This window comes from Macrotis lagotis, chromosome X, assembly GCF_037893015.1.
Source record: "Macrotis lagotis isolate mMagLag1 chromosome X, bilby.v1.9.chrom.fasta, whole genome shotgun sequence".
In the NCBI taxonomy this organism is placed as follows: domain Eukaryota; kingdom Metazoa; phylum Chordata; class Mammalia; order Peramelemorphia; family Peramelidae; genus Macrotis; species Macrotis lagotis.
Genome location: NC_133666.1, coordinates 459,450,594 through 459,726,187, shown reverse-complemented (window position 1 = coordinate 459,726,187; position 275,594 = coordinate 459,450,594). Strand labels below are relative to the sequence as shown.

Here is a 275,594-nt window from a genome sequence, read left to right as displayed (position 1 = left end):
GGTGATGCCATGATATGTAGGTGACTTCGATTTAAGTGAAGGAGAGCTGTGCAAAATCACTAGCCTCACTTTCCCCTCTAAAGTGATCTGGGTCCATTGACCAGAGATGGATCAGGAGGACTCAAGATGGCCATGGATGCAATGGGAGATCTTGGCATTTTTGCTTTTTTAATGATATTTTATTTTTCCAAATACATGTTATTAAAGTTTTTCTTAACGTTTATCCATATGCATATGTATATTTTTAAATTACAAAACTTGCCTCCACCCTCCCCTTAGCAGCAGTCAGGTTAATATTGTACATACACACTTGTTTAAATATGTTTTGTAGATTAGTCATTTTCAGCATGAGGAATTAGGATTAAGGGAAAGAAATATATAAGAGATATTTTTTAAAAAAGTGAACGTATTCAGTTTAGATCAATGTATAGCATAATGTAAAGACTAACAGACTGCCTTCTGTGGGAGGTGAAGGGAGGGAAGCAAGATCTGGGGAAAAATTGTAAAATTCAAAAATAAATAAATTTATTTTAAACATTAAGAAAAAGTGAATGTAGTGTTCAGCAGATTCTGAAAGGTTTTCATTTTGTTTTGTTTTTTTTGTTTTTCTTCCTCTGAATAGGGATAACATTGTCCATAGCCAGTCTAATAGGGTTGTCTTAGCTCTCTGAACTGCTGGGAGGAGCTGCTTCCATCAGGGTTGATCATCTCACAATGTTGTTGTTGTTAATGTGTACATTGTTCTCTTGGTTCTACTCTCTTTGCTTAGCATCAGATCCCATAAGTCATTCCATGCTTCTCCAGAATCTGACCATTTGTGATTTTCATGTACCATAACTTGTTTAGCCATTCCCCAATTGATGGGCATCCCCTCAATTTCCAATTCTTTGCCACTACAAAAAGAGCTGCTGAATATTTTGGAACACATGGGACTTTTCCCATTTTTTATTTTTTTTTCTGGATATTGGTCTAGAATTGGAATTGCTGAGTCAAAAGGCATGAACAGTTTTATAGCTTTTGGGGCATAGTTCCCTATTGGTCTCCAAAATGGTTGGATCAATTCGCAACTCCACCAACAATGCATCAATTTCCCAATCCTCCCACAATCCCTCTAACATCGGCTAAGATGACAAAAAGGGGAAATGATCAGTTTGATAGGTGTGAGGTGATACTCGTAGTTGTTTTAATTTGCATTTCTCTAATGAATAATGATTTGGAGCATTTTTAAAATATGATTATATATAGCTTTAATTTCTTCAGTTGAAAACTGTTCATATCCTTTGACGATTTATCAGTTGGGGAATGACTTGTAACATTATAAATTTGATGCAATTCTCTATATATTTTAGAATTGAGACCTTTATCAGAACTACTTGTGAAGATTGTTTTTTAGCTTTCTGTTTTCCTTCTAATTTTGGCAGCATTGATTTTATTAGTGCAAAAACTTTTTAATTAAATATAGTCAAAATTATTCATTTTGTAGTTTATTATGCACTCTATTTCTTGTTTGTTCATAAATTTGTCCCCTTTCCATAACTCTGATAAAGTATTTCTTGGTCTATTAATATCTCTATGTTATCCTTTATGTTTAAATCCTGTACCCATTTTGATCTTATTTCAGTAAAGGGTATGAGATGTGGGTCTATGCCTAGTTTTTGCCATACTATTTTCCAGTTTTCCCAACACTTTTTGCCAAATAGTGAGTTCTTATCCCTGTTTGTCAAATAGTAGATTACTGAAGTCATTTACTACTGTTTCTTCTGAACCTAACCTAATCCACTGATTCATTACTCTGTTTCTTAACCAGTCACATTATAGTATGGTTTTAGATCTGATAGAGCCAGGCCACTTTCCTTTACATTATTTTCCATTGGTTACTTTGCTATTCTTGACCTTTTATGCTGGGGCTGGGGTCTGATCCCTGGTTTGTCATTGACCAAGATATCGCCTATGTAGTCCAGGCCTTGTCTTTGGAGAGGTTTATTTCCTCATTTAGGTTCAGGTTCTGAGTATGCAGTGGTGTGTCCCAATCCAGTCCTGTCTTTTGCCCCATATTCTAAGGGTTCAGACTTTGTTTGCAGTTGGAGCTTTCCCTGCTGGCTTGCTATCTAGCTGTGGGAACCTATGCTGTTCTCAAGCTGCTGGGACCTGGATTGCACTATGGCTAAAAACTTCCCACTGACTTTTCTGTTCTCCCACTTCACTGGGCTTTACTTCCCCTTTCCCCCAAAGAGACAGACCTTCACTGAAGATCCTCTATTATGTCTATCAGTGAAAACTTCTTTGGATCCTCTCTTTTTCTTGGTGGATCTTTAGATTTAATGTCAGTGCAGAGGCTTCATTTCTCTTTGGTAGGGAGAAGCTCTGGGAGTATGTTAGCTTCACACCACCATCTTGGTTGGACCTTGGCATTTTTAAATTTTCCCAGGTCTCAGTTTGACTGAGGCAATGACCATTCAGTGATTTAAGGATAGGTAAGAAAAAAATGAGGCAAAAAATAGTCTCTTTTGAGTAATCAAAACAAATCAATCTAGGAGGAGAGGAACCTCAGAATTTTTGGTCAAAACAGAAATAATTGCTATTTGCATTCACTCTGATACAATCAGAACCTAAATAATGATCAAGTGGGGCTTGCTCTAGGACCTACTGTTGACCAGTCAATGAGAGCTAAAGTGAATTTGGGGCTGGTAAAACCCAAGATATTTTGCCAGATTTCAATGATCAAAATTTATATTCCTTTGGGCAGAGCACTTTGCAGGTATGGGTGTGATACAGAAGGAAGGAAGGAAGGAAGGAAGGAAGGAAGGAAGGAAGGAAGGAAGGAAGGAAGGAAGGAAGGAAGGAAGGGAAGGAGGGAGGGAGGGTTGTCTTGCTCCAATTGTCTAGCAGTGGAGCAGCTCCAACTGCACACATACATTGTTGTTTCTCCTTTTTTTTGAAGAGGACCATGCAAAGGGAAAGAAAGGGTAAAGAGAAGCTAATACAAGGGAAGGCAGATTGAGGGAGTTAGTGATCAAAAGCAAAATACTGGTGAGGTATAGGGTGAAAGTGTTAAGGAATGAGGGAAAACTGTGCCTACTCAGAAACATCAAAAATATTGTCAGAGCAACTGGGAGTGGAAAGATCCAGCTGTGCTTCATTCAAGTGAAGAACTCATAATCTCTGACTCTGGGAGTTAAGAAATGCCTAGACTTTAATTCACAGGTTGCCCAAATGGTTTACCAGTTACCAAAAGTTTTTTTTTTTTACAAAAAGTCCAGAAACTACTACAATAAATTCACAAGTTAGATCCTTTGGAGAAGCAACTAGTGAGTTTCTTGAAGAGAGTAGTTTCTAAAAAGGTATTAGAGTTAAGCAAAAAAGACAGTTGAGAGAGAATAGCAAAGAGGATAGTCAGGTTTGAAAGGGGAAAAAAAGGAAAGGAAAGGAAACTTAGATCAACATAGACCCAGACACATAGAATTGGGATCACATTAGTCCAATAGCATAGAACTGGAGCATGTGGATCCAGTTTGGAGAATGGAAGAGGAAAAGGACCAGAGCAACTCATCTGGGAGTCGAGTAGGGCAAGTTGGGACAGAATCTTGCTCATCCTGCTCAAATACATTTCCATGTGGGAGGAAATGGGTGTTTAGGAAATGACCTACACCTTGTATAGGAGTGGTACTCTAATGCTCATACTCCAAGGGTGGAGCTTAGTTAACACCTGGTCTGATTGTGACTGTATATGAGCATTATTCCTTAGTACTATACATGAGTTACATATTGAGCATGCTTGACATAGTCAGACACATGACCATCCATCAGATCAATACAGAACAGTACAGTAAATACAGTACAGAAAAGACACAAAATGTATTACCAACACAAAAAATAACAGAATTTCTGTTCCTAGAATTCCCCTGATACATGTTGAGAGAAAAAATATAAATGGTGGGGGAAGGGCGGCTAGGTGACATAGTGGATAAAGCACCAGCCCTGGAGTCAGGAGTACCTGGGTTCAAATCTGGTCTCAGACACTTAATAATTATCTAGCTGTGTGGCCTTGGGCAAGCCACTTAACCCCATTTGCCTTGCAAAAGCATATATATATATATATATATATATATATATATATATATATATATATATATACATATATATGGAAAAAAGAATAGAGGGAAATATAGAGTTAATAATCATAACTGTGAATGTGAATGGGATTGACTCTCCCATAAAATAGAAGAGGACAGCAGAGGGTATTAAAAACAATAATCCTACAATATGTTATTTTCAAGAAACACAGCTGAAGTGGAGAGAAATACACAAAGTAAAGGTAAAAGGCCAGAGTAAAATATATTCTGCTTTGTAAAAAGTAAAAGTAAAAAGTAAAAAAAAAAGCAGGAGTAGCAATTCTGATCTCAGACAAAGCAAAAGCAAAATCAGATTTAATTAAAAGAGATAAGAAAGGAAAGTATATCTTGCTAAAAGGCACAATAGACAAAGAAATAATATCAGTACAAATATATATACAACAAATGTATAGCTTTCAAATTCTTAGAGAAGTTAAGTGTCACAGGAAGAAATGTAACAGAGAATATATGGGGAATCTCAACCTCCCTCTCTCAGAATTAGATAAATCTAACCACAGAATAAGAAAAAAGTGAAGGAGGTAAACAGAATTTTAGAAAAGTTAGCTATGATAGAAGTCTGGAGAAAACTAAATAGAGATAAAAAGGAATATACCTTTTTTCTCAGCTGTATATGGGACCTACAAAAAAAGTGAACTCATATTAGGACATAAAAACTTCATAATCTAATGCAGAAAGACAAAAATATTAAATGCATCCTTTTCAGATCATGATACAATAAAAATTATGTTACAAAGAAAGATAGATCAAAAATTAATTGGAAACTAAATAATCAAAGAGATCAGTAACATCAGGAATGGCATAACATACAAGTGAATTAGATCTAAGTGATATACACACATCTGTACCCATGTGTATGAAAGTATATTTATGTATATATGCATGCATATAATGTATGTACCATTCATATTTGTGTGTGTATATTTGTATTTCTACACATATTTATATTATATATTTGAAATATGTAACTATATATAGTGTTAAAAGAAGATATTTTAAGAACTATAAGTGTTGAGAGTTGATAAAACTGACTCCATTTTGTCTTGTATTTGCCAATTTTTATTACATATAACTTATCTATTCCAGAGATAGCTTAAAGCAGGTGTGTCCAACATTTTTATTTTTCTGGGCCATATGATCCTCAAGGGTTGAAATAAGAATTTAATACTGATTCATGAATATAATGTAATCCATATCACCAATGAACACAGTAACAAATACATTTAGCTGCATGAATGTCCCACCCTGCTCCCCCCTTATAGGTTGGACACACCTGCTTAAAGTATACTGTCTCCTTTGGTCTCTCCTTTCATCTGAAAACTATGAAAGTCCTAAGAAGTTGATAAACTTATAATAGGTGCTTCACATATTTTCAATCTGATTCACTGACAAATAAAGAAGGTATTTCTTTGATCTAAGTTGAAGGGCTACTCCAACAAAAGACATTCTTTCTCTGGTAATTAAACATCTTTTTTTTGTTCCTATTGTAATAAGTATTCCTATTATGTAATAAGCACATCTTCTCTTTTATTATTCTTTCTGACTCAGCTTTGGAGGGAAGAACATATAATTGTCATCTGCTGAGTAGCACACACATTTTCCTTCATCCTCTGGTGGACTGTGTCACTTGGAAAACATAAACTAAAGTTTACCTGTGTCTGTGCTCTGCATTGGCTCATTGGCAGTGGCTGGTCAGCACCCTGCTAGGGAATTTCTCAACCCAGAGATGCTAAGATCCTCCAGAAGAGTAATTATTCCCACCTAAGAATTTTTGATTGACAGTCAATAAATCAAGAAACAAGGTTAGAGGATAAAAAAAAAGTTGAATTAACATCAGCTGATGAGCAGTTGCCAGGTGGCTAACAACTCAGCCGAATGGAAATTGTTCTTGTTCAGTCATTTACAGTCATGACCCATTTGGGGTTTTCTTGGCACAGATAGTGGAGTGGTCTGCCATTTCCTTTTCCAGCTTATTTTATAAATGAGGAAACTGAGGGAGAGTGGGCTAAGTGACTTGCCCAGAGTCACACAGCTAGTGTTTGAAACCACCTAGCTGTGTGTGTATTTATGTGTATGGATATATTTATATTTCTATATACTCACACAACACATAAATGGACTGTACATGCATGTCTATATTTATATGTGCACATGTTTGTGGGTATGTATGTATATATGTGTTTGTGTGTGAACAAAACCAATGTCAACTCCTGCAACTCACACACACACACCAAGGCAGCCAGGGAAGAAAGAAGTTGACTTTCTTCCAGTGAGATTCTATTGTAAACATTCTCTACCAGCTCAGCAGCCAATCAAAAAGTAGATAGAAATAGTCATCAATAATTTTCTGATACCGAGGGAAGGGGAGTATGGGCCAGTATGATGCTCTTTCTGAGGGTGGAAGGAGCCTTGCTATTAAGCATACCCAGAATCAGACTTTACCCAGCCTCCAGAAGGGCAATTGCAGTATTCAGAATACAACATGCTCAAGGAATGGGACTCAACAGTCAGCTCCCTTCCATCTCCCCTGAATCCTAGATTGAATCCGAAAAATTTAACAATTCTTTCAAGTAAAACTTCCTCATTATAGTATAGTTAAAGGTAAACCACCTCCCAATTTCTATGTCTCAGAAAGAATTCTTGGTGTTCTAGGAGAATAATTTGGCAAGTCAATTGCTACACATAAAGATCTGGTTAGTGGTAGGCAAGGAATTAGAAAGCTGACTACCTGAATCTTATTACATCAGAATGAAACCACTAAGACTTCTTACATCTTAATGTGTATTATGTTACCAAGTGTTATTATATTATCTGAAGAGCCTTATTACTATTCTCCCTGGATAGAGAAAAAATACTGTACAGAAACTTGTATTCTCTAACTTTCTTCTGGCTGGTGTTGGATTAGGTAATTGATTATCTGGGCATTTCATGAAAAATAAAGCTTTTGTCTATAAATCCAAGTTATGCAAATAACTTGCTTTGTGATCTTTAACAAGTGACTTGGCCTAATTACACTCCAAGCCTTGCTTTTACAAAACTCCTTAACAGATTAATAAAAGCATCATAAACCTACAAAATATTGTAGGAGAAAGGGAAGTCTTTTGGTGTTTGATTATGGGTTTTTCCTTTTCCTAGATAAGCTAAATAATGTGCTTTGATGTTTTATTTATTCACAATCCTTACATTCATGTGGACCTTGGTATTTTTCAAAGCATGTGCTTTTCCATTTGATCTTCACAAGCATGCTAGGTTGGAAGGGCAAGAAGTGATGGCTTAAAGAAAATAAGCAACTTATCCAAAGTAACAGCTGGAATGTGGTAGAACTGAGAACATCATTCTTCAATGACTACTAGACTCATGCTTTTTTCATGAACAAAATCTCCCATGTTGGGTACCAGGTCTTTGAGCAGACTATGGGAAGGTGTTAATTATAATAGATACTTACATAATTTTACAATTATTTATATAACACATAATATGTTATCCCTTAGAATTAATATCCTATTCTTTTAGTATTAAATAATAACACATAATATTCCCTATGGTTTACATTATATTCTATATCCATTATCTCATTTGATTCTTACAACAACCCTGTACAGTGTTCTACTATCCTCAGTTTACAGAGGAGGAAACCAAGGCTCAAGGACTTGCTAAAAATCATACCACTATTTAAGTGTCTGAGATAGGATTCTGAAATAGAACTCACAGCTTACAAATTCAGATCTAGTATCCTGCCTCCCTTGTGTATATATAGTATTTCATAGTTTGCAAAATCCTTTTCTTTCTGATGACTCTTTAAAATAGAGCAATTATTATTATCTCTACTTTTTACAGGAGTTATGAAAGACTCAGAGATATTAGCAGAATCTCTTGCAGTCCCACAGTCTGCTTCTGTCCTTCCAGCTGTCAGAGACACCTGGAAAAGAGATCACTGATTGAAATAAAACCTCCCTTCCCTCTTCCCACATAACAAGAAGCTCTAATTTACAGCTTTGGGGAAGTTTCTAATTATTCACTTCACATAATACCTTAATACTTCTATCAGAGTTTCCTTTTGAGATCAGTGGTTATTCCAGATTTGAGGAAAGGTGGGAGGGGGCAGGGGGAGTAAGTGAGAATCAGGCCAAAAATGTGGCTGAATGGGTTTTTTTATTATTTTCATAAATACAGATGGCAGCTGCCTATAAATCTCCTTGTCAAAATCATTCTTTTGCTCTATGCTCTTGTGACAAGGAGCCAAGATACTTATGTAAATAAACATACAGGATTAGATTTTCAATCTAGAATCTTAGAATGTTAGAGCTAGACATATTTTTGCAGATGAGAAAAAATAAGGTAACTTGTATGCTGAGGTCACAGTTAATTAATGACAGAGAGTTCTGATCAGAAAACTAAACTTCATGACTCTTAAGAGGGCGTCTTTTCTTCTCTATCAGACAGGTCTCTGAATATTGAGATGCTATAAAATGGCATCTACTGACCTGAGCTATAACTAGAGTAAGGTAATTAGGACTTTGACCAAGGATACACTGATGGTAATTGTATTTCTTCAGCTGATCAGCCGATGAACAAATAAGCTTGATGCCTAGTTAACAAGAATAATTACTTAAAGTAGGAAGCTACCAGATGATGTACTTTTTTCCCTTATCAGCCACACCCTTGGTGACATTCTCTTTGCCTTAGTTTACCTTACTCTTCAGGAGTCCAAAGTTCTCTGTCTCTCCCCCATGGGGTCATGTTCTGGGATCTCTTCTCTCATAGATCTTTATAACCTTCTGTCTAAGATAGAGAACTGGATCTGGAGTCAGGAAGACTCATCTTCTTGAGTTCAAATCTAGCCTCAGACACTTATTAGTTGTATGACTTAACCCTGTTAGTCTCAGTTTCCTCATCTGTAACATGAGCTAGAGAAGGAAATGGCAAATCACTCCACTATCTTTGCCAAGAAAACCTCAAATGGGGTTGCAAAAATTGTGCAATCACTTGTAGTACTTCCCAGGAACATTTTGTGGTGTTTTCTCAAGATACCAGAGCATCTCTGCTTCATTCATCTCTGTATTTCTTCTTTTTTATATCAGATATCTGGTGTATTCATGCTCCCTCTTAATAATGAGGATACAGAGATGAATGAAGCAGAGATGCTCTGGTATCTTTATATATATATACTGTGCTAAGCACTTTATAATTTTATTTAATCCTTACAACAATCCTGAAAAGTAAGTGCTATTATTTTCCAGGGTCAGATACCTAGTAAGGTTCTACATCTGAATTTGAACTCAGGTATTCCTGAATCCAGATCCAAAACTATCCTTTCAGCCACCTAGTTAATACAACTCTTAACATCTGACAACCAGCAACTTGGAAAAGATGATAAACAATGAGAACAGTCAATGTTAAAGGAGTTGTGGAAATACAGAACACTAAAAGACTATTTGTAGAGCTGTTAATTGTTCATGTTGTCAAAGAAATTTGAAATTATTTTAAGGGAGTGGCTAAAGTAGCTTTACTGTTGACCCATAGATGTCATTGCTAATTTCTACCCCAAGGAAGTCATTGATTTAAAAAAAGGCCTATTTGCTCTAAAATATTTGTAAGCAACATTTTTTTGCAATAATAAAGATCTGAAAATAAAGTAGATATTCACCAGTTAGGCAATGCCTTAACAATTGTGGTAAATATGTAATGTGTAAGGAATAGTGAATATGATCTGATATAAAGTGGTACAGGAAGATCCAGGAATACAATATAGACAATACTTACAACAATAGAAATGGAAAGAATAACAAAATAACTGAAACCAAATGCTGTGAAATGTAATGACCAAGCTTGACCCCAAAGAAAAGAAATATGAAAGGAATCTCCTTTTCTTTTTTGCAAAAGTAGAGAAATATAAGTGTAGAATACAATGGTAACATTATACTTTTCCTATGTATTGGTTAGTTTTGTTGAACTTTTCTTTCTCTTTTTATTCTTTATTCTGGAAAGAGGAACATAGGTAATATTAAAATGAAAGATGTCAAATTTTATTAAATTTTTCAATATTAATGTATTAAAATTAAGAAGATAGAAGGAAAGAATAGACATAAATTCTAAGAAGAAAACACCGAAAGAACATATGTGCAGGTCAGATCTAATTGCTATACACATAAAAATTTGTGATTCTATTTGCTCTCTTCTCAGTATAATTATTGTGAATCTGAAAATTTATGAAGTTTTGAAAACTTTACTATAAGATGTGTTCTCACTTTTTTTCTTTTCCTTTTTTTGGCAAGAGAATATTTGTGGGGGGCAGCTAGGTGGCAAAGTGGACATAGCCCTGCTCCTAGAGTCAGGAGGACCTGAGTTCAAATGTGATGTCAGACATTTAATACTTAGCTGTGTGACCTTGGGCAAGTCACTTGCCTTGCCAAAGAAAACCCCAAAAAATGAATATTTGTGAAAAGATATAATAAGAACAAAAGTAAAATACATCTCCCTAAACCCCCTGGGTCACAGTCTATTCTCTGTCATCTCAGTCCTTCAATTGGACTCAAACAGAGGAATTACTACAGGTTCACTTCTTTGGTGGAGAGGGAAAAGAAGGAATCTGCCTTCAGTCACACACAGGGAAAAATGTTCAAGACTGGTTTTGAACTCAGGTCCTCCTAACTTCAGGGCTAGTACCACCTTTCATAGAAGGTTCACTTCTAAATGTGACACAGCTAATGAAATAATCTCTCCCTTATTGCAGCAGGGCATGGCATCTCAGAATTGATCCCTTGCTAGGCAAGGTCAAGCTAATCATTCCTCTGACTTGGTCAGTGGTCTTTTACCTGACTTGACTGTGGGCATGAATTCTAATTCCTGGACCCCTGGCAACTTGTTTTTCTAATCTTTCAAAATTTACAAGATAGGTCATCTCTATATATGACTAGCAAGATACAGCAGAAAGAACTACCTCAGGCAATATAAAATGTCTGGGAGTCTATCTGCCAAGGCAGACTCAAAAACTTTTTGAAAACAATTACAAAATACTTCTCACACAAATAAAATCAGATTTAAATAACTGGGTAAACATCAACTGCTCATGGATAGGTCAAGCTAATAAAATAAAAATGACAATTCTACCAAAGCTAAACTACTTATTTAGTGCCCTACCCATCAAAATTCCAAAAAATTACTTTAATGAGTTAGAAAAAGTTGTAAGTAAATTCATAAGGAGAAATAAAAAGTCAAGAATTTCCAGAAAAAAGTGTAAAAGAAGGTGGCTTAGCCTTACCAGATCTAAAATTATATTATAAAGCATCAGTCACAAAAACTGTCTGGTATTGGGTAAGAAATAGAGTATTGGATTAGTGGAATAGACTAGGTGCAATAGCAGGAAATGATTATAGTAATCTGCTGTTTGATAAACCCAAAGAGTCCAACTATTGGGATTGAAAGCTCTCTTCAATAAAAACTGTTGGAAATATTGGAAGTTAGTATGAAAGAAATAGATTAGACCAACACCTCACACCCTTTACCAAGATAAAATCAAAATGGATATAGGATCTAGACATAAAAAACAAAATTATAAGCAAACTAGAAGATCAAGGAATAGTTCACCTGTTGGATCTGTGGAAAGGGAAGCAGTTTATGATGAGGGAAGAGATAGAAGAACATCATTAAAAACAAACTAGAGGGGCAGTTAGGTGGCATAGTGGATAAAGCACCAGCCTTGGAGTCAGGAGTACCTGGGTTCAAATCCAGTCTCAGACACTTAATAATTACCTAGCTGTGTGGCCTTGGGCAAGCCACTTAACCCCATTTGCCTTGCAAAAATGTAAAAAAAAAACTGGATAATTTTGATTACATTAAATTAAAAAGCTTTTGCATAGACAAACCACTGTAACCAAGATCAAAAGAAATGAGGTAATTGGGAAACAAATTTTACAGCTAGTATTTCTGACAAAGGACTCATTTCTAAAATACACAGAGAACTGAGTCAAATTTTCAAAAGAAAAAAGCCAATTGACAAATAATCAAAGGATATACTAAAAGGATATCCAAGGATATACAAAGGCAATTTACAGATGAGGAAATCAAAGTGATCCACAGTCATATGAAAAATTGCTCTAAATTATTACTTATTAGAGAAAAGTCAATTAAAGAATCTCTGAGGTACCACCTCATACCTCTCAGTCTGGCCAATATGACCAGAAAGGATAATGATCAATGTTGGAAGGATGTGGGAAATCTGGGACACTAATACATTGTTGGTGGAGCTGTGAATTCATCCAACCTTTCTGGAGAACAGTTTGGAATTGCGCCCAAAGGGCAACAAAAATGTGCATACCCTTTGATCCAGCAGCACCACTACTGGGTCTGTACCCTGAAGAGATGATGAAAAAGGGTAAAAAACATCACTTTTACAAAAATATTCATAGCAGCCCTGTTTGTGGTGGCGAAGAATTGGAAATCAAGTGAATGTCCTTCAATTGGGGAATGGCTTAGCAAACTGTGGTATATGTATGTCATGGAACACTATTGTTCTATTAGAAACCAGGAGGGATGGGAATTTAGAGAAGCCTGGAAGGATTTACATGAACTGATGCTGAGTAAGATGAGCAGAACCAGAAAAACACGGTATACCCTAACAGCAACATGGAGGTGATGATCAACCTTGATGGACTTGCTTATCCCATTAGCACAACAATCAGGGACAATTTGGGGCTATCGGTGATGGAGAATACCATCTGTATCCAGAGAAAGAATTATGGAGCTTAAACAAAGATCAAAGACTATTACCTTTAACTTAGTGGGGGGGGGGGGGGGAAACTGTTATCTTATTATGTAATTTTGCTATCTCTTATGCTTTATTTTTCCTTCCTTAAGGATATGATTTCTTTCTCATCACATTCAACTTAGATCCATATATACCATGGAAATAATGTAAAAACTAGCAAATTGCCTTCTGTGGGGGGTGGGGGGAGGGAAGCAAGATTAGGGGGAAAATTGTAAAACTCAAAATGAATAAAAACTTACTTAAAAAAAGATAGCAGTCATCCTCAATACATCTTCACCCAAGAGAAGGAAAGAAGAGGAAAAACAGACCTAAAACAGCCACACCTTGAGTGGTTTCTTGGCAGCTCTAGGGGAGAGGACCATATATAGGTCCCCTGTGTCCTCATCCCCAGAAGAGCAGCTCATACCCCTTGCTAGCTCCTAGAGAAGGAAAGAGCTAAATAACAAGTAATCCTGTGTCAATTTCCCCTCCTAATCCAATTTTGGAAATTTCCCTCAAAAATCTTTTTGGTTCATGCTTTTACTCATTTAATATGTGTGATTCACTTTGCCTCCTTCAGAGTCCTCAGTTCTACAAATGTTCAGATTAACAAGATATTAAATATGATTTTTAAAAAAGGACTTGTACTCAAACCAAAATAACAACAAAAACCTTTTCTACTTTTCCAAAGACACTTAGGAAAATAAAAGGGGAAGGGGAGGAAATAAGCATATATATATATATATATATATATATATATATATATATATATACTTTTACAAATATTATTTCATTTGATTCTCACAATAACACTGTGAGACAAGTTCTATTATTATCCCTATTTTACAGTTGAAGAAACTGAGGCACGCAGATTTCACATTTCCAACTACTTATCAGAAACCTTGAACTCAGCATATTCAAAATTGAACACATTATGTTTTCTCCATAAACTTTTCCCTCTTCTCAAATTGTCCAGGATGACACAACTAGTGGCTCTAAACTAGATTTGAACACAGGTCTTCTTGACTTCAGATCCAGTGCTCTATCTATTATACTACCTAGATGCATTCTTTCTGACTTATTTTACTACCTTTTGAATATATCATTATTCACCTCTTCAAGGACTATACAGAATGCATGTCTCACAGTATCTGTAAAGAGTAGGACCCAGGGGAATTCCTCTACAGTTCCTGGAGTTCCCTACCATACTGACCTAACTTACCCTTTAAGTGTATTATTATATACATTCTATTACAGTGTTCTTTTTTTTTTTTAGGTTGGTTTATTTTTTGGCAAGGCAATGGGGTTAAGTGGTTTGTCCAAGACCACACAGCTAGGTAATTATTAAGTGTCTGAGACTGGATTTGAACTCAGGTACTCCTGACTCCAGGGCCAGTGCTCTATCTACTGTGCCACCAAGCCGCCCTACTACAGTGTTCTTGGCTGGTACTGGCTGCTTTCCTCCAGAAACTGCAGAGATGTAGCAATTATCACTTCAGGCCTACCTCCAGGTCTACAGGTAACTTAGGGTCCCTACCTGGTATAAACTCTTTCCATCTAATAATGAGAAGACACAGCCCTGCATCTGGATGATTCCATATCCCTCATCCCATCCCGTGTCTACTTTCTCCAGTTCTCTTGTTTCCTTTTATATAGAAACAGTTTCTATCTTTTGCATATTCTCTGTCCATGAGAAGGGAAAGGATCCTACCCAGTTCTTCTTTGATATATATATGTTCTAGAATTAAAAATATATCTTTTATTTAAAAAGCTAAACGTAGTGAGCAATAAACAGTAAAACAATTCTTATGTAAATATCATGGTAGTCATCATGGAATCCTCTTGTTTAATTGAACACCTTCCATGGACCTGCACAGGGGTCTTAGGGTATATCTTGGAAGCTCTTGTGATGTGAGGAGTTAATATTTAATCAGTCCCAAATGTTTTATATGTAGTTTGAACACCTTCATCTAAGGTTGACTTATTTTTATTTTTTTCTTTTACTTTTTTTTATTTAAAGCAATGGGGTTAAGTGACTTGTCCAAGGTCACACAGCTAGGCAATTATTAAGTGTCTGAGACCAGATTTGAACTCAGGTGCTCCTGACTCCAGGGCTGATGCTCTATCCACTTAGCCACCTAGCTGCCCCTGTTTGACTTATTTTTTTTAGGTTTTTTTTGCAAGGCAAACGGGGTTAAGTGGCCACACAGCTGGGTAATTATTAAGTGTCTGAGACCACATTTGAACCCAGGTACTCCTGACTCCAGGACTTGTGCTTTATCCACTACGCCACCCAGCCACCCCGGTTTGACTTATTTTCAAATGAGCCTGCTTGTCCTAGAGTTTGGTCCTTCATTTTGAATGTTATAGAGATCCACTGAAAAATTTTTCATTATTATTTGTGCTGCAGGGACACATTATATTTTTTGTCTAGTCTTTGATCTTTATTATCCTGTGTATCACAGGGATTCATTAGGGAAATTCGTGATTTGTCCTGGGTGATAAAGGTGCCACTGGAGTAATTCTTACTTAGAATAGTTTGGATTCTCATCTATGGGTAAATGGGTAACTTTGACTTCACCTCAGTTCTCCAATCCCTTGAGTCCTTCCTATGAAACTGAACACACATTCTAGCTCCATGCTAACTGGGATGACACAGGATAGTGAGTAGAGCTATACCAACTATGACTGCTAATTTAAAGTTGGGAGAATGAACTCTTGTCAGCAAATGTATCCCTCTCTAAATGGAATAAAGAGAAATAACTCTTCTTTCTTTTGAAATTCTTTTTTTTTCCTCCAGGACTCTCTATCCTGTAGACTTTTAGCAAGGGGAGGGAGAAGGAACTTCTTTCCTCTCTCCCTAGTTGAAATGATGACTTGCAGCTCAAAAACATGACAACGGAAGCTGTGTGCTTACTTAGCAGTAATATCCAACAAATTAGTAGTTCCTTTGATCACCCCTGCTGCATGAATTTTGAAAGTAAATCAACCCTAGGTATAACTTAGCATTTAATATGCTCTACTCCTAAATTTTAAAAACTATTAGAAGGAGATAGAGTATTACAGTGGAAAGAGCCCTGAACTGAGTTAGGAGGCTAGAGTTCTAGATGTGTGACCTTGGGCAAGTTGCACTGAACCTTAGTTTCCTCATCTTCAAAATGTAGATATGTGTTATAGCAAAAAGGGCACTGGACTTGGAATCAGGAGAGATACGTATTTAAATCTTCTCTGCCAAACCAGGAAAACACTATACACTGTAACAACATTTTGTGGTGAACAATATGATAGACTTAGCTCTTCTCAGCCAGTCAATGACTCAAACAATTCCAAAAGACTCACAATGGAAAATGAGCCCACATCCAAAGAAAGATCTATGGAGTCTGAATGTAGATCAAAACTATTATTGTCACTTTGATATTGTTTTTACTTTCTCATGGTTTTTCCCTTTTGTTCTAATTCTTCTTTCACAACACGACTAATGTGGAAATCTGTTTAACATGATTGTACATGTATAATTTATATTATATTTCTTGCTATCTCAGGGAGAGAGGAAGAAAGGGAAGATGGGAGGAAAAAGTTGGAATCAAAAAATATATATAATATATGCATATAATATATTATATATTGTATGTTATTATATAATATATAATATATAATAATTATATATAATATATAACTTACAAAAATGAATGTTAAAAACTATCTACAAATGTAATTAGAAAAAAATAAAATGCTATTAGCTGTACAAAATAAATAAATGTCAAACCTGAAAAAAAATCTTAACTCTGGTCCTTGCTGGTTGATTGCCCCTATTTAAGTCAAATAACTCCCTAAACTTCAGTTTCCTCATCTATAAAATAAAGATAATAATATTGTCTTCATAGGGTTGTTGTGAGAAAAAGTGTTTTGTAAATCTTAAAGCATTTTATAAATGTTAATTAGTATTATTTTTAAGTAGTATTTATTCCATCTCTGAAATTCTATGGTTCCATTAATCTTAGCTTAATCTAATTTTGGTTTTATGCCTGGACATTCCTTTTAAATCTGTTTGAACTCAATCTTGTATTGTAAGTGTCATAGGATTTCTGATGCAGGCATACCTGCAAGACGAGGGAAGACCTTAAAGGTATCATTAATGATGCATCTGTCCCTGGATAGATTCATCCTCACCAAGGTGGTACTTAGGTGCTTTCTGTATCCAAGATGTTCAGGCAGGCAGCATTAACCCAGCCCAGATTATAAGACTTTCCCAGGAGGACACTGAAGGAAATTCAAGAAAAGATGCACAGGGATAGGTATTTTGGAACTACAGGCCTCCAAACCAACCTCCACAGGTACAAAGAGGCAGCACCTCTTGACTTTTACCCACATAATCAGTTCTATTACAGTGAGGGGCCAAGTAAAGCACCCCAGCCCAGAGGTAGAGTCTCCCTAATCTTATATCTTATCTGCAGGCAGTCTCAGAGTAGGAGAAAAGCTGTTGTCCTCACCAGGGAATATTGTCAATAGCCTTCCTCCCATAGCTCAAGCACGTGGCCTAACAGAAGGCTGGGTTGTGCTAACAAAATCTTTCATAGATTAGCATAGGGCTCTTGGGCTTTTAGCCAGTTTGATGTCAACAAGCTCCTTCAAGTAGATTTGTCAGCTACCAGCAGCTTTCTTTTCTCTAAAAATTATGGTTCTTTTTATCTTGGACTTCTTTCTACTGATTACAAGAAAGCCCTTGGTTTACCTTCCCTAATACTTGACTCTCTGAGTTCTAGTCTCTTTCTTTATAATTGTAAAAGAGCTATTGACCAACAAGCAATTATTAAGCACCTGCTATGTGCCAGTTGTCCTTACCCTTAAGGAGCTTACTAATTAAATATGTTTTCATGATAGGAAGCAATATGTCCATATATAATTACATATAAAATAAAGATAATATTTTTAGAAATTGCACAAAAGAGAAGAAAAAGGGTGTCCCTTATGCAAAAAACATAAAACTGATTATTAGATTATTTGCACTCAGAAGATAGCACTCCCTGAGTGAAGCAGTTTCTTTCTATTGACTGCTTACTTTCTTTACTTCCAGAAATGCATATAACTTCATGTAAATCCAGATGTCTTAGCAATTGGTAACTTTTATAGGATGTCTCAGCAAGCTTTTCTGTAACTTTTTTTCTTAATCTTACAAAGAGCAAAACAAGGTGTTTTTATAACATGGAAGAAGTCAAATGATTAGCATATGAGACTGAGTCAAAAGACTTAGACATATTTTTCTACTTCCATCCTGGCTTATGTATCTTTAGAAAAGTCATATAACCTGTCTGTCTATTGATTTCCTCATCGATATGGCAATATTATATATATATATATATAAAATACATATAATATATAACTTTATATTATAACATATAATAAGATAGGCTCAAAGATTTCAAAGTGGAAGAGACCCTAGAGGCCATCAAGTTTAATTCTCTTATTTTGCATATGAGAAAGGAGATTAAAAGAATTAAAAGTAATTTTATTTTCATATTGCTAGAGATATAGATACAGAACCATATCAAACGAAAGTGGTGATTATGTACAGAGTTGCTTTACCTATGACCTTTCAGGAAATACTTCTAGTATTTTTTATTTCCAGATAATGCTAATTGGTATTTTTAGATAAATATAATATAAGACATTAAAGAAAAATATTATTATAAACAATTTTGTCCAGTGATATGCCAATAAAAGCAATACTTTAAACAAAAAAAAAAGAACTGCCAAGAGTCACAAAGTTAATAAATATCTGATGAGGCAGGATTTTGATGAAGATCATCTTGACTCCCACAACACTGCTCTATCCTCCACAATTCACAACTTTTCTTTATTAACAGAAATAAAATCCACTAATCTCACTGTGTTGCTATAAGAATTAAAATCTGAAAATAACTGAAAATCTCAAATTTTCATAGAGTATATATTAACAAGTAAATATATCATAATTCATAAACACTTATCAGGTGTTTTAATTAAAAAAGTAATCTTCTAACTTAATCGTATATAGATTGTCCCAAAAGTATTTATTCAGTTTAAAGATTTAATAGCTTAAATTTTAATAGATTGAAACTGCATTAAGACTTTGGGGACAGATACTAGAACCATTACATTCTTTTAAATTACTCCTTCCCAGATTTATTAAAAATAATACTATTTTAATTTATTAAACATCATTTTTCAAAATATTAATTTAATAAAGCAGCAAAACTTTAATAAAATTGGGAAGGAATAATTTAGTGGATTAAAAACCAAAATTTCACAGTTGTGATTTTCCCAAAAATCTAGCAAGCCCCCATTTTGATTCAATAAACATTTAGTAAGCACCTATTATATATGCCAGACACAAAGTTAGATGCTGAGGATATAAAAACAAAAATGAAAGTCCCTACCCTCAAAAAATTTCCATTCCCCTTGGGAGCTAAAATGTATGCATATGGAAATGAATAATTCAGACAAGCACCAAAGTGCCAGTCTATCACAGAAATATATAAATGTACAGTAATTAGAGAACAGGAGAACATGACCCTGAGCAGATACTGGAGGAAGAAAAAGATTCTAAAAAGTAAAGTTGAGAAGGTGGTACATTCCACACATAGCCGACAGCCTTAATAAATATGTGGAGGCAAGAAGTGACATGTCAACTTGGAGAAGAGATAATAGCTCAGGTTAAATATAATATAGAGGACATGAAAGGAAATATGACTAAAAAGACATGATGAAGTCAGCTTATAGAGGGTCTCACATGCCAGGCTGGGGAATTTGGGGGTTTCTTTTGTTCTTAAAGACAATAGGAAGCCTCTAAAGATTCTCAAGCAGAATAGTGAAATGATCACACTTGTATCTTGAAAGGATTACTTTTACAGACGGTTGAGAATAAATTGGAATAAGAAGATATTGGAAGAGCAGTTACAAGGCTAGTAGAGTAGTCCTACAGGAGATGACAGCCTAAACCCACAGTAGTTATAAGTGGAGGAAAAGGAATTAGATTGTAAACTCTGTGAAGACAGAGACCACCTTTTGCCTCTTTTTTGTATCCCCGGTATGATAGGTATTTAATAAATATATTGAATGGGAACAAGAGATGTTTTTGAAATACAATTGCTGCTGGGATTTGGGGGAACACCAATTAAAGATAGAATTTGGGATAACAGAACTTGAGGGTCACTGAAAGGATGAAGGAATTCATGTGCTCCCTATGACTTTAAAACTGCTCAAGATTTTATTATGAAATATAGCAAAGAAAACAAGTTAAAAAAAATCTTTTCCTCCCTGAAGGTCAACAAGAACTCTAGGACAGGTGAGTTTGGTTGGTAGGCAGAGACTGAGACAGAGAGAGGGAGATAAAAAGAGGTAGGGATAAAGACAGAGAAAGCAGACTGGTCCAGAGAGAGAGAGGACCAAGCTGTTCCTACTTAGATTCTATTAAGGAATAAAACAAGCACACACTCCATTAAAACAAAGTGCATAAAATAATAGGCTTAGGGGTTAAGAAAATCAATTCCATTTTAGACGAATTTAGTAAAACAGGTAACTATTCTTATAGTTTATTAGTACTTTTCCTTGTAGTCACAGACAATTAATATTACATCTAATTTCTATTACATATATTTACTATATAAAAATCTACTTTCAATTTTCTAACAATGCAAGTTTAACTTTTCCCTCATGAGAAATGTCATAATTTTCCACTGACTTCCATAAGTACAGTTTTCAGTCTCCTTCAAATGTTTTCCATTCAGCTCTTGCTGATTTTTGTCTTTTAATTAAGACAATCCCTCCCCCCTCCTCTGTACTTTGCCTTTCTCACTCCTATCACACTCTATCAGGACAATTGCAAAAAAAGAAAAGAATCATAGAAATCATGAGTAGTTAACAAAGTCACATTTTGAGGATTTAGCTATCTAAACTCAAGGTATTATCATCTTAAAGTACTATCTCTGTTGACCTCCCATACCTTCTTATGTGACTGTTCAAAAAAGCAAAACTCAAAAATGTTGAAAGGGAAGAGGACTAAGTATGTGAATCATGAGGCTCTTCAGCTATACTTTCCAGTCTCAACACTTTATATGTGGGAAGTAGATATACAGCTGCTTCTCATTTTCAGTAACATCATACATATGTTTTTTGAAGACATTTGCAGATATAAATAAAAGAAACAAATAAACAAAATGGGAGTTTGAATCATATTTTAGATGAACTCAAAGAAATAACTGTTTGATGACATTGCTATGAATTTCTTTATAAAGCAAAGGATTCTGTTGCAAAGTCAATATAGTCATTCATTAACTTAATCTGTTTTGTGAATTCATTCTTGTATATACTAGGTTGTAAATGAAAGTCACATTTTATTTTTAGGAGTTCACAGATAATTACATTGCACAATAACTTGTCTGTGATTTTGGCTAAGATGTTGTAATATCCCTCCCTTTTATTTTTTTGGTGACATTTCCACAATAATTCATAGACTGAGGAAAATGCAAAATTATGGATAACCAGTACAGATATTTCTACTTCAATCCTCACACTGGGGAGGTGGGAAAAGAAATAGGGCAGATTCTGATAAATGCAGAAAGAAACCCAACTGGGGATATGTTAGTAGATGTTTACTAGCCAGCTCTCTTATAAAAAGTTAAAAGAACATATTACACTTTTAAATATGCATTATTAACATTTTCTCTATTACTTTCTTAAGCCTAGACAATCAACAAAACAATAAATCAAGCCTTGATTTGTAACAAGTGTTGATTTGGGATGCTTAAATGTTCACATTGAAAATTTTAAGAATCAGCTTTCCAAAATCTAGACGAGTTGATTCCAGCACACCACTGTATCCAAATTGCCCTTTTCTTTGTCTCTGACAGCACAAAGGATATCTGTGGATGGCAAGAGTGCTATCAAGCCATCACTAGAATGAAAGATGCTAATAGAAGCAACTAGCACAGTCTGGTAGTGCAGTGGATAGTGTTGGTCCTGGAGTCAGAAAGACTCATTTTCCTAGAGTTCCAATATGACCTTAAACACTTCTTAGCTGTGGGACTCCGAGCAAGTCACTTGACCTATTTGTCTCAGTTTCCTCAACTGAAAAATAAACTGGAGAAGGAAAGGGCAAACCATTCAAGTGCTCTTGCCAAGAAAAACCTTAAATGGAGTCATGAAAAGTTAGACATGGCTGAACTGACTGAATGACAGTAACAGAAGGAACAATTTTTTGTCATCAGCAGAGGCATAAATATTTGCTGAATGTCTTTTATATGTGGGGCACTTTACTATGTATTTTTGATATAATTTAACTCAAAAAAAATTTTAGTATCTACCATGTACCAGTTACTGTAGTAGCTTCTGAGTTTTTACAAAGACAAAAATTGAAATAGCCCCATCCTATACAGCATGAACACAAGTAAATAAACACAAATTAAACAAGAAATGATATAGAAAGAGAAATGTTTGTCTAGTTTTTAATACTGAGAAAATATTATTTTTGCCTACCTGATGTTTTCTGAGGGCTCCCTAAGCAGTATGGGCCCTAATCACATGTAAATTCCCTCCTACTTTATTGTTAAATGTAAATTCACCAAAGTTAAGAGCAACCTCAGTTCATCCCTTTACCCCTCCTCCAGTCTACCTCTCAGAATGGATACCTGACCTCAGTCACATAAAGGGTGTGGGATACCCCCTTTAATTGCTTTTCCCTAACTCTTCCCCACACAGAAAGCGGGCAAGACTATAAAAGTTTGACCTATACTGCCCGACTCACTGGAGTCTAAGCCCAGTCAGCTCTTAGGGCTGTTTTCCTTTCTCTCTTTCCCTTAGGCATTCTTGCCTAGATCTGTTTTTCAGTCTGTCTTCAAGCAGCTTATTCTCTCTCCAGGAAAAGGTTTAATCTGTGAACTTTGCAGGCTTATAAAATAAAAATTCTGAGCTTTCCCAACCTTAGGGCTAATCATAAATTTTTCACTTTCAAAAGAATCCTCATCTTTATGATGGCAACACCAATTTTCTGTCATTATACGGAGCTCTGGGGTAGAGTAAGGGGAACCTGAGTTCCAAACCAGCCCCAGACACCAGTTTATGAGCTCTAGTTAAGTTTCAACCCTCTTTGCTTCAGTTTCCTCACTTATGGAATGAGCTGAATAAGAAAATGGCAAACCACTCTAGTATTGTTGCCAATGAGATTTGGGGTAACCAAATAGAGATCGAGCATTACTGAAAAATGAAAGAATTCGCATGCTTCCCAAGATTTTAAAACTCCTAGAAAAGCAGTAAGCACTTTGGAGTTAGGTGGAGTGTGAGTGAGAGAGAGAGAGAGAGAGAGAGAGAGAGAGAGAGAAAGAGAAAGAGAGAAAGGGAGGGAGAGGGAGGAAGGACAGGTTTAGTCCAGCCACATGGCATGCGGGGGGCATGGTGCTCCAGAGGGCCCAAGTTTGGGAGCACATGACCTAGGAAAGTGTGAGAGAAAGCCATCCTGCAGGGTGGAAGGTAGAGTCAAAAAGGGACACTTCTTAAATACACTTTTGTAGTGGGTTGGGTGAGGGAGTGGGGGAGTGGTCTAGCACCTGGGACAGGTATTCTCCAACGTCAAGCTATTTATTGGTCCCAAGGTTCATGACTTCTAAATTAAACTGGAGCTGGATGAAGGAGGAAGGTTGGGGGGGGGGGGGGGATTTTACATTTAACAATGGAACAACAAAAGTCAGTTTATGGGGTGGCTAGGTGGCGCAGTGGATAAAGCACCAGCCCTGGAGTCTGGAGTACCTGGGTTCAAATCCGGTCTCAGACACTTAATAATTACCTAGCCATGTGGCCTTGGGCAAGCCGCTTAACCCCATTGCCTTGCAAAAACCTAAAAAAAAAAAAAGTCAGTTTACATCTCAGGAGCAGGGAGCGTTAGCAAAACTTAACAGCATAAAAGATTACAGAATTTGTTTATAATTGTAAATTTCCTATAATAAAATAATTCTCTGCATCAGTATCTTTGCCAAGAAAACACCAAATGAGGTCAAGTAGAGTCAGACATGACTGAAAATGACTGAACAGGAACAACAAACAGGCTCAAGTTGATAGTATTAGATAAGAGATGCATACCACAAATCTTTCAGGGTAGGTTAGAATCAAAGTAGAACCATGTAGCTTCCTGGTTCTGGAAGAATGAGCAAAGATATATTTGCTATAAAGATTACTAGGGAACTAGTAAGTATTCCAGGCATAGGGGACAGGTACTGCACAAGTAGAGATATTGGAGATGGATACTGTATATAAAGAACAGTAAGAAGACTCCATTGTAGTTTGTGTTCAGGTAACATGAATTAAAGGAGATAATGGAAGTAAACATGAAAAGATAAGTTAGGACTTAGTTTTAAAGAGTTCTCAAAGTCAAGAAAGAAGGAAGAAAAAAGAAAGGAAGGAAGGTAGACAGGTAGGAAGGAGGGATGGAGGGAAGGGGGGAAAGAAGGAAAATTTATTTTTGATCCTGGAAGAAATGGGAGCTACTAGAGTTGATTGGGTAGAGGAATGAAATGGTCAAAACTGTATTTTAAGAAAATCACTTTGGCAGCTTATGTGGATGATAAAATAGAGAGGAAAGAGAATTGAGGCAGGCAATTAGATCAATTTGGAGTCAATTACAAATTTGACAGGTGACAGAGATGATGAGGGCCTGAACTAGAGTGGTAAATATATAGGGGAAGAGAAAAAGGGACACATTAAAAAGATGTTGTAGAGACAGAAATTACAAGATTTGGGGGTGGCTAGGTGGCATAGTGGATAGAGCACCAACCCTGGAGTTAGGAGTACCTGACTTCAGATCCAGCCTTAGACACTTAATAATTACCTAGCTGTATTGCCTTGCAAAAACTAAAAAAAAGAAAAAAAGAAATTACAAGATTTTGTAATTTCTTGGATATGTATGGATATGTGAAAGAAAATGAGACGTTAAGTATGAGCCTGATTTGTATATTTGGATGCCTAGAAGCATGATGATGCCCTCCACATAAATAGGAAAGTTAGAGAAAGTGACTGAATTTGGAAGCAAAAATAATGAGTTTTGCTCTAGCTATGTTGAATTTGAGGTTCCTATGCAATATACACTTTTGAAATATCTAATAGGGCAGGACTAGTATTCAGGAGAAAAACTGAATATCTAAATCTAGGATAATTTTCAGCAGAGATGATCATTCAGTTTCTGAGCTGTGGTAGTCCATAAGACAAAGAACATAAAGAGAAAAGAACACAGGACAGAGTTTTGTAATACACCAACAATTCTACCTCACTTAAATCCAATTCATGTACAAGTTGACACGTTACCTTTGATGTCATTGGTCAAAATCAAAGGTACCACAACAACAACAAAAATAAAGGCAATTTGTGCATAATGATGATGTAACAAAGTTGAATAAGAAAAAGCAACGAGATCAGGAGAAAGGGTTAATATTGTTTTCCATGTGAGAAATTAAGGTCTATATCAGAGGTGTCAAATGCTCCTGAATCACCCAAAAGATACTTAAATGCACTTTGGTAATATTTAACAACAAATAAAATGGAAATACAACAAAATATAAATAATAGTACATTTTAAAACTAAATCAATATATAGACTACAGAAATTTTTAGGGATTAATTAGTTTGACACCACATAGTAAGATATAACTGTCAGGGAGACAAGACCCATAGAAAAAATCAGAAATAACTCTAAAAGTTTAACAGAAGCTACATGAAAAATTAGAACTAGGGAAAATGATATAGGACTTTAAAAAAGAAAATGACCACCAAAGACTAAAGTAGTTAGAAAAAGATTTAAGAAAGAAAGGGAACTAAAACTGGGCCTTGATGAAAAAATAGGACAGACAACTAGAGGATAAGGGGAGGCTATTCCAGGGAAAAAGAAGGACCATAATTAAAGATGGGAAGGCAGGAATGAGCAAGAAATGTTTATAAAGCAACAAGTTGATCAACTTGATCAGAGTTGAGGGCTCCTTTGGGAGAGAAGGGGAGTAATGGTAAATAGCTCTGGAGAGTCAGATACTCTTTGTACCTTGTTAGTGTCAGCCACAAGGTCAACAGTATAGATTATAGTATTTTGATTGTTTGTTTGTTTGTTTTCTTTGCTATGTGTACATAGCATTTTTATCAAATATTTCTCCTAAGATCAATCTTACATTTGCCCACTATGGCATCTTTGAACCATTGATAATTTGTTAGCATTCAATATCATGATAATAGTTTAATTTTAATAGGAGTTCAGTGCTTAATACTTGATGCCTCAATACTTAGATCACCTTAGTTAAGTCCAGTAGGATGGAAGCATAAAAATAATGCATAATTTTTATCTTTTTATTCTATGACAAAACCTGTATCCAGATAATTATCTACCAGATTTCTCCCCTTCCCTCCATTCAACATGAATTAGACTAGGTTTTTACCCTAAGAAAAGGAAAAAAAACTGTTCCAAGAATTTTTTTGATTCAGAGGTAGAGAGATCAGAGAGAGACAGCTGTTGTTCTTTTTAGGTGAGGAAATCACCAGACTCTGTGACTCAGGAAAGTAAGAAAAGGCATAGGCTTTAATTCACAGGTTGCTGTAAAAGTTCACAAGTTACTACAAAAAGTTCACAGTTACTACAAAAAGTTTTCTTCAACAAAGTAAAGAAGTAAGTTTTTTAAGAAGATAGTGAATTAAGTAAGGAAGAGATAGCTACAAACTGAACTGGGGAGAAGAACAAAGAGTTAAGAAAGGTAAACAAAGGAAAGAGTAATGAGATGAAAACTGGGCTTAAATTATCATGGATCCAGCCACATGGAGCTGGGACTACATGAGCCCAGAAACATGAAGCTGGGACCACATGGGTCCAGGAGCATTGAGCTGAGATCAATGAATCTGGTTTGGAGGAAGGGTTTGGCCAAACCTTTATAGGGGGCCTAGCCCATCTCCTGTACAGGGAGGTGTTGGGAGGAGATTCAAAAAATGATCCACATGGATGTGACTGGAGTCAGGCAAACAACTTGGAAAGCTAAGAGTCAGATAGATGGAGAAGGGATTGAAGTTGCTTTCTTTTATCTTAGTGAATTTACTTGAGAAGAGAGTTAAACTGAACAATGGGGAGGGAGTCTGAAGCCCACAGAAAATGTCAGACAAACACAGATAATAGTTCCTTAATGTTACAGGAAAGGCTAGATAAATATTTCTCTAATATTTCTTCTGGTTCTCCTTGATAGACTAACAACAGATCCCCAAGCCCCCTGAGGGTCTTCTACTCCCCTATTGATTTTTTTTAATTATTAAAAAGATCATTCTTTACTTAATTTCTTTCTTACCTTCCTTAATCATAGAATGGGCATTGCCTCAGGCAAACTGAACCTTGGGAAAGACCTTAGCTTGAAAAGATCAAGGTCTCCCACTGCATTCAAGGTCATCTCTTAGCATCCTGATCCTTATCTGGTCACTGGACCCAGATGGCTCCTGGGGAGAAAGTGAAGCTGGTGACTTTGCACAGTCCTTCATTTAAATTCAATTCACTTGCACTCATGGCATCACTTTCCTGATGTGATGGCCCTTTTTGAAAATGAAGGGCAAACAACAGCAACAACAACCTCCTACATCAGAGGCAAGGAATATCCAGCCCACTGGCTGTATAAGACACCAGAAATCATTTGGTCTCACACTAACATGGTAACCACAGGTTAGACTTGAAATTCAATAAATATGGGAGTATTTTAGAGGTAAATTAATTAAATATTTGACTAAATATAGCAGGTGAATGGTATTATAAATATCTAAATGACCCTTGACAGAAAAAAAAGTTCTTCACCTTATTCTTACATGAAACCCATTTGATCTCCCCAGCTGTAGATTTTTCCTCACAAAAATGATCTAATACTTTTCTTGTACATATTTTGCATATACTAACTGGTATATATGTATATGTTGTTTCCCATGATAAAATGTAAATTCCTCAAGAAACTTTTGTCTTTGTATTCCACACCATAAATACACATTGATTGACTGACAATATAAGTCTGAAGAAGTAAATTGACAACTTCATTTCTGAACTACATGCCTGACTTTTCATGAGACTGGCATCTCAAAACATTATCTTACTCCTTCAGGCAAAAATAGAATAACTAAAGTATTTCCACTTAAAATGTCAGGAAACACTTTTCAGTACCCTTTATAGTTAGTATATAGAATGAGCTAACTTTAGACTCACTTCTGAAAATAGGACGGCAGACTAAGCTATCATTTTCCTTCTGAAGTCCTTGTTAAATCCTCAGGCAACTCATGTTTTCTTGGGTTTCTTAAGTTACTAGAAAGACTTTTACACCATATCATGTAAGCATATTCTCCTGTTGCCATGTAGAGAATAATCATGAAGTAGAATTTACCAAACACAAGAGGGTTATAAGAAAATTCTAAGACAGGGGAGGCAGGGTATGAAGAATGACTAGAAGAGTTCTGAAGGGCAGAACAACCATTTAATGCTAATTCTAACAAAGGCCTCTTAGTCTATTCCACAAATCTCTTCTACCTTCCCCTTTCTCTAGTTGGAAATTCAGGAAACAAAACAAAAAATCCTGATTAATTTCTCACTGTGTGGTTGAGGTCTATTTTTTCATTTGTTATGTTAACCACTGTTAACTTCTCTGTTATGCCCCTTTCCTCTGGGTTAAAATAGGACAGCTATTACTTTGCTTTTTTTATTATTAAAACCCAACTCTGTGTGTGTGTGTGTGTGTGTGTGTGTGTGTGTGTGTGTGTGTGTGTGTGTGTGTGTGTTGTGAACAGTGAATGGATTGTTTTTTCTGGATCTTTTAAGAGAAGAGGTGGTGGGTGATTTCATATTTAGTTACAAAAGCTTCCTGATAATCAAGTCGTTGTAGCAATTATAAGGATGCTTTCAGAAAAGTCCTTCAATTGTAAACAGAACAAAGAATTACCTTCTTAATCCCATCAAGAATATCCTTCAGCTCTCTTCATGCTTTGAAAATCTTTAGGATAATTGATAAGGCACTCCTTTTACTGGAGTATCTGATATCCTGAGTTTCTTCCCCTCCAACCTGGATTGGGGAGCTGTACCCTTTTAAAACTGGACAAGTCAGAGGTGATGTTTCAGATCCCACCTTCTCATAGACAAAACTATATAAAGCCCACAATAGGGTTCTATTTGGCTGTCTAATTAGACCCCCATCAACCCCATGTATGTCAGCATAATCCAAGACATAGAGAAATATCAATAAATTGGATGCTAACCTAATTCTGGTTTGCTCTTTTTTTAAGGTCAATTCTCTGTTAACATTTGTCCCTGATTAGGACAAACTCTGGGAAGGTTAACGCATATTTATTTTCAACAGGCCAAAATGAGGAGTCCTCATTTTGGGGGGATTCCATCACAATGTGCAAATGTGTTTATATGTGAATGTTGTATATGTTCATCTATCGGAAAAAAGATAAAAAGAGTGAAAGTTATAGAATCTGTATTCCAATATTGTCTTCTTGAACTCATTTGACCTTCCAACCTATGATAATGACAAAACTCATTCATTTAGTACTTTAAAGTTTGGAAGCTGCTTCCTTCACAATTAACTTCAATGTTAGGTAGTCCAAATAGGGGTACCCCATCTCCTATATTTCAACTCTGGAATTAAGAGATCTGGATTCAATACCAGGGAAAACTGATTCCTAAGGGAGGAGGGCTTTTTTCCCCCCACACTTTCTGGCTCATTATGCTCACAACCTAGCGTCTCAGGGAAGATTTCTTAAATAGTACATAGTGAATATCAGATATCAGACATTTATTTCTGCTACCACAAAAAAAAGTTTAAAATGCAGAAGACTCATAAATGTGTATGGAAAAATAAGTAAGCCATGAAATAGCAATTCATCACTTATATTATTCTTTCCTGGGCAAAATTCCCAGTACATTTGTAGCATGACTGAATGGATTTGCCTTTCACATCATTTACACTCTCTGAGCAGCAATCTCCAAGTCAGACATGCATGGCTCAAATTCTGGTATTGGTTATCTTCTTGACTTTGGGAATGGAGTAGTTGTAGGGAGCACCTTTCCTGACCTCTCAAACTCATAAGGCAGCTACTTTTGATAGTAGCAATGTCCACTTTTCAATGTGACTTTCTGGTGATGGAACAAGTTCCCCTAGGCAAGCACAGGTTCTCATTGTTATGTAAGTATTTATAGTTACCATAGCTACTGAAGGAGAAGAGGGAAGAAAATTTCTTCTTTCCTCTCTCCCCTCACATCTGGAAGTCTAAGAGAGCTGTCAGAGTCTCACGTGACATAGTCTAAGAAGAAAAAGGAAAAAGACACTCTCTTGTTTCTGGGCACTTTCTCTGGCTGTCTTCCATTCCTGGAATATTCCCCTCCTCATCTCTGCCAACTGGCTCCTTTGGCTTCCTTTAAGTCTTAACAAAAATCTCATCTTTTGAAAGCCTTTCCCCAATTCCTTATGATTCTAATTCCCTCTTTCAATTTTTTCCTATTTATCATGTGTATAACTAGTTTGAATGTATTTATTTGCTTGTTTTCCCCCATTAAATTGTAAGCTTTTTGAGGGTAAGGATTTTATTTTGTCTCTTTTTGTATCAAAACTGCTTAGCATAGTTCCTGGATATCATTTTCCTTCTGAAGTTTTCATGTACATTGTGATGGAATTCCCCTAAAATGAGGAGGGCTCCTCACTTTGACCTGTTGAGGGTCTCATTCAGACATGTCTGACAGAGAAATGAAGATTTTAACTTCTCTTTCAAGTTTACTAAGTAGAAAACTGTTCCTGGCTCAATCAAAAATCCTCTTTGGCATAACCCCAACTCCCACTCACAGGAACAAAGGGCCAACCTAGAGATTAGGGTCATGCATGCCCTTTAGCAAGAGATCAGAGCACCATATGTCTCCCCATGGAGCCAAAGCATACATGCCTGGCTCTATATTGTTCCAATAACATCCTCCTTATACTCTCATCTTTTACATAGAAAAAGAAACTGAAGCTCATAAAGTTAGGTAGCTGATCCATCATCACATATCTAGCAAATGTCAGAAACTTCCTGGCACTCAAAACCTTGGTCATCTCCAAGTCCATTATGATTACAATTGCTCCTGGTTCTCTATCCAATCCTCCATACCACCTACACGGAAATTCAATTCCTACTAGGGTCATTCCTGAGTTGGCAAACACACTCTTCCTGTGGAGTGAGATAATGCTGATATAGTTATCTCATATATATAAATGAAGTCATTAACTACCCACAAGACATTCTGAAACTTTCAAGCAATTCATAAATCTTGAGAAATAATATTTAGGGAAAGAAAAATTACTGTGAACATAGCAATTTTAGTAGTAAAAGTGGCATTTAATGAATTTGTCTGACAACAAGAACCTAAAATTAGAAAAGTACAAGGTAGGCCAGAGAGGAGGAAAATGCTTTGTGATATCAAGGAAATTTGCTTTGTTAAGGAAGATCTCATTAGGAAAAAGATAGAGATGTAGGGGAAGTTTGGGCTGTACTGAAATACTGCCATAGCCTAAAATAATTTATTAATTCTGTTATTAGGCAAAGAAAACCATACAGAAGATCCATGCAAAGCAAAGAAAGAAAAAAAAAGCATGGTTTTACAATCTTTCAGTTCTTGATGATAGAGAAGACTTACCCTATTCAGTAGTAGAAATATTCCTTTCAAATGAGAGGCTATTCTGAAAGCAAAAAACTAAAATAATAGTAATTGTTGGAAAGCTAGGGAAGTTAAAATGGGAAACTTTTCTGTCACAAATCAAAATCCATAATGTAAAAGATACAAAATACTGCATATTTTCTAAATAGAAAGGTCAAAGAGCCCTTTTAGAATCTAATTCAAGTCCCTTCTCTTCTAGAAAACCTTGCCAGATACTTGCACTATCATTGTCAATAGTCTCCTACATTAGACCACATGTAGAACACTTTTTTTCCATCTCTTCAATTCTCTTGTCAAGTAATATCAGAAATTAGATTCTAAAATGTGGGAATGCATTCCAGAATGTGAGCAAGATCAAAGAGAATAGAGATCATACAGCATATTTAGTGAACATAGTTGTCCAGTTTGATTGAAGCATTGACTATGTGGAGAATATTAGTTTAATATACGGCTAAAAAGATTACAAAGGGCCTTGAAAACCTAATGGGAATTTTAACTTTACTCATTCTACAACAGAGAATCATTGAAATCCATGTTTGACTTCTATGAAAGAAGAAATAGGGGGAAAGAGCTGAAAAGTGAATGGGATTGTGAAATTTATTTGGATGGCTTTGGAACTAGGTAGAAAAGTTCAGAGATTAAATATGGAATGGGGGGAATTTGAAAGGACTTGGAAAATGGGAAATGGAGGCTAATGCAGAGGAATTAAAGTAAAGGATTCAATGAAAAGAAAAGGAGAAACAGAAAGAAGGCTTAAAAACAAGGCTTGAAAGTAGAAGATAGTTGGTAAGAGAGATTAAGAATTTACCTAGAGAGAAGGAAAAATTTGGATGGCTTCAGGATGCTAATGGGGTGAGAAAAAGATGACAATGTTGAAGACACATAAGTAGTCCAGTACAGAAGTTCACCAGTAGCCACTAGCAAGAGCAAGAATTGAGGATCTCACTTGCAGCAAGTATGGAGGGCAGAGATTGTGTTGTAATGGCACGTACAATGATGGTATTTCTGCCATAGCCTATGAAGTATATCCTAAATTCAATGTAGTCACTTTTCTAAAACAGAGGTATAAAGGAGTCTATTTAATACCTCCCCATTCCCTAGATTATGAAGAAGAACGAAGTGTTCCTTTGAAAAAAATTGATGGTTTTGATTTGAAAACAGAAACAAGAGTATTTAAAGTGGTAGAGGGGTAAACCCAACCTGTCAGGATATTGGAGAGTGAAAGAATGTTTTAAAGAAGAAGTGAGATGATCAGAAAATGGCTTCTTGTTTCTCAAATGGATGATGTGGATACACAGGTTCTGTCAGGTTAGAAACCATCTAAAACAAAGAAAGAAAAGCAGAATAGAGTGCTTGGGAACTCCTTCCCACCCCATTGGAAAAATCTCACTGAAATTCTTTCTCTAGCACCTAACCTGAATCCCATACTGCAAAGAATTGATCTATCCCTATGATTCACTAACAGAGTCTAGGTCATTGCCAGTCCTCTTGACTTATATCTTGCCACTGGACTTCAATGGAGGAGAAAGTGAGGCCAAAAATTTGAACAGCTCTGCCTTACTTAATCCAATTCACTCACAAGTCAAGACATCACCCTTGGGAAGTCATTGGTTCTCTTTGAAAACAAAGAACAAATAACATCTGACACAGCTATTTGTTGATTTGATAAGAATGAAGAAACCTAGTATTTTCCTTTTGCATGAATGAGAGACAGAGACAGAGATAAAGGAACTTCCTAAAAATTACCAACCAATAACTACTATGCATTTATAGTTATTATGTGGATACAATTGATAACACCATAAAGAACCTTTAAAAAAAATCATTAAGGATTTTGAAGTCTTGGTCAAAAACTGACAAATATATGGTCACAGATTGTGTTTTCATTGTTGCTATCTAATGATTTAATAAAGAAAGGTAGATTTAAGAAGTAAATAGTGGGTTTAGAAAATACTGTCAGAAGCTGGAATTTAGATTTCTGAATCACAGCTTAAACACAGGGATAATAGGCTCATGGCCTGGGATATACCTAACAAGGGGTGGCAAATATGTATTTACCTGAAGTCTTGTGATTCTAAGCAAACAGACTTTATACTGAAAGGGAAAGAGGAAGGAGAAAATTGCCCATGGTAATCTACCAAATTAGATGCAATAGAGTAGTTAAAATGTAGGAATTATAACAGATATGCCTAGCAAGTCAATGGAGACCAAATTCAAGAAAGAAGCAAGTAAAAAAAATCTATTATCCATCTACAAATGTACAAAATATGGATAACTAATATGGTATGCTAATGATACTAATGGAATGCAATGAATTGTGATGTCATAGTTAATACTGACCTTGTTGGCATGATGTGTTTGAAAATACCTTAAAATGCCTCAGAAATAGGACAGGTAAAAAGTAGGTGAGGGAGCAGCAATGCATCTTAAAAAGTATGCAAAGAACTGAAAACAAAGTTTCATCAATTGCAGAATGGTTAAAGAAGTTGTATATAAATGGCATGAAATATTATTCTGTTACAGGAAATTATGCATACAGAAAAGCATTAGAAGACAGATGGATGCAAAGTGAAGTAGAACTAGTAGCTCTATAAAACCAGAAAATTTTAAGTAGGACCAGGAAAATGATATACAGAATGACTACAATAATGTAAATTTAAAAAACAACAAAAGAAACACTACAGATTGAATGCCACCAAATTATGAAAACCAAATTATGATGGTCCCAAAGAGATATGAGAATGCACTACTTTTCTTTCGAAGACATAGGATATTATGAGTATGGAATTCTATATATGATGGTAGATTTCATTGATCTAATCAAACTTTCAATCTGGAAAATGACAAACTCACAATCAAGGACCTGAAGGAATCAGAGAGAAGTTTCTGCCAATCCTAAGCAGATTCTTTTGCTGAAAAAGTGCTGTGACAGTTCAGTTGACAAAAACATGATACCACACAGACAACACAATAGACATGAGTGGTAAAAGAATGTGACTAGCCATTGAAGTGCAAGCCCAAGAATTTAATGGTTCAACTTATTGGATCAAGACTTATCTTGTGGGGCGGCTAGGTGGCCTAGTGGATAAAGCACCGGCCTTGGAGTCAGGAGTACCTGGGTTCAAATCTGACCTCAAACACTTAATTGCCTAGCTGTGTGGCCTTGGGCAAACCACTTAACCCCGTTTGCCTTGCAAAAACCTAAAAAAAAAAAACTTATCTTGTGAATAGCCCAGTAGAATCTCAGCAACATAGCAGTGGACTGACCTGACCCATTACTGAGCAACAGAATGACTCAATCACTGAAACTGTCTCACATAGAACTTTTTGAGGATCCTATAATGGAAAGAAAAGAAACCAGGGTTTCCAGGTTATGAGTTGCCTTGTCTATGTGGGGTCCCTATAGGTATACTTGTTCATTCTTCAGTTGAGTTCAACTTTTTAGGACCCTATTTGGGGTTTTCTTGGCAAAGATTTTGAAGTAGTTGTCTATTTCCTTCTCCAGCTCATTTAATAGATAAAGAAAAAGGAGGCAAACAGGAATAAGTGACTTGCTCAGAGTCACACAGCTAATAAATGTCCGAGGTCAGATTTCAACTTGAGTCTTCTTGATTCCAGGCCTGGTGTTCTATCCACCATGCTACATGGTTCCTTAGGTACTACTATACTAAACATTTGTGCTGTCTCTTTTCCACATGGAATCTTTATGACTTGTCGAAGAACCTACCCAAGTTGGTTTTAGGGAAATATGTCTGAACTCTCCTTATTTTATAATATAATCTTTTTTTTTTTTTTGCAGGGTAATAGGGTTAAGTGGTTTGCCCAAGGCCACACAGCTAGGTAATTATGAAGTGTCTAAGACCAGATTTGAACTCAGGTACTCCTGACTCCAGAGCCGGTGCTCTATCCATTGCACCACCTAGCCGCCCCCTATAATACACTCTTAAGATTCTTAATAAGCACCAAATAAAATGATCATTTCCATACAAAAAGTAGAAGAAAAAGAGCATTTAAATGAAATCACTAATCTCTTATGCACAACTTACTTTTCCTTTTAAGCATATAATAAATTCAATATGGATTTTTCAAAGCTGTCCTGCTAATTTGTTATTTCTCTCACCTTTTTTCTGTTTTCATCTTTACATATTAAAAAAAATGGTTGTGTGGCCTTCTTTGTTTTCTTGGGAGGCAATGCTATTATATGAATCCCTCCAACTTTCTACCTTACTCCTTCAAATAAAAGAAGAAAAAAAGAGAAATCATATCCTTTTTAAAAAAGCATAGTCAAGGGAAACAATTTAGCACATTTGTTATTAAAGAAAATGTAGGTTTCATTCTTTACCTTGAGTATCACAACTCTGGCAGAAGTTGGGTAGTATGCTCCATCAGAATTATTATTGGTCATGGCATTGATCAATGTTCTAATGTCTTTCAAAATTGTTCATAATGACAATTTTGTTATTATTATATAAATTTATTCCTAATTCAATTCATTTAATTCAAATTAGTTAATACAAGTCTTCTCAATTATCTGAAACCATCTCTTTTTTCATTTTTATGTTATATGATATTTTATTACATTCAGATGCCATATTTGTTCAGCAATTACACAATTTAGGGACTTTCCTTAGCTTCCACTGATTTCTTATAGTGCTATAATGTATTAATGATAGTACTATAAATATATCTGTACATATATCTTTTTTCCTTTTTTGATCTCATTATTGTATAGGTCTTTAGTATTATACCACTTAGTAATTTTGAGATTGTTGCAAGTGTTGTACTTTCAATCTCATTTGATTAAATTCCTTTGCTAAATTTAGACTAATTAGATGTTCTAGCAGATTGTTAAAGGGAAGCACACACTGGTAGGGACTCATGAGTTATAGTTTAGAAGAGCAGCCATTCATAATTACTCTTAGATGCCTAGTAGTCATAGAAACTATTGTTTTGGAAATTCAATCTGCTAGTGCCAGTACTAGGTGGAATAGTCAGTAAAGTGGGATTGGAATAATAGAATCCAAAAAGATATAGCGATAAATAAAAAAAATATAAAAACTGTTGCCAAATTGGATTTATGCTATGAAATCAATGATTGCTCAGTATCAGGAAAACAATAACATTCATATTAAAAACAAAATGCTTAAAAGGATGACATTATATCTATGAATGCAGAATAAACCTTTGACAAGATACAATATTCATTTATGCACAAAACCCTAAGAAAAACTTAGGTATAGAAGGACTATTGATATTTTAGGTTTTCTTTCTTTATATTAACATGAAAAATAGCAACAAATGTGATCTTTTCCACAAAGTAACAGAGGATTGTATATGAAACCTTGAATCTTTATTGCATATAGCTTAGATTTTTTTGAATACATTATACATTTAATATAGAAGTTCTAAAACTGGACTCTGTGTTACTTTCTGAACTTCCTTCTCTTTTATGTGTATTTTTAAATGTTTCATCGATTCTCTTTTCTAGTTGTTTTGGCAGGGAATTATTATTACTATCCTCTCTACCTCAATAACCCAAATTTGGATTTAAGAATTATCTACTCATAAGCTTTTACTTTATCTATTGTAGAATGAGCTATGCTCATGAATTTGAATAAAATCTCCATGTATTTAGATTCTCAGTCCTTCATCAGAGAATTTTTTGCAAACACTTCTTCCTCCTTCTACTTGCCATATACATTCATACCTTTTCCCTCACTAAATGATTTCCCTTCAAATTCTGACTATTGCTGTTCCTTGGGTAATAAGTTTTCTATTTTTTATCATCATAGTGTCCATTTTATATACTGGGATTTCTCCTCTATCACTACTTTGACTATTTTGCCTTATAAGCCATAGCTATGAAAGGTATCTTCTTTCATGCTACTCTAACACATTTAGTATACAATCTTTTATACCTATGGCATGTACTATATTCAAGTGCAGCTTATTGTAGTATATGATGTGAGATGTTGATATAAACCTAATTTCTACCAGACTATTTTCTACCTTTCTCAGTAATTTTTAATTAATAGTGAGTCCTTGTCCCAGAAGTTGAGGTCCTTGAGTTTGAGGAAACTATCCTATTTTTATTTGTCCTTATATACCTAATCTATCTCATTAAATAACTTTTCTAATTTTTGACAAGAACCAAATATTGCTATGATTATTATTTTATATTTTCAGATCCGTTGCTACTAATCCTCTTTCCTTCCCATTTCTGCCCCTCCCCAACTCCCATTATTTCCCTTAAGATTCTTAACTGTTTATTATTTTGTTTCTAACCTACTACTTTTATCTTGGCAAATTCAAGGTCTCCCTTGGAGAAGGGTAGGAGGAAGAGATGCTAAAGATGTCTATTCTTGTCTCCTTGTAACTTTATACAGACCTAGATGAGCAAACAAAAGAACACAAAACATGACTAATTACTTTCAATATTTTTATTTCAATATTCCTTATGAATACTGATAAATGATTTTATTTCTCTATTTTATCTCTTTCTAGTATAAGCATCAAAACCATTTTTATCTTACAGAACAAGTGTGGAATGATCCTTTTTTCATATTTGCAGGTAATATATAAATGTGAAATTAATTATTCTCTAAATATTTAATAGAAGTATATTTTAATTGCATCTGCTACTTAGCTTTGTTTTTCCTTTGGAGTTCATTTAGGCCTACTTCAAATTCTCTCTTTTTAAGTCAAAAAGCACTTTTTAAGTGTTGATTATATACTTTTCCCAGCACTGCTAAGTGCTAAATTCTGGGAATACAAATGCAAACAAAGAAAAACAGTTCTTGACCTCAAGGAGCTTACATTCTAAAAGAGAAGGTGGAAGACAATATAAAGGAAATAAGAAAGCTAATAAGCAAAAGGAGGGGACCAAAGTTATCCATTCAGTGCATGGAACACAGTAGAGAAAGTCCAAAAAGTTAGGAGCCAAGGCAAGAAAGGAATGAAAAGTATCCCCTCTGGATTGTTATTTGTCCTTACTTCTAGAAGAGGACTTTGACATCAGAAATGTGATGCCATGATATGCAAGTGAATTGGATTCGAGTGAAGGAGGGCTGTGCAAAGTCACCAGTTTCACTGTCTCCTCAGAAGCCATTTGGGTCCAATGTCCAGATGTGATTAGAATGACTGGAGATGATCCAGGGTGCAGTGGAAGACCTTGGTCTTTTTAAGCTAAGGTCTTTCCCGGATCTCAGTTTGATTGAAGCAACACTCAATTAGTGATTAAGGCTACATCATTGCTTAATAGAAGTAGCAAGAAATATAGGTATTTCTCAGTTGTACATGGTGTCTTTACAAAAAGTGACTTCATTCATGGTGATGCAGAACACAGGAAATGATTTATGTTAGATTTAAAAGTCACACCCTTTGGGACAGGAAAGACCAGTGTGTAGACTTCAGACATGTTCAATTAGAACTGCCTTGGCCAATACCTGGAGCCAGACCACTTCCCAAGTGCCCCTCTTATCCATCCTACTATGGAAATGCATTTAAGTAAGGGCTCCCTTACTTAAAGAGAAGACCTCTTCCTTCTTTCCTCCACTTTGCAGGATGGCCACTTTCTTACTCTAAGCTAGAATCACACACTCCCAGTCAAGGCTGCTTTGGAACTATGGCCTCTGTTCCTTGTGGCTGAACTGCTTGAATCTAAGCCAGTCAACTCTTGTGACTGGTGTTTCTTTCTCCCTTACCCTCAGGCAGTCTCGCCCAAAACTTTGTATTCAGCCTCTCCTCAAGTTTAAGATCTCTGCTCCACTGGGGTCTCAGTCCCAGTCCAGCCAGGTCTCCCGGGCTGCTTTCCTTTCACTCTTTCCCTCAGGTACCTCTCCTAGTTATTTGTTATTCACCCTGTCCTAAGCCACTGTCTCTCCAAGAAAAAAAAAAATCTGTGAATTTAGCAGGCTTGTGAAATAAAAATCCTGGGCTACTTCAACTCCAGGGTTAGTTGTGATTCTTCACTTTTAAAAGAGCTCTCAATCTTTATTGGTGATATCAATTTCTCCCACAATGGGTATAAAAATAAAACCTCATAAACAAATAAAAAAAGAAATATTAAACACATCTATTAATGATCACAGGATATTATAACCAATAAAAGAAATGTGAGGAAATAGATACTAAAAAGGTACTATTAAATTGGTTCTAAATAATTTACTCCTAAAGAATTGATGAGGGGGCAGCTAGGTGGCCCAGTGGATAAAGCACTGGCCCTGGAGTCAGGAGTACCTGAGTTCAAATGTGACCTCAGACATTTAATAATTACCTAGCTGTGTGGCCTTGGGCAAGCCACTTAACCCCATTTGCCTTGCAAAAAACCTAAAAAAAAAAAAAAAAAGAATTGATGAGTCAAAGAACTCAGAAATAATAAGATAATTTCATCAAAGAAAATGATATCAAGGAGTTAATATGCTAATTAAGGCCAAAGCCTTATTAGGAGAAAATGTATAACTCTAATCACTTTCATGAACAAAGGAGAAAAAAAAGACTATTGAATCAATTAATTGAGAGAGTAACTTTAACAAAAACCTAAAAAGCAACAAATCACAAAACCCATCTAAATATTAAAATTTTAAATTTGAACAGCAATTTAAACAGAAATAAGAAATAAAGTTCATTTCATTAATTCATCTCATAAAACAGAGGAAAAACTAACTCATCAATATCAAAAATGATAAAGGAGAATTTACAACAGAATAAAAGAAATTAGTAGAAATGATTTGGCCAATTATGTAAGCAAAACATATAATTTAGATGAAATAGATGAATATAAAAACATAAACTATCCTAATTAACAGGAACAAGAAATAGCAATTTGAAATAACTCAGGCTCCACTTCTGACTTTCTTTACCATGTTACAGAAGCCTTTTCACTATAGAAGTTTATTCTACCCTTAATTCAAATTAGATAAATTCCACCTGTGTTTGCTTTCTCTAATTGGCTGATTCTTCCCAGGACCTTCAAGTTCTAATTCTCTGGCACAACAAAAACAGCTGCTATTAATATTTTTGTTCAAGTGGGTCCTTACCCTTTTTCATTGATCTCTTTGGGATATAGACCTATCACTGGTGTTGCTGGGTCTAAGGGTATGCCCAATTTTATAGCTCTTTCAGCATGGTTCCAAATTGTTCTTTAGAATATTTGGGCTGGTTAATAGCTCTACCAACAATATATTCATTCATCAGTCTATTTTTCTAAATCCCATGGGGTATTTGTCATTTTTCTTTTCATTCGTTTTAATCACTCTTACAGATGTTAGATGATACCTCAAAGTTATTTTATTTTAGATTTCTCTAATTATTAGTGATTTAGAATGTTTCTGTACTTCCCATCTTTCTCAATAGTTTTTTTTTTTGTTTGTTTTTTGCAAGGCAATGGGATTAAGTAAAATGCCCAAGGTCACACAACTAGGTAATTAAGTGTCTGAGGCCAAATTTGAACTCAAGTCCTCCTGACTCCAGGGCGGGTGCTCTCTTCACTGCACCACCTAACTGCCCCAATACTCTTTAATTAATACTGAGTTCTTGCCCAAGATCTGGGACATTGGGATTTATCAAACAATAGAGTACTTAATCTATTCCCTTGATTAACCAGTCAATTTCTTATACTATAGCAACTGTTTTTTGATGATTACAATTTTGTAATATTTAGATCTGGAACTGATAGACCCTCTTTAAATTTTTTCATCTGTTCCCTTGATATTCTGACCTTTTGTTCCTCCAGATGAGGAATTTTTCTCATTTTTTTCTAGCTCTATGAAATAATTTTTAGAAGTTTGGTTGATAGGGTAAGAAATAGGAAAATTAATTTAGGTAGCATTGCCATTTTTATTGTGTTGGCTTGTCTTACCCATGAGTAATTAGTATTTCATTTATTTTGATCTGTCTTTGTGTGAAAAGTATTTTGTAATTGTGTTCAAATAGTTCCTGTGTAGGTCTTGGCAGATAGACTCTCAAGCATTTTATACTGTCTGTAGTTCATTTAAGTGGAATTTCTCTTTCTATCCCTTTCTGCTGGTAATATATAGAAATATTGATATCTGTGTGAATTTATTTTAAATCCTGAAACTCTGCAGTTAATTGGTTTGATTTTTTAGTTGATTGTCTAAGATTCTCTAAGTATACCATCATATCATCTGCAAATAAAGTAATAGTTTTATTTCCTCATTGCCTACACTTACTTCCAATTCCTTTTGGTTTTTTTTTGTCCTATTGCTAGCATTTGTAATACAAGAGTATGTAGTATTGTTAATAATGGTCATCCTTGCCTTATCTTTGATTTTAATGGGAATGTTTCTAGTTTGTTATTATAGATAATTCTTACTCTTAGTTTTAGATAGACACTATTTATCATTTTAAGAAAAGCTCTTTTTATTTTTATGCATTGTAGTATTTTTTTAAAAATAGGAATCCAATAATATTTTGTCAGAAGTTATTTTCTGTCTCTATTGATATGACCTTTGTTGGTTTTGTTACTGATATGGTCAGTTATGCTTGTAGTTTTCCCAATAATGAAACAGCCTTGCATTCCTAGCATAAACCCAATCTGGCTATAGCATATAAATCTTTTGTGATTAAATTGCTGCAATCTTATTTTAGCTTTTTGTGTTAATATTCAGTAGGAAAATTGATTATAATTTTGCATTCTTTTTTTTTTTTTACTGTTTTTGCTTTTCTAGAAGTTTAGGTTTTAAAATCATATTTGTGTTGCAGAGGAATTTGATAGAAATCTTTCTTTGCCTATTTTTACAAACAGTTTATATAGTACTTGAATTAATTGTTCTTTAAATGTTTGGTAGATGTGCTTTTAAACCCATCTGGTACTGTTTTGTTTTTTTTTGTAGAGAGAGGGGAAAGAATTTGGAACTGAAAATAAAATTTTAAAATTCATTTTTAGACAAAGGGGAAAAATTTTTCCATAGAAGAACTAACCTGAGTTGAGCCTTGAAGTTCACTAAGGTTTCTGAAGTAAATGTAAAGAAAAAGTGTATTTGAGACTTGTGGCACAATCTGGACTAAGTCACAAAGGTAGGATATAAAAGGTGAAGTTTAGAGAAACATTCACTAGGCCAGTTTTGTTGAAATATAGTTTGTGAAGTAAAGTAATATGCAGTGAGGCATTGTGATAAAGCTGAAAGAAAGAACAACAGCTCTTGGAGTCAGAAGACCTGAGTTCAAATTCCATTCTTGTATGACTCTGATCAACTGTCCTTTGTTGGCCTCAGATTCTTCATCCATAAAATGAGGGTATTCTAGCCTGCTTCTTAGGTAACTTCCTATTCTAGATCTATGAATCCTTTTTTAAAAAAACAAGCCTTAAGTAATAAATCCAAAATTAATCTGTAGACAGATAGTTGATGAATTTATAGTTTATCTCAGAAAAATAGTCACTGAAGGGAAGTAACATGACCACACCTGTATTTTAGTAATTAGATTGGTGTGGCAGTTGTGTGTAGGGAATATAGATTATATTAATGGATTATACAGATGAATACAGTTGGGATAGTTTGGGGGTCATTTATTAAAGATTTTCCATTTATAACCTTAAAATTATAAAGCTGGCTGTGAAAAGAAACAACCTGCTGGGTCAACAATTTATAGGATCCATATATCAATTCATTCAGCAAAAGTACCTATTTTATCTATGAATCAGGAAAAGTACTAAACATTGGGGATATGAAGGAAAAGACAAAGTCTCTGTCTTCAAGGAGCTTGCATTCCCACTGAAGGGAAATCACATACAGACGGGTAATTCTTCTTATGGTGAGCTTTTAAGGTAGAAAGGGACTTTTTTGAGGAAGAGATAAAGAAGAAATGCTTTCAGGCATGGCAGAAAGGCCACGGCGCCTGGTGAAATTTCAAACTAGTAGTTGGGCCAGTTTACTTTAATGAGCCTCCATGTTTTCTGTGAGAATCCTCAATCTAGACACATTGTATCTCTACTTTTACTTAGACGCCTTTTTTTAAAGTTTTTTGCGAGGCAATGGGGTGAATGGGTCGGCCAAGGTCATTAGCAAGTGTCTGAGGGCGGATTTGCACCCAGGTCCCCCGACTCCAGGGCCGCCCCGTTACTTCGGTGTCTTTGAGAGGGGCCGCAACTGGTTAGAAGGGTGGTCCTTCGGGGCCGGGGGCGAGCTTCGGCGCTGCACCCATCCGCTTACGAAGGCGGGCGCGGCTCTGCGGGGCCGGGGCGTGGCGGGGCGCCGCTTTCCGGGCCGAAGGCCCGAGTTCAAGTGTTCGGGCGCGGCGGGGCCGGCCGCGGCCGCCTAGCTGCGCTGGCGCCTCCCGGGGCGGCCTCCCGGGGCGCGCCGCTGCCGTTGCCATGGTGCCGAGGCCCCGGGCCTTCAACGCCCCGGACGCTTTTTTTAAAGTAACGTACGCTCCGCGGCTGACCCAATCAGGCGCCGCCGCCGCGCGGACCGCGGGGAGGCCCGGCAGCCGGCAGGCCGCGGCGGCCCCGGGCCTCGGGCGGGCGGGGCGGCGCGTCACGTGCCTGCGGCGGCCGGGCCGGAGCGGGGGAGGGAGGGGGCGGGGCCGGCGGGGCCTCGGGCTCCCGGAGCGCTGCCAGCCCGGCCCAGGGCTGCGCTCATTCATGAGAGCCGCGCGCTCGGCGGCAGCGCGGCCCGCGCCCCCCGCCCGCCCGCGGCGCCCCGTCACCGCCCGCCCGGAGCCGGAAGGTAGACCAGGTAAGCGGGCGGCGCGGGCCGGGGGCTCGGGGTGCCCCCCGTTTCGGCTGCTAAGTTCCGCGCCCCCTCCTCGCCCCCCCGCCCCGGCTCCCGGGCGGGCTCCCCGGGCCGGCGGGCGGCGCCGCTCCTCCTCCGCGGTGGGAGGCCTAGCGCGCCCCCGGGAAAGAGGGCAGAGCCCGGGTCCGAGCCCCGGCCCGGCCCAGGCCGCCTGCCCGCGGAGGTGCCGGCGCCGGAGCCCGCCAACGCGCGGGGCCGGGGCCGGGCCCGGGCCCGGGAAGGGGCTTCCGCCCGCTGCAGCCGCCTGCGGGACCCCCGCGGCCCCGGACCGCGGCGGGCTCGTTGCCAAGCGGGTCAGGGCAGCGCGCAGTGGCCGGCCCTGCGCCGCGGGGCGCGGGGCGCGGGGGGCGGCAGGTGAGGGCCTGGCCCGCCCGCAGGTCTCGTCCTCCCACCCCCACTGCGCCGCCTCCTCTGGGAAGCCGCGTGAGTTATTTTAGATGGGCTGCTTAGAGAAGGAAAGGAAGAAAGTGGAAGCATCCCCCGACGGCCTCAGATTTCTTTTTGTCAGGCTCTTTTAACGCCATCCCTCGGACATGGACTCATTTATTTATTTTATGACCCCCTCCTCCTCCTCCCCTAACCGGAAAGGAATTTTGGCGTGTGAATGGGTTCAGCCTCCTGGTGGATTACAAAGTTTCCTACTTAGGATCTGGGATTTCATTCATGTGCAGACTTCCACCCTCCACCCAACCCTAACAGCCTTCCTGGGTGGCCGATTGATTTACTGTGGATTTAAAAAAAAATCTTCGGGTGTCCAACCCTCTTAGCTGTGAAGCCCTCCCTAGACAAGGACAACAGACAGAAAACGTGGGGAAGAAACATAGTCAAAGTTTTTTTTTCAACTTGATAGGACACAAATTACAATGTGCTTATTCTCTGTGGAGTATCCCCACTTTGAAGATCACCTCTATAGTCTACTTCTCTCTTTGCCTCTTCAGCATCCTTTCCTGCCCCCATCTTAACCTAATATCCACAGCCTGAGGTCAAGTGAGAATAGAACTGAAAGTTACTTCAGGCAGCAAAACAACCAAAGTTTGTGGAGAAAATAAAATCAGTTTTGCTTCAGGGAGGGTCCCTGGATTAGACACCTGTTTGTAGAGATGGAAAGAATATCGAGAGAGATTTCCCTCTTCTTCCTAACAACACAAATTAGAATTTCATTTGAGTAATAACCAATTTTGAATCTTAAAATGCAAATGATCCTTTGTTCTCGAAGTCTTTCAATAGAGTATCGGGGTACCTGAGTTTTGGTTTCAGAGTAATTGTGTGCCTGCTAAATTTTGTTTGTTTTCTCTTCCGGTATTAAATTGGACCGTTGAAGTAGAGGAATGGCTAAGGATTTGTCCAGCACTATACTTTCATGATAGATGTTTAGACAATTTGAGGGTCTTGGGAGATAAGAGGGTGCCAAAAAATTAATATTTTTGAAATTTTGATTAGAGGGTGCTCTGTACCAGGAATCACTCCATAATATATGACCCTCTACTCTCAGAATTGAGGCCACTATATTTAGTACTAGCTCAGCAACATTATTCATAAAAATCATGGGATCATGGATTTAGACATGTAGATATAGAACTGAAAAGAATCTTAGAAGGCCACCTAGTACAATCCCTTCTTTTTAGACATGGGGAAACTGAGACTCATGGAGGTTAATCTCTTGCTCTAGATGGTCTTCTGGTTCCAATTACAATACTTCTGTCACTGAATGCTGCATTGAATTCAATTTAACAAGTACCTATCCTATGCAAGACAGTGCACTTGGTCCCGGGCATACATAAGAATAATAATACTCTTCCCCTTGTCTTGTCTAACCAGATCCCTGCTGGGAAGTAGTCAACTCACTGAGGTTATTAGAAAAGTAGCATGATGACTATTTATAAACAGTGAATTCTTAATCTAGTCAAACCTAAATTTTAAAATAGGCAATTTTCACATGTTTAGTGCCACATAATACTTTTGATTTCTCTGAAACCATTGTGGCACTGACTTTTCCTTTATTAAGAAAACAAGACATAGTCAGAGAATTGATACTTTTAATCTTTGACATTAAGCAGAAACAGGATTGTGAATATGGACAACTCAGATTTTTCAGTCAGGTCATTCAGCAGATAATTATGTGTCTTTTATGTTCCTGGTATTTATTGGAGATAACAAAAGAAGGTTGCTTTGCTTCATATCCTTAAGGAATTTAAATGGCATCATTACTTTAGAATAATTAAAATATGTTATTTTTAATGTGAGTATATTCAAATGAAGTGGGAAAAGTTCAATAAGTTGATTTACTTATGAAATATCTAGCATTGCTTGTCCCATCTATTGGCATTAGATGATTAGTGGACTTTAGGGTAGAAAACTGAAAGAATCTCCTGGCATAAAATCACCAGAAAGAGTAAAGAATGGTAAAGTTTAAATGGTAGGTTTTGTTTTAATATTAGGAGAGTACAAACAATTTAATTCTTTATAGTGTTGGAAATAGGAACATTTGAAAAATAGTGCATTTTAAGTCACTGTTAAAAGGAAAATGGAAGGTCAACTTTGTTCCTCATAGAATTTTGAACTTCCTCCAAAAGTCCAGGAGATAAGATTGTTCTATGGCTTTTCTTGGATGAATGCACTCCAATTTCCTGCATTTATGAACTTTGGAATACTCAAGGCAGTGTCAAACTCCTATGATTTGGGTTCCTCTAAGTAAAAAGGTAAAGTTGAGATGGTAGCAAAATTCACCATGAATTACTCTTTAAATCTTGTAAAACTATGATCTTCATTAAAAAAATTTTCAAGTGTTTTAGGTTACTTCAATATATGTCTTTTCTGTTAGATTTCTTTATATGTATATATTTCCCCAGGAGCAGCCTAATGATCACTGAACTGCAAGAGATCTCTAGAATGCATACAATTCTGCTGCTTCCAGGGAAACTGCTTAAACTGTTGTTCAAGATGCGTTGGGTATATGGTCAAGATTCCTCAATCTTGGTTGATAGATTATCTCAGTGCTTAAAAATCCAAGTATGTTTTTAGTAAGTTCCTACTAAGTGCAGAGGATAATACAAAGACATTAATAAAACAATCATTCCCTTACCTCTCAACTTAGTGTTTATATTATATAGTTAAGTCTGACCTAAATTCTTCCTACTGTATTTAAATTTTTTATATGTTTGGTATGTGATTGTAAAGAAACACTTCCTTTTGCCTCCCTCTATGTTTGTATATTTGCTCTAGTTAGAGCTTTTTGATGGCTTTGCCCCCTTATTTTGATTTTACAATATGCATATTCTTCACTTAATAAGTTCGTTTACTGCATTGCTAAGTTTTTAAAGGCTGCCTGCTTATGAAGTAACCAACTCATTAATGAGTAAACATGGTTTCTCCTGGGCAGAAAACTATATAACCATGACTATTTTTGATTTAAGCATTCAGTAGAAGTTTGCCCAGATTCAGTGGTTTTGATTCAGTGTTGGGCTTTGTGGCTTTTTCTTTGCACTCTATCAAAAAAGGTTTCAAGATGAACAGTTGCTTGTGTTTCACTCGTTTATTTTGCTACTGTCTATCTGTGGCATTTTGACAACCCATTTAATGACTCTGAGCTCGAGTTTTTTTCCACCTGTAATTTGAACTAGACGATCTCACAAGGTCTTTTACCAACTATAAAAGTCTATGATTTTTATTTTATTTTTTACAATCTCTAAAGGGAGAGGAAAAGAACTAAAAGGATAGTTAAAAAGCAATGCTCAAATCCAAGATGCTTCCTTTTGGTCTTATTTTTAAGATAGCTTTTGTTTTTACGTTGTCTGATTTTTCTCCTGAAATTACATCTACTTCCCCCTTCATCTTTTAACAAAGAATTTAAAACAGAAAAAGAGAAAGGAAAAAAGAGTCAGTAAAACCATTCAATGTATATATTTTTTAAAAACCAACCCTGATGTCATTTATGATGTTACATATCTGTGATGCTTCATCTTCAAAAAAGGATGAGGGAGGAAGAAAGATGTCTTTTTGTGTCACTAATTTGGCGTCAACCTTGGCCTTTATAGTTTTACAGTACATATTTTTCATTATTTTCTAATTATTTTTTATATTTGCATTGTTATATTCATCATGTATATTAGTCTTCTGACTCTGCTTGCTTCACTTTGCATTAATTCAGGTCTTTGCATGCTTTTCTATCTTCATGTTTATTGTATCTTGCAAACGGTAATATTCCATTATATTTATGTATTCTTTCAAATTTCTCTATTCCTCCCCTTTATGTTCACTTTTCCAAACCCACTGACTTGCTTTCTTTTTCCACTGCACAGCACTGCAGAGGTGATCTCCAATGTCTTAATGCTTTTCTAAATTACATTGGCCTCTTAGATACCCTAGCTTTCTTCAAAGTACATCTTGGAACAACTTCGTATACGATACTTTTTCTGATTTCCCACCCTGAAATTATTAGCACCTCTTTCCTTTTGGTGTTAATTTACATGTACTAGTTATGTCTGTCCTCACCTTCTTCCCTAATAAAATGGAGTCTTCTCTAAGATAAGGGTCTATTTAGGGGTTGGTTTTTGGTTTGGTTTTATCTTTTCATCCCTGGCACCTACCACACTACCTTGCACATTATAAATGATTAATAAATGTTTGTTGAATTGAAATTGAAACCTTTAATGGAATTTCACTTATAGGGAAAGTGAAATATGCATATTTTTCCACTGTGGATTCATAGGCCACAATGTGGAAGATTTTTAAAAAAAATAGACGTGTTGCCTTTCTTTTATATTCAGACTATTGTTGTATAAAGGGGGAAAAAACCAGAAAGCTACTGAATAGAATTAACTGTGCAGCTGCCTGACAGACTAAGTTACATCATCAATGTCTTTTCTGCCTTTTATTTTTAGATTCAGTACAGTGAGAATAAGGGCAGGAAAACTGACAATGTACATGGTTATTGGGTAAACCTTTGAAAAGACTTAAGAGCATATAGACTCCTATAATTTCAGAACTTCAGCATCTGTGATAATACTGGCAAAACAGATAGCTCAAAAATGGGAGGAAAGTTCCACTTTTAAAAGTTTTGATTTATATTACTTGATTTTGTGAAGTCTAGAAATATTATCTAGCATTTATAACTGTATCATCTTATAGTTTCCAGACTTTTTTCTATTCATTTCATTTTCAACATCTCTGTAAAATTTCACTCTGCTATCCTCTCTATTTTATTTGTTTATTTGTTTGTTTATTTATTTATTTTTTAGGTTTTTTTGCAAGGCAGATGGGGTTAAGTGGCTTGCCCAATGGCCACACAGCTAGGTAATTATTAAGTGTCTGAGACTGGATTTGAACCCAGGTACTTCTGACTCCAGGGCCCGTGCTTTATCCACTGCACCACCTAGCCGTCCCTATCCTCTCTACTTTAAAGGAAAGTAATTAGTTTTTAAAAAAATTCATGCTCTGTATGTGTGTATTCAGGTAGTCTGGTTTTGTTTTTAGCATATTCTATGCTTGACAGCCAGATTTGAGATGTTTAAAAAGTCTAAAATTAATAATTGATATAATTAATATTGTGAAATTATTGAGAACTGTAATGTTATTGCAATATATAAGTAAAATATGCTTAGTGCATTTGAATTATATTGCATGAGCTTTGAAAAAATTTTATATCACTTCCTTGATAAAAACTTGAAGATCATAATCATTGCCTGTTATCAATCTAAATTCATTTTCCTAATAGCTTCTACTACCTGTACCTGTCTAGCCATACCTCAAGTTACTGTACTTCAAACTCAACCAATTTCTTTGCTTTTTCTCCATTTTTATTTGTTTTTACAAATTTCTTCTTATCATCATTTCTCTTTTCATTTCTCCCAAAGGGTTCCTCCTCTTCCCATCTCCAAATAATCAATATTAATTATCTCCTTTGGGACTGACTTACTTTGACTGACTTTATTTCCATTATTTTTATTCGTTCATCCTGAAGACTTTCAGCAGTTGTATATTCATTTTGACATATAATTTTGTTCTTGGTTTGATACTTTATATTTGTTCTTATGTAATGAATGAGTGACTTAAACTTGATAAGTAGTCTATGAATGAGTATTTTGTCTTCTCAATTAAGTAAATTATCTTGAGTCAACCATATTTTACTATTTCTTTTATTTATTTCGCTATCTAGTTCCCCCAGCTCTTCCAGCGCTACCATGCATGCATTCTCTCTCTCTCCCTCTCTCCTCTTGATAAGTATTGATTTTTGAGGGAAGGAATAGATAAATGATAACGTGAATGGATTAAACAGTCAAACAGAAAAAAAGCAGTATTAATCAGAAGTTAACTTTGAAGATTCTTTTTTATTTTGGAAAAAGCCTAGAAGAAATTAATTCTGAGCCTCTCAAGTATATACCTTCTCCAAATTTTTCTCAGTTGCTTAGTGATTTGACAGTAAGAGATGATAAAGGGCATGAAGAAGTAAGACAGGGAAAGTTCTTGATCTGAATGTTGTATTTAGAAAGAAATAGAGGCAAAGTGTTTTTCATAGGGCATCAAGGACCACATAAATTGTATGAAAACCAAAAAAAAAGAAAGGAAGTGTTAAGGAAGGAAAAGGTATTGATTAACTCTAAAATTAATTCAGAGATTTTATTTTGAGAGAAAACAGGCAATTAAGTACCAAATTATAAGACTCCACATGAACTATGTAGGCATTTTACCAATTTTTTTTTGTTACAATAATTAAACCTCTATGACCTTTCTTTTTATTTACTCTTGACTTGGTACAATTTTGGTTGAATTATTTTTGTATGTTGTCTTTTTTGAACTATCTCTTCAGCCCTATTTTTTTTCCTAAATTCTGTTCCTGCAACACCATATGGCAAACTAGATTTCTCATAGATAATCTCAAATCTAATATTCTGAAGCTAGAACCCATTATTTTTACACCAAACTTATTTATGGTCTCCAAATTTCCCTTTTCCTGTTGAAAGTTTCATTAGACTTCCAACTGTGTAGAGTCATTCTTGCCTTTTCCCCCCTTCCTCAATCCCCATATTCAGTCAGTTGCCAAGTCTTGTTGAATCTCAAATTCATCTTCTTTACACCCAAATGGTTACCACCCTAGTTCAGGTCATCACTTCTTGCCTGTATTATTGTAGCAGTCACCTAATTGGACTCCCAGTTTCTTGTCTTGCCTCACATCATATCATCCTCCACACAAAATAATCTTAAAACACAAGTTTGTCTCATATTACTTCAAATGGCTTTCTATTGCCTCTTATGAAACAAACTTGTGTTATGAAAAACTACAAATTCTTCATCCTGCTATTTAAATACCTTCACATTCTATCTCCAGCCTGTCTTTCTAGGATGTTGCATGTTATTTCCCCTTTCATAATTCTCTGTTCTAGCCAAACTGACCTAATTGTTCCACGGATTTGCCATTCTGTCTCCTGCCTTCATTGCTTCCTATCTCCTCATGCCTGGGATATCCTCACTTTAGTGGCTCAGTGGAGGATGGATTGAAATGGAGAGAGACTTTAGGCAGGCAGACACACCTGCAGACTATGACATTAGTCAAGGAGTGAGATGATGAAGGCCTACACTAGTGTGGTGGCACTAAGAGAGAAGACAGAGATTTTAGGAAGGTGAAATTAATGAGTAAAAAAAAAATGTGGGGAGTGGAGTGGGTTGTGTCAAAAGTGAGAGATAGTGAAGCACCCAAGATAACTCCTAGGTTGCCATTCTGAGGGACTGGGAGGATGGTGTTGCTCCTTTTGGTAATAAGGAAGGTGGAGATGAGGTTTGAACATATTATGTTCAAGATATCTACTGGATGTCTGGTTCAAGATGTCTGAAAAGCAGAGGTTCGATATAGGAGGTCAGGAGAGAGATTGGGGCAGGAAAGGTAAAATTGTTAGCACTTTCTTTAGTGTGTTAGTATTATAAATATTTTACAGCTGTAAATATTATATAACTTTTTACCTTTATTGTGCTGAGCTTACTTCATTGTTTAACTAAATACTTTCACTAAGAGGGAGGATAAGGTTCTTCTGGTTTTGCAAATGTTGTAGGAGAATTAGTAGTGTTGTTGTTCAGTTATTTTTTTAATCATGTCTGACCCCATTTGGGGTTTTCTTGGCAAAGATACAAGGGTGATTTGCCATTTCCTTCTCCAGAATAGATGGGGGGGGTACCTGTAATTTAGTTTGTTCTAGAGAGGGGATAGATTTATTTTTTTTCTCCATTCACATAATAGAGCAGGGGCAGCTATGCCCATTTACCAGAGTAGTTATTAGAGTTAAGAAATATGGTCAGGTGATGTAAAACTACATTTTGGAGGAATTTGAACCCGTGACCTTGGCCTCATTACTGTAAGGCTCTATTTAATTGAGTTAACCAACCAGTGGTAGTAACTCCAGTGAAGAGAGAAGATAGTTTACACACCACTTGCTACAAGAATGCTTCATTATTGAATTTGGCTGCTTGAATGTGGGTGCCATCTTCCTGAGGACAAAAATATGCTGACCTTGGTGTGTAAGGTGAGCTATTTTTTTGAGGTTGAATGTATGCAAGAAAACCGGAGGCATCAGTTATCCTATTTGCTTTGTCATTGCTTTAAATTAGACTATTTCTGCTTATTGCTTCCCTGCCTTCAGGCTTCTGGATGAAGGGTTTTGAGAGGGTTGTCAGTTGAGGCTGCAAAAGTTAAGAATTCATCAGGCTTTGAGGACAGTTTTGATAACCTGAAGGAATGCTAACCTATTATGGACAACATCTGCATTTAGATGGTGCCTTATATTTTCACACTATTGCTTTGGTTCTTGTTACTCTTTCTTATTTTTTTCTTTATTTTTTTATGCATTTAGTGGAGGACAAAATCTGCTAAATAATGCTTGTAACCAGTGAAATGCATGTGCAGATCATTATGGTACAGAAGTTAAAATTATCTGTCACAGAATTAAAATGTTTCCCAGGAGAATTTAGAAAACTTTCATTGAGGAGGTCTGGTCAAAAAATGTTTGCTGTAGATAAGTCATGTATCCTGAACTATGACAGACTAGGTAAGCGTGTCTTCTTTCCTGCTTTATCCCAGTCATTTGGAATTTTTGATGATCAAAAAATTATTATTATTATTATTATTTTAGGTTTTTTGCAAGACAATGGGGTTAAGTGGTTTGCCCAAGGCCACACAGCTAGGTAATTATTAAGTGTCTAAGGCTGAATTTGAACTCAGGTACTCCTGACTCCAGGGCCGGTGCACTATCCACTACACCACCTAGCTGCCCCTCCCCAAATTATTAAGATGATAAATGCAATTCTTTATTAAGTAGACTGTTGACCAGAAAGCCTGTTTACTTTTAAGTCTTTCATTTTTTTCCCCTGTATTCATGAATAGAAATGATTGGGAATATCACACTGGTGTATAACTCCTTTGGAAGTGCAGAGAAATATGAAAATAAAGAAAATGTACATACTGTATAAGGTGTGATTATAAAGTAATGTGCTTTTTTTTTTTAAATAACAGCCAGTACATCCAACTAAGTCTTATATCCTTCAAGGAGACTCTGTTCTTAATTGTTCAGGTGATGCTGATTTTATTCAAAACAAATTCAGAACTTCTTTTTAATTACTAAAAAGGCAATTACTGCCTTTAGAGAATGTGAATTTTCTTCATAATCAGCAAGTTGTCCTTTGAGGTGGTCTGATTTTTGGAAATTACTAAAAAGCAAAAGTAAACTTTTCTTATTAGATTGAATGAATACTAGAAAACTGAGAGGCTTCCTTATAGGTCTTTATGGGAAATCAAAGAGAAATCAGGAATAAGATCAGTAATCATGTTGCCAGGAGTTGGTTGAGCAATGCAATAACACTATTATTTTGAGTTTAATGAGGTAGCTAGTGGCTAGTAGATAGAAGACTGAGCCAAAAGTCAGGAAGATCTGAGTTCAGATTTGACCTCGACACCCTGTAGCTGTGTGACCTTGGGCAAATCAGTTGACCCCAGTGTACCTCACAGTGGAAAAACTTTATAAGTTGAATATAAATATATGTATATATAATATTTGTATATTATTTATTATGTTAATTTATATAAATATTTACATGTTTTTCTATTTGAAAAAAAAGTTGAATTTTAGTAAAATAATTTTATCCAATACCTTTATTGTATAAATTAGAAGACCATAGTTCTATGAAGACAAACATTGTGCTCCCAGTCACCTAATCAATTGTTGGTGGAGATAGAACTCGTGGTACTGGGTTCTTCCCACTGTACCACACTGTCAGAAGTCATAGTTTAGGCAAAAGATGTGTGATTTCTATTTCTTCAGTTTTATGTTTTACTGTAATTATTTCAGGACCAAATAAGCTGACTGAATTTCACATTTGAATTGTAATCTGTAAAATAAAGCTTCTTGTGAATATTTAATTTATTTTATCTTTGCTAATAGAAATCTGTAGGTTGTAATTACAGATTAAATTTAAAATTTATAAAATTAATTTGGCATTCTAGTTTCCCAACCAAACTAATTTATAAAGAAAATAAACCTGGGGGTGAGGGGCAAAGGAATTGCAACAATACAGCAAGGAGAAAAACCTTTTGTCTCTTATTATTGTTATCTCTTAGGAGGTAGAAACAATTCTTCAAATATCTCAAAAGTTGCTCTTATTCTTCAGAGATTAAATACATCCTAGCAAGCTAAAATTCGGACATTGTAAATATTTAACCATGAAGAGTAACATAAATAACTTTTCTTTTTTACCCTTATATCTGCTGTTGGGTGATTTTTGTTTTTGCCTTTTTCTCAGGAAGAGAAATTACAGAAAAAGCTAGTTGACAGAGTAGATTATAGTCCTGGAATTGAAGTTAGCTAGGACTTGAGTGTGAATTCTGCCTTAGATACTTACTTTGTGACCCTAGGTATGCTGTCTATTTCAGTTTCCTCATCTGTAAGATAGGGAAAATAATAGGTAGTCAGGAGGGTAAAATAATATATTGTTTATGCTTTGCAAACCCATGCTCTATAAATATTAGCTCTTATTATCTTGCTGTTGCTATTATAATTCTGTACTCCTGTCATCAAGATTTGGATTTATTAAAACTTGTCCAATGTAGATTTCTGCCTCAATATAGGATGACAGATTTAAATCTGGAAGGGACTATCTGGTTCAACACCTTTCATATGAAGAACTGAGACCCAGAAATGGTAAGGAACTTGTTCAAGATTATATAGTTAGTAAGTGGTTGGGCTAGAACTCCAAATCTGGTGTTCTTTCTACTGAACCATGCTGCTTTTCCATACTTTGTTTCTTCCTCATGTATTTTTCTTCTTAAAATGTCTAAAATGAATCTAACTAGCACATTTAAAGACTCAAGGATTGGTGCCTACCTTGCTAAAACATGAAATTCTCTAAATAAAATAAAGAAATTCTTTGGTTGACATTTTAATTAAAAGGGATGTATGGGTGGGGAGGGTGTGCTGATGTTCATATATTGTTACCTATTAACTCACATGGATGGATGAGATAATATTTGTAAAGCACTTAACATAATTCCTGACTCATAGAAAGCACTTAATAAAAGCTTCCTTACTTTCTTCCCTTAGACCTTCCAGTGCTTGGGTTCTACTGGCACAGTGTGAACCTAATATCACCCCTTGGGCCATTAATAAGGCAATGGGATTAAAGTGTCTTGCACAAGGTCACACTGCTAGGCAATTATTAAGTGTCTGTGGCTGTATTTGAACTCAGGTACTCATGATTCCAAGGCTGGTGCTCTAAGTACTGTACCACCTAGCTGCCCTGATAATGTGATTTTTTTAGGAGCTATGAGTGAATTCCTTACTTTGGACAGTTAATGAAATTAGGGTTTTAAGTGATTTTATTTTAACCCCTGTAAATTAAAGGAGATTACCAACTTCTTATTACAAATACTCCTAGTCTTTCTGAGTTCTCTTTAACTATGTAAGTGTGCTGTCCATGAGCATCTGGTAGCTGGCAAGGGGGCTTTAGCTTGCTTGCCTACTTGCTTGCCATCTGATTTTCCTCCTCTCCTCTCCTCCCTTTCTTTCTGCTAGCTCCATTCCTGAAACTACTTCCTCATCACCAATTAATCATTCACTATTTATTCCCTGTTTCTCATCTTGATCCAGAGCTGGTTCATGGTGGGAGGATTTACAATGCCTGGTCTTTACCTCCTTGTAATCTTCATGCTTTCGGAGCCAAGCAGAACAAGAATCCTTCTCTGTTAAGTCCAACCAGAGTACCTTCTAAAAAATAAAGCCCTAGACCAAGGTTCTTAAAATGGGGTCTGTAAATTTGTTTTTTTTAAATATATTTTGATTGATTTCCTATGTAATCTATGGATTTTATGTATTTAAAATTTTTTATTCTGAGATCTATAACTTCCCCAGACTCCCAATGAGTTTATGTTAAAAAAAAAAAAAGTTTAGAATCCCTGCTTTAGACTAAGGTGCCCCATGAATGGCTCAAAGCTGGAATTGTCTTTGTTCTCAGTGGGGGAGGAAGACTATTCCATTTCCAGAGAGAGATTCCTAGCTTCTGAATTTGATACTCTGAATTCATTTTCAAAAAGGAACATTGTTACAGATTTCTACGATTCTGTAAGACTATTAATACACTGTTTTACTTCCAGTACTCTATGGATTGAATAGGCTTTTGTGGTCAGACCTGGGAATCATCTGCTTAACATAGTTTCCAAGAGAAAATAAATTCTGAATTTTATAACCAGTTCGCAAAAAATTTCAGTATCTTGGGAGTTTCCTGTATTCTTGAAATCATGCTTTTATACTTACTGCTCAGACTTAAATAATTATTGGAAGAGAAGATAACCATAACAAAAAAGTTTGTGCTCAGTCTGGTATCATCAACTACTGTTGGATGTTTAGAATTTGTAGGTATCTCATAGGTATCTCAAATTCACACATCCAAAATAGAACTTGTTGCCTTTTCCTCAACCCCAAACTTCCTTATTTCTACAAGGGGGTACCACTATCTTTTCAAGTCACTGGTTCATGGCTTGGTTTCTTCCTCCTAAATCTCAGCTCAAAGATCTTTGGTGCCTAGCTGGTGATGCCTTCCCTTCTAAGGTTACCTTGTATCAATTCTGTACATCTTTTGTATCCTGTCATTCCTTCCACATCACTACTTTTCCCATTGCAGTTTTGATAGATTCCTGGTTGGCATATGAATTTAGATGGGAATCTTTTGGAGAGTTTTGCAGAAGCCACAGTTGACACAAAATTTTTAGAAATACATATGTAGTATTGTATAATATCCATTTATCTTTTGATTTCATAATAATTCAGACTTTTCTGGTATAAAGGGAGGACCAAAAAATTTTACATGGATTTTTTCAGACCATGGGGTGCTGTACCTCCAATCTCCATTATGTAAATGGATTAACTATATCCATTTATGTATATGACCATCCCCTCCATTAGAACATAAACTTCTTGAAGACAGGGCCTGTTTTTACTTTTTATATAATGCCTCCTTGGCAAAAGGCAGAGATAGGGAAGGGACTTTTGATTTCACTGATGTAGGGATCTTCCTGGCTGTTGTCAGAGGTGGAACCTGAAGCCAGATCTTTCTAACTTTCGGGCTGGCTCACCATTGTGGTTTGAATGCTTGGTTTTCAAATGGGTTAGAAGACAAGTTGGTTTCACTTTGAATAGAACAGAAGCAGGAATGCCTTATTATGAAGATATGAAAAATAATTTTGCATTGATTTTGATTAGATAGCTATGAAGCATGAAAATTTTAATTGTCCTGATAGTTTGTAACTTTTCTTTTTATGATTCTTTTCTTTGATTTGCCTAAGGTGATCAAATTTTTTGTGATTGTATCATTGCATTTTATTTACTTGGGGATATCAGGGACTAGTTTTTCAGTACTCATAATGATTTTATAAGTTGCTGTCTACAGCAACAGAGCTGTAACAGAGCTTGAAACATTTGGGCATTTTTTTTAGTTTTATTTTTTTTTAGCAAGGCAAATGGGGTTAAGTGGCTTGCCCAAGGCCACACAGCTAGGTGATTATTAAGTGTCTGTCTGAGACCGAATTTGAACCCAGGTACTCCTGATTCCAAGGCCGGTGCTTTAATCCACTACCCACTATGCCACCTAGCCGCCCCGGGCATTTTTCTTAAGAAGAAAATTATCCTTTTCCTTATCACAGACTCTTGAAGAGGTTTAAAGAGAAAGTTTTACATGTAACCCCTTCCTTCAGAGAAAGAATGAGCCCAAGATCCACAACAAATTGCCCATCAGGTTGTAGGATAGCTTGGCTCAGGATATTGGGTATGGATCTAATGGGTAATTCCTTTCATTTTCTAATTCAGGACTTTTTAGCTTTTTTGCATGTCATGAAGTCCTTGGAAAATCTATTGGAATCTATGAACCTATATTTTGAAAAATAATTGTAAATAATTGAAGAAAATGTTAAATTTTTACAGGTTAATGAAAATAAAGATGTATTTTTTCCCCTTCCATGTTCATGAACCTCTTGAAAGCTATCTCCAGGCCCTTTGAGGATTTGTGGACCCTAGCTTGTAGACTTCTAATGGTTTGAGGAGAAAAGAATTCTTAGGTAAGAGGCAGGATGGAGGAAACTAGATAACTTTTAAGGTGACTTTTTTTTGATGCAAGATAATTAGGCAGACATTACTTAGAACAGGTTCTGATTGATCCTAAAATTGTAGTTTTAATTTTCTTGATCATCATTTCAAGTTGACTTGGATTTCTTAAGAGTTAAGACACACTTAAAGTGCTAAAAATACAAAGAATAAAAATTTAAAAACTTTCCTCATCTTTGTGGACCTTGTTTTTACCAGAAAATACAGCCAGCACTTGGATAACAAAAGATAAGCTAAATTGAGGAGTTAGTACTAACAATGGAGGACTGAGAGAGTGGGTAGCACCTGCAGATCCAGAAAGACTTTCTGTACCCCAGGTGGTCTTTGAATTGAGCCTTGAAGGAAGTTAAGAATTCTGAGAGGCAAAAGTGAAGAGATTCTCTGAGCCTAGAGGGCAGCCTATTCAAAGACTCCTCTATGGGTTTAGGGTGAAAGAAAAGGAGCTTTGTTTTGACCAAAAAAAGTTGAAAGAAGTTTAGATCTAGATTTGTAGATTTGGGAATTGTCTGCATAGAGATGGTAATAGTGTCTGATGAACTCACCAAAAGAAATGGTGTAGAGTGAGGTGAAAAGAATACCCAGAAAAAAATCTTGAAAAAAATATCTTTGGGAAGATGGGTAATGATCCCACCCACAAAGGATGTAAAGGAGCAAATCAAAGGAGTTAGAGAGAACCAGGAGAAAACTGTGTCAGAGAAGCTAAGAGGGGAGAGTGTCACTACTATCTCTTCCTGGATAGAGTATCAAAAGCTCCTGTGAAGTCAACTATGATGAGAATTGAGAAAAAAAAACTTATTTAATTTCACAATTAAAACATCATTGATAAGCTTGGAAAGAGTAATTAACATATAAGAAGTTGAGAAATAATGGAGGGAGTAAGAATACACTTTCTTCTCAGTGAGTTTCTATGAGTTTTGCTGCAGTAGGAGACAGAAATGTAGGAACTTGAGCAGTTGTCCCAGTTCTACTGGGAAGAAGAAAGTCACATAGAGAAGGCAAGACACTGCCATCTCTGTGTCTTGCCTTCTCTATGTGACTTTCTTCTTCCCAGTAGAACCTGACCCTGGGACCAACCTGGGTCCTTCTGTGCCAGCCCTCACCTTACCATGGGTGACATTTAAAAATCTGGGTAATTAATTTTATTATTTATTATAATTTATTAATATTTTATTAATAATGCTAGCATCTTACTAATAAAGAGTCAGTGACATTCTCGAATGCTCACAGTGTGGGCTTAGTTTATATGCCCTTGGAAGAGTAGGTGTTTCAGAGGGTGGCGATCAGTTATGATTGGCAAACCATTAATGACAGAGAATAAATTTTTTTTTAGGTTTTTGCAAGGCAAATGGGGTTAAGTGGCTTGCCCAAGGCCACACAGCTAGGTAATTATTAAGTGTCTGAGGCCGGATTTGAACCCAGGTACTCCTGACTCCAAGGCCGGTGCTTTATCCACTATGCCACCTAGCCGCCCCAACAGAGAATAAATATTGCCTGTTCTAATGAGGGTCTTGTTATGACACTGAGCACCAATTTCCATACCACTTGTTTGACAAAAGGGAGAACCCACATTTTCCTGACCTAAGAAAACACAATGAGAAGGAATCCACCTATTCACTTAAACTTAGAATTCTTTACTGTCTTTGATTAGATCTTAGCCTTGCTAAGATTTTACACACTGGTTTGATCTGTGGATGAGAAAGTAGAAAAGGGGGGAAATGTTGATCTTAATTCAGTAACTAGTTCTTGAATACAAGAGATAAATAATTGTTCCTCTCACTTGCTGAGATCCAGGCTTTCACTTCCATACCACACTGCTGGTATGTGTTCCTCCCCTTTTCAACACCCTGTAGATGTTTCTTCTCCACATTAGAATGTAAGATTCTCAAAGGCAAGAACTATATTGCTCATATTTGTATCTTCAAAACTTAGCTTAGTATCTGGTATACAGAATGCTCTTAATAAATGATCTGATTATCTATTTATCTGTCCATTGGATGGACAAGACTATTCTCAATCCTACCTTACTAAAATAGCTGGATCATAGACAAGATGTTTGTAGAATATTCTAACTGGAAGAACTTTAAGAAATTGAGTTCAATCTTTTCATTTTTTATATGTAAGGAAATAAACTCAGAGATGTTAAGTGACTTTCCCAAATCGTATAGCTGATTACTGATATAGTAGGAAGCAAAACTTAGGGTCTCTTATACTCTAATGAAAGTGGTTTCTTGAAAAACAACATAGCATGACCTACTGTCATCAATTACTGCCATCTTTTACCTAGAAAGAATCAAATATTATTACAAAAACACAACTCAAAGACAACTAAATATATAATAGGATTGTCTTTGGATAAAAAAATGGCAGTTCTGATAGAAGGACAGTGGGTGTTCCTATATGGTGTGGCATCTTAAAATAGGATAAACTGATGAGGAACTCTTCATCAGCAGGTCAATGAATGCTTTTTTCCTCTTAACTGGGGAGAATTTTTCATTAAAAGAATGAAATTGGTTATTTATACACACACACACACACACACACACACACACGTATGTATTTTGGGATAGTTTTCCATCTGTTTTCCTCTCTTTTTCTTTTTTGATTCTACCTGCAGTTTAATCAGTATAGGACCTCCTAGTCAAGAACTCTCACTAACAATGCAAATCAGCATTTTCTCTGGAATTTATATTCTCAGAGCAATGCCTGGGGCATTGGGAGGTGAAGTGATTTGCCCAGGGGCATCTAACCAGTATGTGTCAAAAATGGGATTTTAACCCTAGCCTTTCTGACTTTGAGGCCAGCTTTTTTATCCATCACTTATCTTATTGCCTCTCATTCAGTCTTTATGAAAGATAAAATGTTTTACCACCCTTCACAAAAATTTTGGAGATGAGATTTGATTCTTTAAAGTTTGATCAGAAGCATATCTCATGGGAATTGTTGAGGTTGGTAGGGGAACCATTTAGGACAAAATTTTTAAAATAAAAATTATTTTTAAAATAATAATAAAAGAAACCTAATTGTCCTTGGAACTTGTGTGAGAGGTATCTTTTATCTTTAAAGATTGGAATTGAAGCTAATTCCTTCGTTGCTTGAGTCATTGCTTTTTTCAAAATCACTTAGAATGTTTTGGTTATGGTTGGGAGTGGGGGAAGAAAATCTCAATTTAGTACACCAATTGCTTGGGAAGAAAAGAACCTATGACATTTTGGGAGTAGGGACTGGGAAGGGAGAGTGAAAGTTCACTGAGGATTAGAATAGGGAAGTCTGCCATTGGGTAAATTCCTATTTTTTTCTTCTTTTCTTTCTCTTCCTCTATTTCCTTCTTCTCCCCCCCCCTTCCTCCTCTAAATTTTGACACTGTGGACAAAGCTCTGATCACTCCATTCTATTCTACTTATGACTTTGCCTATCTTTTAAAGACTTTACATTAAGTGATTTTTAAAAAATATCTAACTGAATTTTAAAAACATGTATCATAGTAATCTAGTACTTCTCTCTACCCAAACACTTATTCTAATATAATCCAATTTGAATTTTTTTGAAAGTCCAGTATATTGCATTTTCCTTCAAAATAATGATGTTGGTGACAACCTTAAACCTAAGTAGAGTGCCTTACAACTTGTCTTACATCAAATGAGATAATCATTGTAGAGCACTTTGCCCAGTGCTTGGAATATAGTAAGTACTATATAAATGTTAGTTGTTGTCATCATCATCATCATCATCATCATCTTTACATTTGGGAGGCATAGAATTTGAGGCAGTAAAAAGAAAGAAATAGAACAATTGGGTAGAGGGTAAACCACAAGTGATCTTTCCTCCAGTGAAGTCTCTCATCCTAATCTGTCCAATTGTAGTGGGTGTGTTTATATAATTGAACATAAGAATATGAACTGGGAAGCCTCTACCTCTAGGTTTGTGTTTTGGACCTCTCATTTAAATCCCTCTGGGTTTCTGTTTCCTTATCTGTCAACTTGAGGGAATTAGACTAGGAGGCCTCTAAAGTACTTTCTAGAACTAAGTTTATGGTATTATTATGCCCCTTTTTAAACCTCTAAAATTAGTACAATTTTCTAGCCTTTATTTCCTCTGTCTTCCATTTATACTTTCACTCTTTTTTTAGCATTGTTTTTTTTTGTCCTTTTGATTTGTCCTTTCTTCTATTCCATTTGCATGTAATCATACATTTGGGGTTGCAAATGACCTTTGAAATGATCTAGTTCAAACCTGTATCTAGTCTCTCATTTGACGGAGGAAGAAACTGAGACCAATGGAAGTTTTTTAACTCTTTGAAGATCATACAAGAAAAAATGACAGTATTTGAATATAAATTTTCTGACTCCATATTCACTATATTGCAGCTGTTCCCAATATATCTTTGGCCACATTTCTCTTTCTAATTATCAGTTTCTCTTCTTCCTTTTCCTCATTTTCTTTATTTTTTTTCTTTTCATCTCAATGAATTTCTACCACCTTGTTCCTTTTGTGTTTTTCCCCCTTTTTCTGTCTTTGATCTTTGCCCTCAGTGCCCTAGTTTAGGTTTTCTGTTGCTGCCATCTAATGTTAGGGATAAAAAACTACAACATGGAGCAAATGAGGAGTTGCAAGTTTTATATTTATTGTATAAGGATTTCTAATGATCTTTTTTTCATTGTGTATTAGATTTATATGCTTTCTATATTCCTTATGCTGTAACTGGATTGCAAGTTTCTAGAGGGAATTTTTTATCTACTCTTAGCACCTTTGTGTTGTTACTACTAAAATACGCTGCTTAAAATATGACAATAGATATTTTTGATTGACTTTTTAAGTAATTTTCCTTAATGACCTTTTTTAGTGATTATGTTAGAATTGTATCTCTTATTATTCTATAATCCTTATCTCTTGTGATTTGTGGGGTTTGGGGGTTTTACTACTTCTAATTTTCCTTAAAAAATATTTGGTAATTAATAATAGTAACATTTGTAAAATATCCACTATTTACCAGTCACCCTGCTAAGCATTTTGTAGTTATTATGTTACAATAATGCTGGGAATTAGTTGCTATCATTATCCTCATTTTACAGATAAAGAAACTGAGGCAAATAGAGGCTAAATGACTTGTCTAGGGTCACACACTTAGGAACTAGTTTTGAATTTGAGTCTTCTTAATTCCAGGTACAGCATTCTAGCCTTTGTGCCACCTAGCTGCCTTACTGTTTTTGTCTAGTCATGAAAAGCATGTAAGGGATATATGGATAGAATTCTTATAATCCATGGAGCAATAATGAAAATCAACTCCCCCATAGTACTGAAAAGAAGATGACTTTGTGATCTTGGAAGCTCCAAGGTGATTTACTTGCATTATGACCTAGGTTTCATCATCTGCAAAATGAGAACCAGATAACCTCATAGGCCCCTTTCAGCTCTTATTTATCATTTATCATTTAATTTATCATTATTTTAGTACAGTACATTTACTGTGCTAGGTGAAACTTTTCTATAACAATTTTTTCCTTGACATAGAGTCTGTATCTTACCTCATTACACTAAGTAAAAATTGAGTTGTTTGCACTGACTTCATTGGACTTTCTGAGTTTGCTTGAATTACGTTATTTTGGGATGTTTTCTCCCATTGGATTTTAAAAACCAAAACAAATATAGATTCATTTTTTAAAATCAAAATTGAAAAAAATCTATTTAAAGAGTTTTAAGAAGAGAATTAACAACTTTCCCCCCCCCTCTAAAAGTTTAGCTTATTTACTACCTGGAAAAATCTTGGGAAGTAATTTAACCTCAGTTTCCTCAATTAAAAATGAAAAGTTTTAGCCTCCAAGTTCCCTTCCAGATCTAAATCTTTGATCCCATGATCCCCTTATCAGATCCTTAAACTCAAGCAGCAAAGAGCTCATTCTTAATTTAAATTAAATTTTGAACCATAATGATGTGACCAAGTAAAAGATTTTGTTTATTGTTAAAATAGATCTTTACGGGGCATATGTAAATATTGTCTTGCTCTTTGGAAACCCCAGCCCTGCTTGTAAAGTGATTGCTAATCATTTTTCCCTTTAGATAATTCATTTGTTTGTTTATTTCTTCAGTTGTGGATGGCCTTTTTTAAGAGTGCATGATAAGTTTGAAGAATTATTAACTAAATCCCTGTTAGTTTAATGGAAGTACCAGTGGCTGTCATGTGATTGGGCAAGACTGAGCACCTATCAGTATAAACATGTGGCAAAGTCTATCCCATGCCACTGCTTATCTTCTATTGAGGGAGAAGGACTGAAGCAATTTAAGCAAACCTCATTGGTGAAGACGTCTCCTGTATTGACTTTTTTTTTTAAAGAGCCATTTCCTTTCAGTTTTAAGCATATCACTGTCTTCAAGACAACAGCCCTCTTTCAATCTGGATGATAGCTTCAAGTTTATGTTTTTCTAATTTAGAAGTGTGTTTTTGTCAATGCAAAAGACATGGTTGAAGAGCTAGTTTAACTTTAAAATGTTCTACTCAGAAGAAGATGGTGATGAGGAAGAGAAGGAGGAGAATGTTAGTAATGAAGGCAAATTAAATAAACCTGAAAATGTTTTTCTTGGAAAAACTTCTTCTGGTATCCTGGTGAGTTATCTTTACAGATATCTTCTCCCCCCTCCCCTCTTTGTGTTGTCATGATTGAAACTGAATGATTCTTGAAAAATTTTATTTTGAGTGAATTTGGTTGGTTTTACTTATACAAAAGTCAATGAAAATTTAAAGAAACTCTTTATGAATGTATGATTTACTTGGTATTTTGCCTGTGTGATCTTAAAAACCTTCCCCCCCTTTTTTTTACTTTGATTAATATCTTGAATTCCTAACTCTGACTTATATGTCAGAGTAATATTTGGCCATTGGATTTTCCTTCTCTTTTTCTACAATATGACATTTCTTTTGATCATCTTTTATATTTCGTAACTTCTTTGGTTGTGTTGCCAATTCTTAATTCCTTACATAATCTACATTTTCCCCTGATTAGGGAAAAAAAGGTACATGCTGTAGTTTTGTTAACTTTGTGATTCTTAAAGGGCTTTTTGAGGTTTGAAACAATGTTACTTTCACATTCAGTTCTCTGAAGTTGAGGTAAAAAAGACATACAAACTTGTGGGAACAGAGTGGGGGAGGAGGACACAAGACAATTTAACTTGGGCCTCAAGCTCAAAGAGGGCCTAAAATTCACCCCACTCAGAGTCTTAAAATTGTGTGGTCAGGTTTACAGTCAATTTTGACATTGAATGGAAATGTAGCTTCTTCAGTAAGGCCATTTTTGCAAGAAAAAGCTGAGGAAAATCTTTGTTAAATTATTACTGTCTTTTTTGGGGTATCTTCTCTGTTTTTAATGTACAAATATGTTAAAAATTATGATTAGGAATCTCAAAAACTGTTATTGATCTGGACTTTTATGTACCTCAAAAAAACACTGTTTTGTTGACTTACATGAATTTTAAGAGTTTGTAAGGCAAACCAGTGTTTTGAATTGACTTATGTATTTTGATGAAGTGTGAAGGAGTTTACCTTTTCCCCCCTTTTCTATTCTGTGATTCAGAAGAGAAGGTGTTATTAAGATTAAAACACCCAAATGAAGTATCAAATTTATCTGTCCACTTTTCTCTTTTGGTGGTATTATAATGTATGACTAATATAAATTTTACAGTATGAGACTTGTTTATATTTCAGAACTCTGCATTAACTAAACATAAGATAGCTTATTGGAAGAACCAAGCACTTGTCAATCAGTGCAGAAAATTTTAATACATTTTAATTTAAATAAAAATTTTCATTCTATCTCTATTTTCATTGATTTATAGCTAAAAAAATAATTCATGTTCTTCATGAATTGTCTGAGCCTGGTCCTTTGAGGTATTTTTAATTTAAATTCAGGATAAAGCAGTGTTGACTTAAATACATATATTTCTCTTTTAATTAAAATTAAGTAATGCTCATTTTAAAGTGTAAGAGATATAAATGGACATTTGAATCTCTTTAAAAATAACAAGACAGAAAAAAAATAAACCATCTCTGAGTCCTTTGTTTAATATCCAAACTGTCTTCAGTTATAATGTTAGTTTTAGTTTAGCTAGTGTTAGTTTTCACAAAAGTATCATTGCTACTATGAACCTGCTATCATAATAGCATTGCGACTTGGGTGCCTCTTAATTTCAAATGCTTTAATACAAAGATATACTGGTTTAGTGTTTTCTTACTAAATATGATGCCTGTTATCAATGTGGGAGAGAACACTAGAGAGAAATGTTTTCCTTGTGGAATGTGTTTTAGCAAAGTAAAAACAATTATAAAGATTACAAGGAAGCATAACACTGTACTCATTGATTATTTTATATATAATTTTTTTGCTTTTGCAGTAAAAATACATATCAATATGCAGATATATATAAGATATCAACACAAAATCAACCACAAGAACTTTTTCCTCTTATTGTTGATATTTTCTAGATTATCAGGTGATAGTTTGTTAGAGTATTTTATGAAAGTTTCCTCTTATATGTTCTATATAATACACTATATAGAAACATGTAACCTGCTATCTCTCAAGAATGATTATGAGGAGTTAGTGATTTTTTGAATGACTTGAAGGGTAGTACAGATATTATTACAAGTTTTAGTTTATAAATTATCAAAACCATGTTTATAGATTTTTATGATTTACAGACTGTGTGTATATCTCATATACATTGTTCAAATTAACTCACATGTCTTTAAAATCTAGATAATTAAAAAACTTCTCATTTTTCTGCCTACTGTTTCTTCATACACAGGTGGACATGAAATCACAGTTAATCTAACCATCAAATTTGTGTGATTCAATAATCAAAGAGAACCTAGATTTTTAATTTTGGAAACAATTGGGGTTAAGGGATTTGCCCAGGGTTACAGAGCTTGTAAGTGTCTGAGGCTGAATTTAGACTCAGGTCCTCCTGATTCTAGGACTGGCACTCTTTTTAAAAAACTGTACCACCTAGCTACCTCGGAGCCTAGATTTTTAAAGCCTTTTTTTTCTGAAATATGACTTCAAGGTAATGTGGTTCAAAATATTGATGATCACAGGGCAAAATGAAATGTGAGTAATTCTAGGCATTTTATTGAAATTGGAGGATTTTAAGATAAATCTGGTCACCTTGGGCAATAATGAAACTTCTGTGTTCCGATGATTAAGTAATTTAATAATCAAATGAAAGTGAGACTTTCATAGGATCCTTTCAGTATCTATCACATGACTTTGCACATGGTAGATACTCAATATTTGTTGAAGAATCATAGGAAATGATTAATGGAATTATAAAGTGTTAGAGCTGGATATCTTATCCAGGATCATAGAATTTTAATTGGAAAGGAATTTTAAAGGCTTTTTAGTACTGTGCTCTCATTTTACAGATAACAGAAATGAGACTAAAAGACAATTTGGGTATTGCCCAAAATCACACTAGTAGAGTATGCTCTGATTTCAAATTCAGCACTCTTTCTACCAGCGTCTTACCAGGTGAAGGAGAGGGCATATAATTCAGTTATTCAAGATCAAACTAGGTAGAAAGAGTCCCCTGTAGTCCAGACCTTTTTCTCCAATCAGATTGCAACAGTCCTGTTAGTTTGCTGGCCACCTAGGGAAAGTCCTGTGACTCTACATCCCATTGAAAAGTCACTGCCTTGTTTCCTGATCTCTTCAGCTCCTGCCTGCAGCCCAAGCCCTTTTTTTGCTCATGCTCTGTACATTGCCAAATCTTGTATCATTGATCCTAGATTGATATTTCCACCATCTTCTCCTGGACTAAGGTGAAGGGGCATTACAATTCCCAAAATGCCTGGCTGTCATTCAAAACATTTTCGGAGGTCTACAACCCTAGGGCATTTACAATTTTAAAACCTCACTTTTTTTTCCCCCACAACATTTTGTGACAGGGCTTCTGTCATGGAGACGATGACCCTAAACTATTTGTCTTTCTGGATTGTTTCTTAGGGAATTCTCTTTATTACTAAACTAAACGGTTGGGAACATTTAGTTAAGGACTTATTCTTGTTTATTGATGTAAAACTTGAACATATACAATTGGCATTTGAGATTATAGTTTAGAATCATATCTTTTTTTTTGTTTTGTTTTGTTTTTTAGGTTTTTGCAAGGCAAATGGGGTTAAGTGGCTTGCCCAAGGCCACACAGCTAGGTAATTATTAAGTGTCTGAGACTGGATTTGAACCCAGGTACTCCTGACTCCAGGGCCGGTGCTCTATTCACTGCGCCACCTACCTGCCCCTTTTCTTGACTTCTTAAAGCCTATGCTATACCATAAAATAGAAGTACTTTTTCAAGTCCTCTGATTTTTGAAAACCCACTTGTGAAATCTCAGCTTTGCTGAAGAGTTAAAAAGAAACCAATGGACCAACCTTACTTTGATAAGAATAAACTTTTACTCTATGCACAGGTCAAGGGCAGGATCTTGTAGAGATTCTTTTTTAACTTTAGTCCACATCTAAAAGGAAAAAGTTAACAAAAAACGGAAATCTTTGCTACAATAATCCAAGGAACAAGTGAAACAAAAGCTCTAGAATCTCTTGGTGGTTATCCTTTTCTTTGAGCTTTATCTGAACTCTCTTTGAAACACAAGTAATTCTCATAGTTCATGAGTTCCAAGGTCGTGAAAATATTCTTCACTTTTACTTTTCTGTTAATCCTATATGCCTATATAGTAGGCATCTAACAAATGTTTATTGATTAATTATAGAATAAATTAATATTTAGTTCATGAAACTAAAAAAGCTGAATAAAGCAAATAATCTTTGCTAGCAAGCGGAGTAGGAAAGGACAGTTTAGTGACAGGAAATATACACTCCACCTAAAATGTGTGTCCCCCCCCCCTTTTTTCCAGGCTTGTCTCTGGGGGGAGGAGATCCTTCCAGAGTACATTATATGTGATATACTAAATAGAATCAGATTAATACCAAGTTGCATGAAAAACATTTGCAATTTTTTCCCCTCTCCTTTAAAGGGTAATTTACAAACAGTAGCAATTTTCTCTGATGTCAGCATGAGCTCCACAGTCTAGATGCAAACAATAAAGCATTAGAAATGCTTGGCTTCAGAAAGCAGGTTTGAGTCCTGCCTTTGAGACTTTCCTGGCTATGTGATCACAGACAAGTTACTCAAATCTCTTTGAACTTCATTCTGCAATCTGTAAAAAGAGAATCCTAATCCCTGTGCACTTCCTCATAGGGTCCTTGTGATTCCTTGAAAGAATAATATGTGTAAAGTATATGGGTAATAAGCCAAAGTATATGTGTAAGCCATAGAGCACTATAGGAATGCTTGTTATTATTATCAAATAACAATATGTTTATTGGCTTATATGCACAGAAAAGCCAATAAATATTTAATTTCTTTAAAAAAAAAACTTCTGAATCGAGTTCCATTTTGTCCTTGACCTTTATCTTCTTTTGGATCAGACAGATTCTCAGCATTGTTTTTCTCAAGTGTAGTTATTTATATAAAGCAGATAAAAGCTTACACTTAATATCTTTCCTTTCCCTCAACTGCTATCCATCCCCTACTTTCCTTGATTTTCCACTCTTGAGTGCACTGGTACTCTGGCTAGTGTGTCCTTATTAGCCAAGGTTAATAAAGTGGAAATGGGAATCCCTTAGAGCTTTCAAATAGTGATTAGACAAGATTTTTCTAAGTTGAAGTTTTGAAGGAACTATAGATTGAAAGTTTAAATGACCACCAGACAACTAAGGAAAAGTTGAACATTCCGGAAAGTTTAGCTTATTTTTGTTGGGGAATTTAATGATACTTGGGTGGGGGTGAAAGAATAAATTTGAATATGGTGTTTCCTGTTCCCACAGCCTGTCACTGTAATGTAAGGGTTGCTTTCCTTTGTAAAGAATTAGTAGTCTCAGATCTCATCTTATCACCCTGGCCTTTGTTTCTTTTGCTGGAGTGTCATGAGTTTCTATTTGCACTCTCCATAAATAGGGAGGAGAAGCTTCCACAAGTCAAACTTTTACAAAGAAATTGTATCCTAGTAATTTCTGTGTCTTAGTGAATGCCAATTGCTAAAATTGTATGCTGGTTTATTAAAAACCTGCCAAAAGTACAGCATCTTTGTTTTGAAGGGATTTGATCTTGTAATATTTCCTAATATGTAATATGATTCAAGAGTTCCTGATTAGTATCCTCGATTGTATTAGGTATACTACATTTCCAATGCATAAGAAGATTGATTGATCATATTAGTGAAATTTTAATCAGAAGAAGCTTATCTTCCTCTTCTCAAAGTTCCAAAGTAGTCAGTTACATTTACCTTGTTTCTGATATTGGTGATTTCATCTCTGAATACTTCCTCTTTCAATGAAGAATGCAGTTCCCTTCACATCATATATGTTAATGATTTGACTTGACAAAAAAATCAGATCAAATCATTATTCAGTGATGAACCAACAGTGAGTGACAGACTTCCTCAAACTTAACTAGACTGGTTAATGTACTCACCTATACTTGAAGCTTTTCCAGTGAGTTAAGACCTAGCAAGAAGAATTGATCATATTGTCATATACTACCTACTTCTCATGAAATTCATAAAAAGAGCACAGATTACCTTCAGATCTTTTCACTAGTTTTAGGCATTTACATTTCTTTGTAATGTCAAGCCATGCTTCAAGGGTAGTCAAAGAGTTTGTTAACAAATCATTCATTAGTAGCCTATTATACTTATCAAGACTAGTCCTTGGAAATTAGATATAGTCTTTTTCTGTGACCACTTAAAGCAAAATGCATTTTATTACAATCATAGAATCTCAGAGTTGAAAGGTGTCTTAGAAGTAGTTTTCTATGGTTGGTGACTGGAATCTTCTTCATACCATTGTTGACAAAGTGTTGATTTAGTTTTTACTTGAAGATTTCCAGTTATGGGAAACTCAAATTTCTTTTAAAAAAAACAATTACACTTTGGAGAATTCTTAATGTTAGCAAGTTTTTCCTTATATCAGTTAGACCTCTGTCTCCTTTCACCCTTTGTTCCTGGTTCTTCAAACAAGTCTAATCCCATTTCCAAATGACAGAAATTCATATATTCAAAAGTATCAACTCCTCTACCTACTCTCCTCTTCTAGGCTGAATATCCCCAGTTCCTTCAGTCATTCTATATGGTATGGTTCCCATTACTATCCTGATGGTTCTCTAATCATCTTACATCCATGCTAAAAAAAAATAAGGTGTCTAGAATGAATATAATACTCTAGATGTGATCTAAAAATGCACAGCAGAAAACAAAAAAAAATTTAGAAGGAATCACAAAAAAGTAATGTAGCTTTGAAAATGATGGCTAGTATTAAAGTTTTTTAAACTCTGAAATGGAAATTCATGAATTTTATATTGAGTTTTCTTTTTGTGTTGTGCTGTGTAAATGGAAATGTTCTTTTGCTTTCTTTTTTTTGTATTTAAACTCAAAATGATTATGAATTTTCTTTTTTTAGGTTTTTGTAAGGCAAATGGGGTTAAGTGGCTTGCCCAAAGCCACACAGCTAGGTAATTATTAAATGTCTGAGACCGGATTTGAACCCAGGTACTCCTGACTCCAAGGCCGGTGCTTTATCCACTACACCACCTAGCTGCCCCAAGCCATTCTTTTTTTAAACACAATTTAGTACATTATATAACTTTGTGTTGTACATCATCTTATTAGGTTTAACTTACTGTTCTACACTGCCATGGTCTTTTGGGATAATGATTGTATCATCCTACTTTTGTTAATAATTATGATGATAGCATAACACTTAAACTTTGTAGTCATTTTATCCCCACAACATCCTTGGGAGATTGGTGCTACTGTGAGAGAGAGAGAGAGAGAGAGAGAGAGATGCCAGTGAAGGCCATCTGTTTTAAAGACCCTTTGACTTAAGGTTGACATCATTTGTCAGTGGACAAGAAAAATTCTTCACTGGGAATAATAAAATAAAATCACCCAATAAAATTACAGGTCTGGTCAAAAAATAGTAAACAGCATCATATTAGAAGCTGAGAATAGATGACTGAAATGACCCTACTTCCAGGGAGCTCTATCCACTGCACCACCTAGCTACCCTCTACAACATTTTTTTCATAAGGAGTATGATATACTCTCATCCCATCTTTATCATTTTTCTTTTTCTTTTTTTTTCCTCTCTGTTTACATGACATTGTCTGTTCCCCATGTCTGGAATTCATTTCCCCTCTTTCTTCTACTCATTGAAACCTTAAAAACTCAGTTCAAGCATTCCCTTCTATATAGGCATTCTTCATCTCTTTTGTGTTATAGATCCCTTAGGCAGTCTGGTAAAGCCTATGGATTCCCTTTCTGAGTTTTTTTTAATTCCTATTTGAAGGAAATGCTTAATTTCAGGTTGAGGTTTGTGAAAATAAAGTTGTATTTTTCCTATCTCCTGGAATCTTTCCACAGACTCCTTAGTGGACTCCATGTTTTGAGCTTCCTGATTCTGTTACTAAAAACCAATGTACATATATACTCCATTAAAATTCCCTTGTATTCATATTCTATATATCTTATTTATGTTTCTAGAGATTCATATGTTTTGTTCCCCATTAGAATGAAAGTTCTTGGAGGACATTTTTATTTGTATCTCCCCTGTTGAGCACAGTGCTTGGAATTTGCTAACCAGTCAATAATGTTTAATAATTGATTCATAATGTATATCTAGTCCTCATTTTACAAGTAAAGATAGTAAGGTTCAAGTTTAAGTGGCACCTAGTACAGGTTAAAATTTGGATTAGAACTGGGATCTTATGTCACTGTCAGTGATTTTCCCGCTGTACTTTCCTACCTGTAGCAGAACTTTTTCTCTAAGTTTTATTAACTTCATGTGATCAGTGACTTAATTAAATACTTGATAGACATGGGATGTTCTTTTAGTCCTAGATGTTGCAAATGAGTAAATAGTTGTGATGTGATTCCTGCTCAAAGCCAGGCCTCCTCCACAGAGTGATTATATGCTTTTCTCTGAAACACATCCAAGAGCAAAGCTCTTCCTTCCACCTTGTTTGTACTTTAACAGTTACTGTTTTTCATTATCATAATATGGTACATCTCCCATGTGTGTCTACCATTTTGTTTTTTCAGTGTTCATATATAAACAGAGTTCTTCATGCCTACTAAGTGAAGGGCAATGATTTGGCAACCTATATTTTACACAACAGATTTTTTTTTCTTACATAGACAGTGTAGCACTTAACCATGGTAATTAAGTGCATCCTGAATGAAAATAAATGTTTCTAATTAGGGACTTAATGTTCCATTTTCACTGGTGTCTCCTCTGGTGAAGCTTGTATACTTTGACTCTTAAAAAAAAAGAAAAAAAGAAAGTATTTGACTCATAAGTCAGTTCCTTAACCTAACAAGTGAGAAAACTGGGGCCCAGAGAAGTGACATTATATGCCACTAGTCATCTTAGTGGCAAAGTTGAAACAAAATAGAATCTAGACTACTGATTCCAAATGTGATGTTCTTTACATTATAATACTACAGTTCTTTCCATATAATAGTTATTGAGTCAATAGTAACGGTTTTCCCTTTAAAATCTTAGCTTCTTGAGAACAGGGACTATTTCCTTTTTTTTGTCATTTTATTCCTAGTTCCTAGTTGCTGCAGGATTGATTGACTAGTATTTTCTCTTAACTTATGGCCTTAGAAAAATTTCTAGATCACTGGGAAGTTAAGTGATGACTTACCCTGGTTCACATAGTTCCTAAGTGTCAGAGACAGGATTTGAACACATTTCTTGACCTCAAGGTTAGCTTTCTATCCACTACATCATATTGCCCATTTGGATTACTTAATTTACTTTTCTATTTCCCAAGTAAGAGAATGTGTACAAGAAGCGGATAACAAGTATGAGTTGATATTTTCTTGTAAAGATCATAATGCTGTTTTTTAAATGTTAAATTGATCAAGCATCAATTAAAACTTGGCAGCTGCCTAATTAATAATAGTCTACTGAGCAACAAATATGTCATCATACTACCTACAGAAATATGACAATTTCAGAGATATACTGGGTTTGTATTTAGGACATTTCAAGTCTCTCAGATTTTTCATTAGATGTGAATTTGAGGAAGTAACAATTTCTATGAACCTTTGTGGAATGAGAAAATTTGACTTAGATGACCTCTAAGGTTTCTCTCTCTCTCTTTTTTTTTAAGGCTTCTCTTTTAACTCAGAACTTGAGCTTCTAGAATATAGGCTTTAAATGTGAATTTTTTACATTGGAATTATCACTGTCTCACTTTTCTATTTTCAGAGATTATTTCAAGGCCCAGAATTGATTATTGTAACCCAATCCAGTTACAAAAACAAAAAACTTAAGAAACATTAATGAATTTTTTTATTGTCTTTTACTGAGATGTAAAGTGCAACTTAATGAGAGTTAAACTTGTCAAAACAACTCATTTTTGAGTTAATCTATGAATATGTATCATTTAAATTCTCCCTACAAACTAGACTGGAAACTTCCCAAGGGCATGTACCTTATTTTATCTAATCTTTGTATCTCATTGGTCATTGAGTATATTATTCTGTCATACAGTTGACTTTTAGTTAATATTTGTTGAATTTATTGCTCTTGAATAAAAACTGTTATTTGGTGCCATAAAACTTAATAAGTATTAACAGTTTCTTCTAAGTAATTGTCATTATAACAGCAAGGCAGAGGGAACTCAGGTTCAGGTGAATGAGGTTCTTTTGCTTAGTCTTCTACAATTTCTAGCTGGTGTTCTATTTGTCTGAGAATTTTCTACATCTTTAAATCCTTTGTAATAATCTTTATCAGCTGAGAGTAAAAGTACCTCCATCTGTGACCCTAAATGAGTCTTTAAAATTCAAATCTAAAAGAATTCAACATGTAATACTTATTTTAAAGATCTTTGGCATCTTTAAAGAGAGAGAGTATTTATTTTTGAGATTGAGAGATTTTAAAACATTGAGACCTCCCACTTTTGTCTGAAAGTTAACAAGGCCCTAGGTTCAGTCATGTCACAATGACTGAGGAAGAAAGGCAAGTCACTCATTGATAGGGAGAGTAGGGGGCAGGTGAGGCAGTTTTCATTAAAGCTAATCATTAAATCTGATTACTTTAAAACTAATCGCTCCTGGCTGGAACAATGGAGCACATTTTTAAGGTTTGAGGAATCCATTAAGGGTGCAAACTAGAAAACTTAGCTAATTTAAGAGTTTTTTCCTCTCAATTTCTTAACAGAAATCTGGAGGCAGTTCACTTCAGTAACCCCTGTCACACATAAATGTCAGAAAATTCTTTGAGACCTTTCTATGAATTACTTAGGGATCCTGTTTTGGGTCATCACAGGTTGAAAACCAATAAGAGAGGAAAATCTATTAGGTTATTTTAAAATGAGCCCATTAGATGTCTTAAGGAAGTTGATAAGAATGAAAGCAAGTGTAAATTTCACTTAGTTTTTGAAATACAAATCTAGGTCATCCCTCCAAAAACCAGTGACATTCTAAAACTGTTGTGTCAGTTTGATGTATGGTTTTCCCATCAAAACAATATTCTAAAAATGTTTACAATGTTATAAGAATGCTTGGGTTCCTAGACTAGCTGATAAAACTTTTTAAGATGTGATATAGCTAAATTACATTATGTTCTCTCATATTAAGCCTTGGGATGGAATCTAACAGCATGTATAATATTGTTTCTATGGGAAAGCTTATTCCAAGTTCTATTTTAGGACTCTGGGTAGTGAGAGAAGGGACACACCCCTCTTTTCTCCTGTACTGGCCACAGAAACCAAAGTGGGATTTCCAGGAGTCCAAGGTAGCAGAGAAGGAGATCCAGGCAGGAGAAAGCAGGGAAGGAAGGAGTGTTTCTAGGGTCAGTTGATGTCAGTGAGGACTTTAAGGCCACATCTTTTGTGGGTAGCCAAAGTCATGTTTGGCCTCATGTGGTGGTTATTGTGGGCTGGGGTCCAGATCTTTGGCAGATGGTAACAGTGGAGAGCAGGTTGTTGCGGGGGGGGGGGGGGGGGGGGGGGGTGGATATTCACCTGGACCTTGAGTGACAAGTGGTTTTGGGGTCCCAATCTTTAATGATAGGTAGTCTAATGTTCATCATGGAGAAGGTGTAGATTTATGGGTCTTGGCTATTGAAAAATAGACATTGCCAGTGGCCAAAAAAGAAAAAGAGAATACACACAGGCAGCTAATGTTAGGGAGAAAATGCCTATAGGCATAAAATAGAAGATGGGGAGGAGCTTACAGGGCTAGCCAATTCTAAGTAAAGCTTGGCAATGTGCATTCCAATTTAGGAGATCTTGTAAAAATTTGACAAAGTATAAGTCTTGTTACCTGAAGTGGCAGCTTGATACCAACTAGATTATAGTGATGATTTGTTTTCACTTAATTTCTATTTTCCTTTTTTTTTTTTTAGTCTCAAACCATGAATTATGTGGGGCAGTTGGCTGGGCAAGTCATTGTCACTGTGAAGGAGCTATACAAGGGCATTAATCAAGCCACGCTCTCTGGATGCATCGATGTCATTGTGGTTCGACAGCAGGATGGCACTTATCAGTGTTCTCCATTTCATGTTCGATTTGGGAAACTTGGAGTCCTCAGGTCAAAGGAAAAAGTGGTAAGATTAGCAACTTATTTTGGAAGGGGACTGAAGGAGGCTAATTATCAATCAGTTATTAAATATTTGTTGTCTACTACTTTTTCTCAACACAAGTCAAATTAATGACAGTGATATGACTAGGGAAACTTGACCTTTTAAGGTTTGTTTAATTGCTTGTTTACATATATTGTCTCATTTGGTTCTCAAGTACTATACCTAATTTTTAAATTTTATATATTTTAATTACTTGTAAAAAGATTTTTAATATTTGTTTTATTAAATTTTGAGTTCCAAATTCTCTTTCTCCCTCCCTCCCCTCTTCTTGAGAAGGCAAGCAGTTTGATATAGATTATACATGAGATACAATAACTACTATACTTACAATTCTTTGCATTTAAAAACTGAGGCTCAAAGACACAGGTTTAAATATCCTTTAATCAGCTTCTAGGGCAGCTAGGTTGCAAAGTGGATAGTGTGCTGCTGCTTCTCAAGTCAGGAAGGCTCATCTTCCTCAATTCAAATCTAGGCTTAGACATTTACTAGCTTTGTGACCCTGGGCAAGTCAGTTCACTTTGTCTCAGTTTCCTCATTTATAAAATGAATGAGAAGAAAATGGCAAATTAGTATCTTTGCCAAGAAAACTCTAGATGGGGTCACAAAGAGTTGGACACAATTGAAAGCTAAATCAGCTTACATGTCAGTATGATTTAAACCCACTCCTGCTGACTCCAAGATTAGTAATATTTCAAAGTGACCATCACATTCTTCAACTTGAGACATCCTAGGTGATAAATTGCCTTGCCAGCATTTGGTGCCGACTCTTTGTTTTGGCCTCACAATTGTCCTTCCTTGCCAGGAAACATAAGCCACAAATGGAGAAGTTTCTTTTGAACATTACTTGAGAAGATTCATTACATTTCCTGATGAAGATGAATGTTTAGAAAGTTCATGGAATTTTTTTTTTCCCTGAGGCGCTCATTTATGTTTGGAGCACTTAGTATGTTTAAGACTAAAACACTTAATCTAATCTTCATTCTTTTGCCTTACCATTTTCATTAAAAGTTTGTAGGAAAATTTTTCTCAAACTCCCTCTCCCTACTCCCAACATAACATAACTACAAAAGGGGTTCTACAATTAAATCTGAAGCTGTTTTATGGGAAGATTCACTAAATTTGCTTGCAGTCCATTTTCTTTCTGTATGTGTACATGTCTGGTTTATGCCTTTGAACTGAAAATTCCCCGGACCCTTTTAAACACCTTGAACCTTGAAGGAAGCAGAGAAGGGAGGACTATTGGCTTCACAAAACAAGTCTTTCATTTTTTCAGACTTGATTTTATTTTAGGGTGGTGGTATAATAAAGTTAAGTTTAAGCTCAATTGCCCTTCCATTTTCCAGAGGCTTTAATTAATCCAGAGGATTAATGTGGTTACTCATCTATTCAAGAGATGTGTTAAACTATAGGGTAAGCTACTAGAAAACAAAAGCAGTGTTACTTGTTGGCTTAGAAATTTTCTGTTTTTGCAAAAGAGGTATTTGACAAAACTCAGTTTTCAAAGTCTTTGTTTTTTTGTTTTAACTCTGTTAACACTAACCCTTGGCTCTTATTTTGGAATTTTCTTGGTGCCATGGAGACTGTGACATAGTAACCTGCCCTACTTTTACAAATTTAGTTGTTGTTTTTTAATTGACAGCTATGGAAGCACATATGGAGGATATTTGCTTCAAACATTTTACTTTTTTTAAAGTTCTCTAGTATGAAGGAAAAAATATGAAAATGCAATATGAATCATTAAGTTGCTTATTCCTATAACCAATAATTTTTGAATGATCACTCAAAAATTAAGCAAAAATAAAAGTTGGCATCATATCAGTTGTTAATTAATGGTGGATATATTCCACTGGCCAAGAAGAATATAATGAGCACATTACACATATAACATAAAATTTTCAAAGAATAGTGTTTTGGCTCCCTGTGTTGTCCAAAAATGTTGAATTTAAGTAGAGTGTGTAAAGACTTGGAAAATGTTGCTCTTTTTTTTCCCCTGCATAATAGTTATCAATTTCCCTGCTTTGAGTTTTTGATCAGATGGTTTCATTAGTCTTCTGACCAAAAGAAAAGGCTTTTTATTTCAAGATGTGTCTGTTGCTTGAGATTTCATTTATTGATCATATACTACTGTGATTTTGCACTAGCGTAACATAAAAAATAACATCCTATTTCCAAAAGGGGGGGTATGGGAGACAATTTATGAGGGTGTTAATGATATTTCCTTCCTTCCACGCAAGATTATGTCAGTGATTAAATTGTTCTTGTTATTCTCTAGTTTGGGATATGATAGGTATTAAGATATACTGGAGCTCAGACTGCCATAGTCCTGGTATATACATTTCTTGTATCATTGTCTTATTGTTTTGAGGCTTTCATTAAAGTCCTTTTTTGAAATCGGTGACAGGAAAGAGAAGAAACTTCCTAAGTATATTTTGTAGAGATACTGATTTCTCAAACCACTGGCATTTTTTCTTCTATTAGTAAACTTACTTAGGGCCAACCTGATGCATTTCTGCCAAAATCACTGAGAATTTATTGTTGTTTTGTTGCATCTGAGTCTTTGGGATCCAATTTGGGATTTTTTTTTTTGCAAGGCAAATGGGGTTAAGTGGCTTGCCTAAGGCCACACAGCTAGGTAATTATTAAGTGTCTGAGGCTGGATTTGAACTCAGGTACTCCTGACTCTAGGGCCAGTGCTCTATCCATTGGAATTTTCTTGATGAAGGGTTTGCCATTTTCTTCTCCAGTTTATTTTACAGTAGAGGAAACTGAGGCAAACAGGGTTCAGTGACTTTGCCCAGAGTCATCCAACTGTTAAGTGTCTGAAGCAGGAATTGACTCCAGGACTCGATCTTTAACCAGTGAGCAATCCTAGCTACCCTATTATTTTTTTGGTTGAAACATTTTATTTATTTTTATTTTACTTTTCCAGTTATATGTTATGAAAATTTTTCAACATTCATCCATGTGCATATTTATGTTACACATTTTTCTACCATCCTCCCTTCCCACCCCCACCCCCCAACAGCAAATAATCTGGTAAAAGTTGTGCATGTATATTTCAGTTTATCATGTTTACATATTAATCATTCTGTGTTTGAGGAATTAGGACTAAGGGAAAATAAAGAAAACCATGGGATTCTGTGGGGTTTGTTTCATTTTGTTCCCCCCCTGGATGTGGATGGCATTGTCCATAACTGGTCTTCCAGGATTGTCCTATTATTGAGAATACTTTTCATAACTGATTTCAACCTTTAGGTTCCAAATTTCTTGTGAAGAGTGGAGTCAGATCAGTTAAACCACTGAGTAAAAGCACAAATTAAACTTGCAGAAACATCTTGTTTTCCTCCATTAGATTCTGAACTTCTTAAAGGCAAGGACAGTCTTTTGCTTTTCTTTGTAACCTCAGAGCTTAACACAGAATCTGTGCATAGGGTGGTGCTTAATAAATGTTGATTGCATGACTAATAGACATTTTTATCCTTTCTAGTAATCTTTGTTACTCCCTGTCCAGATAATCTTCAATATTGTTTCTGTTGCTTAGGGAATAAAATACAAAGTCCTTTGCTTGTCAAGACCCTTCACAGTTTAATTCCACCTTACCTTTCCACCAAAAAATAGCTTGATATAGTGAACAAATAGCTTATCCTTGAAGTCAGGAATATCAGAATTCAGTTTTCAGCTCCAACACAATACTGGCATCTTGGCAAAGAGATTGGAGTGGTTTGCCATTTCCTCCTCCAGCTCATTTTACAATAGAGGAAACTGAGGCAAACAGAATTAAATGACTTTTTCCAGGGTCATACAGCTATTTAGTATCTGAAGCAGGTTTTGGACAAGTCATGTCAGTAATTTAGACAGATTTTTAAGACTTGACATTGTAGAAAAGTGACCAACTTGCATTATTAGAGGGAATTTCCTCTTAAGTTCAATCCACTAATAAAGTCATAGTTCCAGTCCTCTTCCCTATCCCACCTTTACACAACTCAACTAAACTTCTCACTGTCCCTTAAATTGGTATTTTCCTGATTTGCTCCCTTCTTGGGAATGGTTTCCTAACCTGGAATTGGCTCTTTTTTTATGCCTTAATTTAACTTTTGACATATTTTTTTCTTCCTTCAAAAGCTAGCTCAGCTTTTAACTTTTCCATGAAGGTGTGTACTCTGCAGAGCTCCACCTCACAAAAAGTCACTAGTCTTTCAGAAATTTTATCCTTCATGTGTACTTCTTTGTTTTTTTCCTCATATCTTATAAGGTTTTGAGTGTGTCTAATTTCTTCTGCTCCCTACTATCTTATAACCTCCTAGAAGGCAGGGACTGAGTAGTTTTTAGCCTAGGACATGGTAGGCCCCTTAACTAATTAATGCTTATATGAAGAGTAAAACTTCAACTTCATTATTTAATTAAAACCAAAAAGCTTATGTTTTTGAGGTTCAGCAGATATAATTACTGTAACAAAGCAATAACATCTATTTTTGAATGTTTAACTATTTTAGTCATAAATGTATAATGTAAATAAAAATTGAATACGTTATTTCAGATCAACATAAGGAACTGAACCTCTTGTATGAAACTACTGAAATAGTCTTTTAGCTTTTTTCCACTGACTGAATAGAATTTCTTTTCTGTCTAAATTTTCAAATTATTTTTCAAAGTGAAGAACTGTCAAAGAATAAAGCATTCTTTTCTTTAGCTGAAGAAACCATTGTTAAGAACTGAATTATTATATGAGCTCATTGTAGATTCTTCAATGAATTGTTCACTCATGGGATTTTCTTTTACGTCTCATCAGAAAACATATTTCTTACACGTGTAGTCTTTCTATCCACTTCTTTTCAGTTTCCTGATGTTCCCGAAGCATAAGTTTGATCATGTCACCCTCTTAATCATTCAACTTCAATAGCCTTATGTTGTCTCTTTTGGACATATAAAGTCCTCCAACATCTGATGCTTTTTCTAATCACAGTCACTCCAAACCCCCCCCCCCCCAACTCCTGTCATATGCACATAGTCAGACACACTCTTTGATACAGTAGCACTGACATTGCTTGGTCTTTGCATATAACATTCCATCTCCCAACACTGTGTGTCTCCAGGTAGAACTCTTTTCTTCCTTGTTTCTACCTCATGGTCTCCTTCATGTTTTAGCCAAAGTTCCACCTTCTTCAAGAAATCTATTCTGATTCTCTCTCCTTTCAATTCTAGTGACTTCTCTCTGTTGATTACCTTCAAGTTATCCTATATTTTGTTTGTTCTTGTGTTGTTTGTATTTTCTCTCCCTAATTAAAACAAGAGCTTGACTGTCTTGCCTCTTTTTATATTCTCGGACCCAGAGTAAGCTGGTTAACTGACTCCAGAAATTACAGAAAAACCCTGTTATAAAATGTTGCTGTTGTCAGAATGAGCCAGGACTAGTCAATGATCTATTTTATGGATTGCTCCTAAAAAGTGTATATACTCAATTTCTATGATATATAGATGTCATTAACATAAAACAAGATCGTCTCCTATATCTAAATTGGGTTCTTAACCTTGGAGTCAGAAAACTTATTTATAAAAATGTTTGATAATTGTATTTAAATATAATTGATTTCTTTTATACTCCTATTTTCTGCCAGTTAGATTTAAAAAAGACTTAAAAACTCTTGCTTTAACATTATATGAACTTTTATTGTAATTTGCTTTTGAAACATTTTAACAAAAAATTAAACCCTGATTTAAATGAGAAATGTTTCTTTTTAATTTTAAAAGTATTGGTTGTTTCCCCTACCTAATTATACCTGCCTCTAAGAATTATAAATAAATGTTTCCCTTGAAGCCCTTTTTAGATGCCTCCTAGTGGCAGAGAAGTGATTTTTGTTTCTGAAAGGCAATACCAGAAGTTCCTTGAGAACTGGAAAAGTTTTTCCAAGTACATTTACATGTTTTATGTAAATTTTCCAACATTTATTATAGGGTTTATGAAACATTGTGATTCTGGATGTTGGAGGTTAAAATGTAATTTTTATCTGTCTTTGAGCATTCATGGTCACAGTGCTTGTGTACTCATTGAAAAATCTGTTTGCATTTCAGATTGACATAGAAATCAATGGCGATGCTGTGGATCTTCACATGAAGTTGGGGGATAATGGAGAAGCCTTCTTTGTTGAAGAAACTGAAGAGGAATATGTAGGTTTTCAGAACCTGAGTGTCACAATAGTGAAATTGGCTTCTGCCCCACCCAGGTCATCACTCAGTATTGGTGTCTGAGATTCCTTTCTTCCTGTAACTAAAATAACAGAAATTCCCGGAAGTTTAAATGAACTTTGATTGGTTATGCCCAAAATTTCTACTGATTTAGGTTTCATTGATTGCATCTAGGACAGAGACTAAGGCATTTCAACCCGTCAGTAGAAAGGTTTGATGACTTTGAATCTTTGTTGCATATTTTTGATATACGCTACAATTCAGTAAAGAGCTTTTGCTTTCTTTACTTTCTGTGAGGGCATGCACCTATATCTCATTTTAACTTGAATAAGTTTTATTTACAGTTCATCTCAGGTAAACAGGACAGTCAAAAACATAAAATTTCATTTAGTTGCCAAGGCTTATCTCTTTAGGGTATTGACCTCGAGACTTAAAAAACATGTTTACCATTTTGGTTAGGGACTTTAAAATTTTTAACCTTGAAAGTATAGCATAGCTAAATTCTCTTATTCAGAAGATAAAATAGTGACCAAATTAATTCAGTCATTCTTTCAGCAAACAGTATGTACCTGCTGTGTACCATTCATTGTACTCCATTCTTGGAGTACAACAAAAACAGTACCTGCTCTCCAGAATTTATGAAAGAGGGAGAGGGAGGAAGGATTACAATGTGTTTAGATAAAGAAATGCAAAATACTTATATAAATATGAGGAGATATATGGAGTGAAAACCTTAACAACTGGTGAGATCAGGGAAGTCATTGGATAAGGGAGCTGCCATTTGAGTCTCATGAGCCTTGAAAGAAGCCAAGAGTTTATTCCAAAAGGAAGGGGTGAAGAAGTGTAATCCAGGCATGGGAGACAGATATTCTGTGCAAAGTCATAGAGATGTTAGATGGAGTGCTGTGCATAGTGGACATTAAAGAGGCCCAATTTGGCTGGAATGTAGCAGGCAAAAGGAGTTATGTATTATAAGCTTGAAAGGGAAGCCAAAACAGAAGAGTTTGTATTTTATACCAGAGGCTATATGGATCCATTGGACTTTGTTGAGTTTTTAATCATAAGATTTTTGGTTCTACTCTATAAGAGATTACAGCATTTTACAGGTCTTTGAAGACCCTAAAACAGTGGTTAACACATATGTCAATCACACAATAAGTATTTATTGAGCACTTTTCTTTGTGCTGAGTGGGGTTGCAAGATGGTTAAGTAGAAAGAGGATCAGACCTGGAATCAGAAAGACCCATCTTCCTGAATTCAGATCTGGCTTCAAGACATTTCCTAGTGGTATGACCCTGGACAACTTAAACCTGTTTGCCTCAATTTTCTCATCCATAAAGTGAGCTAGAGAAGGATATGACAAACCACTCTAATATATCTTTGCCAAGAATACCCCAAATGGACTCACAGAAATGAAGAGCAACAAATATTCTAAGAACTATGCTAAACCCTGGAGATACTATGAAAGCAAAACAAAACCTGGGACTGCCCTGTTGTTAAAGTATTCTTTGTGATAATTTGACTCTCCCAACAACCAAACAAGTTAGGTACTATGAGTATTAAAAATACTGCCCTCATTTTTACAGGTGATGAAACTGGAACTCAATGAAGTTGTGATGTAGGTTACACAATAAATGTCAGTGGGAGAATGTGAAACCCCCTTTACTTTCTTGACTCCAAATAAAGTGTTTTTCCACTACAGAATACTATATCTTGGTCTATAATTTCATGGAACTACCTATCTCCCCTGTCTCTTAGTAAGTTTTTAGAATTCATTAATGGAGTAGATTTATCTGTAACTACAATTTTCCTAGCTTCCCCAACCTATTCCATTATGTTGTCTTCTATCAAAAACTAAAGTTTTATTTGGCAAAAATGAAGGTTCAAAAATAATTTTCCAAATGCTGTCCTGGCTTATTTCATAATTTTGCCTTTCTACTGCCTAAAAGACTTTCTGAACACAGAATTCACTTTTCATTATGGTGAATTAGAAGGAAAATTAACACAAAAAGAAATTGACAGGTGTAGTACAGAGAATTCTAGTGTTGGCACTGCCTCTTACTAGTTGCCTTTGGACAAAACTCTTGAGTCTTTTTTTTCTCAGTCATTAAAACATCAGTTTTGGACTAATTTATTAAGCCTTTAATGATCTCAAATTCTAGGAGTGATACAGGAAATTGACATAACTTTGTCAACAGTATCTAAACAGTATTCAAAGCTACATAAAAATCAGTTTTATCAAGAGAATTTCTCGTACCCTGTCTACTTGTTTATTTTCCAACACTTACTTTCTTTTGTCTGTCTTACCTAGAATTCTTTGAACTATGATGAAGGCAAAAACTAAAAAATGACAGTTGTCATAATGACTAATCATTTTTAGGTTTCTTTCTTTTTTTTTAATTTAAGGCAATGGGGTTAAGTGGCTTGCCCAAGGCCACACAGCTAGGTAATTATTAAGTGTCTGAGGCCAGATTTAACCTCAGGTACTCCTGACCCCAAGGCCGGTGCTCTATCCACTGTGCCACCTAGCCACCCCATGACCCATCATTTTTAAAAGTTTTTAAAACAACTTCAAACAGCTCTCATTACAGGAAAAGAGTTTCAAGATGAATTGTGTACCATTTAGAAACAAACATGGTTAGAGGACTGACTAATGAATACTTAATGATTCCATTCAAATTGAACAAATGCAACTCCAGAAGTTCAGACTTACGTTACTGGGCTAAAAATATGCTATATTTCCCATTAGTTTCTTTAGTTTCTCTCTGAAATTGTATGCCTGTTAAAAGTCAGTTTCGTTCCTTTAAAATATAGTATTGATTAAAAATACAACTTTACTTTTCAAAATAATTCATTATTAAAATACTCAAAATTAATATTTTCCACATTAAGCATTTTTTGAGAATATATTACTATATATATATATATATATAGAGAGAGAGAGAGAGAGAGAGAGAGAGAGAGAGATCCTTGAAATTTTACTGGGTTGGGGAAATGGAGAAGAATATGTTGTCTAAATTCTTTTTTTTTTTTTTTTTTTTGCAAGGCAAATGGGGTTAAGTGGCTTGCCCAAGGCCACACAGCTAGGTAATTATTAAGTGTCTGAGACTGGATTTGAACCCAGGTACTCCTGACTCCAGGGCCCGTGCTTTATCCACTGTGCCACCTAGCCGCCCCGTCTAAATTCTTTAAGCTAGACTTCGTTTTTTGAAAGTGTAAATATTTCCAGAAAATGCAACTACTTCCTTGAATTTTCATCCATAATAGATTTAGAAATTTTGTGTGAGCTTCCCTTCAAGTCTGAGTATGAGAGTGAGAAAGATTAAGTACTCTTACCTTTTTTAAGATGGACTTTTGAACAGGACTAACTATTCGGCTAAGTAATAAGAAAAAGGCTGATATTTAAATAGCTCTTTAAAATTTGCCAAGCATTTATATTACTATCTCACTTGAGTCCTATATCCTTAACCTTATGTCATTTTAAAAAATTTTCTCTGGCCTCTTTTTTAGGTGAGTAGGATAGGTAGACATAAATGAATAGAATCATTTTGGTTAACAAAGCTCCTGCACGCGCACATACACACACACACAATTTGTTTCTGACAATTAAAAAGATACAGGGAATTTGATATACTCTACACGACTTCTATCACATTAAAGCAAGAACTAACATAACTTATATTTTTAAAAATTTCCAAAATGTCTTTGACTTAATAAATACAATGGTTCTTAAATTTCACAGTTAAAAAAACTGGTATTTTATGAGTGACATTTTTGTAAAGATAAATCTGTCACCAGGAAAAAAAAAATACTCTGCGGGATTGTAATTTTGTGAACATGGAGAATTTACTAGTGAGGAAATGCAGCTTCAGACATTTAATAATTACCTAACTGTGTGGCCTTGGGCAAGCCACTTAACTCCATTGCCTTGCAAAAGAAAAAAAAAAAGAAACACCTAATGTCCAGAACTAAGAAGATGATAGTGGCTTTTTATATAGCTATGGTCAGACCACACCAAAAGAGAGGACCAAGATGGCAATTGAAGGAACAAGAGGTGTTTATTTAGCTTGAAGAGGGGAAGATGTGGGATAGGAGCATGATAGTGTCTTCAGCTGTTTGAGAGGACAGACACCAGAACTTGGAACAATAAATAAATTGCAAAGAGGAAAATTTAGGATTAACATAGGAAAAATAAATTTCCTTTTATGACTGAGTTGCTAATTGTTTTAACTAAAAGTGTAATGGCCTACCTCTAGAGAATCAGTTCCACACACTGGAGATCTTTGAGCAAAAGTTGAATGGTCCCTTTTTGATATGTTGCAGAGAGCTCCTGTTCAAATACAATTTACTGGGTGACCAGTTATGCCTCTCTCAGTTCTAAAGTCCATTGGGTTTGTTTTTGTCATTGTATCCCTAATACCTTGCACAGAATTAGACACTTAATAAATATTTGCTGAAATGGATTGTATTGAATGAGAACTTTATTTTTATATCTTCATAAGTTCTTTCCTTTTTCTCTTTATGGTTCAGAAGTGTGTGTGTGTGTGTGTGTGTGTGTGTGTGTGTGTACACAGCAATAAGTGCTTTCGAAATCCATTAACTGATTCCTTTATTATTAAATATGGGACATAATTATATTTTTGATTTTAATTTCCAGTCAATTTCTTCTCCATTAACCAATTTAAAAGGGTTTTCCTTATTTTTCCTTTTGACCTTATCAGCTTCTAGTTTTCTTCTCAGGAGAATAGATTTTTTTTTAAATGTCCTCATTTTAGAATATATAAATATATTTAAGAGGAATCTCTCCTCTCTCCTACCTGTTCCTCTCCACACTTAATTAATTGGACAAAGTCATTCTTAAACTGTTTCTTAAGCTAGGTCCCTTTTTTGCTTTAACAGTTTTTCAATGTGATGTTTCTTTTTTTCCATGAGCCCTTTGTTTGATGTGAATCTCTTAGAATTTACTTACTAGTTGACTTTGGTCTCATTGTTCCTTATCTCAGTAAGTTCTTTGGTCCTTTGTAAAACTATTATTTTACTTTCATGGCAATTTTTGTTGTCTCTGTTTTAATAGTGGTGTCTGTCATACCTTTTCTGTTTTTTCTCCAAGCTGTAATGTCAGTTTCTCTAGAATTTTGCTATGAAAGCTAGCTACTCTTGTACTGATATGACCTAGCACTGAGCTGTTCAGTAACTAATTGGAGAGACATTTTCAAAGTTAAGTTTTGCGTGATTTACTTAAGTATTTAGCTGCTGACTTTCAAATTAGGCAAGGTCTTGAATAACTAAGATTCTTTGACTTCTATTTGAAATAGATTTTTTTTCCTGCTGTTTTTAACTTTACATAAGCAGTCAATAGTATTTTGTTTTTTATATTAGTTTTCTTTCTTGTTCTTTTTAAGGAAAAACTTCCTGCCTACTTGGCTACTTCACCAATCCCTACAGAAAATCAGTTCTTTAAAGATATTGAGACTCATTTGGTTAAACCAGGTGGCAATGAACGGATGTGTCAGGGTACAGACATCTCACACATGATGGAGACTGAGACCGTTTTCAGCCCTGGTTCTGTGAAAAAGAAAAAACGGCGGAAAAAGAAATATAAACAAGACAAGAAGGAAGATCAGACCTCATCTCCTGGAATGGAGGACACCTTTGATATAGACATAAGCTCTGATGATGAAAAAGGAGCCCAGCCTATGAGGTAAACAAATGTCTTGATTAAAATTGATTTTGCTCTAAAGCATCCAAACATGACTTGTGTGGCACCAAACTAAAATAAGATGAGGTTTGTTTTCTTTTGTATATAGGGAGTGTTGGATTTAGTAGAAATAAGAATTTTCCTTTCTAAATGCCTTCAAAATTTACAATAAAACTCTAGCTTTTTGCTCTAGTAGTAAACAATAAGTTACCAAAGACATCCCCTTTCATTTCAGTTTCCAAAAACCAGATGAGTATTATATATACCATGGAAAACAATTTTCGACTATTTTCTCATATGTAACTAGTTTCATAGAAGTCCTATAATACCATTTCATCCCTAAAACAAAAATTAGCATATAAATTTAACATGTTGAAAACTGAAATCATTGTTTTCTCTTCCTCCAAACCCTGTTTCTAACTTCCTTGTTACTGTCAAAGATATCCAGGTTCACAACCTATGTATCATCCTTATTCTCTCTCATTCTTTCTCCCCAATCTGATCAGTTATCAAGTCCTATCATTTCTGCTTCCATAACATTTCTTGAATATATATTCTTTCTCTCCTCTGACATTGCACCACTTTGGGATAGTATCTCATCACCTCCAGTGATGTATTAGACTACTCAGTAACCTGCTGGTTGAGTCTCTTGGTTTTAAGTTTCTCCTCACTCTGAGTGCCTTCTTTGGTTTATTGTCTCCAATTAATTCTATATGTATCAGGTTTGTTAGACTGAACTCTTTGTAAGCAGAGACTTTCTTTGCCTTTTTTTTTATATCCCCAATGCTTAGAGTATCTGATATGTAGTAGCTATTTAATAAATATTTATTGACTAATTGACACTATGATCTATCTCCAAGGAAGCAGTCAAATTGATCTTCCTAAAGTGTAAATCTGACCATTCCCCCCCACCTCTTTCATTCAGTGACTTCTGATGCCTCCAGTATCAAATACAAAATTCTCTGTTTTAGTTTTAAAGCAGTCAGTCTTTATACCTTATTCTCCTTTATATACTCTGAGATTCAATAACACTAGTCTCATTGCTATTCTTCTCATATGATACTCTGTTTCTCAACTTGTATTTTCACTGGCAATTCTTCCTCATTTCCACCTCTTGATTTCCATTAAATCTCAGCTAAAGCGTCCCACCTTTTGCAAAAAATTCTTTTCCTATTCTTCCTTAGGGGAAGCTAGGGGGCGGATAGAGCATTGAGTTTGGAATCAGGAAAATTTGCCTTCATGAGTTAAAATCCAGCCTCAGATATTTACAAGCTGGGTGACTTTGTACAAGTTAATTAATCCTGAATTTTTTGCTTCAACTTCCTGTCTGAAAGAGCAACTGGAAAAGGAAATGGCAAACTACTCCAGAATCTTTGCCAAGAAAATTCCAAATGAATTCAGGTGGACAAGACTTGACTTAAACAAAATTTGTCCTTAATCTTAGTTCCTTCCCATTAATAAATATATTAAATTTATCCCATATTTATTTTGTTCACAAATAGTGGTTTTCATGGTCTTTCTCATTAGACTGTGAGCTCCTTGAGAACATAACTGTTTTTGTTGTTCTTTTTGCCTTTGTATCCTCAGTACTTTAGCACATAAGAGGCACTTAATAAATTTTAATTGACTTGACTTAGTCATAATGCAACATCATTTTCCCCAAGTAGTTGAAACTCATTTGAGGATTTTAGTTTAATCTATTTGATATTTTGAACATTTCTCTGAATCAGATAGGAATAAGTATTGTTTTCACATGAGGAATGGGCATTACAGCTGATGTATGATGCAACTTAAAGGTAGATCTGAAAAATATTATTCAAGATTTTTAACATACAAGATGATTCTTTTAGTCCAACTTCCTGATACTATAAATAATGATGAATATGAAATAATGATATTTGAAAAATTATGTTTCATAATAATGGAAATTATAAAATTTTGACATTTCAATTTAAAATATTCTGTTGTTTTGTGAGGCACTAGGGGATTAAGTGACTTGCCCAGGGTCAAAAAGCTAGTTCAGTTGAAAGTTTTAAAGTACTTTATACACTTATTAGATGCAGCCTACAACCTTCTGATATAGGTAGTAATGTAATATTCTCATTTTATACATGAGAAAAACTAAGGCTTAGAGAGGTTAAATGATTTGCTCATGATTACATATGAGTTGGGATCTGAAATCTACATCATCTAACTTTGACATTTCATTTGACATTACATTGTGTCATTAAGTTTCATAAAAATTAGATAACTGTTGAAATTACAAACATTTAAAAAATTGGATCTTATTTTAGCATTATAGTTATTTATAACAGATATATATATATATATATAGAGAGAGAGAGAGTAATAATCATATCCTCTGATTCAAGAAATCCATAATTAGAAATAAACTTTAAAAGCTTTAAAATTTTTTGAAAAGAGCAATTGGTTCATTGATCTTCACAGATCTGCCGAATTTTTAAGAAATTGGAAACAAACCTAAATGTCCAACATCAGGGGAATACTTAACTAAACCATATGTACGTTAGTGGAATATTAAATATTGAAATGCAATTAAAGGTGAAAATAAGAAGAGTATAAAGTAATCCAAGAGCACCTTTTTAAAATAATATAAATTTTTACAAAAGTAGAATGAGGACAGTGTATTCACTAACTACAATCACATAAGAGAAAAAAGTGAATGACTCTGAAGAAGACAAAGAATTCTAATAGAGAATTAGAGCAAATGACTGAAAAGTTATACATTTTTATACATTGAAATTCATTCATCTAAATATAAGTAATACAAAGCAGGATTCTATTTATGTTCAGTTTTAAGTTAATGATAAATCATTTCATTCATGTGAGAAACTATCAACTCAGTTTAACTGTGTCTACCAAAGCAGTAAGTTTCTTCTCTGCAAAATTAACATCTTGAGAGAGTTGTCCAAAACACTTAACAGTTAGAAGATTTGCCCATACATAGCAAGTATGGGTCAGAAACAGGACTAAAATCCAGCTCTTCCTTATTTTGGTCAATCCTCTTTTCAATATTCCAAAGTCTTTCTTTTATTTTTTTTTTTTGAGGCAATCAGAATTAAATGACTTACCCGGGATCACACAGCTAATAAATATCTGAGACTGAATTTGAACTCAGCTCCTTCAGACTCCTCCAGACCTGGCTCTCTATTCACTTTGCTACCTATGTGACCCCACAGTGACTTTTTTAAAAAATTAGATACCTTTATTTTTAAAATGTGCTTTAGTTGCTACTTTATTCAAACTTGTCAGTAACACTGATTGATACAGCAAAGTCCTAGTATTAGAATTGATTAGGAAACTTTTTTAAAAACTTCCCCAAGTGAGTTTTCAAATCCAGACCTTTAAGTTGGGAGAAGGAAAAAAGGAACTATATTCTCCATGAGAATCCTCATATATTTATTTTTCCAATTGATAAATCCTAGTACTATACATTGTCAGTTTTTACCCAAACTGAATTTTAGATGATCAAAGTAAAGAAGTTTCTTATTAATATATTATTTTTTCTTCTGCTAATTCTGACTTCTAAATTTTTAGGAAACAAAGTCTGAGATGTAATCCTAGCTTTGCCTCTGGTCCCTATTATGACCTTTGAGAAATGATATGATTTTTACTTTTAAATTTTAAAATCTGAGATTCAGAATGCTTTAAATCTCTCTTCAGATCTCTTTACCTCCTCTCATTGTAGCAGAATTGTATACATGCTCTCTGTCTCTCTTACCTCATACTAATTCTTAGAGAAAACAGATTCTTCAGTTCAAACTGAAGAATCAAAAATTAAAAGATACAGAGGAAAATTACTGTGTTCAGCTTACTCACTATATCAGTGTAAACTGAACAGTTAACAAAGCCAGAATGTCAGTAAATTGAGTAATTCCTCTGTCAGTTAACATAAAAAATATTAGCTGCAAAAAGATTAATGACAAACTTAAATTTTGTACTATTAGAGTCTCCTCAGAGGTATTCTGAATGAATGAAAGACTATAATCTAATGGACTCATAGTCAAATAAAGAATAGTGACTCTCTTTCCTTTTTCTCCTATCTGATTTCCAATGTCTGGTACAGATAGTTCTCTGCCTTCTCCAGTATGGAGTCTTAGTTACTATCCCTTTGCTTTTGGGGGGAGGAGGGAGGGAGAGAAATAAAATCTTTTTTTCAGAGAATGAGTTATTCTCTTAATAGGTTGAGAATGAAACCATATTAATGGTATACTTGTTATTGCAGTTGAATAAATAGAGAAGGAATAGATAATAATTCAGGATACATTTGCATCCATGCCACATCCAAACCTCATTTGAAATAACATTTCTATTCATTCCCTTGGGAAGCCTGCTCAAATTAGAGCTGTCCTAGTTCTTACTAATGTGTTTTTCCTACCTGGCATTCTGCCAAGAATAAAATTAAAAGGTCTCCTCCATCCCCCCAAAGTGGACTAGTTTTTGTTGACATTTTGCACTTAACACTTCCTGTTTTTACAATAGTTTATAAACCAAATGTAGACACACCAGTCAGTAGTAAGAGAGCTAGGAATAGAATTCAGAGCCTACAGCTTAGCATTGTATTGCTAATAAGAATTATTGAAACCTCTAATTTTAGCTGAATCCACACAAACTATTCTGCTCAAACAGTCCTCAGTAGGAATAAAGACCAGGGCTGTAAATAAGGGGATTGGACTCAATGGCATGTAAGCTGCCTTCTAGCTCTAATTCCTATGAAAGAGTGAAAATGGGAAAAAAATTTCACTCCTATTGTTAGTCTAAACTGAATGGTCAGTCAATCAGGTAACATATCTGTTGAGTGTTGCCTGTGGCTCAATACCATGAAGGTTTTTGTAGCAGCCAGAGTCCCTGGCCCTTAATGATTTGACTGACTTGCTGCTACATGTGGCTGACTGCTTATCTCTGTAAACCAGAGCTTACTGATGTAACAAATAGACCCTGCCAAAAATACACATTTAGATGTGTAAATTCTGTTCCTGTATTATAGCTCTAGTGTTTGTCCTTTCTCATTACATTGCTTGTGGAATCTAAAGGAAATGCAAATTGAAGGATTCCCCCCCTTTTTTTCTTTCCTTTTTTGAGAGAATATAGTTTGTTTCAGTAGTATCACCAAATAACTTTTCAATTATCATAAGGCAAATTATTTTTTAATTAAAAAATGTTAATTAAAAAATTTTACCATAGCATAAACCTGTATAAGAGAATAGATTCTGTGGATAGACTCAGAATTAGGGGACCTTGGTTCTTATTCCAGTCCAATTTACTAATCAGATGATTTGGTTCCCTTCTCTGGGTCTCAAGTTTCTCATGTGGAAAACACAGATGATAAACTGATGGGTGATTCTCAGACTTCTTGAGATTCACTTTCAGATTCAGATTCTCTGACCCTCTTTATAGTTATAAAAATTATTGAGGGTGCCTTCCCCCTCATCCCGTCCCAAGAGCTTTCATTTTGTTAATATTTACCATATTAGACAATTAAAATATCTTATTATGATGATGAAAATAGTTTCAACCTCATAGACCTCCCCCTCCCTTGAAAGGTCTTGGGGATACCCAATATACTTTGAGGGTCAGAAGTTCCCTAAAGTCCCATGCAGCTCCTAAATTTTGTGAATTTAAATGAATTTTCAACATAGATATTTTATATTTTAAATTGTCATTAAGAATACTACTTAAAATAATAAAAACTGAAATTTCCTCTCCCTCCCCCCCAAAAAAAATTAAAGAAAAAAGTTCAAAAAGTCACATTTAATTTCCAATAAAAAGGTGAGTTAGCAATGTTAGGGAAAGTATTAATAATGTGGCTTTAAAAGTATGTAAGTGTGATAAATATTGTCTATTTTGTATGTTTTATTTGTTACAAGCTCACTTTATGTGACCTTTCATATCCCAATGCTTCCAGAGCCTAAATTGTGTATCTGTTTATAATTATGGTGCCTTTTTTTCATTGCATTTCTTGTATGTTTGAATGCTTTATATAGCAAAGTAGCACTTGAAATGATTTTGGGTGAGAGGAATTTGGTGGTTGAGCATTGAGAAAAAAACAATTTTATACTAAAGACACAAAAATGAGACCCATTGACACATCCCATCCTACTGCCTCTTCCAGTATTTTAAGTCAGTACTTCCAACTTCCATTTCCTTTAAAGCATTCCTTCCCCATTTTTGTTTTGCTTAAAAACAGATAGTTCCCTCTTTTTAATAAACTTTTTTCTTTTCTGATAGTCTTATTTATTTCATTAAATATTTAATTTAATTTAAATATTTCCCTTTTACCTTAAACATTCAATTTTAAAATTTTTGCGTACTAAATTCTCTCCTTTTCCTCTCTCATCCCTTGAGAAGGTAAGCAATATATTTATTGATTATATGTGTAAAGTCCCACAGAAATGTTTCGATATTAGCTTTGTTGCAAAGGAAAACACAAAAACACACACACACACACACAAGTTAAAAAGTTAAAAGAAGTATGCTTCATGAGTTCTTTGGAATTGGCTTGCATCATTGTCTTAATCAGAGTAGCAAAGTTTTTCACATTTGATCTTTTTTACACTATTGCTATTATTCTGTACATGTTCTCCAGGTTCTGCTCACTTCACTCTGTATCACTTCATGAAAATATGACTTGTATTGTCTTGAAGTCTTCTAGGGTTTTTTCTTTAGACCATTGCTCATTGTTGCTTATAGTACAATAGTATTTTTTTTTTTTTAGGTTTTTGCAAGGCAAATGGGGTTAAGTAGCTTGCCCAAGGCCACACAGCTAGGTAATTTATTAAGTGTCTGAGACCGGATTTGAACCCAGGTACTCCTGACTCCAGGGCCAGTGCTTTATCTACTACGCCACCTAGCTGCCCCTTGCACAATAGTATTTCAGCCCAATCATATGCCACAGTTTGTTCAATTATTCCCAATTGTTGGACATTCCCTCAGTACTATTATAAATACTTTTTTTTATTATTTTTTGTAAGGCAGTGGGATTAAGTGACTTGCCCAAGATCACACAACAATTTGTCATTTTGTACAAATAGGACCCTTTTCCTTTTATTGATCACATTGAGACCTAGCAGTGGTATTGCTGAGTCAAAGGGTGTGCACAATTTTATAGCCTTTTGGACATAGTTCCAAATTGTTCTCCAGAATGGAGATCAGTTCACAAGTCCCACAACAGGTGCATTATGTCCTGATTTTTTCATATAACATGTACTTCCTAAAGTGTTTAGACAGAGAAAATATAAGGGCATTAAACCCTAACCCATATATCTAGATGACTATGTTAATAGCTAACATGTCTGGTATGTGAGGAATTGGGACTTTTCATTATCTTGAAGTCTGGGTATCGTATAGATTTGGAATTTTGAAGTTTTCAGTTATATAAGTTCTCCTTGGCCACCTTTGCCAGAGAAAATTATGTGATCTTTATTATTATCATGGTTCCCAAAACTAAGTTTTTCACTTCTCTTTTTATTTTAATAAATAACTTTCTAATAGACTGTGTTTTAATTTGGAAACTCATTTATTGAACAAAAATTGAGGTGAATTCAAGTTTCTTAAAAAAACAGGTGAAAGAGAAAAGTTGGATGAAATGGCTTGCTATCCCCTTTTTCTTGAATATTAGAGCTTTAAACTTGTTTTGTTTGAATCACACCAAACACTATAATCTTTTTAGATAATAGTTGTGTTGATACAGGCAGTCAGTTTTAGAGTAAGTCTCTGCTTCTTCCCAAGATGACTGATTAAAAATGTTTAAATATGCAGAGTAACTGTTTTTGTTGAACAAATTTTTTGCTACCAGTGTAATAGGAGTTTTTGGCTTGAATAACTTCCTCAGGACATGTTATTAGAAACAATAAGATTTTCCCCTGGTGTTAAGTAACTTTTTCACTGTTTAAAATTCTACCTTCCCTGACTGTAGTCTGAAAAGGTAATACAAAAGTTCATCATTAATAAAAAGTATTTTTTGCATCTAGCAGTGACATTGATAGAATAACAGAACAAGAAGCATAATGTAATATTCCTACCCCATGTTTTAATGAAAAAAGATCAAAGTAATAAACTAAGTGGCTCCCTATTATTTCTAGCATAAGTGATCTTAACCTTTTTTTGTAATATGATCTTTTTTGGCAGTTTAGTAAAGCTTAATCTTGATTTCTTACATTTGTAATTGGAGGGAATGTTAGATTGTTTTTTTCTGATCTCAGTACATGTATCCCCTCCCCAAACAAAAAAAAAAAACTACTGATTGGTTTAGCATTTAAAAAAACCCTTCCCAATCTGTTTTCAGTCTATCTCTCCAGACTTATTATGCATCCTCCTTTTGATATATTCATGCCAGTTAAACTGGCCTTCACAAACCACATTTCATCTTTACTCTCCAGGCTTTTTCACTGACTGACCACCAATGCACTCCCTCCTCACCTCTATCTACTATAATTCCTCATCTTTTTCAATGGTCAGTTCAGACATCTCTTATGTGAGGCTTTTTCCGACCCTCCTTTCTCAGCTACTATTGTCTGTCTCCTAAAAATATTTAGCTTGTATTTTGTAAAATTTAGATGTAGATGTGTTTTCCTCCCCATTTACCATGTTTCATATATAGTAGGTACTTAATAAATGCTTGTTGGTTGGTTGATTGACTAATTACTGATGGTTAAGTCATTTGGCCAAGTTGGTATGTATGAGTAGTAAGATTTGATTACAAGTCTTCCTTACTGTAAAGGCAACTCTCTGCCCTTTACTCTCTTTTGTCTTTCTAAAAGCCCTAGAGAAATGCCTTGTGATGTCAAGTTCTCAGATTCATTATTAATTTTCCATTAAGATGGGGATCATCAAGGAAAAATTGCATCTTTTTCCATTTTTGCAATATCTGTGGTATAGCCAAGAATGGTGACTTTTCATGTATATAACTTCATCTGTGCAAATGAGAAAAGGTTATATATGAAACTGATTTAAAATCTAATTATGACTAATAATTTCCTTCTCTTCACCCACAAAATAGCTACAGAAGCTCCTGGAAAGCAATAACATTTCATCTACTTTCACAGGTTCCTCATTACCTCCCTTATATCATGCAATTGGTGCTAATGAATAGTGAAATGGTAAATTTATGGGAGGATGAGGAAGAATCAGGGTTAATCCTTGAGCTAAAAATCTGCCTTGAATAATATATCTATTGTCTCTAAATTTTTGAAGTTTGTATCTCATGACATGAGATAGTTGCTATATTTTCTTATAAATCAGTAAAATTTTCCTTTAATTCATATTTCCTCCCCTAAATGTAAGTGGCAATTTAAGTAACCTGTGAAGTTCTATTTTTTTGTTTTTTCATTGTCACTAGTAAGAACACCTTCCTAATTTTTTCCTTTTGGAAATCTTTATTGTTAATAATTCATCCTTTTTCTCTTTCTTTTGATTGAGAGAATTGTCATTGGAGGCCTACATAGTTACAGTTAATGGTAGTCATTTCCACCATTCTTTTCTTCTTTCTTTCGCAGAGGAACATCAACTACTGCAATGAAGGAGGAAGACTATAAGGAACCTTTGATCTTCCATTCCAGTGATCATTACCCATTATCTGATGGAGATTGGTCCCCTTTAGACAAGTAAATAATTTTATTAACTTCTCTTTTCACTTATTTAAATTTTTGAAGGCAAGAAGGACCTAGGCAGATTTGTTAAAATGGCTGTTCTCTTTTTCAGCAGACATCAGATTACCTTTCTGTCTCTTCCTAGTGATAAAAACCTGATATTTTTCTCCCTGATATGAATTGGATTCTTCCTCTTACTTTGTGTCTATCAATTTCTGTCTAGTTTGTCTGTCTTCCAAATCACAATGTGGTGCTATGCATGCATCTCTAAGCTTGGGGTCTTAAAATTCTGAAATTCTAATCCTAGGTCAGCCATTGACATTTTTTAAAACAGTAATACTAAAAGCAGACAAGGTGAGAAAATGATGGCATCTGACAGGATTTTATTTTAAGCTTTTTTAATGATCATAAAGGCCTCTGGGGCCTTTCTGCCTTGTGAAGGAAAGCTGAAACTGCTTCTCTTTGGGGTCTTTCAATCCTCAGGGTAAACTTTATAAGTCCAATCTACATGTACCCTCCAGACTTAGAGGAATCATGGCAAGCTAAAGGGCCTATAGGTTAACCTGCTTTTGTCAGTCACTCCCCCATGTCTTTTTGCTTATGTTGACAGTGCCTTCTCCCAGACCATCTGTCCTAAGAGTGATTCAGAACTTGAAGTGAAACCTGGTGAGAGCTTGCTCCGATCAGAATCTCACATGGAGTGGACCTGGGGAGGTTTCCCTGAGTCTACCAAGGTAATGATATTGATGTGGGGGGGGTAGGGGTTGGGGATGGATAGGACTTTTGTTTTTCTTCTTAAAAAGAACACTTATTAAGTGTGCTTGTATTCACTTAAGAAAATAGGAATTTTAAAAATTTGCTTTCACAAATAAAAATGGCTTGAGTGCCCTCCTGTGGTTACATTATTCTACTGCAAATATCTTTTCAAACATTTATTTTGTTTAATGCTTCATTTAGAAGAAATCCAACATCATGTGGGACCTTTAAGTTCTGCTGCACTGTTCCAGAAAACAATTTTTTTTTTTTAGGTTTTTGCAAGGCAAACTACGCCACCTAGCCTCCCCTCCAGAAAACAATTTCAAGGAACATTAAGAATATCACTAGGGGGCGGCCCTGGATAAAGCACCGGCCCTGGAGTCAGGAGTACCTGGGTTCAAATCCGGTCTCAGACACTTAATAATTACCTAGCTGTGTGGCCTTGGGCAAGCCACTTAACCCCGTTTGCCTTGCAAAAACCTAAAAAAAAAAAAAAAAAAAAAAAGACTATCACTAAACTGTTCATATCATTTGATGTAGTAATACTGTTGCTGGACAAATGTCTCAGTAAAGTCAAAGATAGAGGGAAACAAAGTAGATACCCTTAGTTTGGACAGTCTGACTGAACAAAATGTGTTATAAAAATAAAAAACAAAATAGTGAATATATCAGAAAGTTATGGGAAAATCTATAAGAATTGATATAAAGCAAAATGAACTTAAAATAAGACAATTTTGCACAATGGGTATGGAGTATAAAAGAAAATAATAATGGAAAAGTATTAGAATTCTAAATAATATGATAACCAGCCTTAACATCAGATGGTGAAGCTTATCTCCTTTCTCTTAGCCACAAAAATATGGGGGGGGGACGACTATAGATGTGGTATATTAGACATAGTGAATATCTTTATTTGTTTTGCTTAATTATACTTTTTTTTTTGTTTGAGAAGTAATTGGATGGGGGTAGTCATTGCAAAGTCAGTGACTTAAAAGAAAAAAGTAAGTCAATAAAGCAATTTGGCATTATGCATAAATTTTTAAAAATAGCTGATTAATATATTAATTCTTTAAAATATACAGTAGCCTATTGGGATGTGGGGTTTCAGGAAAAAGCTGATGGGAAGCTTTACTTGGTGTTAAAATTAATATTTCAAAACAAGGAAACTGACCAAAAGTTTTGTTTTTTAAAGAGAAATAGGAACACGAAAATGAAAACTGGGTTTCTTAAAAGGGAAATAATGTATACTAGTAGGTTTTTATTTCATTTGGGTAACTGGACATTATAAGTTTTATCAGTGATTATGTGTAAGTCTTATACTCTAACACTCTAAAAAGTCACAATACTATTATATAAATACTATTATAAGTATTTTAACATAATTTATAACTAAGTTAATATTAGTTTATTATAAATACATACTACATTAATAAATTAATATATTTCAGTAAATTTGTTACAGTGCATTTCTAAACATGAGTAGATGTAGTGTAATTATCATTGGAAAAAAAAACTTTTTCTACCCACCCTTAAAGTTAGACCTTTTTTTTAGCATTAGTCTAGAAAAGATGCATGTATAAGAGTGTACTTAAATGACTTGATAATCTAATGTCATTCACTCAGTTATAAATGAACCAAATCCTGAAACATAGTCCTCTTGTCTCCTTATAGAAAGGGAAGTTGTTTCATCATCTGTTCTCCTGAATCAAGATTTTTTCATTTCAGTTAATCAGGTTGTCTTTCAATATTAACTGAATTTCAATGATATTATCTTTTGAATTAGGAGAGTTGTATATATTTTCTTGCATCAATTTATTTGTTTTTCCATGGCTTCCTTATTCTTTCCTAATGGCTCTGGTAATAAATTGTCATTGTCATTTACTGAAATTGTTACCCCATTCCTTGATCTTTGGATACCAACTTTGTTTTCAGTTTTGTTACCACAGAAGGTGCTACTGCTTTCATGCAATTTTTGTGGGGGGAAAAAGGAAGTATGGACTAAGTGACAGTACAGCTAGGTGGGTTCAGAACTAGTAGAAATTCCAGACCCAAAGAATGGTCATTAATGATTCAATGACAGTTTGGAAGGAAGATTCTAATGCTATGCCCAAGAATTTGTGCTTGGGTCCTATATTATGTAACATTTTTGCCAATGAATTGAATAAAGGTATACAAGGAATTATTTTCAAATTTTCAACTAACACCAAGCCTTAAGTCCATTGCTAACATATTGAATAGCAGACAGATTTCAAAAAGAACTTTGCAGATCAAAAAATTGGACCAAATCAAGTAAAATGAAATATTGCAATAAATATATAGTCTTACCCACTTGGGTAAAATCTATTACTTTTTCATTTATGAGGGGAGGGATGATATAAATAGGAAACAGCATCACTGAAAAATTTAAGGAAATTTTAGTGAACTTCAGCTTCCATAAAAGTCAATAAATATGTGGTATGGTCACAAGTCAATATGTTATGAGTCAAACATAGTGACCAGGATTGGGGCAAGTGATGCTTTCTTTTTACTCTACCCTGGTCCGACTGTATGTAAAGTAGCCACCAGAGGAGAAGGGGGGACTTTGATAACTTTCTTCAGAGGACCCTCTGAAAAAACTCATAAAAGAGGGATTAGATATGTTTGCTTAGCTTCAAAAGACAATTACTTAAGATCAGTGGTTGAAAGTTATAATGGGGCAAATGTTTGCTAAAAATTAGAACTAATCTAAAGTAACATGGACCTAATTAGGAAGCTAATGGTTCTTACGCGCCAGAGATCTTTAAGCAAAGGCTAGTTGACCACTTATCAGATATGTGGGATAGATTCTTGGATCACCTTTAAAGAATCTTCTCACTCTGAGAGCTGATTCTGTATATTATCTGTTCATTGCACAAACATGTATTTTCATCCAAATACAGGCTAGATATTTCCTTTAAAAAAAATCAAGTTTGTAGGAAACGAATATTTTCTATAATTTGTGTTGTTTCATTATATATTTCCAATTATTTTTTCTTGCAAAAGAATCCCATTTCAGGGTCACAAGCTATATCCAGTCAAATATGATATATGTTTTAAATCAAATGAAGTCAACATGCATTAATTGAGAAGGGGGGGCAAATTCTTTGCCTTCAAGTATATTAATCCAATTGTGGAGACAACATTGAAAAAAATACATTCATAGGAGATGTAGACAGAGTAAATTAGAGGTAATCTCGGAAGGAAGGTGGTAGCATTTAAGGAGAAAGAGAATTATTCCAAGAAAGTCTAATTAGCAGAAAGTAAGATTGGAATTGACCTTTAAAGGAACCAGGAAAGCTAAATAGCACATTCCAGGTATAGGAACCCTCTAGAAAAAAAAAACATGGAATCAGAAGATAGTGTGTAACATGGGGAATATAGTAAAGAAGTTAGTGTCTCTAGATCATAGGCTATCTGGAGGGGAATAAAGTGTAAAAAGATTAGGAAGTTAGGAAGGGGCCAAGTTGTGAAAATCAAAGAATTTTTATATTTGATGCTGGAAGGAATAGGGAATCATTAGAGTTTATTGAGATGCAGGCAAGGAGAATCACTTTATAGGTTGATCACTTTGGCAGTTGAGTGGAGGATGAATTGGAATGGGAACAGGAGTAGTACAGGCATTAGGGGATAAAGCTAGGCTTTCAGAGGAGAGAATGGAGAATATACAAGGGAAATTACAAAGATAGAATATTAAAATTTAGGAACAGATTTGCGAGGCAGGGTGTGAGAGATTGAGGAATCAAGGATGACTCTTAGATTACATTGAATGACTGATGATACTCTCAACAGTAATTTATGTTTTGGAAAAGGGAAGGGTTTAGGGGGAAAGATGATGTGAATTTTTTGGAACATTTTGAGTTTAAGATATCTATGAGACATCCAGTTTGAGTTGCTAAATAGACTTTTGGTGATGGGAGACTGAAGTTCAGGAGAAAGGCATTCCAGGAGCAACAAAGTTGACAATTCTCTTTTTCCTAACAATTACAGCCTTTCTTTTTCAGATCAGCAAGAAAGATAGATCAGATCATCCTCGAACGGCTACCATCACTCCATCAGAAAATACTCATTTCAGGGTTATCCCCAATGAAGATAACCTGATAAATGAGGTTGAGAAAGATGCTTCAGTGGAAGACACTGTATGTACAATAGTAAAACCAAAGCCAAGAGCACTCTGTACACCAATGATGGAAATGACTGAGGCAACTTCTGTCGCTTCTGCAATCCTTGAACCTCCTCTCGAAAGCCCACAAGTTTTATCTATGTTGGATGCAGATCCTCTCCCTAGTCCATCAGTAGAGCCTCCATCAGAAATAAAGCCAATCACTAAACTGGATTCCCCATCAAAGAAGAAAGGTATTCATCTTGGTTTAGCATTACTAGTCCTAAATTTAGATGGTAGATCATCTTGATAGTCTGGTTTTTAGACTGTAGGGGTTGATCGTGGTCCTAGAACTGAACAAAAAGGTTATAATAAATAGCCATTAGATCACTACATGCAAAGTGAAGTGGAGCTCTGAGAAATCAGCTATATCACTGAGATTCAAGAAAGGGAAAAAGCAATCCCTTTTAAATTACCGAGGGGGAAACAGAGGGGAAAGAATAGAAATGAGATTAGGCCATTGGGAGGCAAAAAGAGATGAAAAAATCATTTTCAGAAGAAATGCAAACCATCATCTACCATTTGTAATAATACTCCAAAGATAAGAGAAACACATATTTAAAAACAATCTCATAATCATTAAATTGGTAGAGATAATTTTTTAATGGAAGAGGTCATTGTGGAAAAGTAATGAGAACAATAATACATTATTGGTGGAATCCTGTGTAATTATGGAACAAAATCACTTAATTGTTCCCACACTTTGACATGGTAAACCCATTACTGAGCTTAGGACCCAAGGAGATCAGTACAAAACATTTAGGACAAAACATACCAAAAAAATTGAAAAAGTGGTTGTCTATTAATTGAAGAATGACTACAAATTTTAGTGTGATTATAGAGGAATGTTATTATTGTACCCTAAGGAATGGAGTATGAGGAGCTCAGAGAAATTTGATAATTGATGCAGAATAAATCAAATAAACTGAGAGTAACTTACATAATAATAGAAATATAAATTGACACATCACTAAAAAAGCATCTAAATTCATATATAAATATACAAATATAGTTATAAACTATATTTAGTCTTGGAAAATAGAAGATTAATACACCCCTTTCACGAATAAGGTGGAAGACTTCAAGTACAGAATATAGCATAGCTTGTCAAACTTGTAAGACCTGGGTTCAAATCCTCTTTCTGATAAATTCTAGTATGTTCCTGTGGCCAAGCCAAGTAACCTGTCTCTCAATTAGACAAGTAAAGAATGTCTGTACTAATAATTTCAAAAATTTGTTGTGAGAAAAGGGAAATATAGTATATAAAGCACTTTACAAACCTTAAAACTATATAAAGCCTTAAAGCCATATAAAAATGTTCATCAAATGTCAGCCATTGAATTATATAGAAATCTATTATATAGTTGGCTAGAATTTTTTTTGAAGACACTTTTGGTATTGTATGTTTAATAAGCAAGTTTTGGTTTCTCTGCTAGTTTGCTTAAGATTCTTATCCAAAGAATTCTCTCAGGAGAGAGAATCATTCTCATATCTATATTGTGCAGTAATCATACTGACAAATGTGATAATCTTATATCCTCACCTGTAATATTGGTTTGCCCTTTCTCAGAGAGTAAAATAATAACTTTCTATTCATATAGTAATTATGACTATTGAAAGACTTTCATATAAACAATAATTTCATTTGATTCATTAAACATTTGTTGAGCATTTAACTATAAGAAAGGCACTGTGCTAGGTCCACATTTGATTCTCATGTGTTATTATTGCCTTTTTTCAAAAAAAAAAAAGGAAACTGGGGCTCAGGTAGGTTAAATGCCATAAAGCTAGAAAATTATGTAATTCAGATATTCTTTATCCCAGACCTGTGCTTTTTCCACTTTACCAACTGCCTAATAAAGTGTAAAGCATGTTGTTACCAAGGAGATTACATTGTTAACATGATTTTTCCATAGGCAACTTTGCTAAAACCCTTGATTAGCTATGGAAAATGTCTCTATTGTGACACACCCTTGACAAAACTTAATGCAATTTATTAACAATATCTACTTTGTTTAATCGCTTATTTTCAGTCCTATTGAGTTCTTTGAAGATCAGAATTTAGGCTGTTTCAGAAATAAAGAATGCAAACACTACCTCCATATTTCACTGTTGACATCCAGTCTCAATATTTTAACTTTGAAGATTTTAAGTGATTTAAATCAAAATAATAGTTGGTTTTTGTCTTTGGTTGGAATCCTAATTTAAGTTAATGCAAAGCTTATTGAAAGGACACATGGTGTTGATAGAGAATAGTGTCAACTTTGGAAATAGGGTGTTTTTTAATAGTTACAGGGATCCCTCCTGGATGCTCTCCTGTTTAATATTACAGTCAGTAACTGGGGCAAATTCACAGCAGAAGAAAGTAGATGGGAAGAGAAGAGTGAAGTAAGTTTCTTCCTTTCTAAAAAGCTTCATGTTGAAGTCAGTTCACCATTGGGGGGGGGTATTGTTGCCCATATTTATATTTTGGGTAAGAGTTAAAATAGATTTCAGGTCTGATATGTCATGATTTTCATGCTTTTCATTAAAAAATGCCCTAATTGTTATAACAGGTGTCCATAAGAGAAGCCAGCACCAAGGGCCTGATGATATTTACCTAGATGACCTAAAAGCCTTGGAACCTGAAGTTGCAGCCCTCTATTTCCCCAAAAGGTATTGTGTTTAGCTATGCTCTTGGGGAAGACAGACAGCCCTCAAACTATCTGTTAACCGCAGTTAGTTGTTGAGCTATATAAGCCATTCAGAAAGATAAGCATGGAAATGAAAGATATTGGACCAGAACTAACTTTTCCTTTGGGTTCTTGAAAATGGAGAATATCATACTTATTTTTTTTATTATTTTCAGCCTTTATATGTTTTTTATAACTCCATGAGTAGTAAACAAGTACGCCAGAACTGATCTCAATTACTAGTTGTGATCATTCTTCACTCTATCAGCCAGAAGTTAGTTTGTTTGGGGATTTTTAGGTTTTTGTCAAGGCAATGGGGTTAAGTGGCTTGCCCAAGGCCACACAGCTAGGTAATTATTAAGTATCTGAGGCTGGTTAATAATAATATTAATAATTAATAATAATAATAATAATAAAAATAATCAAACTCAGGTACTCCTGGCTCCAGTGCTGGTGCTCTTATCCACTGCATCACCTAGCTGCTGCCCTTCATTAGCCAGAAGTTTGGCAAAACTTTATTAGACCTGGGTTACAGTGATATAAATTGTCATAATCTACATAGTCTGCTGTGTTTTGCATGTATTTAAAGTTTTGTTAAGTAAATTAAAATTATCTCAACACACTTAGCTTTATAAACTTATTCAAAGAAAATAGTATTATGAATGATTTTTAGCACAAGATATGCAAATGGTACCATTTTTAAAAGACAATCCTTTCTATTATTAAAGCAGCTCCACCCAGGAGGCTGCTTAGAAACTTACTTTTAGCAATGTGTCAGTAATTATTTTGTGTGTTTAGAGATCATCTAGGCCAATGCTTCTCAAATATTAGACCTCAGAATTCCTTACATTATTAAAAAAAATTATTGAGCACCATCTCATGGAACTTTTGTTTATATAGCTTATATTTATAATTTTCACAGTATTAAAAATTCATAAATCTTTGTATTATTATGAAAAACAGTTTCAAACTCATAAACCACCATGAAAAGATCCTGGGTACCTCCAGTCACATTCAGACCACATTTTGAGAATGACTAGAATGACTAAAATAGTCCATTACCTTCATTTTGTGGATGAGGACTCCTAAGATGAATAGAATGAAATGCTTTTCCTAAACAGTTACATGGGTCCTAAGTGTCAGCCCCAGGATTCAAACTTAACTCCTTTGACACAAAATCCAATATTCTTCCTATAGCACAGTGTTGCTTCTTTCTTCTCTCTTTTTTCATTCTCATTATTTTTAAAAATTTTGAAAGAATACAAATTCAGAAATATATTGTTAAATTTCTGATATATTCAGAGAATTTCTCCTAGTTATATCATTGTAATTCTATTGAGAAAGTTGTTACTATAATTAAATATAGTAAAATATTTCCTGTTCTCTCTTGGAATGTTATATTGTCATGTGAAACTATATCAGTTCAGGAATGAATCTTTATATATAGTACTATTTCAGTGTAATTGAATTTTTGTATGTAATTTTCTGTTCTAAGTAGAATGTTGATGAATATTGAATTGGTGACTATTACAACTATATAATAAATACAATTATGTTTTGTTTTTATATAAAAATAAATTATATAATATAAATAAATAGTGGGGACTCTTTGAATAGACCCAGAAGATTTGTACTTAACAAAAAAGATGTTTGTATCTTTGTTCTTTGTGCTCCCAGTGATGTTAGGCAAGTCCTTATCTGAGTTCAGTTTCTCCATCTGTACCAAGGAAGGGGCTAGATTATTTCTAAGAGTACAAAAGCTCAATTCAATAGGTTAATATTTACTACCCTACATATATCAAATGAGATAATACATGTTGAGCTCTTTGTTAACTGTGAACATCTATATAAATATTTCTGTCAACCCAAGTTTCCTGGTAAGAAAATTCCCTCCACTGCTGTATGCTACAAGAAATTCCTCTTTAATCTAAATTTAGCAAGTTGGTACTTGTACCAAAGTTTCCTTTTACCAAAAATTAGTGAAACAAACACCTGTTTGTGTTAAATTTTCACACAGTATGTGTTAAAGGAATTACTTTTAACTTGGGTTTTTTTTTGACTCTAAGCCATATTGACTTTCAGCTCTTATTTTGGTACTTCACAATTTAATTATTTGACTTACAATTCACATTCTTATGTGAATGTCTCTTTTCTTCAAGTATCTAAAATAGAAAGGATATCTTAAATGGTTGTTAATTCTGTTATTATCACAGAGTATAGTTAACATGTAAACAAAATACCCCTCCAAATTACGAATTTGGTTATATGGTGTTTGATTCCATCCTTATTATATGTGGCTGGCATAGAATATATTTTTCTCACAACCTAGTTGTTTATTCTTGTTTTTCCAACACCATTATTATTGGAGTTAGGGGGATTAATTTGAAATTGGGATTAATTAATTGTATCCTCAGTGACTTTCATTACTTCCCTTGAGAGTAATCCTGTTGATCTGATTTTAACTTTAGTTTTGACTTTCTAGTCAATAGTGGTTATTTTTTAAAGGTGAGTAGTTGAACAATTTTGTCATTAAAATAAGAGCTAGAAAAAGAAAAAATATATAACTGTACTTTTGGGATTACATTTCAAAATATCTGTTTATGACATACTTTTAAATTGCTACCTGCAACTTTAATTTTGAGATTTTTCTCTGATGTGATAAATGACAAATTCACTGGTATTCATATGTTAATTTTATCTACCATCTATTAAGTAACTTGAATTATTTCTGCAATAATCCCCTTCAGTAGTGCTTCGTAAAATGACTCAAAGAGGTTTTTGCTTTATTTAAATTATGTAAATCATAATTAGTGTGGGTTATTTAGTTGTTTGTATTAAATATGTCTGGATTTAACTTGGTAATATTTGCTAGTTAGAGTAAAGCATGTTCTAAAATATGAAGAGAATTAAGCAAATTAGGTTTTTCATTTTCAATTTCTTGCTAATTTGTCATTAATTACTTGTTTAAAATAATTTTCAACAAATTTTTATTAGGATTCAGTAAAATTTAAGGTTCTTGAGGACAATAACTGTTTCAGTTTGGTTTTACAATAACTAGTATCTCCCATAGCATTCTTTGCAAAATGAATTGATCAGCTTCTAAATATAGACCATGATCTTTTTGTATCTTCAAAGTTGAATGTCATCAGTACTCTTATTAACATATAAGTAACTTTGTCCCTTCTCACATCTTTAAAACCTTTCCTTTTCTCAGGGATATCTGAACTTGTGGGAATTTTTTTCCATCTCCAATCTTTTCAGTTGTTTGACATGAGCACAGTTTAGGAAAGTACAGTTTTCAAGTAATCTCTCAAAAACTATAGTAATTTTCTGCAGGATAATAAAGTACCTCCACTTTTTCCATGATTTTAGGATCAAACTGTTTCTAAACATCATGCTTTTTTTAATGACACTGTAATTTTCATTGTGGAAATTTAAATAAGTACTTCTTTTTTTACCCCTTTAATTAGAATCAAAAAGACTACTAATCTAATTGACATTTTTTACTTGTTTTATGAATGGCTTCAGTGTCCATGTACAATTTTTACCTGTTTTTCTTAGTGCTCTTTAGGGGCTTTTAAAATCAACTATGTGACATACATAAGACTAGTGATATGTGTGAATTTTTAAACCATTTAATAAATAAGTGCAAATAAAATTTTTTAAATAATAAATATGTGCATATTCTATATTTCATGGTCTTCTTGTGGCAACATGAAGTAATGGATAGGAGATTTATCTTGAAGTCAGGAAGATCTAGATTCAAAGCCTGACATAGTCTAGCTTAGTGACCATGAACAAGTTAACTTTTTTTTCCGCAAGGCAATGGGGTTAAGTGGCTTGCCCAAGGCCACACAACTAGGTGATTATTAAGTGTCTGAGGTTGAATTTGAACCCAGGTACTCCTGACTCCAGGGCCAGTGCTTTATTCACTGCGCCACCTAGCCACCCCACAAGTTAACTTTTTAGTGGCTCTAGATAACTTATCTCAGCAAACTTCCTAGGAGCTCTAGGTAGCTCTCATTAGTTACATATGAATTTCTAACCTGAAGGAAGTTTCTACACTAGGATTTACCTCCTTCTAATAAAATTAGAAATTCAGATGCCCTTCCCAGGCAGAGAGACAGAGAGAAATACAGTTAGTATCAATCAGGCAGTAAACATTTATTAAGTATCTACTGTGCTAAGCACTGGTGATATAGAAGGAGGCAAAAGATAGTTCCTGTCTTCAAAAAGTTTGCAATTCAACGTAACCTTCAATCAAAAGTAGTCTCTACTTAAATATAAGTAGTTGTTGTTTAGTTGATTAGTTGTGTCTGATTCTTCATGACTCAATTTGGTGGGGTTTTTTTTTGACAAAGAAAATGGGGTGACTTGCCATTTCTTTCTCCAGGTCATTTTATAGATGAGGAAACTGAAGTACTCAGGAATTTGCCCAAGGTCACACTTATTTAACCATATGATTTCATATATCTAGAATGGGTTACTAATCTATTAAATATGATTTGGTACATCTGTACAATAAATTTTCTGTTTTCCTTCCAGTGATTCTGATCCAGGTTCTAGACAGTGGACTGAGTCTGATACTTTGTCTGGTTCTCAGTCTCCTCAGTCAGTGGGAAGTGCAGCTGCAGACAGTGGCACAGAATGCCTGTCTGATTCTGCAATGGACTTGCCTGATGTGACCCTCTCACTCTGTGGGGGCCTCAGTGAGAATGGAGAGATATCAAAAGGTAGGTCACAGGAATACCCTGTCCTCACTTCAAAAAACAAAATCAGATTTGTGCTTCTTCCCTGATTTATTCTGTCATCAAACCTCATCATAGCTTTACACCTGGTTTTGAGGGAATAACAGGCACCTCCCCATCATAATAGTATGGGATTCTTTTTTTTTTTAGGGTTTTTTTTTTTTGCAAGGCAAATGGGGTTAAGTGGCTTGCCGAAGGCCACACAGCTAGGTAATTATTAAGTGTCTGAGACCGAATTTGAACCCAGGTCCTCCTGACTCCAAGGCCAGTGCTTTATCCACTGCACCACCTAGCTGCCCCGATTCTTCTTTTTTTAAAGCCTTCCTGATAGATAGTTCTAGAGGACTAAAGATAAAGCACATTACTCACCTCCTAACAGAGGGATAATGGACTTAGAAGGCAGAATGAAACAACGTTTTTGGACGTAGCCATCTCAGGGATTTGTTTTGTTGGATTATTATATACATATTTGTTTTGAGGTTTTAATTTTATTTATTTTATGCACATATATTATATTTTTATAAAATAGTATATATATATATATAAACAAAATAAGTAATGTAAAATAATTTTTAAAAAATTATATCAATTTGGAGGAAGTGGGCAGAAGATATATCTTATTTTTAAAATTTGTACTGTTAGGACAAGTCTATATATAATCTTTAAAATCTCAGATGGGATTGATATCAAACCCTTGAGACTTTAAACAAAGTATAATTTATGGAGCTTTACTTATTTGATAGGTTGAGATTATCACACAGGTCACTTTCTCTCACCATATTCATAAAGAGTTTGTCAATAAACTTTTAAGTGTCTACTATACTAAGGATTAAGGATACAAAGAAAAAACCAAAAGACAGTCCCATTCTTAGGAAGCTCACAGTCTAATGGGAAAGACAACTTAAAAATAACTACATAGGTACAAGATATATTAGTATAAATGGGAGATAATCAATAGAGGGAAGGCACTAGGATCAAGTGTGGGATAGATGGAAGGATTTTAGTTGAAATTTGAAGGAAAACAAGAATGTTAGAAGGCAGAGAGTTGGGAAAGGATTGCAGTGATCATCTAAGCCTCCTAACTCTAAAAGAATTCTCAACAATATAGTGATCTAGTAGTCATATTTTTTTTTTTACTTCATCATTAGAGTGAGAAAGGGAAAAGTCTCCTCAGAAAGAGTAGACTTTCGGGGTGGCTAGGTGGCTTAGTGGATAAAGCACCAACCTTGGAGTCAGGAGGACCTGAGTTCAAATCCGGTCTCAGACAGTTAATAATTACCTAGCTGTGTGGCCTTGGGCAAGACACTTAACCCCATTGCCTTACAAAATCCTTAAAAAAAAAAAAAGAAAAGAAAAAAAGAGTAGACTTTGGAAAGAGCAATGGGGATGGGGGGGGTGTTTGTGTTCAGTGATCTTGCAGATAGTAATATTTTCAGTTAGTTTAGGCCTTGGTTTTTTTGTTTTTGTTTTTTTGTTTTGTTTTGTTTTAGGTTTTTGCAAGGCAAATGGGGTTAAGTGGCTTGCCCAAGGCCACACAGCTAGGTAATTATTAAGTGTCTGAGACCGGATTTGAACCCAGGTACTCCTGACTCCAAGGCTGGTACTTTATCCACTACTCCACCTAGCTGCTCTACCTTGGTTTTTATAATTGTTCCAGGAGCTATAGAAAAAGATCCATCTTTATGACTTAACCATAAAGTGTAACCTAAAATAAAACACAAATTCATCTAGTGCCATAAGATTTTAAAAGTGCTTCCCTCAACTTAACCCAGTAAGGTAGGCAGTAGATTCAAAAATAACATACCTTTTTTTTCATCAAGGAAACAGAGGTGTAGAGAATTTACATACCTTGCCCAGATTCACACTACTAGGATCAAGTGTTTTAGAAGAGATGGGGATACTAGTTAATAGAGATTAGAGCCAAAACTTGAACTCAGCTCTGCATATTCCAAAACTAGTGACATTTTAATTATTCTGTGTTTTGAGACTTCCTCAGTTAGTGGGGAGAACCATCCACAGGTACAATTTCAGTCCTTCAGTAAACTTTAAACCCAGAATAATAGTAAACTAATAGCAAGGAAGTTAAATCAAGTAGCAAGAATTTTTCAGTGCCTATCCCCAAAAATTTGGTTTTCTCTAAGAGAGACTGAGTCAAATCCTCATCTATTTCCCCAGTGTCCACAACACAGTGGTAGAAAAATGCAATTCATTTAAATTCACAGCAGAATTTTAATCACATCTACAAGCAGTCTCATGCTAATCACTTTCTTTCTGTCTTCTCTTAACAACTAGTAAGTATTCTTTTCCTAGGGATCAGGACCTAAGGAACTGATCAGGGACTCAATCATTCTGGTGCTCATAGCAGGAATCTGCATCATTAGCATGGCATAAACACAACTACCATTTCTTTATTACTTCTCTGGGATTCCAGGCAGCAGTACTTTAGTTACTTTTCACCCACACTCTTCCACATTATATTATACTCCTTACAAGACTCCTATCCATATTTTTTAACTAGGAGTACTTCCATAACCCAATATAAACAACAGTAGGTGACTTAATCACGTTCTAAACTCATGTTCATCCTCTGGGAGAAAGTAGTGTAAAAATAATTTTTTTAACCTAATGAATGACTCTCTTGGTTCCAAGCACTTGAGAAATACAGTCTGTAATATGTCTTCTAAACAAGAAATACAAGACACCGGAATTATTTTATTCTGACTCCAGTGCTAGGTTACAACTTACTTTTTGTTCCTCAAATGCGTTATCTCCAGTTACTAAAGAGGTTCTTCTCATCAAATTGTGTCTCAGTGATAGTTTCTAATTTTTCTTTATTGGAATTTTTTGCTTCTCCAGATGGGTTTATAGGTGATACATTGAGAGTCTTTACCATTTTCCTTTCTCTTTTTTTTTCCTTTTTGGGGTCTGGGATTGACTAAGAGGAAAGGGGGAACTGGGAAATGAATCTTCCCTGTTTCTTGTGAAAATGTTTCTGGACTGATTTTATGAATTCAGTTCCTTTTCTATGCCTGTCTGAAAATTCCCTTGTAGGATTTTAATATTCGTAAGTAGAGGAAATCAGCTTGACTTTTTTTTGTTGTTGTTATATGGACTTGGTGATGGTTTTACTTCTCTAACCAAAGTAATCAACATGTTTTTCCCTTTCAGAAAAATTTATGGAACATATCATTACTTACCATGAATTCGCAGAAAACCCTGGACTTATAGATAATCCTAATCTTGTGATACGGATTTATAACCGGTAAATACCTTTGTTTCTGTGATCTTTTTAAGTGAGAGAAAATGGCAATAAAATCTTGATGAAACTTCTCTTCATTTCTTGCTTTGAAGTACATGTTTAATTTGAATAAGCAAATAGACAAAGACTTTGAAATGCAAATTCAAACTTGAACTACATTTATTTGAAAATGAGGTGTTGAAATGAATGTTTATTTTCTTGTTTTACTGAATATTGCATTTCCAGGGCAATTTGACTTAAAGCAAGTATTACTCATGCAGTAAAAAAAAACTAGTTAAGCCTTTTACCTACCAACACAAATAGGCTGTTCTGCGTGTTTTTAAAATTAATTCCCACTGAATTATCTAATAGTTCCTAACCAGTCAATTGTGCTTTTGACAGGTACTATAACTGGGCCTTGGCTGCTCCCATGATCCTAAGCTTGCAGGTCTTTCAGAAGAGCTTGCCCAAGGTAAGGGATCCCAAGTCTGTATTGCTATCTTTAGAAAATGTAATATAGGGGCAGCTAGGTGGCGTAGTGGATAAAGCACTGGCCCTGGAGTCAGGAGTACCTGGGTTCAAGTCCGGTCTCAGACACTTAATGATTACCTAGCTGTGTGGCCTTGGGCAAGCCACTTAACCCTGTTTGCCTTGCAAAAACCTAAAAAAAAAAAAAAGTAATATAGATAACTCCTGCAAAGGACCCAAATATTTGCACTTATTACTAGATTTTTTTTTCATTCTTTAAAGCCTCTTTAAAACCAAATGTTTTAAAAGATTCATGTTGAATACAACTGTACAAATTAGCACACACTGGGACCACAAAGAAATCAGGCAACTAGATTAAGTAATAGCTAGACAAGATTTTGATAACACTTAAGTTTTGCAATGCACTTTACATTGATTATCCCCTTTGATCCTCAAAACAAAACCAACAATGTAGGTACTATTATTATCCCAATTGAAGAAACTGAGACCAAGAGAAGTTAAGTGATTTGTCCAGGGTCACTGGGCTAAAAATCTGAAGCAGGGATAGGAACTCAGTATCCTCCAGACTTCAGTCAAGTTTCACTGTCTTGATACTTTATAAATAAATTTAAATTTATAAAATAAATTTAATTGTTCTAGAACATGGATGTCCACCCTTCTAGCTTTTCTGGACTGCAGCACCCAACAGAAACTTGTCAATGGCTGCAATATAGAATTTAATATCTATGACTATAATATATCCCATATAGCCTATGAGAATAATAATAAAATTTAATAATGCCACATAAATGGGCTTTGATTTGAGGGCCTCGTATGATCCACATACCTTGGATTGGATATACCTTCTAGTCTCTATAAAAAATTAAAAAACAAAAACCCTGTCCTTTTTATTGTTTCAGCATGTGTCCATACTTATACATAAAATTTGAGTGTATCATAGGAATGACTTCAAAGTTGAACAACCATTTTCTCAGTCTATTAATATGGATAAAGGAGAAAGTAATAAAGCTAGCAAAAGAATAGTGTCAGTTTTGTTAAGACCAGTACAGATTTTACATGCTGGTAGGCCTGGAAAATTTTTGAACATGTTCACAAAAATTATTTCATCAACTCCGTTCCCTAAGAGGAATATACCCAAAAATCAAGACTTCTTTTTTTGGCTTATCAAGCAAACTGTTGCCTCTCACACGGGCTACCTATTATGTGGCCTCCCAACATCAAACTTTGGCTTCTGCCTATGGGAAATGAAGCAGAGAAAGAACAGATGAAACAAGTTACTAAAACCTCAAACTTTCAACTGTTTAATAACTTTGTGATTAAGGCAGGTCAATTGATTTTAAAAACCCTAACTTTCTGCCTAAAAAAGATTGTAGCCTAGTATAGAATGATTCACCTCCTGTAAAGTATTTGAAGTAACTCAGACCAAATGCTTTTAGGCCACAGTTGAGTCCTGGGTCAAAGATAAAATGCCAAAGAAGTCTGGGAGATGGTGGTTCTGGCGCAAGAAGGAAAATATGGCCAAACAGGTATGGATACCTTAGCACCTTTTTCTAATTTCATTATAGAGTCTATTATACAGTATTGCCTCTGCTGTTAGATTTAAACTGCCTGAGGGCATGTGTTAGTTTAAAAATCTGTCTTTTTTTTTTCTCCCCATGACTTTGTACATGAGTACTTAGTAAATAGCTGTTGATTTGACCTAAATGTAACCAGAGCTAATCATTCTCCCTGGCTATTGAAAAAAACAAAGAGTTCACATTGAATTTACTAGAAAGGTAATGGTATTTCCATATATTACCTTCCCTGAAACAAAGCCATGCTACTACTACAGCCTCTGAAATTCAGAAATAGGAAATGGCTCCTTTTATAAAGTATTTGACAGTTAGAAGCATCATTGTGCTTCTGCTTGGAAACCTATACTTTATATAACACTTTTCCTCCTGTGTTCTTCTGGAAAGATAGTTCCCTGAAACTGAACATTTTCTAATTACAATGACCAAAGAAGAAATAATAATGTATCTCTTTTCCTTTTATTAGAGAGATTGGATATTATAAGTAGAAATATTGCTTATGCTAACAAACGTAGGTGATGTGTTGTTTGGGTTTGCTGACCTGTTTTGATTTTATTTCTTTCCCTTAGGCCTCTAATCCCTGTCCATATCCATTTGAATCTTTGGCACAAAGGAATACTTACTGATTTGAAAAGGGCAGAAGCAGGCAAAGTTTAGGCTAAAGAAGAGATTTAGGAAGTCCAAGATTACTCTTCAATTATTTGAAATCTATTAACTGTAAGAAAGATTAAGTTTATCCTTTGTAGCTCTGGATAGAAGCAGCATTTGGGGTTAAAGTCAGGCTTGTGAGGAAACCGACTTGTCTTATCAAATTTTCTGTGTTGAGTGTTTTTTTTAAATTTGTTTTATTTTCAATTCAGGGAACAAAACAAGTGTTTCCGTAAGACAGTACAATAAAAAAGATAATTGCCCCTGAAACTGCAGATCTATAATGTATTCCCTCTTTCTTCCCTACCCCGTCCTAGAGATGGTTACCGTTAGACACAAATATATGTGTGAGTGTGTGTGTGTACACACACAGATATCGATGTAGACGTATATCTGTGTGTATGTAAAATTATTCAATACTGGGGTGGCTAGGTGGCACAGTGGATAAAGCACCGGCCTTGGAGTCAGGAGTACCTGGGTTCAAATCTGGTCTCAGACACTTAATAATGACCTAGCTGTGTGGCCTTGGGCAAGCCACTTAACCCCATTTGCCTTGCAAAAACATTAAAAAAAAATTATTCAATACTAAACTTATCAGTTATTTCTCTGGACGCTCTTTATATGTCTTTTATTTTTAATTTATGTATTTATAATAGTCAAAAATGCTTAATCACTCAGTCAAGAGAATATTGTATTCAATCACAGGAATATTGTTTTATGAATGACTTTGAACAATTTCCACATTGAGTATTGCTACCTCAGAAATCAGGATTTGGTTATTGTTCGCTTTGTTCTCTAGACTTAAGAAAGTGATGGAAAAGCTATTAATAATGTAGATTAAACCTTGAAGTTTGTCCTGTGTACATTTTTTTTATCAGAAAGTCATCTTTTAAACATTTACCAGCATAGTGCTGGTAAGTCAGCAGCAGTTTTAAAGGCAGATTTTCACTATAAGGAAGGAGGTACTTTCTCACAATAAGAGAAGCATTCCTGGGATGGTTGTTTTGTGAATTAGCTCAGGAAATATGTATTCCAACAATGAGGTGTTTGAGGTGATCACTTCTAAGGCATAGGGATAAAAGGCATTCATGAATCAGTCCTGAATGACCTTGTCCTTCTACTATTATTAATATGTGGTGTGGTGTGTGTGTGTGCTATGTGTTTTTAAGCCAACAGAGGCCAAAGAAGGGAAATCTGAGGTACCACCAGCAAGTGACTTGCCATTGAATGCAAAAGAACAAACAAATATGAGGTGAGTGCCTTTTCATTATTACTCAAGCATTTTGCTTGATTTGTTTTCCTCGTTCTTTGGACTAAATAAATTGACTACTATATTTTATAGATTCAGTGGAAGTCATTCTGTGGTTTGGGGGCCAGAAAGGTTTTTTTGAATGTCCTTGGTTGGGAATTGCTGTTTTAAATTACTTAAATAGTTAGCAGGTGTCCACTTTAGCTTTTCTAAAAACATATGGAGTCAGATGAAGAAAATATATTCTGCTGTAACAGACCAAACATCGGTCATAGTAACTATGCTATTAAAATAGTCAAAATTTTGAGGATTGCCTTAAAATAGCATTTGATTAAAAAGATACAAAAGAAGAGGACTGGGAGACTAGAAGATATACTCCTTAAGATCCCATTTCTTTGAAGAAAACTTTTCCTCTTTCCTCTTTGGAATAGTTGGCATTAATAAAAATCAAGCCAGTTTGGTGACTAGGGTTGAATCTCCAGATTATTCCTTTTTTGTTAGCACCAAAAATTGGAGTTTCTGCAGAATTTTCCTCATTGTCTCTTCTCTTTCCCATTTAAATTCCTTCTTCCTCTTTTCCCTCAGTTTTTTAATATGCAATCTTAGCTTACTTTTCCATTTTCTTATTCCTTCATTTTCATCTTCTTTTTTAAGATTATGAATAAATCTAATGTTTTTGGCTTTTGGACTAAATAGGAGTAAATTTTCTTTAAACTATGCCTTTTCAAAATTCAGACATACCTTGCAAAAAGCATCAGCAGACTTTAGTTACCTAAACTAAAAAAATAATAATACAGTAGCAAATCATGGACAAGTTTTAATTACATTTACATTTCAGAAATCAAGGGAGATGTTGCCTCATTAGCCAAAGAAAATTGCTGTTTAATTATTTAGGATTTCCAACTAGTTCATAAGTGTGTGAGAATGTAAAGGTGGTAGAGCAACTTTAGCTTTTTTTTTTAAAGCCCAAAGTTAAAAGCATCATTGAAAAATCTAAAGTCACTCTTCTTGTATAAGATACTATTTATGTTTCCTGACTTTCACTTGAGAAAGAAATGAGTAAAACTAAAAATAAAATTATTAATTGCTTGCTCTTCTTACCGTTACATTCTCTCCTTTCTCACTTCATTTTTTATGGTATCACCAGGTTAAATTTATGTACATTAAGATTTTGTCATCTTTTGTCCTCTGTTTAAAACCCTTCAATGATCTCATATTTTCCACCTGATGAAGTTCAGATTCAGAAGCCTGGCATTCAAGACCCTCCATGATCTCTTAACATCCTATCTTACCAACCTTTGTCTCACAGTAATCTCCTATAATGACTCTCTACTCTTAGCTATAGTGACTGCTCACCACCCTGTTCTAGACGTTCCTGGCATTGTTCTCTTATCCCTAAAATTCCCTCAATGCTTTTTGAACTCCTAATTTTGCTTTAAAATCATTTCAAACATAACCTACTCAGTAAAACTATCCCTGATTTTTCTAGAGAGAAAAAATTCCCATTTTTTCCAACTCGTCATTTAGAACTTCTGGCAACCATTGGTCTTCCCCTATGTCTTTCAATAATTTGGGGATCAATAAAGACATTCTAAAAGACTTGTGATGGAGCCACATTCAGAGAAAGAACTGTGCATACTATGAACAGTGAAAAGAACAGAGAAAGATCAAGCATACTATTTTCACTTTCTTTTTCCTGTGGTTTCTTCATTTTGTTGTAATTCTTCTTTCACAACATGACTAATATGGAAATATGTTTAACAAGATTGGACATTTGTAACCTATATCAGATACTTGTTGTCTTGGGGGGAAGCAAAGGAAGGAGAAAATTTTACAAAAATGAATGTTGAAAACTATCTACATATAATTGGGGGAAAATGTTAATAAGTTAAAAAAAATTGGGGATCAGGTTTCTCACTTCTCTCACCAAAGCAGAATACACAGTTCTTCAAATGATCTTCCTGAGTTGTTTATAGCCACACGAAATTCCCATTTTTGTAGTCTGGCTTCAACTTCACCATCTAATCTAATGTCTTTTTTCCGAATCGACATTCTTCTTAACTTCTTTACAGCTTTTGATACTACTGTCCGTCTCCTCTTTTCTTTGATACTCTCTTCTCTCTAGGTTTTCACAGCCCTTTTGTATCCTAGTTCTCCCCCCTACTTCCTCCCATCTGACCACTCCTATTCTGTCATCTTTTCTGGATCTTCATACAGGTCCCTCCTGCCTACAGTAGAGGTGTCCTATAAGGCTCTCTTTGGACCTTCTTCTCTTCCTCATCTAATTATATTTCACTTCAGGATCTTATCAGCTCCTATCATATTAGTAATACCTCTCTATACACGCTATGATTCTCAGATCTACTCTTAGCCCTAACCTCTCTCCTGTTCCCCAGTTGTCTGACCCATAAACAATTCAACATAGCTATAACTGAATTTATCCTTTTTTCCCCCAAAACCCTCCCCTCTTTCTAACTTGTCTATTAACAACCAGGGTACTGCTCTTTTCTCAAGTCATCTAGGTTCACAATTTAGCATCACCCTCCATCCAATAGGTTGTCAAGTCCTATAATTTATACCTTTATGGTTTTTTAAATATATGTCCCTTCTCTCCTCTAATCCTACTGATTTCCTGGTGTAGATCTTCATCACCTTATGACTGAATTACTTAAATAGCCTTATGGTTGGTCTCCCTGCCTCAGGTCTCTTCCCCAATCCAATCTATCCTCCACTCAGTTGTCAAATTGATCTACCAAAAGCACAAATCTGACTATATATTCACACACTCTCTCTCATTCAGTGTATTCCAGTGACTCCTGTTACCACATGGGTCAACTATGAAATCCTGTTTGACTTTCAGAGCCCTTCATAAAATGGCCCCTTATATTCCTTGCATATGAAACTCCTCTAGGCTTAAAACTCTCTCCCTCATGGTCACTGCCTCCAGACTTCCTTTACGTCTCAGTTAAAGACTTTCTGCAAGCCTTCACTTACCTTATAAAGCCTTCTTTGAAATGAGCACCAGTTGTGTGTGTGTATCTGTTTGTGTGAGTATCTTGTCTGTACATAGCTATTTTCATATTTTAGACTATAAATTTCTTTTGAGTAGGGACTGAGTTTTTTGTTGCTAAATTAGTTTTGACTTAATTTGAATCCCAAGTCTTAGCTCAGTCAATACCTGCTACTTAGTGTACTTACTAACTTGTTAGTTGATTGACTGGTGGCAAACCTTCTAGTGACCGAGCCTTTTCCAACTTCAGTTGTTCTTAAAATGGCAGATATACAAAACATCACTGGACCCATATTCAAAGCCTTTCAAGCTTAGTAGAACCTCCCAAATTCCTGGGTTCTGTTGGTATAACCTTTCAATTTCCAAATCACCTCTTACGTCAAAGTAGAAATCTTGTAGAGATTTATGAACTTAATATCATGGACTACTTTGTATTGTAGTAATTTATTTATACATTGCATCTCTCAATTTAGAAGCACTGGGAGGGACCAGATCTGATTTAATCTCTTCTAAATCTCACTCCTAGTACAAAACTATTTAGAAAATGAAATGTAGCATTTGCTCATTTCATAGAAAATCTTTTGGACGCTTTTTTCATCCATGGAATAAATAAATTTCTGAAGTATTTTCTAAATGACCCTTGAGGAGTATAGCAGCATATTTTGATCTAGTATGCTAAAATTTAACTTGTTTTTAATAGATAAAGGCATACTGTCTCTCCTAGTAATTTGTTTTATAAAGCCCAGACTTCTTAGTCCAATATTCAAGACTCTCCATGGTCTGACTCCAGCCTATATTTTCTTGTTTGATATTTTCTTTTTGGTCAAGACAATGGGGGTTATAAGTGGCTTGCCCAAGGCCACACAGCTAGATAATTATTAAGTGTCTGAGGCCGGATTTGAACTCAGGTACTCCTGACTCCAGGGCCAGTGCTCTATCCACTGTGCCACCTAGCCGCCCTTTTGTTTGATCTCTTTATGACTCTCCTTCATAGTTGGTTCTAGTCAGATTCTATTACTCAATTTGTCCTTAGTCTTGTTCTGCCCTTTAACATTTCCATTTCCATACCTTTACTTACACTGTCTTCTACATCTGGAAAACACTCACTCTTCTCTCATCATGTACCCTATCTCTACCTACTGCAAAACTTCTTATCCTTAAAGGTTCCACAGCCTTATTGAAGCCTTACTTGTATCTCTTTCCCTGAGCTCCCCCCCCCCAAAAAAAACCCAGAAAGAAATCTCCCTTTCCTGAAATTTGACCCTATCCTATGTCTCTATTCTCTGCATGCATTGTATTTCAGCATATTCTTGTCTTAGTTTTCTCCATTTTATCTTTCTGATGGGTAGTTTCTTGAGGGCAGAAGCCATGTCTCTTCATCTTTGTTATCTTAGTATCTAGTATAGTACCTTGGATATAGTAGGAATTTAATAAATTTGTGTTTTAAGTGCTAAAAAGTTTTTCCTGAATCACTTTTTCCCTAATTTTGTTGCACACATAAATAAAAGCCCACTTACTAATCTTTGGTACCCTTCTCTTACCTCAAAGACCAAATGTAAATTCTTCTGTTTGAAAAACCTGTTCCCAACCTGAATCCTTAGATATGAATCCTTTCCACATACACTACAGTCCAGACATGCTGGTCTAGTTGCTCTTCTCTCCATCCCTGGAGGTTTTCTCCCCTTCCTACCCTTCCTTTATTTTCCTTCCCTTTGAATCCCTGATTCTTTTAAGATTCAATTTAAGTGTTGCCTTCTGCAGGAGGTTTTTCTCATATACATCCCCCATTTGAGGGATGCATATATACACACACACACACACACACACACACACATATAAACACACACACACACACACACACACACACACACACACTTTATAAAGCCCATATTGTTTTTCCCATTAGACTGTGAGTTCCTTGAGGTCAGGATTTTTTTTTTTTTTGCCTTTCTTTTTATCCTCCATGTTTAGCATATCACCTAGAACAAAGTAAGCATTTAATAAATGCAATTCCTTTCCTATCTAATGTAATTTATTTTTTCTCAATTTCACATAAAAATAAATTTAGCTTTCTTTTTTCAAATTTTGAGTTAGAAATTTTCTCTTTCCCTCTCCTCCCCCTTTATTAAGAATCTGATATAGATTATACATGAGTAGTCATGCAAAACACATTTCGGTGAAAGTCATGCTGTGAAAGAAAACTTTAGGCAAAAAAATAAAGGAAAAAATATCTTTGATCCACATTCAGGGTCCACCAGTTCTTTCTCTGGAAATATAAGTCCTTCAGAATTGTCTTTGAATCATTGTATTACTGAGATGAACTAAGTTAAATAAATGCTAATGTTGATTGATATTGTATAGGCCAACTGAAAATGATTCATCTAGTGATGAGGAGTCCCAAGAGCTTAAAGAGTCCCTCAAAATTGATCCTGTCCCAGTAGAACATTTAAGCCATGGAAGCACTACTTCTTATAAGAAGTCACTTAGACTTTCTTCAGACCAAATCGTAAGTACTCTGGTACATATTATGCATTGTAATAGTATACATCTATTTAGCAGTTTAAATTTTTAAAAATATTTTCTAAATAATCCTATAAAGTAAATTAGTGAGCCATTATTCCCATTTCACATAGAAAGAAACTGAAGCTAAGGTTGGTTAAGTAAGTTGCCTAGTCATATAACTAATGAGTATTAAAGCAGTGATTTGAACTGAGGTCCTCTTAGAGATCAAGACTAGTGTTTTCTTTCACCATTCTAAACTGCACAAAATTTTTAAACATTTTTATTTATTTATAGACATACACACACATACACACGCATATAAAATATGCATGTGTGTGTATACACATTTTTTAAAGGAGAATTTTACAAGTAATGTATTCAGTCATGTAATTTATCACTCTCATTTCTAACTCCCTTGAATTTTCTTCTCCTATGTATTTCCTATTTTGGAAAGTTCAAAGCATGTGAATAATTTTCATTTAAATACAAGAATATTCTTATAATACCAGGAGAGAGTTTGTACATGGGAGCTAAAGTACATAGATATCGAGGGAAGTCCCCCTGCCACTCCTGCCATGGGGAATAAGAATGAGTGTCCTGAAATAAAGACTAATCATTTTGCCTAACAGCATTTTTTTTGGCATATATAGTACTCCTCTAATGATGATCCTGTGGGGGATACAAAAACATAAGAATTCTCAAGGATCATTGCAAAGACAAAAATGATACACATGAAAGAATTAGAAAATGATGCACATGAAAGAATTAGAAAATGATACCAGTCAGGAGGCATTTAAGTGTCTAATGGTGTGATAGAAACTAAAGAAAACACCAGAAGTTTAAAATAAGAAAAGTCAATATCCATGAGGATTAATGGTTTGACAAAGCTATAGAGGAAAGGTCGACATGCCTCTGAGCCTTGAAAAGAGATAAGTTTGGACTAAAAGAGAGGGGAAACATCCCAGGCAGTAGGAACAGAATTAACCACAGCACAAAGTTAAGAATGTGTTAGGGATGGAGCAATGAAAAGACTTGCCTGATAAAATCAAAGTTAGGTAATTCATCTGGGAAGTTGCTGAAAATAAGGTTGGATGGAATGGATCAGTTGCTAACCCTTGAATATCAGAAAAAGAAACAAGGCACAATGTGGTAGGTAATAGGGAACCATGGGAAAATTTTCTTATTATTTATTGCTTGATTGATATTTTATTCTTTCAGATATAGGTATAAAAGTTTTTAAACAATCATCCATATGCATATGTATTTTTTAAGTTACAAAATTTCCTTCCACCCTCTAAAAATCAGGTTATTATTGTACAAATACATTTGTGTTAAACATGCTTACAGATTAGTCATTTTCAGTGTGAGGAATTAGGATTAAGGGAAAGAAATACAAAAGAGATTTTTTTTTAAAAAAAAGTGAAAGTAGTATTTATCAGTTTTTATTTTGTTTTGTTTTTCTTCCTCTGGATGGAAATAGCATTGTCTACAGCCAGTCTAATAGGGTTGTCTTAGCTCTCTGAACTACTGAGAGGAGCTGCATCCATCAAGGTTGATCATCTCACAATGTTGTTGTTAATGTGTACATTGTTCTCTTCGTTCTGCTTCTTTTGCTCAGCATCAGATCCTGTAATTCATCCCATGCTTCTCTAGAGTCCAACCATTTATGGTTCCTTGTAGAACAGTAGTATTCCGTAGTTTTCATGGACCATAACTTGTTTGGCCATTCTCCAGTTGATGGGCATCCATTCAGTTTCCAATTCTTTGCCACTACAAAAATAGCTGCTATGAATATTTTGGAACTGTGGAATTTTTCTCATTTTTTATAATTGTTTCTGGTTATAGACCTAGAATTGGAATTGCTGGAATTAGTTCCATATTGCTCTCTAAGATAGTTGGATCCATTCACAACTCCAGCAATGTATTACTGTCCCAGTCCTCTCACAACCTCTCCAATATTGATCATTTTCCCTTTTCCTCACCTTAGCCAACCTGATAGGTATGAGGTGATGTTGTTTTAATTTGCATTTTTTCACATGACTATATATATATATATATATATATATTTAATTTTTTCATATTTCATATCCTTTGACCATTTATCAATTAGGGAATGACTTGTAAACTTATAAATTTGATGCAGAAATGAGACCCTTATTACAACTCCTGATTGTGAAGATTGTTTCCCAGCTTTCTGCTTTCCTTCTAATTTTGGCAGCATTGATTTTAATAGTGCAAAACCTTTTTAAATTTAATATAAGGGGAGGCTAGGTGGCTCAGTGGATAAAGCACCCTGGAGTCAGGAGTACCTGGGTTCAAATCTGGCCTCAGACACTTAATAATTACCTAGCTGTGTGGCCTTGGGCAAGCCACTTAACCCCATTTGTCTTGCAAAAAAAAAATTAATATAGTCAAAATCTTTCATTTTGCGGTTTATAATGTACTCTATTTCTTGTTTGGTCATAAATTTGCCCCCTTTCCATAGATCTGATATTTTGACCTTATTTTTGGTATAGGAAGTGAGATGTGGGCCTATGCCTAATTTTTGCCATTCTATTTTCCAGTTTTCCCAACAATTTTTGTCAAATAGTGAGTTCTTATCCCAGAAGCTGATGTCTTTGTGTTTGTCAAATAGTAGATTGCTGTAGTCATTTACCAGATTTCTTTTCAACCTATCCTAATCCACTGAGTCATTACTCTATTTCTTAACCAGTACTAGGCAGTTTTGATGACTGCCACTTTTTAGTATAATATTAGATCTGGTAGAACTAGGTCACATTCCTTTTCATCAGTTCCCTTGCTATTCTTGACCAGTTGTTGCTCCAGATGAATTTTGTTACTATTTTTCTAGTTCAGTAAAATAAATATCTGATAGTTTGATTGGTATGACACTGGATAAGTAATTTAATGTGGGTAGAACTGTCATTTTTATTATATTAGCTTGACCTAACCATGAGCAGTTGACATTTTTCCAGTTATTTAGATCTTTATTGGGTGAGAAGTGCTTTATAATTCTGTTCATACAGTTTCTGGGTTTGTCTTGGGAGGTAGGTTCCCAAGTATTTAATGTTGCCTAGAGTTAGTTTAAATGAAATTTGTCTTTCTATCTCTTGCTCTTGGGCTTTGTATTTATGTGGGTTTATTTTATGTCCTGCTACTTTGCAGGATTTTGTTAATTGTTTCAAGGAGTTTTTTAGATGATTTTCTTTGGGTTTCTAAATATAATATATCATTTGCAAAGAGTGAAAGCTTTGTTTCCTCATTGCCAATTCTGATTTCTTCAATTTATTTTTCTTCTCATTGCTGAAGCTAACATTTCTAATACTATATTGAATAGCAGTGCTGATAATGGGCGTCCTTATTTCACCCTGATCTTATTAGAAATGCTCTGAGTTTATCCCCATTACATATATTTGTTGATAGTTTCAGATAGATACTACTTATTTGATGGTTTTAGATGGATACTGCTTATTGAAGATTTTCAACACATTTAGCAAACTAAGTATGCTCAGAAATTTCTTACCTCATTAAAGGAAAAACCATTAAGGAGCAGAAGAATAGGAAAGTGCTAATCCTAGGACATGAATGCTTTAACTCATAGACTTTCAGAGTTAGAAGAAACTTCTAAGATCTTCTAGTTCAACTTACTGATTATCTAAATGAAACACACTGAGTCTCAGAAAGATTAAATGACTTCCCCAGGGTCGCAGAGCCCATGCTAGAACCAGAATCTCCTGGGTCCCAGCCTAAAAAGGTCGTTCTTCCCTATCTTAGAATTTTGTACATCCTAACAAAAAAATGACTGCTCCCTGTCTCTCCAAACCCCCAACTCTCCCCACCCACCACCAAAGAAATTCTTTCCTTTTTCTAAGGACAGGTACAATCTTGTTTATTATGTTGAAGTAAAAGTGAGGAATTTATGTTGTGAGAAGAAAAATCATTTACCTCTTCCTCAAAATTGGTTAGAAGAAATTCAATGGCTTGGGTAAATTTTAAAAAGTCATCCCACAGAAAATAGAAAATTGGTACCAGTCTGTGAGTTAGATCATTTAAAGATGGTTGGCCCACAAGAGACAGTAAGCATCAGGAGCCCATGTAGTACACAGAGTTCTTGATTTTTCTCCAACATTTTTACAGTTCTCATCCACAGCTTGATTTGATTTAAGTTCAGCCTTATTCTTTTCTTAGAGTTACCTGGGAATCAATACCATGACTGGTATTGAGTGTAACTGTCATTTTATACCAGGAACTGTATTGTTGTTTGGGCAGCAAGGTGGTACAGTGGATAGATAGAATGTCAGACTTGGAATCAGGAATATTCATCCTCCTGAATTCAAATCTGGTTTCCAACACTTAAAATGTGATCCTGGGCAAGTCAATTAACCTTTTCTGTCTCAATTTCCTTATCTATAAAATGAACTGGAAAAGGAAATGACAAACCACTTCATCATCTTTGTTAAGAAAACCCCAAAAGGGGTTTATGTTCATTCTTATGTTTACTCTTATAACATTCAATTTGCATCAGTGTATGGCATGGAAACAATATAGAGACTGTCAGACAGCCTTCTTTGGGGAGGGGGGAGGGGGAAAATTGTAACTGGAAAACAAATAAAATGTTAAAAAAAAAACCCAAAAGGATAATGAAGAGACCCCTGACATCATTGAGTTCAGTCCACTCATTTTACAAAGGAAATGAGAATGAATTTTAAGTGATTTCCCCAAGGTCACACAGGATCAGAGGTAGGATTTGAATCCAGCTCCAGAATCAGCATATACTATGTTGTCTCTATTTATACTTCCTGGCATCATATCACTGTGGTGATTTTTATATATGTAAATCTAATTTTTTTTCTTTAATAAATATAATTTTTTTCATTTCTGCTTGGGGAAACACAACACATCTTTGGCCTTAGGAAAGACTGGTATAGCTTTTTATTATGCTTCATTATTTCAAGGATAGCTGATTTCATCAGTGTCTACTCCCTCCATGAATGCAGGTTGCAACCCCTCTGAAACTTGACAGGTCTTTGAAGGTTTCTGTCACTAAAAAGTTTAGCACCCTCTGACCAACCTGGTGATGAGTTTTTTTGAACTTGGGCCAGTCCTCAGGTAATTAACCTGCCAGAGGTTGGTCCTCTTGCCTAGCCTTTGAGAACCTCCATAGAAGTCAGTGTCAGTCAACATTTATTAAATACTTAATCCATTCGAGGTATCATGCCTAACACTGAGAATCCAAAAAGGCAATAATGATGAGAGCTCTAGTGGACATACAAACATTTATTACCTAGTTAGTGTTTCAGTTTCACTGAAGCTTTGTACATTTGTCTCTCTGAATCTAAACCACACAGATATATTTAGCCTCTTTTCCCCCCTCTGCTTTTATAAAGGCAAAACTGAAGCTCCAAGATGGCCCAAATGATGTGGTGTTTAGCATTACAACTCAGTATCAAGGTACCTGTCGTTGTGCAGGAACCATTTACCTGTGGAACTGGAATGACAAGATCATAATTTCGGATATAGATGGAACAATAACCAAGTAAGCAGAATGAAGTTATTTGGGGTGTGGGGAGAATGTAAACTCTTGTACCTGGGTGAGTACTATTCTGGTGATGCTTTGGAGAGTTGTGAAGCATGGAGGGATCACAGACTCTTATCCAAGCATGTGATCTTTGTATTGATGTTTTGAATTGCAGGAAGTTAGAAAGATCTGATTGTAAGGATTCTGATGCAAAGTTCTCATTTAGATTTAACATCAGGATCTTATGGATATGATTTCAGGTTTAAAGTTGCTTTGGTCAGGTATCCACTTGCAAATGACTTCCTCACCCTTGAAAAGTATATTGATGAAATCCTCTCGCTTACTTCTTTGGTCTCTTTAGGCAGCTATCAAACTGTCCTTTGGATGAAGCAGTTGTTGTCTCCCAAATGTACATTTTGTATTGCTGGTGGATTTTCTTTTTCTTGGGTGAGGGGAAATTTAAGAGTGGGGGAACAGAGTATCATTTAACTAAATAGTAAATTTTCAGCTTTCTATAATTATTCATTTTTGGTGTTTATTTCTTTTGCTTGTTTTCCTCTTAGGTCTGATGCTTTGGGACAGATTCTTCCGCAACTAGGCAAAGACTGGACTCATCAGGGTATAGCAAAACTCTACCATTCCATCAATGAGTACGTATTCCTTCTGGCATGGGAAGGAGCTCTGGGAACCTAGAATTGCTTTGGCTTACTCATTTGAGGAGTAGAATAATCAACCAATATAAATCATTTGTGACAGATGATTCCTCTTTAAAGTTTAAGTAGAACTTTTCTTTTTGTTTTTGAAAAAATGATACATATCAGAATACACAGGCACCCAAGTTCTTCAGGCTTTCTTTTAATCTCCCACCCCTTTCTTTCCTTGTTAGATCATGAGGTCATAGAGAGCTAGAATAGACCATAGTGGTTATTTAGTTCAGCCTTTCATTTTATAAATGTAGAAACAAGGCACAGTGAAGTCAAATTATTTGCCTAAAGTCATATTTCTAATTAGTTTGTGAATCAGGATTTGAATTCAGTTCTTCCTGACTCTGAGTTTAGTACTCTGTCTATTCAGCCACTTTTGACTTCTTGCATTTCTAGTCCTACCTCATTTTTGATTTTCAGATGTGATGATTTATCAAAAGGAAATGGTTGCCTTTTAATTTCTATAGCTACATGTCCCTTTGAATCTCTTGGATACTATGCTTGAGAGCCTTTTCCATAGAAAACTTGAGGATTCCTCAATATAGACTAAAAAGTACCAGAATATGAGAATATGCAGGGTGGCTAGATGGCACAGGGGAGAGTGTATCAGCCCTGGAGTCAGGAGGAACTATTGTGACCTTGGGCAAGTCACTTAACTTCATTGCCTTGCAGAAACCAAAAAAAAAAGTATATAAAATATGAGTTTGCATAAATGTTTATACTGAGGTTTAGGTTTACACTTTTATATTTCACAACTCAGATACCATATGCTGTGTTTTTATTCATATATGTGTATACACACACACATATATATAAATATATATATATATGCATATGTACAAAGAGATAATCTATATACATATGCATATCCCTTTTATAATACCTACATCTGTTCATCAGGATAGAATCATCAGAAATAGAAACCCAATTTTTCTAACTTTTAAAAATATTTATGGAAGCAATAGGCAATACATTTTGATTTGCCATTTTAGTGAGAATTCTATAGTAATTCAGCTTCATTTATCAAAGCATTTAAGGAACCCACAGGAGGATAAAATCACCCTGAAGGCCACATTTTGGATACTGTTGTTCTAAGTGGTTAATGGATGTATTTGAGCATACTCTATTATTAATAACATTACTAATTTAATAATCTTTAGTTTTTATGGATTTGGGAAGGCAGAGACAAAAATGTGTGTTTTGAACTGACTTTTTCTCCTATGTTCTAGAATCTAATTTAAGAAAAGTGAGTGATTAGGAAGAAAGATCTTTATTTTGGTTGGGTGTTTTCTTTTATAAGAGAGAACTGTATTTTTCTCCGTTGAATTAATAAGTTATACTTAAATGATTTGATCTGTAACTAATTTTGTATTTAACACTAGTTTTACCCACTTCTTATTGGAAAACCTGTGTTGTTCTTTAGGAATGGGTACAAATTTCTGTATTGCTCAGCTCGTGCTATTGGAATGGCAGACATGACTCGAGGGTACCTGCACTGGGTCAACGACAAGGGAACTATCCTTCCTAGAGGGCCTTTGATGTTGTCTCCTAGCAGTTTGTTCTCTGCTTTTCATAGGTATGTGTATTAATAAATGGAACAATTTATCTGTCTATGGGGATGCAGTTGGGATAGAAGAGTCTGTCTACATAATAGCTCATGGTAGTAATGTGTGACTTAACATACATAATGTCAGAGATTTGTTAATTACTATAAGTATTCCTTCCACTATCTCTATAATTTTTGTGAAATCTTTTTTTTTTTTTTTTTTTGGCAAGGCAATGGGGTTAAGTGGCTTCCCCAAAGTCACACAGCTAGGCTATTATTAAGTGTCTGAGCCCGGATTTGGACTCAGGTTCCCCTTACTTTAGGGCTGTTGCTCCATCCACTATGCCACCTAGCTGCCCCAGTGTGAAGTCTTTAAGTACTGCCATAATCCTCTTCACCCTCCAAAAAAATTCATAATTTATTGTTCAAGTACAGTTAGGTTAGTCATTGGAGAACAGCCATTTAATCAGTTACATGAGCCATTCTCAGAATCTTTACTACTGTAGGGCCTTGTCATTTAAGGGCATAGTCTTGAAGAAGCAAGGTTCATCTTCCTGCAATAGTGAGGCAATAGAATAGCATTTCAGTAAAGGGATGAGTTGAAAAAAAAATTAGTAAAAATAGAAAACTAGATGTAATAGTTCAGTATCATGTTTTTGTTTTCTGAAATTGTGTTTTTCTCAGCTCTGGTTTCTTTGTGGCATTCTCAGGGTTACTATAAATTAATAATTTGTGTTATGTTTAAATCAAAGTAACTAATAGCATAAAGAAATGAACCTAATCTCTTCTTGCTATCTCCCATATAGCCTGAACATGTATGTATATTGTTCTTTGCATATTGTCTCCTCCTCATTAGAATTAGAGCTCCTTGAGGACAGGGACTAAGTTTTTCCCTTTTCTTTTTATCCTTCACACTTTACATGTCTGCCGTAAAGGAAATGATTTGTGAAAACTTGTTGCATGGTTGACTGTCTTCATTTCCCCCCTCCTCCATCTCTATGCCTCTCTGTCTCTGTTTCTAACCCCCTCCCTCCCTCTCCCTCTCTCTCTCTCTCTCTCTCCCCCCATCTCTTCCCTCCCCATCTCAATCCCCCTCTGTCATCCCTCCTTCCCTCTCTCCCATAACATCAGATTAGTGTAATTTTTTTTAAAGATTATCAGGTTTATCTGGGAAGGAGTAAGAAAAATGGAGGAAATAAACATCTATGAGTGCTTCAAAGGCAGGAATTTGAAAAAATGAATAAATGAACACAGGAAAACTGGGAATCATAGTATCTGACCATGGTACATTGGGGGGGGGGGGCATGTTGATAAGTTATAAGAGGAGCTGGATCTGAATTCCAGCTCAGCTCCTTGATCCCCTTTGGCCTGTGGCCAAGTCATTTCATATCTCTGTTTCCTTATCTGTGAAGGAGAGAATTAGACAAAGTGATCTCTTAAGATGTCTTTCATTTCTAAATCAATGATTGTCTAAGCACATAATACGTGTGTGTGTGTGTGTGTGTGTGTGTGTGTGTGTGTGTGTTATGCCCATTGAATTTCTTGATTCAGTGTACTAAGCTTACTCTTTCCAGTATCAGGGAATTATATGTGTTCAGCAAGTATTTATTAAAACTGCTGTGTGTACAAGTCTGGGCTTGGTGTTGGGTCTATAAAGACAAAATGAAAAACAGCTCTTAATCTCAAGGAGGTTACATTCTATTGGAGCTAAGAGTAGTAAGGGCATTCACCCTTACTACTACAATAACAAGGTTATTGTCATGATCAAATGAGATTATGAGGTAATGTTCTTTGCATGCTGTAAAGCACTTTATAAATGTTAGATGTTATTATTACTATCATTATTTTTCCAGGAGAGACCTTATGCTCTACTAGTACCCATGAAATGGTACGAGTCAAAAGCAAGTCCTTAGCATGTTTTGTGGAAACCCTTTATGGAGAATCTAACATGGACATGATAGTATAAATAAATAGGTTACAGTTTGTCTCATTAGAGTGAAGTGACCATATTAGTGAATTCACGGATCCAACAAAGTATTTGACGCAGTGGAAGAGTGAGACCTTGCCCTGAAAGGGCTTTTCCGTTATCAAATTTAAGGTGGAACATCTTAATGAATATTTTCTTGCAAATCATTCTAAAGATTAAAGTCAAATAAAACACCAAATCATGCCAATAATTTAACAGTAGGAGAAGTTATCATCTGGCATTCCTTGATTACATTACCATTTTGTTCCAGGGAAGTGATAGAGAAAAAACCTGAAAAGTTCAAAATTGAGTGTTTGAATGATATCAAGAATTTGTTTGCTCCAAGTAAAGAACCATTCTATGCTGCTTTTGGAAATCGACCAAATGTGAGTTTACACCCCCTCTGTGTAATGGGTTCTAATATATTTGGTTGAAAACCCAACAAAATTATTCTTATCATTTGTTTTCTTTTAGGAAATTTATTGTGCTAAAAAATTTCCCAACCCAACTAAGTGTCTAACTAAAGGGTTGAAACTAGGTGATTAAGCTACAAAGAGGAAAACACTTTTTTTTGTTTTTGCAAAGCAGTGGGGTTATTAAGTGACTTGCCTAAGGTCACACAGATAGGTAATTACTAAGTGTCTGAGACTAGATTTGAACTCGGGTCCTCCTTGATTTCAGGGCCAGTACTTTATCCATTGTGTCATCTAGCTGCCCCAAACAAAATACTTTTTGTTCTTAGAAAGCTTACCTTCTCCTAGAATATAAGAATCTACTTTAAAGTCTTTTATGAGAGATAATAAAATTTTAGGTTTTTCCATATCCCATCTGCTTTGAAACTTTTAATTAAAACCAAAGACATCTTTTTCTTTGCTTAACTTGTCTCCTCTGCCTTCCTTGACTGCACATCATCTTTTCCTAATGCCTACTTGGCCATGCTGCCACCTTTCCTGCCAGAATTCCGCATCCCACCTCGACATCAGAGGCTCCCTTTTTTCCTTTTGCAACTATTCGGTTTTCTTGTTGCTTGTAGTTCAGATACAATGACAAAACTAAAATGTGCCCAGGCTCTTGTATTTTCCTTAAATGACCTCTTTTTTGCTTAGTGCTTGACTGTTCTAAGGAACTTGAAAGACCGTTGACAAGTTCCTTTTTTCCCTCTTGATGTTGTTTTTCTGCAGGATGTGTATGCCTACACACAAGTTGGGGTCCCAGATTGTAGAATATTCACGGTGAATCCCAAAGGAGAATTAATACAGGAACGGACCAAAGGGAACAAGTCATCGTAAGAGCATTTCCATTTCTCATTACTGTACTCAGTTGCAGTGAGTATGGGTTAGAAATAAAATACTAACTTTAAGTGGCAGATCCCTGCTGAACTAAGATGGCAAACTTGGGGAGACCTTTCTCTTTGCCTAGATTTTTGTCTCTTCACCTACCTCACAAGAGACCCTCAAAAAACCAAATTTTTAAAATGAAACTTAATTGACCCGGACATTAAGAAATTCAGTTTGTCAGATGGGGTCCTAGATATGTTTTTTTCCTTACATATTTAAGGGATGGGATCCAAGATATATAATCAGTCAGTTACTATAAATTTATTAAGCTTTGGGGGAATACAAAGAAAGGCAAAAGACAATATGCAAGCAACTATGTACAAACAGCCTTTTGCCGGGAAAATGGAAATAATCAAGAGAGAAGGTGCTTGAAGCAGATCAGGAAAGTTTTCCTCTAGAAGGGATGTTAGCTCAGATTTAAAGGAAACCAAGAGACCAAATTGAGGCTAGAGAGCAGTCCAGGTATAGCAAATGAAAGTGCCCAGGGTTGGAAGATTGAATTTCTTGTTTGTTTATTTATTTATGGCAATGGGTTAAGTGGCTTACCCAGGGCCACACAGCTAGGTAATTATTAGGTGTCTGAAGTGGAATTTGAACTCAGGTCCTCCTGACTAGAGGACCAGTGCTCTATCCACTGCACCACCTAGCTGCCCCTGGATTTCTTATTCAAGGATAATGTTTGTTCATCTTTTGTTCAAGTTTTAAAGGTCTGACTTATGTATCTCTTCCCCACTCTACCCCTTCTCATCTAGGTATCACAGGCTGAGTGAACTTGTAGAACACGTGTTCCCACTCCTCAACAAAGAACAGAATTCTGCTTTTTCATGCCCAGAATTCAGTTCCTTTTGCTACTGGCGAGACCCTATCCCAACAGTGAACATGGATGACCTGGCTTGAATGTTGCCACCCCTACAGGAAAAGGGATCTGCTCTTCAGATGCTCAGGCTCACTGCAAAGAGTGAAAAGCACTTCTGAAGTGAGGGCACATTCATCTTACCTTAGATCCATAGGTGTTGAGGCACAAACCATCCAGAGCGGTGAAAGGCACAGCTGCCTTTGTAGCTTTACTCTCCTGGTTTGACTTGGGGATTGATTGTATCTGGAATTTAACACTGCCAGAGTCCGTGGTACCAGAAGGCAGAGTGAAGATGAAGCATTAGCCTTAAGTTTGTAGTCCTATGCTTCTCTTGTTGCTAACCTTTTGTATTGGGTGGTTTGTTTTTGTTTTTTCTTTTTTCTTCCCCTTTTAATTTCTAAAATTAAAAGGTGGAAAGGAGAAGCCAAAAAAAAAAAGTGCACCAAAAAAGTTATGGAAAGTAGATTGGAGTTGTCCCCAAGCAGGCACTTTGAATTTAGTGTTTCCATGTATTTACCAGGGTATTTTCAGAGGATTAGTTGTTTGGTTAACTGTTACAGGGCCAATTGATAATATAGATAATATAGGTACAAAAATCTGTATATATCTGTTTTTAAAAATCTTACTTGGAAAGTATGAAAGAGTAGCTGCTTAGATATACAAATATGTTTTATCATATGTACAGCAATATTGGCACTCATTAACTAGACTCCCATTACTTATTCATATACTGAAACTTTATCTTTTTTTTCATTACATTAAGTAATGACATCCTTCCCCTCTCTCCCAACCACTCCTACATTCCTTTATATAAGCAATTTTTATTTGAACTTTAATGTAAGAAGTGGTTTTCTTACATTAAAGCATTATGAACTTTTAGGGAAGAAGTTTCTTGAATTTTAGTTTTTTTTTCCCTGTAATTGTCCTAGAGTGAGCTCCTTTTGTTGTTTCAGCCCAGACTTAGCCAAGAGAGACAAATCCCACTTGTGTTTGTTTTTTGCCATAAATTTTAAATAATGGAAATCTCAGTAGAGTTTATAGGCCAGTAAAGCACATGCTAGTGCACATAATTCCAGAAATTCCTATGAGTGTATTCTTGGAGAACCTCAATTGGCACTTGTTGGCCATATTTTCTCTTGCCCAGTTAGCTCCATGTTCTCAGGAAAAACTAGCTAGCATGTTCATGTCAGGTGATTTCTCACCTGGAGTGAGCTGTTTCTGGGCATCATGGTTGGCATCCACTTCAGAAGGCTAATTCTCTTGTGGATGAGGTGCCCAAAATTATGTTGATCAGATTCATTAAAACTATCCTTCTGTTGGCTGCTCTGGGTCTCCCTTCCGTGGTTGGATTGAAAAGATTAGCAATGTTCAGTTAAGACATTTTAATCTGGTCTCATGACAAGGCCAAGAGAAGTTGAAGGCTTTTTTTTTTTTTGAGGGAGGGTGATAAGAGGGAAGGGTCTCAGTGTGAATTATTTTTAACCTGAAAAATTTGCTCCAGGACAATCATTTGGAGTCTTAATATTTGCAGTGTTGCAAGTCTAGACAAATCAGTATATGTAGATTTGGAGTATAGAAAGGTGGGGAGCACAAAATGGTTTTATTAGGGGTATCTGTAGTGAAGGTAGAGAAATGAAATTTGCAAACTTAAAATTGAGATGCTTTTAAATAGTTGGATTTCCCAGTTTAATTGAAAATTGCAGATAGTTGCTATAGTGTCTCTTGTTACCAGTGGTCTCACATATCCAAATTAGATGGCATCACGTTACAAACTAGTTCAGAAGTTTTGTATTTTGGGTTATCTTTCAGAATCCAGGATAGACACTCATCCTATGGATAGACAAGAGTGACATCTCTTTGGGGGAACTGTTCTTTCCTATCTATTCTAGGGTATTAGTAGAGAAGAACTTTGAATTGGGCTGTGTTTTATAGGCAGGGTCACAGCCAGTCATTGAAAAATATTAAACTGAGATGGTAATGGCACAAAATAAGAACTACTTAGAGTAGTAAAATTGCATTCCCATTGATCTTTCTGTTATTCCTAATTCTTTCCAGAAGCTATTTTGAATGATAGGCATTCTCAGTCATGACCTGCCTTTCCTATACTGTGAAAATAATGATCTAGAAATGAGCTAAAGAGATAGGGAGTGGTTTAGTCTTTCCTCCGAATCAGAATGCCTGGGAGTTCTCTTTGTGTCTAAGCTATTGACCCTGATTGGTTTGTGTTGATGTGGAGCACACTTCAAATGCAAAGGAGAAAACTTGAAATACCTTGGATGATTTTTAGTGGTAAAACTCAAGAGTCAAATGTTCCCAAGGGGCAAAGGAATCTCTAGTAAAAACCTCTCACCTTCAGTGTTTCAGAATGACTGTTGTTTAGGTGAGCCAATTGAAGTATTTATCCATATTAAGTTAGGGAAAGTAGATTATATTTATGAAGTTCAACCTATCTAGGGATTTAAAATCATAGTAGAGTGTGTATATATATATTTATATGTCTACACATACAAATATATATATATATATATACAAATGCATATATATAGAAAGATAACTTTATTTTCATAAGTGTCAGTAGCATGTCATCTCTAAAGCTTGTGCTTGTGAGCTCTACTCACCTAAACTCCAAATGTAAGGGTGTTTTGTGTTTTTTTTTTTATACATGAGGTACAAACTGAATATACCAACCCCATAAGTCCCCCTTCAGAGGAGACACAGCCTTTTAGGAGTTTGATGGTTTTATTTCTCTTTAATGAACAGTTTTCTCATTGGACACAGGCCTTTTCGAATCCAGCCTGGGAATTGGATTCTTACCTCTGTGATTGCTGTGACTCAACCCTTTTGTTAGTGTCCATAAGAAATGGGCTTTAATGTGGCCCACTCATTGCTTTGTGCTGCAGTCTGATTTAGTGGCTCTGTGTATGCTAATTAACAGGTTATTCTCTTTCATTATTTAAAAAAAAAGTCTCTTACTGGAAGTAGGTGATTTGCTCTGATGATAGTGTTATACAAGTATTAAGTTTGTGCTAAAATCCCATTGCCATTTGGTACAAATGACTTTTGTTCTTTCTATGAAAGAGGTGAAATTGAGTGTGTTTGTACACCAACCCTTAAGATGGTGTGTTAATGAAGCTATGTTATTCCCACTTATTTGAAGTCATATGAGAAGCCTATGTGTTTCAGCAGTAATGGGAGATATTAAGGAATATTGGAGTACATCTTTGATCAGTCCTACTCCACCCTGTCCTAATCTCCAGTGATTCAATAGCTTGCATTTCCTTTAAAAATAATAAAATCAGTCTTATTAACTTTACCAGTTGCTTTTATATCCATGTATTTTGAGCTTGAACTTCTGCAAAATGTAAGATTTATCCATCATTAGACTGTTTTAGAAGTACAGATATGGTGGTCCCAGAGCATGCAGATTTAGCCCTTTCAAATCCCTTTACTGTGTTTAGATGTTCTATTTTCATAGTTTTCAGCTGGGGTGGGGTGGGGAATCTCTTACTATTCAAATGCCCTAAAGTGACAACTTCTCCTTTGTATTAAACTTCAGGAGAGACAGCTAATCCAACAGAAAAATCTGGGCTGTTGGTCTAGCCACTAAAGACACTTCACCATTCTAAGCCTCACTGCATCTTTAAGGGCCCCTGAAGAGTCCTATGAGAAAGGTGCACTTAAGATTTAAAAAAAAAAAGTTTATAAAGCAAATTTCTTCTCACTGAAAAATGGTGAAAGTAACTATTTAAGAAATGTTAACAGCTTTGAAGTATTATATTTTGCTCTGTGAATCTTGAATTTCCTGTGTTCAGTCCTGTTTGTTGATGAAACTGGTTCAAAACTTATTTTTTTCTTAGAAACAAGACAAAAACTATTATTGTTGGTTTGTTTTGAAGGTATATGAAAAGAGGGGACTTTTCAGTGTTTGATTAATTAAGTTGAGATTATAGTGAAGTATTTAATTATTGGTCAGCAAAGACACTAATGAGTTTTTTTTAAGTTGTCTAAAATAAATCTGAGCATCAGCAGGATTCTTTGGGTTGGTAAAGAGACTGCATTGTCTTGGGGTAAAATGGCTCATATTTTGGTGCAATGTTTGATGTTCAAAACAAAATGTTCTGATAATAAACAATTGTAAACTAAATACACTGACTTTTTCTTTTTTTCAAGGATATTCAACCCATCAAGATGTCTCTGAGCTGTTGCCAGAAAAGCAAACTGTTCACTTGAAATTGATCATTTCCATAAATTAGCATTCCAATCTTTGTAGACAGATTTATTTACAAAAGGGGACTTCTTTTTTTGGTGGTTATTTTTTAAAATGTGTTTCCCCAAAGTTAGTACATGTCAGCAGGAACCAGCCTCTCCTGCTTTGTGGGTTTAGCCAAAGAATGATTCATTCATACATATGCAGTTTCTATTGTTTTCTGACTAGGGTTAGCAAAAACTGCCTTCACCTCCTCTCCTCTCTTTTAGTGTTTCCTTGTTCACATAATGTTCAGAAAACTCAGCTCCATCCAATTTGCCAGTTCCATGAAATTGGCTAGTGTTGATGGAATTAGATCCGACCTTGGTCTACTTAACATTTTTCAAAGGGAAATTGAAATTCTCTTTCTCCAAAGTAAACTAATCCCATCAACCATTTCCCAGTATAGTATTTGAATTCTGTTCCTTCCCTAAGCTCTCTTAACCCTTACCATGAGTGGGTGTTTCAACTCTACCCTCATCAAAGTATATCCTATGCCTATATATTACAAAGTTAAGCCATGAAAATAACTTTTCTACAATGAACTTTAATTCAAGGTTGATGTGGAGGTGGGACTGAGTGGAAAATCTGGGAAATCTGATAGAACTGTGGAAGTCAGTTATTTGAATATAGAAAAGATGAGCTCCCACTGGAAAAGAGGCAACTTTAATGAATAACTTATGTGATTTGTTGAAAAGGAAATGAGCTTTATATTGCTCAAGTGTTAGTAGTTTCCACAACTTCTCTTAAGTTGTGAATAACTAAATGCTAATTATAACCAGACATGTTGGCTGTTTTTGTGAAACCATATAGAGAGTGCCTGGTGAACTTCATAAATACAGTGCTTTATAAATTTTTAGTGATTGATATATACATATGCTCATATGTACTGGGTATCTGTATCTTTTATTTTTTAATTTTTTGACTTGTCTGCTTTGATTCTAAAGGACAAAAATGTATCCTCCCTTGAAGAGGATGTGCCACCATCAGAATGCACTTGAGTCCTGTAGCAAATGCCAGCAATATCTGCCTGGTCCATGCCTTCTGCATTTTCCTTTTTCAGTGTTGAACAAGCTCACACATGTTTGGGGGGGGCAGAGGGGCTAGAAAAAAGAGACTTGCTGTAGATCAGGTTTTCCTAAATACTGTCAAATTTTTTGTGTTTCTATGAATCCTTTTCACAACAATCAATGGTAACATGCCAGGTTATTGAAGTCAATAAGCTCCTGGCTGCTCATCTCCCAACACTTCTTTGCAGAGCTTAAAAATTCCAAGTACAAAGAATTTCTTGTCCTCAGAGCTACATACATTTCTTCTCCTTTGGGACCTTCCAGATATCAAAGTAAGGTGTCTGGTTTATGCCATGGAAACACAAAATGAGTGACCCAGAACTAAGAATCAGAGTGGCAAAAAGTACAAACGAACCCCTAGAAATAGAAATGATAATTTCATTCCTTTAGAAAATTGAGTTCAAATCTGTTTTGGGAAATGCTCTAGAGCAGGGCTGTCCAACCTTACTATTTTTTCTTTTTTATTTAGTTTTTTTGCAAGGCAGTGGGGTTAAGTGTCTTGCCCAAGGCCACACAGCTAGGTAATTATTAAGTGAGGCCGAATTTGAACAGGTACTCAAGACTCCAGGCTCGGTGCTCTGTCCACTGTGCCACCTAGCCGCCCCCAACCTTATTTTTAAAAAGTTTTATTGAAGCAATAGACAATATATTTTGATTTGCTATTTTAGTGAGGGCTCTACAGTAGCTCAGCATTTACTAAACCCACAGGTGGCAGTATAAAATCACCCAGCAGGCACATTTTGGACAGCCCTGCTCTAGAACGCTGCATTTTTTTTCTCCTTGTTTAAGATGGCATTTAACCAATTAAGACTAACCAAAGCATCTGAAGAAATCCTAATTGCTATTATTGTGTTCAATTGTGTCCCGACTCTTCATGACCCTAGTTAGAAGTTTTCTTCACAGAGATATACACTGGAGTGATTTCCTTCTCCAGCTTATTTTACAGATGAGCAACTGAGGCAAACTTAAGTGACTTGCCCTTGGTTACAAAGGTAGGCAGTTTAGGCCAGGTTTGAACTGAGGATGATGAGTCTTCCTGACTCCAAACCCAGTACTCTATCCACTGTACCACCTACTTGCCAAGATCCAACTAGCATGAGTTCAAGGTTCAAATATGCCTGTGGGGGCGCGGCTAGGTGGAGCAGTCCGGCCCTGGAGTCAGGACCTGAGTAAATATGTGGCCTCAGACACTACCTAATTGTGTGGCCTTGGGAAAGCCCCACAATCCCATTGCTTTGCAAAACCTAAAAAAAAAAAAAGAAAAAAATGCCTGTAGGGTTCATATATTAAGAATTAGTAATAACTAGCCCACCTTATTATTCTCCAACTAGCAAGAATTCATGGTTCAAATGACATGGGTCATAAGGGAACAAAATGCTGGACAAGTCGTAATAGATTCTAATGCTAAAAGTGACCCTAGAGTTCATTCATCTTCAATTCCATCTCTCTTACAGATGAGAAAATTGTATTCCAGAGCTAGGTTAAGTGGTTTGCTTCAGTCACACAGATAAGCGACAGAGGCCTCACTTTAACCAAGATCCCTCATATCCTAATACAGAGCCCTCGCATATGGAGTAACATATATGAGGCACTGTGTAAATAAATAGATAATATTTATAAAACACGTTAATGTTTGCAAAGTGCTTAACAAAAATCTTATTTGCTCATAACTACTACTCTGGGAGGTAGACACTTTTTATCCCCATTACAGATAAGAAAACTGAGGCAGAGAGTAGTCAAGTGGCTTTCCCAGAGTCACACAGGTAATAAGTATCTGAGCTCAAATTTGAACTCAGATCTTCTATCACTGTCCATTGTGCTACCAGCTGCTCTAATCTGTAAAATGAGCAAGTTGGGACTATAGATGCCTTGGAGATCTTTCCTAAATCTATGACCTTGTGTTTGTCTATAAAATAAAGGATTGTTTTGAGGATCAAATGAGATATTGAAGTCTAGTTCAATCCATTTGTATATATTTGAGGCAACTGGTGGTACAGTGGATAGAGTGCTAGGTCTGGAGTAAGAAGAACCGAGTTCAAAACCAGCCTCAGATATCCAACTGAGTGACCCAGAGCAATTTCCTTAACTGCTATCTGTAAAATGGGAATAATAATAGCACCCACCTCTAAGGCTGTTGTAAGGATCAGATGAGTGCTTCACAGAGGGCCTGGCAGATAATAAGCACTATATAAATGTAAGCTGCTGTTGTTATTTGAGATAATATGTAAAATTTATTAGTAATCTATATTTCTCAAGATGACCTCAGTTTTTTAAGAGATGTAATAAGTTTTATGTTGAGCCTTTTGTTGCTTAGAAACCAAAATGATTTTAAACTAGTGTCTATTACTGAACTATGCAGTGAAGTAATAAGCATTTGATCTCATCAGCTTGGGCAGACTGTTGATTAAATATAAATTTAAAATGTCCCTTCAGAGGCGCTCTTCCCTTTAGCTGCAGGGATCATGTGGGGGAAATACTCAATCCATTCACATCTGGTCTGCATTTACACACCCAAAAAGGCAAGTACACAGCTTGGTAATTTTTTAAGTTTACAGTTCAGATTGCTATCTTCTTTTTAGCTTTCATGTATCTTATCTTTTCCTTTCCCTCCCCTTGACCCCTCCTCAGTCTTTTAACCTTCTTTGAGCCTTCCCTTCCCCTTTCCCCATCCAAAAAAGAACACACCAAACTTGAGCAAGTTAACATTTGTATGATTTTGACCTTTTTTTTTATTGGTACTCCTTGTCTTTGCACTCACAATGTACACGTCATCTGAGGAGCCCAGCTGGCTAACCAAATATATTTAGTCTTAATTTTCCCCACACTCAGGAGAAATGAGCCCAGAAGACAGGGGCAAGGGTGACTTTTCCAAAGTCACATATAGTTTCAGGTGGAAGTTGTAAGGAGAATAATTTTGAAACCCCAAGGATCCTATTCCTCTGATGGCATCACAAATAGACACTTCAGTGTTTAAACTTTTACCCTGTAGATGAAAGGTATCAGTGTTGTGACGTAACCAGAAGGGCATATGCCCTCCCCTCTTCTAAGGAAGGACAATTCTCTGGTTCTGCTCTTTGGAAGAAATTAGCAGAGTCATTAACTTAGCTCTCAAAGCCTGTGGTCTGAAACCAGCTTCCAGACAAGAAAAGGAGCCTTGGAAGCCAACAGCCCTCTTAGGAGGAAGCACTCCATCTACCACCATGCCATCAACTATCATCTCCAAGTAGTATGAAATGACTCAGGGTTTCAGCTACAGAGATGCAAGGTCTGATAATATAACTGAGGGCAAATGCTTTCAAATTAGGGAGGATGCGATTGAGTCCTAAGCATGAGAAATAAAGTAGATTTTCAAGTTGCTTGGTTGAAGGAATGAAAAAGTTTGGTATGAGAGTAACTGTATGTGTGTGTGAATGTGTGAGATGTGTTGTCCATATCATGCTTTCCCTAGTTTCTTGGTTAGGCCCTTCACTGTCCAAAGATTCAAGTTGGAAATGCCCAAATTTATAATCTGCATCCCCTGGAAGACCTGCTGCTGCTATTTCCTATGTGGCTGAGCAAAACAGCAAGAAATGAAACTAGGGAAAGCACGATATGGTCCACAGAGCACCAAGAAAAAAGGTACTGAGCAAGAAAGCTAATGAGATCACACATTTAACTTTAAAAAATAGGTCTTAAAAAATCTGAACCTTTCCTTCAATAAAGGCAACAGGGGTCATGAAAGATTTTACAATTTACATACATCAACTGAATATATTAAAGCTTCAGAGTTTATTACAACACTCTTTAACCCTTCCCTCGATCTAAGCCAGTCTAGATGTGGGAAAGGAAAGGATAGAGGAAAACTCCACTAAATGTGGAGTACATTTCATCAAAGTCTGTGTGGGCCAGCCTGCCCCCCGTGACCACAATGTTCACCTCATCTCCTGCTTTCAGGTGGACAATGAGATGGAAAGTCCCTGTTCCACCACAGGTGTGCAATCCCCCCCGGGGTCTGTGATATTCCAAGAGTTCTCTTCTGTACCCAGCTGTGTGCAACTGGGCCACACTGGCATTAGAGACGGATAAGACGGCTTCCACATACTCATCTCTCTCTGGAGTGAGGATGGCAGTAATCAGGTATCGACCATCATATGGGGCAGTAAAGATCCCTAGGAAAAAGAGACAAGTGCTGAGTTTATACAAACCAAAAAATAAAAACAACCAAAAAACCCCATGGAACAAAAAGGGGCAGGTTAGTGGATAGAGGATAAGACCTGAGTTCAAATCTAGCCTCAAACACTTGATACTTAGTTGTATGACCTTGGGCAAGTCACTCCATAGCCTTGCAAAAAAAAAAAAAACCTTTTTAAGTGATGAGACACTAGCAAAAACACAAACCCCCATACACCTGACCACAAAGCCTAAATCCCAATCCTGATATGTATTTTCTTACAAATCATTCTTACTCAAGTAGGTCTTTGTCTTCTTTTCTAACTGTAACAGTCTTAATTAGAGCATGAAATTCCAATATAACAGCATCAAATCACCAGGATAACCTTTCCCCTTAAACTGAGGAGACAGATATTTTTGAACAGTTTTTAGTTCCATGTGTACTGTGCCTATTTCATTTATAGAAGCTATCATGACTGCTTCCATCTCTTATTTCATGAAAAATTGTATGCTCAAATCTCATTGTTCCTCTTTTATGCTGTTTCGAGAGTTTCTTGGTTAGGCCCTTCACTGTCCAAAGACTCAAGTTGGAAACACCCAAATTTATAATCTGCATGGCTGAGCAAAATACCAAGAAATGAGCATGATAACTTCCGCAGAGGGGAGAAACTAGGGAAAGCATGATATGGTCCACAGAGCACCAAGAAAAAAGGTACTGAGCAAGAAAGCTAATGAGATCACACATTTAACTTTTTTCTTGAAAAATACTGACTCCCAAAGTAGTTAGGAATCTGTCTTGATGGCTAAGCTGCAGGGTTATAGTTCTAACTGCCCACCCTATTGATGTTCATTTAACTGCTTTCAATAAGCAGCTGGCCTGTCTGCCCAAAGTCAGAAGGTTGTGGAAGAGGCAGCTGGGGACAAAGGGAGAGTTTAAAAAATAGGTAAATGCAAATTTTGTGAACTCATGAACATTTTTTTTTCCTCAAGCTGTTGTGAGGTGACTTATAAAATCCCACTGTCCACAGCTGTAAAACAATTCAAAGCCACCCCAAGAGGCTTCTGAACTACATTCTATCATGGTCCAAGAAAAAACAGCTGCAGGGGTGATCCTTGGCAGAGAGCAGGGTGAGCTTAAAGGTCGAATGTGCCTTGGCCTTTCCATCTACTAGGACCCAGGAATCAGGGTGGAGTACCCAGAAATGGGTGACTAGCTTTGCCCCCTTTAAGAGATCTAAGGAGAAAAATAAGAACCTTTCTGGTTTAATTCCTGAAGAACATCAAGACCAGACCAGTTCATCCACAAGCACCATAACCAGTGCACTGATGGACCACATTTATGATGAAAATAGAGGGCAGGGGCGTTTTGTCTACAGGATCATTTACCTACAGGAAAGCATCACCATGCAGTTATTCATTCAATAAGGAGTTACTGATGACCCACTTACATAATAGGTGGGATGGGCAAAGAGGGGCTTCCCAAGGATATGGAAAAAGTCTGACTTGGGAAGTCAGACCAGACAGGTGACAATGCATTTAACTCAAGGCCAAATGCTTATTATTGACTAAGGAATTAGGTTCAAGAAAAGATGAGGTAAATGCTGCCTAAAGACCTCCTGGGAGGAGGGGGACCTCAGCCCATCTTTGAAGGCTGGTTAGGGATGGTAAAGGTCAAAGGATCCAAGTAATAGGAAAGAGGAAGAATATATTTTCATGCTTTTGGAATGCTCTCTTTATATGCCTCTACCTAGTATTTGTGATACCCCCCAGCTGCTAATGCTCTTCATTTACTCTGTATATATCTTTTTATATACATACAACTCAACTAAGGCAGGTAGATGGTGTAGTGGACAGTGTTGAGTTTGGAATCAAGAAGATCCAAGTTCAAATCTAGCTATTAACCCTGGGCAAATCACTTAACTGTTCCCTGCCTCAGTTTCCCTGTCTGTAAAATGGAGAAGATCATAATAGCCCCAAGTTCCAGCATTGGAAGGATCAAGTTAAAAAACCAAGGAGCCTGTCACATAATGAACACTATAAATTATTTTCCCCATTAGAAGGTAAACTCCCTGAGTGTGGAACCTTTTGCCTGTGTCTGAATGTTCCCTAAATGATGGGTGACTGGTTGATTGAAAAGAAATCACTTTCTAATGGAAATAGTTATTCTCATTGGAATGGAAGTAACTCTGAAGAGGGCTGCAGCCAGATTTTTTTCTTCTACAATATACTTCTCCAATTCTTGCTCTTGATAAAGAAATTAGAAAAGCTGACAAAAGTGAGCCTTTTGAGGATCTTAAAACACGTAAATAGCTTTATTTAGATACTAACAAACAAGGGATACAAAGCCTAAATTAGGAATCTCTTCTAGCACAGTTTTTGTTTTGTCCTCATGGAGCAGGCACATCATAAATGTTTGCTAGGCTATGTTGTCTGTTCCTCCCCATACTGTACAATAAAAGGTCTGAGACCTTCTGCTCCCCAGGAGATTCTTTAAGAAAATGACTTTTTTTTCTGATTTTTTTTAAAAAAAGTTTTCCCTAGGCATGCTGCCAATAACGCCTTATATTTTTTAAATTGCTCCCTGATGTTTTCAATTTATTTTCTTCCATCCTTCTATTGTGCCCAACTCCTGGGATGAAAAACTAACTGATCAAATGGACTAGAAGAATGAATTTTTTTTAACCTGGGCTTAGCAGGCTCCACAGCTTGGGGTCTGGAACAGCAAGAAGTTCCAGGGCAGGGCTGGGAGCCTAAGTCACAGGGCTTGGAACTGGAAGGCAGGCTGTTCCCTCCTAAAGGAAGCCAATAATGTCCCTCCTATTGTTTCACTTTGCACCCTAGAGGATGAGGATAGGGCTGGTTTTGTCCCAAGTTATGTTGACAGCATACAATATGCATAGTTCCCATCCCCATTAAGAAGAGAATTTGATTTCCTGCCATCTTTTTTTTCCCTTCTCTCTGTCTCTTTATGTCTTTTGTCTTTATGTGTAAAGCACATGGTGCACGCTTACAAAGTGTCAGATAAAGATAAACAAGGAAGGCTCTGGTGATTCTTATGGACAAAGGGCCTGTGGGAGGACCGTTTAGAGAACCTTGCCAAAATCGGTTCTATTGACTAGTGCATGCTGGGGACAAGAATGTTGATCTAATAACAAGAAAATGTTATTGCATATTGGTCTCCAGATCCCTAAAGCACAGGCTATTTTGCTGCATGTGAGTTGAGGCAAAGTTTCTTTTTTAAAAACAGAATTGTTGGGAAGAATACAAATGATGTAATCCTGACCCTCTTTAGTACTTGGTGTCCACACCTGATATTGCTGCCCATCTCTCCCAGACAGGATCCCACATATATTATGGGGACTGGGGGGGGGGGTGTTTCCCAACACATTGGGGTCAAAGGACTAGAAAAGAGAACATGGGAGAGGAAGCTGAACTCAAGAGATGTCTCATCACCCCAACTCTATTTCTCTCAAAAACTTACCAGTGTTTGGATCATAAAACTCCCCATCATTCACAAGCACTTTATTGAAGAGGACCACACCCGCTTCACTCGGGAAAGGTTTCTGAGTCAGACCGGCAGAAAACGACACCAGAGAGGCAGGAGGAATCCCTAAAAGAGAGGAAATGAAACTGATTTGTCAGAGCTCTTTGGGCTGGGGTGTTCCATCCCATTCCCAGGCTATTGCATTGTCTGTTTGGGGGTGACGGGGCGGGGGGAAGAATGGAGAATAAAAGTCAAGGGAACAGGCAGATAGAGAGGAAAGAGCTGCCTCTGGTCACTTACTGTCTGTGACCCTGGGCAAGTCATTTCCCCCCACTCTGACCCATTAGTTTCCTAGTTTAAAAAACTAAAAAGGCTGAACTAGACCTGAAAAGCCCCTTCCAGCTTTAAGTCTCTAGAGGACAGCACCAGATTTCTTCTGACTTGAAACAGCAACCACTACCATGTCCTTCAGGCTTATTACATTAGTGTCCCAAGTTGCAGAATGCCTTTGAAGGCAAGAGTCTGGGAGCTGAGGAATCTGGGTGGGCAGATTTGGGGACGCCAGTTCCACAGAGTCACTAGGAAAATGTGATGCGGTCTGAGACCCATAAAGTCTTAATATGACAGGTTTGTAGCAGACCCATACACACACATGGAATCTAGGATGTAAACAAGGCAGAAAGATTTATGAAGCAAAGTTCTATTTCTCAGGAATTAATTCAATCTCGTTGAGAAACAAAGTTTGACCATCACCTGCAATAGCTTCTTTTTATCTACTTGGGCTGAATAGAAAAGGACCGTGCCCTGGCCACAGAATTGCTGTAAGGCTCTATACAGTCTCTGTGATACCCACTATTACCTTGCGAATCCACAGGAGATGGTGGTTTGGGATATCCTGCAAAATAAAAATTGTCAAATATTAACATAAAATCCTAATATGTAACTAGTTAATAATATTGTACTCCTATGTCACTGATAGAAACAACAATATGTTTTTCTTTATGGTTAAATGAACATGTATATTGGCTTTCCATCAACCCCAGAAACCCAACATCTTCCTTGGGCTTTCACTTAGATTTCAGGATTCTACTGACTACAGGGAAGTTATCAGGGGAAGGCTCTGAGATCGCAAAAAACAATAACTACAATAATTCTTTTAGAAGTCTGTGGTATTTCGATATGGGTTCCTTAGACTTAGATATCCATATTCCTTAGAACATAAACCAAACACTCAATAGAATATTGTCAGGAGCTGCTATGGCCAAAATAAAAAGGATGATGAACCATGTTCATTAATAGAACCAGCAGCAAAGACTTTCCAATTTAGTAGGAAAGAACCAGCTCTACTGGTGTAACTTAAGAAAAACTGGGATCACACCTGTACTGCTTTACTTCACAAAACTCTCATTTGATCCTCTCAGCCACTCTGGAAGATAGTATCCCCATTTTACATTTGGGGAAACTGAAGCAGAGAAGTAAGTCATTTGCTCAAAGTAACATGGTCAAGATCCTTTCAAACAAACTACTGCTTTGTGATGATTTCTAAAAAATGCTTCTTCCCCACCACACCAATGAAAAATTGTGAATTGTTAAACATATTCTGGGTAGCAGTTTGGAATTATGTAAATTAAGGGACTAAAATAATCATTCTTTGAACCAGAGATTGTTACTGAACTTCTATCCCAAGGAGAACACTAAAAAAAGACTCCATATACACCATCATATTTTTAACAGCACTTTTTGTGGTATCAAAGAAATGGAAACAATATAAGGACCCATCAGCTGGGTTTACATGAATGTAATGGAATATTATTGTTCTATAAGAATTGATAAAGATGATGAATATAAAGAAACATGGAAACATTTGTATGACTTGATACAAAGTGTGCAAAACCAAGAAAATAACGTACACAATAGTAACTATTATCGTCTCCTTCTTACAGTTAAGAAAACTGAGTCAAATTTGCCCAAGGTCACACAGCTAAGTGAGTGTCTGAGGCCAAACTTGAACTCAGGTGTTCCTAACTCCAAGCCCAGCTCTTTGTCCACTGCACCACAAAATAACAGAAGGAGAATATTATAAAATTATATAAAGGCTAACCTTGGTCCTCAAAAAGAGCTGTGAACAGATATCTCTTTTGCAGAAGACAAGATCTTTGGACTTGGAATACTGTATATAAAGTCATATTTTTTTTTCAATGGATTGGTGAGTTTTGCTGAATTTCTTTTCTCTGTTTCAAATCCGGCCTCAGACACTTAATAATTACCTAGCTGTGTGACCTTGGGCAAGCCACTTAACCCCATTTGCCTTGCAAAATCATATATATATATATATATATATATACACACACACACATATATATGTATACACACACACACACACACACACACATACACACACACACACATATATATGTGTGTGTGTGTGTGTATCTTTGTTATAATGGGTAGCTCTCCAGGAGGAGAAAAAGATACAGAAATGATTGTGGTGATATAAAAAATTATTGTTATATTAATAAACATTTATTTTTTTAAATGTGGTTTTCAATCCTGAGGGTTCCTAAGTTTTTCTATACCTGAGCTAATTAGTGTAGTGTTTCCCTGCCAGTCTGATGGAGAAAATTATAAAAGTTAACTTCTTTTTCCCTCAGAAACTGATGCTATTGACATCATGGGAGAATGTGTCCTTAGAACTGCCTACCCAAAAGTATTCCAGTACTGTTTTTTCACTGGTCCCTTTTGGAACCAAAGATACTGGAGGGGTTTGACATTTCCTTCTTTAGCTCATTTTACAGATGAAGAAACTAAGGCAAACAGGATAAGGTCATAGCCCAAATATCTGATCAGGAGACCTAAATTCTTATCCCATCTCCACTGTTTTGTTGTGGTGTTACTTAAGGCTTTAACTTTATGGTCCTCATTTTTCTTGTTTATCAAATAAAAAAGATGATGTGGTGATCTCACCTCCTTTTCCACTGACACTCTATGGGTCAAAAAACTCTAAACTAGGGGCTTCTAAATTAAAAGTCACCTGGGGGAGATTTCCTTTGTAATCCAATGTATTTTATGCATTAAATAATTCTGTGTAGGGGTCCCTAGGCTTCACCAGTTTGCCAGTGTGGCTCCAGGACACACAAAAGGATAATAAGAGACCTTGCTCTGATTAGTTTATAACAAAGACCTATTTCAAGACATACCTGGGGCTCCAGCATATCCTTCAGAGCTCGGGATGGGCCACCGACTGTCTTGGCCATCTACACCATTGGGCAAGCCTCTTCCTGACATTACCATTTTCCCAGGTGGTCCAGCTTCCCCAGTCTCCATGATGACCCCTGTAGAACCTGGTAGAAAGGGCAAACCTGTCCATCTAGGAAACTCTGAATGGGGTGGCATCTGTTCTGGGGGTGAAGGCCGTAGAGGAGTCTTTGACTGTGATGGCTGCTGAGGTATTCTTGGCTGGACGGGTTTCCCAGGAGTCTTAGAAGGCAAGGGACCTTTTGATTCTGGAAGCTGCTGGGGTATCTTTGGGTGTAATGATTCTCCAGGAACTTCTAGTTGTGATGGATCCGGGGAGCTTCCTGGTTTTTCTGGTATTTCTGAAGGGGCTTCCGCTAAAGCATTGGGAGAGGCAGAAAGAGGTAGGATTAGGAATGTCTATTAACAGTTTAACCACAGTTTTCTTTACATGGACAATGGAAATAGTATGACCTTTAAACAAATGATTGTTTTATTTGTTTCTAAAAAATAGTATCTGAAACCCTTCAAAGTTGTCTTCTCCTATCACTTTAAGAATAGCCTACCAAAGAAACAGAGACAGTGGTGATCCCACCAATATGAAACTTCTAAGAAACCACTCTCCAAGTCTGACACACAAATAATGGTTTGAAGAGGTTATTTGGTAAATGCCTTCTCTTAATAATATGGTGTACTTGATAAGAAAGTGTTTTAAATCAGTCGATTCACATATTCTACTCTTCTTGACCCCATATGAAATTTTCCTTAGCAAAGATACTGGAGTGGTTTGTCATTTCCTTCTTCAGCTATTTTACAGATAAAGAAACTGAGGCAAACAGGGTGAAGTGACTTGCCCAGAGTCACACAGCTAGTGTCTGAGTCCAGATTTGAAATCAGTTCTTCCTGATTCCTGACTGGTGCTCTATCCATTACGCTAGTACCCTCTGGGTTTATAGTAACTTCTCAAAGTGTTCACCTTTCCAGTATTCCATTACTACCACATTGTCAAAGCCTTTGTTGCCACAGGTTCCATGATACGGATGCTTAATGTGTATGACGAGTTTATCTCTGGAGTATGAGAGATTACAGTATTATCTCAATGTACTGAAGAGACACAAAAAAGACTAAATGACAGAAAGACATGAAGAAAGTCAAAAAATTTAGGGAAATTCTGATCAAACTGGTCCTTCTTTGCAGTTTTACAAATGATGATATTCTGCTCCCGTTTTCTTAGCCGTGTATTCAGTTCTAGAATTTGGTGTCCTATATTGACCCTCTCACCCCTAAGAATAGCACAGTTCTTTAGATTCAGTCCTGGCCTCACTTTGACTTCAGTGGAGAGCTGGAGAGAGAATCTATGACAGGAGTGCTGAGTCTGCCCAGGTCCGACTCTTGGGGAGGCCACATATACGTCAGTACTAAAATCAGTCCTGTGGTAGGAAATTTTCTAGATAGAGTAATTACACACACACACACACACACACACACACACACACACACACACACACACACATCATCCATTTTATTTAATGTTTGGCTAAATGCAGAAAATTTTTTAAATCCTTTTTTGTACAAACACTATCTGAAAGCAGTAGAGCTACTTTTCTCACTAAGTATTCTCCCATAAGATCCAAATTTTTAATCTCTCAGATTTATGAAAGAATTTTTAAAAGGGGGGGGGAAACCCTTGTATTTGAAATCAGTTTTCCAACTTTCAAAGAATTTTCATATGCATTGCCTCATTTGATGTTTGCAACATCCCGTTGAAATATCAAATGATAAGAGATTGAAGGTAGCCTAAAATGGAAAAAAAGTATTGGAAAACAGCTATGAGTCAGAGCCCTGATGATATGACCAGAGCCAAAGGAACATAGAAACAGATTCCTTAAACTGGGCAGGAACTTGGGGGGATTACCTACTCCAATCCCTACCCAAAGCTTGAATCACCCCTAGAAAATCCTGATCAGACTTTCTAACTAGAAGACTGGCAATGAAAACTATTTTCAGTGGACAATTAAGGAGAAAGCTAGATAAGTATCCTTGTCTTTACTTCCCAAGGTAACTCATTTCCTATTTGGGAAGATCCAATCATGAGGACATTTTTCTTTATATTGAGCAAAATTTTGCCTCCCTACAACTTCAATCTATTGGTTCTAGTTATGCCTTTGGAAAAAGTTTAAATTCATTTCAACCTCTAAAGATTTGAAGACAGTTTTTGGGCCACATCCTTAAGTTTTTTCTTCACATTGAACTTCCCAAGTGTCTTTACATAATTCTTATAGAATTCAGTTTTAAGAGCCCTCACCCTGTGGGAGCATCCTTTTCAGAAGGAAATCTGGTTTGTCACTCTCCTAAAATGTGGCCTCTACAATTTAACTTAATACTAAACGTTGCTTAAGGAATATTATCACTGCAATATTATCATTACCTTCATCCCATTTAGCAAGTCTTCAAAGATCTGGGATGTGAATCAGAGTGAAAAGAGAACAGCATAAGAACAACAAAGTCTCTGAAAGATAGTTAGAGGAGGCCATGATCCAAGCATCAGTTTCTCTCTCTCTCTCTCTCTCTCTCTCTCTCTCTCTCTCTCTCTCTCTCTCTCTCTCTCTCTCTCACACACACACACACACACACACACACACAAACACATGCATGCACACTCTTTAGCAATAACAAGCCTTGTTTACTGTGGGGTCAAACATTTCTAATTAGACTTCAATAATAATGAACCACACTTAGTCCTATTTACTGTCAGACTGTTCTTATAGTAAGTCCCAAATGGCCTATAATTGCACTTTTTTCTGGGTGACTAGGTTTAAGAGTCCTGGAAGTTGAAGTTCTGAACTAATGTAAGTATGACTACAGGGGAAATTTTCCCACATTTATTTCAGTGATTCTTTGCCTAATGTCTGAATTTTGGAAGAATGACACATTTTCCCTTAGGGCACGAGCCTATACACATGGCTGACTTGGAAACATGCAGTTTATTAATCTGTTATCTTCTTAAATATGCCAGACTTAAGACATAAACTAATGCTGGCTCCCTCAAACTTCTTTATAATTCTCTCCCTTAAAAGTAGCAGCTATTTGTCAGCAGTTACAAGTGATGAACCAGAGGCTCATCAGGGTTCACCCAAAACCTAACTCCAGGAGATCTACAAGAACACTCGGCTGCATTTTAATTGCCCAAGTGTAGAGCTCATTGTTGCTTTAACAGCATGCTCCAGAGTGGTGAGGGGCAATGACTATGAAGATTTCAGAAAAACAGAAAAATGGGAAGACCTGTATGAAGTGATGAACTGTGAAGAAATCAGGGCTAAAAGAATAAACACAATGGACACCACCATATAAATGGAGTCAAGGCTAAAATTTCAGTAAAACTCAGACTAAATATGATGGATAGTGCTGGTTTCTAATAATTAAAATTAAAGCAGAAAATCTTGCTTGCAATTAATGATCTATAAATACACACACGGAGGGGCAGCCCTAGAGTCAGGAGGACCTGAGTTCAAATGTGTCTGAACACTTAATAATTACCTAGTTGTGTGACCTTGGGAGAGTCACTTAACCCCATTGCCTTGAAAAAGCTAAAAGAAAATATACACATGGAATATGATATGTACTATCAGCCACTGCCACTCCAGTGGATTTTTTTTATTTGGTTTTTATGTAGCTGCTTAGGGATGTGTACTTTGTAGGGCATTTGTTTTTTGTGTTTGTTGATAGTTGTTTAATGTGTTATAATAAAATGCTTCAATAAAACTATTTTTTTAAGTAAAAATGGTCAACTCCCATGGGGCCATTCCTTTTTCCATTTTACTTTCAGTGCAATTACTCCTTATATCACTAAGTAATTGAATTTCAAATGGGAAATTTGTGATTCTTTTTTTGTTAGACTCGGAATAGATTCAGAAAGGAGTCACCCTTTCCTCCCTTGAGTACCATCTTGAACCTAAATTTAAGGAAGGTGTTCCTGAATGAATATAGGACTGGTAAAAATAACTAGTTCTGGTCTTGATGCCAACTGAACAGTCACAGATCCACATATCTGCACATACAATCTTTATTTTATTTATCTTATTTAACTTGGGCCTTTGGACAAGTGTAACCAAATTCTCACCTGAAAGAATAGTTTCTTCAACTATCCAATTTATGTCCACTGGGTCGTATTTTTTACTTCTTTCTACTCTGATCCAGTCTTTTCCTTCCCTTTCAAATCAACAAATTTATTATCATTGCATTCACTATGCAATCTCTCCTTCATCAAAATTAAGCAAAACATGGTCTATGCTCTAGAAAGTTCACAACCTAACAGGAAGAAGCCACACCACATCACACACACACACACACACACACACACACACACACACACACACACACACCCCATAAACCAAAAACTAAGAATGAATTGGGTAGTAAAGAGTACATTTGGAAGGATTTTTTGTAGGAGATAGCATACAAGTTGTGCCTTACAAGAAGGGTAGGATGGCATTCAAGTCCCACAGGGAAAAAGGAATAGAGGTAAAAGTGTGTTCAGGAGGTAGTGAATGGTTTGCTTGGCTAGAGAACAAATGAGGTAAGGCTGGAAAAGCAGGGTTCCAATAGATTGTGGTGAGCTTTAAAAAGATTGGATTCTATTTAGCAGGCAATCAAGATCTCCATGTTCCTATGCTTCTCTACTTGACACCTATTCCCTTCAGTATCATAACTTTATGCTCTAAAGAATATGATGAATGTTCTCCATCAATCACCCAAGTTTATTAGCATTTTATAACCCTGAGTTTGAAGACTCAGTCTTTATAAGAGGTTTTAGTCCCTTTTTCAAAATATCTCTTCTACCTGAATATAAGCCCATGATAATATCCCCTGCCCCCCCTTTCAGAACTCCCAATTTTTTTGCATTACAGCTTTTTATTTTTTTAATTTTAAAAAGGTTTTATTTATTTTGAGTTTTAAAATTTTTCCCCCAAGCTTGCTTCCCTCCTCCCATACCCCACAGAAGGCAGTTTGTTAATCTTTACATCATTCCCATAGTATGCACTGATCTAAGTTGAATGTGATGAGAGAGAAATCATATCCTTAAGGAAGAAACATATAGAATGAGATATAGCAGAATTACATAATAAGACAACTTTTTTTAATTAAAGTAATAATCTTTGGTCTTTGTTCAAACTTCACAATTCTTTCTCAGAATACAGATAGCATTCTCCATTGCAGATATCCCAGAATTGTGCCTGATTGTTGCCCTGTTGGCATGAGCAAGTTCATTAATGTTGATCATCTCCTCCATGGGGTTGTTAGGGTGTACAGTGTTTCTCTGGTTCTGCTCATCTCACTCAGCATCAATTCATGCAAATCCTTCCAGGCTTCCCTGAAATCCCATCCCTCCTGGTCTCTTTTTTTTTTGCAAGGCAAATGGGGTTAAGTGGCTTGCCCAAGGCCACAGAGCTAGGTAATTATTAAGTGTCTGAGACCAGATTTGAACCCAGGTACTCCTGACTCCAGGGCCGGTGCTTTATCCACTACACCACCTAGCTGCCCCCGTCCTGGTTTCTAATAGAACAATAGTGTTCCATAACATACATATACTACAGTTTGCTAAGCCATTTCCCCAATTGAAGGACATTCACTTAATTTCCAATTCTTTGCCACCACAAACAGAGCTACTATGAACATTTTTGTACAGGTGATGTTTTTACCCTTTTTCATAATCTCTTCAGGGTATAGACCCAGTAGACATTTCTGGATCAAAGGGTATGCACATTTTTGTTGCCTTTTGAGAATAATTCCAAATTGCTCTCCAGAAAGCTTGGATGAAGAACTCCCTAATTCCAACTGATACACTTCCTTCTTCCAATGCAAGGCTTCTTAGGAAAAACAGTTTACTAGAACAGTCATCCCATCCTTCTCCTTCCTCTGACCATTAAACAGCTTAAATATTAGTCTACATCAGCTACTTGCACTTCCTCACTACTGCCTGTTTTATGTTTGTCCCTATCATTCTACTTAAGTTGTTCTCAGAAATCTCTGATCAACTCCTAATTATAAAACCCAATGGTCTTTTCTCAGTCCTCATTCTCTTCAACCTTCATATGGTATGAGAGATAGTGCTGATCTGTCCATCACCTCCTCCTTCTAGAAAACTTTTTCCTGCACTCTTCTCTTTCTCCTTTCTTCCTGCCAACTGTTCTTCTGTCCTTTTTCATCATCTGTTATCTAAATGCTGTATCCCCATCAGCTTAATTAATATAATGTAAAAGGAAAATGATAAATGTAGGAGGGGATTTGGGTAAACTGGGACACTACTGATGGAGTTGTGAACTGATCCAACCATTTTGGAGAGCAATTTGGAATTATGACCAAAGGGCTATAAAACAGGGGTAATACTCTTTGATCCATCAATACCACTATTAGGGCCTGTATCCCAAAGAGATCCAGAAAACAGGGAAAGAATCTGTACAAAAAATATTTATAGCAGCTCTTTTGGGGTATCTAATAATTGAAAATTGAAGAGATACCCATCAATTAGAAAAATGTTTAAACAAGTAGTGATGTATAATTGTAATGGAATATTACTGTGCTATAAGAAATAACAAGCAGGATGATTTCAGAAAAACCTGGAAAGACTTACATGAACTAATTTAAAGTGAAGTAAATAGAACTGGGAGAATGCTGTACACAGTAACAGCAATATTGTACCACAAACAGCTGTAAATGACTTAACTATTCTCAGCAATACAATGATCCAAAACAATCCCAAAGGACTTAGGATGAAAAATGCTTTCCATCTCCAGAGAAAGAACTGATGTTGTCTGAATACAGGCTGAGGCATTATTATTTTTTAATTTCTTTCATTTTTTTATTTGTGTTTTCTTATAGAAGACTAATATGGAAATATTTTACATGACTGCATATGAATAACCTATATCAGATTACTTACTGTCTCAGAGAGGAAGAAGGAAAAAGGGAAGAACAGAACTTGAAACATATATTTTAAAAAACCAGATGTTAAAAACTTTTTTATATGTAATTGGGGAAAAATAAAATGTTAAAAAAAAAAATGTGTCCCCTGGCCATCCCACCCTTCTGCCTCCCCTGATTCTATCATTTCCTCCTTTCACTCTCTCTAGACACTCCCATGGCTTTGACTATCCCTTCCATGTAGCTAACTTCTAAATCTATGTCTCCATTTCTGGCATCTTTTCTATGCACTAAACTCAACATTTTCAGCTGTTAGCTAGATATCTCCAGCTGGATCTCTCAGCAGAAAACCCAAATTCATCATCTTTCCCTATTACAAATCAGTTCCTTCTAATTCCCAATTTCTTTTAATAGCAACATCATTCTCTCAGTCTATCAATCTCCAAAAGAGCAATCAACCATTTATTAAGTGCCTACCATGTGCCAGACACTGACCTAGACACCACAAACTGAAGGAAAAATCAAAGACTTTAAAAGTCCCCAAAAGGAGCCTATATTTGATCTTACTGTAATAGGGAAATGATGGGATTTATTTGAGCAGACTAGTGACATGGTCAAATATACTCTTCAGAAAAATAACTGGCAACTTATCTCTCATTGTCTAATCTCACACACACAAACCAATCCCTTTCCATTCCTCCTGTCATCATTCTATTTGAAGCCTTCACTACCTCTTGCCTGACCTACTGTGATATCTTCTGCCTTCCAGCATCTTTTTGCTCCAATTCTTTCTGTACTGTTACCAGATTAATTTTTTACCTCCATGTCTTTGTTCATACCATTCACTTCATCTCCTTGTGCTGAAATTCTATCCTTTAGAACTCCTGGTTCTGTTCACTTTACTCAGAATTTGGTCGTATAAGTCTTGCCAGGATTTTTTGAAATCAACTTGCTTGTCATTTCTTATAGCACAATAATATCCCTTTACAATCATAGATCATTGCTTGTTCAGCCATTCTTCTTCATGAAGTCTTCCCTAATCTAACCCCTCCAAAGTTAGTAATCATTTTTTGAACCTATTAATCAACCAATCAATAAATATGTATTAATAAGCCCCTTTTATAAGTTAGACACCAGGTCAGGCACTGGGGATACAAAGATAAAAATTCAACTGTCCTTGCTCACCTTCTATTGGGATTGAAAGCATGCATACCTTTGAGCATAAACAACATACATACAAGTTAACAAGTAAGGGGATACCAGTTGTGGGATCAGGAAAGACCTCATGTTAGAGGTGAGAAGGTAATGCTTTTCAAGTATAGAGGAAAATCTAATCAAAGGTTCCTAGAATGAATCTGTGAAGAATTTGGTTGGCCATAATAAGTCTGGAAAGGAAGATTTGAAGCTAGGTTGTAAGGGGCTCTTGACAGTCCATCAGAGGAAGTTGTATTAAGAGGGAGTTGCTGGAGGTTACATGGTCAGATCTGTGCTTTTTTGGCAGTGTGGAGGACAGATTAGATAGGGGAAAGATTGGAGATAGGAAAACCAAGGAATAGGCCTATGGCAATTGTCCATACAAGAGGTAATGATGGCCTCAACTACACAGAAGGTTGTGGTTTGAATGGAGAAAAGAGGGTCCCCCCCTTGAAGCCTTTTCATTTTGATAGATCCTGCCAAAGTTTCTTGCAAATGAGCTGAATACATATCCCTAATATAAATTCTGATAGTGACCCTGTGAAATGAATTAAATTCTTCAGAAAAGTTAAGTCCCCATTGTCTGCAAAGCTCAAGTAACAGGTGAATAACATCATCATTGGGCACACCAATGTTCCAATCCCAACAAAGTGGCACCCACCACCCACCTTTTTTTACTACTAGTCCATTTTATTTTTCCTGTGTACTAAGCATACAAATCATCATGACAGAAATAGTGGGACTTGTTGAAAACCAGAACTCTCAAATGACTGGCAAAAAAAGTGAATGATGTGCTATAGTGAAAAATTTGATATACTAACATTGCCATTGCTTATTAAAAGCCTACTAAGACTTAAATGAAATAAAAAATGTTCAAAGAACCAAACCCTCGATTTGATAGTTGTTAGGCATTAATTACAGGCTGAACAGAGTGCAAAACTCTGGGAACACTCAGGAATATTGTTCTTGTTCTCAGGGAGCTTACTGTCCGGTATCTCTGTAAAATTAATATGCAAAAGTTGTTTACTTCTCTCCGGTTGATGTACACTGTGCCTTCTACAGGTGCTCTTGAGAAACCTGGCTGCAAAGAAGTCCCAAGCTGAAGGGCTTGGTACGACATCAACTGACACGGTCAAGAACTGGTTGGTAGCAGATGAGCTCTGTATCTGTTCAGCAAGCATCTTATAGCCTTGTAAGTACCCTTACTGATAGACTCATGGCTTCTGATAACCTAGGTCTACTTGTAGTCCTAAAGAGCTGAGTCCAGGATGCTGAAATAGGATTAAAATTTTTTTTTGCTAAAAAAATGTTACGAAAAACCCTTCAAAAATCAATGTGGGGGCGGCAGGCGGCGGCGGCTAGGTGGTGCTGTGGATAGAGCACCAGCCCTGAAGTCAGAAGTACCTGAGTTCAAATCCAACCTCAGACACTTAATAATTACCTAGCTGTGTGGCCTTGGGCAAGCCACTGAACCCCATTTCCCTTGCAAAAACCTAAAAAAAAAAAAAAAAAATCAATGGGCAAAATTCTCGGCTTGGCTTGAGTGAGATTTCACAACATCTAACAATGCATTGTCCTAACAGTTACATAATATTTTTCCCCTGATATGTTCTGTACCAGCATGTTCAATGACTGCAACAAGACAAGCGTCATTAGTCAGAGCAGAATCAAGGGAAGCTAACCATTACTCCTGGAAATGAATGAGCAGATGGTGGAGTTAGAAAAGGCTCCCAGATGGAAAGGAGTGACTTCCCCCAGTGCAGCCAAATTTGTGGCACATGATTCCAGTAACTCTGTGTGATGGCTCATTAATAAGAGAGAAAAGAGAACAGAGGGGTTAATGACCTCAAATACTGACATGGAGGTATGGAAAAGTTCCTTTGGGAAGGACTATCATGATCAGATAATCTGAAATCCCCTTATTGGGGCAATTGTTAAGGAAAATATTTATCTATTGGAATCATTCTAGTCTAAGCAAACTGAAGGTCCAGCTAATGCTCTTGGCAATCACAAGATGCATCCACCCCCAAAAAGAGCAAAAATACAAGCTGGTACAATTTAAAGAGGTGACTGTTTTAGGGTGAAACATTTGCTTTCATATCACAGATTGTCCATATTGAAAAATAGAGAATGTGAAAGATAATCACCCTAGTATCCACTGCAAAAATAAAGTCCAGACATATGATAATGACAAGAAAAAAAACTCATGAAGCTGTTCTAACTATCCTATCCACCCATTTCTGAAAAGTTAAAACTGGAGCACATTGGAAGAAGTCCTGTCCACCTGTTTCTGTGCATTGCATACACACAGAATTAAACATAATTTATTATCACTGAACTCCCTAGAACACAGTACTTATTTCCAAGTTGGGACTGGGAAATGCAGCTGTGAGTCCAGCCTTCCTGCACTGGAACACCAGAGAAACAGATGCCAGGGGAAGGCTAGGTTTAGAATTAGCAAGATTTTACTATATTTTTGTTTATTCAGTTTGTTTAGTTTTTGTGTTTAAAAAAATTCTTACTAGTTCCATTATACTTTCTTGGAACTAATCCTTAAATCTCCCTAGCTCCAAACTGAGTATGTGTAAAATCAAGAGCCAAAACCTGCGTATTAGGGGAATCAAACTATTCTTTCTTTGCTGAATCTCAATAGCAAATTAGCTATTTGACTAGACTTATGATGCTGCTCTAAATTAATAATTTGAAAAAACATACACATATTATTCTAGTGATATTTTCAGATGAATTAATATATATATGAATATATATCATAATGAAATGGCAAATAACCTTTAATCAAGGAGTGTAGCAGAAATGGAAACAGGAAATGATGTTATCATGTATGAAAATATCACTATAACAGTATGTACACATAACTTATCAAAATTTCTTGTATCTCATTAGGGAAGGGAAGGCTTCTTTAACCTTTAGGTTCCAGGACCTAGGCCAGATTTTCTCATTATGGTCATCTAAGGATGAATTTCAAAGAGGTAGAAGAATCTAATAGAAAGAATAAAAATAAGTTAGAACAACAATCTGAATCCCATTTCTGGTAGTCTATTCACTGTCATCCAGATAGATTCCTTACACCCCCCTACCTATCTACCAGTACTCACACTATCCCTTCCTTAATTACTCTTACAATAGGATGTTTTTCTGTTCAAATTTCCAAATTCTACCTATTCTTTAACAAAACCTCACCATTTCAGCTCACAGATCTATCTCACATATCCCATACAACCTATCATCTCTATTACACACTTGAAAAGTGTCACACATACTTCTTTCCATTACTGTATAATTTTATTTGTCTTAGGGTATGTATCTCCTTACTATATTTTAAGTGCCTTTAACAGAAGAGCATTCTATTGTTCATGTCTGCCCCTACAATTTCTAACCAGAATTTTACATATTATAGATACTCAGAATGTAACAGTTGAATTCTGATTGCTATGTAAGTTTTAGTATGTACTTCATTTGCTTCTCAGTTTCCTCATCTCAAAAGGGGAGGTCAATAATTGCTTTCTCCAACATACTGTCCCAAAATGTATGTGTTTCTGTTTTGTGGGGTTTTGTTTTGTTGTATTCTCAAATCTGCAAACTCCTTTCATTTCTTCCTACATACCACTTAGACACAATGAGTCACATTCTCCCTGTAGGTTGCAATAACACTTTAAAAACCTCTAGATTAGAACGTTAGTTTATAAAAATGTCTTTAACAAGTTTGTGGTGTTTTCTAAGCTATCTGCTTTACTCTCTGATAACTGCTAATAAATTGGCACAATGTATCTCACTGTGGTGTTACAAAATGCAATGCAGATAATATCCAAAATACACCAAATTCTCTGAGCACATTGCCAAATCATTTCCTAGAAATTCTTGAGTAAATGGCAGCAGAGTGGCCTGTATGGGTTTGCAGATAGAATTCTACTCCTCTAGTTTCCATGATTTAATGCTTTCTACACCATCTCTTTATGTCCCTGAAATAAAAGTTTTCCTGTTACTTTCTATCAGTTTCCCAGAGTGGAACTAGATGAGGAGACTTGTTATCCCTTATTCTATTGGACTAAGATCATATTACTTTTTTCCTTCAAAAACCTAAACTTCCTCCTAATTTCTTTATGTGTTACCATCCTCCCAGTTCCCTGGCTTCATTCATAACCTTAAAGTCATTCTTGACTCTTCCTATGTCTCCACATCTAATTATTTGCCAAGTTTTGTTGATTCAGTCTCCATTATATCACTCACATCTGTCCCCTTCTTTCCCACATGACTCATCACCTATCACTTGGATCACTAATCTCCTGACTTTGAGATTCTTATCTTTCCAGTTTATCCTCCACACAATTTCCAAAAGAATCTTGCCAGGGTCCTATTGTCTCTAGAATAAAATACAAATCTCTTATCCTGGATTCAAAGTCTTTCACATTTTGCTTCTCACCTCCCTTTACAGCTTCAGTTTCCTTACACTGCCTTTCATGCCCTCTACATTCCTGGGAAATGGAACTAGAAGTTTTTCCCCAAATGCCACATTCCATGTTCTACCTGCCTATGTTTATGAAACTCTTGCCTGCTTTACATGCCTTCCTCATTTCTGCCTATAAAAGTCCTAAGCAATCTTCAAGGTTCAATTCAGATACTGACTTATCCTTCTTCAAATTACCTTCTACTTACTAATTTATTTTTCCTAACCCAATTTGACTTCCCAAAATACAGCAAAACCTCCCTGAGTGGAAAGACTTTTATTTTTTCTCTTAGCACCACACCTAACACAAACTATAGTAAATGTTCAATAAGTGTTTATTGAGTTGAATTGAAGTATTACAAGGGACAGAGAAAGGTAAGGGGCTCAGAATAGAACAGAGAGACCAACTTGTAATAAAACAAAAAGGAGAGAGGGTCTAGAAAGTTGGGGTGGAGGGGAAGAAGAAGAGATGGGGGGAGAGAAATATAAATATGAAGAATTGGGATGCAGCATCTGCTGTATTTCACAGGAAGAGTCATAACTCTTTACAATATATGAATTGTATTTACAAAATTCTTAAACAAAAGCTTAATTTCTATATGCTACTTTGCTCTGAAATATAACTCTGGTACTTAAATACATAAAGATATGGTAATAAACAGGAAGCTTATTCTCATAGGCAGTTTTCACCACAGATTTGCTTTATAAAGTATGACTATTTTTCCCTTTTGTCTCTCTATAAAAGGATCTCAACTTCATCCATCACTTAATCCATTTCTTTTTTCAGAAAACAATGAAATCATCACAAAAACATCAATAAAGAATTAATTCTAAAATTCCCTTAAAAATGAAAAGCATTATCTCATCTTAGGAAGACTGACAATTCAAAAGCCCAAACAGAAAGAATCAAACTCAGAGCTTGGTCTTCTAATTTCAATTGGTCTAAGTAGTGGGAAGACAGAAACTTCCCTTTCTTATAATAATATTCATACTAACTTCTTTTGCTACTAAACATCCCTTACAGATAAGTTCTTCAGGAAGCATGCACTATTCAAACTTATCATATAATTTCTTCTGGTGTTTGCTTTCCCTGGTGGTTCAATGAATAGAGCACTGGGACTGGAATCAAGAAGACCCAAGTTCAAATCCAGCCTCAAAACCTTACTAAAGTAACTTAAACTCTGCCTGCTTTCATTTCCTCAACTGCAAAAAGGAGATAATAATAGCACCTGTTTCCCTGGATTGTTGGGATGATTAAATGAGATAATATTAATGATGATACTAATAATAAAATTAAATGAGATAAATAAAATACTTAGCCTAGTTCCTGGCATGAATTCTGTACTTAAAACAAATGCTGATTTGTTTCCTTCCTTCTTTTCTGGCTGAGGCTGAGCCAACTCTAACGTAATTAGTTTTAAATGCAAAATCTTAAGCTTGGAATTTTTAAAAAATCAATTTTGGAAATAAATTAAAGGATGATACAGGGGGCAGCTAGGAGGTGAAATGAATAGAACATTGGGCCCAGAGTCAGGAAGACTCATCTCCCTTGAGCTCAAATCCAGGCTCGGACAATCCCTAGCTATGTGACCCTGAACGAGTCACTTAACTCTGTTGGCCTCAGTTTCTAATCTGCAAAATGAGCTGGAGAAGGCAGTGGCAAATCACTAGATATCTTTGTCAAAAAAATAAACAAACAAACAAACCCAAATGGGATCACAAAGAGACAGAATGGCTAAACAATGAAAGAATAATAGAGCTAGAGCTAACAAAGATCTTGAAAATGATCTAATCCAACTCCTTCATTTTGCAGAAAAGGAACATGAGGTCTGTGGAAGTTTAAATAATTTGTTTCACATGGGTAGTAAGAGTCAGAGGTAGGATTTGAACCCAGGTTCTGTGAGTCCTGAGCCAGTTCTATTTTCTGCTAATACTATCCTCATTTTATATATGAGGAAATTGGGGGTGGCTAGGTGGCTCAGTGGATAAAGCACCAGCCCTGCAGTCAGGAGTACCTGTGTTCAAATCCAGTCTCAGACACTTAATAATTACCTAGCTGTGTGGCCTTGGGCAAGCCACTTAACCCCATTTGCCTTGCAAAAAGAGAGAGAGAGAGAGAGAGAGAGAGAGAGAGAGAAGAAAAAAAAAAGAGAGAAGGAAATTGAGGCAGAAAGACCTACCAAAGTCATACACCTAGTAAATGAAAGAGGCTAAGTTTGAAATCAGGTCTTCTTGACTTTAGGTTCAGTACTCTACCCACTGCACTAATTAGCAGCCTCCTGAATGCCTTCCCATGGACACTCTCTAGCTTTTTATTTTCCTTCCCAAGCTATGATATACTCCAAGGAATCAGTAATTAAAAAAAAAAAGTTACATATACTCCTAATATATTTATAGTCATATTTTTCTGGAGTAGAAAAGAGTTGGAAACAAAGATGCTCACTGATAGTGGAGTAGTGGAGTAAGTTACTGTACTGTAAGACATGAAATCATGTAAGATGGAGTAAACAGAACCATGAAATGATAAAAACAATGACTAATAATGTAAACATAAAGAACAACAAAACTATTATTACTGAATGCTAAGAAAGCAGGAAGACCAAACTTGAGTTGAGAAAGGAGATATATGAGAAAGTATTTTTCCCTCTTTGCGAAAGGATACTAGGGTGGAAAGATGAGAAGGAATTGGCTATAGATGTAAAAGATTAGAGATATCAGACCTTTTTTTTTAACATGCTGAATAGTTTTTTTGCTGAACAGTTTTTATTTTTCTCTTTTTATTCCCTATTACAAGAGATGATCCTCAGGCAAAACAATGGGAATACATTAATAGTTGAAATAAAAACAAATAATAATAAAAATTTCTTAAAAAAAAAAAGGAGGAAGCTAGGTGGTGCAGACCTCAGACACTTGATAACTGCCTAACTATGTGACCTTGGACAAGTCATTTAACCCCACTGCCTTAAATAAATAAAAAATAAAAAATAAAAACCTTTTCACAGGTTACTCATTCCTTATTCTATGGTTCACCTAAACTGGCCTTCATGATGTGATGTTTCTCACATAAAACAGTTGTATCTCCCATCTCCATGCCTCAGCAGTTTCTATGGCCTGGTCCGGAATGTACTCTCCTCATTTCCTTCTTTGGAATCCCTGATTTTTTCCAAAGCAAAGCTCAAACACCGTTTTCTACATGATATCAGTTGCTACTGTTTTCCCTTGCAAGGGCACCTTGCATGCATTTTGTATTTACAAGCTCCTTGAGGGCAAGGACTATTTCACTTCTGTCTTTGTACTGACAATACCAAGCACATGTGGTCTGGGACATAATAGGGGTTTTATAAATACTTGTAAGGGCCTCTCAGTGGCTCAGTAGATAAAGTGCTGGGAAAGATATTTTCCTGAATTCAAATCTGACCTCAGACACTGTGTAACCCTAAGCAATTCACTTCAACCTCTTTGCCTCAGTTTCCTCATCTGTAAAAGGAACTGGAGAAAGAAATAGCAAACCACATCTTTGCCACAAAATCCCCAAATGGCATCAGGAAGAGTCAGACACAACTGAAATGACTGATCAACCAAATTGCTTAAGTGACTTGGAAATATCCAAATATCTCAGTAGTCCCTTCAATTCACAGATTCTGCAGTTCTGAATCTCTTCCCTCTCCAATTCAAAAGCTTATCTTAATGTTACTCCCACCATACTATTCACCTACCTAACACAAACCCCCCCCAAAATACAAGGGTTCCCTGTTTTCTACCATAGCAAATCTCTACTTCTCTGCCCTTTTTCTAAACTTTCCATTAACCTTATAGCTGGTCAACTTTATTCTCCCTTACTCCTCAACACCCAAAGTTCTATGCCAGTCAAGAGGCTCTGCTGTACATGATTCTGTCATGCTCACGACCACCTCCACACCTTTCTTTGCCCAACCCACTTCTCATTTGACCCCTTCCCCTTCATCTTTATTTCAATCCAAAAAGCCTTTCTGTAAGATCTAGCTCACATTGTACCTCTCAAGAAATCTCCTGAGATGTCCATTAAGGGTTGAGTTTAGGCTTGTGCTTAGGGTTTCAATTAGGGTTAGCATTAGGGTAAGAGTAAAAGACTGAAGGGAAATTTTAGGGTCATCTTTAGAGTAAGACTAGAGGGTAGATGTAGATGCATTTGGGGTTAGGTTTAAGATTAGGGTCCTGGTTCAGGTTTGAGTTCCTGCTTTGAAAAAGTCAGGAATTCCAAAGAAGGAAATGAGGAGTACATTCCGGACCAGGTCATAGAAACTGCTGAGGCATGGAGATGGGAGATACAACTGTTTTATGTGAGAAACATCATGAAGGCTAGTTTAGGTGAACCATAGAATAAGGAGGAATGAGTAACCTGTGAAAAGTTTTTTTTTTTAATTTTTTATTTATTTAAGGCAATGGGGTTAAAATGACTTGTTCAAGGTCACATAGTTAGGCAATTATTAATATATACCCAGAAATGAAGGTGGTATTAGAGTGGGAAGCTTTTTTTATTTATTTAAGGCAATGGGGTTAAAATGACTTGTCCAAGGTCACATAGTTAGGCAATTATTAATATATACACAGAAATGAAGGTGGTGTTAGAGTGGGAAGCTTAGAGGAAGAATCTGAGGTAGGATTGAAAATGGAGTTGAACATTAAGGGTTAAAGTTAGGGTTGAGGTTAGGATTAGGCTAAGGTTTAGGGACTGCGGGAAACTTTTTAGGTCATCTTTAGGATAAAATAAGAAGGCAGAGATGGAGCCAGAAACAAAGGTTGAGGTGGTGTACAAGGTTTATTCAGAGGTAGAGCTCAACTGTCTTGGGGGCATGCATTTGGGGTTAGGTTTAAGATTAGGGTTCTGGTTGGGGTTTGAGTTCCTGTTAAGATGAAGGTTAGATTGAAACAGAAGATAGACAGGGAAGGAGAGCTGTTAATTCTGGAAACCTATTCTCATAGCTACACAAGTCTTCTAAATTCAGAAAAAAATAAGATAAGGAGATAAGGAGGATAATGAGTTACAAGTAAGGAAATGAGATGAAAGTATATAGAAGGATAAGTAGATTAAAGGAAAAGGGGATATAGAAGGATATATGAGAGAGATTCTTTGAAGAGCAACTGAATGAGAAAAAGGAAGGTAAGATAGTGATTAGAAGTAGAGTAGAAGAATGCGGAAGGATTGTTGCTTTCAGGAAATGTTATAAAAATGAGAGATGCACAGAAACCAAATAAATATCTCAATAAATAATAAAAAAAGAAATATCTTTGAAAAATAAGCCTATCTCTCATAGAGCAACAGCTTATAGACCACAATTCATCACTTATACTTACATATTATAACCTTGTTTTTGGACTGGATTTTTAATTTTATTAGTATTTTTACTGATTCAGTCTCAATATCACAGAGAAACTCAAATCCAATAGTATTGATTAAATGCCTATCATGAATTAGTATCTTGTTAAAGTATTCAATAGAAGATTAAGATAGTTCTTGCTTCCAGAAGTTTAGAGCCCTGATGACTTCCCAAGGTGGCTCCATATATTCAATGAGAAGCACTTGATTCTCATCATATTCCAGTAAGGAAAAAAAAGAGTTGAAGTTAGCAATTTAAAAAGTTACTGAAAAGGAAAGGAATTCTGTGAGGGGAAAGGAACATAGGAATGATTTCCATGTGAAATAGTTAGAAATATTGAAGTATTTTAATCCCTACCTGAGACCACCCTTTCCCAGAAATGAACCTTATCCTATTTACACTTACTAGAAAAGAGAGTCTATAACCCTTCCATGGTAACTCATCCCAATGTTTTATGATATTCTTTATTTTATAGCAACTCCTCCCAAATAAATAACACTTCAGCAGATAGACTATCAAATATCACATCCCTGGAATTAACCACATAACAGTTAACAGTATTTAACAGATTTGCAAAGTCTTCAGGTCAGAAGAGATTTGAAGATCATCAAGTCCCAAATCCAATTCAATGTAACCTTCTATGATGTTCCTGATAAATAAATAAATGCACATACATATATGCATAATCAAATATAATTTCATAAACCTGAAGTAGTTAAGGCAAACACCTAAGATTTTAGATAAAACCTCAACCAATAATCATTTTCAAAACAAGCTGAAACTTGTTTTCTTCTAGGAAAATTCTTGAGCAAATGAAAGATAAGCATAGAGCAGTTAAGATGCCTAGGTAAAAGAAGGAATAATCATATACTAATTTTTATGCTAATAATCTGATTCCAAATACAAACTCCCAGAATGATACTCCAGCTGTCTGAATTTTGGCAAAATAACATTTTTCAACTACAAGAAATAACAAAAATAAAATCGTATCTCTCAACTTACATTCTGCTAGTTGACCTTTCATCAAATCCTGGAGGTCTGTGGTAATTTGGAAGACGCTACCATAAATCTGCTGGACTGAATTCTTGAGACCAGAAATGTCTTTGGAATGGGCTACAATAGTCCCATTTATCTGACTGACACAGTTCCACAGGTTGTTGACATGCTTGTTCAGCCCTTCCTTGATCCTATGTAGACTTCCAGAGATGGAGTCCAGTTTGCCACATGCTTTTTCAACATGAGACACTCTGCCTCCAACAACCATGACTTCCCTCTGGACCCCCTGAGTGGTTTCCTTACAGATGTCAAGGTCTGAAAGGATTTGTTTTTGTAGCCCCTGAAGCCTCACCTCCAGATGACTGCAACAATTACCAGTTGGGACCTGGGAAGAGGTGGGTTGCTCAGTGGTCCTATCCGGCTCATCCAGCTTCCTGGAAACACTGTCTTCTGCCTTTTTGCTTGTAGAAATGACATCCGCAAGTTGATCTTGGCAGTTGCTCAACCCACCCTGAAGGTTTTTCACATCTCTGTCTGTGTCATTTAGATGAGAGAAGAGCAAACTCAAATCCTGTTGTACTTTCTGGATATTAAGTTCAGTTTCCATGAACTTCCTATGTATTGTATCATTTAGAGCCTTTAGAAGTGCAGAGGTATTATCCATCTTTTGATTATCATGCTTACTGGGATGAGTAGCTTCTATTCCATGGAGATTCTGCAGACAAAGATTCTCCACATCTTGAATTTTATTCTTCAGATGATTAAGTTCAGTATTGACTTGACCATTGCCAGATCCTGGCAGGACTGATTCCAAGTTAATGAATTTTACATCAGTGCCATTGGCGATGTCTAGGAGACTACTACCCAGGCGGTCCTCCAGGGACTGTATTTTCTGATCCAAAAGTTGCTTCAAGTCATCCACCTCACCATTAATAGTACCGCGCAAAGTCTCCTCAATGTAAAAACAATGTTCCTCTGCATTCTTCTCTGTTACATTTATCCTTGCATCCAACTCATTCCATCTTTCATCAAAACTCTCAACTGGTTCTGGTATGGTGAGATGGTCAAATTCATTGTCTAGCCTCCCATTTAGCATTCTAGTGGCTTCTGCAACCCTCTCAATTTTCAGGTCTAAATCCTTAATCTGTTGCCCAAAGTCAACACTTTTCTCAAGGTCACAGCAATTTGGTTGTTTTGATGGAACTGCTTGTATCTGAGTTCGAAGATCACTTATTTCCTTTCTTAGACTTGTTTCCTTTTCTCCAATAAGTTCTATCATGCCCAAGTAGCTACTTCCGTAATCATCACACTGTTGCTGGATACCAGTCAGTTTATATTCGCAGGAGTTTTTCAGATCTGCCATTTTCCTGTCTATTCCCTCCATCAGCTCCTCTTTAAGAGCCTCAAATTTGCTATCTACATAAGCCTGGTAGAACTCATTGGTTGGGATGGTCATTGTGGGCCCCTGGGCAGCTTCCTGAAGCTGCTTGAGTTGTCCCTCACAACCCTTCACTTTCCCATCCAGCTCCTCCAGCTTGTCACTCTTTGTCTTCAATACATCCTTAACCTCAGCCAACTCAGACTTAATGTCTTTCATTCCCGATTCCTTACCACCAAGGATTCCAGGAAGCTGAACTGTTTCTGTTTCCCCACCAACAACACTGTCTGGCCCTGGTGGGTTGTGAAGGCTGTTGAGCCATGATGCCAACATTTTACTGGCATCATCTTGAACAGCATGTTTTAAGTTTTCATTCACTCCTGCTATGGAAGACTGAAGGTCAAGGACTGTCCTTGTAAGTCGGGAAACTTTGTCCTCAAGCACCTGAATTTTCTTGTCCTGCTGTTCCTGCAGGCCTGGCTTTGGACTTGCTGTTTGTCTTGGTTCTGTTGTGTGCCTTGGTTCAGTTGTTTTCTTTGGTTCTGTGATTTGCTTTGGTTCTGTGATTTGCTTTGGTTCTGTATCTGTGGCAAAAGGAAAGAACATGACTTGAAATTTTCTGGCTTTAATCACCTTCTCCACAGCCCACATGAGCATAAGCTATATCAAATCCTTGTTTTACAAATTTCCCACTACTGCTAAATGTGTTTTATCTACTTTGAATGTCAATCAAAGGGCAATTAGGTGGCACAGTGGATAGAGCACCAGCCCTGGAATCATGAGGACTTAGATCAAATCCAGCCTCAGATATTTAATAATTACCTAGTTGTGTGACTTTGAGCAAGTCACTTAACCCCATTGCCTCACATAACACCCCAACCAAAAGACAATCAACACATTTATTATACACTTGCTATGTCCAGTGCATGAGAGAGACATTTTCCACAGTGAAATGATGATATATAGTCTGCAGACTGCTGGCTGACCTCACTCCCTAATGCCAAAGACTACAGCCTTGGCCAGATACATCGTTCTTCTACTTGATGTAATTCTGTAACATGTAAAGTACTGATAGTCCATTGTCTCCTTTTTCCTTAGTATTCTAGTATAAGGATTACTAACCTCACAATACAGATGAAGAAACCATGATATGAGAAAGAGAAAGACAAAAGGGGGTCTCCAAATTTCTTAGAAGTTGAGTGGCAGCATCAATTCTGGAAGACATTCTTCTAATTCCTATTCTAATACTCTTTCTACAAAACTGCAATCCCCATTCTGGTAATAGGTGTTTAATAAATGGTTGTAAAATAACTGGATGAATAAATGACAGGAGAAACTTTGTAAGAATTGAAAAACCCTCTGTAGTAGATGCAGTTCTTAGCAATACTCCTTTTTTTTTTTTTTGGAGACTATGTCATTCCTCTACTTCAATACTTAGAATTGTTTTCTACTGAACAAATTTGGAAGCCAACCTCTCAAGCTTGGCATTGAAAGCACTCTTCTGTATGGTCTCAGCCCCTCTTTCCAGTCTTGGCTCCCACTTCTCTGCTATAAACTGGACTCCTTGCTGTAGCTCAAAACACATGATATATTTTTCCCACATTTAAGCATTTGCACACATTGCTTCTTCCATCTGGAATGACCTCTCTGCTTATAGAAATACTATCTATCCTTCAGATGTTATCTCCCTCAGAATGCCTTTGCAAGTTTCTTCTAACCTAAATATGTTCAGAGGATGGAGAAGTATGAATTCCCCATGAGCACTTAAGTTATCTGAATCTCTTTTTCATCACCTATTTGCCCAATTCAGTCTTGGACATTATTTGGGTGTTCATTTTATGCACCTATGCACCTTCAAGTCCCTTGAGGGCAAAGACTGTCTTACATTTGATCTCCTCCAGAGCTAAACTTTGTTTTTCACACAACCGGTTTTCAATAAAAAAATAATTAAACCAAATTGGAAATGGATTCATTTGTTTTCTTTTAAAACTTTATCTATAAATAATGAACTTCATCTTCTAGCCTGTGAGTTAGAGAGCAGGCTATGGATAGCGACTCCAAAATGGGAGCAGGAAGGAGCCTGCCTACACTGTCCAGAAGGGACTACTTTATTCACTACCACTACTGATTCCCAATACAGTGCCTTTCCTTCCCTCCTCCAACAACTTTATCTTTTATTTTATATATATGTATATAATATACTTTGTGATGATTTGCATTTTTTTCTCTTCATATTTATTCTGTATATATTTGTCTGTACTTGCTATCTTCCCCATTACAATGTAAGCTCTTTTGTGAGTAAAGGTTATTTATTATACTCCCACTTATTAAGTGTCTATTATGTATTAGGCACTAGAAGCTGGAGTACAGTAAACAACTTTACTCATAAAAAAATAAGTGCTTGTTGGCTGATTGATTCCTAGATACTTTAAGAAACTATGTAAGTTGGTGACCATGAATATCTGAGGCTTTTATCCCTTTACTTATCAGAGAGAGAGTCAGGCAAAGAATTCTCTTCTCCCAATGGTTATATAGGACCCATTGCTACAATAAGAATTAGTTCATATACCAGAGATCTCATAACATCACAGACTTTCAGAGTTTGAAGGAAAATAGAAATAACCCAGGCCTGCATCTCTCAAATTAGCTTGTTAACAGAAAAATTTTTATTCAAGAAATATATTAATGAATCCATAACTACTGGAGAACAATGAGAGTTGGGTTTATGGAGTACTCTTACAATAAAAGAAGATCAAGGACATCTGGAAGCAAAACAAAGTATATTAAGACTATTCTCATTCTGAAAATTTGTCATGTGTGTTTTTGTAATTTTGTCTTTACTATTTGGAAAGAAAAAATATCACCATCAATAAAATTTCTTTAGCATACCTCTTGCCATTGGGTGGCCCATAAGAGTTCTATGGATCACAGTTGAAGAAATGTTTTACTAATAAGAAAGTTGAGGTTCATAGAGTTAAATCCAGAGATGGACTGAGTGAATCCTAGATTCCAGATCTCTGACTAATTGGTCACCATAATTTTCCTTCAATAAACCAAAATTATAGCTTGATGAAAATGATCAGGGAACACTTCAGATTTCAAAACTGAAGAAATTAAGTCCATTAAAAAAGAGTGTCATTATTGGCTGACCTAACTATAAAATTTTAGGAGTTAAAATTGTGCTGTATTTATTATTATATTAAATTTATATACAAGGAAATTAAATCTAAAATAAATAATTCAATGTTATATCTACTAATGTTATCCAAAGAAATAAAACTATATAATAGAACAAAGATGACTTTCTTATTTTAATGAACTATTGTCTCCAAACTAAATTAATTTATATATTCAGAAAAACATTTAAGAAACCCATGGAATATTGTGGACTATGGGCTAATTTGGGCAAATGTCTCACTCATTACTGAAAGATGACTCAAGTTCATTTTCTCCATGAGAAAACTAATTTAGGAACTGATTTAAAAAAATAACACAGAATCCAAATCTATATTTTCCAAGGTTTATAAATTTAAGTCTGTGGAACCACACATGAAATCTGAACTGAAATCATGAACTGAAAAAATGAACATGAAATTCAAGTCAAACTTGGAAAATCTGTGTCTCAAATCCAGAATCACAGAGTCTGAAGTTCTGGAAGGGATCTGTAAGCTCCCTTTGCAAATGTGGAAATCTGCCCAGAGAAATGAAGGAATTTGCTCTAAGTGGTAGGACCAAGTCTTGAGACTCCAAAGTTGGTGCTATTCCCACTCCACCACATGGGATTTAAAATTTAAAATATTTCATGCAAAAATATAGTAATTAACTTAATTTTTCAATTCAATTGATCATTTCATAAGCACCTATTTCTAGAACATCCAGAGTCAAAAACTGGTTGCTGAGGGAGAAAAAAAGGTTAGCTAAGACACAATAGGCTATGGATATCATAGTAGTAGTCATGTGGGGGCGGGGGGGGGGGGGGGGGGAAGGGGAATAAGGAGGAAGAAAGGGAAGTTAAGAAAAAAAAAGAAATTTACATGATAACTTTGTTGTGTGTTTGGAGAGAATAGCAATAGTACATGTAGAATTGCAGTTTCATGGGCAATCATCATTTTTAATTGTACTATGTAATGGAATGCTTGTTTTGTGAGTTGAAAATAAAATTTAAAAAAAGACACAACAAATACCCACATGATATTAAGTTCATCATTAAAAGAACCATCATCTTAACCTAGGCACTTCCTAATAACTAGAAGGGTTTTTATGACAAATCAATATACTCATTGGAACTACTTCAATAAATCCAGTCATTCACACATGTATGTCTATACTCTCTTATACTTGTGTATAGCATACCTATTATTTGAAACCCTTTAATCATTAAAAAAGTATATAAGACTAGAAATCATAAAACTAATGATTTAAAGGAGACTAAGAAAAATTCACTGTAAGCATGTGTGCCAAGATCCCCTCTGCCAAAAAAAAAAAATGTTACCTGTAGCTTTCTTCATAGTATTCCGAGGCCGGGCAGGTGTGGGCAGAGGAGATTTCACTGGCTCTTTGGGACCTTCTTGACAGTCACCACCTTTAAACCCAGGACAGCATCTCCATTCCAGTTGTGTGACTGTCTTGAACTTAATAGTATATCTAGGCCTGAAATTAACTCGATACCTGTCAAAGAAAAAGATAATGATTTCCTTTATTATTGTGTATTAAAATCATTACCCCCATTCCAAGGTTTGAGTCTGAATGAGAAGACTTCTACTCCTACATCCAATATGATCTAGAATGGGCTCTTGGATTCTCTTTGGTCTAGTACTGCCCCCTTCCTTGAAGTTTGACTCCTATGATCTGAGGAATGAGGGTAGACCAAAGCAGTTGGTCAGGATCATATCCTGTTTTTCCACTGAAATTTTCTGTATTCTTGACTCTCTACTAGGGTTAAAAGAAACAGAAAACTTCTAAAAACCTTTGACCTTCTAAACTTCTTTCCAATTTTAATATTTTGACCCTCTCTCTTCACCATGTATCTTCCTCCAACAATAATCATGGTTTCTTTGGTGGATTATTCAATTTCTTATTCAGGTTTCCAAAAATAAAGTCAGTATCTGAAGTACTTCTGTAAATACAAAAACTCTACAACACTTCCCTAATTCCTAAATGAAGATGACTGGAAATAGAAAAAGCAAAAGCAGTCCATTCATTAAGGACTTAGGGGCAGCCAATGTGTCCATAAATGGGTATTTACAAGATAAATACCAACTAACCTTAGAGGGAAAGAAAGCACTAGGGAAGGAAGACTTTTTGAAGAGAGTGGTATTTGAACTGAAAATGCTACGATGTTGTACTTTGAATGTTGGATTCAATCAACCAAAAAGCACTTATTAATCACACAACCACTGACCACTGTGTGCCAGGTGCTGGGAACAGAAAGACAAAAGGGGTCGATTGAAACTGGATCAAAGTCTTCATTGAGATGTTGGAGCTCTAGTCTGGTAAAGCAAACTAAGCTTTCTTGCTTTTCTGCTCAAGATAGATGATGGTAATAGTTATTTATTATATATGTTATAAAATAAAGTTATATATATAAAGTTATAAATATACATATAGTTATAAAGTAAAAAGTTATATATTGTATTATATTTTTGTTATAAAGTAAACCATGTCAAGAATAGTTAGGTATAGTATGATTTGGGGGCTCCTGGAACTCTGATTGTCTTTCTGGAAGAACTAAAACTCTTGAAAGTGCCCCTTCACCAGTAGCAAAAACCTTAGGAGCCAGGAGCATGAGACAAATATTTGTATTTAATTGTGGGATATACCTGGAATCTATAATTAAGCCCCTTTGAACTCCAAGGTATCTATATCTTATGGGCATCAGCATAGAGTTCAACCAAGCAGCCTTGTCCATATTCCTCCATACAATCCTCTGTACCCAAAGTTCTGGAGGATTTTCTCTAGGTCTCAAGGTTACCAATGCAACAGTCTGGCTGTTTTATCACTTATTCTTTATATTAAATACAAAAAAAAAATAAATGAACGGTGAAGATTCTTATCGAAAAGGGGTAGAGGGGCAGCTAGTTAGGGCAGTGGATATTGCATGGGCCCTGGAGTCAGGATGAACTGTATTCAAATCTGGCCTCAGACACTTAACAATTACCTAGTTGAGTGATCTTGGGCAAGCCACTTAACCCCATTGCCTTGAAAAAAAGGTGAAGAAACTAGATAGGATAGGTAGGAACCTTTCAAGAATTTGCAGTGGAACTTGGCTTGTTTCCTTGCAAGTGATGCTCAGGTATTTCTGCCCCCCTGCCCCAGTGCTCTCTAGCGAAGCTGGTTGGGAACAGCACCAGAATCTATTGTAGGAATGATGTAGCATCAATCCAAGAGGGAGACAGGGATCTTTCCTGCTTCTGAATAAAGTGGGTATTTGAGCCAAGCTGGGTGGGGGAGAGAAGTCCACATCCACTTCTCCTAGTGGGCCTACCAATAAATGTTTGGTGAATGAATGTATAAACTTAGATATCTCTGTGTAAAAGGCTATAAATCCCTAAAAATGATGCTAACACTTCTATGAAGGAAGAACTTCTTATCTGAAGATAATTCTACTGACCGACAAAGATGGGTGCCACCTCAATAGGCTCAGAAAGCAGTTTTGAGTTTAGTTTAATTAAAGATGTGACCTTGTTCAAAGGTGTTCCAGAAGATTTTAAAATCAAGAGCCTAGAGCAGGGATGGAAAAGCTTTTTTTCTGCCAAGGGCTATTTGTAAATTTATAACATAGTTTGAGAACTCTATTTGATCAAACATTTAATTAATTCACTCCTATGACTCCCCACCTGCAGATGCCTTGGCAATGCCACACTAATGGGCAGCAGGCCAGAGGTTCCCACCCCTGGCCTAGAGGCTAGCTCTAAACTTGTCTTTCTTATTATTTCATCCTCCAGCAAATGGGGCTGTTCAATTTGTTGTCCTGGTATCTTATTTTTTAAAATGGGAAAATTCTGATTTGTGTTTTGTCTCCTGAGGAAGAAGAGTATAGTTATTTAGGGAGTGGAAGAAGTGTATAATTTCAGAAAAACTAACTGAACTCAGCTAAGTCCCTCAAGCTGAGTGGGTAAAACTGTTTGATCTTTAATATTGTCCATTTGGCAATATTAGATGATGTTGAAATAACAGAATCAAGTAAGGAAGGCTAGGGTAAGGCCAGGAATATTAAAGAGTTTGATGTCTCCTCCTCCAAAGAGGAGGAAAGAGAAGCTTGATCTTCAAATCCCAGATAAGGAGTAGGTTGCCTTCCACTAAGCCGGCACATCACACTTTGTAAAATTCTTAACTTTTTAAACACTTTTCTTCCCTTTTTTTCCTCCCTGAAAAGCACTTAAGATTTGGATCAAAAAATGATATGAATTTCACCTTAGTCAAAACCAGTCCTCCCCTTGCTCTGATAGTCTCACTTTATAACTAAGAAGTTTTGGAGAATGGCATTCATAGAATTTTTCCCCTACACTGAACATATGGAAGAATCTTCCCTGGAAAAGTGATACACCCAGGAATGATAAATAGACTTCACTGCCATGGGAATCATCCTGGAATTTTACTTTATTTCTCCCTTAAAAAATTTAAAATTTTTTCTTGGCTTTGTTTCTGTTGTTTACAAATATTAAAATATTCCAAAATAAAACTGATATAATAAAACCATAATACCATAATTTAGTGGTTTTTTTGCTTTAACATTTGTTATTTTTCAATATCAATTCATGTAACAATGAAAAAATTTACTCAGTTCAAAGTAAATTAATCCACAAAATGACTCCATCTGACAAAGTAGGCAATATTGCTCACCTGTAATCATTCACCTCTCTGCTGAGGTTATATTTTGTAATCTATATTTTTCCAAGACAAAGATTAGTTATGTAATATTTATTGTCTCTTTGCTTAGCAGTTTTATGAACTCTGGCCTTGGGAATGCCTAGTGTTTGGAAAAGACCACAGATACCTAGTCCTAGGATCCCACTTTGGAAGAGAGAACTGTGGAGAGGGGTTAATCCAGCCTACCTTTTCCATCTACAGTGACTTTTCTAGACCTAAACTGCTTAAAAGAAACTTTAAGATCCTCCACTACAGGGACTGAGACATCATGGATAACCCCTGGATGCAAAGGAGGAGGGGAATAAAATTGAACTCTGCAACATGATGACTGGATTTTAAAACAACCTTTCCTTCTCTCTTCAAGCCCAAACAAGGAAATATTTATCTCTGCACCTCTAGGGAGCTCACCAAGTCTCAGAATTATGGGATAGTAACTGGGATCATCTTAGTCAACAGAGAACCATGATAGCTTGGGAGATGTACATAATCCATTCTAATACATCAACTGTCCAAGTTCAGGGGACTCAAAAGAATAACTGAGGGAAAGGGAAGAACCATGTAGCTAAGGTTCTCTTGGTTTGATGATTTAACTGTGATGTGGGATCATGCCCCATCCAAATAAGTCTGTTCTAATTAGTTCCAAGGCCAAACTTTGGGACTATTAGAGATAAGGATCAGAGAAATCTTGAGACAGGGCTGAATGATTCTAAGAACCTAAAGTCACTTTGAGTTTGCCCTAGAACATCTGAATTCTGGGATCAAACCAGAACCAATCTAATCTCCTCTGGTTCCTTCAGATCATTATAATCTATGGGAGGAAAAAAAAAAAAAGCAAAATTCATCCCCTTAAGGGATTAACCTGAACTATATACCAGGTTCCAGAAGCAGATCTACAAGACAAAGTAGTTGTTCTTAATGAGTTAAAGCTTTTTTCCTTTGTAGCCTCCCTTTTCTCTAAATGAAATACTCTCTGCCTCTGCAATAATCAATCAATATTAACAGGTGTCTTATCCTATTCATCTGTTCTAAAAATTCTATACAGCTTTAAAAGTTCATTTTCTTTTCTCAATTGGAAGAATTTTACCTAACTTTTAAAACAGGCCTCTAAAAAGATTTATGCAATATAAAAATATCTTATCAGTACCTCCTGGGAATATAGAGCTGGGCTGAATTTCTCCCAAGAACATGCTTTCCAGTGAAAAGCATCTTACTCATCTGGTCTTAGGTTTGGCAATAAATGCCTTAGAAGCTGACACTTCTTGCTACAGTCTGAGAACTACTCACCAAATCTGAAAAGCAATGGACTAGAGAAAGTGGGGAAATAAGCTAAATAAAAGTACCTCTTTCCTGCTTATTAGAGTAAAATAGACATGTGACCTTTGAAGACAGAACCACCCAAACAGACCAGCATAATCAGTATTCATGATGGTGTTAAGCTTTTTAAAATTTTTTTTAGGTTTTTTTCTTTTTTTGCAAGGCAGTGGGGTTAAGTGGCTTGCCCAAGGTCACACAGCTAGGTAATTATTAAGTGTCTGAGGCTGGATTTGAACTCAGGTACTCCTAACTCCAGGGCTGGTACTCTATTCACCTAGCCACCCTGGTGTTAAGTTTTTTGTCAAACTTAGAACAATATGTCACATTTATATGGTTTTGTACAATGCACTTTTCTGCAATGACCCTATGAAATAAGTATTAGTCCCCATTTTACATTCGAAGAGGTTCAGAGATTCAACAACTAGCTACACCATAGAGTTAATATCAGAAGTTGGATTAAAACCCAGGTCTTGAGTTAGCTAGATGTACAGAGAATAGAGCACTGGCCTTGGAGTCAGGACCTGAGTTCAAATTTGACCTTAGATACTCAATAATTACTTAGTTGAGTGACCTTTGGCAAGTCACTTAACCCTACTGCCTTGCAAAAATGAAAAAAATTTTTTTTTAAAAATTAAAAAAAAAAAACACCCAACAACCCAGATCTTCCTGATCATGTAAGGTAAGTAGTTCATCCCTGATACCACCTGGGGCTACAGAAGAGGCCTAGTGTGATGTACCCCTGCTGTAGGTGGAGTTGGGAGATCTATATTTGAATCCCACCTCAGTCACTTACCAGTTTATGATCTTGGCCTTAGCTTCTTTCTTTGTACAAAAAGAATAACAATTCTTCTACTAACTATAACATAGGCTTGCTAAAAGTATTATATAAATGGGGATCATGATTACTTTGATTGCCTTAACTTCTTTCCACACTGGACAGTGATTTTACTACAGCCACCACTGGTTCCAATGAAATAGAAGATTCCAATTTATAAAACCTGGTCAAAGGGCTTCATTTTGTTAATTTAAAGAAAACAGAGAGTTATATATGCCAAGAACAAACTATGGTTTATGAAATTTTTTCAGATTTTTAAAGGTATGCCATTGTTACTGTTGAATAAATAATCTGCTAAAAGTAAATGAAGTTGGATTGTGATACTGGGATCAGTTCTTGTCATTTGCATTTCCAGACTCAGTAAATTGGCATGATTATCTCCAAATATAGAGAAGGGGCTTCATGGGTAGAAGGAAACGTTCTATCCAAAGGCATCTTCTGCTGATAACGAAAATCTTTGCAAGCAACATTCATTCTCCATTAAGCAGTTATGATACACATACCAATAGCAGCATAAGTGCTTGATATAATAAATCTAATTTATCATTTATGACAATACAGACAGGACAACTCTTTAGAGGTGAATGTAACTTAATAGGAAATATCTCACTTGAACATTCTAGAATATCAAAATGCTACAAATCCATAGACAAACATATTTATGGGAAAGAAAAGATACCTAATAAACATAAAAAACAGCAGATTTGATCATCTTGATCAGATCAGATCAAAATTATTATGATAGAAGATATGTTTAAACACCAAAACGTTTCCTAGTCTTGATGCATCAGTGGCAACTAGGTAGCACAGTGAATAGAATGCTAGGAAGACCTGAGTTCAAATCTAAACTCAGAAAGTAGCTATGTGACCCTGGGCAAGACATTTACCTCTGTTTATTTCTGTAAAATAAACTGGAGAAGGAAATGGCAAACTATTCTAGTACCTCTGCCAAAAAATTTCCAAATAGGGTCATGAAAAGTTGGACACAACTGAAAATGACCAAACAACAACAAAGTACTAGGCAACTCCATAGTACTATAAACTACACAAGAGCTGCTAAATTTACATTATCTAAACTATGAAATCAAAGCTATGAATTAAAAAAAAAATTCATGAATGGACAAAAAAAATTGTTTTTGAAATTATAATTTATGACAGAGCTAAAAACTGAACTCAAAAATTTAGGTTTTTAAATAGCATACTCAATACTTCTGACTCTCAACAATGAAAAGGTATGAAAGGCTACACATTGTTAAGTGCTTTAGATCTGTCAGTGAGCTTTCTTCATTTTGTTCTTAGAGGAGTCAATAGATGACCATGAGAAATAATTCTTATATTAAAAAGGTATAAATAACTTCCAGCGGATAGAAGACAGGCACAATTCTAAAGTCTCCTGATCTTTCCCCATCTATCATATGAAACAAACCTCTTAACAGAAATCCGACCCACAAAACCCAGAAAGAAAAGCCAGAAGAAAAAACATCTACCTCAGGATTTGTCTTCGGCAGCTTGGTTGAGTCCGGGCGGGTGAGTCTGGGCACAGAGGACAGATCAGCCCTCAATCAGCCAAATTAGCGGCTGAATTGAAGCCAAAGAGTCTGAGGGCCTGAGAGATGGACCTGCTGGATCAGCGGTGAGGCTAGACCTCAGGGGCTTGAGTCAACTAGGAAGAAGGGGCACACTGACCCTCTGGAGTTTGCCACAGGGCTGGGGGGGAGAGTTCCAGTGCAGGAGAGCTGTGGACACCATCCCTGGGCACCTCTGTGGCTGAGGCCTATTCCCAGAACAAACAATCGAAGACTACTTCTGCCTCAGGCACAGGTGTGTGAGCAGAAGAACCAGCCCAGCTGACAATAGGGAGAGGGATGACCTCACCCGGGCAAAGCCCACCATTGATTGAAGGCAAAAGGATTCAATAGCTCCAACCCCTCCCTGCAAGCTAAGGGAGAAGGCCTCAATCAAGGGCACAGACATACCAGAGAAAGCAACCAGCATCTCCTACTGACCAGCCAGAGAAATTGCATTCAGTGAGTAAAGCCTTTAGCAATCCCAAGTCCCTGTGAACCAGCCCCCCCCAACTCAAGGTCTTAGCAAAATGAATAAGGGTCAGCGGAGAGGTGGGTCCATAGGAAAATTCCTGGAAGGAAAAGACCCTAATTCAGAAAGACCTAGAACCTTTGAGGAGAATATGATCTGGTGTCCAGTACAGAAAGACTCCCTTGAAGAAATAAGGAAGGAGTTTAAAAATCAATTGGAAAATTTGGCAAAAGAAATCCAAGAGAAGATTAATAGCTTGCAACAAGAAAACAAATTCTTAGAAAATACAATTGGACAAATACAAAAATGAGAATAAATCTCAGATCCTCAATTGGGCAAATGCAAAAAGAAAATAATTCTCTCAAAACCTCAATTGGTCAAATGGAAAGCTCTTTCAAAAGTAGAATTGACCAATTGGAAAAGGAATTGCAAAAGGTTAATGAACAAAACTCATCCCTAAAAAAAAAGAATGGAGTCTGAAGAAACTAATGACTTCATGAGACAGCAATAGCCTGTCAAACAAAATAAAAAAATAGAAAAAAGTAGAAGAAAATATAAAATCCCTCATCAGCAAAACCACTGACCTCGAGAATAGGTCAAGAAGGGGCAACCTGAAAATTATTGGACTTCCTGAAAACATTGAAGAGAAAAAAAGCCAGGACTTAATATTACAGGACCTAGTGAAAGAAAATTGCCCTGATATAATAGAACCAGAGGGCAAAGTAGTTATTGAAAGAATACATCGATCCCCTCCAGAAAAAGATCCTAAAATGAAAACACCAAGGAATGTCATGGCCAGATTCCAGAATTATCAGATAAAAGAGAAAATCCTTCAAGCAGCCATAAAGAAACAATTTAAATATCAAGGAGCCACAGTAAGGATTCCAAGGGCTTGGAATGAGATATTTCGAAGAGCAAGGGAGCTTGGGATGCAGCCAAGAATCCACTATCCTGCAAAGCTGAGCCCTCTCTTCCAGGGAAAAAGATGGACATTTAACGAAATGGAAGAATTCCAAAAATTCCTGATGAAAAGACCAGAGCTAAATAGAAAATATGGACATCAAACAGGAGGTTTAAAGAGACACATGAAAAGGTAAAATTAAAAAGGGGGGGTGGTAAAAGAAAAAAAAACTGCTATCCAACAAGTTGAAATTGTCTATATCCCAGCATGGGGAAAAAGATTCTCATAAATCTTGAGAACTGTAACTCTAACAGAGAGAATATACCTAGCCAGAAGTGATAGACATTCATGACCTATCCATGAGACTGCTATCCAGTGGGATGTAACTGGCTTTAACCCCACTTGGGAGAAAGATTCTAATAACTCTCAAGAATTTTAACTCTATTAGATAGAATGTACTTAGCTAGAAGTGACAGATACTCAGAATTTTCTATGACTCAGATAGAATGATTTTAAAAACACTACCTCCTTAAAAAGGGGGACAGGAAGGAGACATGAGGAGGGAGGGGATTTAATGGGGTAAATCTCATTACACTAAGAGGTACAAAATACCTATGGTAATAGAGGGGAAGAAGGGATCCCTCAATCTTCTTCTCATCAGACTTGGCTTAAAGTCAACTTGCACACATACTCAGTTAACTTAAAAAAACACCTAACCTTTCAAGTATTAAAAGGGGGAAAAGGGGAGTGGGGACAGAGAAAGGGAGGGGAAGGGGGGGTAAGATTGGGAGAAAAATTGTAAAACTCAAATAAAATCTTTAAAAAAAAGGTATAAATAAGAGTTACTGAGAAAGGACAATGAAAGGGAAACTAAGTCAAAGATGCATATTCATTTAATTTTTCAAGCAAAGATTGATAGAATAGCTAATATGTAACTATTTGAACATATAATGGGCAATTAAGTGCCCACACAGGCCAAGTCAAAAGGGTGGGTACTGAAGTCAAAGGCCAAAAGCATAGACCAAATGATTGTCAATTTCCACATAATCTGATGTTTACTAAATTTTTCCTGTACTGGTTTTCTTGCCACTTGAAAATGGTTACTATAATAATCATTCATACTTCATCTACCATTTTCTATTCTTCTGTTACTCTACATATGATTTTTTTCTTTCAATGTGATTTTATTTTTTCAATTATATGTAAAGGTAGTTTTTAAACAATCTTCATTCTGTAAGCTTTTGAGTTCCACATTTTCCCCCTTCCCTTCCTTCCCTCCCCCCTCCCCATTACAGCAAGTAATCTGAAATAAGTTATGCACATAAAGCCATCCACATGTTTTTTTAACACTATCATTTCAATGCCTTACATTTGCTATGTATTTACCACCCTAGCAGTTGCTCAGAAAAAGACCACAAACTACTAACTTTTTAATTAAAGCAAGTACTTTGTTCATTTCATTGTGTCTTGAAATTATGCTTACTGCCTATGTCTTTGAAAAGTCACTGCATCTCCATGGGCCTCAGTTTCCTCATCTGAAATGTGAAAGAGATGGACTAAATGATCTCTGAAATCCCTTTCAACTTTACAGCTATGATTCTATGATGAAATCTTCTGATTCATCTCAGAGATATATGAGTCCCTGGGCAAGCCACACCACTTCTCAGTGCCTAGATCAGAGATGTCAAACTCACAGGCCCTAGCACATCAGAAATAGATTAAAAGATAATGGGAAATATTTATCAAAATAGATAAAAAATATAATACAATATAAAAAAGGGTAATTTGTGGCATCCTAAGTCAATATGTGGCTGATGGGGATCTATTTCTATTGGAGTTTGACAGCACTATCCTGGACAACTGTCAAAGACTCTCAGTTGCAAAAGTAGGTACAAATCTACAATGGTAGAGGGAGTTTTCTCACTGGAAATTCTCTTTTCTAATGAAATTCCAGGTTTGGTTCAAAAGAAAGTGTTTTCTCCAAACCAAATTACATGAAGTGATCTCTATTTCATACTATTTGAAAAGAGGGAATTCCAGTTATTATCAGTATTTGTTTCATCTTAAAAGCACTAAATACCTTTGTCTTTTTTCCTTGAGTGCTATGGAAGCAATAAAGGGGTTAAGAGAACCATGTTCAGATTCCCTTTCTGAAATTAATTGACCATTAAAAGTCACTAAATCTCTCTGTGTGCCTCTATTTCTTCATATGTAAAATGGAAATAATAATATAGGATTGATGTGAGGAAATATTTTGGTTAGAAATTACTGATGTGTTATACTATTTCCTGTGATTTTCCTAACCATGGGGAGGAGGTTTTAAAGGCTTTAAAGGACAAAAATCCTTGGACAGCACTGGTTTGTCATTTCAACTAACATTTTGAAACCAAAATTGAATCAGTCAAGTCATTTTCATAGCTTCAAAGAATCAATTTAATTGGCTTTTCATCAGTACTCTGAATAATTATCATATACACAACTACTGAACTTTTGTTTTTTGAGGGCAATTTAGTAGAGTGGAAAAAACACTGGATTCAAAGTCAGAAAATCTGAATTTGATTTCCTATTTTGAAAGATCTTCCTGACTTCAAGGTCAACTCTCTTTCTATTATACCTGTGATGACAAACGAATAGAAATCAGAGCTGCTAAACTACATATTAATATTATCTATGCTTTACTGTATTTTTTAAATTTTCTTAAATGTTTCCCAATTACATTTTTAACCTGGGTTGGGTGGCACTTGGAAGTATTGTGGCCCACATGTGGCTACATCTGACACCTCTGCCCCATGCTGTTAGAAAATATATGCCAAATAAAACTAGTTATTTTATATGGTCATTAAATCAAATGATTTCTAAATTATATGAGGGAGACCAAAGGATGATGAATTTGTTCTGAATGGAAAACTAATATATATTACACATCGAAAAAGGTATTGATTCAGGAAACAATAACTAAATGTTTCATAATTCCAATTTAAAATGTTAACACTTAAATATTGAGCATGGAATGATTAAGAAACATCCAGAAATGTATAACTGTTCTGTATATCCCTGATTCACTGAACATTTACATTTTCATTCATCCAATCTGAGCTGGATATTTAGACTGACTCTGATGTGAATCATAGAAAGGCCTGAATAGAGAAAATTCTCTCAGCAAAGGACCTCAGATTGTGAAACACTCCTCCCCAAAATAAGAACTCTGTTGTAATTAAAACATCATTGCAGGGACAGCTAGGTGGCAAAGTGAATAGAGCACTGGCCCTGAAGTCAGGAGGACCTGAGTTCAAATTTGACCTCAGTCACTTAAAAATAGCCTAGCTATGTGACCTTGAATAAGTCACTCTTAACCCTTAAATAAATAAAAATTTTAAAAAATATCATTGCTTACTACCTTCTGGCAGGAGGTGATAGAGAAATAGTGTGAGACATATCTTCATACACAGCCAATAAGTGGATTTATTTATTTGTTTGTTTATTTATTTATTTATTTACTTTGGTGTATCAGGCTTATTTGTTTTATATAATTAATCACTTTTTCTTTCTTTCTTTTTTTTGGAAGAGGACTTTTGGGGAAAGTAGTGAAGGTATTAATGGTAGTACTACAAAAAGAATGTCAGTGAATCATAAAAGGAAAAAAGTACCTAGCTGTGTGGCCTTGGGCAAGCCACTTAACCCCACTGCCTTGTAAAAACCTAAAAAAAAAAAAAAAAAAGTAAAAGGAAGTTCAAAAAAGGATACAGATAAGTAATATAATGTTGGAACTATTAAATTCAAATTATATTCTTTTAAAACCTAAGCTCTATGTAGTGAGAAAAAAGGCAAACTGTAAATAAGTTCATAGTTTCGTGAACAATTCCATTTTTATTTTCCTGTGCATTATTAAAATGATCATGTTTGTTGATATTTATTAAGTTCATATTAAAAAAGAGACTTTACTAAAAATCAGCAATTATTTTTTAATGCACATTGGGTGAAGGGTTGTATGTGAAAATGGCAAATTAGTAAAACATTCCATCTTTATTTATTTCTTTTGACAAGTGTTTTTTTGTCCTTCACTTTCAAAGACCACAACAACAGGGAGGTAATGCCATGACAAGCATATGAATTGGATTTGGGTGAGGTGGGCTGTGCTACGTCACCAGCCTCACTTTCTCCTCCAGAGCCATCTGGGTCCAGGGGTCAGATATGAATCAGGACGACTGGAGATGGTCCTGGATTCGGGCCAATCAGGGTTAAGTAAACTTGTCCGAGATTACACAGCTAGTAAGTGTGGGAGGCTGGATCTGAACTCCTGTTGCCCGGATTCTAAGGCCAGTGCTCTATCTACTGTGCCTTCTAGGAGGCCATGTAAAAAGAATTAGATACCATCTTTAAAAAATCACAAATTTTTAAAAAAGACAATGAATTTTTGTAAAATGTACCCTCAATGATGTTTCAATCAAGTTTCTGTATTTTGTATCTGATCATAGTTTTTTTATAAAATTCTGAAGAGTTGGGAAAAAAAAACCCAAGATATTCCATAGCAACAGAAATTCTTTTCATTAAAATAATCCCTCCTTTTCCACTATTTATACAGGCTTCCTCAGATCACAAACTAGGAAAGACTTTTTTTTTCCCTTTCTGAATTAGGGTGAACTTAGTACAGCAAAACTAAAAGTACATTTTTGCTGAAAGGCTGACACAGCAAAGAAAGATATTTACGGAGTATTTTCTCATCTGTTTCTTCATTAAAGAAAATAGGAACAGCTGGGTCCTTTTATAGGCCACACCCCAAAAAAGTTTGCCTTCTGCAACATTTCTGCATCAAGAGTACAAGAAGCCTTAATGAACCCACCCTTACTTATTATGTTCAACACCCATCATTACTGCTCAATAGTCAAAGAAGAGATATCCAAAAGGCGCATTAATTTTCAGAAATTAATTTATTGAAACATTTCTTTTCAGAGGAAAATGTCATAATATTTTTAAACAGCATATACTTCTTGCATACCTCCTGGAAAATTCTTTCCTTTCTTTTCTTTTCTTTTTTTTTAAGAGACAGCAACTGAACCAGAAGATGAAAATAGTTTACATTAACTCAAGGTCTCTAGTAAGCCAAAAAGCTGTTTCTCCAGAGAAAGAAACATTTTATTTGGGCAGGAGAGAAGTCACCTAGTCATTAAAGAAAAAATTAGAACCTTTGGGTGACTATTTAAAAAGATAGTCCATTCCATTCTAACCCAAGTTTATCAGTTTTAGGCTAAGAATACGCTAGGTTAAAGTATCATGTGGTTCTATTCTAAGTGGTACTTTCTACACAATTCACGCTCACTTGCAATAACATTTTAATATTTCCCAAAAAGGAAGGGCCCTTTCTGTAATGAATAATAATTAAAGCAGTATGTTAACCATTCAAGGCTGAACACATTATCAACACTAAATAAATACTTCTTGTAATGACTGAACATGGAACATGCAACCCAACTATTCTGTCTTAATTGATTTTTTACTGATACTGAAATATTGTGGATATCAAGCATTGTTACCTTCACACAGCTCCAATTCAAAAAATTTTCCATTTACCATATTTCTATATATTCCAATATAAGAGGCTGGGTAGCAAAATGGATAGAGAGCCAGGCTGTCAGGAAAATTAATCTTCCTGAGTTCAAATCTAACCTCAGACATTTAGTAGCTATGTGACCCTAGTCAAATCACCTACAGTTTTCATCTGTAAAATGAATTGGAGAAGGAAATGGTAAAATGGTAAATCTTCATCAGAAAAACTCCAAATGGGGTCATGAAGACTCAGACTGAAAACAACTGAACTACATAAAATATCTTCCTATATGCTGTAATCTACTGGGAGTTTAGTTTTTATAGAAATTCAATGCTTGATTGTGTTATTCAATTTCTTCTTTTCCTTCTCCTCTGCTCCTGCTCCCCCTGCTTTTTTATTTTAGAGTACAGGCAGACTAGCTGGCAAAGATATGCCCTTGTTAAGTACTGGGCAAAAAGTAGTCTTCGATAAACTTTGTAAAATGTTCTTTTGTTGTTGCTGAATTTATCCAAGGATAAGAGTCTATAGGACAGTTACCAGTAGTTTTGTCACACTGTTAAGTGGCAAAATCTGATTTGTTCAAAAGCAGAGAACACCTTACACTCACATTCTAAATACAAGAGGTAGCAAAGACATTCATGAGAAGGCCTTTGAAAACTTTTCAGACTTCAATAGTTCAGTAATTTTTGCCCTTTGTATTCAATGGATGGTAGTAAAGATGATGAACAGAAAGAAAGCTATGGTAAGAAAGATAAAGAGAACAGTAATGACCAAAATGATTTTTGGGGGGTCTTCTGGACTGATTTCATCAATTATGGAAATTTCTTCCTCTCAAGTAATTTAAGCAATTTGTCTATAATTATAGTCTTGGGGAGGTGCTTAACACACTGACAAATTAAGTAATTTTCCCTTGATTATTCAGCTCGTATATGTCTGAAGCAAGACTTGAACCCAGGTCTTTTTGACTACAAGATCATCCCACTCTCTACTCTGTCATACTACTTCTCATATGATAATAAAAAATGAACAAATCATCTTTACTTGAACTGAAAGAAATACTAGGGGAGAAAAGACTCTAAAAATAAAATTTTACATGGTCATTCTATATATACCTATAGTGTATGCCTGTTTTTTTTCTTTAAAAGAAAGCTACTTTTAAGAAACAGTCTATATATTGACTAGATAATCACTGAGATCCCTTAACTCTCTCAATTCCTTGTGACTATTCAGTGCTATTGATAGTCAATCAATATAATCATTTAATCGTGTTGCTTACCTACTGACACCTAATTGAGATCCTCAGTTCTGAAAGAATGGGAGTTTTGATTGGAGAAGAGTTCTGAAGGGGGGAGCACAGCAGCATGAAAGCACTTGGACCCCTGAGAGAATGGGGGCCACTAGGCAAAGGAGAGTAGCGAAAGGGAATTCCAAATGCTATAATTGGTTCTTCTTATTTTGCTGTTTTTATGTCTTAAAAACCTAAGTTAAACATGACTCAGCCACAGATATCCTGATATCACTGGATACCCGCAATGTGGACATTTTTACTTTGCCTGAAAATATACATGATTCTAGAAGGAGTAGTACAGTATAAAAAGCACTGGACTGAGAACCTAAGAGAACTGACTTCTAATCCTGATAATGCCATTAACTAGTTCTTTGGACCAAGTCAATTAAAGATTATAGACTTCAGTTTCCTTCATTTATAATTAGATTAAATGACTTTTAAGTGCTCTTTCAGCTCTTAAATATTATGAGTCTAAATACTTTTTTTTTAAATTGTGGAATAAATGATCATCTGAATTACTTTCAAGGTCTTTGAGTAATTTTAATCTTTAATTTTTTTTAAATTTCCAAATGTACTCTCTCGGCTCAAATAAAGAAAGTAATGACTTGTAAATGTTCTATACCTTTACCTCAGTGCTCTGATAAGAAAGAACAGTATTTTGACTCAGGTACTAAATGATAAGGAGGGGTGTGAAAGAAGTGTTCCTTTTTTTTCTGGTCATCTGTTTAGAGACATTTGCAAGTTGGAAACTTCATAAATATGTTAGAAGTAATATTAGAGTGGGGGGGTAGGGGAGGGAAGTAAGATTGGGGAAAAATTGTAACACTCAAAAATTCAAATAAAATATTTAATTAAAAAAATATTAGAGGTGATGAGGGAGACTTGATAGGATTGCTTCCTTGTAGAATGACAGATTTAGAGCTGGAAGGAACCTTAGAAGTCACCTAGTTCAATTAGAGTACTAGAGTAAATGAAGGCTAGGATTTAAACGTAGGTCCTCTGACTCAAAATCTAGCACTGCTTCACTATCCCATGATGTTTCCTATTTCCTTTTTTTCAAATTCCATTTTCCTACCAGGAAAAAGGACTGGAGGTAGGTTGGGCATAAGTATAAGTGAAAAGAAAAAGAAAAATCAGTGGGAAAATTGCAGAGTTTATACACTCTACCATGAAGCTGCATGGCAAAAAGAAAAAAAGAACTCTCCCACATTATTTAACAATACAAAACTAAAAAAAAAAAATGTCACCACATGAAAAAAAGTCAAGCAAATAGCAATTTGGTTTTCCCTGGAGGTAAACTAATCTTGGGTCTTCCCAGACATTGTCCTCAAGAGGTATTTTTCTTTACCACAGTTGTAATTTAGGAGATAATTTTTCATGGTAATTAGCTGTTATTGTTAAGATTCTAATTTATTGTTTTTGGGAACAAGGTATATAGTGAGAAGGGGAAAAAAATGATATTTATGACAATGACTTTCCTCCGGGAAATAGAAACAACTGGAAAAACTTGGTAAATGGATGTAATTGGAAAGGATTTTGTCATTGTTCATATATTCACCATTCAAAACACTGCCATCTTTGTACAAGAAGCCTACAGTTAATTCTATTCAACAACTATTTGTTGAGGAGATACATGCCTAGCACCACCCTAGACACTGGGTCAAATACAAAGGGCCTAAAATATTCTATTCCTATTCTAGAAGTGGTCATTGTCTAATTTTATACGTTTCTATTAGTCATGAGCCATTAGACTCTAGACTTATACTCAGTCTCCCTATGGTAAAGAGGAATTTTGTGTTTAATATGTTTCAACTGCAGATGGAAGACATTAAAACCAAGATACAATTTGAATTATTCTCTGAAGTTACTCAAAAGGAGCCTTGCTGTGGAATTTAGATAATCTGTGACCAAATTCCAGCATCTCAGACAAATGCCTCAGGGTCATGGAGATATAGACCTTTATAGAATCATAGATTTATAAAAGAAAAAAACATTAGAGCTGCAACTCCTTCATTTTATAGATGTTCAGCCTCTCTTTGGAAAACTTGAATATTTCTGTGAGCCAACATTACACCACTTGTATATGCTCACACAATAACATTCAGTACCCATTTTCTCACTGATCTTCGCCAATGAGGTCAGCAAGCTCCAATATACTTGGATTCCACTACATCTTGCAGCCCTGGGGGTGCTCTAGTGGTCATGGCATTTCTTCAACCACCTCACATTAAGCAACCTGGGGCTCCAAAGCATCAACCCACAACTACCACATCTCTTTGGATTTTCAGCTTTAAGTCACTATGTGGTTAACTCCCAGCAAATTATGCTGCTGCCAAATACAATGGGTGGATTTGTGGACTAGCTTCCCCAATTTAACCCCTAAATCCTTTTCCCAAAGGATTTCTTTCTTCTTATTTCCAAATGTCACCAGTTTAAACTTGGCCCCAAATAAATGTTTATTAAATTGAATTGACCCTCCAGAAAACCCATTTCCTTCTTCTAAACCCCAGAAAGTTTTAAAGAACTATTATAAAACAAAGGTTGCTGTTCTGGTTGTATCCTAATCACCAGGAAAGGGCCATGCAGAGAGTAAAGGAAAAATGGGAATAAACACAAGAAAATAAAGTTGGAAAGACCCTTAAAAGTTCATGAAGTCCAACCCCCTCATTTTACAGATGAAAGAGCTGAAGTTAAGTAATTTGGCCATAAGTCACACAACTACTAAGTTTTAGGAAATATTTAAAAGCCAGACTTTCTTGACACCAAATCCACCACCTTATTCATTATACCACTATGTCGCTCAAAAATTCTAAGAAAATGTGCCAGGAGGCACAAAGAAGAGGCTGATGATAAAGTAAAAAACTAAAGGATAAAATTAAATAGAAACAACATGACACTGACGGCATTTCACAGACTTTTATTTCATCACAGTAGGGCATGTCTATCAATGCAATTCCTCAGTAATTTAGAATTTCGAACCTCAAGTGATCACCCTGCTAATACATATGAAAAGCAGGATTTAAACCCAGGTCATTGAGTTTAAAGATGAACTGGCATCTACTGTTTATGCTATGTTTCCTTTTTCCAAGAGTATTTTCTGAGAGTATTCAATTTAATAAAAATTTACTGAATATCTATACAAGGTACTGTATATGAGATTATTATGAATAATGATGATGATGATATAATGTCTATCCTCATTGAGCTATGGATTCCATTCATCATGCACTTGCCAGTTCCTAGCATGTCTCACAGTGTTAAAAAAGTTATGTGATTTCGCATTAGATTTCAAGCCAGAATAAAAGATTTTTCTTTGAATATAAAAAGAATAGTGAGAATCTAATGAGTAAATAAATATGAAAGCACTTTGAAAACTGAAAAACATATGTGTGTGTGTATAAAATCATGTACACACTGGTATTTTATGATGATGGTTTTCCTTGGCTATCTCATAAGCTTGATGATTTCTTCCACATGGGTGCTACCACCACTGGCATGGTTGGCAACTTCTTTATGCTATACCTTAGTAGAGCTTCAAGAATTACTGGTATAAATGAGAATTCATCGGTTTGAGTACAACCTTCTGAGATTAAGCATCTCTGAACTTAACTGACTGACTGTCTCACAAAAGGTCACTTGCTCTCTACCTTCACCCAGAACTGCAGGTTTGTGCCTGGTGTCCCTGGACTCTGTTGGTCTGCATTTTACCACATCTTATTTTGTCTTTGGTACAATGTACATTTCCAGTAATTTCCATGACATATACATATACATACTCTCTATCTCCCTTTGTTCCCCATATTTATCTGTCCAGCTCTAAGAATAGTAACCAAATTCATAGTACCACTACTAACTAAAAGAATGTATAACTGTTCTATTGCTACAATCATTATTCTCTTTGACATCCCTGTCTAAAACACTTCACTCTGGTCACAACTCCCCAAAATATATTATTTCCCCCTTGAGGGTGGGAACTGAGTTGCTTACATATATTTGTATTCCCAACCCAGCCCAGTGCAACACAAAGAAATCACTCAATGAATGCTTTTTCATTCATTCATTCATATTATGACACTTCAATACTACTATTGTCACAGAGAGTGGTGTCAACTTCAACTCTGGATGAGTTCTGCCTAGAATTCTTAGTGTTTTTTCTGGATTGAGTGCTAGAGTCAGGGAAAGACACTGAATTTGGAAGCCCAGAGACCGAGCTCTGATACTAACTAGCTGTGTAACCTTATCTATCTGAAGGTATTTTATATCTTTGGGCCTCATTTTCCTCATATGTATAAAAGGGAAAGGGGATTAGACTTCTACATTCTGGTCTTTTTCAGCTCTAAAATCCCTGATACCACCTGGGTTATCAAGAAGCCTGGTGTGATGCATCCGTGCCCAAGACTTTAATTAGTCTCCTAAATTACCTTAGTCTTCAGTGTTTCCAGGTAAGATAATATTTTGATTTTCCTAACTCAATTTTTTAATAGTGAAAAACCTTCAAATTTAATTAGGATAAGGGAAATGCTGGCACTCCATTCATCCAAACACCAACTACCATAAATAAATTCCTTATTCAGTGTTATCATTGCCACAGAGGAATCAGAGCTAACTCTTCCCCAGAGCCTCTCATTTTTCTTTCATCCTCCCTTGTTGTTTTAAACCTAATCAAAAAAAAAATGCTGAGTTATCAAAGATTTTAAAAAGTGGGGAAAAAAACTAGCATGGATAAGTCTGTGTCAGTCTGTGATTGTCCTTTTCTAGTTGCAACAGAACTATACAAGATTGATAAACGTGCTTGGATGCTTATCCCCCACGATATTCCCTTTCTATTTTCTACTATCCTAAATACCCCAAAATATTAGTAGCAATTAATTGTATTAATATAGGTAGAAAGTTATGTGAATAACTGGAATCACTGCAACAAAACATAAATGATGTATGAAAGGGGAAACAATGCCTATTCCAATGGGCAGAGAAGAAAGACAGTGTTGTTTTCTGCAAGCTGTAAACCAAAAAACTTATCAGGGGGAGGGAGACCTCCTGGAAGCAACAGTTCCTACATATACACACTTCTACATCCTTCCTCACAGTGAACATCCCTGCTTGGCCTATGATTGCCCAAGGTCAAGTTGAAGCAGGTCATACCCCACTCATGCCTAAGACCTAGGTGATACAGGTATGGATGCTAGAGCAAACTTCACAATGGGGATAAGAATTTTTTCCTGCCCAAGACAGTTCAGAGATTTGAGATACTTTAGCCCCTCAGCTCAAAGGTTAGGAAGTTGTCTCAGAACCTCATAATGTGTAATTGATAAATATTTGTTGAATGAATGAAAAACTTGAATAGTTTTACCACCTGCTCCCTCCCTCCAGTGCCTCCACCTCCTGAATCTCATGTGGTTATCTTTGAAAAGCACAAAAGTCCCTTGAAACAACATCCCCAACCTGGGCAGAGAATAGACTTACAATCATGTCTGTGCACCCTTAAGGATTTCAGATGCATACTTCCAGGATATGTAGTTGGAGACAGCTACAATTGTTAAATTTCAGTGTCAAAAATTGGCAATCACTACAAATCAGAGCTGTATTTGTTTTGTTAATTGTTAAGATTTAAGTGTTAATAATGCTGATTAAAATTACAAGTAGGTGTTCATACATATATCAGCTCTTATTAACATTTTCTTGAACTCAGCAGAAGTACAGTAGAAGGGTAAGGGAGGAGAGAGAGTGAATAACAATTGACATTTTCATAGTATTTTAAGATTTGCAAATTGTTTTCTATCCATTATTTCATTTGAGCCTCATAACCCCTTGTATACTCAAGTCCAGTGCCAAAAATCTAGGTAAGAACAAGAAGTAGAGTCAGGAGTCTGTGTTGGGTCAGCTTGAAAGACTCACCCAGTGTCATTATTCTAAACAGGGGAAAATGGTATAGTGTAAGGAACACTCCAAAGTAGACATTGAGCCTCTACACTCCAAAAGACACTGTTTACAAAGTTAATCCTATAAACCCACCATAAGAAAGGATTACTTTAAATAGGATTAAGCCTTTTGGTGTTTACTAAAAGTGTAGGATTTACTAGAGCTTACTCAAGAAAGAAAATACTCCAGGGATTCAATTTAAGTCTCTCCCTCTCCCCACCCTCCAACCTTTCTTTTGAGTCTTAGGTCTCTCTTATCACTTAGCTAGAAGTCCTAGTCCTCCAGTAGCTCAAGACTCCAAGGGACAAGTGATATACCAGCCTCCGCCTCTTCCTACTCCACCGTGAACAGCCTAAATCCTAGTTTTGCTGAACTTAATTCTTACAAAGGATTTTGAAACATAAACTATTCTCATTTATTATCTAACTGCCTTCTCAGAGTAAAAGCCAAATTGAAATCAGAAGAATAAAATGATCACAAACCATTAAGTTCACATGACTCTGGTACTCTACAGTCAGCCAGACTGACCTACCTTACAGAAGGCTTGCACAGCCTAATTCCATTTGAATAAAATTCCACTGAAGAAATTTTATTTTTTAATGGTTACTTCATCAAACATTTCTTAAGTACTTTCTATGTAACAAATACTAAGCTAAACATTTAGAAGAAAAAGACAAAAAAAGTTCCTGATCTCAAGGAATTCACAGCCTAAGGAATCATTTACTGAATAATTAATCATTTTTTAATCCATCAAATATATATATATATATATATATATATATATATAGTTGTTACATCTGTATTATGCAATTCAACTTGTATTGCATAACAATGATCCATATTTTTTAACTATCATGTGGCTTATTTTAAATGAAAAGCAACTCCTTAAAAAAAAAATTCAGGGTATGTATGGGTACAGTTAGTCCACATCTGCTTTCTGCACTCTCATTTGGCTATTCCTTCTCTTGCCTGAGTGCTTCTACATCCTTGACTTGCATTCTCTCCCTCAACCTCTGTCTCTAAGAATTCTTAACTTCCATCCAGGCTCAACTGGCAGACCACCTTTTTACTGGATCCCCAAGTTTTAAGTGCTCTCTTCCTCCTCAAATTATATTTAACTTATTTATTTACAAATATTATATCCCCATGATCAAACATGGGCACTTTGAGGTCAGATCCTGTTTCTCCTTAAGTTCTTGACACAGAGTAGGCTTAACAAATGCTTAATATAGACAATTAATAAATTAATCAGTCACTGAGTATGTACCAGAGTATGTGCCAGGCCCTGAGGATCTAATGAAAGATAAAAACTTAACCCCTGCTCTCAAAGAACAAGAAGATATACATTCAGGAGAAACTGAAGATGGTCTCAGAGGAAAGGCTCTAAGATTAAAGAGGAATGGGAAAGGCTTCTTGCAGAAGATGAGACTTTAGCTGGGCCTTGAAGCCAGAAGGCAGAGATGAGGAAGTACACAGTCAGTGAAAATGCTCAGTGCAAGGGACAGCAGTCTTGTTCTAAGAAAAGCAAGGTTTAGGCTGGGTCATGCATTGCAGAGTATGGGGACAGGCCACCTAGATTGTGCGGTGGATAGAGTACAGGTCCTGGAATCAGGAGGATGAGAGTTCAAGTCTAGCTGAATGACCTTGGGTAAGTCACTTAACCCTGATTATCTCGCATCTAGAGTCATTTCCAGTCATCTTGATTCACATCTGCCACTGGACCCAGATGACTCTGAAGGAGAAAGTGAGGCTGGGGTCTTAGCACAGCACCCCACCTCATTCAAATACAATTCATATGCTTATCGTGACATCTCCTTGATGACATGGTCCTCTTTGAAAATAAAGGACAAACTACAACAGTGTGAAGAGGAGTAGAAAGGTAGAAAGACAAGATTACAATAGGTTTTGGAAGTCCCACAAAACCCTCTATTTCAGCCTGGGAGGGGCTGAGAACACTGGAGTTTACCGAATGGGGGGTAGGAAGGTGGGGAGTGAGCAGTGTCAAGAGAAGTGCCTGAGGTCAGGGGAACGATTAGGGCTGGACAAATAGATCTGAGAATCACCTGCCCAAATTTAGTGGGAACTGAGGAAATCTATAGGTGAGCCACTATAGCAGGAGTGCCTTGGGAGATACCTACAAATACTGGAATGGCATGGATGAAGAACTAGCAAAGTGCTCCAACAGGAACAGCACTGGAAGCCAGTGTCATCTAAATCTGAAGAGAAGAAAAGGTCAAGAATAGGAAGATGACCATGGTAAAGGCAGTAGAGAGGTCAGTAAGGATGAGGACTGAGTAATAAGCCATAAACTTTAGCGGTTAAGAAATCACTGATAATTTTGGATAGCAGTATTCTCTCCTTTCCTCTATCACTGTGACCATTCCAATATGGACCCTTCACTTCATTTCCCCCAACTCCAATTCACTCAAATAACAGATTTGACAATGTTCATCTCCACTGCCCCATTCAATAAACTCCAGTGGCTCCCTAGTTCCTTCAGGATCACATAAAAATTCTGTTTGGTTTTTGAAGCTCTTCAAAAATGGCCCCTTCCTATCTTCCCAGTCTTAAGACTTTCCTCAAAAATCCAGGGACTGGCTTCCTTCCTCTTCCTTAACAAGACTATCCATCTTCTGCCTAAACATTTTCACTCCGCCTCATGTCTAGAATCTCTCCCTCCTTGTCTTTACCTACTAGATTCCATGGTTTCATTCAAGTCAAAGCTCAAATTTCATCTTTTGTAAGAAACCTTTCCTGTTTCCCCTTAATGTTGGTATCTTCTCTCTACTGATCATCTCCATTTTATTCTGTGCTTATACAAAGCTATTTGCATGTTGCCTACCTTGTTAAATTGTGACTCCCAGAACAAAGGGGTTCTTTTTGGCCTTTCTTTGTATCTCAAGAACTGAGCCCAGAGCCTAGTACATACAACCATGTCTAGTAAAATGCTTGCTGTCTTGACTGGTGAGAAAGGCCTGAACTAGGGTGGGAGTAGAAACAGATGTGAACTAATACTATAAGTATATTTCAAAATTAAAGAAATATTTTTTCACAAACCATTGTGAAATTACCTTTATACAGAGTTAATATTTTATGAAAATGCCTTTAACAGACAACTGAAGACACAAGATTACAATACTCTTGAGTCACTGCCAGTTACTGCTTTCTAAGAGACTAACAGTTTTAAAATAAACAGGGTTTCATGGAAACAGGGCAGATAAGATAGAGCTGTTGCCCGGTGAATAATAACACAGGGAGCCAGGAAAAAACAGGTCTCCCCCTCCAAACTGAGTTTTAAAGGCCAAACTTTGAAGAAATTTAACAAGGGAAGATTATAGTTATAACTAGCTCTTTGCTAGAAGGTCATAACTTTTTTTTCAGTCATTTAATCTTCTTATTTCACTTCAGTCTGATAATAGAGGTTCATGGAATAATCAGACAAGTTTGAAGACTAGTCAAAAGGCAATGCTAACTGCAGCATTAAAGCACTGAAACAGTTTTCAAATAGAAATAGGTCATTTGAGACAAGCCTGCAAAGAGGATTATCTACAAATCAACATTTTCCCTTCCTATATAGTACAGATATACTCTCAGCAATCAACAAGTGATAAATACTACTACTGATTAAGATATGTTTTGCAAATGGGACATCACTAGGCCCTCTTCTGCACTTCCTTTAGGCTCAAGTACTAAAGCAATTTATAATCAAGCCACTGTAATGAAATCTAGTATTAATATTCTTTCAATAAAATGGTTTTTTCTGAACATTTTGCAATTATCTTAATTCACATAAATAACTTTTATCAACTAACTTTAAATGTTAAGAAATCTATTTGCCTTTCTCTTTGAATAAAGTGATTTTAAATAAATTCTTCCACTTAGGAAATCTTCCTGCTGAATTCTAATTTCTATGGGTTGTATGTGGTATACAGAGACAAACATTTTCAAAATGACATAGAATAGTGGAAAAGTATCCTTTCTCCCACAATGCCAAAGCACCGCTGGGCAATTTAGATACAGGAAGAATGGAGTTAATTTAACATCACTCTAATTAAAAACTCAAACTACAACAAGGTACTTTTAAAATACTAAGTGGATTCTTGGGGGGGGGGGGGGCAGAGGAAGGATTGGGAAGAATTTGTTCCTATTAACAGTTGGAAAAATTTTTTTCTAATGATTCAAGTACTGCCATTCATATGGTAATCATAGGAGTGGCTAGGTGGCGTAGTGGATAAAGCACCGGCCTTGGAGTCAGGAGTACCTGGGTTCAAATCCGGTCTCAGACACTTAATAATAACCTAGCTGTGTGGCCTTGGGTAAGCCACTTAACCCCGTTTGCCTTGCAAAAAAAAGCTAAAAAAAAAGCTCATAATGGGCATCATGCTTTCGGTCCACTGTCCTATGAGGTTCTGGGTCTAAGTTCTTCTAATGGGATAGATTTGTTCTGAGTTCTGTCCTTGTTCTCGTTGTGACCAGTGGCACACATTTCTACAACAGCTGGCAATGGTTATGTATGAATTCTCTGCTAGCTCTGGAACACAGTAAAGCTATTATAATGCTCATAAGTAACTGTGATCTTCAACCTTGGCCTCATGACCTTGCTTCTTCTAAACTCCTTCTGACTTTCCAATTTCTATTTTTTTTTTAGGTTTTTGCAAGGCAAACGGGGTTAAGTGGCTTGCCCAAGGCCACACAGCTAGGTAATTATTAAGTGAGGCAGGATTTGAACCCAGGTACTCCTGACTCCAAGGCCGGTGCTTTATCCACTAGGCCACCTAGCCGCCCCTCCAATTTCTATTAATAAAACCACCATCCCCCACTAGTTACTTGAAACCCTAAAAGGTCATTCACTGTCTTTGATCTTCCCCATCCTTTGTCCTCCTCATTCAATCAGTTCCCATTCAATTCCATCTCTGCTTTCCTCCATTATCCCTAAATCCCGAGTTGCCACTCTAGTTTAGACCTCGTTACCCCTAGATTACAGACAGTTCCAACAGTTTCTTAGTCTACCTCCAGTCACCACTACCACTACCACCCTCCCAATCTTTCCTATACAGCACTGCCAGATTAGTCTTGCTCATAAACATCTCTGATCACATTCCTGGTTCCTTGCTCCCTATATAATGAAGTCCAAGCTCCTTGTGTTAGCAGTCCAGGTTTTCCATGCTCTGGTTCCAACCTGCCTTTCCAGCCTTTGCAGTCCAACCAAATTGGACCACTGGCTGTTCCCCAAATACACCCCTCACTTTTTTGTCCTGATGCCTCTTCTCACTCTATTTTCAAATGGAGGATGAAATGCATTCATTTCTCACAACTGAGCCCACCTAGTTTTAATTCAACTGATGAAAACAAGCAACAGTAATGGCAGCATTTATAGAACCCTCTAAGGTTTGCGAAGTGCTTTACATAGGTTATTTCATTTACTCCTCCCAACACCCCTAGAAGGTAAGTGATACCATTATACCCATTTTACAGATGAGGAAACTTCTTGTTACATGATGCCTTCTTTGACTCACCTTAGACAGACCTGATAGATTTCCATTCTCTGAACATTCATATTAATATATCTCATATTTTGTTTTGCAGTGTATTTGTCTCTGCCACACTGTAAACTCCTTGCATTTGGGTACTGGGTCTTATTAATCTCTGTAGCAATTATATGTTCGGCATTTGATGTTTGATGAACGAATCAATTCTAACTAGATTAACTGACCCATACAACTTTCTGAGAAGGTAACCCTTCTCTCAGATTCAAGAAAAAGATATTTAAAAAAAATAAACAGGGGCAACTAGGTGGTGCAGTGGAAAAAAAAACAAGTCTGGAGTCAGGAAGATTTGAGTTCCAATGCGACCTCAAACATTTCCTATTGTGTGACCCTGGGCAAATCACTTGGTCCTATTTGTCTCAGTGTCCTCATCTGTAAAATGTGCTGGAGAAGGAAATGGCAAACTACTCCAATATCTTTATCAAGAAAACTCCAAATGGAGTTACACAAATCTGACACGATTGAATCATCAAGACAACAATAAAATGAACAATCAAGCCAAACATACCAGTTAATGTGGAAAAAGTATGCTTAAAACTAGTTAGCACAGAAGATTATGAATCTCCCTAACAGCCAAGTAATGTGCCTTGATTGGTACAACCCACTGAAGTTACAAACTGAAAAAACCAAGGTCATTTCACATTTCTGTGAAAAGACATGGTTTAAAATGTCTAAGTTCCAAAACCACTGTAACCAAGATCAAAAGAAATGTAGTAAACTGGGAAACAATCTTTACAACTAGTATTTCTGACAAAGAAATCATTTCTAAAATATACAGAGAACTGAGTCAAATTTTTTAAAAAACAAGCCATTCGCCAATTGACAAATGGTCAAAGGATATGCAAAAGCAATTTACAGATGAGGAAATCAAAGCGATACAGTCATATTAAAAATTGCTATAAATCACTACTTCTTAGAGAATTGCAAATTAAAGCATCTCTGAGGTACCACCTCACACTTCTCAGACTGGACAATATGACCAGAAGGGACAATGATCAATGTTGGAAGGGATGTGGGAAATCTGGGACACTACTACACTGCTGATGGAGCTGTGAACTCATCCAACCTTTCTGGAGAGCAGTTTGGAATTATGCCCAAAGGGCAACAAAAAAATGTGCATACCCTTTCATCCAGCAATACCACTACTGGGTCTCTACCCTGAAGAGATTATGAAAAAGGGGAAAAATATCACTTGTACAAAAATATTCACAGCAACCCTGTTTGTGGTGGCAAAGAATTGGAAATAAAGTGAATGTCCTTCAATTGGGGAATGGCTTAATAAACTGTGGTATATGTATGTCATGGAACACTATTATAATTAGAAACTAGGAGGGATGAGAATTTAGGGAAACCTGAAAGGATCTACAGAAGAACATTGTGCACCCTAACAACAACATGGGGAAGATGGTCAACCTTAATGGACTTGCTCATTCCATCAGTGCAATCAGGCACAATTCTGGGGTATCTGTGATGGAGAATACCATCTGTATCCAGAGAAAGAATTGTGGAGTTTGAACAAAGACTATTATCTTTAATTTTAAAAAAAGTTATCTTATTATGTTATTTTGCTATCTCTTATACTTTATTTTTCTTCCTTAAGGATATGATTTCTCTCTCATCACATTCAACTTAGATCAGTGGAATCAATGGAAATAACGTAAAGACTAACAGACTGCCTTCTGTAGGGGGTGGGGGAGGAAGGAAGTGAGATTAGGAGGAAAATTTTAAAATTCAAAAGAAATAAATAAAAATAAAATGTCTAAGTTCATGTATAGACAAAGGATCTAATAGTCCTATTTTTATAAATGAATTCCCAAATCTTCAGTTTGGGTTCCAGGATTTTTTAAAGCAGTTTGACTTTTCTGATTGATTTGACTGGACCTCTTAATCTTAAATAAGGATGTCTGAACTTTCTTTCCTAACCTCCTTCTCAAAGATTAAGGTTGCATTATTGCAAACACATTCCTTTTTAATAGATCATCATTGAATTATCAGTCATCACACAGCAAAGGTAAAATACAAATAAATAATGAACAAGACAGAACACAAACAGTAAGGTACAAAACAAAACCATAAATGGAAATTGTATTAGAAGGCAAGGGAAGAGAGTTTTGAGGAGATCTTTTGTTATTCTGTTGTTTCAGTCATGTCTCTCTGTGACCCCATTTGGGGTTGTCTTGGCAAAGATACTAGAGTGGTTTGTCATTCCATTTTTTCAGTTCATTTTACAGAGAGAAAAATGAGGAAATAGAGTTAAGTGACTATCCTAGGGCTACACAACTAGAAAGTATCAGAAGTCAAATTTGAATTCAGATCTTCCTGACTCTAAGCCTATCCACTTTACTACCTGGATGCCCCCTCTGAAGAGATCTAGATAGTGTCAATTTGAGACATCAGACATCAGAGAAGTACAAAAGGAAGGATGTGTCAGAACTGAAAATATCTTCGAGAAGTGACTTACCCAAGGTCATAAAACAAGCAGCAGAGGTTGCCCTTCAGATCTACCATTCCCAGTACAACTTCCAGCATGCCAAATTGCCTCCTCCCAGTCTTTGTCTCTCTCCCATAGAAATGCTTTCAACTTCTGTTTCAATTAATTTCACAGATTTTCATAATTAAATTCCCAGATTTTTAGAGGAAGATGCTAGCCATGGTGAAATATATTCTCGAACCTAATTCCTTACCACTGTGATCAATGTATCTCAGAGTTGAAAGAGACCTCAGAAATCATCTAGTGCAAACCTGATGCAAGCTCTTAATAGATCTTTTCTATTCTCTACCTGAAGCAAAACTTGCATCTAAATAGCCCTCAGAAATGGCCATTTAGCCTCTGAAAGTCTCTACTAAGAAGAAAATCACTACCTGCCATGAAAATTTACTTCACATTTGGGCAGTATCAATTACTAAGAAATTCTACTAACCAGAAAAATTCCTCCTAGTAGCTTCCACTCCACTGATTCTCCTTCTGCTCTGGCATCATGAATAAATCTAATAATCTTGCTTCTACTTAATAGCACTGCAAATATCTTAAAGCAGAAATTCAAGCCAAATCTTTCTCGTTTTTCCAATTGATTTATATATGGTATGATTCTTCAGCAGTCCCTCTCCTCTAAACATGGTCAGAAAAGAAAACCTGACCCCCAAAGTCCTTGGTACCATCAACATCAGAAACTGATATGGTTTTATGAATGGAAGTATTAAAGAAGACTGATGACCATTTATTTTTCTACAGTACCCTAAGGACCTTAGCTCTTTCATCTGAAATGTAGCTGAAACCTCTTCTGTGTGTTGTCTTCTGCTATTAGAATGCTAGTTTCTTCATATTGTTTTTTTTCATTTTTATTCCCAGCACCCCTAGCACAATGTTTTATATATCATAAATATTTTTTCATCCATTTGTTGCTCAGATTGAAATATGGCACCCAGAACTGAACACAATATTCCAGATGTGACCCAATCAAAAAAAAAAAAAGAGTATTGCAGGACAATCATTTCTTTCCTGAACACTATACTTCTATTTAATGCAGCCTAGGAATGCAAACAATTTCTATCTGGCTCACAAGCTTCTTGAGGATAGGAACTATACATTATTTATTTTATCTTTCTCAGCATCTAGTACATTGCTTGCACATAGTAGACACAATAAAGAGCTGTTTAACCTTAATTTAGATAAAAATTGACATTTATTTGATTTAATTAAAATATACCCTAATTGTAACAAACAATTCCATATGATCAATAAGGTATTTGGATAAGTGCTAAACCAGTTAAAGTTATCTAGAATCTTTGTAATGGAAAAATTTTTGCAGGCTCTTTTCCATAATTAGAAAAAATTTTAAGTCTACTTTCAGTAACATAATCAAATGTTTTCTAGTCTAAATTCTATTAATGTTAATTATAAATATATATGAAAAGTTTGAACATTTCTAATCTGATCAGTTGTTCCAACCTAATCTGTCAATAAGTAGGGGATCAAATAAGTTTAAATATGTTTCTATATTTATTAAAGCACAGTAGGATTTTCCATGCAAGATTTTCTGACTAGTAAGATTCCTTATGAGATGTGGGACCTGCAAAGAACTATTTAATGTTTTTATAATAGTCAATTTGGTAGTGGGTCCTCGGACCACCTAGTGACATCACCAAGTCAGGCAATTAGACTCAAAAGTTTTTGTCCTAAAGTTTCATTCAGCTGAAGAAGCATCATGTCTGATGCATTGGATTTGGAGTTAGGAAAACTTGAGTTTGAATCTGTCCTCAGGCACTTACTAGTTGTCTGTTGCTAGTGAAAACGTAACCATTTTGAGCCTCCTATTAAAGAGGAGGGCTGTATGACCTCTAAGGCATACTCAAGCTCTAAATCTATGGGCCTATAAGAAGAAAAAAATATCCCAAGAATGGCAAGAATCAGATACTCTGGGGCATACTTTCTTTACCTGGAATTCTTTATTATAATTATTACTCAAACTGTTAGAAGAAAATGAATCTCACCTGTAATTGTACCATTTAGACACGACTGTCACTCATAACTGCCCTTATTTTATATCTGATGATAATAACTGCAAAAATTCTATTAAGAAAAAATAACTCCTCATCAGAGACATTTCCAAAATATTTTATGCACATCATCTCATTAAATTTGATGACAACTTTGGAAGAATTTCAGTATCATTTCCATGAGGGATGAGATCACTATGATTGCAAGCGGTGGGATGACTAGTTCTCATTCCCAGTTTTTACCACTTCTGATAAATAAAGGCTGCGTTGCTCTGGGCAACTCCTTGCACATCGGTATGAGGAGTTTGTCCATCTAGGAATGCCCTCGGTCAGTGCGATCAGAGGGCCTGTCTATCTCTGTCTTCCTTACAAAGTAAAATAAGACCTTGAATCCAGTGGAAGTTCCTGACACCAAAATAGTACACGTGTGAATGATACACTTTAAAAACTGTGCTCTTGGGGCGGCTGGGGCACCGGCCTCAGGCACTTCATGGTTACCTCGCTGTGTGACCTTGTGCAAACCACTTAACCCCATTGCCGCGCAAAAACCTAAAAAAAAACCAAACTGTGCTTTAAGATGGTGGAGAAGACAGGCACAGCTCTGAAATCTCCTGTTCTTTCTCCATCTATGATATAAACTCTGCTCTTCTCGAATCTTGATTTTTTTAAAAAAAGCTTTTAACTTTATGCTATCACTGACAATTTTCACTCATCAAAAAAAGGAAACTTATAAAATGTAAAGTGCCTGCGGATGGAGTTGGAAACTGTAAATGCATGCTGTGCCCTGGCCCGGCGGGCTTCTCCCGGGGCTGTTGGCACCAAGCCCTCCCTGGGGCGCATCCCAGCCTCCCCGCGGCCTCGTGCTTTGTTCGGTCCCGGCGCAGCGCCCCGAGCCGTCCCCCGCCGCCCCGCGCCCCCCGCCCCGGCCCTGCCGCCCCGCGCCCCGAGCCGTCCCCCGCGCCCCGCGCCCCGGCCCCGCGCCCCGCGCCCCGCGCCCCGCGCCCCGGCCCCGCCGCCCCGCGCCCCGCGCCCCGGCCCCGCCGCCCCGGCCCCGCGCCCCGCGCCCCGCGCGCCGCCGCCGCAGTACTCACACCGGCGTGGCCGGGCAGGGCATCTGGCTCCAGGCGCACTGGTACTGGGCCTGGATGAAGCTCTCCGTGCCCTCCAGGACGGAGCAGCTCACGTTCTTGTTGACTATGTAGGCGCACCAGTTCCTGGGGCGGGACAGAAAGAGAAGGAGCCGTGAGGCGGGCAGCCACGTGCGGGCTCGTCTTCGGAAAGCCCCCGGGCACGGCGCGTGCCCCGCCGCGCTCGGCGCGGGCCGGCGTGCCCCGGGGAGGCAGCCTGGGGCCGGCGGCGGCTCCCGCCTCGACGCGCTCCGGCCGCCCTGGCCAGGGCAGCGGGCGAGGGGGCCGCCCGGGGCCGGGGAGGGCACTTACTTGTTCCGGACGCCGGGCCGGCCGCTCTGCCGCGCCGCGGGGCCGCCTCGGGCCAGCCCGCCCCCCGCCAGGGCCAGGAGCGCCAGCGCCCAGGGCCAGCCGCGGGGCCGCATCCTGCCGCCTCGCCGCCGGGCGCGCGGGCCGGCCGGGGAGGAGCGCCTCGGCGCCGGCCGCAGCCGGGCGGCCGCGGGCAGGGGGCGCGGGCCGGGCTCCGCTCCTCGGGCTCCTCGGTCCCGCTCGCCCTCCTCCGCCGCGCCCAGCCCGCGCCTCGCCGCTCGGGCCCCGGGTGACGCACGGGTGCCCCGGCCGCCCTCCGCTTTATGCCGCTCCCCTCCCTCGCCTCCGCCCGCGCCGGGCGCCGCGGCTCCGGCCCCTCGCCCTCGCCCTCGCCGCGGGGGGTGAGGGCCGCCGGGGCTGCGAGGAGGGTCTGGGCCACCCCGTCCCGGATTACTCATTCCTTCGGCGTCTTCCCACAAGCAGGGGGCTCCGCCCCCCGGCCCCGGCCCCGGCCCCACAGCCCGCTCCCACAGGCTTCCCCCGGGCTCGGCTGCGGCGCGGCCCCGGGAGGGCCCCGGCCCGGAGCGCCTCATCCGGCCCGAGGCGCGCGCCCCGCGCTTCTGCCCGTGGGCCATCTCCCCGGCCCCCACGGGCGGACGGCAGAGGAGAGGAGAGGAGAGGAGAGGGAAGCCTAGACGCTGGCTTTTCTTTTCCATCTTTACCCAAAATAAAGTCTCGGGGAGTCCGTCGTGCTCAGTGAAAACTTTCCAGATCGACACTATTGCACATCTCCATTCTATCGATACACTGTCCTCCTCCAGGAAAGGCAGCCGTACACGGCGGGGTCTTTAATGGATAAACTTTTAAATATTAAATGTCACTCCGATGGACCCCATCTTATGAAACACTGGCTAGACATTTCAAAAGCATCCTCTTGGGATCGGGGGAAAAGAGCAAACTTGTAAAATCAGAGACATCTTTTAAAGGAGTATGAAAATACATTGTGTTGCTTTAAGTGTTTGAAAAGACATTATCCCAAGATCTTAGTAGTGGCCTTGACAAACACCTGAATATAAATTCACAATTACAACCAGAGAAAAAGCCATGTTTTTATAAGGAAAAGCTGTAATATAAGAAACTTGCTTCAACCACAATGAATCTGTGCACCAAGAAAGTAAATGGGCTTTTGTGACAAGCCACAACCATTAAGAAATAGTACATATTTGCTCAGAGGAAGTCTGACAATAAAAGATCTTACTCAACCTAATACTCTGATAACACTGGAATATATATATATATATATATATATATATATATATATGCGCATATATATATACATACATATTTCCCACCAAAAAAGGGCAGACAAAACTACAGTACCATTTCAGTCATAGTTGGTTCTTTTTGTGTGTATCACCTTCATAATTAAGTTTACGTTCTTTCTCTAACCAGAGATTTTTCTGGGAATCTGTACATCAACCCACGAACTGCCTAAAACAGGCTCGGGTCTCAGAATTGTGTTGACTTGGAAGGTAAATCAAAGCCCCTTGCATAACATTCTATATCTAGAATTTTTTTCTTGCTTTAGCAACTTGCCTTCAATATTTTAGCAAACCTATCAAAACCTGAAATAACAGCCTTAGAAAATTTGACAGCCTTTGTTAGCTTTTCATTCATGTCTTTTGACTTCCCTGTCCTTTTAACTTTTTTTGTCCTCACATCTCTTCTTAGGAAAGAGAATGCTTCACCAAGGTACACCTTAGTAGAAGTCCTAAACAAAGAAAAGAATTTTTAGAAAGTATTTAATAAAAGCATAAATTGATTTAAGAGTAAGCCTGCTGTGGTTGATGCATGCTTAATGTTGCCATGTGTTAGTTATATATTTAATAGTAATATAACTTAACATGGTATTACTGGGTGTAGCAACTTAACTCCCAAAGCAAAGTAACTAGAATAAGCATAAACGAAAGAAATTAATATGAATCAAAAAGATACTCTGATGTTGACAGGCTTTCTTCCATTTCTGGTAACCCCAATGAAGGAAATTGCCTAACATGGAACTTCCCGCTAGAGTTTAGCAGCAATTTCTAACATGTAAAAAGTATATCATCTACTCACAGATTCTGAAAAATGAATATCATGAAAATGATGTATGAGTAATGTCATCCTAGCTTTCAAAAAAGATCATGTAGGAGGAAATAGTAAAACAAAAAAACAAAACTTATTTAAAAAGGCCAGAAATCATTTTCTATTGGGTAACCCTGTCTGTATATCAGTATAGCCTCCCATGCACTGTGCAGGTGAGAAGATGAGATAAATAAGGACAGTGGGAGAAAAGAAAAGGAAACATGCTGTTCATGTCACAATATAACTTACCATTTTTTCCAAAAGTAATAAACATAAGATGTATTATTGTGTTCATGGAAATGAAAGTAAGTTGAAATAATCTGGCAAGCATTGAGTTGAATAGCTGTAAGTGACATAAGAGAGGCCAGACTAACTCCTCACCTTTTAGGTGAAGAAAGATTTACCCTAGATCATATGATGAAAATGATGTTTGTCCTTCATTCTCAAGAAGACCAGGACATTAGGGAGGTAATTCCATGACATGCACATGAATTGCATTCAAATGGGGGGGGGGGGCTGTGCTAAGTCACCAACCTCACTTGCTCCTCCAGAGCTAGCTATGAATCAGACTTAGAGAAAGCCCTGGATAGGAGGCAAAGCTAAGTGACTTGTCCAAGGTCACACTGCTAATGTCTGAGGCCACATTTGAATTCAAAGCCTCCTGACTTTGTTTTGTTTTGCAAGGCATTGGGGTTAAGTGACTTGGCAAAGGTCACACACTTAAGAAATTATTAAATGCCTCACATCAGATTTGAACTCGGGCCCTCCTGACTCCAGGGCAGGTGCCCTACCCACTGCGCCATATAGCTGCCCCTCCCTCTGCCCAGATCATATAAGTACTAAGTGGCAGAGTCATTCTGAAAATGGCTTTTGGTACAAATAATGATTCTTTTCCAATTCACTACAAGAGAGATACAAATTATATGAAATAGACTATATTAAGGGCAAAAATATGGGTAGACAAAGTTTTCTAAGAAAATATGATGACAGGGGCGGCTAGGTGGCGCAGTGGATAAAGCACTGGCCCTGGAGTCAGGAGTACCTGGGTTCAAATCCAGTCTCAGACACTTAATAATTACCTGGCTGTGTGGCCTTGGACAAGCCACTTAACCCCATTTGCCTTGCAAAAAAAAAAAACCTAAAAAAGAAAATGTGATGACAGAAAGATCCTCTTTCATCTAAGGAAAGGAGATGGTACTTGAGCTGAGTCTAGAAGGAAGATAGCCTTTTATCAAGAGATGAATGTGCAGAATCTAAATTTCTTACAGAATTAATGGGATCTGATAAAGGGTCAGAGGCCCAAATTTCAGTAGAAGGTACCATAAAAACTATTTAAATAACTATAAATTATATTATATACTCTAGGCATTGAGGGGGCAAGTGGAATGGCTTGGAGTCAGGAAGACTCAAGTTCAAATTTTACTTTAAGCCCTAGCTGTGTGATCAAGGCAAATCACTTAAGCCCTCTCAGCCTCAGTTTTCTCACATTTGCCTCTTTGGTTGCACCTATAAACTAGATTTCCTTTCTGAAAGGATTATGAAACCTGTAGATAAGGAAAATGTAGAATTAGATTTCAGTGAGCCATCTGACACCATCTTCTTGTATTTTGGATGGACAAATATTAGTTGGATGTTAGTACAGTCATAGGATTACTGCTTGGGTGAATATGTCCCAAAAGTGTTGATCAGTGGAAGGCAGTATGCAGCAGGGTTTTTGACTTTGGTTCTTCTATGTTCAATGTTTTACCAGTGGCTTGGATGAAGATATATAGATGTCATGCTTATCAGATTTGTAGGTAAAAGAAAATATGAAAGGGTGCCAGGTGTGTGTGTGTGTGTGTGTGTGTGTGTGTGTGTGTGTGTGTGTGTGTGTATTTGTTGATTGACAATAGTCAAAATCCATGAAATATTCAGTAGTATGGAATAATGGGCTCAATCAAACAAAATAAAACTAAAATAGGGATAAACATAAATCCAATACAAAAATACAGTATATGAAAGACTTGACCAGGTCACATAAAAAAAATGTTCTTGTTGTCTGAAAACTCAATATACGTCAACAGGATAATGAAGCTGCCAAAGAAAGCTCATGCAATGGACAAACAGAGGCATAACATTCAGATCAAGGGAAGTAACAGTCTCACTGTACTCACAGTGAGACCACATCTAGAGTATTATGTTCAGGCTGGAGTTCATCCAGAAGAATGGAGGAGGGCATTTGAAACCATGTCATATGAGGATAGGTTGAAGGAACTGGGGATGTTTGTCTAAAAAATGTCATTTATGATCGTTACTTCTACTATTTGAAGAACTGCCTTGTGGAAGAAGAATTAGACTTAATTGTGTTTCTGAATTCAGAGGTCAGAACTAGAGTCAACAGGAAGAAATTATAAGAATTCAAATTTCAGCTTAGTCCAAGGAAGAACATCCCAACACCTATCAATGTCTAAAGGTAGAAGTCAGTGGTTTGTGAGTGAATTTCTAATCATTGAAGATTGTAGACTCATAGATTTAGAGCTGCAAGAGCCCTTAGTGGTCATTTAATCAGCAAACATTTATTAAGTACCTACCTCCTGCCCTAGATGCTAGAGATAATATAAAAAGAATGAAACAATTCCTATGCTTCATAAACTTCCCAGGACAGTTCACTTGTTTTACTGAGACCAAGAGAGGTCAAGGAATTTGTGATTACCAGAGCTCTGTATACATATGTGTATACACACACACACACACACACACACACACACACAAACACAAACACACAAACACACCTGAACTGTTCTCATTCCATTGCAACAGTATATATTCAAGCAGAATCTGGATTAGGGCATTAGCTATGAGCTTGAATTAGATGACCTTTCAGGGATCTTCCAGTTCTACCACATAAAAGAGGAATCATGAAATAAGAGGTGCTTAATTAATAATTTTTTTGGTCTTATATCCCTAACACAGCACAGTATCTGATACAGCCTTAAACAACAGAAATTAGGCCTATGTTTTTGCTAGAATGAACAAATAAACTTAATGTTCCCTTGAGTTTCTCAATTAACTTATCCTGATAGGCTAAGAGTTACCAAAAGGAAATAATATTATAATCACTTTCTTTGTTTTTGTTTTGATCATAGACCTGTGAATTCATCAGGACAAGGAATTCCCAAGTGTCAAAAATTGCTTTGTAGATTGGAGTCTGCAACTTATCTGTAATATTTTCTTAAAGAATTGGCTGATCTCACTGAGGATATCACATCATCATTAGCTTAGAAGTGAAGAGTCCTTAGAAGCCATCAAACGATCAAGTCTAAAATCCCTCATTTTATACATTCAAGAACTGAGCCCCAGACAAGTTAAGTTTAAAGCCAGTCTTAGTCACTTACTATCTGTGCCACCCTGTGTCATTTAATCTCTGCCCACCTCAGCTTTTCTAACTGAAAAATAGGGGTCATAGTAGTACCTACCTAGGGGGTTGTTGTGAGGATCAAATGAGATAATAAAATGATTAGTATAATTGCTGGTATTAATAAATGTTTATTATCTTCCCTTCCTAATATCTGAACCCAAGTCCCATTGACTATAAGGTCAGCCCCTTCTGAACACTCTACAATGTGTCTGTCCTACGACTGTTAATTTTTTTAGGGAAAATCTGCTCTTCCTTCACAGTCATTTTTGATCCATTTCAAGGCAAAGTAGCCTCTGATCACAATGGTCATTTTTGCATGTCTCCTTATCTGTAAAATGAAGTGATACAAAACAAGCTGCTTTTTAGTAGATGCTGGCCTTCAGGTATCATTCCTGACCTCTTTTTCTGACTTCCAAAATCCTCCCTAGCAATTTCTGAGCATGCTTTTACAATTCATTCTTTTTGTTTTATTCTTTTTTTTAAGGTTGTTTTTTTTTTTTTGCAAGGCAAATGGGGTTATAACTGGCTTGCCCAAGGCCACACAGCTAGGTAATTATTAAGTGTCTGAGATTGGATTTGAACCCAGGTACTCCTGACTCCAAGGCCAGTGCTTTATCCACTACGCCACCTAGCTGCCCCTTGTTTTATTCTTTAAAAAAAAAATGGATAGTTTGGTTATCAGTTTAAGGCTTTAAACTTAGGTCTATCTACTGAGTTATCTAACCACTTACTACTGTCTCATTTACTAGTTATTTGACCCTGGGCAACTCACTTAACTTGTCTGGGGCTCAGTTCCTGAATGTAAAAAGCCATATTGTATATGGTTAAACCAATACTCTCTAAGTTTATGTAAGGTATAACACTGCAAAAAAACAACCAAAACAAAACCCTTAAGTCATACAGCCCTGAATTCAGTTATAAACCCAGATACTGATTAATCCAGTGTGATCCTGGCTAAGTCATTTAATTTTTATCAACCTTACTTTCCCATTAGTAAAATGGAGATAATCACAACACCAGTGTGTAGGCACTGCCTTTGTTAGGCTTAAATGATATAATGTATTCAAGGCAAATTGCAAGCATCAAAGTAAATGTGAGCTATTATTACTTAATGAAGGAAAAAAATAAACTTCTAGAGGCCTTTTCTAGTTAATACAAAGCATCTCCAGAAAAAATCAGGACTGCTTGTTAAGGTTGTTTAAGTTAATATGTATATCTTTTCATTAAATAACAAATAAAAATTGGAAACAGAAATTGATGGATGCATTTAAAATCTTGTTTTATGCTTGACTGCTTGCATTTCTTTTTATCTATATGAATAATTATACTCATCAATGGAAGTTTAAATAAAATTTATTTAAAAAAATTTTAGAAGAACATTCCTAATACTTCACATACTTAGAAAATACAACTTCCCCAACTGATATTCTTCACTCTTTGAAAAATTCTTTTGATAGGGTTGGGTAGACAAAAATCACTGAAGGCGATGAATAGATGAATCATGTGCTTTAATCCATGTAGTCCTGGAATTCCAGTGGTTCACTGATGCTTTAAAAATAAAAGAAAAAAAATTTAAATATGAAATACATTGACAAAATACCTTCAACACTTCTCTACTTCAATTCTTCAATACTGATTCTGTGTCGAGGATATTCTGATAGAAATGTGCAAATTTCAAGAAACTAGCAAAATTGACAAAAACCTGAATGATTGTAATATTAAAGGCACTGATCACAAACAAAACATATTTTGCTTTTTTTAATGCTCATGTGCTTTCTGGCATTTTTTAAAAAAACTAATAAAACTACAGATATACCTATTTGTAGGTACACTGAAATCCTATGAGCTAAAGGTATATGATGTTTTTGTAATAATGTAAGGAAACAAAATCAGTAACTTTTCCATCTTTTAAGTTGCCTGAGGCAACATGAATTTAGTGCAGGGTAATGAAATCTATACCTTAAAACCTCCAATGACGTGAGAGAACTTGAAAATTCATTCTTTCAGGAAATATGAGCAAACATGTACAATGTACTTTGTTCTGTGTGTCTTGTGAAAAACAATGTGCTGAGAAACTGTATAAATGATGCCTCTTATTTATACTTTAAGCTTAGATCTACGATTTCATTGATGATATTCTTTTTACCAAAGCAGATTGTCTGTGGTCAATTTAGTGTCCACTCTCAGTGAATTCATACATATCAGTTCTTAGATAACAAACATAATTATATTCTCTAACTACACCTTTATTTAATCTTCCCAGCACAGTGAGATGACACTATCTCCCAATGCCCAGTCCTATGTACTGATCTAAGTATTCACAGTACTCAAAACAACTTATTCAAAGTTGTTTTTAGAGCAATATTGTTATTATTATTTACATTTTTTTGGTTCTGCTCATTGCACTCTTCATTATTTCATGCAAATCTTGCAACTTTAAAAAAAATCATCAAATTCATCATTTCTTATAGCACAGTAGTATTCCATTTCAATCATATACCACTTATTATTTAGCCATTCCCCCATTCCATTTCTTTGCCACTACAAAGATTTTAGAACATATAAATTCTTTTCTTTTCTCCCTGATCATACTGGTATTGCTGGGTCAAGGGGAACATAGTTTTATAACTATGGGGATATTTCCAAATTGTACTCTAAAATGGTGATCAGTTCAGTTCCAACAAAAGTGAATTAGGGGTGATTAGGTGGCACAGTGGATAGAGCACAAGCCCTGGAGTCAGGAGTACCTGAGTTCAAATCCTGCCTCAGATACTTAATAATTACCTAGCTGTGTGGACCTTGGGCAACCCACCTAAGCCCATTGCCTTGCAAAAAAAAAAAAAAACAACAAACTATTTAAAAAAGTGAATTAGTGTGCCAGTTTTTCAACATCCCCACCAAAATTTGTTGTTTTCCCCTTTTATTATTTTAGCTAATCTGATGGTATAAGATGATATCTCAAAGTTGTTTTAATTTGCATTTCTTTAATCAATCATGATTTAGAGCATTTTTAAGACTATATATATATATATATATATATATATATGTCTGTGATTTCTTCATCAAAAAACTTCCTGTTCATATTCTTTGACCATTTATCAACTGGGGAATGACTCATAAGATTTATGCATTTGACAAAGTTCTTTATATATATATGTGTGATAAGAGACCTTTTTCCTGAGAAAATATCTACAAAAATTTTCATTCAATTTAAAGTTTTTATGGGTAATTTTTATATAAGTATCTACCATATACTGCTAAGAAAAAAGACTTGTTTCTATTACCATTAAATTCTGCTTCAACTGAAACTGTTCTTAAATTCACATCCCTTTTGTATAATTGCTCCCTTTTTACCTCTCCCTACTCAAATTTATTTTTTAGAATCTTCCCATCATATTCAAATCAGCCTCAAATCTTCTATTTGAACTCTTGAAAGCAACACCAAATATAAATTCTTTTTTTTTTTTTGCAAGGCAGATGGGGTTAAGTGGCTTGCCCAAGGCCACACAGCTAGGTAATTATTAAGTGTCTGAGACCGGATTTGAACCCAGGTACTCCTGACTCCAAGGCCGGTGCTTTATCCACAGCGCCACCTAGCCACCTCCAAACTATTCTTATAATGGAAAATATTATCTATATGCTTTAAGAATTTATATTTGAGGGGCGGCTAAGTGTTTGCCTTGCAAAAAAAAAAAAGAATAGTTTGACCTTTTTGAGTCCCTTATGATTGTTATTCTTTTTCCCCCCACTTCATTTTTTTCCAATTACATACAACATTCATCCTTTTGCAAGCCTTTGAATTCTACATTTTTCTTCTACCCTCTCTTCCTTCCCCTCTTCACAAAGCACTGAACAAGCTGCTACAGGTTGTACATGTACAATCATGTTTAATATATTTCCATATTAAGCATGTTGTAAAAAGAAGAATTAGAGCGAAAGAAAAGATTTTTAAAAGTGAACATAGTATGCTTTGCTCTGCATTCATACTCATTATTTTTTTCTCTGGATGTGGATGGCATTTTCCTTAACAAGTCTCTCAGAATTGTCCTTGATCACTGAACTGCTGAGAGGAGCTGAGTCCATCATAGTTGATCATTTTCCAGTGTTGCTGTTAATGTCTACAATATTCTCCTAGTTCTGCTCATTTCATTCAGCCTCAGTTCATGCAAGTCTTTCCAGACTTTTCCAAAGTCCATCGACTCATTATTTTTTTTTTTTAGTTTTTCAAGGCAATGGGGTTAAGTGGCTTGCCCAAGGCCACACAGCTAGGTAATATTATTATTATTAAGTGACTGAGGCTGGATTTGAACTCAGGTACTCCTGACTCCAGGGCCAGTGCTCTATCCACGGCGGACTCATTTCTTATAGAAACATAGAAACACAAACTGTTCTAGGATATTGGGGTAATTTTCCATGATAATATCTTGCATATTATCCATCATGGCTTTCAGATAAACTAAAAATTCCTAAATTATCTCTCTTGGATCTATTTTCCAGGTCCATCATTTTTCCTAAAATATACTTTACATTTTCTTCTATTTTTTTTCAGCCTTTGGTTTTATTTGTTTAATCTAAATTTTAGGTGATTAACTTTTCTTTTTCCATTTGTCTAATTTTACTTTGAGAGGTATTGTGTTCTGCAGTCATTTTTCATAATTCTCCCAAATGACTCATTCCTTTTCTCAATTTTTTGAGAAATTGGTTTTTAAAATTATTTTTGAACTTTTCTAAGAGTTCTTTTTGTATTTGTGACCATTTTGAAAATCCCTTTGTAGACATTTTGTCACTGCTTTCCTCTTCTGAGATGGCATTTTTAATCATCCCTCTCAGAATAGTAGCTTTTATGGTTCATGCTTTTTTTTTTCCTTCTCATTTTTGATAGTTGAATTTTGCTCCTGAGGCAAAGGGAGCACAGTCACAAGCTTTCTATGCTGTGGCCAGGGGTTTGGTCCCTAGCTTACCAATTGTTTATGGAATTGCAGGTGCTAGCAGTTTGCTCCCTGTGTCAGGCCAGTCCAGTCTTGCCTGTTGCCCCAGCATTCCTGGGTTTCAAACTTGGTCTTCTGAGCTGGGGTTGGGACCCTTACTGCTGGCCTAAACCTTAGTTGCACTGTGGCTAAGAACCTCCAGCTGACTTTCTACCTCTCCTGCCTATTTGGGGCTATATTGCCCTTTCACTCATGTGATAATAGATATTTACTGAGGTTCCTACATATCTTGAGTTGAGAACTTGTTTCACTGATTTTTTTGTGTATTTTAGGATCAGTTTAGAGGCTTCATTTAAAGTTGTTTTGGGAAAAGCTCCTGGAATTTCTTAGCTTTGAGCTGCCATCTTGGTTCTACTCTAGAAGTCCCTCTCCTAATCCATCTTTAATGTGTACCTTATGTTTCTCCTACATCTTATACATCAAATTTTCCATTGAGTTTTGGTCTTTTTATCACAAATATCTAAAAGTTTTTCAATTCATTAAATGTATATATTTTTTTTCATTTAGGATTGTACTGTTTTCTTGGGTAAATTGTGCTTGTTTGCAAACCCAGCGCCTTTGCTCTTCTATATATAATGTTCCAAGCTCTTTGGTCTTTTAATGTAGAAGTTGCTAGGTCTTGTATTATCCTGATTGTAGCTCTAAAGTAATTAAATTACTTTTTTTTCTGGCTGCTGTTGTATTTTCTACTTAACCTGGGAGCTTTGAAACTTGGCTATGATATTCCTATGAGGGTTCATTTTGGGATCTCTTTCAGATGGTCATCAATGGAAATTTTTTTTTTCTATTTCTATTTTACCTTTTCTTTCTAGAACTTCAGGGCAATTTTCTTTCATTATTTCTTAGAATATATCTACATTCTTTTTTTAAAAACCATAACTTTCAGAAGTCTAGCATTCTATAGTCTTCACTTGATCTGTTCTCTAGATCAGTTATTTTTCTAATGAGATGTTTCACATTCTCTTCTACTTTGTTATTCTTTTGATTTTTGTTTCACTACTTCTTGTTATCATGTGATGTCATTAGCTTCTCCTTGCCCCGCTCTAGTTGTGGTTGTTTTTAAGCCATCGGGATTAAGTGACTAACCCAGAGGTCGGATTTGAACTCAGATCCTCCTAACTTCAGGACTGGTCCTCTATCTACTATGCCACTTAGCAGCCCCCCTCCCCATTCTAGTTTTTAAAGGAGTTATTTTCTTAAGTTTTTGGATCTCTCTTTATCTAATTGGTTGTCTTTCTTTTCATATTTTTCTTGAATTGTTCTCCCCCCCCCCCCAATTTTTCCTCATCCTCTCTTATTTGATTTTTTAAAGGCTTTTTTAAACTTTTCCAAGAACTCTTTTTGGGTTTGTGACCATTTGCCCTTTTCACTTTACAGTAGGAATGACTTTTTAAACTCTACTATCTTCTTCTGAGTATGAATCTAGCTCTTCTCTATCCCCATAATAGCTATCTGTGGTCAAGTTCTTTCCCTTTTGTTTACTCATTATTATTTTATTTTTTTAGCAACAGGTTTGGAAGGCGGGGGTTGTGCATCAGGTTTCAAGTTTTCCATACTGCTTTTTCTAAGAACTGTCTGGGGGCACCTTAGGTACACCTCACTGCCTCTGGGTCATGGCTAGGGCCCCCAGCATGCTTTTTCTTCCTGCAGTCCTTCCCATGGTTGCACATTTCAGTTTACCCCATCTGCCCTGGAACCAAGCTAGGGACTCTTGCTGTCCTGCAAGTGCTCAGTCAATAGCTGCTACACTCACTCCTCCTAGCCCACAGTCAGAACACACAACTTAGTTCATCAGCATAACTGGACCAGGTATCCTACAACAGTAGGGCATCCTTTAATCTTCCCCTACTTAGTTGCCCTACCCTCACATTCTCCTTGAGGTGGAAGTTCCTGAAGCTAAGATTGCTACTGACCCAGCTGCTTATTGTTTGTTGATTCAGCAGAGTCTGCCTGGAGGTGTTTGCACTTCACTCAGGTCAAACATCTATCTCAGATTTTGGGGGTTTCCTAAGGTCCTCTCAAGTAGTTGTCTTAGGAAGACAACTACTTTACCAGGACTTTTAATTATTTCTGCTGCTTTAAGTTCATTTTTGAAGTGATGTTCTGTCTTGTTTTGGGGGGAAATTTGAGGAACCTGTATTTTCTGTCCATTTCCCCCAAGAATAAATCTTAGAAGAACAAGATGGATACCAAGAAATGAATACCTTGAAAATTAGACCAAATAGAAACCAATGACTTCATTAGATACCAAGATGTATTAGGAGAAAATCAAGTGATATGTGGAAAGATACTTTAAGAATCATTAGGGACTTCCGGCCAAGATGGCAGAGAGAAGACAGGCACAGTTCTAGAGTCTCCTGATCTCTTCCCTATCTATCACATGAAACAAACCTCTTAGAGGAAGTCCGACTCACGAAACCCAGAGAGAAAAGCCAGGAGAAAGAGCATCTACCTCAGGATTTGTCTCCCGCTGCAGCTTTGGTAGAATTTAGGCGGGTGAGTATCAGACCCGGATCAGCAAGAGTAACAGCTGAATTGGGACTGGGAGTCTGAGGGCCGGAGAGCGGGACCTGCTGAATCAGCAATGGGGCTGGACGAAAGGGGCTTGGGTCTGCGGGGAAGCAGATGTGCTGGTGTTGGTGCTCTGCCTGGAGCTTGGGGAAGGGGCTACGGGGAGAGGTCTGGTGCAGAAGAGCTGCGGACACCATCTCTGGGCTCCTCGGGTCTGAGAAAATCTGAGTCCATGCCTCCATTGCACTGAAGCCTCCTCCAAAACAAACAATTGCAAACTACTTATGCCTCGGGCCCAGGTGTGTGAGCAGAGGAACCAGCCCAGCTGAGGAATGACCTCAGGCCAGGGTCAAGCCCACCATTTATTGAAGGCAAAAGAATTCAATAGTTCCAATTCCTCCCTTGGGCAAAGGGAGAAGGCCTTGCAACCCAGGTCACAGACACTCCAGAGAGGGCAACAAGCACCTCCTACTGGCCATCCAGAGAAACTGAGCTCAGTAAAGCTTTAGTAATCCCAAGCCCAGGTGAACCAGCCCCCCCCCCCAACTCAAGGTCTTAGTATAATGAAAAAGGGTCAGCAGAAAGGTGGATCCATAGAAAAATTCCTGGAAGGGAAAGACCCCAACCCAGAGAGAGCTGGAACCTCTGAGGAGAATACAATCTGGTCTCCAGCACAGAAAGACTTCCTCGAAGAAATAAGGAAGGAGCTTAAAAATTTGGGAGAGACAATTAATACCTTGTAACAAGAAAACAAAACCTTAGAAAGTACAATTGACAAACACAAAAGGAGAATAAATCTCTCAGATCATCAATTGGACAATTACAAAATGAGAACAATTCTCTCAGATCCTCAAATGAGCAAATGCAAATAGAAATTAATTCTCTCAAAACCTCAATTGGTCAAATGGAAAGCTCTTTCAAAAGTAGAATTCACCAATTGGAAAAGGAGTTGCAAAAGGTTAATGAAGAAAACTCCTCCCCAAAACAAAGAATGGAGTCTACAGAAACTAATGACTCCGAGACAGCAAGAGTCAGTTAAACAAAATCAAAAAATAGAAAAAATAGAAGTAAATGTAAAATACCTCATCAACAAAACCACTGACCTTGAGAATAGATCGAGGAGGGGTAACCTGAAAATTATAGGACTTCCTGAAAACATTGAAGAGAAAAAAACCTGGACTTAATATTACAGGATCTAGTGATGGAAAACTGCCCTGATATCATGGAATCGGAGGGCAAAGTAGTTATCGAAAGAGTACATCGATCCCCACCAGAAAAAGATCCTAAAATGAAAACACCAAGGAATGTTGTGGCCAAACTGCAGAACTATCAGATAAAAGAGAAAATCCTGCAAGCAGTCAGAAAGAAACAATTTAAATATCAAAGAGCCACAGTAAGGATCATGCAGGACCTGGCTGCATCAACATTAAGGGATTGAAGGGCCTGGAACGAGATATTTCGAAGAGCAAGGAGCTTGGAATGCAGCCAAGAATCTACTTTCCTGCAAAGCTGAGCCCACTCTTCCAGGGAAAAAGATGGACATTTAATGAAATGGAAGAATTCCAAAAATTTCTGATGAAAAGACCAGAGCTACACAGAAAATTTGGACATCAAACAGGAGGTTCAAGAGACACATGAAAAGGTAAAAAAAAAGGGGGGGGTGGTAAAAGGAAAAAAATGCAATAAATGTAACTCTAACAGAGAGAATACACCTTGCCAGAAATGGTGGACGTTCATGACCTATCCATGAGTCTACTATCTAATGGGATGTAACTGGCTTTAACCTCCATTTGGGAGAAAGACTCTAATAACTCTCAGGAATTTAGACTCTATTCGATAGAATATACAGAACTAGAAGGGTCAGACACTCAGAATTTTCTACGACTTAGACAGAATGATCTAAAAAAAAACACCACCGCCCTATAAAGGGGGATAGGAAAGAGACAGGAGGAGGGAGGGGATTGAATGGGGTAAATTGCATTACACTAAGAGGTACAAAAAACCTATGGTAATAGTGGGGAAGAAGGGAGCAGAAGAGAAACACCTGAATCTTCTTCTCATCAGACTTGGCTTAAAGTCAACCTACACATACTCAGTTAACTTATAAAACATCTAACCTTTCAAGTACTAAAAGGGGAAAAGGGGAGGGGGGATGGAGAAAGGGAAGGGGAGTGAGGGGAATAAGGGGAAATAATAAAAGGAAGGGAAGGGAAAAGGGAAAAAGGGAAAGGGGAAGATGTGATATAGGAGGGCAAACACACTGAAGGGAGTAGTTTTCAGAAACGAAAGACTGGGGAATATGGATAAGGGGGGGAGGGGGGGAAATACAAACAGAGGGAAGATAGCACAGAGGGCAATAAAGAATTAGTAATCATAACCTTAAATGTGAATGGGATGAACTCTCCCTTAAAACGTAAGCAAATAGCAGAATGGATTAAAAACCAGAATCCTACAATATTCTGCTTACAAGATACTCATTTGAAGCAGAGAGATACATATAGAGTAAAGGTAAAAGGTTGGAGCAAAATATATTTTGCCTCAGCTGAAGTAAAAAAAGCAGGGGTAGCAATCCTTATCTCAGACAAAGAAGCAGCAAAAATAGACAGCATTAAAAGAGATAAGGAAGGAAACTATATCCTCCTAAAAGGTACCATAGACAATAAAGTCATTTCAATATTGAATATATATGCACCCAGTGGGACAGCATCCAAATTCTTAGAGGAGAAGCTGAAAGAATTACAGGAAGACATAGATAGCAAAACTCTACTAGTGGGAGACCTCAACCTCCCGCTATCAGATCTAGATAAATTGAATCATAAAACAAACAAGAAAGAAATTAGGGAGGTAAATAGATTGTTAGAAATATTAGATATGGTAGATTTATGGAGGAAACTGAATGGGGATAGAAAGGAATATACCTTTTTCTCTGCAGTACATGGAACTTATACAAAAATTGACCACGTACTAGGACATAAAAACCTAATGATCAACTGCAGAAAGGCAGAAATAGTGAATACATCTTTCGCAGATCACAATGCAATAAAAGTTATATGCAATACTGGGCCAAGAAGATATAGACCCAGAACAAATTGGAAACTGAATAACCTCATTTTAAAAAATGAGTGGACCAAAAAAACAAATTATAGAAAGAATTAACCATTTTATCATAGATAATGACAATAATGAAACAACATACAAAAACCTATGGGATTCATTCAAAGCAACTCTCAGGGGATATATTATAGTTCTAAATGCTTATATGAATAAATTGGAGAAAGAGGAAATCAATGAACTAAACATGCAACTAAAAAAATTAGAGAAAGAACAAATCAAAAATACCCAATTAAGTACCAAATTAGAAATTCTAAAAATTAAAGGAGAAATTAATAAAATTGAAAGCAAAAAAACTATTGAATTAATAAATAAAACCAAAAGTTGGTATTATGAAAAAATCAATAAAATTGATAAACCTCTGGTCAATTTGATTAAAAAAAAAAGAAGAAAACCAAATAGCTAGTATCATAAATGAAAAAGGTGAACTCACCACCAATGAGGAGGAAATTAAAGTAATAATTTGAAATTATTTTGCCCAACTCTATGCCAATAAATATGATAATCTAAGTGAAATGGATGAATATTTACAAAAATATAAGTTGCCCAGGTTAAATGAAGGAGAGATTAAATACCTAAACAACCCTAACTCAGAAAAAAGAAATTCAACAAGCCATTACTGAACTCCCTAAAATAAATCCCCAGGGTCTGATGGATTCACAAGTGAATTCTACCAAACATTTAAGGAACAATTGGTTCCAATACTATATAAACTCTTTGGAAAAATAGGGAAAGATGGAACTCTGCCTAACTCTTTCTATGAAACCAATATGGTACTGTTACCTAAACCAGGAAGAGTTAAAACAGAGAAAGAAAATTATAGACCTATCTCCCTGATGAATATAGATACAAAAATCCTAGATAAAATCTTATCAAAATGATTGCAACAAGTCATCACTAGGATAATACATTATGATTAAGTAGGATTTATTCCAGGAATGCAGGGTTGGTTCAATATTAGGAAAACTGTTAGTATACTTAATTATATCAACAACAAACCTATCAGAAATCATATGATCATATTAATAGATGCTGAAAAAGCTTTTGACAAAATACAGCATCCATTCCTATTAAAAACACTACAGAGTGTAGGAATAAATGGACTGTTCCTTAAAATAATTAGCAGTATCTATCTGAAACCATCAACAGGCATTATACTCAATGGGGAGAGGCTAGAGGTATTCCCAATAAGATCAGGGGTGAAACAAGGGTGCCCATTATCACCACTACTATTCAATATTGTATTGGAAATGTTTGCATCTAATTGCATCAGCAATTAGAGAAGAAAAAGAAATTAAAGGAATTAGAATTGGGAAGGAAGAGACAAAACTCTCACTCTTTGCAGATGACATGATACTCTACATAGAAAATCCCAAGAAATCATCTAAAAAACTACTGGAAACAATTAGCAATTTTAGCAAAGTTGCAGGTTATAAAATAAACCCCCATAAATCCTCAACTTTCCTATATATGTCTAGCAAGAAACAGCAGGAAGAGCTAGAAAGAGAAATCCCATTCAAAGTAACCTTAGACAATATAAAATATTTGGGAGTCTATCTGCCAAGACAGACTCAGAATCTTTTTGAAAGCAATTATAAAACACTTCTCACACAAATTAAATTAGATTTAAATAACTGGGCAAATATCAACTGCTCATGGATAGGTAGAGCTAATATAATAAAAATGACAATTCTACCAAAACTAAACTATCTGTTTTAGTGCCCTACCAATCAAAATTCCAAAAAAATTATTTTAACGAGTTAGAAAAAATTGTAAGTAAATTCATATGGAGAAATAAAAAGTCAAGAATTTCCAGGAGCTTAATGAAAAAAAAGTGCAAAAGAAGGTGGCTTAGCCCCACCCGATCTAAAATTATATTATAAAGCATCAGTCATGAAAACTGTTTGGTATTGGCTAAGAAATAGAGTGGTGGTCCAGTGGAATAGACTAGGTGCAAAAGCAGGAGATGATTATAGTAATCTGATGTTTGATAAACCTAAAGAGTCTGGTGATTGGGATAAAAACTCCCTCTTTGATAAAAATTACTGGGAAAATTGGAAGTTAGTATGGAAGAAACTTAGATTAGACCAACACCTCACACCCTTTAACAAGATAAGATCCAAATGGTTACAGGACATAGACATAAAAAACAATACTATAAGCAAATTAGAAGATCAAGGACTAGTCTACCTGTCAGATCTATGGAAAGGGGAACAGTTTATGACTAAGGAAGAGTTGGAGAACATCACCAAAAACCAATTAGGTGATTTCGATTACATTAAATTAAAAAGCTTTTGCACAGATAAAACCAATGTAACCAAGATCAAAAGAAATGTAGTAAATTGGGAAACGATCTTTACAACTAATGATTCTGACAAAGGACTCATTTCTAAAATATACAGAGAACTGAGACATATTTTTAAAACAAAAAGCCATTCCCCAATTGACAAATGGTCAAAGGATATGCAAAGGCAATTTACAGATGAGGAGATCAAAGTAATCCACAGCCACATGAAAAAATGTTCTAAATCATTATTAGAGAAATGCAAATTAAAGCTTCTCTGAGGTACCACCTCACACCTCTCAGATTGGCCAGTATGACCAGGAAGGATAATGATCATTGTTGGAAGGGTTATGGGAAATCTGGGACACTATTACACTGTTGGTGGAGCTGTGAACTCATCCAACCCTTCTGGAGAGCTATTAGAACTACGCCCAAAGGGCAACAAAAATGTGCATATCCTTTGACCCAGCAATACCACTATTGGGTCTATACCCTGAAGAGATGAGGAAAAAGGGCAAAAACATTACTTGTACAAAAATATTTATAGCAGCCCTGTTTGTGGTGGCAAAGAATTGGAAATCCAGTAAATGTCCTTCAATTGGGGAATGGCTTAGCAAACTGTGGTATATGTATGTCATGGAACACTATTGTTCTATCAGAAACCAGGAAGGACAGGATTTCAGGGAAACCTGGAGGAATTTGCATGAACTGATGCTGAATGAGATGAGCAGAACCAGAAAAACACTGTACACCCTAACAGCAACATGGGAGTGATGTTCAACCTTGAAGGACTTGCTCATTCCATCAGTGCAACAATCAGGAACAATTTTGGGCTGTCTGCAAAGGAGAGTACCATCTGTATCCAAATAAGGAGCTGTGGAGTTTGAACAAAGTGCAAGGACTATTCCCTTTAATTTAGGGAAAAAAAAAAAAACAGATAGCTTATTGTCTGATCTTGTTACCTCTTAGACTTCTCTTCTCTTTTGGGATATGATTTCTCTCTCATCACACCCAATTTGGAACAAGGTACAACATGGAAACAAAGTAAAGACTGACAGAGTGCTTTCTGGGGGCGGGGGGAGAAGCAAGATTGGGGGAAAAATGTAAAACTCAAATAATATCTTTAATAAAAATAAATTTTTAAAAAAAAAGAATCATTAAACTTTATAACCATGGGTTTTTTCCAAATCCTATTATATCTCAAGAAATCATAAATCAAAATTTCTCAGATCTATGAAAAGATATAAATAAAAATAATCCACCAATCCCTAACTGAAACCCCCCAAAAGGTCCAGAAATGTCATATCAAAATCCAGAGCTTCCATAAGCAAAGAAAAAAATACTATAAGAAGCCAAAGGAAAGCAATTCAAGTACCAAAGAACCACAGTCAGGATGATCACACAAAGGACTAGCAAATTTTGCCTCCTAAAAATGAGAAGATAAAATTGCAAAACATTCTTTGCACAAAAAAAGAGAGAGATTTAAATAAATGGAGAAAGAAATTACTCAAGGATAGGATTAGTCAATATAATAAAAATGACAACACTATTAATTTAATTTACTTATTCAGTACCATATCAATCAAACCACCACAGGATTATCTTATAGAACCAGGAAAAACAACAACAAAATTTATCTTGGGGAATGTCAAAAATCTCAAGGAAATAACAAACAAACAAAAATGTGGGAAAGGGATCTAGTATTACCAGATCTCAAACTATAACACAAAGTAATAATTATCAAAATGATTTGGCTAAGAAATTTAATGGTAGAATATATTAGTATACAATATACTAAAGCAGTAGCCTAGTACTTGATCAACCTAAAGATACTTCTGCTGGAACAGCTGGGGTGAGGAGATCCCAGAGGTGACAGCCATGGTTCTTTTATATGAGGAAATCACAAGACTCTCGGACTCATGAGGGTAAGAAAAGATACAGAATTTAATTCGCAGGTCATTGTATAAGTTCACAGATGACTACAAAAATTTAACATGTTAAGTTCCTGAGGGAAGAAGCAAGATAGTGAGTTTTAGTAGAAGTAATTAAATTAAGCAAAGAAGTAACAGTCATAAGCTGAGTTGTTGAGAACAGCAGAGACAGTAAAGAGAGGAAAAAAGGAAGAGGGAAAGGAAACAGTCACAAAACTGGGCTTAGATCAACGTGAATCCAACTGCTTGGAGCTAGGACCACATGGGTCCCACATGGAGAAGGGATCTGGCCAAACTTTTTTAAGGTCCACCTCCTGTGCAGGGAGGAATCATATGGAAGGGGGTCAAGGAATGACCCATCTGGATGTGACTGGAGACAGGCATGCACCATGGAAAGTGAAGAGCAGGACAGATGAGGGAGGGCTAGGTTGCTTTCTATATCTTAGTGAATTTACATTTGAGAAGAGGATTAAGTTGAACAATGGAGAGGGCAGAGGCCCACAGAAAATGTCAGACAAGCATAAGATAATAGTTATTTAATATTACAGAAAAGGCTAGATCCTTCAACAATATTAATTATTGCGGTAAGAACTATCTGACAAAAATTAATGGGAAAACTGGAAAGTAGGCTGTCAAAAAACTAATTACAAATCAACATCTATACTATATACTAAGACAAGCACAAAAAGGTTACATGAATTAGATATAAAGATTGACATGGGGGCGGCTAGGTGGAGCAGTGGATAGAGCACCAGCCCTGGAGTCAAGAGTACCTGAGTTCAATTCCAGCCTCAGACACTTAATAATTACCTAGCTGTGTGGCCTTGGGTATGATAAACAAATTAGAAGAGTAGAAAAGAAATTATCAATCATATAAAAGGAGCGTTCAAGGGGCAGCTAGGTGGCACAGTGGATTGAGCACTGGCCTTGGAGTCAGGAGAATCTGAGTTCAAGTTTGACCTCAGATACTTAATAATTACCTAGTCACTTAACTCCATTGCCTTGCAAAAAAAAAAAGAAGAGAGAGAGAGAGAGTTAGAGAGAGTTCATGACCAAACAAGGAATAGAGAAGATCATAAGGTAAAACGAACAATTTTGAATATATAAAATTAACAGTTTTTGTACAAACAAAATGAATGTAGCTAAAATTAGAAGAAAAGCAGGTAACTAGAAGGAAAAATTTTTTCATCAAGTTTCTCTTGTATAAAGATCTCGTATGTAAGACACAGGAAATTGATTCAAATTTCTAAATATAAAAGACATTCTCCAATTTATAAATGCTCAGAAGAAATGAAAGTTTTAGAGAAAAAATTCCAAGCCATAAAAAAAGATACAAAGAAAATATTCTAAATTATTGATAATTATTAGTTATATCAAATTAAAACCAAAGGGGCAGCTAGGCGGCACAGTAGATAGAGCACCGGCCCAGGAGTCAGGAGTACCTGGGTTCAAATCCGGTCTCAGACACTTGATAACAGCCTAGCTGTGTGACCTTGGGCAAGTCACTTAACTCCATTGCCTTAAATAAATAAAAATTAAAAAAAAAAACAATTTGGGTTCTACTTCCTACCTATGAGATTGACAAAGCTGACAAAAAAGGAAAACGACAAATTACAGGAGAGACTGGGAAAACAGGCATATTACTGCAATACTGATGGAATTGTGACTTGATCTAGCCATTCTTTTTTTTTTGCAAGGCAAATGGGGTTAAGGGGCTTGCCCAAGACCCCATAGCTAGGTAATTATCAAGTGTCTGAACTCGGATTTGAACCTAGGTACTCCTGACTCCAGGGCCCGTGCTTTATCCACTGCACCACCTAGCTGCCCAGATCTAGCCATTCTTGAAAGCAATTTGAAACTATACTCCAAAAGTTATTGAATTATAGATATCCTTTGACCTAGTAATTCCACTACTAGTTCTATATCCCAAAGAGATTAGAGAAAACTAGAGAAAAAAAGAACTTTTATATACAAAATAATGTTTATAGCATCTTTTTGTAGTATCCAAAAAAATTGGAAACTGAGGGAGTGATTGTTAATTGGAGAATATTTATATGGTACATAAATGTGAAATAATATTATTATGCTATAATAAATTATTAATGGGATAGTTTCAGAGAAACCTGGGAAGACTAGTATGAAATGATTCAGAGCAGGAACCAGGAAAACAACTTATATAATAGCAATAATGTAAAAACACTATAAATCAGGGGAAAGCTTGGAATAATAGTCCAAAAGGCAAAAGAAATAAGGCTACAACCCAGAATAACTTACTTTGTATAGCTGACTGCAATATTACAGGGGGAAATGAGCTTTTAATGAAATAGAAGACTTTTAAATATTTCTTAAAGGACCATTGGGATAGGACCTCCCTCTCAAGTGAGACTGTTTATGCAGTGCTCCACATCTCCAAGTGAAAAGTTGGAGGGAGCTGATGAGAAGTGAAGATCTTGGTCTTTAGGCTTCCAACTTCAAGAAAGAAGTCATGATATTACAGCCTCTCTTCAAAACCCTGAAGGAAAAATTGGGAAAAAGCCAAACAGAGCAACCACCATTATGTCCTTATCTCAGTTTGCTATGCTGTACCCCTTGGGTGAGATCTAAGACTTTCTCTCTTGGTTGAACTCAGTTCACTCTATCTTGTCTGGTAAAAATTCTCATAAGTATACTATCTTTGATTTATATTTTGCCATTGATTGAATAAGCAGGTTTATTTACCATCTACTATGTGTGTTCATTGTGTAACTGACAATGTGTGAGAAGAAGCTTATTTCCAATAAGCTGCTGCATATTGTTGTTTGTCCTTCATTCTCAAAGAGGACTAATGCCTTCAGAAGGGTGATGTTCTGACTTGCAAGTGAATTAGATTTAAGTGAGACTGGGTCTTGTGGAAAGTCACCAGCCTCAGTCTTCGCTAGAGTCTATGAATTCAGTCATCCAGGTCCTATCTTGTGTTAGATGCATTAAAAGACTCAGAGGTCAAGAATAAGTAGCTGCTAGTCCCACTATATTCTGCCATTATAAAAACAAATCTAGTCAGCTGGGGGCTACATTTCAGAAAAGACAGTGACAAACTGAAGAAGACCCAGAAGAGAAGAGAGTGACCTGAATCTTGGAGGGTCTAGAGTTTCTTCTATATTAGGATCAGTTGAAGGAAGGAAGTAGGGAAGTTGAGCCTGGAGCTGAGAAAAGTTGGGGATAGAGGGTGGAGAGGAGCTGTCAGTTTCTTCAAAAATTTAAGAGTTCTTTGTAGAAGGAAGTAGGAGCAAGTGCATAAAAATATAGATTTCACCTTGATAATGAAGAAAACCTTCCTATCTAGAAACCTTCCAGAAAGAAATCAATTTTCTCAACAACAGAAAGTAAATGTTACTTACTTTGAATGAAACTTTCTTCTTGTTAAAATAAAAAAAGATCTAAAAGTGGAACAGGCTGCCTTAGGGAGGTGGAAAGTTGCTCCTCTTTCTAGCAAAGGCTGATGACCATTTGTTGAGTGGGGTGTAGTAAGGATTCTTGCTCAGGTACGAAATGGATGAAATGGACATAGACATTTTTTTTTTTTAGATTTTTCAAGGCAATGGGGTTAAGTGGCTTACCCAAGGCAACACGGCTAGGTAATTATTAAGTGACTGAGGTTGGATTTGAACCCAGGTACCCCTGGCTCCAAGGCTGGTGCTCTATCCTCTGCGTCGCCTAGCTGCCCCTGGACATAGAAATTTTAATTGTGTGATCTTTATTTTTCAGCTCATAAGGAAGAGTTTCTGAGAACATTTTAATGAGTTTTGTAATTCTGAAGGAAGTTTCATTGATTTACATAAATTAGCACAGATTCAAGAATCAGTTCCATTATACATTTTATCTTCCCTGACAGAAACAAAATTTCTGGGACCATTTTTCCTTAATTTTTTCTGATGCTTTTTATTTATCAGAGCATTCCCTGCAGCTAACAGGACTGCCATGAAGTAAAATTAGGAAATAATTTCAATCATATACTCATAGCATGGTTTTAAATAATTCATAATAGGAAACATGTATGGGGAGAAGGGAGGGAGGAAGACTGGAACTTTTTTTTTAATTATAAAAATTTTATTTATTTTAAACTTTACAATCTTTCCCCTAATCTTACTTCCCTCCCCCCACCCTCCAGAGAAGGCAATCTGCCAGTCTCCACATTGTTTCCATGGTATATATTGATCCAAACTGAATGTGATGAGAGAGAGAAATCACATCCCCAAGAAGAAATATAAAGTATAAGAGATAGCAAGTTCAGACAATAAGATATCAGTTTTTTTTTCTAAATTAAAGGTAATAGTCCTTGGTCTTTGTTCAAACTTCACAGTTCCTTCCCTGGATACGGATGGCACTCTTCATTGCAGACAGCCCCAAATTGTCCCTGATTGTTGCACTGATGGAATGAGCAAGCCCATTAAGGTGATCATTCCCCCATGTTGCTGTTAGGGTGCACAACCTTTCTCCGGTTCTGCTTATCTCACTCAGCATCAGTTCATGCAAATCCCTCCAGGCTTCCTGAATTCCCATTCCTCCTGGTTTTCAATAGAACAATAGTGTTCCATGACATACATATACCATAGTTTGCTAAGCCATTCCCCAATTGAAGGACATTTTCATTTCCAATTCTTTGCCACCACAAACAGGGGCTGTTATGAATATTTTTGTACAAGTGATGTTTGTACCCTTTCATCTTCTCTTCAGGGTATAGACCCAGTATTGCTGGATCAAAGGGTACGCACATTTTTGCTGCCCTTTGGGCATAAGACTGGAACTTTTTAAACTTCCTGATAGAACTATAATAGTTGTCTTAACAGAAAAAAAATCTTAAATATATATGCATATATGCATATATATATACATATATATAAAATAACCAGATCAAGCTAAAATCTATTTAATCTTTATCACTAAGAGCTGCTTTTTGTAAGATAAACAAAATATTTTAAAATATCACAAGATCTTGTTTATAAAAACAATTATTAAAATTCAGCACAATTCTGATGCAAACTCAGTCATCTAATAGTGGTATAAATTAAGTAATCAACTAAAAAGTATTCTGAATAAAAGTATCCCATTTTAATTCCATTTGTTCTGTATTTGGAGGAAGAAGCAAACTGTACATGATGAAAATTGTAATTTCATGTGTAGTTTTCTCTTTTTCTATTCTACTATCTCTCTATATGGAGATACTAATTTTATTTGGTTTTTAAAATTAAAATAAAAACATTTTCCAAAAAGATAACCTGTAACTTTCAATTGTATTTTAATGAATGAAAGGACTTTTTCCATTAATAAGTCAGTCTAAAATTCATCTGAGATATTACATGTTTTGAGAGAAAAAAATTTAAATTTAGTTGGAGGACTCTACTGTTAATAAACTATAATATTTGTTCAGTAAGTCAACAATGTTTGTTGATCTCCTTACTAGGCCAAGACATTCTAATCCTTTCCATGTACTGGGGGGGGGGGGTCCTTGAAATCTGAGGAGACAAAGCATACACACTTGAGATGAATTTAGCAGTTACAATGACAGCCCAAACATGTGATGATGTTTATCCTTTATTCTTGGAGAAGACCTTGACATCAGGGAGATGCACATGAATTCGATTTGAGGGAGGGAGTGCTGGGCCAAGTCACCAGTCTCACTTTCTCCTCCAGAGTCTGGAGGAGTCTGGTCCTTCAGGGGGCAGATATGAATCAGGGTGGGCCTGGATACAGGCAATCATGGTTAAGTGACTTGCCTGAGTTCATACAGCCAGTTAATGTCAATTGTCTGAGGTGGGATTCAAACTCTGGTTCTGACCCCAGGTATGGTCCTCTAACCACTGCACCATCAACCCCCAGAAGACTACCCTAAGGCTGTTCAATTTAAAAAAGGAACAAAAATTAGATGGGATTAATTTGGGAAGACTTCAAGGAGGAAAACTTTCATTTGGGTTTTGAAATTGCCCAATCAGAGGAATTGAGGGAAGGAACAATTCTTATATGAATGAATGATAAACCTTCATTAGGCTAAACTCATGTTCCAAGTGGAATAGTCAGAAATGAGGTCAGCAAAATTATGGCAGACCAGATGGAGGTTTTGACTGAAAAGTTTCTCTTAAACTTCTAATTCCAAAAAATCATTCACTCTCTGACCACTCACTCTTTTGAACTCACTTAGCAGGAATCACATACTATCAAAACTAGAAGAGATAGAAATAAAGTTATCAGCTTAGACATAATGTGGTCCCACTCTGTCATTCTAGATGGGAATTAAGTCGAAAGGAAAACTTCCCCTCTCTGCCCCTAATGCATATAGTAGCATAACATAACCCTTTTGTATCTGCTCCCTTCAGGTGTTCTCGTGGGAGAAACTTTTCTTTCAGTCACTGCCCTCCACTCCAGTCATTATAGGAGTGTAGGACAGGATTCTTTAATCTGCTTTGGGGGGAAAAAAAAGGAGGGGCTATTGCTAGAAGTTACTGCCTCTGAGAGAAGAAGTTGAAGTTTTCTTCTTACTAAGACTCTCCCCGCTGCAATGTAGATATTGACTTCTTGGTTTATTTTTATTTAATCTTTCCCCAATTTTGGAAGAGCTATTATAGATATCAATAAAATTCTCTTTGTGTGAATTGAGCCCCCAAGTGGTAAACCCCCAGCAACTGGAAGGATAATTTCCTGAATAAATCATCACTGCTAAACAACCATAGTTTCTCTCATCTACCTTTAAGCAAACAAAATACATACAGACCAGGAAAGCTTTGGTTAACCACAACTTTATCTTAATACTAGATATGACAAGTGGCACAGTGGATAGAGCACTGGCCCTGGAGTCAGGAGGACCTGAGTTCAAATGTGGTCTCAGACACTTAATAATTACCTAGTTGTGTGATTTTAGGAAAGTCACCTAACCTAACTGCCTTGCAAAAGCAAAAAAAATACTAAATATGAGAGACCAGGTAGACAGATATGTAAAAGAGAATTTGAAGAAACTAAGACAAAAGAGGACTTGGAGGGGTGTTACCTCATTTATGATTCCCTCCCAACAAAAACAGTAAAATCTTTGTGCATTAAGATCCAGCCTTTGTGGAGCATCTTTACTGTGCTTGGGATAATGTCAGTGGCAACAGCAGTAGCTGTGGCAGTTGGTCAATCATCAGTATTCATTAAATGTCTTTTTGTTAACTGTTCAGGATAAAAAAGGAAGTAATAGTACCTGTCCTCAAGGAATTCATAACCTAATGAAGGAAATATACAATATATATGATAAATAGAAAATAATAAACAGAGGGAAAACACTATAATTGATAATGAATGGAGAAGAAAATGGAATTTTACTTGTGACTTTAAAGAGAACCAAGGAAGTCAGCTGGCAGAGAAAAGGAGGGAGAGCATCCCGGCGATGAGGGACAGTCAGAGAAAAGGAATAGAATTGAAAGATAGAGTTTCTAGTTCATGACACAGGCACAAGGCCAATGTTTCTGAAGAGTACATGATGGGGAGTAAGAAATAAGAAGACTGGAAAGGTAGGAGAAGTTGAGTTATTTGGATTTGGTCCTCAAAATGAGGGGGGCAGAGATAGTAATTACATTCTCAACAATAGCAGTTCTTTGTCAATTCTCTCTATTTCCAACCCCCTACATCGCCCTCCCCCAATTGTCCATTCATACCCTTTCTTCCACTGGTCACCCTGTAGTTAAAGCTTCTGGGTATGGAGGCCGTGTCATCACAGCTAAAGCTGCAGGGGTAAGGGCCATTGACTGGCCCCTTACTTCCAAACACTGTTGTGGATAGCAGTCTCTCAGATTCCTGACAACCCTCAGTATTCTTGTGCACTTCTCACCTCTTAACAAGATTTCAGTTCTCTCCTTTTCTGTCTTTTCAAATTTGGTCACAGCCTTATCCATAGTTCCCAGTCTAGCATAACCTCATTCTGACAGTGAACATCGCTTTCAGCGAATGACTAAAGATGAATGAAGGAAGGTCAACCTCTCTCCACTCTTAATTTCTCTCCTTTTCTACTGGCTACAAACATACCCAAGGTCTCTCCCATCCTTACCTCAGAGGATTCTGAGGATCAAATGAGATATTTGTAAAGCACTTAGCAAAATGCTTGTACTCTTAGAAAAAAACTACCCATTGCCTCCACTTTTTCTCCATGCCTTAGTTCTTTGAAGTCTGCCTTTGTTTGATTGTTACCTCCTCATTAGACTATGAACTCCTTAAGAGCAGGGATTTTTTTCCCCCTATTTTCTTAGCATCCTCAGCACAGCACAATACTTAGATCATAGTAGATGCATAATAAAGATGTATTGACTAACAATTCTGTAGAATTTGACACTATTGACATCCTTCTTTAGGATATATGCTTCTTTCTGGGTTTTCTTAATATTGCTGTTCCTTCCATCTGTTCACACCTGTGGGCTGTTTTCTTAGTCTCCTTTGTTAAGATATTGTGTCCCCAATTCTAGACTTCTTCTAGACCCTCTTCTCTGTGGTCTTGGATAACCTCATCAGACCCCATGGGCTTAAATTAACTGTTTCCTGCTTGACCCCACTTCTATTTGCCCTATTGGAATTAGAAGTTAAAAGGATCTTATCAGTCAAAACCTCCACCTAACATTTTCCCTCCCTGGTCTACCATAATTTTGCTGACCTCATACACAATCTCAGAAAAAGAAATTGAAAAAATCAAAACTGAGTTCCCAAATGAAAAAAAAATCAACAACAACAACAAAAAAATCCTAGACCAGATAGAATTACAAGCTAAATCTATCAAACATTCAAAGAAAATTAATTTCAATAATATAAAAACTATTTGGGGAAAAAAGGAAAAGGGTCTCAAATCCCTTTTATGTCTTGATAGCTAAACCAGGGAGAGTCAAAGCAGAAAAAGAAAAATACAAAACAACTCTCCTAACAGACATTGCTATAAACAATTTTAAACAAAATATTAGTAAGGAGGCTACAGAAATCTATCAAAAGATTATGCATTCTGACCAGGTTTCATTAATACCAGGAATTCAATGTTGGTTTAATATTAGGGAAACTATCAATAGAACAGGTAACATGAATAACAAGAACAACAAAAAGTATGTAATTATTATCTATGGAGGAAGAGCTTCACAAGGTACAATATCATTACTATTTAAAAACACATGCTAGAAAATGTAGGAATAAATAGAACTTTCCTTAATACTAGAAGTAATATTAATCATAAACCAAGAGCCAACATTATATAAAATGGGGATAAATGAGAGAGACCTTTCCAATAATACTACCGGTCAAACAAAAACATCCATTATCACCAATACTATTTTATAAGGTGTTAGAAATGCTATCTATAGTAGTAAGACAAGAAAAAAGAAATTTAGGGAATATTTAGAGGCAATGAGGTCAAGAGGTAAGGTGACATGTTTATGATGATATAGACAGTAAACAAATGAGCCACTTGGGATTGGAACCCTGTCCCATTATTCCAGTTTCAGTGATTTTTCTATTATACTACATGGATTAACAGGATTTTTCATGATTCTTTTTAGAACTAGAATTCCAGTGAACTGTTCTTCTGCCTTACCATAAGAATGACATCTTTTGAATCTAAACCACTTCAGATTTACCCACCTAGGCACTTTGGATTGGGTTCATTTACCCAATCTATAATTCTAGCTTTGTTCTCATTCAGGAAGGAAAACTACAAATTGCTCATCATTTTTTAGCATTTCCACACAATTGCACCTTAATTACTAACTAGCTATTTTACTTCCCTTCTCCCAAAGAAATTGTTTTTATTTTGGGGGAGGAAGAAAAGATCTCCCTAAAGATATCATGTAGTTCTGTGCTATCACCTATTACAAGGATAATTTAACCCAATACTCAGTTCACTGTCAAAGATCATAAAACATCCCTGATAATGTCCCATTTTCTCTCTAATCTCTCCTCCAATCAAGCTCTTGCTTCAAACTTTATAGAAAAAAAATTGAGGTAACCCACCAGCAGCTCCCTCTTTTCTCCTATTCCTTCTCTTCCTCTTCAATTAAATCCCCTTAACATAATCTTCACCATTTTCTCTTTATTTCAGGTTCTTTTTTTTTTTTTTAGGTTCTTTTTTTTTTTTGCAAGGCAAATGGGTTAAGTGGCTTGCCCAAGGCCACATAGCTAGGTAATTATTAAGTGTCTGAGACCGAATTTGAACCCAGGTACTCCTGACTCCAAGGCCAGTGCTTTATCCACTATGCCACCTAGCTGCCCCTTTCTCTTTATTTCAGACTGTGATGAAGGAGTAGCCCTTTTCAGCAAGGCCAACATACAAACAAGGCCAAACATACATAAATCATTAAACACATACCTCTCATCTCCTCCAGCAAGCTGTCTCTATTATCCAGGGATGTGCTAAGGGGGTGATAGGTGAGACAGAGCTGAGTATATACCTGGTCCAAGCTTACTTATAGGCAATCAGAGGTGAGGCTCGGTTCTGCCTCACCTGCCACCCCTCATCTTACATCCCAATTATTTCTCCTCTCTTATGTTCAATCTCTCCCTATATTCTGTTTTATTCTTTACTGCTTACAAACACTAATGCCAGGATAAGATTCTACCATACTTAAAAAAAATCTTCACTGTAATCTAATATCTACAATAACCACCATCTTATATAGCCCTTTCTTTTTCAGTTAAGACTCTCAGAAAAAGCCATCCATAGTGAATGCTTCAAAAATTTTCCTTCAATCTTTTCTGTTTTGTTGTGAAGTTGTTTCAGTCACATCCAAATATTGTGGCCCCACTTGGGGTTTTCTTGGCAAAGATACTGGAGTGATTTGCTTTCCTTTTCCAGCTCATTTTACAGATGAGGAACTGAGGTAAATCAGGTTAAATGACTTGTCCAGAGTTACAATCTGAGGCCTGATTTGAACTGTACCACCTTGCTGCCCCATCCACTCCTTCCATATGAATACCTTTTTTTAACCCCCTTTGATCTAGTTTTTGATTGATATCACTTAATTGAAATTGCTTCCTTCAAAATTTTCTCCCTCTCACCAAATCTAATGGGCTTTTCTCAGTCACCAATCATCTTGATTGCTTTGCTACATTTGACACTAATGATTACCCCTCTTTTTTGCCACTTTCTCCTCTCTAGATTTTTGGAACATTGCTCTATTTTGATTCTCTTTCTAACTGGCTGACCACTCATTTTCAATCTTTGGCCAGATCTTAATTCATGTGAATATAATCCCAAGGTTCTGTCCTGTACCATCTTCTTTTCTCTGTGACATTTAAAAAGTTCAAGAGATATAATTTTTGGGTAAGTAATAATTTTATTAATACTGTTAACATTTCTAATAAAAAAAAAGGTCTCAAATGCCAAAGATATCCTCATGATGCTGGGCTCAAAGTTTATATACTCTTGGAAGAGTTGATGTTTCCAAGGGTGGTAATCAACTCTAATTGGTTAATAATAAGAGGAATACTATGAGAGGTGGATTACATTCCCATGAGGATCTTAAGGTCTTTGACTCTGAGCACCCAAATCTTGGTCAAAGAGACATCACTTTCCGTATCGCCTGACTGAAAAATGGGAAAATCCATGTTTTCTTAGACTGGTCATTTTCTCAGACAATAAGCATGAATCCTCTCATTAGCCTAAACTTGAAATTTATTTTACTTTCTTTGATTAGATTTTGGCTTGGGTAAGTCTTTGAGAAAGATTTCCCATACTAGTTGATTTCTGGGTAAAGAAGTTAAAAAGGGGAAAAACCTTGGTCCTGATTCAATAATTAGTTATTAATAAAAGAGATAATCATTTCTCTTATCTCCAATGGTGACTTCAATTAACTAGGCTGATGATTCTCAGATCTATGAAGATAGTCCTATAATCCTTTATCAAGCTATAGGCTAACCTCATACCTCAGTCTCTACTTTTTAGACATGATAAATCCCATACATATCACAAAGTCAATACATTCAAAAAACATATCCATTCTTTCCCCCAAATCTATTCAATTATTCATTCCCTATTGTTGTCAAAAACACTATGATCCTTCTAGTCACCCAGGTTCTCAGTCTTGTCCTTCAACTCTCAACTTAATTCTTAACTCACCCACATATTCAGTCAACTGCCAAATACTGTCTTCCCATCTCTACCAAATCTCTCAAAAAAGTCTCCTGAGGCTTCCATGCGTCAAGACTCTCTCAACTTTTGGCCATTCTCCACATAACTACAAAAGTAATTTTCTTAACCAGGTCAACCCACTCAAAAAGCCACTCCAGTGGCTCCCTATGGTGGTCTTGATGATTAAAACAACCATTTGGAATTTAAAACTCTTCATAATACAGACCTTTTCTGATATTCTTTACCTTTCCTTCTCTCATACTCCTTGCTGTTCCTCACACATGACCCCCTGACACTGGCTGTCCACCTCAGTCTCTAGTTCTAAAGTACCATATTCTTCATGAAATTTTTCTGAGCTCCTGAAAATTCTAGGGAAGGAAGAGAAGGAAACAAGCACTTATTAAATACCCACTATGAGCTAAGCACTTTTCTTTTCTGAGCATGAGTAGACCTACTCCCAAAACTACCCCATGTTCATTTCTTATCTGTAACACCTCACTCTTCCATCAGTGTGAGAACCAGGTTGACTGGAAGGATGCTGGCGCCCTGAATAGCCCTGGAACATGTTGTGCTGCCTATATAGAGGGAGATGTGGCTCCTTATTTGTGGAGTTTGGATGCTTTGTATGTATTAGTAGAATGAGGAGAGAAGCAGAATTAGAAAGATACAGAGGGAAGGCAAACTTCTGAATTACTCAAAGGAATTCCCAAAACTACAGATACGTGACCAAGAATGCCCTCCTCAATATATCCTTTGATTTCCAGTACCTGTAATCTCCAGCTACCACATGGAACAGGTTTTTTTGGTGAATTTGTTTTTTCCTTGTTGCTCAGATTTCATTTTGCTTCTGAGTCAAAGAGCTCAGTCCTTTTTTTTTTAACTTAGTCCTTTTTTTAACTTTCTAAATTTTATTTTATTTTTCTAATTATATGCAAAGATAGTTTAAAATATTCATCCATTTGCAAGTTTGAGTTCCACAATTTTTCTACCACTCTCCCTTCCTTCTCCCTTCCCCATGATGACAAACAATTCTGGTAAAAGTTGACAATGTGCAATTGTGTTTTGCACATTTCTGTTATTAGTCATGCTGTGAAAGAGGAATTAGAACTAAGGGGAAAAAACCAGAAGAAAGAAAGGAAATAAGGATATGATTCCTTTCTCATCACATTCAACTTAGTTCACGGAAAAAAATGTAAAGACTAACAGTCTGCCTTCTGTGGGGGGGTTAGTGGGAGGGAAAGCAATATTAGGGGAAAAATTGTAAAACTCAAAATAAATAAAATCTTTATTTTATTAAAAAAAGAAAAAGAAAGGAAAACATAAAAGAAGTTTTAAAAAGTGAACATAGTACATTTTGCTCTTCATTCAGTCTTTGTAGTTCTTTCTCTGGATTTTCCATTACAGGTCTCCCAGGATTGTCCTTGATCAATGAACTGCTGAAAGGAATTGCATCCAATTGTTGTTGTTGTTGTTAATGCTTACAATGTTCTCTTGGTTCTTCTCACTTCACTCATGTAATTAAAACTGTATTTCTGATTAAAATTAGTTTCTCAGTCTCTATTTTTAAGTCTGAATATTAGCTTCTCCTCTCCTTAAGATCTGTGTATCTTCAGCTATAAAACTGAAGATTGCCTCTGTCTCTTTGAATCAGCCTTCTTTCCCTATTTGTATAGGCAGGTTTATCTTTCACATTTTTATAAAACAATTACAGATAAAGCCTATCTTGAGAAAGCAGAAAACATACAATACAAAGACATATGAGAAGGTGTCAAAACAAGATCTCCTAGGGACAGTCAGAAACACCCACCAACTAAAAACAGGTAATTATCGCTAAAAGGTGAGAATTTCTCAAAAACCAAAGTTGAAATCCTAGAGAAATTTCAACTTCAAACAAAACAATAGTTAAAAACTAGTACAATTGAGTTCAAAAGTAGCAGACTCACCTTTGGACAAAGCCACTATATTATGCCAGGCTCAAAATCTGACCTAGCAGGGGCAGCTAGGTGGCGTAGTGGATACAGCACTAGCCCTAGAGTCAGGAGGACCTGAGTTCAAATTTGTCCTCTGACACATAATAATTGCCTAGCTGTGTGACTTTGGCCAATTCACTTAACCCCATTGCCTTAAATTTAAAAAAAAAAAAAACTAAACAAAAAAATCTGTCCTAGCTTTCTAAGGATCCCTTCTCATGATGTTGTCAGGAGAAAAATCTATTTCTTTGCAAGTCATATATCTAGATCCTTGTCAATTAGAAAACAAAATATCAGTTCAAAATAGATCAAGGAACTGAAAAGTTCCAGATCTTTTTCCTTTCAATGAGGAGAAAAAAAAGACCTTCAAATTTCCAACCATCTGAATCATGGCACCATTATTGTTAACCTTAATTTTCTTAGGCTAAAAAATAAAATAACAAAAAGTTAATTTATCCATGAAGCTTTATTCTCTAGGACCTTATTGAAAAACCTAAAGGTGGATGATATCAACAAAGATGTCAACCAAAAGCTTAATGAGGCAAAAGCATTTATAGAAATCATACAAAGAGTCATAAAATTTTTGGCAGTCAACCAAATGAGTTACACATTAGTACATAAAAGTGTCATTAATTGTCTTATGATTCTCTAACCCATCCATAAGTTCTGTTTTATGTCATAACTGACAAGGAGGTGATTAGTAGCAGGAATATCCTCTCCTATTCTGAGATAACCATAACAGTTTTCTGCTTTCTCAGGATAGGCTTTATCTGTGATTGTTTTATAAAAATATGAAATATAAACTTGCCTATACAAATAGGGAAAGCAGGCTGATTCAAAGAGACAGAGGCAATCTTCAGTTTTATAGCTGAAGATACACAGATCTTAAAGAGAGGAGTAGCTAACATTCAGACTTATAAACCTCCAATAGAAACTGGAGCCTCTTTGGTAAGAAAATGTGTTTTGGGGTGCTCTGACTCTGTTTATGTGTTTTGTAGGTGTTTGTTTAAATTGTATGTTCCAAATAGTGAAAGGAGAATCAAATTGTATGCTATCTTTGCTTGATCTGCTTGCTGCCTGATTTTTTCTTTTCCAAAAACTCACAATTCAGCACCACAGGATAACTTTTCCTGAAAGTTTAACTTTGGAGGAGAAAAGGTTTTGCTGTTCTTCTCCTAAATTTCTTTAAGTTCTGGTCTGGCAGTCCTGAGATCCAGCACTGGGAAATTTCATCCATCCCTCTTTTTTATACTCTGTGACTTGACAGGCTATTTCTGATCTGTCAATTCTAGCTTCCCTGTTTTTCCAGGCTCTTGCCTCCACACGCACTCCTCAGGGACTTGGGGACTCTCCCTTCCCCCTTTATGTTTGTCAGTTTTTAAAACATTTTAAGTTTAAAATTTTCTTTTGAGAGTTTGTGGACAGACCAGAGTGGCTTTGCCCATCGCCTTGCCTGTCCCACTGGGGAAGAGAAGAGAAGAGAAGCAAGTTTCCATCTTTCAAATCCATCTCTGGATTTGGACATTCTCTGAATGTTCTGGGCTATGTAGAAGGAAATCCCCCTCCTGCTTTTTCTCTTTCACTCTCTGCCTCTGGTCTAAAGCTCAGATGCCTGGCTCTTCTGTGTCCAGCTCTGTTACTGCTCTGGGTCAAGATTTAGTATGAACCAGCTCCCCCTCCCTAATCTTCTTACTGAGACTGTCATGCTGCCCAAACAGGCTGGGATTTTTGAGTGGGTATTTTTCAAAGGTTATACAAGGTAAAATCAAGGAGGGTTAAATATTAAGATTTTTGAGTGGGAAATGTGTGCTATGAATATTTTAATTCTTGCTATAAATTAATGCCTTGTTCCCCAATCATAAAACTGACAAAGTAACTTGAAAATGTTTTGTTTTTAGGGTTGTGAATAATTTAAAGGATTAAAAACATATTTAAAAGAATATGGGGGGGGGGGCGGAGCCAAGATGGCAACAAGAAGGGATCCAGTCTTAGGAGCTCTCTGGTAAAACTCATCAGCTAAGGACTCTAACTAAACTTTCGAGAGACAGAACCCACAAAGGGACCCAGGGAGGCAGTTCTCCTACTCAAGGTAACCTGGAAAAGAGCAGAAAGGCTCTGCTCCCCGGGGTCAGAGGGGCAGACCGCTGGAGGGGTGGACCGCCAGAGCGAAAGAACTTCAGCCTCTGGGAGGCAGCCCCAGGGCACTGGGAGCCGCGGCTCACATCAGCGGGGGAGTCTCCTGAGCTGCACCCCGAGGAGCACCGGGCACAAAGTGGGGGAACAGCAGGGGACCTCTGCCAGAGCTAGCACGTGGAGCCCAGCCCTCAGGGCACACAGCCAGCAGCATCTTCTTTCCCCAGCCCAGATGCAGGAAACAGAAGCAGGCGGAGCCGGCAAGCAGGAGCCCCCAGGGCATGAGCCCATTGAGCTGAGGGAGGGGAGTGAAGATAGACTGCAGAGCACTGTCCTCTGCCCCTGGAACAGGACTCTGGGGTTCTGACCACATTTAGATCCTGATCACAGTCTAGGCCCCCCCATCGAACAGCAGGGGCCCCCCCCACCTGGGCCCCATGGCAGAGGGGGGCACTTATGGTCATTCACAGACCAGGAGGGAGGACAGAGCCTCACACACTGAGACCCTTGTGGGAGTGTCCCAAAAGCTCAGGAAGCACCCCAAACCAGGCCCAGGCTGGGAAAATGAGCAAGAAAAGAAACAAAAGGAAGACTATTGAGAAATATTTTGCAAATGAGCCCAAGAAGGATCAAAATACTCAGTCTGAAGATGAGGAAGCACAAGCTCCTGCATCTAAAGACTCCAAGAAAAACAGAAATTGGGCTCAGGCTATGACAGAGATCAAAAAAGACTTTGAAAATCAAATGAAGTAGTTGGAAGAAAAACTGGGAAAAGAAAGGAGAGAGATGTAGGAAAAACATGAAAATGAAGTCAGCAGCTTAGTCAAGGAAATCCAAAAAAATGCTGAAGAAAATAGCATGCTAAAAACCAGCTTAGGTCAAATGGACAAAACAGTTCAAAAAGTTATTGAGGAGAAGAATGCTTTAAAAAACAAAATTGGCCAGATGGAAAAAGAGATAAGAAAACTCTCTGAGGAGAACAAATCCTTCAGACAAAGAATAGAATTCAGGGAGATTGATGAATTTAACAGAAATCAGGAATCAATACTTCAAAACCAAAAAAAAAAATGAAAAATTAGAAGAAAATGTGAAATATCTTATTGAAAAAACAACTGATATGGAAAACAGACTTAGGAACGATAATTTAAAAATTACTGGAATACCTGAAAGTCATGATCAGGAAAAGAGCCTTGACATCATTTTCAAAGAATTACTACAGGAAAATTGCCCTGATTCTACAGAGGGCAAAATAGAAATGGAGAGAATCCACCGATCCCCCTGAGAAAGAGATCCCCAAAAACCAACCCCTAGGAATATTATAGCCAAGTTCCAGAACTCCCAAGTCAAAGAGAAAATATTACAAGCAGCCAGAAGGACACAGTTCAAATATCGTGGAGCTGCATTCAGGATCACACAGGACTTAGCAGCAACTACATTGGAAGCTCGTAGGGCTTGGAATACAATATACCAGAAGGCAAAAGAGCTTAGAATGCAGCCAAGAATGAACTACCCAGCAAGGCTGAATGTCCTCTTCCAGGGAAAAAGATGGACTTTCAATGAACCAGGGGAATTTCAAATGTTCCTTTTGGAATGGCCAGAGCTGAACAGAAGGTTTGATCTTCAGATACAGGACTCAGGTGAAGCATGGAGATTGAAGGAGAGGGGGAAAATGTGAGGGACTTAATGAGGATGAACTGCATGTATTCCTGCATAGAAAAATGACACTGATAATACTCATATGAACCTTCTCAATTAATAGAGCAGGTAGAGGGAGCTTTTATAGTTGAAGCACAGGAGAAAGCTGAATTCAAAGATAAAAAATGGTGTAAAAATGGAGTCAATAGAAAAAAAGGGAAATGGAATGGGAGAAAGAAAAAGGAGAGGGGGAATAGGCCAAGATATTTCACATAAGATTTTTTTTATTACAATAAGCTATTGCAATGATATGGAAGTGGGGAGGCAAGGGGGAATGAGGGAACTTTTGCTGTCATCAGAGATGGCTAGGAGAGGAAACAGCATATATATTCAATGGGGTATAGACATCTGGAGTAAGAAGGAGTGGGGGGGAGCAGGGGGAAGGTGTGGGGATGTGAATAAAGGAGGAGAGGATGGACCATGGAGGGAGAGTGGCCAGATATAACACATTTTCTTTCTTACTTCTTGCAAGGGGCTGGGATTGGAAGGCCTGCCCAGGACCACAGGGCCAGGTGGATTCTGGGCCTAAGGGGTGGTATGGGGGCTCAGGGCTTCTTGGCCCCAGGACCAGGGTCTGTCTGCTGCGCCACTCAGCGACCCTACAGCAGAGTCAGAGTGAAAGGAGAGAGAAAAATAGAGTACATGGTAGAGGAGAAATAAGAAAGGAGGGAGTTGCAATCAGCAATGGCAACGGTGGAAAAATATGGAAATAACTTTTGTGATGGACTTATCATAAAGAATGAGATCCATTCACGACAGAGTTGTTGGTGTTGGAACAAAGACTCAAGCACATTTTTTGTTATTATTGTTTGGGGGAGGGTGCAGGGCAAGTGGGGCTGGGTGGCCTGCCTGGGGCCACAGAGCAGGGTAATCTTTGGGTGTCTGGAGCCGGATTTGGACCCAGGTGCTCCTGGCTCAAGGGCCAATGCTCTGTCTGCCACCCAGCCACTATTATTACTATTTTATTTTATTTTGGGTCTTTTTATTCTTTCTTTTTTTTTTGGTTTTTGCAGGGCAGTGGGGATCAGGTGGCTTGCATGTCACACGGTTGGGTGATTGTTGGGTTTACGAGGCTGGATATGGACTCGGGTGCTCGGGGCTCCAGGGCTGGTGCTTCGTCCATTGTGCCACCTGGCCATACCTACAATTATTACTATTATTTTTTTTATTTTAATTTTTTTCTCTCCCCTTTACTTTTTTCGCCCAAGCAAGTCTATCTATATTCATGGGGGAGGAGGGGTATTTTGTTTACTTGTAAACAAGAATATTTTATTAATGTAAAAAAAACATTTGTACAAAATGAGAATAAAAAATAAATTAAAAAAAAAGGAAAGAATATGGGAGGGCGGCTAGGTGGTGCAGTGCGTAGAGCACTGGCCTTGGAGTCAGGAATACCTGAGTTCAAATCCAGCCTCAGACACTAAATAATCACCTAGCCATGTGGTCTTGGGCAAGCCACTAAACCCCATTGTCTTGAAAAAAATCTTAAAAAAAAAAAGAATTTGGCTGATGTTCTTATCTTTTAAGGGATATCTAAGTTGTAACAAAATTTTCCAGTATCAAAGATGAATTTTTAAAATTTAATTGCTGTTTGACCATGAGTAAGATCTGTTAATAACCATATTGTTAAAAACATAAAAAGGAATGTTCACCTGTGCCCAAAGGACAACAAAAATGTGCACACCCTTTGGTCCAGCAATACTACTACTGGGTCTATACCCTGAAGAGATGATGAAAAAGGGTAAAAACAATACTACTACTGGGTCTATACCCTGAAGAGATGATGAAAAAGGGTAAAAACATCACTTGTACAAAAAATATTTATAGCATCCCTGTTTGTGGTGACAAAGAATTGGAAATCAAGTAAATGCCCTTTAATTGGGGAATGGCTCAGCAAACTCTGGTCTATGTATGTCATGGAACACTATTGTTCTATTAGAAAGCAGGAGGGATGGGATTTCAGGGAAGCTTGGAGGGATTTGCATGAACTGATGCTGAGTGAGATGAGCAGAACCAGAAAAATACTGTACACCCTAACAGCAACATGGGGGTGATGTTCAACCTTGATGGACTTAACTCATTTCATTTTGCCTTGCAAAAACTAAAAAAAAAAAAAAAAAGCTCACATTCTAATGAGGGAAATACAGGTAGATAGATTAAAGGCATCAATAGAGTTAAATGGAATGGCCTCAGGGAAGGAAAGGCATCTGCAGTTTTAGGAAATGGGAAGGCCTCCTGGAGTGGGTGGTTCTTGAACTGAGTCTTGAAGGAACTCAAGGAACTGGAGAGGTAGCCGGAGCAGGTAGAGGACTCCTGGTGGAGGAAAGGAGGTGGCCATGTCCAGGAACCCAGGGAGGGCTATTAATAATATTCCTGGCTGCTTTCATTTTGGGATCTCTTTCAGGAATTGATAAGTGAATTATTTCAATTTCTATCTTTGACCTCTGCTTCTAGGATATCAGGGCAGTTTTTCTGGATAATTTCTTGAATTATGAGGTCTAGGGGTTTTTTTTTTGGTTATAACTTTCAGGTAGTCCAATAATTTTTAAATTATCTCTTCTAGTTCTGTTTTACAATTCAGTTGTTTTTTTCTGAGATATTTCATATTTTCTTCTAGTCTTTCATTCTTTTGGCTTTATTTTATTGTTTTTTGATTTCTCACAAAGTTACCAGCTTCCCCTACATTTTAAGGAAGGAAAATTTTGTATCTCCTTTTCCATTTGGCCAATTTTGTATTTTTAAGGCATTCTTTTCATTGGTCTTTTGGTTGGCTTTTTTCCATTTGACCCAAACTGATTTTTAAGATTTTTTTTCAGTATTTTTTTGAATTTCCTTCACCAAGCTGCTGACTTGGTTTTCATGATTTTCCTGCATTGCTTTTATTTTACTTCCCAATTTTTCTTCTAACTCCCTAATTTGATCTTCTTTCTTTCCTTTTTTTGCAAGGCAAATGGGGTTAAGTGGCTTGCCCAAGGCCACACAGCTAGGTAATTATTAAGTGTCTGAGACAGGATTTGAACCCAGGTACTCCTGACTCCAAGGCCGGTGCTTTAGCCACTGCACCACCTAGCCGCCCCCCTAATTTGATTTTCAAAATCTTTTTTGAGCTCTTCCATAACCTGAGACCAATTCAAATTTTTCTTGAAGGCTTTGGATTTCAGAAGCTTTGGCTTTGTTATCTTCTGAGTGTGCATTTTGATCTTTCATAGGACCAAGTAATTGTCTATGTTTGGATTTTTTTCTTCTGTTGTTCGTGAATTTCCCCAGCCTATGACTTGATTTTAAAAAAAGTTATATAAATATTCTATTTGTTTTCCAACTACATACAATGGTAGTTTCCATCAATCAATTTTTTGCAAGGTTTTGAGTTTTACAACTTCTCTCCCTCCCTTCCTTCCCTCCCCCTAAATCATCATGGTTGATTATCACCCCAAGTTATTGTTTAGTATGTATAATGTTCTTCTTATTCTGCTCATTTCACACAGCATCAGTTCATGCAAATCTTTTCAGGCTTTTCTGTAATCCTGTTCCTCATGATTTCTTACAGAATAATAGTGTTCCATTATATACATTTGCCATAGTGTGTTCAAACGTTCTCCAATTAATGGGCATCCCCCCTTGATTTCAAATTCTTTGTCACTACAAAAATAGCTACTATGAATATTTTTGCACATGTGGAATTTTCTCCCTTTTTCATGATCTCTTCAGGATATAGACCTAATAGTGGTATTGCTCGATCAAAGGGCATACACATTTTTATTTCCCTTTGGGCATAATTCCAGACTGTTCTCCAGAAAGGTTGGATCAGTTCATAACTCCATGAACAATGCATTAGTGTCCCAGATTACCCATATCCCCTCCAAAATTGATCATTTTCCTTTCTGGTCATATTGGCCAATCTGGAGATGCTTCACTTTGCATTTCTCTAATCAATAATGATTTAGAGCAATTTTTCATATGATTATAGATAGCTTTGATTTCTTCTTTCAAGAATTTCCTTTGCATATCCTTTGACCATTTGCCATGTCTTGATTTCAACTTTTTATTATTCTAGGATGCTGGACTGACCTCCACTCTCACTCTGGTGCAGCAGAATTTTCCTATTGACCTCTCCAATTGTCCTTGTCAATTCCTGGGCTGACAGGTCTAGAAACCACAATCACTGACATAGACCCAGGTGCCCTCAGGGACTCAGGCACCCCAAGGTTCTTTGTGGATGGCTGAAGTCGATTTGTTCTGCACAACCTGAATTGTGCTGTGGGCCCTTTCTAACCCCCTTGCAACAGACCCCTCCTACCCATCTTCCAAGTTGTTTTGGGCTGGAAAACTATTTCACTCAGTCTTTTTGTGGGTTCTTCCACTCTAGAATTTGGTTAGTCATTATTTAAAGATATTTGGATTGATTTGGAGGAGAATTTGGGTGAGTCTCTGCCTTTACTCTGCCATCTCTGAGCCATGATTTCTTAATAGAAGAATAGTACTCCATAGCATTCATATACCAAACTTGATGGGTATTCTCTCAATTTCCAATTCTTTGCCAATACAAAAAGGAGTAAACTGTATATTTTATCATCTTTTCTAAACTTTTAAGTTCTTTGATTTGTTTTGTTATTTTCCCTTTTAAACATGTTGCTTTCTATTTTTGATTTTCTTATGCATAACTGGCATTGGTGAGAAGGAGCTAAGCTGACATTAGTATGCTATCTCTAACTCTACAATTTAGAGAAACAAGGGGAAGTGTCTTTTAATCTGAAGCCTAAAAGAGAACACTATGTCCCTAAATCACAAATATTTGAGGTGTGATTGATGGATGTATTGGTAAATGTTCAACAATCAGATCTCTGGAGGAAAAATGTATGCATGACAGATTTTTAAGAACAATTAACATTTTCTTCAGCACTTTCTTAAGTCTAGATAATCAACAAAACAATAAATCGAGCTCTTATTTGTAGCATTTGCCAGTTTCTGAGGTAAAATGCTTATCCTGAATACTGAACAACTGGTTTTCCCAATTCAGTACAAATTGGATCCAGTACATCCCAGATATAATCCTAGCCCAATACCTCTCTTATAAGTGAAAACACGTATCATTCAATCAAAGATTTAGACTAAGTGTGAAAAGTCTTTGAAAACCACTGGATTAGATGAAATGATAACCAGTTAGGGAGTTTATTACAATTGACTGAGGGAATTCATCACTTGCTCTGGGAAAAGCACTGAACTAGCTTTTAAAAAAAAAAACCCAACCAAAAAAAACCTTTTTCCAGGACAACTGCCCTTTAGTGACATCTCAACTGTCTTGCACTTGCAGAGTTGATTTTTCAGAACAAGTTTAAGAGTTTATTTAACACTTTTCCCCATTTAATTTTAACTTCTTGGATTTAGCCCAATATTCTAGTTTAAGATCTTTATGGATCTTCACTATCATTCATGGTATAAGCTAAATTATCCATATTTCTGTCATCTGAAGCTTTGACAAGAATGCTATTTGTATATAGTTATATTAGATGTTAGAGCAATAATAATAAAGGTCAGAAAGATGAATCTTGTTGTGCATATGTATTTACTGACTACTTGAAGTAACTTCATATTCTCCCAGGGGTCTGTATTCCCTAGGATTGGGAATTATAGCTTTTTTGTGGCCTAAGCAGGGCAGAGTAAAAGGGAACCAACAACTCCTCCTCATCTGGCTTCAAAATATCTTTTAAAATACAAAAACCCAAATATTTTATGCTCCAAATTATCAATGCATATACTTCCATAGGGTTATTTTTCTGAGCACACTAGTGCTAGTACCCCTAGATATAGGAAAAGAGAAGATGTGGAAAATCTATTTTCCTACAGGTTCCAACACAAAAAAAAAAAGTCCTTCACATTTCTAGCTGTCAAGTTACATTTATCAAAGTGGATTTTTTCCCTTAAAATTATACTTTTCCAAGAAAGAAAAATAATGTACCTACAATGGTAAGATATGTGGTAGTCATCTCTCCGTCACAAATTTCCTTTAACTACAAAAGTATTGACTTTATTTAAAAATTACTTCAGGTCAATTCAGTAACTAAGCAAAAAAACTTCATTTCTAAGTCATATGAGTACCAATATAAGGGATATAGGGGCTATACCTGTGGTTTCATTGGTCTGGGTGAGGAAACTTCCTCTGTCAATATAAGTTGGCATAGTCTTTGCAAATTATATTCCTTGAGATATATCTAGAGCTCTGACAAGTTGAGTAATTACCCCAAGATTCACACAACCTATATTTGTCAGAAGCAGAACTTGGACCCAGATCTCCATGGTTCTAAGGACATCTCTCCATCTACTCTGCTATGTTCCTCCCCAAGATAAAATTTTCCTGAAAATAGGATATTGCCAGTATGTGACCTTTTGAAACAGTCAAACTAATGATTTCATAGCCTAAAAAGGAAGTAGTGATAGTGGAGGAACTGGGATTAGTAAAGATCAAGAAATAGAGTTTGGAACTCCTATTCATATTAATTTTCATATACAGAGAGCAAAACGATATCTTAATGATTCTATTTTTCTTTTTTAGTTTTTGCAAGGCAATGGGGTTAAGTGGCTTGCCCAAGGCCACACAGCTAGGTAATTATTAAGTGTCTGAGGTCTGATTTGAACTCAGGTACTCCTGACTTCAGGGCCAATGCTTTATCCACTGAGCCACCTAGCTGCCCCTAATTTTTATTTCTTTTAATCAACTAGTAGAGCTTATATAAATCTGAACATCTTTGAAGCATTTACTAGAATCATATCAATTCTGTGCTTATAAGAACTTTAATTATTTAGTAAAAAGTATCTCCAGGAATATTCTGTTTCTTCTCTTTCTTTTACTCCAAAATGAATTGATAGGGTCATTCCTAAGTGACTGAAGTGAATTGGAGGAAAAAACCTCCTCCAAGGGAGGTTGCCAAAAATGACTTTTTCCATATTTTTCCACAGAATTCCAAACTCCAATCAAGTTAGAGCACTGAATAAAATGGGCCTTCTTCCTAGACTAAGCATGTGATATCTATCCACAGCATCGTCTCACTCTGATGATAATGAGGGGCCAAACAAGGATTCAAACTGACATCTTCTGTGTCATAACTAGCAGTAAAATCACTAAGTTTTAGAAGGGCAACCTCTTTGCAAATCATTTTTAAACAAGTTGAGATCAGTCAGAAATGGGGTTACTGAAAAATATCTAACTTTATATTTTTTAATGTATTGGTGAGTTGTTGCTTTTGGTGGAGTTGGGTTTTTTTTTTTAACATCCAGTAGGTATTAAATAAATGCTCATAGGGTTGAATATAATTCTGCAAAGTACTACAAAATGTAAAAGAGAATATCAGATTATTTGAAACAATGCTATTTAGGATAGGTTTTGCCCTTCAAACAGACTCAGCAATACTTTATTACTTAAAGCAAATTCAATAAAGATGTGATACTCAGGGTGGTATTTCCCACAACAGAGAAATACACTTTATAGAAATGCTATGTTAGGGGCTTGGGAAGCAGAATTGAGGTTTAGACCCAATGCAATTGTCATTTTCTCTGGGGCATACAGTTTTAGAAAATTGTTTTGGACACTTGTTCAAGGTCACAGAGTCAATACAAGTCAAAAGCAGCATCAGAACCCAATTCATTCAAATTCCTAAGGCCAGTTGCCTCAACACTCTACCATACTGTCTCTCATGTAAAATCAATAAAATTAAAATTAAAAAAAAGATTTTTAAATTATGAAGAATGTGTATCTGATTTCCTTAAGAGTTTATTCTTTATATTTGTCATAGATTTTTTTTATCACTGCCAAAATAAAAGCCCCAGGGAAGAAAAACTATGCTTTCCATATGTTAATTCATTCAACAAATATTTATTGTGACTGTGTTAGATATTGGAAGAGATACTTAGGTTATAAACATAGCTAAACAAAGATGGAGTATGCCTAAGCACACTACCACTAAAAACAAATGTCTCAGGCATAACTTTTGTGTAATTCAAACTGTTACATGCTTTGCAAATGCTATTTCTTATCTCATTTAATCTTCACAACAGCCCTGAAAGGTAGATGCTATTATTATCCTTATTTTGTAGATAACTTAGACAGAGGTAAAGTGACACATGCCATACAACTCTTAAGTGTCTGAGGTTGGACTTGAACTCAGTTCTTCCTGATGCCAGTCCCAGCACACAATACAGCACACCATTTAGCAACTTTTATTCAAGCAACATTCTAAAATTACTGATGAATTCGGGCCTGAGTGATGTGTAGCCTGAATAAGAGGAAGCCACTGTGGACTATTTTCTGTTCTCAGCATATGCCTGTTCAATGAGGAAATCTGAGTATCAAAAACAAAAACAGAAACCATTCCTGTTTTTGAGATCTTTTCTGAGAATGTTTCATTGCAAAGAATATTAGGTTTCTCACTTGAGGAGTAATTAGAAATGTAAGTGGAAAAAATGCATTCAGTTATGGAAGGGAATAATTTTAAAATAGTTAAGGGCTGAAATAAGCTTACCTAATACAAACATGTTAGTGTAAGGTCGAACATCTCTGTCTCCCTTAGTATTTCTCTACAACCTGACATTGAATAAATGATTACTGAGTGGCAAGGATTGGTAAAGACTGGAAACAGAAAGCTCATGTGGGGTAGGTCAGTACATCCTTGAAGAAATCAATTTAAACTCTCCCCCTACTATGGACCCCCTATCTGCTGAGTAAATCAGGAAGCACCAGCTAGGTCCAAAACCATTTTCTTTCCATAATAACAATGGCTGACATTTATATAACCAATTCCAGTTTACAAAACACCGTGCATAAATGTTTCACCAGATCCTCCCCAAAGCCTTTTAATGTTAGTAGCTGCTGCTGCTACTTATAAACCTAAGGCAAGTTCTCATCACGTCTCTGAGACTCAGTTTCCTAGTATGCAAATGAAGGAAGTAAGACAACCTCTGAGGTCTCCTCTAGCACTCAATCTTTGATGTTTGGTTCATAGAAGAGGAAATTTAGGCATGGTTAAGTAAGTTAAGTCACATAGGTAATAAATGGCAAAATCAGGATTCAAACCCAGGTCTTTTGATTCAAATGACAGTCTTTCCACTATATCAGAGTTACCCTTCCTAGAAGAAAACCCTATAATCTCTGCAGTCATCTATTTAGTGTTCAATAACAATGCCAAATTCTCTCCTAACTACACATTCAACAAGTTTAGGGAAATGGATTTTGATCCTAGATTAACACTCAAGCATATTCAATTTCTAAAGTTCCTTCCAGTCCTAAATCCATGGTCTTTTGTGAAGAGGACAGATTTCTTGGTTCCTTCCTTTAGAAAGACATTCAGAGATGATCACATCATCACAGAGTCTAGCCCTGGAAGGGGTTTAGAGGTAATCTGGCTACTCCCTCATTCTGAAACTGAGGAAACAAACCCAGAAAAGTTGAGTGACCTGCTAATGGTTTCCTAGGTGGTAAACTGCAGAGCCAGAATTTGAATCCAGATGTGGGTTCTGAGATACAATGAAAAAGAACCTACATTCAGTCTCACCTTTGGCTTTTACTGCCCTGCCTGTGTGACAGCAAGTCAACAAACATGACTTACTATGTTCCAGGGCTAGGAAGGCAAAGAAAGGCAAAACATTAACCCTTGCTTCAAGAAACTCACATTCTGGGAGGCTAGGTGGTGCAGTGGATAGAGCAGTGGATAGAGCACGAGCCCCTGGAGTCAGGAGTACCTGAGTTCAAATCCGGCCTCAGACACTTAATAATTACCTAGCTGTGTGGCCTTGGGTAAGCCACTTAACCCCATTGCCTTGCAAAAACTAAAAAAAAAAAAAGAAAAAGCTCACATTCTAATGGGGGAAATACAGGTAGATAGATTAAAGGCATCAATAGAGTTAAATGGAAGGGCCTCAGGGAAGGAAAGGCATCTGCAGTTTTAGGAAATGGGAAGGCCTCCTGGAGTGGGTGGTTCTTGAACTGAGTCTTGAAGGAACTCAAGGAACTGGAGAGGTAGCCGGAGCAGGTAGAGGACTCCTGGTGGAGGAAAGGAGGTGGCCATGTCCAGGAACCCAGGGAGGGCAGTACTGCTTAAAAGTAAAGTACACAGAAGGAAACAAAGTTCCAAAAGATTGGAAGAATAAGAAGGCAAAAAGTTATGAAGAGTTTGAAATGTCAACCAGGAGTCTATGGTTGAACCTGGAGGCCTGAAAGATCATTGAACAAGAGGGTGACTTGACTGGACAGTTAAGTGGAGGTTAGCCTAGAAGAGGGCAGAGACCTGAAGTCAGAGAGGGCTCAATTAGGAGGCTCCTGCAGTAACGCAGGTGAGAAGTGATGAGGATCTGAACTATGGTTGTGGCTGTGGAACTAGAGAGAAGGGGATGCAGATGAGAGCTGTTGTGCCAGTAGAAATGACAAGACAGGCAATGGAATAGATTGGGGGGGGAGGTGAGTGTGAATGAGGAGCTGAGGATGAAACTGAGGTGACAAACCCTGAAGAAGGTAGCTTCCTCAACAGCAATAAAGAGGTAGGAAAGATAGGAAGGTTTGGGAGTAATGATGAGTTCTGTTTAGTACATGGGTTTAAGATGCTTATCCAAAAGGCAATTAGTAAACTCAACAAGGGAACTGGGGCTGGATATTATAGCTTTGGGAATCATCTGGATAGATATGATCATTGAATCTATGGGAGGTGATGAGGTCATCCAGAATGTACAGAGGGAAAATAGAAAAGAGCCCAGGACAGAGCCTTGGTATACCAACCATTAGACTGTAAGCTACTGGAGGGTACAGACTATCTTTTGTCATTTTTTTTAATTCCTTGAAAAGTGTGTAGAAGACAATAGGTGCTAAATGCATGTTAACTGATCATTAACAAATTAAAAAGTCACCAAAGGCGATTGAGAAGAAGAATCTGGAGAAGGCAGTGTCATGAAAATCTGTTGAAGGCAAAGATGACCATCAGAATCAAATGTTGCAGAGGTCAAGAAAGTTCAGGACTGAGAAAGTGTCTGTGTCAAGAGATCATTGACAGAGATCACAAAAAAGGGTAAAAAACCCCGCCACACGTACAAAATATTTATAGCAGATCTTTGTCAAGAGCACTTTGTAGAGGAAAAAAATTGGAAATTGAGGAAACAAATTGTGGTACATGAATGTGATGGAGGATTCTTGTTCTATGAGAAATCAGGAGGGGCCCAACTTCAGAAAAACCTGGAAGGACTTGAATGAACTAAGGCTGAGTAAAGTGAGCAGGACCAGAAGAACATTATATACACTTTTATTATTGAGTTCAGTTTGATTATTGAGGAATGATTAACTCTGATGGACTAATCAAAGACAATTTTATAGAATTTGAGATAAAAAAACACACATCCACATCCAAAGAGGAAACTGTAGAGTCTGAATGCAGACTAAAGCTTACTATTTTCAATTTTTAAAAGTTGTATTTATGTTTTCCCCCCTCCGTTTTTCCCTTTTTGATTTGATTCTTCTTTCACAACATGATTAATATGAATATATGTTTAACAAAATTATATAAGTATAATCTGTATTAGATTGCTTTCTGTCAGGGAGAGAGGGCAGGGAAGGAAGGGAGGGAAAAAAATGTGAAACTCAAAACTTTACCAAAAAATGATTGTTGAAAACTATCTTTGCATGTAGTTAGAAAAATAAAATATTACTTTTAAAAAAGCCCTGAGAGAGAGAGAGAGAGAGAGAGAGAGAGAGAGAGAGATCATTGGTAGCATTAGAGAAGGCACTTTCAGGCAAATGAGAAACCAGAGAGAATTGGAAGAGAATGAGTAGAGAGAAAGTGAAGGCCTTTAATTGTGATTTTTTTCATAATTTAACCATAAAGGGGAAGAGATACAAAGCTAATGGAGATGATAGGACCAAGTGAAGATTATTTAAAGATGGTGGAGATATGTGCATGTTTATAGACAACACAGAAGTCTCAGTTTCCTCATGTGTAAAATGAAGGAGATGAACTATCTAGCCTTTGAGATTCTTCCTACTCTATAATTTCTATAATTTCCTATCTCTAAACTCAGTGTTCTTTTCATGTCACCTTCTCTTTCCTTTTGAACCTTGAATCTTTTCCCCTTTCCACAATACCTATGTGGGGAGAGAGAAGAATGGCAGATATGGCTGAATTAACATTTTCTATATGTCACTATTTAGTTTTATTAGATTTTTAATTTTAATTTAATTTAAATTTAATTTTTATTGATATCTTTTATTTTTACATCATCTTCATTCCTAAATATATCACTCTGCCCACAGTTTAGCAAAAAATCAACTAAGTCACAAACTGAGTCTGATAATATATGAAATATTCTATATCCATAGTCTCCCCTATCAGAAAAAGAAGGAAGATGATAGAAAAATTTTCTCACTCTTTCTCTAAGGCCAAGTTTGGTCACTATAATTTCACAGCATTTAGGAGTTTTTTGTTGTAGGATATTTTTGTTCTTTCCATTTACATTATGGTAGTAGCCACTGTGTATACCATTTTCCTGATTCTGTTTATTTCACTTTATACCAGTTCATATAAATCTATCCAAGCTTCTCTGAATTAGCCATATTCATGATTTCTTGAGGCACAGTAATTAATAATATTCCATTTCACTTATGTACCATACAACATCATTCATCTATTGATAGCCAACTTGATTTTTCCATTAATCCAATAATATGCTCCAGATCAATATATTTTGGTTTGCTTATGTCCTTTCTAGCTCAATTCCTCCCTTTTGTATCTATCTTTTTGAAAGACAAACTTCAAGCTGAATAAAACTACAGTCTACTAAGACAAAGAATTCACATTAAAGCAATACATTTCGAATGGAGAAGGAAATCGACTCAAGAATAAAAATTCAAATTTTCTTTATAGAAAAAAATCAAGGAAGATAATATAATGATTGAACATAATGAATTATTTATTCTAATACAATTCCTTATTGACCAGGCATAAATTGCTTTTGTGTATCTCTTTCTTTAGTTAGCAAAATTTTCCATCTGCTGTCTTGGGTATTGCTTAAAACTTAAGGAATGTTGTTACATTTGGTTCCAAGAAGTTTGGCTACTGCCTTACAGGATAAGATGGGGTATATGAACTGAATTCATGGGCAAAACTTCTGGTAATTGTTTGAGATAGGTTTTCAGTTATCTATACCTAACTACAGAGGCTATCACTATTCTAAAAAAAACCCATATTTTTTAGACAGCAATGCATTTTTCTGCATTGTAGATCCTTCTTCATTTTAGTAGACCAAATCTACTCCTTCCCCCTCCCTATCTGCCCCCCCCACTCCCTCACACACCCTTTCTCATTTTGGGGGAAAAAAGTCAACTAGTAAAAAATTTTTTTTCCCAAGATAGTTATTTAGCTTGCTTTTCCACAATGAGGACAAGGTATTTTTCAAAGCTGATAAGATATTTCAAGTGTTATCTTGGAAAAAAGTTTTTCTAAGTTTTGTTGGTCAGAAAATCTCCACAATTCTTTTTTGCAAAATGTTCAAGGAAGTCATTTAAATCTGGAAACACCAATACAGAATGACAACCTCTCATGACTGTATGATCCAGTCATTATTGTCTACATCTAGAAAACTTTTTTTAAATCAAAGAGAAATTATGTAAACTTTGAGTTCTTCTATGTTTCAAAATCAGAAGCCAAATTATATAAATCTCTCTTTATGCTGTATTTCTAGCATATGCTTGATCTAATATTTACTTCTTATGTAGCTGGTATCAAAACTGATTGAAGTTAACAGGCTCTGAAAATTGAACACAATCTCTTCCTGCTCTCCCTTCCCTAAAATAATCCTTATTTTAAAATTAAATATGTAATGTATAGTTGGGTTTGAATGCTTGAAAAAATAATAAAAACATTAGCCTCTTATGAAATTTAAAATAATTTTTCAGTTCAGCAATTGGCAAGGTCTGACAAATTTCTACTCTAGAATTTTCTGTGGCTCTGTATTACACCTTTAGAATAAAAGACAAACTCCCAAACATGGTCCCTACAGATCTTCACAATGTGGCTCCTTTCTCGCTTTCTGATCTTGTTCCAGCCACCTCCCTGATCCCTGACCTCTGTAGCCTTTCATCTTTTCTCTCTACCTTAAATGTACTCCCTTCTCACCTCCACCTCTTAGAATCCTGGGCATGTTCATGTTCCAGGTTCTATGGGAAACTTTCCTGATCCTCCTAATTGATAATGCTTTCTACCTCCTCAAGTAATAATATCTATATTGGTCTATGAAAGCAGAGGGTATTTTCATTTCTTTGTATTTTTACTACCTAACACAGTTCTTTGCATTTTATCAAAGCTTGAATGGATTGAATTGAATTGGGTTGGGTCCCTAAGGATAAATCTTCTGAAAATGTTCAATCATCTATCCCCTTCTATTATTAATTTTCCTTCACTCCCACCCATCAAATAAACTTTGTATTAATAAGAACAGTATCTCAATAAATTTCTTCAAGAAAAAAACAGCTGATTCTCAATATAATAACAAACTAGGAATCAAGACCAAGGAATAAGCAGCTAAATTAGGGAAAGTGGCAAATGTCTATTTCTATTAAGAGTCAGCCAAATCACATTTGTTTAAATAGTAGGGCATTACTCCAAGATCTCAAGAATTATAGTTCCAAAATTACTCACCCGGAATGAGGGAAAGCCTGGGATGAACTAGTGAAGGGGTGGAGAAAGGGAAGGATCCAGCACCAGTCACAGAGGTGTGGTTAACAATTAAATTGTGATAGTGGTTGATGAAGATCATGTTTTTTAATTTTTGTTCTCTCAAGCTGCATAACTTGATGTAATAACATGTCCATATCTCTTATGGTTATGACAATAAAATTATCAGCCTGGTTTCATATGTAGCTTATAGAAGTGAATCTCATCGCTTGATAAACACATAATTATTATTTCACTATATTGAAAAAGTTTGCTTATCCCTCTAAAGATATGAATAGAAATGAAAATACAATATCAAATATGAGCAAAGTGAGTTGTTGTGGGGCAAGTTACAGTTAGTTTGCTTTTAGTGTAGACTACTGGAACTTGGTGTTGAAGGATCAAGGTTTGACTCCCCACTCTGCTCCTGGTATTGTGTAGGTACTGGAGATTAAAAATAAAAAACATGAAGCTACTCTCAGAAAGTTAACAACTTAATCAGAGGGACAAGTATTTACATAAGTTTATACAGAAGGATAGATAATTGCTACCTGAGGTCCCAGGGATAGCCCTGAAGGTCTACCATTCTACTGTTACAAATTACCATTGCCTGTTGGGGTATATTTCATTTTTTTTTAATAACTTTATGTTTGTTTGTTTTTGCAAGGCAATGGGGTTAAGTGACTTGCCCAGGGTCACATAGCTAGGCAATTATTAAGTGTATGAGGTCGAATTTGAACTCAGGTACTCCTGACTGCGGGGCCAGTGCTCTATTCACTGCGCCACCGAGCTGCCGCAGGGGTGTACTTCTGAATAACAGTCAGCTGGTAGACATGACTAGCTCTGAGTAAAGCATTTACTAAGATAGCATTGTAAAAATAGTAGCTACCAAATTCTCCTGCCCTCATTTCCTTCCAGAGAGTGGGAACCCACTCTCCCACAAATGCACAGCATCCATAAGACTGAGATCAAGTAAGGTACACATGTGAGATCCATACATAGCACTCCTAATAGCCCATGCAATGGACATCCTCTTTCCACAGAGTCCTCAGACAAGTTCTTACAGGTGTAGCAGCTCACTGGGTAGATTGCTCAGCCTGGCTCCCAGGGTCTGCTCTTCTCTGGTTTTTTTTTTTTTGGTGTTTTTTTTTTTTAGGTTTTTTGCAAGGCAATGGGGTTAAGCAGCTTACCCAAGGCCACGCAGTTAGGTAATTACTAAGTGTCTGAGGTCAAATTTGAACTCAGGTACTCCTGAATCCAGGGCTGGTGCTCTATCCACTGTGCCACCTAGCCACCTCTTACTCTTCTATGTTACTGGTTCTCTTCTCAGCTGCCAGGGTCTGGCTCTTTGAAGCAGTTTCCCCTCCTTTCTTGATATCTAGAGAGTACGGTTCTGTTCCCAGCTATTTCAGCTTATTCCACCAGTCAAGGATCTCTTACTTCAATGTAATATACCTAATAGGGATGGAGGGAGGTTAGAGAAACCTTCTCCTCTCTACTAAGAGGAATTTTTTTTCCTCAAGGTCCTGATTCTTTCTCCACTTCTGGATCCTGAACATTCTGGAATTACCTTGAATCCCTCAGAGGCATGGCTAATTTATGTTCTCAGTCAGAACTGTTTTTCCCTTTTGAGTCACTCAAGAGATTTATTTCTACTTTATTTATTTTATTCTGCTTTATTACCACATCAAAACCTCATTATCCAAGACCGCAACCTGTAACTACATCACATTCTCACCTCTTTAGAGAAAAATTAAATGCAAAATAGAAAGGGAAGACACAAACAGTTGGAAAACTTCAGGAAAGATTTCATTTAGAGGATGTTGCTTAAGCTTTGTCTTAAAGAGAGAGGTACAAATACAAAGAATAAAATAATCTTTACTCACAAGAAAGTTACATTCCAATAGGGGGAGGTAATACACACACATACACACAAAAACACACACACACATACATGCATGTGTGTATGCAAAATAAATGCAAAATAGTAAAATACAAGTCAGTTAGGAAGGAAGGGCGCTCACATTTTTGGGGACTAGGAAAGGCTATATGTATAGAAAGTAGTATTTGGGCTGTGTTTTGAACAGAGGGATTTATTCTATGACTCCATTCTATCATGGAAGTATGGAGAGAATGATGGAGGATAACCAGTGTCAAAGCATGGAGAGAGAAAGAATAGAGAGAATGTCACTTTGGTTGGAATACAGGGTCCAGGAGAGGGTACAATGGAGCTAGAATGATAAGCTGAGGCCAGATTAGCAAGGGCTTAAAAAGTTAGATAAAGGCATTTTTTATTTGATTTGAGAGGCAATAAGAGGGCAGCTAGGTGGTGCGTGGATAGAGCACTGGCCCTGGAGTCAGGAGGACCAGAGTTCAAATCTGACCTCAGATACTTGCCTAGCTGCCTGACCTTGGGCAAGTCACTTAACCCCATTGCCTTACAAAAAAACTGAAAAAAAACCCAACAAAAGGTAATAAGTTCATTAGTGTGAATGGGGAAGTAGTTAGGAAAATCACTTTGCTAACTGTGGAAAATAAAAACTGGAGTGGGGAAGAGATACTGGCAGGGAGGGCTTTGCAATTCTTCAGGTGAGGGACAATAAGGTTCTGAACTAACTTGAAGGTTGTATGAGTAGAGTGGAGGGGTCAGATGTGAGATAAAATAGTATTAGAAACAGCAAGATTTGGTGATCAATTGTCTATATGGGGTTAAGGAAGAATGATACATCAGTGTCTTCAACAGAAATAAAGAAATTTGGAAGAGAAGTAAGATATTAAGTTCCATTTTGGACACAGTGAGTTTGAGATTCCTCCAGGATATCCAATTTGAAATGTACCAAAGTCATTTGGCAATTTGATACTAAAGTCCAAAGGGAGAGACTTAAATTAAACTCATGGGAACTAATGAGACTACCCAGAGATAGTGAATAGAGAGGGAAAAAAAGATTGATCAACACAGAGCCCCTGAAAGTATAAATAGTTGGAAGACATGACATGAGAAGCCAGAAAAGGAAAATAGTGGTCAAATATAAAGGAGGGGAATCAAGAAAAAAATATTGCTATAAAAATCCAGCAAGTAGAGAGTATCTCGGAAGAGAGGCTGTTTATCAATATCAAATATAGCAGAGAAATTATGAAGGATGAAGACTGAGAAGAGAGCATAATTAAGTTAATTAAGAGACCAATGGTAGTGTTTAAAAATAGATTAGATCAAGAAAGATCACTATTTTGGAAAGAATTCCTTATTTGAAAAGAACTTCTGGGAAAAACTGGAAAGCAGTCTGGTAGAAATTATATTTAGATGACCATATTATACTATATTCCAAACTAAATTCAAAATGAACATACTAAAGATCATACCAAAAAATAATTGGAAGAGAAATATATCATCTACATTTCACAGCTATGGAAATAAGATATGTTCTTTTTTCTGGATAATTGATCATTTAATTAATAATATTTGCATTTTGTTAATAAAAGTATCAGTGACACTCTCAAATGTCAAAGATCCCTCTGGCCTTGGGTTCACAGTTTATATGCCCTTGGAAGAGTAGGTGTTCTTGAGGGTAGCAATCAACTCTGATTGGTTAACAATAAGAGGTGAACTTTATAAAGAGAAGTGGGCTCATCCTTCTTTACACCTAGACCATTTCCAGCCTTGAACAATCTTGAGAAAGGATCTTCCTCTATTAGCCAAACTTGCTTGAGTGGAACATAATGGGCAGGAATTCTTAGATTCCTTATCAGGTTGGGTAGGATCTGAGGAGAAAGTTACTCTTGTCTTCTATCAGCCTTGTCCTTGAGAGACTGGGCTTTGAACAAGGATATATAGGTCAAGGGAAAAAGCTTGCATCTCCCCGATTTTAATAATTGGCTATTAATGAGAAAGAAATAATCATTTCTCTCATTCTCCAATTTGATTTTACTGCAATCTCCTCAATGAAACACTAACTGATATGACACTTTATCAAGGCTTTCTAATTATGGGATATGAGAGGAAACAATATGAGGGGGAAAGGGAAAACATCAATTGGCACTCTTTGACAAAATCAAAAGGCAGTGATCCTTTTTGATAAGTAGACCTCACAGATAAAGGGCACAAGGGGGAAAATAAACAGTAAAATCTCACCCCAAATATCATCTCAAGTAGCTCTCTGGTTCTCTGGAAACATCTGATACAGCTCATCTAGTTCAGGTCACTTGTAAAGATCCCCTTCTCTGCTAAAAATCTAGGAAAGAATACCTAAACCAAATCCAGGAGATAAATTCTAACCAAAGTAGGGAGAGGTCATTACAAGAGATAAAACAAGTAATTCTGATTAAATGAAATTTTAAAACATCTGAACAAACAAAATCTATCTAAGAAAAGAAAGGACATCATTGGATGGGGGAAAAGTCTTTATGTCAAATTTCTCAGATAAGGACATAATATTTACAAGGCATAGACAACTAACACACACACACACACACACACACACACACACACACACACACATATATATGTAAATATATATATATACACATATACAAATAAAATATATATATCACCAAAACCAACTTCCAATATATGACAAATGGTCAAAGAAAATGAATTCTAAATTATTAATAGTCAAATGAAAGGAATCATTTATAACAAGAGAAATACAAATCAAAATAAACTTGAGACTTCACCTGCCATCTAGTAAATTGGCGAAGATGTTAAAAGAAAAGAATATTCAGTCAGCTGTGGAGAGATTTTGGGAAGACAGACATCCTATTGCACTGTAGGAGAGGTAAGAAATAAAAGTAATGATTTTGGAAGGCAATTTCAAATACTGTACATAAAGTGACTAGAAGGTCGATTATCTCTGACCTAAGATTATACCCCAAGGAGGTTATTGTTAAGAAGAAAGTCCCAGTATAGATCAAAATATTTATAGTAGCATTTTTTCTGGTATCAAAGAACCAGAAATAAAACAGATATCCATCAATTAATGAATGAATAAACAAATTATAGTATATGTGTGTAATGGAACATTACCATGCTTTGGTAAAGTAGGCAGATTCAAGAAGTCAATATGCACAGTCACTACAATATAAATGGAAAGAACAAGCAGAAAACAGTTGAAGGGAAATGTGAAATTACAAATAAATATAATTTCAAATTAGAGATATGAAAAACCTATCTTCACCTTCCTTCACAAATGTTAAGGGGAAAGGTCCATGTGGATACAAGATTGCATGTATTTTTGAAATTTTTTGATGTAATGATAAGTTTTGAACATTTTTTTCTCTTGCATTTTTTTCCCCTTAAAAAACATCCTTTTATTATATGGAATGAGTCTCTGAAAAGAAGAGGGAGAATAATATGGGAAAAAATTAGACAATAAAGCCAAAAGTTATCAACAAATATTTATTTTTTAAAAGATCTAAGTACAGAGGTAGATACAAACTAAACAAATTTGAAACTGTTGAATTGTGAGTGTGTATATGTTCAAACCCTCCCACCCTACACACACATAAGCAGTACAAGAAACCTGTAGTCTCAAATACAATCCCTCTTTTCTCTTCTTTACAAGACTGTCAAATTCTGAATAATAAAAAAACTTTCAAAAATAAAAAGATGATTGGTAACTTTGCAGCAAATACTTAAATTAAGTAAATTTGAGATTGTGAAAAGTTAAGAAGGAAATGAAAGGAGAGAAAGTGGAGGGAAAAGTATAGACAATTTTTTTAGATTAACTGAGAAAGGGAAGAGAAATATATGAAGTTTTGAGGATTTGTGGAATAGGGGAGATGGGCATGTTTGAAATAGGAAAAGGAACCAATAGACAAGGAGAAGTTGAAAATTAGAGAAAGGGAATGATTGAGGAAGCAATCTGCTAGAGAAGAAAGATGATGGGATCAAATATATAATGAGAGGAGTTCTCCTTGGCAAGAAGAAGGGACATTGTATAACCAGATATGGGGGAAATGGAAGAAAGGATAGACAATGTCAAGGGGTTTTGAGATAAAGAGAAGGAAAAAGAGGATAATTCGTGGTGAATAGCCTCAATATTTTCATTAAAGTTAGAAGCAAGGTTTTGAATAAGGGGATAAAGAAGGCTTGAGGACTAAAAAGATTAGGTTTGGAATAGCTTCTGTGAGTAACATAGTGTACTGACTCAATGTACAAAAAGATTATGGTTATGAACCTTTACTCAACTCCATTCACTTTTGAGTAAAGGATGTGGATGGGAGAAGTAAATTAGGGGAAGGTTTGTAAGAGTTACTAAGACAAAATGGTGAGTTTAAGGAGTAGATGTCAGGTACTGTTGTGAGAAAGAAGTGAGAGGTGAAGGGACTAAAAGTCTCAGTGAAGACAAAGAATAGTTTTGGGAGGGGTGAATAAAGAGGGAAAATGTTATGATACTATTATATATATATATACATATATATATAATTATCAGATAGAAGAATAGCAAAGTTTTTGATTCAAGAAAAAGGATGCTTCTAGGTACTGGTGAGAGCCAGTGTTGACCCTCCCTATTTGTGGCTGAGGTATAGTGAAGGTGTAGATCAAGGGATTTAAAGAAATTGGGAAATTGGGAGGTTAAGAAATCTAAGGAAAGCCAGGGCTCAGTAAAATCAAGGGAATGAAAGTAGTATCAGAAAAACAGGTGAGAATGACTGGGAGTTTGTTTACTAAGGAACAGGAATGCTAGAGGACATAGTGGAAGGGATGGGCAGGATTGAAGTGGGATATGGAAGACCCAGGTAAAAGACGATGGGAATGAAAGAACAAGAAGTAGGAATTAGAGATGATTTGATTAGAGTAATACAGGACTAAGGAGAAAACAAAGGGTAGATATAAAAGCAGTACCAGGCAGCAGATGAATAACTATTGCTTACAATCTCAAAGGGATATTGTTGCCAGGGAAGGGCTTTTGGTATTGGGCCACGGTCACCTTGCATAATCCTCTCTGAGCCATCTGGGAATTGGGGGTGGGGAGGTTAATGGGGAGAAGGTGAGTTTTTGCAGCTTGATCCATTAAACCATTGCTGATCCATTAGAATACTAAGCATTTATAGAAATTGCCTTTGATGGCTTTGAATAATTGTATTGAGTTTAACAAATTGCCAAAAAATTCATATGCAAATCCTTTCAAGCAAAATTAATGAACTCAATAAAGTAGCCCCTAATCACTGAACTTGAGAATCAGAAGTATTGACTGATAACTTGTTCTTATAATGACAGAATCGCTTAATGTCTCTAAGCCTTAATTCTTCAAATTACTTTAATGAATCATTTTAGTCATTAATAGAATTAGATAATGCTTGATTTTACCAAAAATACTCCCTTCTGGGATAGTCTAGGGATATTGTATATATTGAATTCAAATAAAGAAAATGAGTCTTGATTAAATATACTTTTTTCCCATTGAATGGTCTGTCACATTGCAAATCATTTCCAAATGTATCTCCAATAGAATTCCATTTGTTAATTAAGACAGAATGAAGTTTTCTCCACCAACAAAAGGAGTGCCTTATGATATCGTGTCACATAATATCCTTCCTTATTGCACAAAGTTTTTCCTGTGAGTTCCTCTTTACAGATCCTCCCTTTCAATGAAACAGATTGCAATTCTCATCCATGCTTGTCTATCCTGTGTGATTCTCATTTCTACAAATAGTTTCATAAAGGATCTGCTCAGATCTTCTGTCAGTTCTGTTGACATTGGTTAGCTTTCATCCTCATCACAAGACTGGTCCATCTTCTTTTCCAAGTCAAACATTTTTCTGATGATTTTAGCAATGCAATTTCTTGTGCAAAATTCTTGGTTGTAACTATAATGTCTCTTGCTCAAGTCCACAATACAGTTCTTCATTGAGTGATGGATAATAACTTTAATTCTTCAGCTAACGTGGTATTCTATCACTTTCAGCCAAGCAACATAAAACTCATCTGTCTCAGGAAAGAAGACTTAGAAATTACCTGAGATAGAGATTAAGTGATCCAACAAGTTTCACACATCTAGCACCGGTTAAGAGTCAGGGCTGAAATCCAGGATTTTCTGAATCCAAACATAAAATGCTTGTCCAGAAAACTGCTGTAAAAAACCTTGGCCAATTTTAGGAAGAAGCTTAGGGTTATGAAAGATGCTGTGAAACAAATTCATCCTGCTCTTCAAATATTCAATTCTGGCCTCAGTTCTTTGTCTATTTTTAATGTCAGTCCAAGATGATTAAAAAGGACCAACCTACTTATCCATCTAATTATCTATCATAGTCTCTACCAATGATCTCTAAACATTTTGGATTATATACACACACACACACACAAACATATATAGATATAGATATAGATATAGATATAGATATAGATATAGATCCCTATCAATAAAACATTTTTGAGCATGTCACAAATATATATACATATTAATTTATATGTAAATTACATGTGTGAACTACTATATTAATATATTCTGTGAATTATAATGCATAACACAAAAGGAGACTTAAAAGAATGAGTGAATATAAAATAAGCAACATTTTAAGGTATTTCAAATTTTATTTAATATCAAAACCCTTTTTTGTTCTCACTATGAATATTAATGATAATATTTTAGTTGGATTAATGTGACTGACTACTTCATTTTTTTGACTACTTCATTTTTTTAAAAAATTCTGTTGGGGTGGCTAGGTGGCACAATGGATAGAGCACCAGCCCTGGAGTCAGGAGCAGCTGAGTTCAAATCCGGCCTCAGACACTTAATAATTCCTAGCTGTGTGGCCTTAAGCAATACACTTAACCCCATTGCCTTGCAAAAACTAAAAAAAAAAAAAAATTCTGCCTATGCTTTTGGTGGGGAAGAATTTGTAAGATTATTGGCAAATAATTTGATGAACATAGCAGTCAAATGGATGAATTTTTTAATAAACTTTTAAAATCAAAATTTCATTTTAAATATTAAAAAGATAATAATATACCTTGGAAATGGTGAGCAAATTTAAGATTTAAGAGAGATGAAACTTGTACATTTTCACACATCTCTATTACAAAAGAAGATGGAAACTGCTGAACAACATCACTAAACATTATATTTTTTTAGCAAGCCATACTTCTCGTTCATTATAGTGACAATATACAATGCAAAAAACAGAAATTTGAATAAATAAGAAGGAAGTTAAAGAGAAAAATAGATTGTTAGAAAACCTAGGTATGATAGACTTTTGGAGGAAACTAAATGGGGATAGAAAGGAATATACTTTTTTTCTGCACTACATGGCACTTATGCTTACATTAATAAACTAGAGAAAGAGGAAATCAATGAATTAAATATGCAACTAAAAAAATTAGAGAAAGAACAAATTTTAAAACCCCAATTAATTACCAAATTAGAAAATCTAAAAATTAAAGGAGAAATTAATAAAATCGAAAGCAAGAAGGCTATTGAACTAATAAATAAAACCAAGAATTGGTTTTGTGAAAAAAAAAAACAATAAAATTGATAAATCTCTGGTCAATTTGATTAAAAAAAAGAAAGAAGAAAACCAAATTACTTAGTATCATAAATGAAAAAGGTGAACTCATCAACAATGAGAAGGAAATTAAAGTAATAATTCAGAATTATTTTGCCCAACTCTATGCCAATAAATTTGACAATCTAAGTGAAATGGACGGATACTTACAAAAATAAAAGTTGCCCAGGTTAAGTGAAGAGGAAATTAAAAAACTAAACAACCCTAGCTCAGAAAAAGAAATTCAACAAGCCATTATTGAACTCCTTAAGAAAAAAAATCTCAGGGGCAGCTAGGTGGTGTAGTAGATAAAGTACCAGCCTTGGAGTCAGGAGTACCTGGGTTCAAATCCAGTCTCAGACACTTAATAATTACCTAGCTGTGTGGCCTTGGGCAAGTCACTTAACCCGTTTGCCTTGCAAAAAAAAAAAAATCTCCGGGACCTGATGGATTCACAAGTGAATTCTATCAAACATTTATACACTATGACCAAGTAAGATTTATTCCAGGGATAGAGTATTCAATATTAGGAAAACTATTACTATAATTAATTATATCAATAACAAACCTATCAGAAATCATATTATTATATCAATAGATGCTGAAAAAGCTTTTGACAAAATACAGCACCCATTCCTACTAAAAACACTAAAGAGTGTAGGAATAAATGGTTTGTTCCTTAGAATAATAAGCAGTATCTATCTGAAACTATCAACAAGCATTATATGCAACAGGGATAGGCTAGAGGCATTCCCAACAAGATAGGGGTGAAACAAGGATGCCTATTATCACCACTACTATTCAATATTGTATTGGAAATGTTAGCTTCAGCAATAAGAGAAGAAAAAAAAATTGAAGGACTTAGAACTGGGAAGGAAGAGATAAAACTCTCAATCCTTGCAGACGACATGATGTATACCTAGAGAATCCAAAAAAAATCATCTAAAAAACTACTAGAAATAATTAGCAACTTTAGCAAAGTTGCAGGATATAAAATAAACCCTCATGAATCTGCGACATTTCTATATATGACTAGCAAGATACAGCAGAAAGAGCTAGAAAGAGAAATCTCATTCAAAGTTACTTCAGACAATAAAAAATACCCGGGAGTCTATAGGCCAAGGCAGACTCAAAAACTTTTTGAAAACAATTACAAAACACTTCTCATACAAATAAAATCAGATTTAAATAACTGGGCAAACATCAACTGCTCATGATAGGTAGAGCTAATATAATAAAAATGACAATTCTACCAAAATTAAACTACCTGTTTAGTGCCCTACCAATCAAAATTCCAAAAAATTACTTTAATGAGTTAGAAAAAGTTGTAAGTAAATTCATACAGAGAAATAAAAAGTCAAGAATTTCCAGGGATTCAATGGAAAAAAGTACAAAAGAAGGTGGCTTAGCCTTCTCAGATCTAAAATTATATTATAAAGCATTAGCCACGAAAACTGTTTGGTATCGGCTAAGAAATAGAGTGATGGATCAGTGAAATAGATTAGGTGCAATAGCAAGAAATGCTTTTTTTATGTTTGATGTTTGATAAACCCAGAGTCCAGCTATTAGGATAAAAACTCTCTCTTAGATAAAAACTGTTGGGGGAAAATTGGAAGTTTGTATGGAAGAAACTTAGATTAGACCAACACCTCACACCCTATACCAAAATAAGATCAAAATGGTTACAGGCTTTAGACATAAAAAAACATTATAAGCAAACTTGAAGATCAAGGAACAGTTTAACCTGTCAGATCTATGGAAAGGGAAACAATTTATGACCAAGGAAGAGATGGAGAACATCATTAAAAACAAACTAGATAATTTTGATTACATTAGATTAGAAAGCCTTTGCACAGATAAAACCACTGTAACCAAGATCAAAAGAAATGTAGTAAATTGCGAAACAATTTTTACAATCAGTATTTCTGAAAAAGGTCTAATTTCTAAAATATACGGAGAATTGAGTCAAATTAAAAAAAAAAGCCATTCCCTAATTGACAAATGGTCAAAGGATAAGCAAAGGCAATTTACAGATGAGGAGATCAAAGCAATCCATAGCCATATGGAAAATTGCTCTAAATCATTATTAGAGAAATGCAAATTAAAGCATCTCTGAGGTACCACCTCACACCTCTCAGACTGACCAATATGACCAGAAAGGACAATGATCAATGTTGGAAGGGATGTGGGAAATCTGGGACACTAACGCGTTGTTGGGGTGGCTAAGTGGCACAGTGGATAGAGCACAGCCCTGGAGTCAGGAGTACCCGAGTTCAAATCTGGCCTCAAACACTTAATAACTGCCTACTTGCTGTGTGACCTTGGGCAAGTCACTTAACCCCATTGTCTTAAATAAATAAAATAATAAAAAAAAGAAAACTTAAAGTCAGGTAGGGATAAATTTTAAAAGCCAGTTTATATTTATTCTGGAGTCAATAGAGAACCACTAGAATTTCCTGAGTAGAGTGATATTATTAGATCTTTGTTTTAGGAAAAATGTACTTGGTAAATATGAATTGGAATAATGAGAGACTTCTTTAACACCTAGGATCCTCACCTAATGCACGAGACATAAGTTCCCAAAAAGTTGAGTGCAAGTCTAATTTTTTGCAAAATGAATAGCTTCACAATTAAACTTGCCATTCTTGAATTTGACTTTTACTTGTTTAATAAGCTTTGGCTTTAAGCTTCTTTGCCACATATTTTCACTATTGAACACAATGATTGGTCATTTTGTCAATCCCTTTTTTTTGTTTGTTTTTTTTTTAGGTTTTTGCAAGGCAAATGGGGTTAAGTGGCTTGCCCAAGGCCACACAGCTAGGTAATTAAGTGTCTGAGACCAGATTTGAACCCAGGTATCCACTACGCCACCTAGCCGCCCCTGTCAATCCCTTTTTAAAGTAAAAAAAGTTTTTTTATTGCAGCATAAGCCCCTTTTGTCTATTTTTTGTCTATTGGTCACTCAAGTTTTTATTGAAACTTAGCATCTAACTGGCAGAAGAAACACTGCAGGTCTCAATTATTTTTGCCACATATTAAAAAGACACACACATGCAGAAATTGGCAGTCAAATGCATCTCATTGTGTTAAAAATAAACTCTGAGCAGCATAATGATTTTTACTAAATCATTTGGCATACAAAGTTGCTTAGCACACCAGTGGTTCTGGCAGGGAAATTGCATTGACAGAACAGGCATGCTCTTCTCTAGGGGTTTTGAATTTATTACTTTAAAATAAGAAGAATTTACAGTAATAACAATTTCATTTTAAATATTAAATAGATAGCTATGTACCCTGGAAATGGTGAGCAAATTTATATTTAAGAGAGATGAGATATTTCCACATATCTGTATTGTACACCAAAATGGAAACTGCTGAACAA

At 36.3% G+C, this 275,594-nt stretch overlaps 2 protein-coding genes and 1 long non-coding RNA gene across 5 annotated transcripts; 1 reads left to right on the top strand and 2 right to left on the bottom strand.

The window, feature by feature from the left end:
- The first annotated feature begins 44,192 nt into the window (after positions 1-44,192).
- On the top strand, positions 44,193-140,267 carry LPIN2 (lipin 2). Of its 3 annotated transcripts, none has more exons than XM_074200957.1 (20): positions 44,193-44,271; positions 77,411-77,611; positions 83,717-83,812; positions 89,233-89,531; positions 99,044-99,151; positions 99,747-99,870; positions 103,912-104,263; positions 106,625-106,724; positions 111,287-111,474; positions 114,658-114,751; positions 115,130-115,199; positions 116,653-116,742; positions 118,605-118,687; positions 124,056-124,200; positions 129,584-129,732; positions 130,278-130,364; positions 131,842-131,994; positions 134,202-134,316; positions 135,112-135,215; positions 136,020-140,267. In XM_074200957.1, the coding sequence occupies exons 2-20, from the start codon at positions 77,420-77,422 to the stop codon at positions 136,162-136,164; spliced, it is 2,694 nt and encodes an 897-aa protein (XP_074057058.1). In that variant the 5' UTR covers positions 44,193-44,271; positions 77,411-77,419; the 3' UTR covers positions 136,165-140,267. The 3 variants fall into 3 exon arrangements, with proteins under 3 accessions (XP_074057058.1, XP_074057057.1, XP_074057056.1); XM_074200956.1 differs by lacking the exon at positions 44,193-44,271 and adding an exon at positions 64,697-65,553; XM_074200955.1 differs by lacking the exon at positions 44,193-44,271 and adding an exon at positions 75,847-76,855.
- Positions 140,268-144,125: 3,858 nt separating this feature from the next.
- Positions 144,126-209,920, bottom strand: EMILIN2 (elastin microfibril interfacer 2). The gene is made up of 8 exons (XM_074200954.1): positions 209,808-209,920; positions 209,460-209,582; positions 177,110-177,285; positions 171,246-173,201; positions 152,270-152,683; positions 149,932-149,967; positions 149,070-149,198; positions 144,126-145,587 (listed from the first exon to the last, which is right to left on the bottom strand). The coding sequence occupies exons 1-8, from the start codon at positions 209,918-209,920 to the stop codon at positions 145,250-145,252; spliced, it is 3,285 nt and encodes a 1,094-aa protein (XP_074057055.1). The 3' UTR covers positions 144,126-145,249.
- A 6,743-nt stretch (positions 209,921-216,663) lies between these two features.
- LOC141497843 (uncharacterized) lies at positions 216,664-242,587 on the bottom strand. The gene is made up of 2 exons (XR_012471459.1): positions 242,502-242,587; positions 216,664-216,876 (listed from the first exon to the last, which is right to left on the bottom strand). It is a non-coding gene; the product is annotated as an uncharacterized LOC141497843 (long non-coding RNA).
- Between the last annotated feature and the right edge of the window lie 33,007 nt (positions 242,588-275,594).

Bases quoted from the DNA above. Each gene is read 5' to 3' on its own strand.
- LPIN2 (XM_074200955.1), top strand. From the start codon at position 76,649: ATGGAATCTAACAGCATGTATAATATTGTTTCTATGGGAAAGCTTATT. The intron at 104,264-106,624 runs GTATTCATCTTG...TTGTTATAACAG, and splicing joins TTCCCCATCAAAGAAGAAAG to GTGTCCATAAGAGAAGCCAG. The intron at 111,475-114,657 runs GTAGGTCACAGG...TTTCCCTTTCAG, and splicing joins GAATGGAGAGATATCAAAAG to AAAAATTTATGGAACATATC.
- EMILIN2 (XM_074200954.1), bottom strand. From the start codon at position 209,920: ATGCGGCCCCGCGGCTGGCCCTGGGCGCTGGCGCTCCTGGCCCTGGCG. The intron at 209,583-209,807 runs GTAAGTGCCCTC...GTCCCGCCCCAG, and splicing joins CGGCCCGGCGTCCGGAACAA to GAACTGGTGCGCCTACATAG. The intron at 152,684-171,245 runs GTAAGTTGAGAG...CCAATGCTTTAG, and splicing joins GAAAGGTCAACTAGCAGAAT to CGGAAGCCCCTTCAGAAATA.